The sequence below is a fragment of the Aspergillus costaricaensis genome (genome assembly GCF_003184835.1).
Source record: "Aspergillus costaricaensis CBS 115574 unplaced genomic scaffold BO79scaffold_27, whole genome shotgun sequence".
Taxonomy (NCBI): Eukaryota; Fungi; Ascomycota; class Eurotiomycetes; order Eurotiales; family Aspergillaceae; genus Aspergillus; species Aspergillus costaricensis.
Genome location: NW_020291827.1, coordinates 1 through 264,924, shown reverse-complemented (window position 1 = coordinate 264,924; position 264,924 = coordinate 1). Strand labels below are relative to the sequence as shown.

At 46.4% G+C, this 264,924-nt stretch overlaps 69 protein-coding genes and 1 non-coding gene across 70 annotated transcripts; 37 read left to right on the top strand and 33 right to left on the bottom strand.

Annotated features, from left to right (window-relative positions):
• Positions 1-707: 707 nt before the first annotated feature.
• On the bottom strand, positions 708-1,901 carry BO79DRAFT_199761 (uncharacterized protein; the record flags this gene model as incomplete). The annotated part of the gene is made up of 2 exons (XM_025681440.1): positions 708-1,668; positions 1,756-1,901. 2 exons carry the CDS (start codon positions 1,899-1,901, stop codon positions 708-710), a joined length of 1,107 nt encoding a protein of 368 aa, XP_025536959.1.
• Positions 1,902-2,588: 687 nt separating this feature from the next.
• BO79DRAFT_178026 (phosphatidylinositol-3-phosphatase YMR1) lies at positions 2,589-5,429 on the top strand. Its single transcript, XM_025679960.1, has 3 exons — positions 2,589-2,767; positions 2,853-3,350; positions 3,406-5,429. The coding sequence occupies exons 1-3, from the start codon at positions 2,744-2,746 to the stop codon at positions 5,161-5,163; spliced, it is 2,280 nt and encodes a 759-aa protein (XP_025536958.1). The 5' UTR covers positions 2,589-2,743; the 3' UTR covers positions 5,164-5,429.
• Positions 5,430-5,676: 247 nt separating this feature from the next.
• Positions 5,677-7,110, top strand: BO79DRAFT_210482 (40S ribosomal protein uS3). Its single transcript, XM_025682811.1, has 3 exons — positions 5,677-5,936; positions 6,205-6,518; positions 6,748-7,110. Exons 1-3 carry the CDS (start codon positions 5,783-5,785, stop codon positions 7,078-7,080), a joined length of 801 nt encoding a protein of 266 aa, XP_025536957.1. The 5' UTR covers positions 5,677-5,782; the 3' UTR covers positions 7,081-7,110.
• Positions 7,111-8,001: 891 nt separating this feature from the next.
• BO79DRAFT_199754 (phenylalanine--tRNA ligase subunit beta) lies at positions 8,002-10,578 on the bottom strand. Its single transcript, XM_025681439.1, has 9 exons — positions 10,318-10,578; positions 10,221-10,261; positions 10,139-10,158; positions 10,003-10,079; positions 9,817-9,946; positions 9,494-9,760; positions 9,196-9,437; positions 8,332-9,140; positions 8,002-8,273 (listed from the first exon to the last, which is right to left on the bottom strand). The coding sequence occupies exons 1-9, from the start codon at positions 10,368-10,370 to the stop codon at positions 8,110-8,112; spliced, it is 1,803 nt and encodes a 600-aa protein (XP_025536956.1). The 5' UTR covers positions 10,371-10,578; the 3' UTR covers positions 8,002-8,109.
• A 638-nt stretch (positions 10,579-11,216) lies between these two features.
• BO79DRAFT_38697 (protein phosphatase 2A structural subunit TPD3) lies at positions 11,217-13,996 on the top strand. The gene is made up of 9 exons (XM_025689167.1): positions 11,217-11,423; positions 11,497-11,602; positions 11,671-11,822; positions 11,882-12,373; positions 12,438-12,552; positions 12,602-12,746; positions 12,805-12,905; positions 12,960-13,297; positions 13,348-13,996. Exons 1-9 carry the CDS (start codon positions 11,361-11,363, stop codon positions 13,684-13,686), a joined length of 1,851 nt encoding a protein of 616 aa, XP_025536955.1. The 5' UTR covers positions 11,217-11,360; the 3' UTR covers positions 13,687-13,996.
• Positions 13,997-14,132: 136 nt separating this feature from the next.
• Positions 14,133-15,471, top strand: BO79DRAFT_210478 (putative metalloreductase Fre8). The gene is made up of 2 exons (XM_025682810.1): positions 14,133-14,533; positions 14,748-15,471. The coding sequence occupies exons 1-2, from the start codon at positions 14,209-14,211 to the stop codon at positions 15,296-15,298; spliced, it is 876 nt and encodes a 291-aa protein (XP_025536954.1). The 5' UTR covers positions 14,133-14,208; the 3' UTR covers positions 15,299-15,471.
• A 913-nt stretch (positions 15,472-16,384) lies between these two features.
• Positions 16,385-19,255, top strand: BO79DRAFT_271360 (uncharacterized protein; the record flags this gene model as incomplete). Its single annotated transcript, XM_025687349.1, has 4 exons — positions 16,385-16,472; positions 16,564-18,595; positions 18,650-18,718; positions 18,765-19,255. The coding sequence occupies 4 exons, from the start codon at positions 16,385-16,387 to the stop codon at positions 19,234-19,236; spliced, it is 2,661 nt and encodes an 886-aa protein (XP_025536953.1). The 3' UTR covers positions 19,237-19,255.
• Positions 19,256-20,945: 1,690 nt separating this feature from the next.
• BO79DRAFT_289352 (putative serine/threonine protein kinase (Nrc-2)) lies at positions 20,946-23,909 on the top strand. The gene is made up of 5 exons (XM_025688772.1): positions 20,946-22,186; positions 22,240-22,413; positions 22,460-22,585; positions 22,638-23,019; positions 23,067-23,909. Exons 1-5 carry the CDS (start codon positions 21,292-21,294, stop codon positions 23,410-23,412), a joined length of 1,923 nt encoding a protein of 640 aa, XP_025536952.1. The 5' UTR covers positions 20,946-21,291; the 3' UTR covers positions 23,413-23,909.
• A 187-nt stretch (positions 23,910-24,096) lies between these two features.
• BO79DRAFT_239401 (DASH complex subunit DAD3 family protein) lies at positions 24,097-24,843 on the top strand (the record flags this gene model as incomplete). The annotated part of the gene is made up of 2 exons (XM_025684917.1): positions 24,097-24,371; positions 24,523-24,843. Exons 1-2 carry the CDS (start codon positions 24,180-24,182, stop codon positions 24,841-24,843), a joined length of 513 nt encoding a protein of 170 aa, XP_025536951.1. The 5' UTR covers positions 24,097-24,179.
• Positions 24,844-25,014: 171 nt separating this feature from the next.
• On the bottom strand, positions 25,015-26,634 carry BO79DRAFT_178005 (mitochondrial 37S ribosomal protein uS5m). Its single transcript, XM_025679959.1, has 2 exons — positions 25,505-26,634; positions 25,015-25,447 (listed from the first exon to the last, which is right to left on the bottom strand). The coding sequence occupies exons 1-2, from the start codon at positions 26,541-26,543 to the stop codon at positions 25,200-25,202; spliced, it is 1,287 nt and encodes a 428-aa protein (XP_025536950.1). The 5' UTR covers positions 26,544-26,634; the 3' UTR covers positions 25,015-25,199.
• A 346-nt stretch (positions 26,635-26,980) lies between these two features.
• On the top strand, positions 26,981-28,618 carry BO79DRAFT_239399 (tRNA (uracil(54)-C(5))-methyltransferase; the record flags this gene model as incomplete). The annotated part of the gene is made up of 1 exon (XM_025684916.1): positions 26,981-28,618. The coding sequence occupies one exon, from the start codon at positions 26,981-26,983 to the stop codon at positions 28,580-28,582; it is 1,602 nt and encodes a 533-aa protein (XP_025536949.1). The 3' UTR covers positions 28,583-28,618.
• Positions 28,619-28,679: 61 nt separating this feature from the next.
• On the bottom strand, positions 28,680-30,029 carry BO79DRAFT_178001 (MDR family NADP-dependent oxidoreductase; the record flags this gene model as incomplete). The annotated part of the gene is made up of 3 exons (XM_025679958.1): positions 28,680-28,889; positions 28,941-29,107; positions 29,183-30,029. The coding sequence occupies 3 exons, from the start codon at positions 30,027-30,029 to the stop codon at positions 28,752-28,754; spliced, it is 1,152 nt and encodes a 383-aa protein (XP_025536948.1). The 3' UTR covers positions 28,680-28,751.
• Positions 30,030-30,436: 407 nt separating this feature from the next.
• BO79DRAFT_177998 (actin-related protein 3) lies at positions 30,437-32,310 on the bottom strand. The gene is made up of 4 exons (XM_025679957.1): positions 32,058-32,310; positions 31,964-31,986; positions 31,537-31,898; positions 30,437-31,469 (listed from the first exon to the last, which is right to left on the bottom strand). Exons 1-4 carry the CDS (start codon positions 32,090-32,092, stop codon positions 30,570-30,572), a joined length of 1,320 nt encoding a protein of 439 aa, XP_025536947.1. The 5' UTR covers positions 32,093-32,310; the 3' UTR covers positions 30,437-30,569.
• A 973-nt stretch (positions 32,311-33,283) lies between these two features.
• BO79DRAFT_177995 (threonine aspartase 1) lies at positions 33,284-35,199 on the top strand (the record flags this gene model as incomplete). The annotated part of the gene is made up of 6 exons (XM_025679956.1): positions 33,284-33,390; positions 33,456-33,655; positions 33,725-34,621; positions 34,671-34,780; positions 34,824-34,930; positions 34,980-35,199. 6 exons carry the CDS (start codon positions 33,284-33,286, stop codon positions 35,005-35,007), a joined length of 1,449 nt encoding a protein of 482 aa, XP_025536946.1. The 3' UTR covers positions 35,008-35,199.
• A 143-nt stretch (positions 35,200-35,342) lies between these two features.
• On the bottom strand, positions 35,343-36,585 carry BO79DRAFT_239395 (TFIIH/NER complex subunit TFB4; the record flags this gene model as incomplete). The annotated part of the gene is made up of 2 exons (XM_025684915.1): positions 35,343-36,445; positions 36,540-36,585. The coding sequence occupies 2 exons, from the start codon at positions 36,583-36,585 to the stop codon at positions 35,343-35,345; spliced, it is 1,149 nt and encodes a 382-aa protein (XP_025536945.1).
• Positions 36,586-37,052: 467 nt separating this feature from the next.
• BO79DRAFT_38632 (glycerophosphocholine phosphodiesterase) lies at positions 37,053-41,304 on the bottom strand. The gene is made up of 4 exons (XM_025689166.1): positions 40,690-41,304; positions 37,810-40,623; positions 37,352-37,752; positions 37,053-37,301 (listed from the first exon to the last, which is right to left on the bottom strand). The coding sequence occupies exons 1-4, from the start codon at positions 40,823-40,825 to the stop codon at positions 37,059-37,061; spliced, it is 3,594 nt and encodes a 1,197-aa protein (XP_025536944.1). The 5' UTR covers positions 40,826-41,304; the 3' UTR covers positions 37,053-37,058.
• Positions 41,305-43,354: 2,050 nt separating this feature from the next.
• BO79DRAFT_210471 (UNC45-central domain-containing protein) lies at positions 43,355-46,861 on the bottom strand. The gene is made up of 2 exons (XM_025682809.1): positions 46,374-46,861; positions 43,355-46,253 (listed from the first exon to the last, which is right to left on the bottom strand). The coding sequence occupies exons 1-2, from the start codon at positions 46,452-46,454 to the stop codon at positions 43,824-43,826; spliced, it is 2,511 nt and encodes an 836-aa protein (XP_025536943.1). The 5' UTR covers positions 46,455-46,861; the 3' UTR covers positions 43,355-43,823.
• A 2,662-nt stretch (positions 46,862-49,523) lies between these two features.
• BO79DRAFT_38584 (protein arginine N-methyltransferase) lies at positions 49,524-52,453 on the bottom strand. Its single transcript, XM_025689165.1, has 5 exons — positions 52,258-52,453; positions 51,583-52,204; positions 50,701-51,518; positions 49,957-50,643; positions 49,524-49,898 (listed from the first exon to the last, which is right to left on the bottom strand). Exons 1-5 carry the CDS (start codon positions 52,369-52,371, stop codon positions 49,635-49,637), a joined length of 2,505 nt encoding a protein of 834 aa, XP_025536942.1. The 5' UTR covers positions 52,372-52,453; the 3' UTR covers positions 49,524-49,634.
• A 3,628-nt stretch (positions 52,454-56,081) lies between these two features.
• On the bottom strand, positions 56,082-57,737 carry BO79DRAFT_210469 (uncharacterized protein). The gene has a single exon (XM_025682808.1). The coding sequence runs from the start codon at positions 57,679-57,681 to the stop codon at positions 56,374-56,376; it is 1,308 nt and encodes a 435-aa protein (XP_025536941.1). The 5' UTR covers positions 57,682-57,737; the 3' UTR covers positions 56,082-56,373.
• A 1,154-nt stretch (positions 57,738-58,891) lies between these two features.
• BO79DRAFT_199706 (nucleobindin SSP120) lies at positions 58,892-59,793 on the top strand. Its single transcript, XM_025681438.1, has 2 exons — positions 58,892-59,128; positions 59,219-59,793. Exons 1-2 carry the CDS (start codon positions 59,014-59,016, stop codon positions 59,701-59,703), a joined length of 600 nt encoding a protein of 199 aa, XP_025536940.1. The 5' UTR covers positions 58,892-59,013; the 3' UTR covers positions 59,704-59,793.
• A 65-nt stretch (positions 59,794-59,858) lies between these two features.
• Positions 59,859-61,237, bottom strand: BO79DRAFT_199702 (tRNA(Phe) (4-demethylwyosine(37)-C(7)) aminocarboxypropyltransferase; the record flags this gene model as incomplete). The annotated part of the gene is made up of 2 exons (XM_025681437.1): positions 60,339-61,237; positions 59,859-60,257 (listed from the first exon to the last, which is right to left on the bottom strand). Exons 1-2 carry the CDS (start codon positions 61,200-61,202, stop codon positions 59,859-59,861), a joined length of 1,263 nt encoding a protein of 420 aa, XP_025536939.1. The 5' UTR covers positions 61,203-61,237.
• A 568-nt stretch (positions 61,238-61,805) lies between these two features.
• On the bottom strand, positions 61,806-63,766 carry BO79DRAFT_199700 (FAD-binding oxidoreductase). The gene is made up of 6 exons (XM_025681436.1): positions 63,203-63,766; positions 63,060-63,121; positions 62,861-62,951; positions 62,462-62,801; positions 62,208-62,407; positions 61,806-62,139 (listed from the first exon to the last, which is right to left on the bottom strand). Exons 1-6 carry the CDS (start codon positions 63,654-63,656, stop codon positions 61,862-61,864), a joined length of 1,425 nt encoding a protein of 474 aa, XP_025536938.1. The 5' UTR covers positions 63,657-63,766; the 3' UTR covers positions 61,806-61,861.
• Positions 63,767-64,592: 826 nt separating this feature from the next.
• Positions 64,593-66,794, bottom strand: BO79DRAFT_210466 (phosphoinositide binding protein ATG18). The gene is made up of 5 exons (XM_025682807.1): positions 66,424-66,794; positions 66,203-66,357; positions 65,911-66,070; positions 64,982-65,858; positions 64,593-64,928 (listed from the first exon to the last, which is right to left on the bottom strand). The coding sequence occupies exons 1-5, from the start codon at positions 66,473-66,475 to the stop codon at positions 64,880-64,882; spliced, it is 1,293 nt and encodes a 430-aa protein (XP_025536937.1). The 5' UTR covers positions 66,476-66,794; the 3' UTR covers positions 64,593-64,879.
• A 196-nt stretch (positions 66,795-66,990) lies between these two features.
• BO79DRAFT_230831 (tRNA methyltransferase PPM2) lies at positions 66,991-70,482 on the top strand (the record flags this gene model as incomplete). Its single annotated transcript, XM_025684121.1, has 6 exons — positions 66,991-67,095; positions 67,211-67,428; positions 67,512-67,876; positions 67,941-69,622; positions 69,679-69,969; positions 70,024-70,482. 6 exons carry the CDS (start codon positions 66,991-66,993, stop codon positions 70,480-70,482), a joined length of 3,120 nt encoding a protein of 1,039 aa, XP_025536936.1.
• A 2,797-nt stretch (positions 70,483-73,279) lies between these two features.
• On the top strand, positions 73,280-75,888 carry pps1 (tyrosine/serine/threonine protein phosphatase PPS1). The gene is made up of 6 exons (XM_025689163.1): positions 73,280-74,204; positions 74,257-74,343; positions 74,394-75,287; positions 75,347-75,467; positions 75,518-75,574; positions 75,640-75,888. The coding sequence occupies exons 1-6, from the start codon at positions 73,454-73,456 to the stop codon at positions 75,764-75,766; spliced, it is 2,037 nt and encodes a 678-aa protein (XP_025536935.1). The 5' UTR covers positions 73,280-73,453; the 3' UTR covers positions 75,767-75,888.
• Positions 75,889-106,037: 30,149 nt separating this feature from the next.
• BO79DRAFT_239383 (mismatch repair ATPase MLH1) lies at positions 106,038-108,398 on the bottom strand (the record flags this gene model as incomplete). Its single annotated transcript, XM_025684914.1, has 4 exons — positions 106,038-107,696; positions 107,751-108,017; positions 108,073-108,252; positions 108,303-108,398. 4 exons carry the CDS (start codon positions 108,396-108,398, stop codon positions 106,038-106,040), a joined length of 2,202 nt encoding a protein of 733 aa, XP_025536934.1.
• Positions 108,399-108,792: 394 nt separating this feature from the next.
• Positions 108,793-111,109, top strand: BO79DRAFT_177953 (uncharacterized protein). Its single transcript, XM_025679955.1, has 3 exons — positions 108,793-109,546; positions 109,611-109,862; positions 109,920-111,109. Exons 1-3 carry the CDS (start codon positions 108,868-108,870, stop codon positions 111,074-111,076), a joined length of 2,088 nt encoding a protein of 695 aa, XP_025536933.1. The 5' UTR covers positions 108,793-108,867; the 3' UTR covers positions 111,077-111,109.
• A 229-nt stretch (positions 111,110-111,338) lies between these two features.
• BO79DRAFT_289331 (proteasome regulatory particle base subunit RPN1) lies at positions 111,339-114,696 on the top strand. The gene is made up of 5 exons (XM_025688771.1): positions 111,339-111,619; positions 111,721-111,785; positions 111,852-112,016; positions 112,073-114,382; positions 114,439-114,696. The coding sequence occupies exons 1-5, from the start codon at positions 111,472-111,474 to the stop codon at positions 114,469-114,471; spliced, it is 2,721 nt and encodes a 906-aa protein (XP_025536932.1). The 5' UTR covers positions 111,339-111,471; the 3' UTR covers positions 114,472-114,696.
• A 435-nt stretch (positions 114,697-115,131) lies between these two features.
• Positions 115,132-116,540, top strand: BO79DRAFT_199681 (protein kinase RIO2). The gene is made up of 3 exons (XM_025681435.1): positions 115,132-115,240; positions 115,306-115,450; positions 115,522-116,540. The coding sequence occupies exons 1-3, from the start codon at positions 115,178-115,180 to the stop codon at positions 116,511-116,513; spliced, it is 1,200 nt and encodes a 399-aa protein (XP_025536931.1). The 5' UTR covers positions 115,132-115,177; the 3' UTR covers positions 116,514-116,540.
• A 214-nt stretch (positions 116,541-116,754) lies between these two features.
• On the top strand, positions 116,755-117,690 carry BO79DRAFT_177944 (mitochondrial 54S ribosomal protein uL23m). Its single transcript, XM_025679954.1, has 3 exons — positions 116,755-116,909; positions 117,002-117,292; positions 117,372-117,690. Exons 1-3 carry the CDS (start codon positions 116,821-116,823, stop codon positions 117,580-117,582), a joined length of 591 nt encoding a protein of 196 aa, XP_025536930.1. The 5' UTR covers positions 116,755-116,820; the 3' UTR covers positions 117,583-117,690.
• A 55-nt stretch (positions 117,691-117,745) lies between these two features.
• Positions 117,746-121,046, bottom strand: BO79DRAFT_247069 (putative LON domain serine protease). Its single transcript, XM_025685621.1, has 3 exons — positions 120,392-121,046; positions 118,077-120,309; positions 117,746-118,023 (listed from the first exon to the last, which is right to left on the bottom strand). Exons 1-3 carry the CDS (start codon positions 120,861-120,863, stop codon positions 117,939-117,941), a joined length of 2,790 nt encoding a protein of 929 aa, XP_025536929.1. The 5' UTR covers positions 120,864-121,046; the 3' UTR covers positions 117,746-117,938.
• Positions 121,047-121,511: 465 nt separating this feature from the next.
• Positions 121,512-122,793, top strand: BO79DRAFT_199671 (porphobilinogen deaminase). Its single transcript, XM_025681434.1, has 2 exons — positions 121,512-121,921; positions 121,988-122,793. The coding sequence occupies exons 1-2, from the start codon at positions 121,639-121,641 to the stop codon at positions 122,707-122,709; spliced, it is 1,005 nt and encodes a 334-aa protein (XP_025536928.1). The 5' UTR covers positions 121,512-121,638; the 3' UTR covers positions 122,710-122,793.
• A 174-nt stretch (positions 122,794-122,967) lies between these two features.
• Positions 122,968-124,230, bottom strand: BO79DRAFT_177937 (IGBP1/TAP42 family protein). Its single transcript, XM_025679953.1, has 3 exons — positions 123,984-124,230; positions 123,644-123,920; positions 122,968-123,586 (listed from the first exon to the last, which is right to left on the bottom strand). The coding sequence occupies exons 1-3, from the start codon at positions 124,193-124,195 to the stop codon at positions 123,005-123,007; spliced, it is 1,071 nt and encodes a 356-aa protein (XP_025536927.1). The 5' UTR covers positions 124,196-124,230; the 3' UTR covers positions 122,968-123,004.
• Positions 124,231-125,061: 831 nt separating this feature from the next.
• On the top strand, positions 125,062-130,339 carry BO79DRAFT_154229 (putative RNA helicase/RNAse III; the record flags this gene model as incomplete). The annotated part of the gene is made up of 16 exons (XM_025678744.1): positions 125,062-125,189; positions 125,243-125,436; positions 125,491-125,594; positions 125,646-125,911; positions 125,961-126,068; positions 126,117-126,798; positions 126,849-126,907; positions 126,961-127,030; positions 127,083-127,151; positions 127,210-127,392; positions 127,451-128,521; positions 128,572-128,972; positions 129,031-129,544; positions 129,601-129,786; positions 129,836-129,988; positions 130,043-130,339. The coding sequence occupies 16 exons, from the start codon at positions 125,062-125,064 to the stop codon at positions 130,337-130,339; spliced, it is 4,485 nt and encodes a 1,494-aa protein (XP_025536926.1).
• A 369-nt stretch (positions 130,340-130,708) lies between these two features.
• BO79DRAFT_289325 (dynein heavy chain) lies at positions 130,709-144,272 on the top strand. Its single transcript, XM_025688770.1, has 3 exons — positions 130,709-131,301; positions 131,372-143,676; positions 143,736-144,272. Exons 1-3 carry the CDS (start codon positions 131,019-131,021, stop codon positions 144,180-144,182), a joined length of 13,035 nt encoding a protein of 4,344 aa, XP_025536925.1. The 5' UTR covers positions 130,709-131,018; the 3' UTR covers positions 144,183-144,272.
• Positions 144,273-149,118: 4,846 nt separating this feature from the next.
• Positions 149,119-149,665, bottom strand: BO79DRAFT_154359 (uncharacterized protein; the record flags this gene model as incomplete). Its single annotated transcript, XM_025678748.1, has 5 exons — positions 149,119-149,193; positions 149,245-149,332; positions 149,418-149,433; positions 149,489-149,520; positions 149,604-149,665. The coding sequence occupies 5 exons, from the start codon at positions 149,663-149,665 to the stop codon at positions 149,119-149,121; spliced, it is 273 nt and encodes a 90-aa protein (XP_025536924.1).
• A 94-nt stretch (positions 149,666-149,759) lies between these two features.
• Positions 149,760-151,810, bottom strand: BO79DRAFT_239376 (survival factor 1 family protein). The gene is made up of 5 exons (XM_025684913.1): positions 151,481-151,810; positions 151,183-151,398; positions 150,677-151,101; positions 150,247-150,623; positions 149,760-150,192 (listed from the first exon to the last, which is right to left on the bottom strand). The coding sequence occupies exons 1-5, from the start codon at positions 151,498-151,500 to the stop codon at positions 150,094-150,096; spliced, it is 1,137 nt and encodes a 378-aa protein (XP_025536923.1). The 5' UTR covers positions 151,501-151,810; the 3' UTR covers positions 149,760-150,093.
• Positions 151,811-152,020: 210 nt separating this feature from the next.
• On the top strand, positions 152,021-152,873 carry BO79DRAFT_289323 (mitochondrial 54S ribosomal protein uL11m). The gene is made up of 2 exons (XM_025688769.1): positions 152,021-152,241; positions 152,355-152,873. The coding sequence occupies exons 1-2, from the start codon at positions 152,113-152,115 to the stop codon at positions 152,685-152,687; spliced, it is 462 nt and encodes a 153-aa protein (XP_025536922.1). The 5' UTR covers positions 152,021-152,112; the 3' UTR covers positions 152,688-152,873.
• A 3,468-nt stretch (positions 152,874-156,341) lies between these two features.
• On the top strand, positions 156,342-166,189 carry BO79DRAFT_230816 (Pkinase-domain-containing protein; the record flags this gene model as incomplete). The annotated part of the gene is made up of 13 exons (XM_025684120.1): positions 156,342-156,611; positions 156,783-158,160; positions 158,223-158,986; positions 159,997-160,904; positions 162,189-162,290; positions 162,620-162,639; positions 162,797-162,875; positions 162,990-164,226; positions 164,274-164,484; positions 164,537-165,531; positions 165,577-165,666; positions 165,703-165,879; positions 165,929-166,189. 13 exons carry the CDS (start codon positions 156,342-156,344, stop codon positions 166,187-166,189), a joined length of 6,492 nt encoding a protein of 2,163 aa, XP_025536921.1.
• A 660-nt stretch (positions 166,190-166,849) lies between these two features.
• On the top strand, positions 166,850-167,542 carry BO79DRAFT_110041 (nucleoside 2-deoxyribosyltransferase domain-containing protein; the record flags this gene model as incomplete). Its single annotated transcript, XM_025677913.1, has 1 exon — positions 166,850-167,542. A coding segment is annotated over one exon (693 nt), but the record flags the coding sequence as incomplete, so codon positions are not given.
• Positions 167,543-171,014: 3,472 nt separating this feature from the next.
• BO79DRAFT_271268 (NmrA-like family protein) lies at positions 171,015-172,063 on the bottom strand (the record flags this gene model as incomplete). Its single annotated transcript, XM_025687348.1, has 3 exons — positions 171,015-171,623; positions 171,671-171,903; positions 171,959-172,063. 3 exons carry the CDS (start codon positions 172,061-172,063, stop codon positions 171,017-171,019), a joined length of 945 nt encoding a protein of 314 aa, XP_025536919.1.
• Positions 172,064-172,262: 199 nt separating this feature from the next.
• On the top strand, positions 172,263-173,384 carry BO79DRAFT_199645 (uncharacterized protein; the record flags this gene model as incomplete). The annotated part of the gene is made up of 4 exons (XM_025681433.1): positions 172,263-172,316; positions 172,577-172,629; positions 172,711-172,828; positions 172,896-173,384. Exons 2-4 carry the CDS (start codon positions 172,577-172,579, stop codon positions 173,382-173,384), a joined length of 660 nt encoding a protein of 219 aa, XP_025536918.1. The 5' UTR covers positions 172,263-172,316.
• A 369-nt stretch (positions 173,385-173,753) lies between these two features.
• BO79DRAFT_257587 (uncharacterized protein) lies at positions 173,754-175,277 on the bottom strand (the record flags this gene model as incomplete). The annotated part of the gene is made up of 2 exons (XM_025686254.1): positions 173,754-175,068; positions 175,174-175,277. The coding sequence occupies 2 exons, from the start codon at positions 175,275-175,277 to the stop codon at positions 173,754-173,756; spliced, it is 1,419 nt and encodes a 472-aa protein (XP_025536917.1).
• A 1,372-nt stretch (positions 175,278-176,649) lies between these two features.
• BO79DRAFT_239369 (ubiquinol-cytochrome-c reductase cytochrome c1) lies at positions 176,650-178,161 on the top strand (the record flags this gene model as incomplete). The annotated part of the gene is made up of 3 exons (XM_025684912.1): positions 176,650-176,976; positions 177,049-177,070; positions 177,132-178,161. 3 exons carry the CDS (start codon positions 176,650-176,652, stop codon positions 177,974-177,976), a joined length of 1,194 nt encoding a protein of 397 aa, XP_025536916.1. The 3' UTR covers positions 177,977-178,161.
• A 730-nt stretch (positions 178,162-178,891) lies between these two features.
• On the top strand, positions 178,892-184,364 carry BO79DRAFT_239368 (uncharacterized protein). The gene is made up of 10 exons (XM_025684911.1): positions 178,892-179,112; positions 179,167-180,010; positions 180,070-180,367; positions 180,401-180,693; positions 180,735-181,756; positions 181,807-182,148; positions 182,198-182,806; positions 182,869-183,745; positions 183,800-184,108; positions 184,163-184,364. The coding sequence occupies exons 1-10, from the start codon at positions 178,940-178,942 to the stop codon at positions 184,343-184,345; spliced, it is 4,950 nt and encodes a 1,649-aa protein (XP_025536915.1). The 5' UTR covers positions 178,892-178,939; the 3' UTR covers positions 184,346-184,364.
• Positions 184,365-184,542: 178 nt separating this feature from the next.
• On the bottom strand, positions 184,543-185,685 carry BO79DRAFT_199638 (glutathione S-transferase family protein). The gene is made up of 4 exons (XM_025681432.1): positions 185,558-185,685; positions 185,335-185,469; positions 185,079-185,262; positions 184,543-185,002 (listed from the first exon to the last, which is right to left on the bottom strand). The coding sequence occupies exons 1-4, from the start codon at positions 185,592-185,594 to the stop codon at positions 184,672-184,674; spliced, it is 687 nt and encodes a 228-aa protein (XP_025536914.1). The 5' UTR covers positions 185,595-185,685; the 3' UTR covers positions 184,543-184,671.
• A 925-nt stretch (positions 185,686-186,610) lies between these two features.
• On the top strand, positions 186,611-188,131 carry BO79DRAFT_230808 (cytochrome P450; the record flags this gene model as incomplete). The annotated part of the gene is made up of 2 exons (XM_025684119.1): positions 186,611-186,649; positions 186,707-188,131. 2 exons carry the CDS (start codon positions 186,611-186,613, stop codon positions 188,129-188,131), a joined length of 1,464 nt encoding a protein of 487 aa, XP_025536913.1.
• A 117-nt stretch (positions 188,132-188,248) lies between these two features.
• BO79DRAFT_38351 (uncharacterized protein) lies at positions 188,249-188,788 on the top strand. The gene is made up of 2 exons (XM_025689162.1): positions 188,249-188,461; positions 188,526-188,788. Exons 1-2 carry the CDS (start codon positions 188,366-188,368, stop codon positions 188,667-188,669), a joined length of 240 nt encoding a protein of 79 aa, XP_025536912.1. The 5' UTR covers positions 188,249-188,365; the 3' UTR covers positions 188,670-188,788.
• A 2,050-nt stretch (positions 188,789-190,838) lies between these two features.
• BO79DRAFT_220089 (uncharacterized protein) lies at positions 190,839-191,729 on the bottom strand (the record flags this gene model as incomplete). The annotated part of the gene is made up of 1 exon (XM_025683478.1): positions 190,839-191,729. One exon carries the CDS (start codon positions 191,727-191,729, stop codon positions 190,839-190,841), a length of 891 nt encoding a protein of 296 aa, XP_025536911.1.
• A 1,115-nt stretch (positions 191,730-192,844) lies between these two features.
• Positions 192,845-196,818, top strand: BO79DRAFT_257581 (uncharacterized protein; the record flags this gene model as incomplete). Its single annotated transcript, XM_025686253.1, has 2 exons — positions 192,845-193,051; positions 193,114-196,818. The coding sequence occupies 2 exons, from the start codon at positions 192,845-192,847 to the stop codon at positions 196,816-196,818; spliced, it is 3,912 nt and encodes a 1,303-aa protein (XP_025536910.1).
• A 1,468-nt stretch (positions 196,819-198,286) lies between these two features.
• BO79DRAFT_210447 (MDR family MFS transporter) lies at positions 198,287-200,292 on the top strand. The gene is made up of 4 exons (XM_025682806.1): positions 198,287-198,553; positions 198,607-199,501; positions 199,575-200,035; positions 200,100-200,292. Exons 1-4 carry the CDS (start codon positions 198,335-198,337, stop codon positions 200,214-200,216), a joined length of 1,692 nt encoding a protein of 563 aa, XP_025536909.1. The 5' UTR covers positions 198,287-198,334; the 3' UTR covers positions 200,217-200,292.
• A 1,520-nt stretch (positions 200,293-201,812) lies between these two features.
• Positions 201,813-202,114, top strand: BO79DRAFT_271239 (uncharacterized protein; the record flags this gene model as incomplete). Its single annotated transcript, XM_025687347.1, has 1 exon — positions 201,813-202,114. One exon carries the CDS (start codon positions 201,813-201,815, stop codon positions 202,020-202,022), a length of 210 nt encoding a protein of 69 aa, XP_025536908.1. The 3' UTR covers positions 202,023-202,114.
• Positions 202,115-202,345: 231 nt separating this feature from the next.
• Positions 202,346-207,098, bottom strand: BO79DRAFT_154201 (S8 family peptidase; the record flags this gene model as incomplete). The annotated part of the gene is made up of 7 exons (XM_025678743.1): positions 202,346-203,362; positions 203,422-203,616; positions 203,782-203,936; positions 204,054-204,422; positions 204,496-205,838; positions 206,046-206,859; positions 206,981-207,098. The coding sequence occupies 7 exons, from the start codon at positions 207,096-207,098 to the stop codon at positions 202,346-202,348; spliced, it is 4,011 nt and encodes a 1,336-aa protein (XP_025536907.1).
• Positions 207,099-207,514: 416 nt separating this feature from the next.
• BO79DRAFT_271237 (uncharacterized protein) lies at positions 207,515-207,921 on the bottom strand (the record flags this gene model as incomplete). The annotated part of the gene is given in 2 exon segments (XM_025687346.1): positions 207,515-207,783; positions 207,799-207,921. The coding sequence occupies 2 exon segments, from the start codon at positions 207,919-207,921 to the stop codon at positions 207,646-207,648; spliced, it is 261 nt and encodes an 86-aa protein (XP_025536906.1). The 3' UTR covers positions 207,515-207,645.
• A 6,203-nt stretch (positions 207,922-214,124) lies between these two features.
• Positions 214,125-215,279, bottom strand: BO79DRAFT_38311 (uncharacterized protein). Its single transcript, XM_025689160.1, has one exon. The coding sequence runs from the start codon at positions 215,193-215,195 to the stop codon at positions 214,335-214,337; it is 861 nt and encodes a 286-aa protein (XP_025536905.1). The 5' UTR covers positions 215,196-215,279; the 3' UTR covers positions 214,125-214,334.
• Positions 215,280-218,223: 2,944 nt separating this feature from the next.
• BO79DRAFT_38296 (uncharacterized protein) lies at positions 218,224-219,256 on the bottom strand. The gene is made up of 4 exons (XM_025689159.1): positions 219,093-219,256; positions 218,522-219,028; positions 218,407-218,459; positions 218,224-218,347 (listed from the first exon to the last, which is right to left on the bottom strand). Exons 1-4 carry the CDS (start codon positions 219,201-219,203, stop codon positions 218,266-218,268), a joined length of 753 nt encoding a protein of 250 aa, XP_025536904.1. The 5' UTR covers positions 219,204-219,256; the 3' UTR covers positions 218,224-218,265.
• A 715-nt stretch (positions 219,257-219,971) lies between these two features.
• On the top strand, positions 219,972-220,449 carry BO79DRAFT_271216 (uncharacterized protein; the record flags this gene model as incomplete). Its single annotated transcript, XM_025687345.1, has 1 exon — positions 219,972-220,449. A coding segment is annotated over one exon (447 nt), but the record flags the coding sequence as incomplete, so codon positions are not given.
• A 1,219-nt stretch (positions 220,450-221,668) lies between these two features.
• On the bottom strand, positions 221,669-223,534 carry BO79DRAFT_199622 (uncharacterized protein; the record flags this gene model as incomplete). The annotated part of the gene is made up of 4 exons (XM_025681431.1): positions 221,669-222,303; positions 222,353-222,615; positions 222,662-223,254; positions 223,427-223,534. 4 exons carry the CDS (start codon positions 223,532-223,534, stop codon positions 221,669-221,671), a joined length of 1,599 nt encoding a protein of 532 aa, XP_025536902.1.
• Positions 223,535-223,857: 323 nt separating this feature from the next.
• Positions 223,858-225,660, top strand: BO79DRAFT_154407 (MFS general substrate transporter; the record flags this gene model as incomplete). Its single annotated transcript, XM_025678749.1, has 4 exons — positions 223,858-223,986; positions 224,051-224,939; positions 225,000-225,457; positions 225,517-225,660. 4 exons carry the CDS (start codon positions 223,858-223,860, stop codon positions 225,658-225,660), a joined length of 1,620 nt encoding a protein of 539 aa, XP_025536901.1.
• A 620-nt stretch (positions 225,661-226,280) lies between these two features.
• Positions 226,281-228,338, top strand: BO79DRAFT_271200 (tRNA lysidine(34) synthetase; the record flags this gene model as incomplete). The annotated part of the gene is made up of 3 exons (XM_025687344.1): positions 226,281-226,425; positions 226,476-226,658; positions 226,715-228,338. 3 exons carry the CDS (start codon positions 226,281-226,283, stop codon positions 228,331-228,333), a joined length of 1,947 nt encoding a protein of 648 aa, XP_025536900.1. The 3' UTR covers positions 228,334-228,338.
• A 317-nt stretch (positions 228,339-228,655) lies between these two features.
• On the bottom strand, positions 228,656-233,525 carry BO79DRAFT_38271 (putative Rho guanyl nucleotide exchange factor). The gene is made up of 3 exons (XM_025689158.1): positions 231,283-233,525; positions 229,373-231,231; positions 228,656-229,307 (listed from the first exon to the last, which is right to left on the bottom strand). The coding sequence occupies exons 1-3, from the start codon at positions 233,510-233,512 to the stop codon at positions 228,747-228,749; spliced, it is 4,650 nt and encodes a 1,549-aa protein (XP_025536899.1). The 5' UTR covers positions 233,513-233,525; the 3' UTR covers positions 228,656-228,746.
• Positions 233,526-235,889: 2,364 nt separating this feature from the next.
• Positions 235,890-241,379, top strand: BO79DRAFT_177881 (Sec7 domain-containing protein). The gene is made up of 6 exons (XM_025679952.1): positions 235,890-239,200; positions 239,256-239,601; positions 239,652-240,040; positions 240,099-240,205; positions 240,260-240,642; positions 240,696-241,379. The coding sequence occupies exons 1-6, from the start codon at positions 236,022-236,024 to the stop codon at positions 241,041-241,043; spliced, it is 4,752 nt and encodes a 1,583-aa protein (XP_025536898.1). The 5' UTR covers positions 235,890-236,021; the 3' UTR covers positions 241,044-241,379.
• Positions 241,380-241,635: 256 nt separating this feature from the next.
• On the bottom strand, positions 241,636-245,053 carry BO79DRAFT_210442 (mRNA splicing protein SYF1). Its single transcript, XM_025682805.1, has 5 exons — positions 244,879-245,053; positions 244,695-244,811; positions 244,581-244,634; positions 242,476-244,487; positions 241,636-242,421 (listed from the first exon to the last, which is right to left on the bottom strand). The coding sequence occupies exons 1-5, from the start codon at positions 244,918-244,920 to the stop codon at positions 242,136-242,138; spliced, it is 2,511 nt and encodes an 836-aa protein (XP_025536897.1). The 5' UTR covers positions 244,921-245,053; the 3' UTR covers positions 241,636-242,135.
• Positions 245,054-245,222: 169 nt separating this feature from the next.
• On the top strand, positions 245,223-246,635 carry BO79DRAFT_289303 (H(+)-transporting V1 sector ATPase subunit D). Its single transcript, XM_025688768.1, has 8 exons — positions 245,223-245,301; positions 245,381-245,493; positions 245,558-245,568; positions 245,630-245,955; positions 246,007-246,055; positions 246,107-246,116; positions 246,167-246,207; positions 246,255-246,635. Exons 1-8 carry the CDS (start codon positions 245,287-245,289, stop codon positions 246,482-246,484), a joined length of 795 nt encoding a protein of 264 aa, XP_025536896.1. The 5' UTR covers positions 245,223-245,286; the 3' UTR covers positions 246,485-246,635.
• Positions 246,316-252,126, bottom strand: BO79DRAFT_239356 (uncharacterized protein; the record flags this gene model as incomplete). The annotated part of the gene is made up of 7 exons (XM_025684910.1): positions 246,316-247,172; positions 247,263-247,569; positions 248,437-248,602; positions 248,651-248,989; positions 249,036-249,318; positions 249,365-251,870; positions 251,953-252,126. The coding sequence occupies 7 exons, from the start codon at positions 252,124-252,126 to the stop codon at positions 246,775-246,777; spliced, it is 4,173 nt and encodes a 1,390-aa protein (XP_025536895.1). The 3' UTR covers positions 246,316-246,774.
• On the top strand, positions 248,029-248,099 carry BO79DRAFT_t184. The gene has a single exon. It is a non-coding gene; the product is annotated as a tRNA-Gly (tRNA).
• Positions 252,127-254,480: 2,354 nt separating the features above from the next.
• BO79DRAFT_257565 (uncharacterized protein) lies at positions 254,481-255,173 on the top strand (the record flags this gene model as incomplete). Its single annotated transcript, XM_025686252.1, has 3 exons — positions 254,481-254,677; positions 254,729-255,068; positions 255,129-255,173. 3 exons carry the CDS (start codon positions 254,481-254,483, stop codon positions 255,171-255,173), a joined length of 582 nt encoding a protein of 193 aa, XP_025536894.1.
• A 2,920-nt stretch (positions 255,174-258,093) lies between these two features.
• Positions 258,094-260,194, bottom strand: BO79DRAFT_154081 (uncharacterized protein; the record flags this gene model as incomplete). Its single annotated transcript, XM_025678740.1, has 2 exons — positions 258,094-258,695; positions 258,745-260,194. 2 exons carry the CDS (start codon positions 260,192-260,194, stop codon positions 258,094-258,096), a joined length of 2,052 nt encoding a protein of 683 aa, XP_025536893.1.
• Positions 260,195-260,417: 223 nt separating this feature from the next.
• Positions 260,418-262,097, bottom strand: BO79DRAFT_230792 (kinase-like protein; the record flags this gene model as incomplete). The annotated part of the gene is made up of 4 exons (XM_025684118.1): positions 260,418-260,437; positions 261,011-261,416; positions 261,469-261,670; positions 261,724-262,097. 4 exons carry the CDS (start codon positions 262,095-262,097, stop codon positions 260,418-260,420), a joined length of 1,002 nt encoding a protein of 333 aa, XP_025536892.1.
• Positions 262,098-262,269: 172 nt separating this feature from the next.
• BO79DRAFT_38221 (HR1-domain-containing protein) lies at positions 262,270-264,924 on the bottom strand. Its single transcript, XM_025689157.1, has 3 exons — positions 264,246-264,924; positions 263,896-264,162; positions 262,270-263,815 (listed from the first exon to the last, which is right to left on the bottom strand). The coding sequence occupies exons 1-3, from the start codon at positions 264,676-264,678 to the stop codon at positions 262,734-262,736; spliced, it is 1,782 nt and encodes a 593-aa protein (XP_025536891.1). The 5' UTR covers positions 264,679-264,924; the 3' UTR covers positions 262,270-262,733.

Sequence of the window (264,924 nt, the reverse complement as noted above, 5' to 3'; positions counted from 1 at the left end):
TTAAATTTTTTTTATTTTTTTTAATAATTTCTTAAACTGAATTTTCTTTTATTAAAAGTATTTTTAGTTTCTGTTTTATATCTATATCTGTTTTTTTTAGATTAATATTTTATTTTTATATTATCTATAAAAGTCTTTCAGCTTATTTATATTTTAATTAATAATATTTTTAAATTTATTTTTTATTATGTCAAATTAGCCTTCTGTAAAAATATTTAGAATTTTATATAAAAATTATAAAAATAAAAATAATACTTAAAAAAGAGAAGTTATAAATAAAAAAAAATATAAAGAAAGAAAGTTATAAAGAAAAAAATTATAAAAAAGAAAATTATAAGAAAAAAAAAATATAAGATTTTTAATAAAGAAAAAATAAAGTAACAGTAAATGAACTGTAGAGAATATATTTAATATAATAAATAATAAATAAAATAGCTTTTATTAAATAGATTTAAAAAGAAAATTAATCAGCTTTTTATAGTAGTAAATAATTATAAAATAAGCTTTAAATAATTATATATTTAGATATAGTTTATATATATAATATAAATATTAGTATAACTATTATATATAATATAATAGAATATTTACTATATATTTTAGTCAGTAATTATTAGTAATGGTTATGTAACTGGCCACAACCCCCGGTAACTTATGCCAGCGGCCTACTATGTATGTAGTGCGAACCGATAAATTGCTTTTTGAAATCAAATTCCAATAAAGTCGTAGAAATCAATAATCCCTCTCCGAAGACCATCCTCCCATGCCTCTGAATTCTCCTCCAGCTGCTCCGGGTCTATATCTCTTTTGCGCTGCTGAACCCACAACTCTATATCATAGATCTTGTCCGCACCTTTCCGCGGTGCCAGAATGCCTTGAACACCAGCGCCAAAGAATCGCAACGCATCATCGTATCCCAAGTTCCAGCCATGGACAAAACTTTGACGTTGATTCGAGCCCCAAGACTCCGAGACTTGCGACAAAGCCTTCTCCTGGAATCGTGATCGTTCGGCTTTGGCTTGGTTGGCTTTCTCTCGGACTTCTGTTTCGGGTAGCGTCATTTGACTAGGTATTTGAACTTTACCATTTGAGATGTCGCTCCTGAATTGAGGAATGTTGGTCTCGCAACCCTCGAAAACCCGTTTGTTACATTGTGCCTGGTTGTCGTTGATGTATACAGGCAGAGATGCGTCAATGGCATTGGCTATTTGGATGATTTCGTCGTAGCATTCGCACATGTCTGGGGCGGGTTCACATCCGGAGGATACGGAGAGTCCGACTACCCCGGACATAGAATGAAAGGTTATTTCTTGGGCAAGGAAAGCGACGCAGTCCCGGGCTATTGTTCGATCTTTGGCACTCGCACAGAGATTTACACCGCTGGCACTGGCCTGGAAATCAATGAGGATACCGATCCCGTGGAACCAGCATTTTTCGATGAGATGCTTCACGGTACTCCAGCATTGGTGGTACACTTCTGATGGATCCCCTTCGAAGGATGTTCCCCGACTGAATACGGGTCCGAGGGAGTAGAAGCTCAATGGTAAGCGGAGGGTTCGGCAGTGCGCTACATCTTTGAGCCAGGCAAGGTCATTGTCGGTCAATGCGGAGTGCCAGTGGGATTCCCATTTCTGTTTGGTTTGCTCGAGTCCGGTGGATGCTATGGATCTGGACAGGATATACTGCGGTTTAGTACCTAAAGGGAAGGAAACATGTGTGTGGGGAGGTTTTAAGGTGTTGGCTAGTACTACCTACGTTTTGAGTAGCTGTAGTTCATTTGACTCGCCAGCAGTATTGCGCGGACCGAGTACAAAGACAGATCCCAGACTCGCTCCAAATTGCTGCCGGAAGCGGTATATGTCCTTGTCCTTGGGCGGTATAGGACAGTATAGTTCTGGCATATTTTCTTGTTTGGTTCGAAAAAAAAAAAAAAAAAAAAAAAAAAAAAGGTATACTAGATATTGTTGGTCAGGTGACAGAGATGTCTATGAAAATAACAGATTGGATGTGGTATGAAATGGTATTATAGAACAAGGGCAAATAGTAATACTGCAATAGATCAGATGAAGAGCAATTGTTCCGCCAGCAGCATGATAGGAGTAGTAGAGGATGATGAAGTGTTATGAGAAGCAGCACTTGACCCTGAAGATCAGATGAGTTTCCCAAAATGGCAACCCCTCACAAGCAATAGCTGCCCTAATGAGGGGAAACATTCATCAGACTCAGAGATTTCAGGGGGTAGAAGTGAATGGAGTGCCACGTAAGAATTACTAGTGAAACCGGGAATCTTAGGGTGCAGGAGAGAACAGAAGTCAGAGGCAGAAAACATGGTGATGGGGGTTACAGAATAAAGAGAAACCGGAGTGACCAAACCATAGGATCCCCGGGCGGGACTGACGTAGTTGGCAGACTGGAGTCTGGCTTTAAGGCTTTTTTTTTTTTTGGAGAAGTGATGGATGGTTCAACTTCCGTTCAGACTAGCGAGGGGCTCCGCATTTGGCCGAGTGTCCGTGCTGCTGTTACTGCTGAAAATGTCGCCTGTCATCTTTCACTTCTAAGCCTCGTTCCTCTCCATTTACATATTGTGAACCGTTTTGATTTCTTGCGCTCTCCTCTTTCATTTGATTTTTCTCGTTTCACGGGTCTGCAGCTCCAGTAGTCGCCGACCGTGCTGCAAGTCCGTGGTGCCCAATCGGTGTGTGTTCAGTCATGAATTTGATGCAGACCGAGTAACCGGCCAGGCATGGAGAGAACACGGGTTGCTAAGGTCAGTGCTATTTGAGTGCTTCAATCCAGCAGTCGAGCGCACCCACGATGAGATATCCCGACTAACGACTTCTGTGATGCTTCAGGTTGAAGATGTGACCTTGGCGCGCCGAGGCGAGCAAGTGGTCGGCACTCTCCACCTCACCCCTCACCATATTATCTTCTCTCACACTCCTCCTCCTCCTCCTTCCTCCTCCACCGATGCGTCTCAGGCTCCGGGCCCTTCTGGTCGGCCAAAAGAGCTTTGGATCACATACCCCATAATCTCCTTGTGCACCTGCCGCCCCACCCCCGCCGCATCCCGCCAGCCGTCCTCCATTCGTCTCCGGTGCCGTGATTTCACCTTTGTCTGCTTCTATTTCACCACGGAGAGCAAGGCGCGTGACGTTTACGAAACCATCAAATGCTGGACCTGTAAAGTGGGCCGCATTGATAAGCTGTACGCTTTCTCATACCGCCCTCCCCCTCCTGAACAGAAATTCAATGGTTGGGAACTGTACAATCCTAGCAAAGAATGGGCTAGACAAGGCGTCGATCAGGCTGGTTCTGGATGGCGGATCTCTCAACTGAATACAGACTACGGGGTAAATTTCCACGCAAATTACCGTGTGAGTTGCTGTATTGACTCTTACTTTCCAGTTTTCTGCCACCTATCCAGCTCTTCTACCGGTCCCCTCGGCCATTTCTGACAATACACTTAATCACGCCGGAAAGTATCGGTCCCGAGCGAGAGTGCCAGTTCTTACATATCTTCATCCGGTGAACAACTGCTCAATCACACGGAGCTCACAGCCTCTTGTCGGTGTGCGACAAAATCGCAGCATTCAAGACGAAGCGTTGCTAGCGGCTATCTTTTCAACCTCGCGCTCAGAGAGACCTCTTGCAAGCTTCACCCCGCCTGGCTTCGATTCGGATTCCTCCAATTCGACCCCAGGAAACGCTTCACGCAGTCATATGCTGGCTGATCTGACTGTCCCTGATGACTTGGAAGATGAGTTGTTGAGCCCTGTCCGCGAGAATCCGGAGGGGAAAGCCCAAGTTTATGGTGCCCAGCAGCACAATCTCATTGTTGATGCTCGTCCCACGGTCAATGCCTTCGCCATGCAAGCTGTTGGGCTTGGATCGGAGAACATGGACAACTACAAATTTGCCACCAAGGCTTACCTTGGAATTGACAATATCCATGTGATGAGAGACTCATTGAGCAAGGTGATTGATGCGCTCAAGGATTCAGATGTAACCCCACTGGGTCCTAATAAAGACCAACTTGCACGGAGTGGATGGCTAAAGCACATTTCCGGAATTCTAGACGGTGCTCGGTTGATCGCTCGGCAGGTTGGTCTCCAGCATTCGCACGTCTTGATTCACTGTTCCGATGGATGGGATCGTACGAGTCAGTTGAGTGCACTGAGCCAGATCTGCCTTGATCCTTACTATAGGACGATGGAAGGCTTTATGGTACTGGTGGAGAAAGATTGGCTATCCTTCGGTCACATGTTCCGACACAGATCAGGACACCTGAACAGTGAGAAGTGGTTCCAAATCGAGAACGAGCGGATTGGGGGTGATTCCAACCGTGGGTTTGGCGAAGGCGGTGGCGCAGGCAGAGCTCTTGAGAATGCGTTCTTAAGCGCCAAAGGATTCTTTAATAGAGATAACAACAGCCGCGACGCAATCGGAGAATCAGATGGGGAGATGCAAAGCTACGACGCAGAAAATCTGAAGAAGCCTAACAATGCTTTACCCCGAACCGCCGCCGCCGACAAGGAGGTTACCAAGGTGAAGGAGACGAGTCCAGTCTTCCATCAATTCCTTGATGCAACGTATCAGTTGCTGTACCAATATCCTACCCGATTCGAATTCAACGAGCGGTTCCTGCGCCGTCTTTTATACCACCTCTATTCATGCCAATTTGGAACCTTTCTTTTCAACAGTGAGAAAGAACGCGCAGATTGGAACGCGAAGGAACGAACTCGGAGCGTGTGGGACTACTTTCTGGCGCGGAGGGAGCAGTTTACCAATCCACAGTACGAACCTCAGATCGACGACCACAAGCGTGGACAGGAGCGACTGATCTTCCCCCGAATCAACGAGGTCAGATGGTGGAGTGAGTCGTTTGGTCGCACCGATGCGGAGATGAACGGCGTGCGGTCCTCTGGTTCTAGGCCACCCATTGGGCGTGATGCGACTAGTACTCAGCCATCACCAGTGCTGACCGGAATTGAAACCGCTAATCATTCTCTCGGCGCTGGATCGTCTGGGAAAGATACTTTAAGTGCAGCCTCCACTGGAATGGCGGCAGTAACTGCGGGAATCTCGAATCTAGCCTTCCCTAAGAGCAAAGAGGACGGGCAGGATCCTAAGAGCTTGAATCGGATGGAAGTGGAGATGCAGTAGCCCACGCAACGAAAGCTGTGATGATGTGGTTACGAGGCAGTGGATCATGGTGCACGATCTGGGTATGCCCGGCTCGAGCAAGAAATTTCGTATCATCTCTGCGACGTATGCTTGTGGATCTAGTGCGTGCTTGGGACGTTGCATCTCCGGGGAAGTAGAGTACAGTTTACAGTCAGACAGAGAGACAGAGAGAAGATTATGATTAAATGAATACAAAAGAGCGGGAACCAGCAGAATGCATACAGATGCTGGAGTCGGGATATGGGCTTTGAGTGTTAGTTCCAGTTTGTGATCTTGGATTGAAGTCCATAGCTACTGTAACTAGAACTAGAAAACAATCAGAGTTAATGCCTGAACCCCTGAAATCTGAGGCAGAAAGCGGGATTGTAGACTAAGGGGCTTGGCGGCCCAAAAAGGGAAGGTGCCCGCCGAACAGCAAGCGAGGTTGAGCCCTAGCCCAGAAGGGCCAGCAGAAGCCCTAAAGGCAAAAACTGCCCACTAACGCCGGCTCTCTCAAAACTGACTTGACCGCCGCCGCCCATTTCGCCCTCGCACGACACACCCCCAACCTACGCCCTCGGCCGTTTCTTCGCCAATTCAATAAAACAGAAACGCAATCATGGCTGCTGTCCAGGGAGCTATTTCGAAGCGCCGCAAGTTCGTCGCCGACGGTGTCTTCTATGCCGAGCTGAACGAGTTCTTCCAGCGCGAGCTGGCTGAGGAGGGATACTCCGGCGTCGAAGTCCGTGTCACTCCCACCGTCACCGACATCAGTACGTCCGCCCGATATTTCATTTTGCATTTGATTCCAGACCCTATGTGTTGTGTTGGAAAAGGCCGGAATTTGGAGATATGAAGAACCGATATGGGACGAATGAATGGTTCATCCGGGAGGAGGAAAAGGAAAACAATTATCGGAATACGGCCTGGAATATTTCAACCAACAACGGGAAACTACTGGGGATTTGAGACGATTTTTTATATGCAAAAGAAGATGGAATATATGTGCCAGTTGCTAACGGATGCTCTCTTTCTTTACAGTCATCCGTGCCACCCACACCCAGGAGGTTCTCGGTGAGCAGGGCCGCCGCATCCGCGAGCTCACCTCCCTCATCCAGAAGCGCTTCAAGTTCCCCGAGAACTCCGTTTCCCTCTATGCCGCCAAGGTCCAGAACCGCGGTCTCTCCGCCGTCGCTCAGTGCGAGTCCCTCCGCTACAAGCTCCTCAACGGTCTGGCCGTCCGCCGTGCTTGCTACGGTGTCCTCCGTTTCATCATGGAGAGCGGTGCCAAGGGTTGCGAGGTTGTCGTCTCCGGAAAGCTCCGTGCTGCCCGTGCCAAGTCCATGAAGTTCACTGTACGTCTATCAACAAGCGATTGAGTTTCATTTTTCGAATGGTCGGATCGGTCCCGAAGCAGTGGTGGAATTTGCGCATATCCAACGACAACATTACCAACTACGATCTGCGAAAACGAAGCAACTGTGCAAGGACCGAACCGAAGATACACCTACCATTCGAAGAACCACTCCATCATATGCATGATATAAAAGTAACAGAAAAACTAACGATATTTCTTCCAAATAGGACGGTTTCATGATCCACTCCGGTCAGCCCGCCAAGGAATTCATCGACAGCGCCACCCGCCACGTTCTCCTCCGCCAGGGTGTCCTCGGTATCAAGGTCAAGATCATGCGCGGTTCCGACCCCGAGGGCAAGGCCGGTCCCCAGAAGACTCTCCCCGATGCCGTCACCATCATCGAGCCCAAGGAGGAGCAGCCCGTCCTGCAGCCCATGAGCCAGGACTACGGCGCCAAGGCTCTTGCCGCTCAGCAGGCCGCTGAGCAGCAGCGTCTGGCCGAGCAGCAGGCCACCGAGGCCCAGGAGGGTGCCGGTGCCGAGGCTTACGCCCAGGAGTAAAGAAAAAAAAAATCATATCCCAAACAAAAGAAATTTCATTTGGTTTTTTTTTTCTTCTCCATTAGGCCCTGCTTCTCTTCTTCCCTGTTCTCGAATATCATCTTCATTACCTAGTCTCCTGTCCCGCCCATTAACCTAACCTAACCTAACCTAACTCGAAACCTCTTTCTCTATATCTCTTACCTATGACGCATCCAAATAAACAACTACTTTGATGACCTCTAAGCTGTTTATTCAACTCCCGGCTCTCCCTCTCTCCCTATCATGAATGATGGGGGAAGGATAGTTGCGAGACGCCCTTCTGTGGTTGTATTTTTTCCTGTCTAGTGGAGACTCTAGGCGGAACTGGGAATGAGAAGAATGGAAAGGTTGATGAGTTGGTTGTTCTTCCTAGTATTCTCATTGGCTTACGTCATAGGCTGGGTCTGGGTAGGACCTGGAATCTTAAAGTAGTACTAGTACCTAGGCACGTGGGGAAAAGAGATTGTTTGGTCTGCTGGTATTGAATTTGTGTCTGTCCTTTCGTAGGATTGTGTAGTCTTGTTACTGGTATACGTAGTTGGTTGCCTACATATTATGGTTTATGTATATATATATCATCGGTTAGTACTAACTGAACTAAGTACATCTTGTTTTAAGTTGCCCCATAAGCCTAGTACTACTATAAGAAGTTACCACTGTACTCTTACGGCAGGAAGAGTTAGTATGAGGTAAGTTCAATGGGCTTGAACTAAGAGTACTAACTATTACCAGACCAAGGAAGATATAGTACTCCTAGTACTAAGATTTACTGCAGCTGAGCCGACGGAGTGATGGCGAAGTTTTCAACACCTGCTGTATTATATATCATGAGTATTATTGAACACACTAGTAAATTGTGATAGACTACTTTTGGCTTCTGACAGTTCTCGTTCCTGGTGACGATGACATTAAGAAGTAACAATAAAATAAATCAATCATGGCATCAGCTACTTTTCTATGTAACATCTATCGTCTACGCATGACTTTGCTTTGACCTCACGCCGTCGCTTACAAGAAAGCTTCGACGTTGATCTCCAGAGTGCTGACGGGGTACTTCAACTCGTAGTTCTCCAACACCGTCGGGTGCAGGATACCGAAGGCACCGATGACGTGCTCCTTGCCAGCTATGCGCACGTGGACGGAGGCGGCGTGTCCGGGGAAGTAGGTGGGTTCTAAGGCGTCTAGTTAGTGACCTGTATATCTCGGGATGTCTAATTGCTTCTGACTTACCGTCAAGCTCCTCAATCCAGTACTGAGAGTCAGCCATAGCGGAGTTCTCAAGGCCCTCCTCGCCAGTGATGAAAGCGCTCTTGAGCATGGCCATGACACGGTCCAGGAGACCGTGGACAACCTCGAAACCACTCGTCTTGCCGTACCAGGCAGCAGCGAAGTGCCTCTCGTTACGACTCTTACGCTCCAGAGACAGGTCCTTGAAAGCGACATCGCTGACCTCGAAGACCTTCATGGGCACGGCGTGATGCTTGTTCTCACGGATGGTCTTGAGCAGACCGGGCAGCAGGCTTGTGCGGACAACCTGGAACTCAGTGGTCTTGGGGTTGGCCAGCTTGACGGCGGTGTTTCCGTCGTCCTTGCGGTTGAGCCAAGCGAAGTTCTCGTCGTGCGAGCACAGGATCAGGGGCAGCACCTCAGACCAGCCGGCCATGGCAGCCTCCATGCGCACAATATCGGTAAGCTTGTTGATGGGGAGGGGTTGAGCAATGGTACCGGACTTGCTGGGGAAAGACCGGGGAAGGTTGTTGAAGCCATAAGCGATGGCGACATCCTCCATGATGTCGGCTTGGTGGAGAACGTCGGCTCTCGTCGGAGGGATAAACACATCAATCAGATCCTTGGAAGCGGTAGAGGGCTTCGCATCGTAAGCCATCTTCTTCAGGAGAGTGCAAATCTCTTCGGGGGAGAGCTCCAGGCCGCAGCACTGGTTGAGGTAGGAGACCTCGGCCTGAGTCGTACGGGGCGCAATGTCGGGGACGACTCTAGTCTCGTTGTTGTGATCGGAGATCACCTTAACAGGCTCAATCCTATTCGTCCAGTGAGCAGGGGTTTATTATTAGAACCGAGAGGAAGCGGGCTTACGTGAAAGGCTCGGAGGTGTATTGAGAGAACATGGACACAATGATCCGGTTAACGATCTCAACCTTCGTCTTGTCAAGGGCAGTGATCTCGATGAAGACGTTCTTGGTGTCCAGGGTGATCTTGGAGTGATCACCGTTGATGATAGGAGGAAGAGAGCAGACGGTTCTCTTGGAGTCGTAGATCACGGGGTAAACGGGGGAGTCGCGGATGATGTGGAGGTACTTGCCCAAGTGCTTGTCTTTCTGTTACATAGTAAGCACCTAGTAAATTCGTCTCGTCAGACACCTGTGGGCCATACTTCGTAGAAAGCCATCAACTCCTCGCCGTTCATTTCTTTCGTCTGGTTGAGAGGGACAAACTTGATGTCCTTCGGGGGAAGGGCCTCGTATGTGAAAGGGCCCTGGATGGTGTCCAGATCGTGGGTACCGATGGAAACAAGGGTTCTTTGCCTGGCGAGGTTCTGGTGGAGCTTGTCTTGCAGGGCAATGAAGGATTCGTAACGCGCTTGGTCGAACTTGATATTGCGGAGAATGGCACCGGAGACGAGGGGACGGATCTTCATAGTCTACGCTCACATTTTAGTTTCATTCATGTTGAGCCAGATTTTCGGTCGTAACATACGTCCTCCTTGACGATGATGGTCTGGAGTTCACCATTGGCAGGCTCGACCAGCTTGTAGTTGGGGAGAGGCTGACGGCCTAGGAAGATGTTGAGCATGAGGGCGATACCCTCGAAGCACAGCAGGTCATATCTAGACACCTCTCAGTATGTGAATTTTGGATCATTAGAGTTATCGCGGGTGCGTACCGGTTGGCGGGGATCTCGATCTTGAGCTGCGGGGGTTCCTGCTTGCCGTTCACGATCGGTCTGTCCGAGTTGGTGGTCTGGGTTTGAGTTAATACTGTGACTTTCAAGAGGCGAAAACGGTCGGAGGAGAATATACGTCTTCATCGAGTTCAATTCCTGTGGAAAAGTAGTAGTTAGCGCATTGCCCCGCCAATCCCGGTTCAGGATGTCCGACGTACCGAATTCGAAGCACAGCTCGTCGAACTCCTCGGTGGTATAACTAGGGAGGTTGGTCAGTATGAAGAAAGAGTATCCAAGGGGATAAATTGCGCATACTCCCGACCGAGCGCCTTGAAAAGCGCCTCCTTGTCAACGGAGATGGTAGGCATGGTGATGAGCGGGGGAGGTTCAAGACAGGGCAATAAGAAAAGTTAAGAGGGAGAAGAAAACCAACAGACTGCCTGAGGAGAAGGATAGTCTGTGTAAGTCCCACCACGAGGTCAACCGCAAGTAATCAGCGGGGGGGAAAAAGAGGACGGGCAACAAGAGCGCTGGGCTTCAATCGGACAGTATGCCACCGTTTGGGTAACTCTACAGTTAGTCTAGTCGGAGTCATAAAGTCTTTTGTTCCCCGTTGGGGCTTGACCCTCTGTGAGGGCGGCGGGCAAAGCCACTTAAAGCGCACCGCCACAAGACCATCACCCCTCCTTTTTTTCTTGCTTGGAGGTTCGACCCTCACCGGACTCGGACTTCCGTACGGGACAGTACACCGCCTGCTTGCGCTCTCCCCTTCACCAGCCACAGTCCGGCCTCCAACAAGTCCAAAGCAACCTCTCCAGCAAGCCCATCTCGTCACCTTCGCAATTCCCCCCCCTCCACGGATTAGCTTGATATCACCGCTCACAAGTCTTCCATTTTAACCCCTGTCGCATCATATACGGGGGCCTTCTATCTTTCACGATTATCTTAGATTGGACCATATTCCCTGTTTGGTCCCGGTCCAATTGTCGAGGTATGATGATACTGATGTTCTTGCTGCTGCTGTTGTTGCTCAAGTGTCCTGCGGCGGCCCAAACCCCACGAAACCTCGCTCCGGGGTTCTCAACTCACCCTCTACTATCTCCCTCTCCCTCCCACCACACTTCCCCCCCGCTAACTCGATACCTTTTCACCTCTGTATAGGTTCTTAGCATCCTCCTTCCTCTTCACGATATCCCCGCCCCCTTTTGCCGGATTGCCTTTCTTCCTAGGAAATATTCGTCGTGTTCGCGTGCGAGCGGGTCGGATCGTAGCCTGAACGAGGACTTGGACCGGTCACATCCTTGCCTCTCTGCGTATTTCCCTAACAATCAACCTCACACTCATATATCATTCTCGCAATGGAGGGCCAAGGAGAGAACGACGAGCTTTACCCTATCGCCGTCCTTATTGATGAGTTGAAGGTATAGTTGCCCTCGTGGCCATCCTATCCCTGACGCACGAACATCGGCAGTCCTGATCCTGAGAATGTCACAGCATGACGATGTACTCCTCCGCCTCAATGCCATCCACCGTCTGTCTACTATCGCTTTGGCCTTAGGGCCCGAGCGGACCCGGGAAGAACTTATCCCTTTCCTTGATGGTTAGTACCGTCAACGCAAGAAGGATAGCTTTCTGGTCAAAATGTTTCCCCTAACTCTTGCGCCATAGATTCCGTCGAGGATGAAGATGAGGTTTTGACTGCACTGAGTGAAGAGCTGGGTAATTTCATAGAGTATGTCGGGGGTCCGGAGTACGGGCATGTACTCCTCTCTCCGCTCGAGAACTTGGCCGCTATTGAAGAGCCTCTGGTCAGAGAAAAGGTTAGAGAGCCGCAACCGTTTTTATGTGGTACTCTCCCTTCGTGCTGACATTGTTTCAGGCTGTGGAATCCCTCAATAAGATCGGCGAGCAGTTGTCCGAGAAGCAGATCGAAGAGAATTTCATCCCGATGGTCCTACGCCTGTCGAAAGCCGACTGGTTCACCTCGAAGGTTTCCGCGACCGGCCTGTACTGTGTTCCGTATAGGAAGGCTTCTCCCTCATCACAGCAGACCCTTCGGCAATACTATGGAGGCCTCGTACATGATGACACACCGATGGTGAGGAGACAGTCGGGCAACAACTTGGCGAAGTTTATCAAAGAATTGAATACCCAAATCGTTATCGAAGAGATGATACCCCTGTTTCAGCACCTTGCAACAGACGAGCAGGACAGTGTCCGCTTGCTTACAGTGGATGTTCTCATCTCGATCGCGGAAGAGATCCCCAAGGAGCAGCAGCCCAGCCATGGTGTTCTTTTGACCTCCTTGCGCAACCTGTTCGAGGATAAGAGTTGGAGAGTCAGGTACATGGTTGCTGATAGATATGAGAAGGTATCTTCTGTCCTGACGATGCTCCTTCCGCCGTGTGTTGTGCCTTTTCTGACCTCGTTGGTAGATCGCTAAAGCTGTGCACGAAGAGGTCGTAACTCGTGATATGGTTCCCTCTTTTGTCAAGCTTCTGAAGGACACCGAAGCCGAAGTCCGTACTGCCATTGCTGGACAGATCCCAGGTATGATTCTCGCCTACTTTAGGCTCTTACAATGGCTAACCGGCGTTAGGCTTCTGCAATCTGATTGACCGAGACACATTGCTCAACGAAATCATGACTAGCGTGGAAGACCTTGTCTCTGATCCATCTCAGCATGTGCGCGCCGCGCTTGGTACTCAGATCAGCGGTCTTGCACCGATACTCGGAAAGGAGGAGTCAGTACCACCGATTCGCAGACACCGTTTGATTAGCTTACTTACAAGCCATGTTCAGGACTATTGCGCACCTCCTCCCGATGTTTTTGCAGATGCTCAAGGACGAGTTCCCCGATGTCCGCCTTCATATCATCTCCAAGCTGGAATTGGTTAACAAAGGTGAGACGAACAACTCGCGTTCATTATAAAGCATACATAATCTAATTGTTATAGTTATCGGCATCGATCTTCTCTCACAGTCACTTCTCCCGGCTATTGTCCAGCTGGCTGAAGACAAGCAATGGAGAGTGCGTCTCGCGATTATCGAATACATTCCCCTGCTTGCAAGCCAATTGGGAGTCAAGTTCTTCGACGAACAGCTCAGCGAGCTTTGCATGGGCTGGCTCGGTGATACTGTTTTCTCCATTCGCGAGGCTGCTACTCAAAATCTGAGGAAGCTGACGGAAGTGTTTGGTGTCGACTGGGCTAAGGGCTCTATCATCCCCAAGGTGATGGGGATGGGTCAACACACCAACTACCTGTACAGAATGACAACATGCTTTGCCATCTCCGTATGTTGATTGATCGTTCCTACAGACATTGCCCTGCTAACTTTATTCAGACTCTCGCACCCGTTGTTTCTCTGGACATCATCGAGAACTCGATTCTCCCCATCTTGGATCGACTTGTCTCGGATGAGATCCCTAACATCCGTTTCAATGTGGCCAAGTCTTATGCCGTGCTGATCGATACCCTGCGTCGCCTCCCTACAGAGGGAACCCTCACAGACCTGGAGAAGGCAGGTAAAACTGCCACGCCATCCCCGCGGGGTCAGGACCTCATCCAGCAAAGAATCCTCCCCAGCTTGGAGAAGCTGCAGGAGGACGAAGACGTGGATGTTCGGTACTTCGCAACGACTGCCGCAGGCGGCCATGAGGAAGTCATGCAGACTTCACCGTAGGCTACTTTCCCAACTCGGCGTAGGCCAGCACCTGCTTGTTGATGCAAAGCACCTTGGGTGTGAGTGGGAGTAATATCAACGGCACTCGCACTAATTTGGGTGGAATTCAGTTTTGTCAAACTTAGAAATAGTCAGAGCGTCTGACTGGTACGAAATGCTCATGGCGTTCTAAATGTAGATTCTTTTGGTCCACGATCAACCCTCCTGCAAAAAATTTTCTCTTATGTTTCCCGAAGATGTAATCGCAAATGTGTAGCACACAAGTGCTATTTCAGGAGAATCGCTGATTAGAAGCAGCAAACAACTTGGTAGATCTCATTCAGTATCATGTGATCCCGAGGGCCTAGGATGCGCTACTTCCGTAAAGCCGTCGGTGTAAGCCAGGCATCCGTCTATTTAATCTTTAGTCCACGTGTGGTTCCTGAGCCTGAGAGGTTGCTCAATATCTCTAAACTGCCGTTGACGTTGCTAGACGCCTCATTTCTTAACCTTGTTGTTTACTTATCCGCAGCCGTGAATACAATGTCGTTTTCTTGGCCGTGGCATTTCACGTCTCTCACAGACGCTGAGAAGCAGCAACGTCGGGAGCTTCTGGATTTACGTGGATTCTACGCGCAGTGCTCGGTGTTGGCTGCTCTTGTTCTGATTCGACTATATAAGAAGTCCTTTGGCGAAGCCCCTGACACCGAAAAGCCAACCGAGAGGCGCTCGCGGCGAAAGAACCTGGAGAAATCATGGTTGGATACGCCCCCAGTTGCTGGCTGGATGGAGACTCGAAGACAATACATCGTCTGTCTCATCTGGCTTGGCTGGCTGCTGAGTCTTTGCATCTGGAATTCTGGTGAAGGTGGGTCAATCTTTTCTATGATATTTCCCGATACTACTAGTACCCGAGATGGTCGGGTTTGGGGCATAGGATTACATTTGTCTGGGCTCCGATTTGCCAGAATCTACACTTTGTGTTCATCTAAGCTCCCGCGAACTACAACAATCCTGTGTCTCATATTCTTAAATCACCCACATCGTGGAGACGAAAGCTAAGCTATTGTTGATATAAACAGATTATCTCCACTTTACCAAAGCTCTAGCCCATGTCAGCCTCTCCCAGCTCCCCTTGCAGGTGCTCATGTCACCGGCCCTGTACATGAGTCCATCACCAGGATCACCGTCCGTCGTGTCGGTTATCACATCCGTTCCGCAGCCGACCATCAACGCCTACCATCGTCTATTTGGTCGGATTGTTCTTGCGCCGCTGCTCATCGCCCACGCTGTCATGTACGATTCTTTCTTCCTGCAGTCGAGCCACCCTGATTTCGGCTCGCTCTTTGCGAAGCGTATCTGGGATTCTGATGTCCAGTGGGGTATCGCTGCTGCCACCATGGTGGGCGCGGTCGCTCTCTTTGCTCGTCCGGCAGCCATGCCTCGCTGGGTACGCTGGTTGAAACCAACTTCTGCCAAGTCCAGGCAGCAGGTGTTCTACCTTGTGCATGTTTCCATCGTGGGAGCCCTGGAACTTGCGGCTTTCTGCCATGTTTCGGTGGCGCGCACCTATATTCTTGAGTCATTTGCGAGCTCTGCGATCAATTTCACCTGTTGCTACATGATGCAATAGACTCAATCTTTTGTGAGGCCTGGCACGTTCGTTGCCGATAAGCTATGCTAGAACAGCGAATTATCAGGGTTGTGGCTTTAGGGTACGGGAATAGTTAACGATACTGGTGTCCTACACAATCATGACACATATTCGAGGGCCGATGGTGTAGATATTCGAATAAACATAATGGGATTTCTGGATTATCATATAAAGCATGATCTCTCCGCAACGCAAGCACATATCAGTTCAGTAATACGGTTAAATAGTAGATAGTAGCGAACAAAGGCCATCCTACCGACGCAACGTACATCCTGCGCCATCGCATTAAGCATCCCATTTACTTCTGCTACCAATTGGTAGCATTTCTTGATGGGCTTCTAAAGAAGGTCAACTTATTATACCTTCATACAGAAACACCATAGGACCGGTTACTGCCTATTGGAGCCTTGTTTGACACAAGTTATGCTTCCTCGCTGTCATTTCGAGACGGTGGGATGCTTTCTTACTTTGTTGTGGTATCGCTCTTGCTGAGCTGCTTCAAGCGTCTATGTCTCTATCATTCAACAGAATATGTTGGCCATTACTATCACCACTCTGGACTTCTGGCTGCCAGAGCTATCTCTTCTTGATGATTCCTCCTGCAAACTATACCACAGCAACTGATTGGGCGGTTCGACTCCATCACTGCAATTTACGGTCCACCCAGCTATGTATGTATTTCAACCCGTGATCCACTGCACTCGATTAGGCAATGTAGCTGGTACATGCAAAACAAACTTCATGAGACTCGCACTGGGTTACTTTCGGCGCGCCAGTGCCTAGACTGACGAGGTTACTGGCTCCTCCTCTTTTTCCTTCCGGCTTATCCCAAGGGCAGGAGCAATATGTCCCAAGTCGCGTGCGCACTTTCCTAGTTCGTGCATGAAGATATTCCTACCAGCACTTCCGATACAGTCAGTTCTTCATTGTAGCACGCTGTTTAAACAAGAGACAGAGTCCGAATCGTCTATCTCTTTCTTTCAAGCCTTCACTCAGAGCCACTAGCTGCTTGCTCGGTTTTCCTATTTTGCATCCACCGGTGTGTTGTATCCACTAGGAACAGCCATGGTCAAGTATGACATTCCCACCCTGCTGGCACTCAGCAACCATGGACGGATAGATTTCAGCAAATTTACTGAGCAGGCCGTTGGAAGTAAGTCTTTCTTTTTCTTATCTAATGTTAGTAGTGAATGCTGGAAACGAAGAAGAATATTTTGCTGACACAGAAGTCTCTTTATCACTAGATAACGTCCTTCGACAACGTAAACCCAGTACGAGTGTCTTGTCAGAGCAGCCGGTCAACCGGTCAAGGAATGCCTCAAACTTGTCACGCCAGAGCGAACGAACTCTTTCAGTTCCAGAGCACGCTGTAATTTATCCCTCTCGGCAGCCAAGTGACCCTCCACAGAGCATCCGCGCGCACGCCGATGCCGGATTTGTTCAGTTTCTAAAGGAGCATACATCCCCGAAGCACCAGCGTGTCACTGCTGGAGGCCGAATCGTTCCAATGGAACCACAGTCCCCTACCCCCAAGGCGAAGCAGCCGGTGCGCAACATAAGTGCAAGAGCCAGTGATCAGAAGATATCTAAGCCTTCATTGCGAGATGACACTAGAAACAAACGCGAAAACAAACATGTGTTGTTGCAAGATAACAACGCAAGTGTTAATATTTCTATAGCTGCACCGCAGCCTGCTGAAAGTCACGACGATATACGTACCATACTGCCTCAAAGCGGTAGTGCAATTGACCAGCACTTCTCAAACTATGGACAAGCACCGACTCTTCTTTCTACGGCAGCTACCACAGGGCTGTTCTCCCAACCCAGTCTTCCATGGGCCATGAGTGACCTACCAATACCTCAAATCGCCTTACCAGCCCCGGAAGTTATACCAGCGGCCTCGGACTACCCTATGTATGCCTTTGGAGATGGTCCATTATCGTGGGCTTCAAACATGTATCCTACCCTGGGTACTCAAGGCCCCGTAATCCCTTCCATGCCAGCAGTCCAGCCATATCCCACTGTTACCACGACTTCTGACTTTTCCGCGGAAAGCAATACAAGTAGCGGCAGGGCGACCTCATTTCTTGGTCAGCTTCCACCTACCTATGACTCTCTTTGTCCTTCTCTGGGCCCTCAATGGCATCAATATGCAGGTGGGCAAGTCCCAGCTCTTAATCAACCAATGATGGTTAGCACTCCTCAAACACCGACGTACCAGAAGTCTCTGGAAGATGCTGCAAAGGAGCATGAGTCTCTTACCAGTAAGCTATCCGGTATTGATAGGTATATGGCTGTGCACAGTTGGGATCTCGACCCAAGTGCCAAAAAGATTCTAGTTGATCAGCGAATGAGTTTGGTGAGAGAATTGGATGCGGTGAGAATATACAGAGAACATCTCGAATGGGTTTCTGGAAGATTGAACACAACGATCCCAATCAGGCAACATCCCTCGAACGTCGCATCAATGTATGTCGCCAGCGGCCTCACAGGTAGTCCATCTCTAATGGGACCTTCGCTGTGCACACCCAGCTCCGCTTCTGCGCTTCCAGCTTTTTCGATGCTGCCACTAGCAAACGCCCTTTCGCAGTCGCTCTCCCTCAATGAGACCGTTAACGCATCAATGCCACTACATGCTGTATCTGAAACCTACCCATACAATGCGACAATCGGCTCAACAGAGGTACGTCCAAACCATAACTCAATCAAGGATGCTAGCTTTTCGCATGCCGCACGAGGAATTGAGACACGGATCGAACCCAAGAGGTCAGACAAACAGGTCCAGACGCATGGCGAGGCCAAATCGAGAACTACTGACGGAACTGCTGGATGGAAAACACCTTCGAAGATAACCGCTTTGGACGTTGAAAAGGTGCATCATCAAATTGAGGAGGCCACTCGCCGAGGCGAACCACTCGATGGGCTTCTTCGGGAATTATCAGCCGCTACTTCCAAATTGATTAAACAAAGGCGAGATGAACTTCATGAGCCGCGCGGGTTGCTGTCAGCCGTGCCTGCTAAGCACAACCGCAAGAATCGCGCGGAAAGTGAGGCGGGTGCCGTCAAGGGACTATCAGACAAGCATGAAGCTCATGCACCTCTGATGCGACACTCAACCAAGGCCTGGAAGCCCGGGAAGGAGCTGCGAAGGCCTGGACTGCACAGCGCAATGGGCCCGTACATGAGTGCGAAAGAGATGGAAGAGGGTGATGACCATCAATCTATATCGTCGTATGTGTCAACGACGGACTCATGGGCTACCGTTCATCAAGGAGAGTAAGTACCGTCCGCCTTGGAATGGTATAACTCTGGAGAATACTAAGTTTGCAGGCATCGACGTGACAAAAAGCTACGGAAGATCAAAGAAAAACGGGCGAATCGAGAGATGGCCGAAAGGTAGTAAGAATCTTCGAGCACAGGCAATCAAGCTGATGATGTTGCGCAGCAGATCCCGTGGTCCACTTGAGCATCCCCATGTATCGAATGAAGCCTTTCTACCAGGTCCTCAACGTCCTCGAGGGCAGAACTTGGGTCAGCCAGGAGGACTATCGATATACAAGCCACGCAGCCCCCCAACGTTGGTAAACCCGATTGACCCGGCGAGGCAGACCAGCGTGGAAGAAATGAGACAGCAGTATCCCCAGCTTCTGACGCAGTATTTCAACAAGGACCGTGGTCTAGCCTTTCAGAAAACAGCTGCCTTGGCTGTCTCGCAGAATGTTAATGCACATGGATTTCTGCCCCCTTTCGAAGGCGTAGGGAATGCGCCCCATAAGAACAGGAGTGCACCAACGGACATGACCGAAGGTGGAATGTATCTATTCAGCGGAAAGATGTCAAGCTCCAAGCAACATGATGGACCCGGACAAAGAGGCAAAGAGGCCCCTGGACCAGCCAAGCAAGCTGGAAAGCCGTGATTGAGTCGGGTAGAGCGAGGTCCCCGCGGCGTCCACATATACGATTCTTTCTGGAACAGATGAACGGGGTCAGATTACCACCAGCAATCAGCGGTGAGTCCTAGGAGCAGGGTTCGAAGGGCATTGGGGAAAGCAGTTGGAGATATGGCCGTATGGCATCATTGTATTACATGTATTCAAGGGTACCTCTCGTCCTACAGAGTCAGACCCTTACGGTTGGAGTATATCTTAGAATGAGGGATAGTGTTAGTATGGTATCACTGGAAAAAGTTATTTTTCACAAGTCTTTGAGGATGAAGATCAGTCTACTTGTGCTGATGCAGCGAAACCCCCAGGGGATGGTTAGATAGCAGATGCAGTCGGACCTGGGTCACTGGTAAAACCGTTTGGAGTGGTATTTATCGATCAGTAGCGATCAGGAGAACTTGGCTTCAGCCCACCTTCTCCAGGCCAAAATAGTAGGCAATAATTTCATTGCTGGAGAATCAGGTGTGCAGCGCGGAAAGACAGAGTCGATCGTTACTCTGTAGTTGAGGAGGCCAGAGCTCCCCTTGCGTGGATGATGGATTCCCCCACATCCAGCATCCGTCGCCTGACTGGTTGGTCCTCCGCCACACACCCCGCAAAAAAGATGTGAGGTCGCATCTCGTATTCTTGGTTTTGACTAGGGAGAGAGCAGGTGGATGGAAGGTAGACTAGTAGTAGTAGACCAGTGACCAGCAGGGTATGTGAGTGTATAAGTGTATGAGTGTGTGGATGGGTGGTGATGATACTGTACATGTATGTATGTAATTTATAAATAATAATAAGAATATAAACGGAGTAACATAAAAAATAAGGGCACAGCAATAATAGCAGCGGCGATAATGGCTGTGTTTTTTTCGTTCCATGTTTTGTAAATGACCCACGGTGAGGAGGCAAGTGGGCAAGTTTCGGGGAGGAGGGCCGGAGTGCCTGATGGTCCTATCAGATGTGCTGGCAGGCCCATGGGGGATGGCGAGTCATCCATGGGAAGTTCAAAGCTGAATCGAACAAGTCCAGAATGTGGCAACTGGCTAAGGCACCGGCCAATCTGCTTAACTCTAAGAGCGCTGGCTGGCTTTTGTGGTGAGCCCGATCGGATCTAAGATAACTTACTTGGTTGAGTAAGTACTACGGAGTAGGTAACTACTACTATACGTGGTTACTTAGGTACAAAGAGGAAGATGGCATTTAAGGGACAAGCTGAATGGCAGACAATACTAGTGAGTACTTACAGTATACAACAAGTAATAGTTACTGTGTGACATCGGATATGCATACCGATTACATACCGAGTCAGGAAGGATAGAAGGTATTTGAGTTGGGCTGGGTTGAAAGAAAGAGATGATTGCTGTGCTGATAGCAAGATGGATACGACAACCCGATACTACGGTGATAAGTGAAGTGACATTTATCTATCGCCCGGGCTTTATCGGCTCCCCTTTTACACTTCGACTTAGTATTCCTTACTATTTACTCAGACAGTTTAGTGCAAATGGTTAGTGACGGTGAGAAAAACTGACTAGTGACCGTACTATACCCGGTATGGAGGCGTATGATGTATCATGCCCGGGCAGCGTGACTAAGCCCAGGCTGTGCCATTCCAACTTTCCCTCCACGTCTCCACTCCGTCTCCGGCCCTTTCGCTTTCTCTCTCTCTCTTCTTGTCTTCTTTCTCTTCCCCTGCTGTTTCTTTTCTCTGAAAGCCCGTCCTTGGCCCGGGGATTCAATTCTTCAGCTTCTGTTTCTTCTTCGGTGATACCTTTGCGACCTCTGCGAACGCTGCGTTCTTCCCCGCCCATTCACAGCCAACCCCCATCGTTCCCGGGCTGGAAGTGCCTCTAAATCCAAGTTTCTGGTGCAAACTAGCACCACCGCCTACCAATTTCCCCCGCGGCTTCTGGCCCGTTACTGGGGCCCCTTCCCTCCCGTCGCAATTATTATCTCTCATCGCCTACTTGCCCCGTTCGTTATCACCAAACTCAACTTGAGTACCTGGCCACGTTCCTGGATTCAATCCAGGCAGTCACCGGCATGACACAACTTTTCGCCTCCAGTCCGTCCTCCGTGACGAACGAGAAACGCGGGAACTTTCCCAGTCTCTCCCTGGCCTCCAAGAAGCATTCCAACGATTCGAGCCACTTCCCCACGAGGATCAAGAATTTCTTTCGCATCAACAGTTCCAGCAGCAATTCTTCCCATGCCAGCCACCACAACAATGATCCGCGTGATCGCGATGGCAATACCTCCCCGCCCGCAAAGTCTGATGCCAAATCCGGCTTTAGACAATCCCGGTTCCTTCCCACTATCGGCCGAAATCGCTCAACCACCGTTGCCAGTGAAGGCAATCCGCTAGACGAAGGCGTCTCCCCGACCGCAACGGCCAATCCATACTTTGTCCATCAGGGCCAGCCTTCGTTGCAGCATCGGAATGATGGCTCGGTGCCGTCGTCCCCGCCCGATACCCCCGAATTGCAGGTGGACGGTGTCTCTGCTGCCGAGCAGGCGACTACTGCCAACAAGGTTGAGTTGGCTCGTAAGCTGCGCCGTGTTGCTTCGGCTCCGAATGCGCAGGGTCTGTTTGCCCGTGGCGAGTCTGACGAACGTCCTCAGACGGCTGAGACTGGAAAGGAACTTCTGGAGCCGTCCGGGGTGGATGATCCACAAGTCACTACGGTGGAGGTGGCGTCCGACAAAGATGTGAATCTTGCCGTGCCGAAACTTGGCCCCCACAGTAAGATTCCTACTCCCGGCCAGATTCGGGATTCGGTTGCTTTCCGCAGGACGTATAGTTCCAACTCGATCAAGGTGCGCAATGTGGAGGTAGGACCGGGGAGTTTTGATAAGATCAAGTTGATCGGTAAGGGTGATGTGGGCAAGGTGTATCTTGTCCGGGAGAAGAAGTCGAGCCGACTCTATGCTATGAAGGGTGAGTTTATGCCTGCAGCCTTGTCTGTTGGCTAAGTGTGCTGACTTGACTAGTACTGAGCAAGAAGGAGATGATCAAGCGGAACAAGATTAAGCGGGCATTGGCCGAGCAGGAAATTCTTGCTACCAGCAATCATCCGTTCATTGTTACACTCTACCACTCCTTCCAGTCTGAAGACTATCTCTATCTGTGCATGGAGTACTGCAGTGGTGGCGAGTTCTTCAGAGGTGTGTTCTACGTTCGATAGATACCGGCTGTCGCTGACTCTTCTAGCTCTTCAAACCCGTCCAGGAAAGTGCATCTCCGAAGATGCTGCGCGATTCTATGCCGCAGAAGTTACTGCTGCGCTGGAGTACCTCCATCTCATGGGTTTCATCTACCGTGATCTGAAGCCCGAAAGTATGTACCTTGATAGACATAGGTTTGACTTATGCTGACTATATTGCTCTAGACATTCTCCTCCACCAGTCTGGCCACATCATGCTATCCGACTTTGATCTGTCGAAGCAATCCGGACCGGGCGGTGCGCCTACAATGATCCCGGCGCGGAGTGGCAACTCCACGACGTCTCTACCGACGATTGATACCAAGTCATGCATTGCTGACTTCAGGACCAACTCGTTTGTCGGTACGGAAGAATACATTGCCCCCGAAGTCATCAAGGGTTGCGGACACACTAGCGCAGTCGATTGGTGGACGCTTGGTATCTTGATCTACGAGATGCTGTACGGCACGACACCATTCAAGGGCAAGAACAGGAATGCTACGTTCGGCAACATCTTGCGGGATGAAGTGCAATTCCCCGAGCATGCAGCGGCCCAGCCAACCTCCAAGTAAGCTCTCTCGGTCTGCGTTACCACACAGTTGCTAACATTCGCAGCCTCTGCAAATCATTAATTCGTAAACTGCTCATCAAGGACGAGACTAAGCGCCTGGGAGCTCGAGCCGGCGCTTCGGACGTCAAGACCCATCCCTTCTTCCGGCAGACGCAGTGGGCGCTTATCCGGCATATGAAGCCGCCAATGATCCCTCACCAGAGCCGTGGCACGGATACTCTCAACTTCCGCAATGTCAAGGAGAGCGCGAGTGTCGATATCGGTGGACCCAGCACAACCAAGATGAAGGGTGTACCGATGGATTCGGGACTTGCGACGCCAAATGGCGAGATAGCCGATCCCTTTGAGGAGTTCAACAGTGTCACCCTTCATCATGACGGGGACATGTGATTGGCCCGTTGTGCACCACCATGTTTTCTGCCTGCCCAAGCATATGCTTTGCTAGAGGCTTATTTTACGACTATGATGCATGAAAGATCTCTACACGGAGTTCACCATCTTACAGCTATTACCTGGAGTATCGGAAGTTTGACGTTGGGAGTTTGCTTTTCTTTTCTTATACACAGGGTGGTTATCGATATATGCTGATATCCAATGACTGCGTCCCATGCATGGGCTAATATTCGGCTGTCACTTTATGGTTTGATGCGGCAGCGATGTAACAGTTTGACTGTTTCTTTGTTTCTATCACAGTTATTGCAGCAGACGGCGTTAGCGATTTCGGTTGTACCTTAGCAAACAGATCTTTGAGCAAAACAGTGGTGTGGGCTGACTTGTTCACACCAGGACGGTTTTGGTCGGGGATGCTTTCTGTTCTTTATTCTGTATTTGTGGGCGACTTATTGATGCTTGGATGTCCGATGGGACAGGCCCGGTGCCTTATGGACATGATTACGTTTATGAATTTATATGTATTTTCTAGACTCCACAGACCGCTCTGTAAATGTTTCCTGATATAGATACTGATAGTTTGGGTTGAATAAGACACGACGGAAATCCATCCGCCGCGACCCAAACAAACCAAACCAGATCCAAACATACCTACTTTCAACATACACAAAACAACGCACCTCCCGCCAACTCAACAACTCCCAACACACACAGAGACGAGACATACAGAGAAAAAGAACCAGAATAACAAGGAAATACTTATCAACATGTCCTCCCCACCCGACTCCCACAACCACTCCCCCCTCCACGACCAAGACCACGACCAAGACCCCTCCCCCTCCTCCGCGCCAGACTCAACCCCCAACAACCCTCTCCTCCGCACCACCAACCCACTCGTCAGCTCCCTGGAACAAGAAGTCCTAGATGAGTATACTCGGCTATTAGGGAATGTGAATAAGGTGTGTTTACCCCCTTCACCCAATACCCCATCATCCTACACTCAATCAATCCTTTCATCCATCCATCCAATCCTACTACAAACACATACATACACACGCTTTACACATCATCACTACACGCATGCTAACCATACCCCCGAATGGGATAAAGCTATCAACCAAACTCTCCACACTCGCCGAATCCCCCACGACCCTCACACTGGACGGCCTCCGCGGCCTGGAACGTCAAACCGCGACTGTCTGTACCCTGCTCAAGGCGAGCGTGTATAGTATTGTTCTCCAACAGCAGATTTTTAATGAGAGTGAGGAGCAACAACAGCAGCAGCAGATGCAGATGCAGCAGGAGATGGAGATGGAGGGGGATGGGTATTCGGGGATGATGGGGCAGGGGGGTGAAGGAGGGGAGTATGGGTATGGGGATGGGGGGTATGGAGGGTATGGGGTTGAGGGGGAGAGTTTTGGGAGGTATTAAATGATTCTCCTTGCAGGGGTTATGGTTATGGGATATGGTGATGGTGGATTGCATGGTATGGGTTAACTGGGTTGGGCTATGGGTGTGGGTGGTGTTTGATAGATGTGATTGATATATGATATACCCCGTTTTGTATTTTCTAGACTTATTTAAGTGTTGATTTGTTGATGGGTTGATTGAGTATTGCTTGATGCTGGATACAAATACATGTTTAGACTGTAATACAAGATTGAACAGAATAGAAAAAAAGAAAAGGAAAGGAAAACATTATATACACCGCCCATGACGCAAATGAACATGTCTGCTGTCTGTATGCAGTGTTGTGTTCAGAGAGATATATCTTTCAAACCCAAACCTCAAGCTGTTCGCCGCTCACGACGGCTTAGAACGCCCTTGCCAGAGTAGTACACTCCCCGTACATCGACCATCTTCTTACCCCGGGCACGGGCAATATCCTCGGGGTTGCGCTGGCTCATGAGCGCCTCGTAGGCGGCCTTGACTGTGTTCATGGGGTTTCTGGACCGGTTGACCCGGGCGGCGATATCATGGATACCGGCCGCGCGGCACATTTCGAAGATCAGGTGCTGGCAGCGGAGACCGAAACCTGTGGCAATATCAAATGTTAGCATTAATCTAATAGTTCATATAGCGGACATCGTACCTGGGGGACGGTGCATCAACTTCAACTCCACAGCTCCGACCTTGCCCTCGACATCACCGAAGATGGTCCGCTTCTCGTAGCGCGGAACAGGTTGCATGTTCTTCACAGCACGAGCGCGAGCTTGTTGGCAGGCATCGACGATTTCATCGGACTTGGCAATTCCAATTCCCATGAGACCGTTCTGGTTACCGGCGACCGTGACGACGGACATACTCGGGACCTTACCCAGTCGAGTCTGGTTGCTGACACGGCGAATGACGAGATCCTTGATGTACAGGGACTTGATGTACTCTCTACCGTAGCCCGTGACCTGGAAAAGTCTCTTCTCCGCCTCGTTGGGTTCTTCGGGGTTCAGATATGTGAGCTCTCCAAATCTGGTCCGGTATTGCGGCCTCGGAACAATCTCGTCACCCATATGTTCCAAGGTTTCTCCGTCCTTCAAAAGATTGGGCGAGAGCGCGCTGTGTCCGTTGCGCTCGTTCTCCTCCTTGCCGTGGGTCACCCGGTTGGTCTCGAGGAATCGTACGAAGTCTGCCGGCTGGGGGTCCTCCGATGATTCGGCAAAGAAGCGGGCGAAGTCTTCCATGAAATCATCCTCCGTCTTGAATGTCGCGTTGTAGTCGGAGTTGGTCTTGGGGGCGCGAATGTGCTTGTCGACGCCGGGCTCAATGACCGAGAAATCATCGAGATACTTCAGCCTCATGGAATCCCGACGGAGACGGAACTGTTCAGCCAGGTCTTTCGGGTCAATGGTCTTCTCACCGGCCTCAATGGCGGCGATCTGTTCGGGCGTGTAATGTTCCCGGAGGGCGGCCTTTTCCTCCTCGGTGTAGTGCTTGAAGTCGTCAAGCTTCACCTCCCGGTAAATTTCATCCAGGGTCTTTCCCTCGGGGGCCTTGTTGACTTCAGGGACCTTCGGTTTCCGATCGGAGAGCTGTATCGACGACAGGTGGAACTGGCGACTAGGCACGCGAGGGCCGGCGGAGGCCGCACGCGAGAAGCTGCAGAAGAGGCATCGGGCCGGACGTGCGAGACTCATGATGAAGCGGATAGGGAGCTCTCTGGCCAGCAGAGGCCACTTGAGAGCAGATAATCCGGGGTGGTGGAGAAGAGGGGGGGAGTAAATGAGGTGATGGACGGGGAAGTTCAAGACGGCGAAGGGAAGGACATTGAAGTTCGAGTGAAATTCTCAGCGGGTCAACTCCAGCCAATCCCCGCCCGCCTTTTCCTGCTCACTCACTTTTTCCTTTTCCTCCATCACCCCAACTTTCTTTTCTTCCTCCTACTTCAACTTTCTCAATCCCTCCATTTTCTGATTAACTGGTTCGGGATTTATATATGTTTGCCTTGCGATCCCTGCGATCATATACTCTTCGAAAACTCCCAACCAGTGTCCCTCGACAGGTCCAACGGTTGGCCCTCTTCCATCAATCTGCTTGCCCGCGCAATGCGCAATTAGCCTCCAATCCTCCCACCATGCAGAATTCCCCCAAGAAGCCCGACACCGTCGCAAAGCGGCGCAAGAGAGTCAAGGCTCCCCGCGACAACAAGAGCAGCGGCTTCGACGAGGTCCTCCAGGCCGATATTGATCAGCTTCTCCGCAGACACAAGCCCGAAACCGAGCTCGAGACAGAAGAAGCTTCTACACCCCCGCAACCCACCCTTCCCGAGCCTTTCACCGAGATTGAAGTCCAGATCGCCGAGATTTCGTCGACTGGTGATGGTCTCGCATTGTCCGAGAACCAGGATCATGTCTACGTTGTTCCTTTCACAGTCCCCGGCGACAAAGTGCTGGTCAAGGTGGTGCGGCACTTCCCCTCCCTGTCCTACAGCATGACAGACTTTATCAAGGTCATTGAGCCTGGCCCTAAGCGCAACGATGCCGGCATTGGTTGCCAGTATTTCGGCCGGTGCTCCGGATGCCAGCTGCAAATGATGTCGTATGAAGACCAGCTCGCGCACAAGAAGCGCATTGTGGAGAAGGCCTACGCCAACTTCTCTGGCTTGATTCCGGAACTAATTCCTGCCATCGACGAAACTTTCCCATCTCCGCTGCAATACGGTTACCGGACGAAGCTTACGCCGCACTTCGCAGCTCCTGGCGGAAACAAGAGGAGGGGCAAGGGACCCCGCGAGCCGCACAAGGAGGTGCCCCCGATTGGTTTCACTTTCAAGAACCGACGCATGGATTTGGATATTGAAGACTGCCCGTTGGGTACCGATATTGTCAGACAGGGATTGAAGAGCGAGCGCAAGCGTGTGGCTGAGACCATCGGCAATTACACCAAGGGTGCCACTCTTCTTATGCGTGAGTCGACCACTCGCGTGCCGAAAGAGCAGGACAGCGAGAACCCTCCTGCGCCCATCAACAAGCCCGGACAGGATTCCGGCGACGTCATCCGCGTCGAAAAGGATACCTACATTGAAGAGAAGCGCTGCGTGACCGACTCGAACGCCACCAGCATTGAGTATGTCGACGACTACGTCTTCACCAACAAAGCTGGCGCATTCTTCCAGAACAACAACTCCATTCTCTCAGGCTTCACCGAGTTCATCCGCCAACACGTTATGCCCCCGAACAACGACCAAGACGCCAAACCCATCAAATACCTCCTGGATGCCTACTCCGGCTCCGGTCTTTTCACCATCACCCTCTCCCCGCTATTCAAGTCCAGTCTGGGCGTCGACGTCGCCGGCGACTCCATCGCCTCGGCACGGGACAACGCCCGCGACAACAAGCTCCCGAACACCGGTTTCGCCGCCGCAGACGCAGCCGTTCTCTTCAAGGACGTCCCCTACCCTCCTGACCAGACTCTGCTGGTGATTGACCCCCCGCGCAAGGGATGCAGTGACGACTTCCTTCGGCAGCTGCTGGCCTTCGGACCGCGCCGGGTGGTCTACGTCAGCTGCAACGTGCACACGCAGGCGCGCGATGTGGCTGTCATGGTGCAGGGCGATGCGGAGAAGAAGATCCGGTACGAGATCGAGAGCATCCGTGGATTCGACTTCTTCCCGCAGACGGGACATGTTGAGGGAGTGGCTATTCTGAACAAGACGAGTATACCCGAGTCTGCTTGAATTCATATATATGATGGCGTTGGTGGTTAAAAGGAGACATGACTGATAGATTCGCGTACATACAATGAGCAAATACCATTTGCAGTTTGCAATATCTCTTCATCTATACTCTACTTATCGTGCTGGTTCTTCTGATAACCCGCTACAGAACTAATCAACTGCGCTCAGTCTACAGATCAGGATCGGCAATCTTCAAAACCGCCTTGCCCAAATTCTCCCCGCGCAGCATGGCAACAAACGCCTCGGGACCATTCTCAATGCCCACCGTGATATCCTCTTTGGCATTGATACTGCCCTCCTGCAGCCACTACACATCATCAGCAGCCATCCTCATACCCAGGAAGAATGATACACTCACAGCAGTAACCTTCTCATCCCTCTCCTTAATCCACTTAGGTCCCATATCCTTATCCCCAACAATAAACCCACGCATGCGCAATCTCTTCGTGACCACATTATACAGATTCTTAACCCCATACCGCTCCTCCGGCTTGAGATTATACTGCGAGACCATTCCACAAGCCACTGCAATCACAGTCCCAACTAGTCAGCATCCACACTCTACCCACAAGGATCTTAGGAAAAAAAGGTTGAACTCACCAACTCTCCCCCCATTATTCATAACCTCCAAAACAGCATCCAGTTGCTCCCCACCCACATTCTCAAAATACACATCGACACCACTCCCCCCCTCACCACCAACCAACCTCCCCAACGCCTCCTTGGCCCCCTCCACCCTATAATCAAAACACTCATCAAACCCCAATTCCTCCACCACATACCTCCTCTTCCTCTCCCCCCCAGCACTCCCAATCACCCTACACCCAACCCTCTTCGCCAACTGTCCCACCACACTCCCCACCGCCCCAGCAGCACTACTCACAAACACCGTCTCGCCCTTCTTCGGCTCCCCGATCTCAAACAGCCCAGCGTACGCAGTCAACCCCGTCATGCCCAAGATCCCTACATACTGGGACAGCTCAATCCTAGATGGTAGTGGGGTCGGGATCTTCCGGATGGGGCTTTTCGCTCCGTCGAGGCTGTTCTCGAGCGTCCATAGCTGCTCTTCTTCTTCGGCTTCGCCGGTGGCAGGGGCAGGGGATGCAGATACAGCCAGCACGCTGTATTCCTGGACAGGCAGACGCGCGTAGATGATCTCGCCCGGTGCGAAGGATGCGTGCGTGGAGTGCACCACTTGGGCTACGGCGTAGGCCGTGATGGGCGTGTTGAGCGGGTATGGTGGACTGTAGGATTTGATGTGGGCGGGGCGCATGCGCCCGCGCATGTAGGGGTCCAGGCTGGCGTAGAGGAGCTTGGTGAGGAGGGCGTTGGGGTCTGTGGGTGGGGTGGTGATGTCCAGGGGGCGGGGGAGGGGGGTTAGGTCTTTGTGGGGGGTGGGGAGGCCCGTGGGGATGTTGGTTAGGATTAGGGAGGTGTTGGGGTACATTTTGATGGAGGTGTCCTTTGGGTAACTGTGTGAGTGGTGATGGTGTATTGGTTTGGGGGGGATTGGAATTGAGAGGAGTGAGAGGAGGAGGAAGGTGTACTTGGTGCTTGTACTTATACTGCGATGTTGTGGTATATGCGGGGAGTGTATGGTGCGGCGTCTAGTCGGTTTAGAGTAGGTCTATGCTGCTCTAGGAGAGATCGCTGGATGCTGAATGGTGTGATGTCTAGTACTATACTAGTAGTAGTGTGCTACTGGTGCTTACTTCTGGGTTGCTGTTCCTGCTTAGAAATGCGAGTAGTCAAATAATGCTTAGAAATACATCTGGCTGTTTCTTGATTTCTGAGGATGTAGCGGCATTTACCTCCGATAATGGTTTACGAGGCAGAGGAAAAGGCAGTCCTGGACATAACACAGCAGAGTAACTATACATTTAGTATATACAATCAAAGCAAAAAGATAACCGTCATCTATTTGCTATCACCGGATATTGGCAGAAGCAGGAGCATATCAAGTTAAACTATAAACAGAACCACATATTTACGAACTGCCAGGGCCTCCCAACAGCGCAAAGCGGCGCACGATACTAGGACCAATCTCATCGTACTCTGCCTTGGTGTGGCAGTAACTGCGGAACTCCGGCGTCTGTCCCAGCAAGCTACCTCCGAACCACGGTCCGTGGCGCTGTCTCTTGTGTGTCACAACCGCCACGTCCAGTCCACCACTTCTGGCACCTCCGCTGCGCGCCTCCGACGCCCGAATGCGTGCATCCACCAGATGACGGATATCACGCTGAAGACGCCGTCCAAAGTCCTTGTACAGCGTAGATCCACCGGACAACACAATGTTCTTGTACAGACCCCTTCTCACATCGATGGGGGAAGACTGGATCACGCCGTCGACGACGTTAGGCAGGGGGGTCAAAAAGTCCGACGAATAGATCTCGGGGTTGAAGAAGATCTCCGGCGCCAGGAAACGTTCGTAGCCCACATCGATGCTCACGGTCCGGCCGTTGGGCGAAGTCACAGTGTGCTTAAGCAGGCGGTCCGGCTCACGGTCGTAGCGGGCGAATTCCTTGACGATGTCGGGGCACACATAGCAGTACTCTTCCTTGACCTTCTCAGCCGTCTTCAGGCTGCTGTCCGGCTCACCGCGGTCACGGAGCAAGCTCTGGACAAAGTAGGTGATATCGCGACCGGCAATGGGTATACTCTTGATAGATGATCCGATGACGTAGCCTTCGGCGACGGGAATAACGTGTGTGACACCGTCACCAGAATCGATGACGGTTCCGGTGAGAGAGCGGTCGGTCACCTTCGAGGAGGTCCAGGAGGCAGCAAGGGCCAAGACAGCCTGGACGGCGATGTAGAGACCGGCACAGTTGAAAGACTCGAACATGATCTCGGCGGTGTTCTCACGGTTCTCGGGAGGGTTCAAGGGCTATGCACACAATGTCCGGTCAGCATCGCATCCGCCGAAGGGCAATTGGAGAAGTCGGAGGTCTTACCGGCTCAGTGAGGAGGAAGTAGTGGTCCTCCGGCTCGACGCGCAAGTACTTGAAGATGGAATTCGACCAGAACCGCTCCATGTGATCCCAGTTCTCGATCTGACCATGGCGAATGGGGTAGTTGATAGCATAACCGGGCCCGTTGGCCGCTGCCAGAGCTTCATCGCCAATGAAGAAGTCCAAGTCCTCTGTACCACGCTTCGCGGATAGATGGGAGCCTGCCCCACCACCGGTAGCTAGGAAGGAGGGTTTGTTCGCAACAGGAGGTCTACCGGCAGCGGAGGAGCCAGCGCCTCCGGCACCAGCTTTGGTCGCAATGGCGGTGGGAAAGACGAAAGAGGGCGAGTCGTTACCGGCGAAACCTGGGAGACTTGTCAGCCTGGAGCTTGCCGGCGGAGCTCCACGTGGAAGCTATCAGGAGTCCTACCAAGCTTGGAATAACCGGTACCGCTGAGCGGAGAGAAGGAGCGGATTAGTGACCGCGCAAGTAAAGTGTGATTTGGGGATGGTAAAGGGCATACTTGTCCATGACAACGGCCGGAGTTTGGGAAGCCATGATTGATGATGTGGAGTACACGCACACTCCCCCTGATCAGTGGTCGGACTAAGGAGGTAGATGGAAGAGGTGAAATTAGACGATTGAATGGGATTGCAGGGATGAGAGCGCAATCATCCAGGAACTCCGCCAGGAAGGACGGGCGAGAATTATGACGAGAAGGGGATTGATTGGAGGGGAAGAGGAGGGGGGTAAAGGGACGGAGATGGAGATGGAAGGCGGGCAGTCAGTTCAAGGATGGATGGAATGCCTGGATGCCCTGCCTGGATACTGCGGCTGCCCCATACTTTACGGGTAACGACGTCACGTTTGGTATGGTACACCCACTGCATCCACAATACACTGCAGATGTTATTATTACCTTCAATTCCACATGTAGATAGAATCTCACTCCTTTTGGTGATAACCTTAACTAGCAATGCATAGTCGGGGATTATCCTGGTTCTTGTAGTGTACCTCTCATGTGACCAACTCCCATTGGGAGGTGAATCAGTTCTGTTCTCAAAGTTGAAATGTAGACTCCATCTTCATGATATTCGTTAAAAAAGTAAACCCTCCTCAGGAAACCACCTCCAATGCAGTTGCTGAGGAAGGAACCTGATCCAATGATCCCATCTACATGTTTGGGCTTCACCATCCCCCTTCTTCTATACAATTGATACCTACCATATCCTTAAACACCTCTTAAAGCCTTCTACTACCTCAATTCCTATCTTCTTTTACTACCTCCCTATCTCCCTCCCTCCCTCCCGCTCCGCATCCTAGGTGATCATTTTTACTATATCAAACCTATCCTTAACGGTTATACTCACCGTTTCACCTCTGCGTTCACTACAATTACGCCGCTCGAAATCAGAAAATCACCAATCGCCCCGGCAGCAAGCTAGTATCAAGAGACCCGCGTCTTCCTCTGAACAGTCAATATTTTCTTTTGTGTGTTGACGAGTTCGTTTCTTCCTCTCTTCATCCCCTTCTTACTACTCTCTTCTACCATCTTCGTCCCAGTGTTGATACCAAACCCAACCCTGCAAGTCTAAGTGTACCAAAACCACGGAGGGAACCTCAACAAGTGAGTTGCCGGGGCCTCCCGCCCTGAAGCACTCACGGCCTCCGAGACTGCGTCGTCTTCTCCAGTGCTTCTCCAGGTTGCACCTCTCAGTTCGCCTGAGAGCCCAGCAACTGGATTCTACAATGAGTCGCTCAAAAGGAGGCGGAGATATCTCTGCCATCTTCGTTCATGCGGGAGCCGGCTTTCATGCCCCGCACAACGAGAAAGCGCATCTAGAGACCTGTGAGAAGTGAGTTCTCCACGCCCAACCCACGCCTTCGCAGGTCAAGTCTGAACTGAGCTAACGAGGAGCAGAGCGGCGAGAGTAGCAATGTCGTTGCTGAAGAACGGTGGATCGGCCGTCGACGCTGTTGAGATGGCCATCATGGTGCTGGAGGATAGTGAGATGACCAACGCTGGCTACGGTAGCAACCTCAATCTTGAAGGCACTGTCGAGTGTGATGCTACTGTTGTCAATCATCTAGGACGCAGTGGTGCTGTGGGTGCCGTCGGTCGTGAGTATCTCATGTCTTTCCCAAACCGATCTGTACGGTCAACTATTCAGTGCTAACGGCCTGGTGTAGAGGTCAAGAATCCCATCTCCCTTGCACGGGTCATCCTTGACGCTTCCTCAAAGCCGCTCTCGCTGGCCAGAGTACCTCCAAACTTTCTAGTGGGACAGGGTGCTACAGATTTCGCGTACGAACACGGGCTGGTGGTGCTACCCCCGGATGGCCTAGTAGCTCCGTCGGCACGAGAAAGGTGGACTCATTGGAGACGTGATCTGGAAAACGCTACTCTCCGGGAGAGGAAGCAGTCTGGAGAACACACTCGCCTGAGCTCGCACTTTCGCCGACCCCCTACCGCCAGTCCAGCCCAGCTGCTCTCTGCGGCTTCGAGCCCAGGGCCAGCCCCGGTGACTGGAGAAAGCACTCAAAGTACCAAGAGCTCACCCACTGCAGACCCACGTCGTATCGTGCCGCCGGCAGGCTCGGAGCTAGCACCCTTTGTTGCCCCCAGGGTCAAGGATGGCAAGCAAACCGATGGTGCGCGGTCCATTGCTGTTGGGAACATGTCTACGAGTCACGATAACTTGTCTATTGACGAAGCTCCCCATGGCGTCGACGCAATGGACATTGACCGAGTCAATGATACCGTCGGCGCCATAGCCATAGACAGCAAAGGAAACATCGCAGCGGGCTCTTCTTCCGGAGGCATTGGAATGAAGCATCGCGGGCGGATCGGCCCTGCCGCGCTTGTTGGTATTGGAACTGCGGTAATCCCCGTGGATCCTAATGATCCAGAGGCAACCTGCATTGCGACTGTTACTTCGGGGACTGGTGAGCACATTGCAACGACCATGGCCGCCAGTACCTGCGCGTCACGCATCTACTATAGCCATCGAAAGCGCGAAGACGGCGGATTCGAAGAGGTCACCGAAGATGAGGCCATGAGAGCGGTTATTTCCAACGATTTCATGGGTACTACTCGCTGTCTGCATTCGAAGTTTACAAGCTAACAGGTGATTAGGACATCCGGGCGTCAAGAACAGTATCTGTAATGGGGCTATTGGCATCCTTTCGGTCAAGAAGACGGTCGACGGAGCGTTCCTCCACTTCGCCCACAACACCGACTCTTTTGTAAGAAGCCCCGCCTCAGGGAGGTCTATGCTAACTACGTCAGGCCCTCGCGTCAATGAGTAGTGTGGATAAGAAACCCGTGTGTGTCATGTCTCGCAATGGCGGGGGCGGCAGAATTGCCCAGGGTGGCCGCGCCTGCAGAGCCAAAAGGTATTTGATAAAAGCTATTATACAGATCAAGCTAAGCTGACAACATCAGACCCAGGGCCCCTAAACCAGCGAAATAGAGCCTGTCCTGCGTCTTCTGTACTATGTGCATCTGGCATCCGTGAGCATTTCAGCGCTTGTTTCCGGGTCGATGACGTTCGCCGACAGAATGATCGAGTGCAGTGCCGGCCACGCCCCGTCCGTTTGGTTGTCAAGTGTCAGCGTAAATCCAGATTGAAGCGATGCCGCACGGGTCCTGGGTATGGATGCAGGGGCGAGTAACTATTTGCTAATTCGAGCCGACAATACCTAATGAACAGTATTCATTGGCAGCTCTCGTCCAGACCATCCATCCCGTAGCCAGTACGTAGACAACTTCCTCTTCACGTAGACAATCCCACGCCCACAAAAACCCTCACGGCCCCGGCGTCGGCGTAGGAGTAGGCGTCCCTGCCGCAGACACTCCATTCCCCTTGACCTTCTTCTTCTTCTTCTTTCTCGCCACGACAGCCGGTTTCGCCCCGTAATCACTAACATCCAACCGACTCCCGCAAGTCAAACAAACCCCATCCCCCAACGGCTCACAAAAAATACTCAAACAAATAGAACACACAAACCCCACATCCACGACCCGTCTATGACAAAAACACGCGGCCCTAAAATCCACATCCACCCTCGTCGGCAGCACCAAATGCCGTCTACTCCTCTGATCCGGCAAAAACGCCATCATCAAGTACTGCAATAACCCCTTCGGCTCATCCAACGCCATATACACCCCCTTGGTCGCATCCGACGCTTGCTGCAGGAACACCGCATCACCAGATACCTTGCACACATCAATCGGAATATGAAGTCTCTGGCAGGCGAATATGGCATTCATGATTGGGATGTATTGATGCGCTGAGCCTGTGGAGCTGGATACGGAGAGGATGAGGATGCGTGATTGGAGGGTGGACTCCGCGGTTCCTTTTGTATTTGAGGATGAGGATGTGGATGTGGTAGATGATGGGTCGTTGGGGTTGGAGGTGTCGATGTCCCCTCCGTGCGCTTCATTCCATGCTAGTGTGCGTCGGTTGATGTGGCTTAGTGCGAGGGTTAATGCGCCGGCCATCATGGTGGAGGTGGTGGATTGGAGGGTTGAGGGGGTTGTTTGGGTCATTAGGTTGTGGAGGTGGCTGGAGACTTGTTCTTCGACGATGCGGAAGGGTCGGTATTTGTTTATGTTGGTGGTTGTTGTTGTTGTGCTGGGGGGTTGTGGTTGTTGGGTGGGCATGGGGATGTCGCCGTCGGGGTCGAGGTTGTTGTTGTTGGAGGATTTTTCGACTGGGTATAGCCATGTTGCTTGGGAGGTGTGGGAGGATACTACGGCCACTTCGTTGGCGTAGTTGCTTGCTAGGTGGGCGTTGATGAAGACGAGGATGTTGGCGATGGCGGTGGAGAGGGGGAGGGTTGGGGATAGGAGTGCCCAGGCGTGGGGGTTTGTGTCGAGGATGATGGTGAGAAGGGAGGGGGGACGGTCTATAGTTTGAGTATTGTTAGTTTGGGGAGATGATATCTTGGGATTGGAGATCGGCGGAGGGGGATGGGATGATGATGGATGTGGTGGACGTACCGTGGGCGCTGGTTTCGTAGTGTTCTGTTGCGTCGATGGTGTTCATCTTGTGTGTATATATGTGTGTATTTGGTGTGGGAGATTGAGGTGCGGAAGGTCAGATCTGAAGCTGTTGGTTGGTATCTAAGCTGTATACATTGTCGTGTGGAGGTGAGCTCGGAGGTGTATGCGGTGCGGAGTTGGTTCGAAGCTTCGATTCTGCTTGGCGGTTGTGTGGTTGCGGGTATAAGTCCAGAGGGAGTTTTCTGGGCAAGCTGCCTATTTAGGTATGTGAAGAAGCTGCGCTCGATAGCCGGTGAGGTGGAAATGACCGATCGAGAAGTTTTTGTAGAAGAGATGCGATTACTTCGGACGCCGCACGGAGCTGGAAGATCTCCGGCGCACGTGATCTATACTGCGGAATGTACCGATACAATGAGCCTACATTTTCAGGCATATGTGAAAGTAACTGACAAACTAATAACAATATGCATTCAACTATGTCATCCAAATTCTAACAAATGGTAAATCACGCTCTATTTATCGGGGGTTAGATGTGATGGCCTCCGGCCTCACATGTAGATGGTCATCTTTCTGCTCCGTTTGGTTCAACACAGGGATATTGAGTGACTCCTTGAGAGAACCAGACGTCGCTCTGGCCAAAGGACTAGGCTGCGGCGAGACGCCCGGCGTGTCGCCCTTGCCCTCGTGCTCTGTGAGGCCCTTACGGATGGCGAGAACCGAGTCCACGATGACAGCATCAATTCCCTCCGCCACTTGGAGCTGCGCAAGCAGTTAGTAAATAGATGACACAACTGGTAGGAGCTACATACCTTGACGCTCTCAGGGTCGTTGTTAATGGCACCGTACGACACACAAACCAGACCAGACTCCTTCACGACCCGGACCAAACGCGGGCAAAGCACTAGCGCTTCGGCCTGCGAGACAACGCCCAGCAGGTTCCAGCGGGACGCGAAACGAATCGCTTCCTGCAAGCTGCTGGCACGGATGTCTCCCACAGGCGAAGCACCAGAGTCCGTCAAGAAGAGGACTGGGATGGATGGCTGCTTGAACGAGAGCAGCAAGCAGATATCCGGGTTGAAGCTGGAGAATATCATGTTCCGGCCTTGACCCATGTCGTAAACCTTGGTGAGAACTGTGTCCACGAAGGAGTTCAGCTCCACCGCATACGTATCCATCTCTTCTTCCTCGCTCTCGTGGAGCATAGGATATTCTGGCGATCTAGGTCAGATCGTCGTGTAACTGTTCTTTCAAGGGAAGAGGTACTCACTGAGTTCGATATTGAATCCCACCGACTTGGGCAGCTTCTGGAACAACTCGGCCAATGTGGCAAATGGGGCCTGAATGTGGTTGCCGCGACTGTTTCCCTTGAAGCCCTTCTTCTTGAAATCACGGGTATGCTTGATCTTCTCGTTGAGTTCGGTAGGGTCATACTCGGAACCGCCTACAGACATAGACCGCTGGCGGAAAGCAGCGGTCATCCCCTCTCCGATGCCGTCCGTACCCGGTAACGGGGATCCCGGCCTGCGAGCTGGACCCTTGTCGCCCAACTGCAGGAACTGCTCTAGGGTAAGGGTGTGGACCGGCGCGTCAATACCCGTCTCGCTGACGAGGAAATCATGGTAGATGACAGGAACATGATCCTTTGTGAGCTGCACATCAAACTCCACGTAGGACGCGCCCAAGTTCGCGGCAGCGATGAAAGACTGGACGGTATTCTCGCCCAGCTGCAGCGAATTTCGACTGGCCATGTTCTTGCCCAGACCGCGATGTCCAATCACCATCGTTGAGCTCATACTCCTCCAATAGGTCTGCTCTCCCGTAACCGTCATGTTGGGATGCTTGAAAGGCGTAATGATGAGAAAGTTGAAGGTCACCGAGCCAATGACCTCGAGGGTGTTGGCAGCCACAATAGGAACTGTGGAGTCGCCCTTGAGGTTGATACGGTTCGATCCCACCGATTGTTTGATACTGGAAAGCAGGGCAACACCACGCCCAACCACCTTGTCTTTCGAGCCAGCGTACGTAGGAATCAGATCAAAAAGGAGCCTGACCTTCGTAGCATCGGCGGCGTGGAAGACAATGGGTTCGGTGGAGATATTGTCATGGACAGGGAGATCGATCACCTCCGGCTCTCCATGAGCTCCGTTAGCAGAGACCACCAAAGACAGAGCAGTGTCAAGTTGGGTGGAATGCGCATTCTCCATCGGGATCCGGTCAAGGTTAACTGCTGCCGTATGCGCCCGCATGTCCATGGTTCCCAGGCTCACCAAAATCATGGATTCATCGGTGAGATACCGGTGTCCAAAGGTCTTGATAGGCTCTGCATTCCGTAGAGAGGTCGGGGCAGGAGTACCGTTCGATCTTCTCTCGGCAAGCGACGACAGGGGAGGAGAGGGCGGATCAGAGGCCACAGGAGGCACAGGGATCACAGGCTCCGATTCATTAATAGTTGGCGCGGGGGTGACCTTGGCAAGACACCGAGCGATGTCAAGGTGACCTCTCAAAGACGCATGCTCCTTTGCGGTCCAGCCAGAGGAGTCGCATGTCTCCAGATTGGCACCGGCCTCGATGAGTAGCTCCACTACACTCAGCGCGCCATCAACACAAGCAATAAACAAAGGAGTCCAGGAGTATGTGTTTTCCGCAAGCTCTGTATCTGCCTTTTGTTCGCCGTTGCCCTCGAGCAGGATCTTGGCGCATTTATCATGGCCGAACCGGGCTGCAACATGCAATGCAGTTTCGCCTTGTTCATCCTGATAGTTGATATCCACGCCGGCCTCAACCAACAGCTTGACAATGTCCACAAAGTTGGCTTTGGTGGCCAAAGCAAGCACTGCACTAGACCGCGAGACTTGCTTACGGATCTTCGCCTTGTCCTTGTTGGCACCATGCCAATTCTCTGCCTCGAGGAGAGCACGGGTCGTCAACGGGTGGCCCCCAACAACACTCAGATGCAACGGAGCCCAGCCATCGTTGTCTTGCCAGCGCGGACTATCAATGCCCTCGGTCACATCAAACAGGTCCCACGCCTGCAAATGCTCGATGATGACTTCGCAGACAACCTTGAATCCATACTGCGCCGCGTAGTGTAGCGGCGTGCGTCCCGCAATATCCTTGGCGATGAGCGCACCTCGTTGGTTGGGCTGGAGCTGGTCCAAGAGATGCTGCAGAACCGACACAGAGGGATCGGACCGATCCAAATGGCTAGGCTGGCCCGCCTCCGAGATGACTGGGCGAGGGGGCTGCAAAGTCGGCAGGGCAGCGGGGGTGATGTAATTGGATGTTTCCAGAGGGAAGTCTAGGACCATGGACGCAGATTGCTCTGAGTCTGTGGTAGACTGCGCCCGGCCAATCGATATCACCAAGCGATGTATACAATTGCGCCTATTGATATCATCCTCTTCGTCCAGAGAGTCCATGCGACCCAGAAGGACGGAGATGCAGCGGGTGGAACGGTAGTTGATGGACCGCTGCAGGAGGCTGCTAAGGACCTTAGGGTATACATCTTCTCCCGACTCATCTGCCGCCGCTTTGAGAGTTTCCAGTAACTCCAGCAGCACATGAGTATCATCCTTGCGCAGCGCCTCATCGACCGTCTGAAGCATGCTCGCAGGCAAGTTCAGGTTGGGGCGTGCAGGGCCGTTCTTCAATGACAAGGAGGAGCGTATGGAGCTCGCATCGTCGTCGATCTTCTGCTCGCCCAGGACGGACAAGCGGTCATTGATCTTCCTCAACGCGTCAGTGACCCGGGTGTTCGAAGCGAACGGCGCCGGGTCGACCTTGGTCTGCAGATACTTCTGCTGCGCTTGAGCGCCAACCTTCTTGTCAAGCTTCTTGGTGATTTTGACGAATCCTTGACGGTTGAGCTCGCCGTACCACTGCAGTTTACGCATCTGGCTACGCAGTTCCAGCAAAGCAGCCAGGAGGTCTTCGACATCCTGGGAATCCAATCGCTGACCACCATCCAAAGACTGCCCGTATCTGTCCTCCAGCAACTTTAGACGGCGGGAGAAGTCGGCGTACTTTTTGTTGTAAAAGTGATCGACATCCTCGAGATTTCGATCGAGGGAGTAGAAGAAACCTATGCGACAGAGTTAGCTAAGATCGCATTGTGATGAACAATGCAATCATCGGAAGAGCGACTCACCAGCAAGGTCCGCCTCCTGGCCAGCTTTCACTTTTTCCGCCGCAGCCTTGATGAGCTTCTTCAGGGCCTTGTACTTGATGTAATCATCGCCCCACTCGGGGACCACTTTGTGGGATAATTGGCGTCCGAACTTCATTTTCGAAGAAATGTGTATGCAGGTTGTTTTGAGCGGTTTGTGTGAGAACCCAATGAGAAAGGATTCTTGAGGGGGGAGTATATAAATCTGAGAGCTGAGACACCACGGCTTTCTTTGGTTAAGTGAGATTCAAGAGAACAGACTTTAGCCCACGAACCCAACGGTGTAAATGCCACGTAGATCAAATATTATTCGACGGGCAAATGCGAGAAAGACAAAAGGAAAAGGACAGGTGTAGCTTGAAGGAGAAGAGCGCCATGTGTCAGTTTTATTGCGGAGACATGGAGAATGGTAGAAGAGACAGTTGAATTGAAAATATGGGAGGTGAAAACCTGAGGAATTAGGCGGCTTCAAGAACAAACCGTGTTTCGGAGAAGAAGATGTTGAAGAAAAGAAAGAAGAGGAGGAAGACGGAACAAGGCGAAGGAATTAGTGTGGTTAAGAGGGAAGGATGAAAGAAAGCGCAGTTCATATACTACTTACTACTTGATTGATCGTCAAGTAGTAGTTAAGGCGAATCCCGATAAAGGGGAGACCAACCGACGGAACCTATCAGCACGTGCCCAAAGGGAGGGTTTTTGTAGCTTCGAGAAGTTCCAGCAAGGTCCAGCAATTGCAGCTGCACCCCAGCTAAAGTAAGCAGGTAAGCAAGCAAGAAGAGAGAGGGAGAAGAGGGGCGAGCAAAGGGCCGAGGCCAAATAACTAGTCTTTAAGTCTAAGGCGGTGCTAGCGAAATTCGCTAGTTAGACATGGTCTCCATCGTGACTAACAAAGTAACAAAAGATACTTCGAATACAAACTCCACTTGGCGACGTAAGAGGCAGTCCAGGCGACTCACCTCGACTTATCCAGATTGTTGGCCATTAATCGCCGGACGCTGGATCTGCTGCCCGGCGGACGCTCTCTGATTTGCCCGCGGCGCAGCGCGGATGAGCGGTTCGAACCACCGGATGAAGCAATGCAAAATTTCGAGTTTGCAAGGCACGGGATGATTATGATTGTCAATAATCTGAGAGCTCAAATGGCGGTAAATGAATGGATGATAGTGATGATGCTGATGCTGATGATGATTATTTTTCTTGGGATGAAACCACCCAGTAGAGGAAAGCTGATCCCTTTCACTGCACGAGTAAGGAGCAAAAGTGTAACTGGACCAAACAGATCACCACTATCGTTGCAGAGATTCTTCTTTCATTTCCCATCCAACTTGAAACTTGTTACTTGTCAGTAGTGATAGACACTAACTCCTGTAACAATCCCGTCAGAGTTGAGTTAGTATGAGTCTGGAACCCCCAATCCAGCACCAGAATCCCCACCCTATATATAGCCGGACGACCCGCCACCCACTCCTAGGGCCTGGAGAGGATCCAATCATGTCACTATCGTGAGATATTAATCGGCCACTGGAAGGAAGGGGAGAGGGTGCTCTCATGATCATCATCTCCTCCCCATCTCCTCCTTTCCCAACACCGCTTTCTCTTGGGCGCAGGATGATGGGTGGGCTGGAAGGGAGGGGAATGGGAAAATCACATTAAGGGGGAGCCACTTTGTGTGGGGGAAACTTCAGGCTTGCGGAAGGGTGGAAACTTGGCCTGCATGGAATGGATGGAAGAAGTGGGAATTCAACCATGATGCACGTCACATGCTCTCCTCCTCTAGTTGTCGGTGAGGTTTCGTTTCTTTGAAACTCCGAAAACAAAAAAAATAAAAATAAAAATAAAAATAAAAAGTTCTGGCTGGTTGTGGTTCCTGACTCTGGTTTCTCCTTCCTCCGATATTCCATATTGTGATCACTCGTCGGAGGGTTTTAGCCTTTGGAGGGGAATGCTACTGATTGCTCAGGTTTCGTCTATAATAAAACTATGTTATTAGGTTTACTACAAAGTACCTATCAACTGGGTGGGTAGCAGACCATGTACTACGTACTACTAACCTGACCATCGACCATCTGCTTCCGACACCCTCCCCCTCCGATGTAGTATCTATCACTTAATGTTGATCACTGCCCTCATCCACTCAGCTCCCTTCCTAACGATCGACCAGCGGGAAAGCTTATCATCTGTCACTTTCCTTTCCCCTCCCCTCCATAACGGATAGTACCCTGCTCGTTGTGTAGACTAGTAAGGACACTAGACTGGGGGTTAGCATCAGCCAAACTTCAAAAGTTATGGACCCTCGCGAGCTAGTATATATATGATTCGGTAGCTTGTGAATAGTGTACCGACGTTTCTCGGTTATTAGCGGCATCCCAACGACTCTGTAGTACGAGGCCGCAATAAAGTTTCCATTCCAGAACCCTGGGATTCATCCAGGAAGATAGACCTGAAATTCCTACTGCAACATAAGAAGCATCTACACGGGACACAAATGCTATGGTGAGCCCCGCTCCAAGTGGCGTGTTCTGGTGTCGAGGCCAGTGCGACACCATCCCAACATCCATCGATTCCTATCAGGGCTGACTGCAGAGACAAGGATCCGGACGCTTCCGAACGGGACACTCTGGTTCCGACGGGGTCCTCCAAGAAAACCGCGCATTGCATCGTGAGTATCATTCAGCTAGAACGAGTAGATAGTTACTTGGGTAAATCAGACACGGCAACGATCCTGTCGACCGGGTCTATCGCGCTGTCAGAAAAGGGAATCCCACTCGATAATCCCTCATATCGCATGAAATTCTTGTCGACAATGACCCGGACACCATTCCCACGCTCAGAAACAACCCAGATTTATAGACAAATTGACATCGATCACACAACGTGACGTGAGAAGGAAGAACAAAACACCGGGCAAGTAAACTGCCAACGCCATAAGGAAATCTTCATAAGAACAACATAGAATGTGAGAGAACACCAAGAAAAACCAGAGACCCAGCCCATGAACTTGCAAAATCGAAATGACCGCTATCACAATCAGATCCAAATCACCCTAAAGAAATCATAAAGATGTATTAACCGCCGGAAGATACCCCAGCAAAGCACGCCGCTCGGTTGTCGGCTATCTATTCGACCAATGGCTTCAAGGCTTCGACCCCGACTTGGAGTACCGCGGGGTTCTTCGTCTTCTTCAGAACACTGCTCAGTATATTAACTCCTCCGTTTGCCTTGATGGCTTCCTTGGCCCGCCGGCCGATATCCCCCGTGGCGAGGCAGGTCATGTTCCGCACACAGGCTACACCGCGGTGCACTAGACCCTCATCTTCTTCCTGGCACATGGCCAGCAGTAACGGGACACCCCGAGGCCGTTCCAGGATACCAGCAATGGCTGCTTCGAATTCGGTCAGCATCGCAAGAGCTCCACCAGCAGCGCTCCGGGTTGCCATATCGTCCGTGTCGGTGAGAGCCAACAGCACATGCAGCCGTTGCGCAGCGCGCTTCGACCCATCGGCATATTTGACGATACCGGACTCGCAAGTCATCAAATTGCAGATCAGTTCGCAGGCAGCTCGCTGAACCATAGGACTACTGGAGAGCAAGAGGTCCTCTACTACGGGCCAGGCCTGACGGACGATAGCTTCAGGAGCAGTCTCATCCGGGTGAGAGGCCAGGTTCGTTAGAGCAAGCAGACTCTCAAAGACCGGTAAAAGATTCCGCGGTTGTTCCGCCGTCATGCTAGTCGTCTCCGGGCTTACCAGAAGCGCGGTCAGAGGCCGGATAGCGGATGTGATCTGGGGGAAGCCAGAAGACGGGAACACGTGGACCGGGTTGACGGAGATTAGGATTCGTGCAAGTGCTTGCGACGCATTCTGTACCGCTTCGGTGGCGTTTGTCCCCGGGGTCCCCTGCTTTGCGGCTGCCATAACGAGCAAAAATTTGACAGCACCTTGCTGTGCCAAGGTTCCCCGAGACTTTCGGTCCCATGACAGGGCAAGGACGATCTTGCCCATGAGACCTTGCACCGAGGAGAGATTAGTCTTGCCGCAATCTACCAGTAGAGGCATGACGCCAGCCTTGATAAGCGCATTGCAACGTGCGATGACATGTTGCTCGTCATCAAGGGGGTCTGGCTTGGCTCGGGCCCCGCTAGGAGAGGCCTCGGCATAAGACTTGAGTTGGGACATTTTCTTCTGCTCTTCTGTCAAAGTGGGTGGGAATTGTGTGAGGTTCACAATGATCATGAGACCACCGTAAAGCACTGACGAATCGGTGCAGTTTTCGCGCAGAATCTTGACGAGATCCTGTAGGAATGCCACGTCTGTGGCAAGCTGTTCCTTGACAGTGGACTTTACTGATGCATAGGCCAAGCCCTCGATCACGTTTGCCAGGTTCTCAGTCTTACGCTTCGACATCAAGTCCTTGAAGCGATCGACGAGCTCAGTGACCCGGCTGTTCTCTTCCTCTACTTTGCCGCTGGAGTCGGAAGAACCAACTTGAGCAGCAGTACGGACCTTGGCCAGAATGACTGCCGCCATCTCGGAGCTCTCGTCGCAGCCATTGGTGAGAAGGTGGGAAAGCCAGGTCGAAAGATGCTTTGAAATGGCTTCCCGACAGGCCTTGTTCATGCACGCAGCATTCAACAATTCCAGAAAATGGGGCTCGACCTTGCGGCTCTTCGCGTCTCTGGAGGTCAAAGGCGCCAAAGCAGCCAAATAGCTCTCCGACAGGAAGAGGTTGGCCGCGACTTCTGGAATCACGGGGAAGACTGCAGCCGTGGCCGAAAATGCCTCGATGAGATCATCGCTGCGACCCTTGACGACCTTGGCAGTTACAAGCCGAGAAAACCTCTCTTCGCCAACTTGCTTGGAGATTTCGAGGTACTTAACGGTTGCTAGGGTCGCTTGACTTCTCCACTCGAGGGGAAGCCGGCTGTCCAAAGAGGACAGGATCACGTCCAGTCCTTCGTCGTCAACCAACTCTTGCAGCTTCGCCGCATCAACGGCAAGCAAACGTGCAATTCCTTTGAGGGAGCGACCGTCCATGTCGTGGCCCGACTCCATGAGCTTGGCGATGAAAAGCAAGAAAAGCTCGCGCTCACAGTGTAGACGAGCATCTTCGGACGGCCATACGGTGGGGTCCAAGACCACGGTGTCGAGGCATACGGCAGCCCCGTCGCCTCTTTCATAGATCTCATCAAAGAACGTGGTCACCGACACCTGGAGCTGCTCTGAGAAGTAGCGCCGCACGCTGGTGTTCTGGCGAACCAGACCCGAGATAATGTCATCCTGCAGCGACGACAAGGCATGGGGCCTTTGCGCCAGCAGGAGCTTGACACATTCCAATGCAACCTCCTCGGGAGGCTTGAGTCCGTCGGTACGGAGATAGAGAGCGGCGTCTTTGCCCGCGGGCTCGTCCTTGCTACCGGTATAGCGTCGACAGAGGTCTAGCAGGTGATGGCCATTTTCCTCTTCCTGCTGAATCTTAACGAAAGCTTCCTTGACTGCCGGATGCTCTGGAGCCAAGGAGAGGGCTTCTCGGAGGTTTCGTGAGGCGGCCTGCAATGACATCACGAGCGAGTGGTTAGTCACATGGCACGAAGGTACCTATGCTGGCGACGGATGATAACCACCCAGCGGGGTCTGATAAAGAAAAAAAAGAGAGCAGAGCAGACATACCTCACGATGGCCAGCATCAATTAACTCAACAGCCTCCCGTGTCAAATGTACAGCGCGTTCCTCGCTCGTAGAGTGAACCATTTCAGGCCGGGTACAACAAGCCGACAATTGTAGGGTTGGATACAAAGAGTGATGTGATTCCGGTTTGGGGAGGAAATAAAGAAATCGGCGGGTGGAGGGACTGATAAGAAGAAACCGGTCGGAAGCGCGACGGAGGGAATCCGAAGACAGGTCAAATAGGTCGCCGGGGGAGTGGAGATTGAAGTAGTCGTAGTCAGAGAGAAAGAGGTAAAGTAGGTAAGTAGGTAGGTAGGTAAGTAGAAAAAGAGCTGCGTCAACCCACGACCTCCGAAGCGATGGTCGAGCAACAGGACACACAGGCAATCATGGAGGGAAAAGGACGAGTAAAAGAAGTGCGTTGCGGTCGCAGAGACAGGGTAATGCTGACAGGCTGCAGGATGATGAATGAGAAGAAAGGTGTGGGAGGGAGAGGCTGTGTGGTGGGTGTGGTGTCTTCTTTTTTTTTTTTTTTTTTTTTCCACTTGATTTCCCTTATTTTTTTTTACTTCCCTTTTTTTTCGCCTCTGGGCGTGGATGGAGGCAAGTAAGTTAAGTTACTTTTTTGGACTGAGCGTGTATGGGGGAAACGGAGGGGGAGGATTGGCGGGATGTGGGTTTGGAGCGTGAATGGCTGATACCGTAAGGTAAGGTGTGACAGACCCTCGGAGCTCCGAACGCCCAGACAAACCGGGGGAAGACGAACGCAAACCGTTTTATTACGGGGGTCTCCAGCAGGGACTCTATTTCCACCCCCGGCGGAGTTTCTCCCAAGCAATCATCCATGGGAATTTCATGGAGGGTAAACTACTTAGTACCGGTCTGCAGCTGCTCCCAGACGGGCCCCTTCCGCCCGACTGTCGGAGGTCTCCCCCCCCTTGGTTCGGCCGCCCTTCGGCGTGCGCTTAACTCCGGACTATTTCTGAAGAATATTATGGAGACTTGGAAGAGGGGGGGGGGGCTTTATCATGTTCCTCTGAATCATCAATATCAAGTAACAGGATCAGCATCACATCAGCATCATCATCGGCAAGCTTATCCTCCTTCTGTTGCTCATCGCACCCCCATTAATATAAAATCCGGCCAAAGAGAAAGCCGGGGAGAGAACAGCCAGAACTATAATCCTTCCCCGTGACAGGAAGCCGAAGGAGTAATAGGTCTATCCCAGACGGTGTGGATTCCCCGGGTGGCTGGAAGTTTGGGTGGACATACATACTCAATACTCAATAGGCATTTAGTGTGGGAGGCACCAGCGCCCTCCCAAGATAAGATGAATGGCTAAGAATAACTAAACCGGACACTACGGCCAACTTCCCACCACGCTTGGGAGTCGGGCCTTCTAACCGATACACACTAGAAGATACTAGTAGCAGCCAGATCACAGTTACAGACTTTACAGGAAGCTACGGAGAACGGTGGACTAACTACCTACCACACCCACTCAGTCAGTCACTCACTGTATACCTTTCCCCTCCCCTCCCTCTCAACGCTTAGATATCAATGACGCCTTCACCAGCCTAGATGGGAACTGAAAGAGAGAATGGAAATGTCCAGCCCAGCCCAGTCCAGCCCCATCTCATCATCACTGTGCAAATAGTAGGTTTCAATGATAAGCCCACGCAGCTTCATTCAAATCAATCGAATCGGAATGATTCTTTCCTCATGCCGATAACACCAACCACAGGGGTCCGTTGCATCACGTTGCCCTGCCCGCCCTGCCGCGCCGAGCAGAGCACATCCCCCAACAGTACGGAGTAACTAGTAGACACCTTATTCCCAGACGGACACACGCCCCCCTTTCCGTTCCAAGAAGGATTAAACACAATTTAGCCTGGAAAGAAGAAGAAAGAAGGAAGGAAGGAAGGAAGGAGAGAAATGATCCGCAAACCCCCAACTGTCTGTCCCATTTTCCGCCCCAAGAAGTTCTTGGTCCGAATAGTCCTGTCGCACTAGTGGTCGTCTGGTTGGCTTGGCTACATGTTCCGATCTACATCTGGGCTTTCCTCCTTCAACTGCATGTACTGCGCCTCCCCCCCCGGCAGTAGATGGGTAGTAGATAGATAGATAGAATCTGTCTACTGCGAGGTACTAGTTGGTGTAACTGTATGTATGTCTGTATGTATGGTCCAGCCAGCCAGCCAAGCCAAGACTACTCAACTATCTACTATTAACTACTAGGTAGTATTCAGGTACTTGGATACCTACAGCTAGTAAGTAGGTAACTATCTATGTGAATATACGGAAAAGTAAGAAGGTAAATGCACAGCGAATACGTTATCTGCTGGGGATGAACATACTGTACTTATTCACCCCCCTTCTGAATTCCTAGGCAGGGCAATGGGACTAAGCACCTAGATACTACTAAATAGATACGGGATCTACGGAGTACTACTCCGTACTTGCGTACTGCGTACTACAGTATACATAACGCATACTTTATGCACAAGCGTAACCAAAGCCAAGTGAACTAAAGTCATGCAGGATGAGGAAAAAAAAAAAAAGTTCGGTTCCATCATTCTTCTCAACATTTTCCAAATGGGACGAAGCCACGTCCCTAGTACTAACCAGTATCCATCCGGGGGGAAGACGCACTGATACATTAGTGCACCTTTCTTCCTCTCCATATGCTCGGTCGGGAACCAATGGTAGCCCTTTTAGTTGCAGTGAGGCAGACGGTGGGTTTTGGGCCCTTGTCAATCAATTTCAATGGATGGGAGGGTTTGTCCTCCATCTATTGTACAAACAAAACACGAACAAACAAATAGGATTGTTGGGGGAGGACAAGATATGATAGTAGGCTCGGATTTAGGTTTGGCTTACTATTTTCTTCTTATTGGGTTTTCTTTTTGATCTGAATACTAAGCAAGATTGACTATCATGTCAGATGGGATTATTCAGTTAGTTAGTAACTAGTTAGTTGCTTAAAATCCGTGCAAGTCCAGCCAGCCAGGCTACGATGCAACTTTACCTAGTCTTGACCGAAGCGGACGGCTGAAGATCCGATGCAGCTGAGCTGACTTCTTACTACAAGGCCTTCTTCGGCGATCATCAATCCTTCTCGGTCGGAATAATTCAGACTTAGTAGGGTACTCGGTATGCTTTAACTATTCTTCATCATATGTAATTTTTAAAAAGAAAAATGTTCATCATCACATCTTAGTCAGATTCGTCTGCTTCTGCTCTTTTCTTCTACACTTCACCGCATCACATGAGGCAACCCTCCTTGATGCTGGAGTGCAGCTCGCTCGTCCCAACCCGGACACGTCGCCCGCCACGTGATCGCTGGGGCTGTCGCTGCAGATTGCCAGCCGCTGGAGATGTGCCTTTGCCCCCACTCATCACCACTTCCTCTTCGTTGCCTTCCACGGCGAATACTTCCACCATCCACTCATACCATACCTTGCGGTCGTCGGTCTGCCGGTACATGGTCACCACCACTTCGCCATTGTCCGGGACATTCAGAGGGGTCTGTGGATAGCAGATAGTTAGCATCCCTCCATTCAAATTCAATATGTGGAATACAGACCTTCAATGGGAAGTAGATCGGGAACCAACTGATCATGTCGGCACTCTTGGTGTCCATTGTGACGGGGTTGGTGGACAGTTCGATGTCGCGGTATAACACCGTCTCAAAGTATCCCGCCAGGCCATGGCACACTCCGCGATTGTAGACTGGGAATGACAGACGAGTCCGGCGCACGTTATGCGAATTGGAGATCGTTGACGTGGTCGGCAATTGAGGGGGGATATGCCGGTTGGGATGCTCAAACGACCAGGTCGTCTGCACGAATGGGATGGGCGCTTCTCCAGAACCCGGTAGCGTGGAGATTGAGTCTCGGGCACTATACTTAGCGCCCCCATGACTGGAGTTCATTAGTGTAGATGCAGAGGGCTGATTCGTGGAGAGGAAGTCGATCGCGTGTAACATGACCACATACGGCGTCTCCGGCGCTGCTGGGTTAGAGACGGATTGATTCATGACATCGGCATGGAGCTTCGGCGCCGCGATGGGCGTAAGGTGAGCCGTGTAGGAAGCCGGAATGGAGATACCGTGAACAGGATTGAGTAAGTGAGTTACGCCGTCAAGGCATTCTGGCGAAAGCTCATTGTCGCCGAACGAGCCCAGCAGCTCTGAGATCAGAATGTCGACCGTAGTGGGAACGAGCTCGGTGACGGGGGGCGCGGCTGCTGATTCGGCCGTCTGTGCCGATTCCTGCTCCTCGTTGGCATTGTAAAGTAACGAATCTTCGATCCCAAGGGATTGCCCTACCGGTCCTGTTTGTCCTCCCGAATCACCCTGCTTCTCAACCTGCGGGCCTTTCCAGGCTCGCATGTCCGACTGCACAAGCTTGACTTGTCCACCCCATTTCTGCTCATTGTGGCGTTGGAGAAGGACGAAAGCATTGGTGTTCTTCTCAACTGCCCAGAGGTCAATCTTGACCCCAGTCTCGACACTGGCTTGGAGCGCCCGCGACACGAGCGGTCCTCGACCCGCACCAACCACGGCCACAACCACTCGGCCGTCGGGGTTCGAAGTTGGCTTCCCTTCACTTGCCCAGTCGGTAAGAGCTTTGGCGACCGCGCGCTCATACCATTTGTATTTAATAGGATCTTTCTCGAATACCTCGTAAGTAATGCTTTCCAGGTTGACAGTCAACGGCTGCAAGGGCGCCTGAAGATAGTCTTGGTATCCAACTCCAAACCTCTCCATGGCGCTCCTAGAAGGCTGGCGTTGCTGTAGATTTCTGAGGTAGGAAAGATGAGGAGTCGGGTCATAATGCTTCTTGTTGGATACCGCGGCCTGAGTGAGACTAGGATAATCAGAGCCGGACAGAGCAGGGAGTTTGGTTCCTGTAGTTTCTTGCTCATCTACGCCCGGGATTGGGCCAACATCGCAGAGAAGGATCCATGGGGATGTCCGTAGGCGCATGAACCGACCGATGAGCGCCTGGTGTGTCTTGGACAGTACGGGATAGCCCTTCTGGTTCTTGATGAACGTGTTGCCATCAAAGGTGAGCATGTGAACGGGCTCGGAATACCAGCGAGACTGCACGGACATGGGAGGGAGGTGCTTAGGCATTGACAGTGCTAATAATACCATCTTAGCAGCAGGTAGGAGACGCAAAATGAAGACCATGGGTGATTATCTTACCTACGACAAGCCTGGAGTGGTATTTACAAGTTCTTCGTATCATGTCCCAAGCATCCCAAGTGCCAAAAGGATCCACTCGCAATGGCTGCCCTGTGAGCGGTTCTCCAAGGAACTCCTGACGAGCAAGGCGAGACAGATCGGCTATTCCATCTACTTCCAAGTCTGGATTATCAACCATAGGCATCCAAATGTGAAACTGTATGTAAGGAGCGAGGTTGATAGCATCCTGTATCGCTCTCGCATAGTAGCTCACGCCCTCTGCATGGATCTCTCCATGGTGCAGTTTTGGGCCGGGAATCAAGAGATACCCAAGGCCACAGAAAGCTGCATACGCGACCTCCCGCATGAACACCTGACGCGAGATGTCTGCAATCAGGGGATCCGGGGAGCATAGATCGATCCAACCGCTGGTGACTCCAACTATCTGCGACATCGTCTCATCCGGGGTCAAGTGGCTATCCGCGGGAGTTAAGGGAGGGATAAAGATGGGGCGCATATTGTCGGTCGTCATCAATGTCCCATTGGCAGCCGGAGTCAAAGGAGCGTTTGGTTTGGAGCCTAACAGGGTGAGGATGCGTGAATGGAAGGCCTCCGTGGTAATTGGTGCCGTAAGCATGTCATACTGAGTGATCCAAGTTAGCACACGAGCCGGAATCTGCACGAAGATATGCGTACATTGCTTTCATGGGCTGCCTGTACAATTGCAGCCGTAATCGGGTTCTTGCGGTTGGTTTCATGCTGTCCGATGCAAAAGCTAGGAGCCATGTCTTCTGGATTGAAAGAGTCCATGTTCGACAACGGCGGATATTCTAAGACGAGAAAAGGGCACTGGGACCTGGTGACGGGGCGATATGACAAAGTTAAATGCAACTAAACAGCAGATACATAGGCTGAGATCATGAGGCAGAGATTCGTTAATCGGACTGTATATAGGGAAGGAAAGGCGATGAATATTAACAACGGTCTCTATCTAGGTAGTAGCTGGTTAGTCCCGCATCGCAGATCAATTGAGTTTCCGGCAGTTTTCATCTCAAGGCCAGGCAGGTTCTGATATAAGAACGGCAACAAACATGGGAGAGCAAAGGAGGAGGTCCAGTCGCGTAGGGATGCTAACCGAGAAATTAAACGCCCCTTCAGTGGGAACGTCGCGCGACAATGAGCTCCTGGATAGCCCCGCGTACCTGAGCAAACGTGCATCGCGACGGACTTTCTTTCATGCCTGGATGCCTGGATGCCCCTTGCCGGCGGTAAGCGATCTCTGTGGGGTTTCCGTCGGCAGAATACAGGGCGGTGAGGCACGGAAACTGCAGTTGTGGCGAAGGACGGCCAACCTGCCTATCCGGGCCGCCTTTTTTTTCTGAAGCCGTTCGGCGACAATCCCATCTCTCGTTTGTCGCTCCGCAGCCAACTTTTTTCCTCTTCTCCCCCCCACAATTTCTTTCCTGGATTCGCTCTCTGCTAGCCGTCATGGTTGATCGACGATCGGATTCTGAGAACGGCTCGCGTGCTAAACGTCAAAAGATGGACAAGTCTGAAACCGATCCCAAGGACAACCCGTACCTGGCTCACATGTATGCGGACAACGGCAACTCCAACACATGGACCGATGGCACCACAGATCTTCACCCCGCCTTTGGGAAGATGAAGAGGCACCAGACCACCGCTGCGCTGGCTAAGAAGGTGGAAGATGGTGATATCAACCCCTTCAACGGTCAACCCTTCTCCAGCAAATATGTTTCTATCCTGCAGACTCGTCGCGATCTGCCCGTACATGCTCAGAGGTGAGTTTTAACACTCGTGCGGATGGGTTGCCACATCGCAAATGAGTTCTAACTTTTTCTTCCTTATAGAGATGAATTCTTGGAGCTTTACCAAAAGTCGCAGATTCTGGTCTTTGTCGGTGAAACTGGTTCCGGAAAGACCACGCAGATTCCCCAATTCGTCCTCTTCGATGACATGCCGCAAACTCAGCGCAAGATGGTTGCTTGTACTCAGCCTCGTCGTGTCGCCGCCATGTCCGTCGCTCAACGTGTCGCCGCCGAGTTGGATGTCAAGCTTGGAGAGGAAGTCGGTTACAGCATCCGTTTCGAAGATATGACCAGTTCCAAGACTGTGCTCAAGTACATGACGGACGGTATGCTTCTGAGAGAAGCCATGAACGACCACAACCTTAACCGCTACAGTACCATCATTCTGGACGAAGCCCACGAGAGAACAATGGCTACTGATGTCCTCATGGGTCTTCTCAAGGAAGTTGTGCTGCGCCGGCCTGACTTGAAGATCATTATCATGTCTGCTACTCTGGATGCACAGAAGTTCCAGCGTTACTTCAACGATGCCCCTCTCCTTGCGGTTCCCGGTCGTACTCACCCTGTCGAGATCTTCTATACCCCTGAGCCCGAGCAGGACTACGTCGAAGCTGCCATTCGCACCGTCCTGCAGATCCACGCGACAGAAGACGAAGGTGATATCCTTCTCTTCTTGACTGGTGAAGAAGAAATTGAAGACGCCTCACGGAAGATCTCGTTAGAAGCCGATGAAATGGTAAGAGAGGCCGATGCTGGGCCTATCAAGGTCTACCCTCTCTACGGCAGTCTGCCCCCGCATATGCAGCAGCGTATTTTCGAACCGGCCCCCCCTGCCCGCCGTCCTGGAGGCCGTCCCGGCCGTAAGGTCATTGTGTCCACCAACATCGCTGAAACTTCGCTTACCATCGACGGTATCGTCTATGTCGTCGATCCTGGTTTCTCGAAGCAGAAGATCTACAACCCCCGTATCCGTGTCGAGTCTCTTCTGGTGTCTCCTATCTCTAAGGCCTCCGCACAACAGAGAGCTGGTCGTGCTGGTCGTACGCGCCCCGGAAAGTGCTTCCGTCTGTACACTGAAGGAGCCTTCAAGAAGGAACTCATCGACCAGACATACCCTGAGATTCTGCGCTCCAACCTTTCTTCTACCGTGCTGGAGTTGAAGAAGCTAGGCATTGATGATCTTGTCCACTTCGATCTGATGGATCCTCCTGCTCCGGAGACTCTGATGAGAGCTTTGGAGGAACTCAACTATCTGGCTTGCTTGGACGATGATGGAAACCTCACTCAGCTGGGTCGCTTGGCCTCTGAGTTCCCCCTTGATCCCGCACTTGCTGTGATGCTGATCAGCTCCCCCGAATTCTACTGCTCCAACGAAATCCTTTCGATCACAGCTCTGCTTTCCGTCCCGCAAGTCTTCGTCAGACCTGCTTCTCAGCGGAAGCGTGCCGATGAGATGAAGGATCTCTTCGCCCACCCCGACGGTGATCACCTCACCCTTCTTAATGTCTACCATGCCTTCAAGAGTCCCGAAGCGCAGGACAACCTGAAGCAATGGTGCCACGACCACTTCCTCTCTCTGAGATCGCTGCAATCCGCAGACAACGTGCGCATGCAGCTTCTGCGCATCATGGAGCGTGAGGAACTCGAGATGGTGTCGACCCCCTTCGAGGACAAGAAGTATTACGAAAACATTCGCCGTGCGCTGTGCGCCGGCTTCTTCATGCAGGTCGCCAAGAAGGAGACTCAGGGCAAGAACATGTATGTCACGATCAAGGACAACCAGAACGTTCTCTTGCACCCCTCGACCGTCTTGGGCCACGAAGCAGAATGGGTTCTCTACAACGAATTCGTCCTCACCACCAAGAACTACATTCGGACTGTCACGGCCGTCAAGCCCGAATGGCTCATTGTAAGTCTTAACTCTACAACCAAACACCTAGACCAATACTAACACAGCACCTACCAGGACATCGCACCCACCTACTACGACATCTCCGGCTTCCCCAAGGGCGAGATCCGCTCCTCCCTCCTTCGCGCTGCTGAGAGACTTTCCCGCAAGGAGAAGATGCGCTCTGATTCCAGCAGAAGACGATAGACTAGGTTAATTCTTTGTTGTCACGATATCTATAGATCATGTTTTCTTTTTACTTCATGCCCATGATAATCATGCAGCTCAATTAAAAAGGGTGTATCCGGTTCTTCCTTTTTCCATTTTTTTCTTATCTTATTCACAGTACTTATACATTCGTCTGTTACTTTATTATCTTCATATCTCCGGGCTTTTTCTTACTCTGTTACGGACTTCGGTCTTCCCGGGGACTATGCAGTATTTATTCCACTTCAACAAATTTACCTCCGGACTTAGATAGGGTACGGATTAGAAAGCGAGATTGTTGTCCCGTGACATGTAGTGTACACATAAATTCAACCTAATGTAGATTGTAGTCGTTAGACCTCTAATCGAAATGCCCACGTCTAGTACAATAAAGTCACGCAACAGCAGACTTACTCCGCTAGTAACGTTATGCAATACTGACAACCTAGTCACTCCATTCAAGGGTCTGGACTAAATAATACCAATTCAAGGGGAATAAGGATCCAACGCTCAATTCTAACCCTTATATATCATCACAAGAAAAATAAAATGATATAGAAAAAAGTACAAGCTATAGTATGAATACTGTACAAAATGTCCCGGGTAGCATATATAAACCACCTAGAGATATAAAAACGTCCAAAGCAATCCCAATGCCGGCCAGAGGTTGGCGAGCTTATCATCGACACTTTCACCGTACATGAGTGGTATAAGGTAGGTATAGGATAGGATGTGATGGGTGTACGGAGGGAGTATGTTCCATCTGAGTTTTGAGTTGGGGGAGAGGGAAAAGAAAGGGGGAATAAGAGGGTGCATGCTCTGAGGAACGCGGTTGTTCGTTGCCCAGAGAGTACTGTAGAGTGCCTCAAGGGGCTGAGGTAACTGAGTCTACGACTTCATGTATCGAATACTGACTTTGTTGAAAGAAGATTCGAGTTCCGGTGCAGGAGCAATGTGTTCGTGTTTTCGACGTAGGAGGTGGTCTTGGTGGTGGGTAGAGCGAGGGGGAGAAGGAGGGGGCGACGGTATAGTAGACTCCTGCTTGCGGGTCTGGTGGAGGTCGAAGACCATTTGCTTGAGTTGTGAGATTTCGGCTTTCAGGGAGGTTATCTCCTGTTCTTGGGCTGCGGCTGTGGACTCGTTCTCCTTTTTGGCTTTTTCGACCTGTCTGCTGATTTCTTGGAGCAGGCTCTGGCGGTCCTTGTCTTCGAAGACTTGCTCGGGGACTTTAAGGGCGTTGGCTGACGCTGGGGATCCGGCGAGCATGGCGGTTAGGACCTGCTGGGAGTAGAGCTCTATCATGTCCTGCCACTTTTTGGAGGGTGATTTGCCCTCGTAGGCGCTCAGACGCTCGTTCATGACGTTCACGAAGGCGTAGGCTTTCTCCCATGCGAGCTTATCTTGCATGTCCTTTGGTGCGGCCTCCGCTGCCAATGACCATCTCTTGTGGTGGGGGTCGTGGGAGGATTTGATGTCCAGTTGCTTGCTGGCTGCTTCCCAGTTAAAACCGCTGTTCATGGCCGATGTGATGATGGCTTCGGACATGTCGTATTGCTCGCAGGCATCGCACATGTGTACCATTAGCACGATGAGTCGTTCAAGGCGGAAGAGCTGGTGTTCTGTTGACGAGACCATGAACGCCAGTGTTCTTTTCAGGGTCTGCACTCCCTTTTCCCAGTCGGTGCGGATAGCACAGAACCGCAGGTAAGAGTTAAGGATTGCAAAGTCGTCCATATGCCCTGCGGATCTCGCAGCTAGGAGGTATGCATCGGCGCGATCCGGCTGATCGAAGCGCAGACAAGACACAATAAGGGTGGCGTAGATGACGGGGTTCGCCGAATCCACTGGTGGGACGATGATCTCAACTCCATTGACCACTTGGCGCTGATACAGACCCAAGCCATTCATGTCTACCGGATAGCCATGCCCGTTCAACATCTCCAGGAAGATGTCAAAACCCATGAGGTTCTTGGATTTGCGGAAGAAGGTAAGGATCGTGAGGATAAGAGATGCGCTGAGCGGGAACTTGTGTGGAAGGATGGTCTTCAAGATCAAATCACAGAGATCGTTCTGACGGGTTTTGGTGAACGCAAGAATCATCTTCTTTAAGACTTCTGGCCGGTCCGGATCCGTGCACTGCATCAGATTGTTGGCTAGCCGGAGGAGGAGTTCCTGCAAGGGCATCTCATTCCGCATATAGATTTCGGTATCACGCTGGACGTCCCGATCGAGCCGATTCCGCTCTTCCGTCATGTGTCGTATCGAGTGCACACGAAGGTCCTTGGCTAAATCATCAATGTTAGCCTTCTCCGAGCCCTTCACTTGACGCATCCTGCGTCGAAGGCTGTTCAATTCCGCTAGCAACTGCGGCACCCTCAATTGGGGTATTGAAAAGTCGGCACTGTAGTTCATCTGAACCCCCTGATAGCTGTGAGCAATTGCCGGCCGCAACAGAAGTCTAATGGCTAGCTGCTTAAGCGCAAGCTTCCGGATGACCTTCTGGCGGACCACATCGCCAGTGAGCCATGTGGGCGTATCGTCATCCTCCAGCGAAAGGCCATAGTCCTCATTCGCGTCCTCGGCCAGCGGATCCTCGCTCTCTGCGACCAGATCACGGATTATCTGATTATCCCTCTCATTCGCAAAGGCAGTCGTTGAGTGGAAGGATGCAAACGGTGCGTTCCTCCTGGGCCATTGGTATCTCATAGGTGCCGGGCGAGTCGCTGTGCTGAACTGTCTGGTCTGTAATGTTCCATTGAGAAATCCCTGCTTCCGACGCGACATAAGAGCCTCCACCAGACGCTGTTCCTCATCCACCAGCTCAATGACCTCTTCCTTGACTGCCGCGATCTTTTCCTCCCATTCGTGACGGCGCTGGCCCTTGGCCTGGGCGTCTGCCAAAGCAGCGGCGGCGAAGATGCTGGTGTATAGTGCTGTTACCGAGTTTCCGAGCCGGAGGCGTTTCTTGCTGGCAGCCGAAGTACCTCTCGAGGCCACCCCATTGGAGACGGTACTTAAGCAAGAGACGCAGCGGCAGGTGGATTGCGCCGGAGCGGCGCGGGACCAAAGACCTTGCATTCTCAAGTCATTTCTGCCGTGAACCGACTCCAATGACGAAAATCAGAGGATGGGGAATGTGACCAATTGATTGATCACAAGGATCCGACGACCAATGGCGGGACAAAATCGAGGTCGGGGTGGAAAGATGAAGGGGGTCGGAGGGGGAGGAAATATCGGGGCGGAAGGTCGAGAATCTTTTGATGATTGATCCAAAACCGGCTAAACGAAAGTCGGACCAAAACCGGCAATGCAAACCAAACAAACCGGGGGAACTTCCAGCTGTTGGAACCAAGACTAAGACTGACTGGCTTGACTTGGTCTGGTTTGGAATGGAATCAGCCATCCCTTTCCTTTGTTCCCGGCGATCTGTCACATTCGCGAGATCTCATTCATTCTGCAATTTTACGACTCGTCGGATCTTCGCCTGGCAGCTCGTGGCTCTATAAATAAGTATATTCTCACCCGACAATGCTCGTCGTCCTCGCTACTGCTCTATTGGCCCTGAGCGGCAGCTTGGTGAGTGCCCACGGTTCTCACCCCGACCAGCCGCCCTCGTCGGATTGGGCCACCCGGCATATGCAAGGTATTTACTACTCCCATCTATCATGTTGATATCCGTCCCGAGAGGGAAGCAATTGATTGTGTGACTGACTCTCCGGCCCCAATTGAACAGAGGAGCATCACATTGATGCCTTCGATGCTGCTTCCTTCTTCTCCCTCCACGACTATGATGAATCCGGGGCATGGACTCCCGAGGAAGTGCGCAAGACATACGGCATGGACGATGAGACGAATGCAGGTGCCACAGAGGATCGCAAGAGCCAAGCCTTAAGAGAAGTGTTCACGCTCTTCGACCCCACGAATACTGGCTTCATCACCCGCGACAACTGGATGCGCATCATCGGCGAGGGCACTCGGCTGCCCGATCTGGGCTTCGGTCCGGGCCACCACGGCGACATTGAGTATGAGTACGAGATCCACCACTTCGAGAAGTATCATGGCGAAGATGCGACAGAGGAGGAGCTCACCCACCCCGAAGACATTGAGCACTTCCGGCGGCACGACGAGGAAGATCTGGCGATGGAGCGCCTCGAGCAGCTTGAGAGCATGCAGATCGTCGAGGCCAACATACCGCAGAAGTTCCTCAAGCAAGCTTAGATGAGTGTACATTAGATTCTTTATGTTGTTGTTGTTATAGTTGATGATGATACTGTACATAATAAATGTGTGATGAGACGAACATCCTCGTGGGTGGTCATACCTTGGAAATAATGCCAACCCAATCCAACCGAAGCGTCATGAACGTTATAACGTTATAACTCCAGCGCCGGTACCTTAACATCAAACACGCAATGCATCACCCCCGGAGCATACGTCTTGACCTGTTCAACATGTCGACACTCCGCCACGACCTCACCTTCCACCTCCAAAACCTCCCCCCTCAACCTCCCAACCTCCATCGTGACCCGATCCCTCATCTCCTCAATGCGCCTCACATCCACATTCTCATGCACATGCAACCAACCCCCCAACCTTCCATCCACCATCCGACACGCATCCCCCCAAGCAGCCTCCGACGACGGCAACAATCCCAAATTAACATGTCTAACAGGCGCCCACCGGCCCCTCACCTCCATCACATCCCTAATCTGCGCCAAAACCCGCGCCGCAAACCGATTATCCCCATGAAACACCACCACCTTATCCCCATCCTCCCCATCCCTCAACCCATCCACCAACTCCTCCACCCCCATCCCACCCTCCAACACCCCATCCTCACCAACCCTAACAACCCTACATCCCCACCCATTAGCCAAACACCCCCTCCGTAACCCCTCAACAGACCACCCATTAATCTCCCATCCCCAAACCCTCCTCACCCCGCGCCGGAGGTACGAAAACACAAAATACCCTATCCCCGCATACATATCCACCACACTCATCCCTATACCCTCCATATCCTCCCTCGCTAACCCCTCCATCCCCGATCCCAATATCCGCGCCTTCTCCGTAACATTCCCCCTCGAGAACATCGTATACATAGGCGCCCAGATCTGCTCAATGCCATGGTTCTGCACCGTGCTTACCCAGAACGCGCGCCCCAGGTCCTCTGCTGTTGGCGAGTCCAGGTCTGTGATTGTGCTGGGCGCGGGCCCAAAGTCCCCGTGCAGTGGGAGTAGGCCGCCGGGACTGCGCATGCGGTTCTCGGTGCCTTGTGCGTCGGTTAGGGCGATGGGGGCGTTCATGGCGATGTGGGTGAGGTTGTAGCGGGAGAAGGCGGAGAGGATGCATTCGTACAGAGTCGTCTTTTGGGTTGCCGTTAGGGTGCTGTAGAGGGTGTGCCAGGCGGGTGGGGTGGTGAGGGCGTTGACGGGGAGGAGGAGGAGGGGGGCGTAGATTGTGAAGCGTTTCGGGAGGGAGGATATGGGGAGGGTGGTGTCATTGTTGTTGTTGTGGTGGTGGGTTAGGTAGGTTGTGATGCCTTTTTGGAGGGGGTTGAGGAGCGTCGGTTTGGGTTTGCGGGGGTGGTTGTGGTGGTTGTTATGGTTCTTCGTGGTGGTGGTGATGACATTGTCGGTGGTGAGGGGGAGGGGTGATGTGGTGGTTGTGGTTGTTGTGTCGGTGGTAGATTCGGGGTTATCTGGGGGTGGTAGCATGGCGAGGGAGGTGTGTAGGTGGGTGCCAATCGCTGGTTGAAGCGTGTGGAAGCTGTAGATGTAGATGCAGGAAGATATTGTACCTTGGTGGTTACCGATGGTGTATTGATCTGACGAGCCATGATGAAAATTACATGATCTGCGGGGAGTGGGGAATGTATTGTGAGTCGGAAGTGGGCTGTCGAGCTAGGTTGGTACTATAGAGTGCAAGATAGAAATAATAATGACACAATACAAATCACATCAAAAATTAGGGGGGTGAACTTGCTGGATTACAGTCTAGAGTTTACTAATCTCGTGGATTTTTTTTCTCGTAATCCTAATGAGAAAAAAAATTTATGTCCAAGTTCAATTTACTAGTTTGAATACTCATCGTCAATCCTCTGTAAGCGTCTTTGTACAATTCTCTAAGAATCATTTCAATGGCATTTATTCTTAAGCTTTTCACTCTTTGTATATATACTGTTTCTTTATTGTTCTTTTCTCTCTATTCTTTCTCTACAATATATCTTATATAGTAAGTTCCAAAGAATGCTATCGGCCGGTGCCACTCTACCCATACGTTTCTTGAGATTGGCACGCTCGAAAAGAGAAGAAACCTCCCATTGCTATTATACTATATCTATGTCCGCCTCCGTGCACCTCCCCGAAGTAATCATCTAGACATTGTCCCGTAGAAGAAAGCCGCCATTCTGCAGCTTCTGGAAAACGCCCTCAGGGTCATACTTGGCCGCCACCTCCTGCATCCGCTTGACATTCTCGGCCCCATAGCTGCCCAAAACCTTCTGGAAAGCGGTAGCAAAGCTCATACACTTGAAATCCAGAAGAAGTCCTCTCTCCTTAGCCAGACTCTGCACCCTTTCAGACATGGTATTCACGGCACTTTGTGCAGCAACATCATCGCCATCTTTGGGCCATTCGCAGGTGAATACCCACCCTATTACAATTGGGGGAAGTTGCATTAGCCTTAACAACTGACATGCAAGGAATGGGGAGTAAACATACAGCATTGTGGAACACTCTCGTGGCCCATGATATTCTCACCACGGTCTTTACCAGCTTGAACAGCAGCTGTACCGACTGGCTGAATGGTATAATGTAGGACGGTATCAGCTGGAAGGGTCTTACGGACCTCAACCCAGGTTTTATACACTTCTTCGTATAGCTCGGGTGAGTTCCGGGTGGTAACTGTACAAATAGATCGTCTATATCTATATTAGTAACCATAAGAGTAAGCTCCGGTTACAACTAGTACTTACTTGAGAGGTGTCTGGGCATGACCCATAGCTTGAGCTAGAGATAAAAGGGTACCATTTGTCGAGGGTATAACTGTTGTCATCAAGCTTTTGAGGTCATGGAACGGCCTGAAAGTTTCCCGGGCCTCAGACTCAGCTGGATGGTCTCCATAGAGTAGGCCTACTGCAACAAAGCCGTTGTTGAAATTGGTAAACAGCCCAATCTTGGGATCTTTCTCCATAATTTTTTGAACTTCGAAAGTAGCCTGGTTAATTGCCACATGATCCTCGGGGTTGTAGAGATTGATGGTATATTGGACATTGATCAAAGGGTGGGTTTCAAGATCAAACCGTGTCACAATGCCTGTTATGATTGAGATTAATTAACATATATTCTGAAGACAACTATGCCATTAGACATACCAAAGTTAGAGCCACCACCCTTGAGGGCGCGGTAGAGATCGGAGTTCTCATTTCTATTAGCATTGATGAGTTTTCCATCCGCGAGTAAGATCTGGAGGACTCGTTAATTTTTAAATCCTGGTACTGCCATGCCCTACACTCAACTCATCGCCCAAAATAGAACAAAAACAAAGAATGTCAAAGGCATTCTCGAACATACCTCAAAGTTCTTCACTCCATCAGCGCCGAGTCCATAAAGATTAGGCAAAGCCCCCAAACCTCCTATTGCAAAGTAGTCAATGTCTTATTCCAACAATAAGGGGTCACACAGAGACAGGCAAGCAAGCAAGAAAGCACACATACCTCCTAAGAGGAACCCTCCCAGTCCCACCTGGGAATCCCTTCCCCCAATGGCTGACAGCCCTCGCTCCTCCAGCCAAGCATATACCTCGCCCCAGGTATTTCCCGACCCAAAGCGTGCAATGCCTTGTTGATCAGACAGTAGTTCCTTTGACCTAAGCTCCCTGATATCCAACACCACACCTGCTTCACCGGCACTGCTGAATCCCACATTCGGGTTATGACCGGTTGTGCGGACAGCGAACTTGGTACCAGTCTCTTGTACAATAGCCAGGGCCTTGATCAGTTCCTCAGCAGTGCTCAGGTAGACATATGCTGCCGCAGGAGTCCAGCAGGTCTGTGACCAGGGGTAAGTCACAGCAGCTTGGTACTTGTCTCCAGATTCATTGATCACCACTTTATCGGGAGTATCATCGGGAAAGATAGATCTAAGCTGATCTAAAGCAGCGGCCGCCATGATTGTCCTGTGTAAAGATGAGGATGGGGGATTGGATCAGTTGTTGTTACAGGTTGATATTTTATTGAAATGTGCTGAAGGCAGTGAAGTGAGCAGTAGCTGTCTTTTTGTTTTCTTCTCTTTTGGTTCTCGCACGAGCTCGACTGGAGGTGTCTGGGAGTTTTATATTACAAGAGACGCCTGTCACTTCGGCTCCTAGTCTCGCTTGAAGTCTCTGACTAGGAGGGATGTGCCCAAACGTGCATTGCTTGATCCACTTCACTCACTTTCTCTTTGTCTTTCATTCTCCTCCCACTGCGCCTCTCTCCGCTCCATCCAACCCCAACCCCTGTTTCTGTCCAGATCGGGGCAATGATAAGGCAGGATGGATAAGCACTAAAAGCACAGATACCCACATAAGGTGGAAAGTGGAGCCCAGCGGGAATGATCGGTTTTACTATAGCATACTAAGTATTTATCCAGCGAATACGTTGGTTGTCACAGTTGATTGGATATCTGATAATTAGCAGTCTGTTGGTGATTCACAGCTAGTGATATTCCGCAGATTTGGTCACCCGGGTTTTCTCATTGGTGCCCTGCTGGACACCTTCGTGTTATTCAAGCAACTACTGGGTCTTCTGCGTGGTCGTGCGCTGATAATTCAAACATATTATGAACGTTGTTTCTGGCGTTGGGATATAAAATAAGTTACTCTAGATTGGTTTTTTGTGTCGAATATAACAGGCAGGAGAAGCTTGTCTATGATACGGCTTCACCGTGATAAAGGTACTGTATATTCGGCTCATACGACTTCTGGATTGGATTACAGGCGTCAAAATTGCGGGTAGAGGGGGAGGGAGGAAGTCAAGTGGGTGTCAGACCAAGTTTTCATGCATAAAGTCATAAAGTACAAGCATACAGTACAGCGCTCGAACATCAGAAATGCATGACACTCGAGGCGGAACCGACCTCCATCACAAAGATACCCAGGGTCTAGGACATATGGGATTACATGGCAAGAGCATTAAGACGAGAAGAAGTCAGTCATCACATGATAGTATTCATGCAAGGCGGATAGGAGTAGCGCCCTAAGAAGGCTTAAACGATAGAGTAAGAACAAATAGGAAGGCGTATACTGGCCCTATTAGAAGTATATGAACGCTCAAATTAAAACAGAATGCAACGGGCGCTGTAACGATCGACTTGTAGCAGCAGTAGACGTAACGAGTGGTATCATGGCGAGATTAATAGTCCATCACGGAGTATCCCAGGCGGTCATTTGTGTCGAGCACACTGCTTATCAGTCAATATCAGTCATTCTATACCTGTAGATAAAGCACACTCACGAGTATTGTTTAGTCAACGTCCCCTCACCACCCTTGGAGAGATCGATGTTGAATACATAGAAGTTGCCGTCGCTAGTCACCACCATAACCTGGGGAGTGTTGGCGCTCATGGCGACCACACTGCGCAACGGGCCGTTGTTCCCGTTTGCTCCAGGTCCTTGGTTGGACTTGGGCAATTTGATCCAGGCAAAGTCTCGGGCGGGCTCCCACATCTCGCTGACTCCCTTAGGGAGGTAGCCTCCAACCTTGGCAGCAAATGTGCTCCCAACGTTTTGGGAGGTGCGCCGGATCATGCCCATCAGAGTTCCATTGTGTTTCCTCGACGCAAGCTCGGATGCGGCCATGTCTCCACCTCTATCATCGGCATCGGATAATTGTCCAAGTGAGCTTTGGCTAGACCTTCGATCAGCGGCCGTAAGTGAAGAGGATGGTGTTGCGTCTGGCGACTGTGATTGAAGGCTTAATTTGAAGAGGTGGATTGTTTCCGTGGAAGAGGATACACAAAGGAGAGTCGAGGTGGTGTTAAAAGACATGCTGTAGATTCTGGATGGTATCGACCCTCGTCGGAATTGGTAAAGCTTGCGCCCGTCGGGGACAGAGAATACCCGTATGATCGTTCCTTTGTCCGACGCAGTGGCTATAAGTGTTCCGTCGCTATTCAACGTGATACACGCTAGCGGAGACCGATGCGCTTCGATGACATTGATGGCTTCCAGCTTCAAAGTATCAAAGATCAAGACCTCGCCACTTGTAGGTGTAACATGTGTCGTTCCCGGAGGAGCGTGAGCTGGAGGTTGAAACGTAGAGGGCGGCGCCTTTTGCGGAAGAGGGTATGCAAGATAGCAGTTATCCGAGGATGGGGAGAGGGCACAGAGTGCTGCCGACAATTAGACAATCGAGCACATCCATAAAGGTAGTCGCAGCCTTACCGTTGGGGTTGGGAGAGGTCTCGATGGTATACAGGAGCTTCATCGTCTGGATATCGTAGAGGTATATCTGGTCCTCCAGCACAATGACAAGCCGTTTCCGGTTCAGCTTCACGGCCAGCACGGTCGTGGGAAATGTCAATTCGCATATCGTCGATTGGCGCTGTATGTTGCAGATGTGAGAAAAAGCGTTAACCATTTGCGCCTCGTGAATCGCGCAGCAGAAACAGGGAGAGATCATGCGATTTTTGAAAAAGAAGAATCTAACATCATGCGCGAAGGATTTCCTACGAACCTTGGTATTAGTTATTTGAAGGCGACGTGGTGATAAGATCAGCGCAACCAGGGACGTCGAGAACAGCATCTCAATAATAGCTATATTCCCTTCTTTCGTCTCATAGCTTTTTGCGAAAGGGTCCGTGGTGAAGATGCGAAACCCCTTAGAAGTCGCTGACAGGTGTCAAGACATAGTTCATGAGTGTAGAAGGGAGGAGTTGGGAGCAGGAAGAGCCTTACCCACAGCTAGATAGCTATAGTCCTGGTTAAACGTCACGAAGTTCATCGACATCGTTGCTTTGTCGATCACCGGGATCGACCACACCTCACTCCACTCTGCTTTCCTATCAAACGGATATATGACAGCACAGTATGCCGTGTGATGAATAAACCGAGAGATCCGAGATGAGCTTTGGTGATATCACGTCGCCTGGAGGAGTAACACGCTTTAGTGTCGGGTATGGAGGGGTTAGCAGATCCCTGGTTAGAGCCGGTTCCGTCACTGTTGATGGGCCTTGATTTGCATCTCTCGCTTGCGCAACTGATACTCGAGTAACGGTTCGCCGTTTATATACTCCGAGCGCCTCCACAACCGCGAGGTGACGCCGACTTGGTTGGTTGGTAGCGGAGGTATCCGGGGGAAGAACAACAGTTCCTCTCCTTTGCCGCGGTCTGCGTCAGGCGCGGCAAGCGAAGCACCTGACGCTTGGGCCACATCTTGATCGACATTTCCGCCTTTCTTTTCGCAAATTTCCACTTTATTTCTTCCCTCTCCTACGATTAACCCCGCACAACGTCAATTTCACCATGACGGCAAAAAAGGAAGCCGGCCCTGTCAAGGCAGCTACGAAAAAGCCGGCCATGGCTACAGCCAGCACGAAAGCTGAGAAGGAGGCCGATCTGGTTATGGGGGTAAGTCGCAATTGCATACTATGACGGAGTCCCACTATGCGCCTGGCGCAGATACAGACCACCCCCCAGCGCCTACATCTCTCTCGATTGCCTGTGCTACATCTAACCGTCCTAGACCAATAACAGTAGTATCGTATCTAAACGCAGCGTCGAAATGCTCTACTATCCCAAGCCCCATTTCTTTCGGTATTTCGTCAAAAAGCCCCAGCGGCGGTCGCCGTTGATCAATCGCGGATATTGGCTTCGTATGCATGCGATGGCAGAGTCGGTGCGACAATTTATGAGAGAGCCTACGGGAAAGCCCAAGTTTGTCCTGAACTTGGGGTGTGGATTGTGAGTCGTAGCAAACCGGAAGCAACCGCTTGGTTGCAGAACCTATTGGTACCTGGATCGTATGCTAAGATGGATTATCGTAGTGATCCCCTACCGTTCATTCTCCTCAGTGAAGATCCATCCCTGTGTAGAGATACGCAATTCGTCGATATCGATTATGAGAAGCTCATGATCAATAAGAAGACTGCCATCAAACGGACCGATGAAATCACACAGGTTCTCCAGGATGTAGAATTCCTATCCGACGAAAGCGCCGTGCAAATACGCAGCGCGAAATACCTAGGCATTGGATGCGATCTCAAAAATCTCAAAAAGTTGGACGATGTGCTGAGAGCCGAGGTCTTGCCCGCTGAGTGCTCAGTCCTCTTCCTAGCTGAGGTTTCCTTGACCTATATGGATGTTAAGTCTGCCAATGCGGTTGTCGAGTGGGCGTCAAAGTTGAACAACGGTACGGTGTCTATTCCGTGCGGCTCCGTGGCTGATCGCATGCAAACTAACGTCAAACCTCATAGATGCCAAGTTCTGTATTCTTGAACAGTTCTTCCCCGACGGACCCGATCATCCTTTCGCCTCGACCATGATGAAACACTTCAAGAAGCTCGGAGCACCGCTGTACTCGATTCACGAATACCCTTCACTTAACGAGCAAGAACAGCGGTTCAGGAACGCCGGATGGCAGCAAGCCAATGCCAGAAGTCTGTGGGATCTATGGTCGGATGACGGATTTGTGACCAGTTCGCTGCGATCCTCTCTGGATGCTGTGGAACCGTTCGATGAATGGGAAGAATTCGCACTTTTTGCTTCCCATTACTTCCTTCTCGTCGCCTCTACATCACAAGGAGAAATAGATCGCAGCGCAGCAAAGACCACGCAGGCCGAACAGGAAGTCGACGCGTCCAACCAGTACGCGCTTCTTGCAAAGTATCCGGCGGGAGGTGGCCAACGCAGGTTCGGAGCGCTTGTTCCAGATGGCACAAACTCGGTCGGTTACCATGCCGGGCTGGGACGGCAGACGCGACTAGCAACGACGGATCTGTACGCGAACACAAGCGACGTCACCGGTCCTACCCTGCCTGTACCTTCCCGCGACATCCCAGCCAGGATGTGTCATACCGTAACACAGCTATCTGGTGGCGATTGTTTACTTGTTGGTGGCCGGGCTTCACCCGCTGCTGGTCTTCAGGATTGTTGGCTAAGACAGGGGACCCAGTGGCGTCCGACACATAACCTCCCAATCGAGCGGTTCAGACATAGTGCGATCAGAGTGACCTTGAGCTCAGATTATGTCTTGGTCTACGGAGGAAAGACGAGCAATGGCACGACGCTGGACACCTGGTTACTATGGAGCAAAGAGGACGGGTGGCAACCCGTTGAAGCGGTCAATGGAAGCCCAAATGCTAGGTTCGGGGCCTGCCTGGCAAGCATAGACAATACGTCTGGATTCCTCTTCGGAGGAATTGGAGCGGATGGCACTATCGTGGAAGATTTCTGGACATGGAAGTTGCACCAGCGCAGTGACGGATCGTACTATGTGGAATTGCACGATGGCACAGAAAAGTTGCAGAAAGCTTCACCCACCTTTGAATATCTCAGCCGCTTCGGCGCCACCGTCAGTTGCTCCTCCCGGGGGTTGCTTCTTATTGGTGGTATCATCCCTCGACAGATTGTGCCCTATGAAAAGGAAATCATGCTACTGAATACGAAAGCGATTGTCGAGTGCCTTACTGGCGACTCTGTATCGCAGTCTGGTAACATACTGTCTGCAATAGGGCTTGGGATAAACTTTGGTGGGCCAAGACCTTTACTGGTCGGCCATGCGGCTCATACCGTCGACGCGGACGAGGTTTTGCTGCTGGGCGGTGGTGCAGTTTGTTTCTCTTTTGGAACCTTTTGGACGGAAGGCACCTGGCTTCTAAAGAACATTGACACAGCTCTTGAGAACGAGTGGGGTCGGATCTCTGAGATTGCGCAACCATTGAAAGCTGAGGAGCCGTCGGTGGAGCCATCCAATGTGGACCAACAAAGCACCAAGGATGTCACATCGATTCCTCGTGTCAAGGTTGAAACTGCCGCGCAATTTCAACAGATACTTGTGGAAGGGAAACCAGTAATCATCGAAGGTTCCGACCTTGGTCCGTGCACCGAGCGTTGGACAAAGGAGTATCTCGCGGATGCTGTTGGCAGGGACCGCAAGGTAGAAGCCACCGACCCTGCTTGCCCTGAGAAATCTGGCTAAGAGCCTCTCGATAGGTTGTCGTGCATGACGCTCAGTCCGACCATATGAGTTTCCAAACGAAGAATTTCTCCTACACAACCAAGGAGTTCGGCGCCTTCCTGGATGAAGTGCACGCGGGTGGTCGTCAATATCTTAGAAGTATCTCCACTGAAGAGCCAACCAGACAACCTGCCAAATTAGCCGTAGATTTTCCCAATCTCAAGGATGATTTCAGACTCCCGGACCCTTTTGCTATGGTTGTTGAGAACGAACACAGTTCTCCACTCAGGATCTCTGGGCCAGTCACCCTGTGGCTGCACTACGATGTGAGTGTGCATGTGAACAGATACCTGCAGAAGTGAGGCACTGACTATGTCCAGGTCATGGCAAATGTTTTGTGTCAGATCCGTGGCGAGAAGAGACTTATTCTCTTCCCACCTAGTGATGTTCAATACCTCCAGGTCCCTGCTGGGGCATCAAGCTCCACCCTTAACATATTTCAGAATTCAGTAGACGGTTCAATTGCTTCGGTGCCACACACGACGCCACATGAAGCAATTATGCGTCGTGGCGACATCCTGTTCATTCCCCCGTTGTGGTTACACACTGCATCTCCGACTGGCCAGGTCAGTGTGGCCGTGAATGTTTTCTTTCGCAATCTATCGAAAGGATATGCAGCTGGACGGGATGTCTACGGGAACCGTGATTTGCAAGCCTATGAGAAAGCGAGGACCGATCTTCAGAAGATGGCAAAGTCTTTTGATGGCCTCCCGCCTGACATGGCTCGTTTCTACTTGCTGAGACTTGCAAAAGAGCTCAGAGACAAGGCCGAAGCATAGATGAACGGAGTGTCCAGCCTTGACCCGAGGAAGTTGTATTGGCCGGCTGGCGTTAATCGCCAGTTGGCAGTCTATCAATCTCGCCACGAGATCGTTTGAGAGCAAGGTGGCACGACTTGTCTGACTCTCAGAGCCTGGCCCTGTATTCGGGACTGCACATTCTGTCTGGCCCCTCAACGACTGACTGCCTCACGATGCAGGCAGGTTGCATGTGTGAAGATCGGGCCGCTTTTCAAGGCCAGCAAGGCGAGAGGCACGTGGTAGAGGAGTCAAGTAACGCCGAGTGAACGGGTGGTGGAGTAGGCAGGAGCAGCGAGGAGCGGTTTTGGGTGGGAAGAGGGGCTGAGTTCTGCGGAGAGATACCCGGTTTAAGCTTGGCTTCTAGGGAAAAGCCGAAGTGGGGACGAGATGGACACGCCCGTGCACTCACTGGTTTGACACTTGGTTCGGGTTGGTTACAGCCAACGCAACACGGTCGGGAGGACTAACTGTGGGTGACCGATGCCCGATCTGCAGCAAGTGACACCGTAGAAGCCATATCAATGGAAAAGCAGAAGAATATCGTGATACTGTGATCGGGATGATTATTGCTGTTTACCCACCCAGAAGGTTCAGGCGACACCATGGAAAGCCTTACTTTATCCGGTCAACGTTGGATCGGCCTCGAGATACTTAATTTCACGGCTTATAGGACCATGCTTGTCCACAGACCCCTCTCCTTGTCGCGTGCCTAATCTTAGGCATGTAGATGGCTCTGCATGGCTGTGAGCTGCACTTTGTAGAACCAGGGTGAGTGCGCTACATGATTACAACGCATACTACATGCAGGTCCCCCACGAGACAGAAGAATGTACATGGGCTCTCGAGGAGTACAGCAATAGACCAAAGAAGCAATGAGGTCCATCGACTAGAGTAGCAAAGGGGCAGAAAAAGGCAAACAGCATTAAATTTTGGAGAAAAGTCAAAAGAAAGACATGCATACCATGATGGTCACGCATATACCCAGGGGTACATCTGCACTAGGACAAACAGCAATTAATGGGTCGGTAATGTAGATGTCATGTCGTCCAGATGAGTCCGCACCCAGACTGTGGTTGGGTGATAAGTTGGAGATGGGGGTGGGCAGACGCATGACTTGACAAGAACCACGGGTCCCTGTCAGCAACCGTTGTCAAAGAGATCAATGGCGAGGAGGGTACGGGACGTGCGTGGATGCCAATCATAAAGCCGGACCAGTCAGACTGAGTTTGACGGACCTGCCACTTCTGTCGACCAACGACCTCTCATTCGGCAGAGCAGGTGCCGCACCTTGCCTTGTGTCGCCGTATCTGCGGTCCCCAGCCGGAAGACCACTGCTTCAAGGCCCTATTGGGCGTTACACTAGAGGTGTTGGCGTCAAGACTCCCGGGGAGATGTGGGGGTTGGAAATTTTGAGACGACCCAAGAGTATTGAAGCAGCCCAGCCTATTGTGTAGCAGCGCACAGCATATTCTGGGCTGTAGTAACTAGTGAGATTTGCCTGAGCGCCGGGGGTGTGTGTGTGGAAGGAGAAGGGGGGAGGGTGGAATCATTGGCCGCAAACGGGGAAGTTGTATTATCTATCATCTTGACACACATCTTGGACAGGCCGGATGTGGGGACCTTCTGCCTGAAATCAAGGATGGCCGATGGTGACGACAAGGTCGGGCCAAGGTTCCTGCTATCTACCACACTAGAATGATCGGGAGGGGCTGCATGAGATGGGTAGCAGATGAGACGAGAATCTGTGCTCAGTTGGAGTGAAGTGGCAGCAAGGACCATTACAATCAATTGGGATAGATTGGAAGATCGATGCACTAGATACTGCAGTAATGGATGGATGATTTGAATTTCTTTTCTTTCTTTTTTGGGGGGTGGGTGGTGAAAAGGGAAATGGAAACCAGACGGGGCAGCCCCATCGCAGAGAAGCCGCGGCGCTACGGCGGGACTAAGTGGCCACTAGTGACGGAGGCCCACCGCGCGTTTCCTTAAGCCCCTCCCCACCCCCATACTGGATTGACCTGCAGTGAGCCAGTGAGTAAGTACTCCTCTCCCTGGCTAATTACTTAGTTAGTAGTAGTAGTAGTCTTATTGTACTACAACCTTCCCTTTTCCCCTCCTCCTCCTCCTCTCCGTCTCCTCCTCCTTCTTTCTTCTTCTTCTCAACTTCTTAGTCTTCCTCTTCCCCTTCCACGTCTTCTACTCCTCAAGAAGTCGTCTTCCCCCCCCCTCCCTTCATTCCTCCCTTTCTCCCTCATGATTCACTTCTGTTGGGTTATTACTTAACTTCACCTTATCTCCTACCCTTATCTTTCGCTGACTTCATCTTCATTTACACTTTCCACTCTCCCACTCTTTTCCCCCACATCCTGATCGTTTCTGGATCGCCTTGGGGTGCTTGTGTTTCTGGTTCCCTTTATCATTGTGGGGTTGGGCGTATCTTAGCTTGCTATCTGCTGTGGGTAAACCTTCTCCTCCCAGTTCCCAATTTAATTGACTCCCCTCCTCATTTAACGATCTACGCTGCCATGTATCTTATCACCTGTTGTCTCTTCTCATGACTTGCAAATTCATATATCTCATCTATTCCTGTTTCTTGGTTCCCAGACATACTTTCACCGGGATTAGATCATCTAAAGTTTAGTGTCTTGCTGGTGTATTGTGTATGTCATCGGCTCCCCACACCCCACCGCGCCCCCCTTCCTATGCGGAAACACAAGACGCGTTGTTGAGCCTCGATTCTGAACTACAGATACTAATTTTATTCTAATTACAGAGAAGAATCGCTCTTTGGCGACTGAACCCGCGCGTGGTATCCTACAGGGTCTCGAAAATAAGGAATGCGTTGTTGATTGGCCTCGTTTGCACTGTCAAGATATTGGATAAATTCCGTTTCAAGGGATATACATCGCTGGCGGCACACGGAGTATAGAGGGTTTCATTCTTCTAAATCATGGCGACAGTTGTGGTGCAGCAGCAGACGCTGCGACACTCAACACCTCCCCCGACCGGCTTGACTCCCGCATTGAGTCTGAACAGAACTTCGTCTCCCATCCCAAACAAGCATATACCTGTTTGCCCCACGGGTCCCTCTCCAATTAATGCTCATGCACCATCTCCAGCTGCCAAAGACAACTCTAATGATCAGACCTCGTCGCTCTTATATCCGCCTGATAAATCCCGGCGACTGACTCATTCACCTACGGTGTATACAATTGACCTCAAAACCCTGTCCGCTTCTTTGGAGCATTGGGCCGCCCAACCACTGCCAAATCCCGAATCGATGTTTCCATGGCTGCACGGGCTTCATCCAGATAATCACTTGCAACTGGGATTCTTTACGAAGGGAAAACGTTCTCTTCGTCGGACTCCGAGGTGCTGGCGGGGTATCACCATTGTCAAAGTCGGCGGTAATCTATCCTCCTGCAGGATCAAGGGTGCGGTAGCTCCAGAAGAGGTTCTGGCCCCGTCGGGAGTGGAATTCATCGCGGTTGACCCTCGGGAAGGCTTCTCAGTGCGCAACTTCCAGATACAGACCGCAAAGTTGGCACCCTTATCTGACATTATCGTCTACGGTGAGAATAGTGCAACCCAGCAACAGATTCTGGACATTGCAAGGCGAATGGCAACGGCACAGCATAATTGGAGAATCAAGAACGACCCTGACCGTAACTTTCCTGCTTATAACACCTTTGTCCTTGATTGTGAGTAACATGGGTCCTACTTAAGGGTAACCGCGAGCTAATCGATCACTAGGTCCCTTCTCTGAGGTTGAGAAGAGAGCGTCGCACTTGGTGGCTATCAATTCCAGTGGCCAGCTTACGGGACAGGTCGTGGATTTCTGTAAGTGACATATAGGATGCTCGCTGGTTGTCATTCTAACATGTTACTAGTCCAGTGGGAACGGTTGGAGATGTGTGAGATGTCCAAAGCCTCCGAAATCTCGACGAATGTCTGGCTTGGCCCTACACCCGATTACCTATTACGGCCTGGATCTTGCGGGCCTGCACCTACCGAGAAATTCGACCTCTTGATCGAGGCCAGCGAGCTCGCAAGTATTCCCGGCCCTCGCTTCCTGGCGAATCTCAATAAGCAACTCGAGGAAGGCCCACAGAAGTTGGAGTTTCCCTCATCCGGTTCGATCCTTTTGCCCTCAGGTGAAACCAGAGAGATCGATGATCTAGTAAACACGGTCCGCTGGATCTATTACCTGGCCAATCCGGATGAGCCAGACCAGAAGGCTGATGCGGATGGAGATATCCCAATGATCCCCCTCACCAAGACAGCCCGCAAAATTCTCATTCATTGTCCGGACGGCTACACTGAAAGCTCACTGCTAGCGATAGCTTATTTGATGTTTGCAGAGGGCATTTCGGCTCCGAATGCTTGGCTCAGACTGCACTGTGAGAAGAAGCGAAATTTCTTCGCCTACCCTTCTGATATTACCTTCATGAGCGGTGTACAAGCACGACTATTGCAGGAAAGCCCTGCAACTCGATCACACAAGATCAGGAGCCTTCCCGATCCTGCTTGGTTCAGATATTGCGATGGTTCCCTTCCAAGTCGCATTCTGCCGTACATGTACCTGGGCAACCTGTCCCACGCCAACAACCCGGAGATGCTATCCGCGTTAGGCATCAAGCGCATCCTCAGCATAGGCGAAACCGTGACGTGGAACAACGACTCTGCTAAGGTGGACGAGAAGATCATTCTGCACATCACTGATGTTCAGGACAATGGGATTGATCCGTTGACACGGGCGTTCGATCGCTGCCTAGAATTCATTCGTAAGTTGATATGCTGCTGGCACCGATAGAACGAATGCTTATCAGGACTGGTCACTTAGGACAAGGAAAGCAGGACGGAATGGCCACCTTGGTGCATTGTCGCGTGGGTGTCTCACGTTCAGCGACCATCTGTATTGCCGAGGTGATGGCGTCATTAGGCCTCTCGTTCCCTAGGGCATAGTAGGTCCACTGGATCATATTACATGCGACTTACGCTAACGTTTGCCCAGCTGTTTTGTCCGAGCACGAAGGCTTAACGTAATCATCCAGCCTCATCTACGATTTGTGTAAGTCCCAGCTCTATACCTGCTAAGCATAATCCTGGACGCTGTTAGCTAACGGTATATTTTAGATACGAGCTTCTTAAATGGGAGGAGTTACAATTACAGAAGCGAAACAAGCCTGCAAGACGGGAACTAGAATGGGCTACCGTGGCTCGCGAGATCGCATTGATGAACAAACCGTATTCTAGACAGTGAAAGCGACTTCGATCATGCAGGAAGCCTGCAGAAGTGTGACCCTGGGAGCTGTGCTCCACACGCCACATTCCGCCAGGTATCCTCTATACGGAGACAGACCGCGTCTCCTGCAACAAAAGACAACAGATATGATGATGACCGATATGTTTGACATGAGGGCACGAACAACAGCTAAATGATCTACTTTCTTTTTTCGCCGTTCTTGATTTTGGGCGTTCGAGGGACTTAATCTAATGGCACTGAGATGTTTGATTACGCATCCAAATATATGTTATGTGTTGTGTGTATGTGTGGGATTTCTCCAAGGACGGCGTTATCGTGGCTTGGCCTAGGAATCGGCATGATGTCTATCGTTAAAGGGTCGACCTGCTTACTGCCATTGATGTTGGGTTTGATCCTGGTATATTTATGCAGCTCAGACGCGCCGTCGTCTATGTTCAATGCCATTTCGAAGTCTAATTCCTGAACAAATGATACTTACTAGTAGCTTCTTTTACAGTACACTGTATGGCTATGAATAGTAACTCGTATCGCTGCCCTGGTAAAGTTCGTATCTGTACTGTCGGGTGCTTTCCTAGTAACAGAGGCAGTAGGCACCTGCCGATTTAAGCAGGGTGGCAAGATAGCAAGATAAATAGAGATTCCCACTAGTCCTCTCCTCCATAATCCTTAGTTAGTTTAACTAGTTTAATATAACAGAGTAATTATTAAATACAATCAGTTATCATTTTATTTAAATAGTTATATATTTAGTAACTAGACTGGAGCATATTAAAAATCTCTAAGAACCTAGTAGTTAATGTTGGCTGGAAATCAGTCATCTTTTAATTATTTAACTCAGCTGAGAATCCCATACAAATTCTATGGGAATCCCAGCTAAGATAGATAATATAAAGATGAATCATTTTTCTTATATTACTGATATTATTCTGATTATTTAATTATTTGATTCTTTATTTACTGTTCTTTATCCCACTTGCTTACCCTATTTTCTTTATTTAATAAGTAAACTGATGATTCATGACTCTGATCTAGAATTATTTACTAAAAATAATAAATAAGATCTTTTATCTCTTAATAAGTAAGAAAGTAAATTAAATTTATTTATTTCTTATCTAAAGAATCTACTTATTTTTTATTTAAAAAATAAATAAATATTTACTTCTCTTTAGCAAGTTTATTAATTATATTAATCTTATATTATTATTATTATTATAATTACTTTAATCTAGTTTTTTAATTAAGACTAGTATTATCTAATATTATTTTTTTTGGTCTAGTATCTAGGAGTCTTCTATAAAAGTCTTTTATAGAATTTTTTTATTAATCTAATTAGTCTACTTTGCTAAATTATTTTTTTAATTTAAATTAGTACCTGGGCTAAATTTTTAATAATTATAAGTTTAATTTAGTTTAACTGAAAGATCTAATTTATTTAATTAAGAGAAATAAATAAAATAAATATAATAACTGAAATAAATAAATTTATTAATTAATTAATTATATTATATAATTAGCCAGTATAGATTAAAAATATTTAAATACTTATTAAATTAAAATATATATAGAATTATATTAATCCAGATCAGCCAAATAAACTAAATATACTAAATAAACTAAATTAATTAAAAATATAATAAATTAAATAAACAGCTTAAATAATTCTTAATTTATTAGTTAATTAATATAAAATCTATTAAGATTGTATATGAGATTACAAAATATTATTTAAAAAATATTAGATAATTTTAAATAGTTTATCAGTAATATTATTAATTATATATAATTTATTATTTTACTTTTATAAATAGTCAATTTTAAATATAAATAATATATATAAAATCCTGTAAATATTAAAGAAGAAACTAGCTTTTATTATAAAAGTAAGAAAATATAATCTAATTTATTAATATTATTTATTACAGATCCAGTTCTACTCTGGATTAGAGATCTATATTTTAATATAAAAAAATCTATATTCAGAATATAAATAAATATAAATTTCAGAGATTAAATAATTATTATGTATATAATATAATTTTTTAAAATTAATATTAAATATTTTATCTATATTCTTAATAATTTAGTTTGAAAAAATTATTAAATTAAATAAAAATTCTTAACTGATTCCTGATTTCTATAAGATAACTTATAAATTTTATAAATTTAATAAAAATTATCAAATTAATTAAAAATTCAAATTAAAAATTGTAAATATAACTTTTTAAAATTAATTAAATTATTTATTAAATTTAAATATAACTTTTAAAAATTAATTAGATTATTTATTAAATTATTTAAAATATATAAACAAACTAAAATATCTATATAAATTAAAACTAAATAATAGGATTTATCTTTTTAGTAAATATTTATATATAAATAAAATAAAATAATCAAATAATTAGAAACCAGATCCATAAGTTATTAAAAGATTTAAAAAAGTATATAAAAATAATAAATTTTAATATATATATAAGAAAGCTAGGCAAAAATACTAGAAAATTAATTAAAATTATAATAAAAATAATAAAAATAATTTATTTAATTTTATAATTTTATAAATATTTACATCAAATAAATTAAATAAATTAAATTTTTAAGAAAATTAAATCTTTGATACAGGATCTGATATATATATTTATAATAATTTATAATAATTTACTAATTTTAATCTAGTAAATGATGAAACAGCTGTATTAGTAAGAAATATTAATATAAAAATTTATAGATTTAGAATTATTTATATTAGCCCCACTGTTTATATATTAAATAAACTAATTAAATTTGAATTAAAAAATATTATATATATACTTTACTTTTATTTAAATATAATTTCAGCAGGCAAAGTAAAGAAAGATAATTTATACTTAAATTTATATAAAAATATACTTGAAATATATGAAAATAAATAAATATATAAAATTAATGAATAAAATAGTATTTTATTTATTAAATAAAATTAAATAAATTAAGTAAATTAAATAAATTAAACCTATTATATAAATAATATAAAATTAATTTATTTAAAAGAATCTGTTCTTCTTTAGTACCAGAGACTTAGATATCCAGATAAAAAAGTAATTAAATATTTTAAAAAAATAACTTTAAATATTTATTTATTAAATCTATTTAAATTAAATAAATTTGACCTCTGTGAAACCTGTTATATTATAAATATAAATAAATAAATATTATATAGATTAATATAAATAAAATAAATATTTTTTAACTATTTATATTAGGATCTTATTCACATGTCTCTAGAAATTAAAAATAAATAATATATTAGTTATATATATAATTTATTTATTAAATATTACTTAGAACAAACCCTTGTAAATAAAATAAATATTTATTAATTTTTAAAATAAATAATATAATTTATATAAATATAATTTAAAATAGAGCCTTGTCAGTTCTACTCAAATAATAATTTAAATTTATTTAACTAGTTTATATTCTATAAAAAATCAGGTATTCTAATTATATAAAATTCTGAAAATTAATCTAAATAAAATAGCTTTACAGAGAGGGCTAGAGTTCTAATTATTTAAAAAATATATATATTATTAATTAACTCTGAATTACTCTATTTTTTATAGTCTAAAACAGCAGAAACAGTAATATTTATATTAAATAAAATATTAAATAAAGTAAATAATTAAGAAACTTTATATAATAAATTATATAAATATTTAGATAACCTACTAAACTTCCTGTATAAAAAATCTAATTTAGCTAATCTAAAATAATATAACTTAAAAGCTTATATAAGAATTATTAAATTATTTTGTTTTAATAAGTTAAATTCTAGAATCCTGATTAGTTATCTAGTAGGGTATATTATATTAAATATATAGAAAATATAGATTTTAATAAAATAAAAAATAATAATTATAAGAGATTATATTTTTGATGAAAATTTACTATATAATTAAATAAATATAAAAATTAGTAAATTTTATTAAGAAGATTTAGGGCTAAATCTATCTAAAGCCTTAAATAATGAAGAAATTAATAAAATTATTAAATTTATTAAAAAAAATTTAAAAATTCACAATTCTCAGCAAAATGATATGGAAGAAGAAAATTTAATAATTTCTTATAATAAAAATGATTAAAATACTTAAATTAATCAAAATGATGAACAAAATGATGAAATTGATGAAATTGATTAAAATAATTAAAATAATTAAAATGATTAAAATGATTAAAATGATCAAACTGATCAAAATAATCAAACTGATCAAAATGATTAAACTGATTAAACTGATTAAACTGATCAAACTGATCAAACTGATCAAACTAATCAGATTTTAGGTGATTAACTATTTACTCCAATACCAACCTTATCTATTATTTTTATTGATAATACAGACCTTTTTTCAAAATTTAATCAAATTATAAGAAAATAAAATTAATCAAAGTCACCTGATCCTGGATTATTAAAATAAATATAAAATTTTATAATATAAACAGATTAAAATAAATAAATAATATAAATTTAATTATTTTTATATATATTTATAATAGAAATTACAGATAAAATACTAAAATTATAAAAATATGACCTGCCAGCCCTACTAGTGAATTAAAAGAAATTATAAAAATATTTTTACCAGTAATAATTTACTGAAGCTGTAAAAATTAAATATTAATAATTATAAATAATATAAATATAAATCTTTATATTAGAAGAAAAAATAAAAAATTATTAAATTCTTTTATTAAAGTGGGTCTTTATATATAAATTTAATAAAAATATAAATTTATTAAAATTTAAGGCCTGTATTTATATATGAGGAGATCTTTAATTTAACTTATTTTAGAAAGAAACTAGAGTTTTAATTCTAAAATCTTAAATTTTAAGAATAATATTTATATTGATTATAGTCTTTAATCTTGAAATATATTAGTTAAATATAATAAATATCTTTCTAAATAATTATTTATATAAAAAAATTTATATATTATATTTTCCTGGTTTTAGAGCCAAGAGAAAAATATTTAAATTACTTAAGATTTTATATAGGTTATAAAAATTATCCTTACTCTGGTAAGAAATAATTAAGAAAATTCTTATTAAATTAAATTTACAGTCAATGAATGAAGATTCTTATATTTTTATAAATAATTATTTAGTCTTGATTATTTTTATTGATGATATTATTATTATTTTTTATAAATTAAATTAAAAAATATTTAAAAATTTCAAAGATTTATTAATCTTTATATATAATATAAAGAAAATAAATAAAGCAACAAAATTTTTGAATATTAATATTATTTATAATAGAAAAAATTAAAAATTATGGATATCATAAACAGATTATATTAAAAAAATTAATTATTAATTTAATCTAACTAAGTAAAAATTATTAAAAATACTATATATTATAAATATTCAAAAAAATGTAAATGATGTAAATATATATATAAATTCTATTTAAATTAAATTATATTAATAAAAAATTAGTTTTTTATTATATACAGCCATTATTTCAAGACCAGATATTATAAAAATAGTATAAATATTTAATAAATATCTATTAGATCTACTTCCAAAGTATTAAAATACTGTAAATTATATGATTTTTTATCTATATAAATCCAGATATCTTTGTATTAAATATTTAAATAAATAAATAAAATAAATAAATCCAATTTTTTAAATGGTTAGTGATGTAGTATTTATAGATAATATAAATAAAATAAATTTAGAGACTTATATTTATAAACTTTTTAATAAACTAATTAATTAAATATTTAAAAAGTAAAAAATAGTAATATTATTTATTATAAAAACTAAATTTTTATTTCTTATATAAGCCAGTAAGTAATTTCTCTAGTAAATTTAAATTTTTAAAATTATATAATTTAATTCTGAACAACCTGTTTATATTATTTATAATAATATATAAATAATATAAATTTTAATTAATAAATATTTATTATACAAATTTAAATTTAAATATGTTGATATTTATCAAAATTAGTTAAAATAATAAATTAATATAAATAAAATTAAAATAAAATGGATTTTAATTAATCAGATATTTACTAATAATCTGACTAAGTAATTAATTGGTCAAAAATTTTAAAATTTTATTAAATATTTAAATATAAAAGATATTAAATATTTAATTCAAAAATCAGTAAAATTAAACTAATTAAATATTATAAACTAGCTAAATTAACAGGTTTGTATATATGTAAATCTGGAAAAATATATTAGCTAAAAATTAATTATTTTTTAATTATTTAATTCAGCTGAGAATTCCATATAAATTCTATAGGAATTCCAGCTAAGATAAATAATATAAAAATAAATTATTTTTTTTATATTACTGATATTATTCTAATTATTTAATTATTTAATTTTTTATTTATTATTTTTTATCCTACTTGCTTACTCTACTTTCTTTATTTAATAAATAAATTAATAATTTATAATTCTGATTTAGAATTATTTACTAAAAATAATAAATAAGATTTTTTATCTTTTAGCAAGTAAGAAAGTAAGTTAAATTTATTTATTTTTTATTTAAAGAATCTATTTATTTTTTATTTAAAAAATAAATAAATATTTGCTTTCCTTTAGCAAGTTTATTAATTATATTAATCTTATATTATTATTATTATTATAATTACTTTAATCTAGTTTCCTAATTAGGACTAGTATTACCTGATATTATTCTTTTTAGCCTAGTGCCTAGGAGTCTTCTGTAAAAGTCTTTTACAGGATTCTTCTACTAATCTGATTGGTCTACTTCGCTAGACCGCCTTCCCGATTCGGACTAGTGCCTGGGCCAAATTTCCAACAGTTAATAATATGTAGAAAGAGAAGAAGTACCAGCTATAATTAAAATTAAATATTAAATCTTTAAATACTGGAGATGTTTAGACATATATATTAAAAGAATTATACTGATTTATTTAAAAATCTTTATCAGATATTTAATAAATTAGTATTTGCTGTAAATCCAGAAAATTACTTAATTTTAATATCTAATTAAATAGAGATTACTTCTAGCAGAAATACAGAGACAGATATAATATTTTATATAAAAATAAAATTTTCTTATTTATATTTATATTTTTCTTCCCTGTTAACAAATATCAATAATATCTTATAAATTAAAAATAAAATAATATTTATTTAACTTATTTTTACTAGCAGAGCTGGCAAGAATATTAATCTATATATTAATTAATATAAATTAATATAATTATCAACAGGATTATTAGATAAAGACTAGCTAAGAGTTAGAGTGGGCAATGGCCAGGTCAGGTCAGGTTATCAGCAATTCTTATACCTGACTGTCAGATTAATAGTCAGATTAAGAGAATTCTTATACTTGACTGTGGTACAGCTAAAATTAGAATAATTAATTATTTTAATTAATTTTAGTACTAAGACCTGTCTATTATATTTATTTAAATATTAATATAATTAAGATATACTCAGATTAATTTTTATTTAATCTGTCTTTTTATATCTTTATTTATAAGTATATTAAAATTAATATTTATAATTTATTAAATCTATATAATAAAGACAGGAGGACTGTTTCTATATATTATTAATTTAATAAATCTAAGATAATCTCTAGTATTAATTAAAATTAATTTTTCTAATCTGAATTCTGCTTACTATATAAAATATTTATATTATATATATATATATAATCCTGTTCTGATAATATATATTTTATATAATATTTTTTATATTATATAAATAATTTACTTAACTTATTATAAATTTTATATAATTTTTTAATTTATAATAATTAAAATATATTTTTAACAAGTGTTAAGAGTCTTCAAAATAAATATTATAAATTAAATTTATTCTGAATATCTATCTTATTAAATAATATTTTTTTTTTATAAATTAAAATATTAAATTTATATTATTCCAGCTGTTAACAGCTCTGACTATAAAACATAATTTTTAATATAATTTAAAAAAATTAATTAATATTATATTATTTATATTTTCTAAATTATTATTATTAATCTAGCTAAGTTTCTGGGAGATCTTATTAGAAATTTATTTATATATTATATAGTATTCTGATTCCTAAATTAATTACTTATATATTACTTTTAATAAACAGTACTTGATAGCTGCTGGTTATAATAATATTAAATTATATAATATTAAATTTATTAATTTTAATTTAATTATAATCTTTAATAATTATATAAATAATATTACTAGTATTGTATTTTACTGCAAGGAAAAGTAAATAATTATTAATTTAAAAAATAATATAATTAAAGTCTGAGATACCTGTACAGACAGCCTGCAGTATAACTATATATATAAAACTTTAATTAATAATATTATAATCTATTCTAACCAGGACAAGCTTATTAGTGGAAATTATACTAGTATTATTTAAATTTAAAATCTAGATAAAAATATTTATATTTACTAGCTGATTTCTAAGAATAATATTATTATTTATAATATTAATATTATAAATAATGGATCTCTGCTTTATACTAGAAATAAAAAAATAAATAAAATAATTACTTACTATTTATTTTTATTACTGACTTTGAATAACTGGTTTATAAAATAATATCTATATTTAATATATTATCTAAGATACTGAGATAATATATATTTTTTTAATATATATTTTTTATTTATATAAAAATTATTTTATTTATGTTCTACTCTCCCCAGATTAAAAATATTTTATAATATTTTAATAAAATAATATATATTAATATACAGAAAATAGAAGCTTTCTGTAAAAGATTTATATAATTAATTTTATAATAAAATACTAGTTTATTTATTTTTAACTAAATATATATTATTATTAGGAAAGCTTAATATTTATTTTTTATATTTTTTTTCTAGTAGTTTTTTTATTTTTGCCTGTAGTTTTTTTATCTATTTTCTTATTTTAGAAAATCTTATCTTTAATAATCTTACCTCCAGTAATCTTATTTAGAATATTAATTAAAATCTTTTTAATTAGTAAGATTCTGGTAGAGATATTTTTCTTATATAAGATTTATTAATATTTTAATTTTTTATTCTTATGCTAATATTTTCTTTCTGGATTATATTTTATATTTTTTAATAAAATTATAATTATATCTAGAATCTTTTCTGGATTATTAATATTATCTTTCTACTTTTTATTAATATTTTTAAAATATAGTAATTATCTATTTTTGATAATTTAATAATTAATTTTAATAAAATTCTTTTTTAGTTCTAGCAAGGAGGACAGTAAAAATAATATATTTATTATTACTTTTAAAAAAGTCTTCTAGGTTACTTAGTTATTTAATATAATTTAAAAAAAATTAGATACTTAATAATTAAAAATCTATATTATCTATATTTATTTTACTTTATTTACCTGGTTAATTACTTACTTAATTATAATTTAAATAAAAATTATTAAAAAAAAATAAATATTCTTATAGTATTTCTACAGATTTAATCCAGCAGAATTTATTATATATAATATTATAAATATTATATTAAAGTTATATTTTTTATTAAAGCTAGTTACTAATTCATAATATTTCTTATTATTTAAATTATTATATAATATTATACAGTCGAATCCCGCGGACTTTAGTATTATATATATATAGATTTTTTCTTTAAAAAAAAAGATCCAGATTAATGCCTTCTCTTTCTATATAAAAATCTAGTCATATAAAATTTTAATTATAAGCTATATTTTAAATAATTTTTTAAATATACTGGCTAGTCTTATTATATCCTATTTAAAATTATTTTTAAATAATTTTATAAGTTATTAATAAAATTATTATATTTTATTATTCTTAATTATTATCTCTTACTTTTTAAACTTTGCCAAAAAAATTAAAATTAAGCTTTTTCTTTTTATAATATTAATATTTTTTATTATATTCTTTACAGTTACTAGAACTTGTAATATAATAAATCTTAATTAAAAATTTTCTAATATTAATTTATATAAATTTTATATAATTTATTAAAACTTAAGTACCAGGGGGTCTGTATAATCTAAAATTAATATTTTTTTATTTTTTTTTTAGTAGATTTTATAAGTCTCTAGCTTTTTTTTAAAAAATAAAATTTTAAAAATTTTTTTAATAACCAGGAGAATATTTTATCTAATAATATAATTATTACTGATAAAAATAATTAAAATTATTATATAATATATTATTAATTTTCTTAAAAAAGCCCGCATGTGGGTTGTGCTAATTATATTACTAATAATTTATAAAAAAATATACTTCTAAAAAAAGTTAAGAAATAATAAATATATTTAATTAAATATTATTTATTCAGCAGTCAGGTAGGCAGGAATAGATTTATTATATAATAATAAATAAAAATAATTATTAAAATCTGAGTTATAAGTATTAAAAAAAAAAATAATAATAATTAATAAATTAAAACTATTCTTAAGCCACCTCACAGCCAAAGAAATACTTAATATATTATTTCTTAAATAATAAGTCTTATTATAAATAACTAAATTAAAATATCTATTAAGTTTATAAGAAAAGTTAGCTAGTATAAGATTAATTAATTTAAATTTTTATAAATATTTTAACTTAAACTAATTAGATATAGCTAAAAATCTATATTTTTTTTTTAAAATATTATATATTATTAGGACTACAGAGTATTAATTATTAATTTTAATAAATATTAGATAATTCTTAATAAGATAATTATAAATATAAAAAGAATTATTTCTCTACAGTTGATTATTATTATAATAGATATATATATTTAATTTACTAGATAAATTATAAAATTCAGATAATTATTATTTTATTAAATACAAGAATATAATAATTAATATTAATTTATTAAAGATTTTTTCTTTATTTTATAATTTTTTTCTTTTCTCTCAGATAATCTACTAGATATTAACTATATTTATTTAATATTAAGATTTTCTGTAGAATTTATTTACTATTAAAATAAAGTTAATAATTTTAATTATCTTTTTAAATTTTATAGAATCTATAAGAATTATATCTTTTATTACTTAACTATTCTAGATATATTAAAGTTTCTAAATAACTAGTCTCTGCCAGAATTTTAAAATATATTTATAAATTATATTTAATACCCGGGGATTAATTATATTATTAATATTAATTTAAATAAATTTTTCTGGACTGCAGTCTACTTGGAAATCTTTATTATTTAATTATTTCTATTATTTATATAAATAATTAATATTCTCTAGTATTATTTTCAGAAAAGTTTTTTTAGTAGAAACTATAGTTACTGGAATCTTAAAGTCTTTAAAAATCTTGTAGATATTATTATTAAAAATAGAATTATTAATATTTTTTTTTAATTATATTATTTTATTTTCTAGCTCAGTATCAACTGCTTTATTATTTTTAAAGAATTTCTTAATCTTTTTATTCTTGTAGATTATTAAATGAAAGACTATATTAATATATATTACTTTTTAGTATATTTTAGTAGAATTATAAATTATAGACTTATAACTAAGTATTATTATTTATTCTAATATAAATATATTATTAAGCTAAAAAAAAATTTTAATCTATTTATTAGTCTGGTCATGACTAGAACTGTTTTTTATTATATTTTATAAATTTATAATATTATTATTACTAAAAAATATAACTAACTTATTAAAATTTTTATTAAATATTTATTAAATAATCTTATTTATTTTCTTCTTAATTTTTTTTTAAATAATCTTCTTTTTAAAATACTTACTAGCCCGGCGCTTGTTCTTATAAGTATTACTTTTATATTTATTAAAGTTAACTATTAAAAGGGTTTCTATATTAATCTTTTTTAAAAAATATTAATTAAAATTATTTCTTATTTTTTTAAATTTTAAAGATAGCTGTGCCTTTTATTAATTTATTAATTTAATTAAATATATATATCTTAGCTAATACTTTTTTTAAAATTTAAATTATATAATCTATATTTAAGTCAGAAATGTTCCTTCTATAAAAAATATTTTAATTAAATAATAAGTTCTTATTTTTTACTTAGTAGAGAAAGTAGATTAGATAATTTCTAATATTTTATTTATTTTTATTACAGCTGATAAATTAGAAATATTTATACTAATCTTTCTTTTTTCTAAGCTATAATAATTTTTAGATTTAATTAAGTTTAATTCCTTTCTTACTATCTTTATAATTATTAATATAAGATAAATAATTATTTTAAAATTTAATTTAAAATAATTTAACTAATTCAGAGGCTAACCAGATCTTTTATTCTTTAAAATTAATTAGAAATAAGATATACTGTAGGCCAGATCTTTCTTTTCTAAAATTTAGTTTTTTTAATTTATTTTTAAATATATTATCTAAACCTGGACTTATTATTTATTAATTAAAGATTTTTTATAAATATCTTATAAAATTAAATATTCTATTATTCTAGAAAATATCTTCTATTTTAGCTATTCTATAAATACAGGATATTTTAAGAATATAATCTGGAATACTAAAGATAAGTTTAATAAAAAAAAAATAATAAATAAAGAATTAGATACTTAAAAAAAGATATAGAATATAAATAATAAAAAATAATAAATAAAATAAAAAAATAAAAAATAAGAGAAGAGCACAGGAAATAATAAATAAAAAATTAATAATAAATTAAAAAAGAAGAAGAGAAAAAAGAAAAAAAAAAATTTATATAAAAATAAAAAAAAAATATAATTAAGCCTTAAAAAGTAGAGAGTAGTAAATAAAATTTATTAAAAAAAATATATATAAAATTAAAGTAAAAGAACAATAAATAAAATCTACTAAATAAAATATATATAAGATTAAAATAAAAAAATAGTGAATAAGATTTACTAAATAAAATATATATAAAATTAAAGTAAGAGAATAGTGAATAAAATTTAATAAATAAAATATATATAAAATTAAAATAAAAAAGAGAAATAAGTTAATATATAATATATTATATAATTAATAATCTAATATAATTAACTGAACTATAGTTATAATATATTATTATAAAATATTATATAATAAACTGATACTTACTAATATATATTATATAATTTATATAAAATTTTTTTTTCTTCTGCTTCCCTCCTGTACTATTTATATAAATATATTTAATATAATAAATTAATTAAATTTATTTTTTATAAAGAATTTTATTAAATCTTCTTTTTTTATATCTCAGACTTTTCTAATAACTAATTATTTATTTATTATAATTAATATTTTATTCTATGCTGTACCCCCCTCTAATCTTAATTTTAAAAATATTAAAAAATATTATAAAATTATCTTATATCCAGTCCTTTAAAAAAAGATCTTTATTTTTTATAATTAATAATAAAATATATTTTTCAGTCAGGCTTACTTACAGACTAGAAAATTATTATTTTAATTTTAAAATAAAAAGAAGGCAGCAATGTAGGACAGCTTTAAAAAAAATATATTATTTTTAAATAAAATCTTTTATATTTATTATATTTTATATTTATATATATTACAGTATCCAGAAGTTAATTATTTCAGGACTAGTTCTATAAACTACTATATTTATAAAAATTATAAAAATCTAAGATTAATTATTTCTAAATAAATAATTAAACAGATACTGGCTGAAGGATTAATATAAATATATTTATATTAAATATTTTTTTATTATCAGTTATTTTAAAAGCTAATCTTTAATCAAGATTTTAAAAATTTATAATTTATAATAATCAGAATTTTTTTAATTAAGTTTTATAATTTATTATTACCTGCTGCCTGTTATTTCACATTATTAAATATATTTAATTTTAATAAATAATTAATTTTACTGCTTCAGTACTCTTTTAAAAATCTTATATATTTAATTAAAAAAATATTAAAGAGCATTTCTTGAAGCTATTAATAAAGATATATATATAATTATTATTAAGATTTCCAGATATAGATTAAATATTTATTATAGTTAACTACTAGACTAATTCTGATTAGAAAGATTTTTTTATTTTAATTAAATATTTTCTGACAGAAGATCTGGATTATTATAAGATTTTACTAAAATTTTAATTAATATTAAAAATTTATATTAATAAAAATCTAGCTATACTAGTTATAAAAGTCTTATAAAAGTATTAATTAATTTATTAATTATTAAAAGTGACTACTGATAATATAATTAATAATAATATTATATTCTATATTATTATCTTTGATCTCTGAAATTAATTTAATAATAATTTTTATTTTAATAAACTTCTAGTAAATTCTAATTTTATAAAAATTATTTAGAATTAATATTATATTCCATGTTTTATTTATATTATTCAGTTTTTTATTAATATTTTACTTCAGAAACTCTGTATTAAAACTGTTAATAAAAATATTAATTATATTTAAAAAAATAATAATAAATAACTTAAAGCTGTTTTTAAAATTTCACAGATAATTAAAAAAAATATATATTAGAATATTCTAGAATAATTAAATAAGAAATTTTAAATATTTTTTATAAAAGTCTTATACAGAAACTCTCTATATTATATTATATATTAAGATTTTATAAAAAATATCTGAAGATCTGGTTAGTTAATTTAAAATTATATTATAAATTCTAATCTTTAGTTATAGATTTAAAAAGTAGTATAATTTATAAATATCAGTTCTTAATATTAATAAAAATTCAAGATTATTTAATAACTAGAGATTTAATTAATATATTTTCTTCTTTTTAATTATAAAATTTAATAAAACTTAATTTATCTGATAATTTATTATATTCTTAAATTATATCAGAAAATTAAGTACTTTATCTAATACTAGAAGAATAATAATATTAACTATTTATATTTTATTTTAATAAAATAAAAGTAATTAGAATATCTTCTTAAGCTTTTATATTTATTTTATTTTTTTATTTTATATCTGTCAGAGAATAGGGGGCCTATAATTTATAAAATTTATAATATTTATAATAATTTATTTAATTATCTTAACTAGTCTATTAATTAATTAATATAGAAATAAATATTTTAGAAATAAGAGATTTTTCAAAACTTATAAAAAATATATAAAAAATTTTAAAAATATTATAATTATACCTACAGACCTGAAGACTATTTTTATATAATTATAATTATTTTTAATTTTATATTAAAGCTTAAAAAATTCAGGACAGGTACCTGATTAGAAAATAATATTAATTAATATTAATATTATTAAATTATTTTTAAATATATTTTCAACTTCTATTACTAATAGAATTTTATTATTAATATATTATTTATTATCTCCAGTATATTTTCAGGCCTGGATAAAGCTTTTTATAATATTTTAAAATATTAGAAATTCTTATTTTATATAAAGATTTTCGAGGAACTCAAGATCTATTTTAATATTAAAAATATATAAAAAATAATATTTTAGACCTTAGAGCAAGCTATATAATATAAATATAATATATTAAATTCTTTTAAAAATAATAAGATATTCTGATATTCTTCTTTATTAAAAATTATATTATAATTAATTTTCTATTTTTTACTATATAATCAGAGACTTTTTAACAATTATAACTAATAATATTAATATTAAATATTTATTTAATAATTCTTAAAATATTTATTATTATTATTAAAATTATCTATTTTTAAAGATTATCAAGGTACTTATACTTCAGATATATACTAATTATTTTATTATAAATTAAAAATATTAGAATATTCTAGATAATTATACTTCAGATTTAATATTTATAATTAATAAAAATAATAATAATAAGCTAATAATAATATTATATATTAATAATAATAAAAATATAAATAACCTTAATAATAATATAGAAGATAAATTATTAAAAAATTTATTTTTATTTAAATTAACTAATATTATATATATTCAGATATAGATAAATACTTAAATTATATAATATTTTTATTATTATAACTACCGCCCTGGACAATATAAAGAATAAAATAAATAATAATTATAATTATATTATTAATATTTTAAAGCTAATATAAATATAATAATATTTTTTTTTCCAGAAGCTAGGATTTCCTGTAAAAGCTTAATATAAAATCTATTTTATTACTTTTACTAGCTGATAATATCAGATATAATTAATAAATAATATATTACTTATAATATCTTACAAATACAGTATTTTATATAATCTTATTCTTGGTATAATAGTATTATAAAAAATATATAAAAATTATAAATTAATCTATAGTTATTAATCTATTTATTATACCTGATCTTTCTGATTTATAATTAAAGAAAATTAATAACTGCTAAGATAATTCCTTAATTATAATCTAATCTTAACTGGATAATTAAAGAGATTCTTATATCTTAACCTGACTGCTGGTTAACAGTCAGGTTAATAGTCAGGTATAACGGTCAGGTATACCTACTCTACTAAGAGTAATTATTATTATATTAATAATTAAACTTTGAAATAGGGTTCTCAGATATACTAATATATTAAAAATAAAAATATAAAAGAATTAATAAAGATTATCTAAATATTTTAAAATATAATTTTCTCTGCTAAAGAAGTAGAAATTAATTAAAAATATTATAAAATAGATTACAGTACTAAAACAGGGTTAATATACTCTTAAAAAATAATTAAAAAAATATTAGAAATTAATTATATATTATTATTAAAAAAGCATGGTCTGTTAATATCAATAATTATTAATATTTTTATTAAGAACTTGAACCGTGAGAGTACTAAAAATATTTTTTATATAATTATTAAAAAATAAATATATCAGAAAAAAAATATTTTATTAAAAAATATTATTAATATTATTAAGAGTATTATCAGAAATAGATTTAAATATAAGTAGATTACTAATATTAAAATTAAGAATAAAAGAATAATTAATATATTAAAAAATATTATATAATATTTAAAAAAAATAAAGTTATTACAGAACTAGAAATTTTAAACTAGTTAATTCTAGTTATTATAATAGTAATCTAAGTAATAATAACAGATTTCTATTACTACTTACTAAGAATAAATAATAACTAGAATCTGTTATTATTATAATAAAATAAATTATATTTTTTTTATATATATTAATAAGTCTCTACTGAATACTAACTAAGAATAAATTAAAAATAAAATATAAATAAGATATTAACTTCAGCAGAATCTATAAAAACTAAAAATTCTAAATAATAAATCTTTTACTAATAGCAGCTTAAATAATAATAATATATTAAAAAGTAATAAAATAAATTCTAATTTAATTATTATAATCAGCCTTACTAACTAGCAGAATATTAAATTAAATAATACTAATATTATTACAGGTTCTAGCAGCTAGAAAGTATATAAACTAGTTTTATTATTATTATTTTTTATTTTTATATTATCAGACTTGATACTGTTCAGCGGGCGGATAAATTTTATAAATATTAAGAATTTTAAAGATTAAAACTTATAAAATAGATTCTATTATATTATTATAAAAAATTAATATATAGATATCTTTCCAGCAGAAGAAAAACTTAAAATATTAACTTAATTATAATAGATTTTTATAACTGGAAAGAGCTTAAAAACTAACTAATAAAATAATATAAATAATAATATATAGAATATAATTAAATTATTAAAAATCTTAATTAAGATTATTAATATTTCTGTCAATATTATAAAAGATAATATAATTTAAATATAAAAATAATATATATAAAAATTAGATACTGAGCTTTTTAATTTTCAGAAAATACTTAATAAATTAAAGATTAAAATTTTATTAATTTAATTATTTAATTTAATCCTGTTAGCAAGAGCAGAAATATTAAAATTAATAAAAATATTTTAATAATTAAAAAAAATAAGAATCAGATCACAGCCATAGATTAAAAAATAAAATAAAAGAAAAAAACTTATCTTAAAATTATATATATCCAGTAAGCAGATATAGATTATAAATATAATATTATTAATTAAATAAATTAATTATAGCTAAGATAGATTAGAAAATAATATAAAATTTAATAATTATATATAATTTAAGGATTTAAGTACTTCAGCTCTGTTTTTTATTATTTTTATTATTTAAAATATAATAGATAATAATAAGTTAAAGACTATAAAAATATAATTTATATTTATTAATAATAAATCTACAGTTAATTTAATACCCTGGTATATTATTAAAAAAATAAAAATAAAAATAATCTTTATCTTAAATATAGATAAAATTATCTCAGAAAAAAAGATAAAGTTTAAAATTTTTATTTAATTAATAATTAATATTACTAGAATAAACTAAATTATCAGAATCTTTATAATAAATAATACTTCTAGATTTATATTACTTTTAAAAAAGTACTAGATATATATAGTCTAATTTATTAATAATTATAAAAAAAAAATCTATTTTATTTTACAGGATAATAATCAGCATGTTTTATTATAAAAAAATCTTAAAATATAATTAGTTTTTTCTAGATTAGAAAAAATAGAAGTTAGTGATATCTAATTATTAATTATATTATTAAATAATAAAAAACAGCTTATAAAGAAATATTTTAAAAAAAAGAATTTAAAAACCATGAAAAAGAAGATATTAAAAATAATTTATAATATTTTTAAAAAAATCTATAATACTGATTTAAATTTATTAAAATAAGATAATAATAATATTATTTTTAAATTAGAAAACTAGATCTAATTAACAGTAATCTAAGATTATTAACTAGAAAGTTTAATCTAGAAGAATTATATTAGATCTATAAAATTATTAAAAAGAAGATTAAAAAAGAAGTAGAATATTTAATAATAAAAAAATTCTTTAAATTCTGAAGATCTTTATATCTAGAAAATATTATTATAATATAATAGTAAATATAAGAAAATCAGTTATTAATTAAAAATGTAGTTTAAGAATTATATTAATAAAAATTAATTTCTTTTATACTCTATACCTGAAGGGATTTATTTATTATAAATATAAAAAATATATTTATTATAAGATTAATAATATATTAAATTTCTATATATCTATAAATTTAATTAAAAGTATTAAAATTAGCTTTATATAATTAAAAGAAAATTAAATAATAATAAACTAATCTCCTGTCTATAATAAAAGCCTGTATAATAAAAGATTATATATTATTATAATTAATTAAAATAAAATTTTTTCTAAAGCCAAGCAGTACTAGACTAAGAATAATATACTAGTTTATTTTCTTGAATATAGTAATAATAAAATTAAATTATTTTATAAAATATATTAAATTAATATTAATAAAAATAGCCAAAGTTAAATTAAAGGTTTTTTTTAAAATAGATATAACTAATAAATATTGGATTATACTGCTAGCAGAGAAATATATATATAAAATAATTTTTAATACTATATACAGATAATATTATTATTTAAAAATAAATTAGAGATTGACTGGTGCTCCAGTAATCTATATAAAATTAAAAAATATTATAATAAAAATTATTTTAAAGTCTAGTAATAAGCTACTAATTTTTAAATTAAATTTAAAAATAAAATTTAATTACTTTATAGATAATAATACAGGAGAGGCTGTATTAATTAAAAATCTTTTTAATTTTTTATATTACTAGTATTTTTTCTGGTTAGTATAAGCCAGATTAATTCTTAATTTAAAAAAAACTATATTTTTTATAAAGTAAATTATTATATTAGGCTATCAGTATACTGATAATAGAATTTACTTATTTATAAATAAAATAATTATAATTAAGATTTAGCCTGTCCTAACTAATAAAAAATCTTTATTAAAATTTTTAAATAATCTTTTATTTCTCTAGATTTATATTCCAGAAAGAACAGATTTAATAAAAGTAATAAAGAAAATACTAATTTATAAAAAAAAGAAATTAATAAAGTAATTAATTATATTTAATTAAAATCCTGAATAATAAACAATATTTAATAAGATTAAGAAATATCTAGTATATATTACTCTTAGTAAAAAAAATTTAATAATTTAATATTATTTAATAATAAATACCTTAAACCAAGATCTAGAAAAAATATTATTTTAAATTTATAAAATTTCTGAGAAAACAAGAGTAAGCTAGAAAATATTAAGAAATAAAAAATTAATAATATTTATATTATTTATCTTGATAGTCACAGAAACCCGGTATTATATAATAAAAAAGAAAATCTTGGTAGTATTAAAATATCTAAAGAAAAGTTATTAATTAATAAAGAATTTAAGATTCCTGATGATATTATATACAGATTATACTATATTAAAAAGTATATTAAAGAATTTAAATAATATAAATAATTAGATAATCAGATAGCAATACTATTTATAAGAATATAATTTAAAAATAATCTATATTTCTAGCTAAATACAGGTAGTAGTAGATAAATTTTTAAAATTATTATATTAAATAATAAAGATAAGCTAGAAAATTAAATTTATATTTTTATTATTTATTTTTAGTGGGCCACAATAGCAGCAAATTAATAAAAGTTTAATAATTAAAAAATATTAATAATATCTATAATATTTGGCTATAATAAAATAGTTATTTAGTTTTATAGAAAATAAGGACTTTGCTAAGTAGTTTATTTTCTATAATAATTAATTTTATTATTAAAAATAAAATAAATAATAGTTATAGTATATTATACTAGATAAGATAAATAAATTATTAGAAATATTATATAATATACATGGCTATTTCTTGACTAGAATTATATTAAAAAAAATAATTAATAGAATATACTAATCTAACTAATATAAAAATATTAAAGAATACTATTAATCATATTATACTTACTAAATAATAGGGTTAAAACTATTATTATTATTATTAATTAAAGTAAATATACTTAAATTAATAATATTTTAAAGATTAGATTATATTAGACTATTCTCCCTACTAATATATTAAGAAAACAGTTATATTATTATTAAAATTAATTATTTTAATTAATTTATAATTACAGAAATAGTTCTAAAGATTATAATAAAATAAAATTATAACTTCATATATTAATAAATTATAATTTATTTTAGTTAATTTTTAATAATTTATACAGATAATAGTTCACATTTTACTAAAAAGAAATTCTAATCTTAAATTCAGTAATAATAAGTTAAATATATATTAATACTGATAATAATCCTGTAGTTAATAAGACTAGTTAAATAAATAATTAATTTAATTATTAAGAAATTATAGATAATAATCTTTAAAAGCTCTATTAATATTTAAAATAAATATCTAGTAATTATAATTTATATTATTAATATAAAAATTATATAGTTAAGCAGCTTTATACCAGTAGAAGTATTATTAAATTTCTAGCTAAAATTAAGATTACTATTTTCTAAAGACTAGATTATTTAATATTTTATTAAATAATATTAATATAATCTTCAGTAGTCTACAACCACGCTGGAAACTGTGTTAAGAATAATATTTTTAAATAAAATTTATAAATTAATAGTATTAAAGCAGAACCTATACTAAAGTAATTAAAAAAATATTATAAAATACTGAGTAAGAAATTTAATATTAGTATAATATATAATAATTAAAAAGAATAAAAGAAAAAAGTTAAATATTTATTAATTAAAATCTTTTAAAATTAATAAAGTTTTAAAATATAAACACTCTATTGTCCTGTCAGAGATAAGAATTAATCTAATATTAAACTAATATTATATTAATTATTTAAAGCTTTTTCTGATAAGGAAAAAGAAAGTATTATTAAAAATAAAGAAATTAATAGTAAAGAATCAGAAATATTAAAAAAGTATTAATTTATTAAAAAAGTAAAATTATAAAATAAAATAATAATAAATAAAAACTAAAACTATAATTTAAAATTTTTTATTTTATTATTATTTATTACTACTCAAGTTTAAATTTCTAAATAAAATATTTTTATATTTTTATTAACTTGCTCTCCTTGTTGCAGAAGTTATTAATATTTTTTATTTTATAATATTCTATTATTACTATAATTTCTGACACTGAAAAAAAACTAAGTAAATATCTATTTAAAGAATTAGATAATATTTTTTAATAATTCTTAATCTTATTTAATAAAAAATCTAATTATAAGAACCTGTTATCTTCTATTAATTTATTTAAAAAAAATAATTCTAATCCAACCAGAAAGAATAAGAAAAAAGAATATATATATAAAAATATTTTATAATTTAAAATAAAATAAAAAGAGAAGTTAGAGCAGAATACTAATTTATATTTAAATAATTTAATAAATAATATTATAAATATTAATCTAAATATAATTCTTATAGAAGAGCAACTACTAATAATTATTTATTAAAATTAAAATATCTAGAAAAAATATATAAATTATTTCTAGAAGTCTACGGGTTATATTTAGATAAAGTATTATTTTTTAATCTTTAAAGAAAATAAAAAGAGAGAATTACTATTATTTTAATATATTATTAATAATTTAATTCTAAGATAAAAATGTTACAGGACAAGCCCCTACTAGAGGACTCAGCTAACCAGCCTTATTACTGCCTGCTAACTAAATATAATATATAAAATCTCAGGAGTTCTAAGACCCTGTTCTAAATAACAGCTATTTCTTTTTATTTAACAGATAATATATTTTTAAAACTAAGAAATAATCTCTAATATTAAAAATAACTTTTTAAATAAATCTATAATACAGAGTCTGACTGTATAATTAATAGAATATAATAAAATAAAATAAAACAGAATAAAAGAATAATAAATAATATAATATAATTATAATTTCTTACTGATTTTATTAATAAATTAAAGAAGACTGAATAACAGATAATAAATTAATAAAATTATTATTAATAAATTTAATAGAATAAATATAAACAGCTGAACTGATATATTATTAAATTATAAAATATTATTAATATCTAAGTTATAAATAATATATTTTATAATATTATTATCTTTTTTTTTAATATATAATCTAGTAACTGAGACTTATATATCTAGAAATTAAATTTTTTAATAAATAAGATAAGAAGGATTATTCTAGATTTAAAATATATTTATAATTTAAATTTCTTATAAATTTAGTTATATATTTTAATAATATATTTTGGGTAGTTTATATGTTTAGATAACTAGAAAAAAATATAAAAAAAAAATTTTTATTATAATACCAAAGTATAAGCAATATAATTATTTATAAAAAAATAATAAAAAAACTAGATAAAATTTATAAAAATAAAAATTAAAAAATAAAAATTTTAAAAAAATTATATTTTTTTTAACAAGGTAGCAAGAGCTTTAAAGATTTTTTAAAAAATTTTAATATTATTTTAATCTAAGTAAATAGCGCAACATAGAAAAATACTTCTAAAATTATAATATTAAAAAATTTAATTAATTATATATTATTATAAGTTATTATCAGTCTGGAAAAGAATCTCTTTTATAAAAGATATTATAATCAGCTTTAATAATATAATTATAATATAAAATAAATAATATTTAAAAAAAAATATTAGAATTATTAATAATATATATAGATTTATAATCCCTGTATAATCTTAATAAATAATATAAAAAATATTATAAATTAAAAATATATTATTTTAATAATAAATAATAAAAAATAAAAGTATACAGTCCAGTCTAAGAATCTAAATTAATATAATTCTTATTTTATTAAATAAATTTTAATTAAAAAATTATAATAAAAAAAGAAAGCAGGCCTCTACTTCTAATATAAAAAAAATAAATATTTAATTAAAAATTATTATTAAAAATCTGTGCTCTGACTTCCAGTCTAAATAATAATTATAAAATATAAAAAATATTTAAAAAAAAAAATTATAAATAATAAATAAAATAAGAATTAGAAAAAAAAATAATTTTTATATAAAGTTATAAACAAAGATCTTTAAATAAAAAGAATTACTCTTAATAAAAGACTTTTAAAAAAAAATATATAAATTTTAAATTACTATTTCTAGAGGCTATTATTAACTAAATAATAAATATTTATATTATAATTAATACTGGATATCTTATCTATAATATTATTAATTTAAAATATATAAAAAAAAATAAATTAAATCTAGTTCTTATCACCCTAATTCCAGTATTTGGAATTAAAGAAAGAAAAATTATTAATTATATTATTTAAATATATTTAAATATCAGAGTATATACTGAATCCGGGTTTTATATATATATATTTAATTATAATTTAAAATATAATATTATTCTAGACCTCCCTTAGCTGAAATACTATAATAAAAAAATTAAATTAAACTAAAATTAAATTTATTTCTAAATAATCTAGACTTAGATTAAAACTATATAAATATTTTAATTTATATATATTTTTATTTAAGTATCAGCTATTATTTTTTAAGTATAAATTAAAAAAAAAATATTATAATTAAAGATAAAAATATTTACTATATTCCTAAAGAATATAAAAAAGATCTTATATATTAAATTTAAATTAAATTTAAAAAATAAACTACTAGAATAGTACTAGCAGTTCTTAAATTTATTTAAATTAAAAAATATAGAAGTCTTATTTTTATATTATAAACTAGATATTAACTACTTTATTAAATTAAAAAAAAAAAATAAAAAAATATTTTAGTCTCTATAGAGATTCTTATATAATATATTCTAAAAAAAATTTATTATACTCAGAAAAAAATTTATAGAATTACTAGATAAAGAATTTATTTAAATAAATAATTTATTAACTATAGTTTCTATATTTTTTATTCAAAAATTAAAAAAAAATCTCTATTTCTATATTAACTACTATGAATTAAATATTATTATAAAAAAGAATTAATATCTATTATTTTTAATTTATAAAATATTAAATCAGATTAAAAAAATATAATAATTTATTAAGCTTGATATTTTTACAGTATTCTATAAAATATATATTATTAAAAAATAAGAATAGATAACAGCTTTCTGTATCTAGTATAGATTTTATAAATAATTAATTATTTTATTTAAACTTATAAATATTTTTAATATTTTTTAGAAATATATTAATTAAATCTTATAAAAATACTTAAATAAATTCTATTTTACTTATCTGAATAATATATTTATTTTCTTAATTAAAATTTTATAATAATATTAAAAATAAATCTGAAGAGTCCTAACTAAGCTATAAAATATTAAATTATATTTAAATATTAATAAATATAAATTTAAGCAGAAGAAAATAAAGTATTTTAAATTTATTATTAAAACTAAATAAAGAATAAGTATAAATTTAAAAAAAATCTATATAATTTAAAAATAAAAACCACCCACAACAGTTAGAAAAATATATAAATTTATTAAATTTATTAATTTCTATTATTAATTTATATTAAATTTCTTAGAATTACTCAAGCTTCTTTATAATCTTATTAAAAAAAATATATAGTTCCGGTAAACCTAGAAATATTAAAAGAATTTCTTATATTTAAAAAAAATATTCTATATAAAATTAATATTTATTTTTTTTAATTCTAACAGACAGATTATTTTTAAAACTAACTCTTCAGATTATAATCTTAGAAAATACTTATTTTAATATAATAAAAAAGAGGAATTATATTTATATATTTATTTTTTAAAATAATTAATATCTATAAAATATAATTATAAAATTTATAATAAAAAACTACTAGCTGTTATCAAATATATAAAAATTTAAAATATTAAATTATATTTTATTTCTGAATTTAAAATAATTATAAATTATAAAAATCTAGAATATTTTTATACTCTAAGAAAATTATCTGAAAGATATATCTAATAGAATTTTTTTCTTAATAAATTTAACTTTTTTTTTATTTATTAAAAAGATACAAAGAATAACTAAGCTAATATATTCTTTTAAAAAAACTAAAATATATCTGATTATTAAGATAAATAAATTATTATATAAATCTTTTAATTTTTTTAGCTAGAAAGATGCTGTGGAATTATTTAAATTAAATTTTTAAAAATAATTCTTATATCTGCTGGTATAATATTTTTATAAAAAAAAATTAAAAAATAAGATAATTAATATTAAAAAATTAAATAAACAGTCTAGAAGAATATTTAAAAATTTTTATTTAATTTAAAATTAAAAATTTCTATTTTAAAATATATAATTAATTTATAAGAAAATCTGACCTTTAAAAAATAAAGATAAATCTTTAATTATAAATTTTTATAAATAAAATTAATATAGAAAATCTATAATTTATTAATAATTAAATATCCAGGCCAGGAGTAGATATACTTAATAATAAATTAAAAATATTTCTGGCCTAATATAATATAAAATATATAAATATTTATATAAAATTATAATATCTGTAAGAGGATAAAAGCCTGATATAAAAAAAAATATAAATTATTAAAATCTTTTTTAGTTTCTGAATATTTATAATAAAATATTAATATAGATTTTATTACCAGATTACCAGAGAATAATAGCTATATAAATATTCTGATTATTATAAATTAATTTATAAAAGAAATAATATTAATAATTATAAAAGAGATAACAGCTAAAAATTTAATTTAAATAATTTTAGATAATTATATATATTAATATAATCTATTATAGATAATTATCTTTAATTATAAAATATAATTTATAAATAAGACCTAGAAATAATTATATTTACTAGTAGATATTAAAAAATAATTATTTATAATATATTATTTCTAAATAGATAAAGCTACTGAATAAGTAAATAATATTATAAAAATCTATTTTTAAATTTATATTTAATATAATTAAAATAACTGGAGCCAGCTTTTTTCTTTTATTAAATTAATTATTAATATCTGAACTCTGATATTTACTAATATATTTTTATTTTTTTTAAATTATAAATATAAACTGTTCTTCTTTAATTTTACTAAAGATTAATTTATTTTATATAATAAAATCTCCCGGAGTCTAGTATAAATAGAAAAATATATTATTTATATTATTAAAAAAGTTAATGACTGGGCTAGAGTATTATTAATATATATTTAATAAAAAATAAAATAATAAATAAATTAAATATAATTACTTATTCTGATATACTAGACTAAAAATATAATTTAATTAAATTTAAAAAATATTAATATTAACCAGCTAAGTAAGAAGCTGGACTAGAAAAATATTAAATATTAAATTATTAAAATATTAAATATTTATTTTATCTGTCTAGATATATTTACTAGAATTTATAATATATTTTATATAAATTTATTATATTTAGTAACTATAAATTAATTATTATTTTAATAAAGAAATAATTAGCAGCCTCCAGCTATTTATATTAATAAAAAAAAATATCTAATAAAAACTATTTTAGGAAAAGCCTGGTAATTAAAAAGATAAAATTAAAAATTTTATTACTAGATTAAATAGACAGACTATATATAAAATATATAAAAATTAGTTAAGATTCTTTAAAATATTACTGCTATTTATATATAGAAAAATTCTTAAAAAAAATTATAATTAAATTCAGCACATCCCTACCAGGGCCAGAGAAGGTCTTATTAAATTAAATAATTTAAAAAAAAAAAAAAAAAAGAAAAGTTATCCAGCCAGCTATTAATATCTTAAAAAGCTAATTATTAATATTCTGAAAAGCTAATTATTAATATTCTAAAAAATAATAATAATAATCTTAATTATCTATATAACCAGGAATTAGTATAATCTAATAAATCTAGAGCTAAGAGTATTTATTATTAAAAATAATCTGTAAATTACTAGTATAATTATTAAATATTAAAATAAAAATAAAATTAATTAAATTATAATCAGAATAAATAATATAAATAATAAATATTATAAAAATTATAAGTATATCTATCTATTATTATTCTTTAATATAACCTTGATTATCTTAAAGAGATGATAAAATAATCTTTTAAATTATAATAATAAAGAATAGAAAATTATATAGACTTATTAAATATTATATTTAAGCTGTAAATTATTCTAGAGCTTAATAAGATTCTAAAATATAAATAAATTTATTTTATTTTATAAAAAATATCTAGACAGGCTAGCAGATTAGAAAATATAATAAATATTAATAAAAAAAGTTTTTAATCTAGTAGTAAGTATAGTAAATAAGACTAGAATATAAATAAAAATAAATAAAATAAAATAAAAAATAAATAAGAATAAACAAAGCAGGACTAGAATATAAATAAAAACTAATAAAATAAAATTAAAAATAAAAAAAAAAAGAATAAAAAGAAAAAGTATAAAAAAAGAAAAAAAAAAAAAGATTATTTTTATATATTTTATATAAAAAAAGAATACAGGGGAGAGTAAATATAATTTAAAAAAAAAAATAAAAAAAATAAGAGAAAAATAATAAAAATTTATTTTTTATTACTAAATTTAGAGTAAAGTAAGATTACAGTTTTAAATAAAATATTAAAAATATATTTCTTACTTACTAGAGTTAAATAAAATAAATTTATAAATAATATAACTAGAATAAAAAACAAGATAAAATTAAAGTAAAAGAGATAATAATATAAAATTAAAAATAAATAAAATAAATTTTTTTATTCTTATTAAATACAGGAGATAATAAATCTATATTTTTATATATATTAATTTTTAATTTAAACTAATCTAATATCCAGCTGGGGACATAGACTATCTTTATTTATAAATAAAAAAAAAAAAAAGAAAAAAAAAAAGAAAAAAAAAGAATTTTTTTTTATAAAAATTTAAATTAATTACTTAATTAATAAATTAATTAGATAAATTTATATTAGAGAGGAAGTTTCTGCTTAAAATAATAATAAAAATTATATTAAATAAATAACTGAGATTAAAGTATAAGAAAAAAAGATCTAGAAATAAAAAAAATAAAAATAATATAAGATTCAGGAATTAAGTACTAAAGATAGAAGTATAAATAAAAAAACTAAAGACTAGAATAGAATATAAAATTATAATAAAATAAATTAATAAAAAATCTAAATCTAAAATATTTTAATCTATAAATATACTAGCTTTTATATTATTATCTTACCAGAGAAGAAGAGTAATATTATAAAATAAGTTTTTATTAAAGAATTTAGTTAACCAGTCTTGTTACTACTTGCTAATTAAATATAATATATAAAATCTCAAGAGTCCTGAGGCCTTATTCTGAATAGCAGCTATTCTTTCTTGTCCAACAGATGACGTACTCTTGGAACCAAGGGGTGATCCCTAACAAAAAAGCAGTCTATAACTACTAGTATTATTTAAATAAAATTATATAACTAAGCAGTAATTAACTAAAAGCTATTTCTATTTATAATATAACTTATAACCAGGATAGTAAGTTTATTATTATAAGAAAAACTCCGGAATATGAAACCTGCAGGCTTAAATAAACTATTAAAAATAAAATAATACTTAATACTTTAATCTAAAATTTATATAATATAAAAAATTAAGAAAAGACTGACAGACAAGTTATTCAAGAAGATTTAATTATAAAAAAATAATATAAGATAATATTAAAAAGGCTAGCTATAAAATAAGACTATTATATAAAAAGAATTACTAATATAAAGACCCGGACGGATACTGAAAAGCTAGAATTAAACTATTATATTAAGAAATTAAAGAATTAAATCTATATTATATAGTAAATATTAATAATAGCTTAGAATATTACTACAGAATTATAAGAATAGATTATTACCCTAGAAAAATAACTGGCTTAAGATTAATATCTATAAATAATTATTATTATATTATATAAGATTAAAGAACCAAGCTCAGAAGAGAATTTATAAAATTAAAGATTATTAAGACTAATTTCTATATTAATTATATCTTAATATTATATTTTTATTACAGGTTTAATCAATCCATTAAAGAATTAGAAGAGAGAGATACTATCAAATACTTTTCTAGTAACAGAAATAATAAATACCTGCTGATTTAAATAAGATAACAAGATAACAAGATAAATAAGGATTCCTACTAGTCCCCTCCTCTATAATTCTTAGTTAATTCAACTAATTTAGTGCAACAGAGCAATCATTAAATGCAATCAGTTATCATTTCGTTCGAATAGTTACACAGTACCACTGAACGAAGTTACTAAGTTTTAGAACTATACCGTAATAACCATGTTGTTCCGGATACAACCCTTCACCACATCCTTCAACATAGTATCCAGATGTACTTCCGTTATTATTACACCTGAACGAATACACACTCTCACAACCATCCAATAGATACCAGAATATAAATATCCAGCTAAATCAACACCGCTCAAAAACCCTATACAACCCCTTCAAATCGGCCACCTCCACCACCCCCTTCAGCAGCCGCGTCGTAGCAACCATGCGCGCCCTCAAAGCCGGGAATACCACATGTTCCAGCATCCGCGCCACCTGCGCCCGTCTCTGCGTGATGAACTCATCTTCCGTCTCCACTTCCCCTTCTACTCCTGCATCATTACTCTTCTGCACGTTCGGAGGCGGCGGCAACTGCTCAGGAGTATAGAAAGCCGCAAGCTCTCGCAGGAACGTGCGAAAGCATTCCTCCTCGCTTGTCCAGTCAACGTAGGGACCTAGTCTGAGAAGAAATCGGGGCAGTTTGCCTAGGCTTGGGAGGTAGCCTTTGAGGAGTAAGGGGATGGAGAGGAGGTCCCCGTCTGGTGAGATTTCGAGGGAGAAGTACTCGTTTAGCATTTCGCGGCGGTCGATGAGGGTTTCGGCGACGAGGTCCGGGGCGTTGGTGAAGATTTCGTTGGCTTCTTCTTCTGCTGTTGATTCTTGGGTCGTTAGGGTGCGTTCGGTGTCTGCGGCGATGCGGAGGAGGTCGATGAGTTTGGGTGGTGGGGAGAGTTTGATGACGCCGAAGTTGGCGAAGTCTGTAAGGCCAATTTGGTAGAAGAATTCGGTGCAGAACATGCCGTAGTCGATTAGGTAGAGTTTGACGCCAGATTGGATTGCTGCGATTCGGCGGCGTTCGTCGACGAGCCCGACGTACGTGTGGGAGGCGATGGTTTCGGTTAGAGTGTTGTGCATGGAGTTGCGGACGGAGGCGCGGAGGTTCTTCACGGATGTGAAGCTGATGCGGTGGGGTTCGCGGGAGGTGGTTTCGTATTGGAGGCCTTCGTCGAGGGTGGTGGTGGTGTCTGCTTGGGAGGCTGTGGGCGTGTGTGGTGTGGCTGGGGTGAGCATGGAGGTGATTTTGCGGACTTTAGAGTCGGTGCGGACGAGGTTATGTTCGTATGGCTTTTTGCTCGTGGAGGGGGTTTTGGGTACGGTGTCTGTGCCTTCGGTGTCGCGGTTTGCGGGCTCCATTATTGTTACACCTGGGAGGAGGGTTTGGGTGAGGAAGGTCCGGCTTGAGTCTACTTGGGCCAGTTTGGAGCGGATCTCGTTGCAGATGCATTCGATGATTTCGTCTTCGTTGAGGAAGTTCACTTCGCGCTTGGTTGGATGTACGTTGACGTCGACACGCTGTGGTTCAATTTCGAGGTCGATGTAGGCAAATGGGTGTCCTCCCTTGGGGAGGAAGCTGGAGTATGTTTGTTCGACTGCTCGCTTGATGGCTGTGGATTCGACCGAGCGGTGATTTATGAAAAGGAGTATGGTAGTTCTCTTGACATGGTAGTTCGCGTTCGTGGCAAAGCCAGATGAGCGAAAGCCCAACTTGTCATCTTCGACATTGAATTCGACAAGTTCGTTGGCGACTGCGCTGCCGTGGATTTGACGAATTCGATCTATTGTATTCGCTGCTGCTGGAGTGGAGACACTGACGCCTGAATCACCATGCTTGCGGCAGGAGAAGGCCACACCTGAGCAATGGACGGAGTATCGGCCGACTATATCGAGGATTTTGGCGTATTCTTCACTTGCTGATCGAAAAGCCCGACGTCTTGTCGGGACATTGTAGAACAGGTCCTCTACCTGAGATTCAAATGAGCTGTTGTACTTTCAAAGATGAAGTAGTATCTCACTCACAGTTATTTGCGTGCCGCCGCGTCCTGCGGTGGCTTTGGGCGCAGCACTTTGTCCAGGTTTAGGGGGGACAAGCTTCCCATCGCTGTAGTGTGCTCTCCATGCGCAGCTGGAACCGGCAGTTTTTGTGGTCACGGTGAGATGGGCAATATGGCTGATACTTGCCAAAGCCTCGCCTCGGAAACCGTACGTGCCTATGGATGAAAGGTCCTCAAACTGCTTTAGTTTGGAGGTTGTGAATCTTTCACACAGGATAGGGAGGTCATCTCTCTGTCTCTGAAAGTCAGCCACTTTATCGCTAAAGAATCATGCTTGCTCTACTTACGTCGATGCCATGACCATTGTCAGTAATCTGCAGGAGCTTCAATCCACCGTCTTTCACGAGAATCTCGATCGAGGTCGATCCAGCATCAACAGCGTTCTCGATTAGCTCTTTCAGCGCATGCATAGGAGCCACAATAATCTCCCCTGCTGCAATTTTGTTTACAACATCGGGGTCTAAGGCCTATGTAGCGTTAATACTAAGCGAAGATACGACTGGAAACGGGAACTGACTCTGATCCTTTTCGGTCTCTGTGGCTCCTCACTGTCCTCGGCAGATCTTTTCGTGCCTCGGGGCTCTGTATTGTCCAAGTCCATCTGGGGGTCCATGGTTTGAGAGGAATGGAACAACTGAATCAGTAAAAATGTTGCTTTTCTGGAATTGTGCGCGACTATATGAACTAATCTGAGCCACGGGGTTGATATGAAGCAATGTTCCAACCACTGAAAGCACGGGATACTGATGGTGACAAAGAAGCTGTCAGCCCATGAGAAATTAGCTATAGCTCGACGCCAGTCGTATTAGCCTGGCAGGCTTCTAGAAGCAATGGATGTTGACTATGTTGACTGGAGGCGGTGGAGAAAGACCGACCGAATGAATGGCTGAAGGATCGGGGATAAGCTGCGGAGAAGAGCCCATGGCTGATTAGTCGCCGCGGTCATCCCGCAACCGTCGAACCTCCACCGCGTGGCCCCTTCAAGATTCCATACCATCCATTCATTGCTCTTCCGCCCCTCTCTTCAATGCTTACATCTGTCGCGCCAGCTCCAACGGAGCAGCTATTCTTATGTTTGAATAATGTGGCCCTCCAAACGGCCATTTTTGGCAGATGAGGAGCTTGGGAAGAAGGACGATGACCATCGGTCTCGCACAGCCCATAGCCAACCATGGCGCTCAAAGCAATGGAAACCACCACGGCCGCGACGATTCGTGTTAGGCATTGTGGCTCTGTATTTACTTTATCTGTTCTTCAAAAATATGCCAACTGATCTTGCTCCTGCTCCGGAGCGATTCAATCCTGCATTGGCTCAAGCGCGACAGGCCGCACTTCGATTCCAGCAAGAGCACCTGCAACAACAATCGCAGCAGCAGGAGCAGCAGCAGGAGGAGAAGGAGCTTCAACCTCCACTATCTGGCGCTCCTCCGCAACGCCCTCCCGAGAGAAATGAAGCCGACGCAAAGCCCAGTGATGAACTCTATTACAATGGAAAGACGATCAACTTCTACTATCTGGCTAAGTCACTACATCGGTTTCAGGGACAAGTCTCCCGCTATCAGAAGCCAACCAGTCACGCCGTTGTCTTTGCTGCTGCAAGCTTGGAAAGCATGTCGGATCTCCTTCCTCTTGCCTGTCAGATGGCGGGGAGGAAGCTCAACGAGGTACACATGGTGCTGCTGGGAAGAGACGACGTGTCAATCGAAGGCATTCAGCGTGTCAATGGTATAGATGATGCGAATTGTCCAGTCAACTGGCATGGTACGTTTTGTCAATATCAACCCACCATAGTCTTCCTCAAAATACTCATTTATTTGCACTGCAGATGCTAGGCCAGACTATGCACAATGGTCAACAGATGCCCGTATGGAGAGAGCGGTGGCGGCGGGTCTCACTTATGTTCGCTCCTACCTCCTTCCGCAAGTAATCCTGACACAAGGCGAGCAGATGGAAGAACTTTTCTTCTGGCGCGGCGTGCAAGGTTGGGCAGATGAATCAGGTGTCCCCCATGTCTCTCTCCCTAGCGCAGCAAGGGATCTCATGTGGATGTCAACCCTGGATAGTGGCGCCCTTCAAGGTAACCTTCGAGACTCTGTCGGTCAATGTCTCTAACTCCGTGCTAATGCTTTTACAGCCTGGAATAACGTTCAAGTTGAATTTCTTGTTCATGCTCCTTCTGAGTCCTCTGGTTCCCTGATCAGGTTGCTCCGGTCGTTGCAAAATGCGGACTATCTTGGCGGGACACCTAGCTTGACGATTGAATTGCCCCCTCAAGTAGACCCAGAGCTACTTCGCTACATTAAGTCGATAAAATGGCCTCCTCATTCTTCTGGAAAGGTCACTCTCCGTCGTCGAATCCAGCCACATGACATGAACTCCGCCGAAGCCTCCTTGAAGTCTGTTGAGGCCTTCTATCCTAGGGACCCGGCTGTATCTCACGTGCTTGTGCTTTCTCCACAGACGGAGCTAGCCCCATCATTTTATCATTATTTGATGTATACCATGCTAAAATACAAACATTCCCGCACCAAACAGCTGTCTAGCAAGCTTATTGGCATCTCGCTTGAGCTTCCGTCTTCTCTTTTGACTGACGGCAAACCATTCAAACCACCAGAAGCTGACAGCAACCATGTCTCTGACCCGGGCGATGGGGAATTATTACCTTTGTTTCTTTGGCAGGCCCCCAACAGTAATGCAGCTCTATATTTCGGCGATAAGTGGGCCGAATTCCACGAATTCTTATCAAACCGGTTCATGGTTCAGGAGAGTATGGGCCAGCAATCACCCCAGGAGAAGCTCATCTCGAAGAAATACCCAGCCGTGATGGAGTACCTCCTTGAGTTCATCCGAGGCAGAGGATATTACCTGCTTTACCCGACGTTTCCTTCCAAGGGGAGTTTTACCCTTGCTACGGTGCACAACGAACTATATCACGTTCCCGAAGAGTTTGTTGAGGATGACTCACCCCAGCTCACCGAACCGTCACCAGAAGCGATAACAGACCCGTCGAAGCCGCTTACACCAGGTCCTGCGGAGCGGCTCGGAGTCGTTGAAAAGCCACTGAGTCGAGCCTCAACAGTAATGCCGCTTCTTGAACGATTTTCCTTCAAGCTGCCTACCATTGATCACTTGCCATTGTTGTCCTACAGCGGTGAGAAGCTCTCTGGCTATGCTTATAGCCGGGACCTAGATGAGTACAGGGAATGGTTCCGCACTCGACATGGGGGATGTGCCGATGGAAGCCTCAGCAGCCAAACGGGTTCAGGGGGCTTATTTTGTCTGGGCGGATGATATTCGCTGTATGTAATGATGCATGGTCTGGGGCTATAAGAAGCTGCGGCTCATACCCCGTGTAATTCGTTCAACAATCAAGTTAGATTTTTGTCAGTACATTGGTAGAACATTCCAATCGATGCCTTAAGGCTGAAATTGTAGTACTAAGTTAATCTCTTGGCGGGCGCTGTCTTACATAAGCGGTGGGAGCTCCACAGGAGCGCAACGCCCGAGCGGCGACGAAGAGCGAGCTCTCTCTGTTTCCCATCAACAAGCCCAACTTCATCGCCTAGAGTGAGGAGGCTTATCGCATCAAAGCTCCCACTCTCACCCTCATCACTCGCGTTTTCTAAATCTCCCGTCTATCCGCGTTCCCGAACACACCCCGACTACTCGCCATATAACCGTCAGAGATGGCGCAAGACGGCGAGCGGTCAGCTCCCGCCGACAAGGGCAAGGGCAAGGTTGACGATATCAAGGAGTTGTCTGGAGGAAAGAAGACAGCGGCCGATGAGAAGCCACAAGCTGATGGCAAGCAGAAGGATGACGAGTCGAAAGAGGGTAGGTGGACATGTCGAGTCAGGCCGCAGACCTCCCGACGCCGCACCTGACATCACTAACGCCGTGCTCTGATCGAGGTGCTAACACGATGGATATTACAGAAGAACTCAGTGAAGAGGATCAGCAGCTGAAGAATGAGCTGGAAATGCTCGTGGAGAGGTTAAAGGTACGGGGATGAAGCTGTTCTGTTGGGGTCCCGAGCGATGACGTTAACTCTCAACCTGCCATCTAGGAGCCCGATACCTCGTTGTACGCCCCTGCCTTGGATGCGATTAAGAACTTCATCAAGACCTCGACATCTTCTATGACTGCTGTTCCCAAGCCCTTGAAATTTCTAAGACCGCATTACGATGAGCTCACGGAGCTCTATGAGAAGTGGGCGGCCGGCCCGGTTAAGGTTTGTTGCCCGTCATGCAGACCATCCTATCAACCTAACCAAGTATGTATCTCTAGGACTCGCTCGCCGATATGCTCTCGGTTCTTGGCATGACCTACGGAGATGAGGAGAAGCTCGAAACCCTGAAGTACCGCCTTCTCACCAAGTCCGAAGACCTCGGTTCCTGGGGCCACGAATACATCAGACACCTGGCGCTGGAAATTGGGCAAGAGTACCAAAACCGGCTTAACGCTGAGAAGGATGTACAGGACTTGATCGATCTCTCGCTGTCTCTTGTTCCCTACTTCCTGAGCCACAACGCCGAAGCCGATGCTGTCGACCTTCTCAGTGAGCTCGAGATCATCGAGGAGATCCCGCGCTTTCTGGACGAAAACACATACGGAAGGGTCTGCTTGTACATGGTCAGCATGGTCAACCTTCTCACATACCCCGAAGACCAGCAATTCCTTCGTACCGCCCATGAGATCTATGTCCGCTACAAGGAGCTCACCAAGGCCGTTGTTCTTGCTATCCGTCTGAACGACATTGACCTCATTAAGAGCGATATTAATGCCACTGAGGATAGGTCGCTCAAGAAGCAGATGGCGTTCCTTGTTTCCCGGCAACAAATATGGCTTGACCTTCCTGAGGAAGAGGAAGACCAGTCCTTCATGGACAGCTTGAACAACACCTCCATTCCAAAGCACTTCAAGTCTCTTGGAAAAGAGCTCAACATCCTTGATCCCCAGATGCCGGAAGACATTTACAAGACCCACCTCGAAAGCAGCCGCGGTGCTGGCCTTACAAATGTTGACTCCGCCAGGCACAACCTCGCCAGTGCCTTTGTCAACGCCTTCGCCAACGCTGGATATGGCAACGATAAGATGATGCTTGTGGAGGGTGACAAAGGCCCCTGGGTCTGGAAGACTAAGGATGACGGCATGCTGTCGACGACTGCTTCGATGGGTATGCTTCTGCACAGGGATGTCGAGATTGGTCTGGACAAGATCGACAGGTATACCTACGCCTCGGAGGATCAGATCAAGGCGGGTGCATTGCTTTCTATCGGTATCCTCAACTCGGGTGTGCGGATAGACTCCGACCCTGCTTTGGCTCTCCTCAGTGACCCCGACAATCTCGAGGCCAAGAGTGTGCCCATGAGAGTTGCTTCTATCATGGGTCTCGGTCTGGCTTATGCCGGATCGAACAAGGAGGAGTTGCTTGAGGTTCTACTCCCCATTGTCGAGGATGGGTCCTTGGACATGCAGCTGTCTGCCATGGCAGCGGTATCCCTGGGTCTTATCTTTGTGGGATCTTCTAATCACCAGGTCAGTGAGGCCATTGCCACCACATTGATGGACGAGGAGCGGCAGAAGCAGCTCAAGGATAAGTGGACTCGCTTCATGGCCCTGGGTCTGGCGCTCCTTTACTTCGGTCGTCAGGAAGAGGTCGACGTCATCCTTGACATCCTGAAGGCAGTCGATCACCCTATGGCCAAACCGACCTCGGTCCTTGCTTCGGTCTGCGCCTGGGCGGGTACTGGCACCGTCCTGAAACTGCAGGAGCTCCTCCACATCTGCAATGATATCATCGACGAGACTGAGGAGAACAAGGGTGATGAACTTGTTCAGTCGTATGCTGTTCTGGGTCTGTCGCTCATTGCTATGGGTGAGGAGGTCGGGCAGGATATGATCTTGCGGCAGTTCGGCCACCTGATGCATTACGGTGCCAGCAACATCCGCAAGGCTGTTCCCCTTGCCATGGGCTTGATCACACCCAGCAACCCTCAGATGAAGGTTTACGACACTCTGTCCCGGTACAGTCACGACACCGACAACGATGTCGCTATCAACGCCATTTTCGCCATGGGTCTTTGCGGTGCTGGTACCAAGAATGCCCGTCTGGCGCAGCTGCTTAGGCAGTTGGCCAGTTACTACCACCGCGACCAGAACACTTTGTTCATGGTCCGCATTGCCCAGGGTCTTTTGCACATGGGCAAGGGTACAATGACCCTGAACCCCTTCCACACAGATCGCCAGGTCCTCTCGCGCGTATCAGCCGCAGGTCTTCTCACCGTCCTGGTGTCTATGATCGATGCCAAGCAATTCGTCCTCGCCGAACACCACTATCTCCTCTACTTCCTCATCACCGCCATGTACCCACGCTTCCTTGTCACGCTCGACGAAGACCTGCAGCCTCTCACCGTCAATGTCCGGGTCGGTCAGGCCGTGGACGTTGTTGGCCAGGCGGGTCGCCCTAAGACCATCACTGGTTGGCAAACACAGAGCACGCCGGTGCTGCTGGCCTACGGCGAACGTGCAGAGCTCGAAGACGAGCAGTACATTCCTCTCAGCAGCACTCTAGAGGGTCTGGTCATCTTGCGCAAGGTAAATAATCCGTGCTAGTGATAATATGATAAACCATGATGCTAATGTTATGGCAGAACCCCAACTGGGAAAATCAAGACTCGGTTTAATGGCCCTTCGACTTGACACGACTGTGTGGGTGAGCTGAGCAGGGGGCTTGCTGCTCAGGTACTGTGTTTTCATGTAATCAGCACGAATTGGAAAATAGCAGGCACCGATTGTCATTATATTCGATCTATCAATTAGACTGGTGGATGTGGCACGGGTGATAAATGCTAGTATGACCTCTAGGCTTATATATGTCTGAGAAACCTCAATTGAAACAGATTCTTTCGCCAATAGACTTAATTAGTAGTAATAATACTAGTAGTACTGCTATGAAGTGACTTCAAGCTACTGCTATTTTCCAAACTTGAAGGTGTTTCTCGGCACCCGTCCGTAGTAGATGTATATATTATGCAGTGTAGTAACTAGTAAACTACCGGATTCGAAAGGCGATGAGCAACTTCGAAGTCATAGAGGGGCATCTAACAAGCCAAGTAGACATGCCTTTACGACTTACAAACAAACCAGTTATTCGTTATGTTCTCTTTTGGATGATTTCGTTGAGCAACCAACTACTCAGAACTGTGTATTCTGTAGGACCTTGGAGACATCCGAAATAGGAAACTAGGGCATAGGGCAGCGGCATCCTGACTTTTCCGCGCATCAATGTAATGGTCGACGCCTTCATCGACAGCGCAAACTCACGTTCCACGCTATACGCAGTCGGTAGCTTAACTTGTGAGCAGATTCCGACATCGAACACACTGCATCATGAAGCTCGATCCGAAAGCGATCCGCTACCTCACCTCTGAGGACTTCCGCGTCCTCTCCGCGGTATGCCCCTCCCCCGCCCTCTGATCGCAGCCTATTGTCTGACAGCTAACAGAACTGTGTCGCAGGTTGAACAAGGAAGCAGAAACCATGAAGTCGTGCCCACGCCTCTGATCGCGCAGATTGCTGGCCTCCGCGGTGGCAGCGGAGTGCACCGGTCTATCTCCAATCTCGCCAAGACTAACCTGATCGCTAAGGTTAAGAATGCGAAATGTACGGTTGTCGCCTTTGTTGCTATACGGTGTTGAGTATAGGCGAAGATTTTACTGACAAGTGCTTGGTAGATGATGGATACCGTCTCACCTACGGAGGTCTCGACTACCTCGCCCTCAACGCCCACCAGAAGCAAAAGTGCATTTACTCCGTCGGTAACCAGATTGGCGTTGGCAAGGAGTCCGATATTATCGTCGTCGCCGGTCACGATGGAACACAGCGCATTTTGAAGATTCACCGTCTCGGTCGTATTTCTTTCCGTACCGTCAAGACAAACCGCGATTACCTCCGACACCGTAACACTGGCTCGTGGATGTACATGTCGCGCCTGGCCGCGATGAAGGAATATGCCTTTATGAAGGCCCTACGAGAGAACGGCTTCTCCGTTCCCGAACCCATTGCCCAGAACCGCCACACCATCGTCATGAGCTTGATCGATGCGTTTCCGCTACGACAGATCTCCAAGGTCGCCCATCCCGCATCACTGTATTCGGAGCTGATGGATATGATCGTGCAGCTGGCGCGGTTTGGTCTGATTCACGGTGACTTCAACGAGTTCAACATCCTTATCAAGGAAATAGAGGATCCAGATGCTAAGGGGAAGGGCCGTGAGGATGACGAGGATGATGAGAATATCCGGTTGGTGCCAGTCATGATCGATTTCCCACAGATGGTGTCGATCGACCACCCCAATGCGGAGATGTACTTTGACCGTGATGTCAACTGCATCAAGCGCTACTTCCAGCGCAAGTTCCACTTCACTAGTGATGCTCCCGGCCCTTTCTTCAAGGATGCGAGGAAGCAGCTCATCCAGAACCCCGGAAAGCGGTTAGATGTGGAAGTTGAGGCGTCAGGATTCTCGAGGAAGATGGCGCGCGAGCTGGAGAACTACATGAAGGAGGTTGGCGCCAATGGCGACAACGATGAAGACAAGGAAAGTGACGAGGAGGAAGAGGAAGAGGAGGAGGGTTCCGGCTCTGAAGGGGAGGAGAACGAACAATCACAGGAGGTGGACGAGAGTGCCCGGCGACTTGGGAACCTGCAGGTATCGGACGGGCAGTAGACAGCACACCAGTAAATGATAGTAATGACCATGACGAATATAAAATATTTCTCATTCAACCATATTTCAAAATGAACAAATTTTTATTTTCCTCGTACTTATAATAATCTCCAGGACCTGTTACAAAATATCCGACCAAAAACCACACTACGGTACCCGACGCGGCCAACCACGCAATTTCACGTTTGCTCCCGACGAACTTTCCGCCGGGGCATATCAAATCAAATCAATCTTCCCTCTACGAATATCATCACCACCACCACCACCATCACCTCAATCGGACCCATTCAATTCACACCCCCCAAAAATGGTCCGACGATTCTCCAAGTTCCCCAAAAAGCCCGCCGACTGGGTCGGTCCCGCGGCGCCTCTGTCCGAACGGAAGCAGATCTTCCTGTACGTGCATCCTATATACAATATCCATACCAAATTCCCATTACATGAAGAAACAATGAAGAAAAACTAAGAATTGACGATGAATAAAATAGTCCCGACTTCACAATCGCCCTAATCCGCACGCCCTTCCTCCCTCCCCGCTACGCCACCTTCTACGTGCCGCTCAACTTCAACAAACTGGATATGCGCGATTACCTGCAGCGTCTGTACGGCGTGGGCGTTGTCAGCGTGCGATCATTCGTCGAGCAACAGAAACTGACGAGGTTGAAGTCCCTGGGTCGTTATGGATATGGAAAGATTCGTCGCCCGCAGTCGAAGAAGAAGATGACGGTTGAGATGAAGGAGGCGTTTGTTTGGCCGGAGGCGCCGAAGGATATGGCTCCGTATGTTTATTCCTTGTTTATTTTGTGTGGAATTGTTGGGTTTGGGGATAATGCTGACAATATGGGTGTTTGTGTGCAGATGGGAGAAGGACCAGTTCTTCAAGGCTCAGAAATACCAGGAGGAGATCCAGGATAAGCAGAAGCCGGATGCGGGAATGAAGGCGGATGAGAAGGAGAGGGAGGTTTATAAGGAGGATGCGAAGAAGTTGTTGGAGGGTGCTAAGCCGTGGAGGCCGACTTGGAGGGCTTTGGGGTTGGGGCATTATGAGAGGCCGTTGGTTAAGTCGTAATTTCTTTGTGTTTGATATGTTGGTTTAGAAATTTGTTGCTTGTTTGGTATATCAGGGTTCAAGTTAGACAGTTTGTGATTGAGGGCTGTCGTCGTGTATTATATTTATATTACTACCTACTTGTGTATGTTCAATACTATCCATTGTGTTTGGGATGAGTTTGGGTGAATGAAATAGTAATTGGTTGTAACTGACAGATAACTATGTGTGGAATTGAGGATATGTTGACGCTGGTAAAGGAAAGTGGTCGCTGCGCTTAGAAGGACAATAAGAGAGAACAAACAATAAAGCACAAGTACTATCTACACGGACCATTGGGTCGTGTTGTGATTGAATAGTGAGTGAGTGGAGAGCCCTTACAGTCGGCTCTCGATGAAGTTGGTGTGCTGACCAGGCCAGTGGGCATCTGGCCACACCTGTCGGATAGCTTCCCAAATATGTCTGTCAGATGTTAGCAATCTGCAGCAGCAAGTATGGATGATTGAGATACTCACGTTACATAAACAATTTCAAGTCCTTCGCTGACCTCCTGCGGCACGTCTTTGACATCCTTGCGGTTGTGATGGGGCAAGAGAACGGTCTTGACGCCGGCGCGGTGCGCACCGATCAGCTTCTCCTTGATGCCGCCAACAGGCATCACCTTGCCGCGGAGCGACACTTCGCCAGTCATGGCAACACTGGGAGGTACTGCCTTGCCGGTGAATAGGGAGATGAGACCCATCGTGTGTGCCAGGCCTGCCGAGGGGCCATCCTTCGGGATGGCCCCGGACGGGCAGTGGACGTGCAGGCTGCGGTTCTTCATGATATCCTCGGTGGGATCCGCAGTCAGTCCAAGCTCAAAGGCATGGGCTTTCACCCATGTCAGAGCCACCTCCACGCTCTCCTTTAGCACGTCTCCCAGCTTTCCGGTGAGCTGGACCCGGCCGTTGCCTGGCATGTCTGCAACCTCGATGAACAGGATGCTGCCTTGACCTCCAGTGGAGTATGCGACAAGTCCAGTGACAACACCGGGACGACCATGCTTTTCGGCGATTTCTTCCTCAAAGCGCTCGATACCTAGTATATCTTCCAACTCGTCCATGCTCACCATGGGGTTGTACGCATCAAGTCGGCCTGCATCGCCCGCATCCGCAAACTGGACGGCCTTGTATCGACAGACCGAGCCAAGCTCACGCTCTAGGTTACGAACACCCGACTCTCTGGTGTAGGACGTGATGACTTTGTCAATCACCTCGTCAGACAAAACGACCTGGCCATCCGAAAGCCCATTCGCTCTGATCTGCTTGGGAATGAGGTGTCTCTTGGCAATGTGTCGCTTCTCAACCGTAGTGTAGCCGGACAGAGATATGGTTTCCATCCGGTCGAGTAGGGGTGCCGGGATAGTGTCCAAAGAGTTAGCAGTGGCAATGAAGAGTACCTTGCTCAGGTCAATAGGGATGTTGATATAGTGATCTGAGAATGTATGGTTCTGCTCAGGATCCAGGACCTCGAGCATGGCTGCTGATGGGTCTCCTTGGAAATTGGCGCCTCCGACCTTGTCAATCTCGTCGAGCAAGAACACTGGGTTGGCAACGCCGACCTTCTTGAGACCACTGACAATCAGTCCCGGCATCGCAGCAACGTAGGTCCGGCGATGGCCTCGGATTTCAGCCTCATCTCTAACGCCACCCAGAGAGATCCTGTGAAACTTGCGACCGAGCGATGAGGCCACTGATCGCGCCAAGCTGGTCTTACCAACGCCTGGTGGACCAACAAGCAGGAGGATGGGCGACTTGTCGCCCATGCGACGAGTCTTCAGCATATGCAGCTTGGTCTCAACAGCGACTCGATCCGTCTCGGACAACACAGGTACCTCCTTCTCGAGGTCGCCTCCATCGGATGCCTCAAGCTCTTTCGACAAGGTCTCAATTTGGCGCTCAACATCTCTGTTGGTAGACTGCTTGAGTCGGAGCACGGCCAAGTACTCAAGAAGCCTCTTCTTGATCTTTTCCAATCCATAGTGATCATCGTCTAGCTGCTTCCTGGCTCTCTTCAAAGTCTCCGGTCCAAGCTGGTCCTCGGTCATCTTAGTCCATGGGATATCCGCGATATTTTCGAGGTAGGTCCGGCAGACACCGTACTCAGCATTTGCCGGGTTCATCTTACGAAGACGTCGCAGCTCCTTGTCCGCAACCTTTCTCGCCTCAGGGCTGAGCTGGGCCTCTTGCAACCTCTGCTGCAGCTCATCGACCTCGTTTGATTCCTTGTCATCGTTGTCATTGTTTCGACCGGCTGACAACCCGGGTGGCGTCAGTCCGCTAAGACCAGCCATCGCCTTCCTTGCCAGGATCTCACGGTCACGAGGATCGATCTGGTTAATGTCGAACCCAGAGCTAGGAAAGCTGTTGGTAGTGATTGTAGTGACCTTCACATTGCTCTTGATGCTCTGTAATTGCCTAGTTAGCATCTCAACAACTCTCTCTAGTCTGATCTTGACGTCAAGCGATGCTAAGATCCGAAGCTTTTCTTCGAAGCCGGAGTCGGCGACGTCCGCCATAAAATCGGCCAGTCTACCCGCATGGGAGACATCAGACTTGGTAATGAACAGTTCGAACTTCCGGGCAATGAGTGGCGAAAGGCGGCTTCCAGGAGATGGTAGTAAGGAAGACAATCGCAGCAAGGTCAGGAGCTCGCGAGATAGTTGTCGCAGCTGTTGGAATAACTCTACTGTTTCAGCATCGCCGGAGACTGTTTCTAGAAATGACCAGATTAGACACTCGTCCAGATAAGAAGTAGCAACAACAGCGCAGAGCAACGAAAGAAAACCGACCTTTCTCATCATGAACAATAGCTTCAGCCTCGAAGTACGGCCTTTCCTTCAGGACGCGCCTAACAGTGAACCGCTGGACACCCTGGACCACGAGAGCCGGCTCCGAATAGGCACGGCGCTGGATACCAATTACTTTACCAACGGTACCATGACGAAACAGATCCTCCTTTCTGGCTTGTCCAGCATCAATCATCTCAAACTCCTCCCTCCGGTCTTCATCCAAGCTTCCGTCATCGATGAGTCGCTGACCGTCCTTGCTCAGATAAGGTGAGCTGAGGGGAACGCATCCGAAGGTGATAGCCGTTCCATCGCGCTTCGCCACGGCCGATCGATCAACGATTGTCGAAAGTAAATTGGCGAGATCCGGGCGATTCGAAACAGGAATCCGTAGCGTAATGCCAGGAAGTAGGACCGATCCTTTGGGCAGCGGAACCAAGGGGAGCTTGGTTGTTCTGCCGCTGTTGGAACCCATCTCGGTATGCCAGAACACAAAGGCACACACTCAGTGGCGATGACAAGATTAAAGTTGATGGAGAGGTGAAATGAAAGGTTGGTGTCGTCTGGGGGAACGATGGTAGATCAGGTCGACAGCGCACGGGGCTGTCGTGGCGGTCGGGTTATAAGGCAACTAGTAGAGGTGAGGTTCCACTGTTCCAGAACCCCGTCGATAGATGAAGGCGTGACTCTGGGGAGGAGATCCAATCCGATAAGCGCCCTTCTCTCCGATGCCGAGGTTCGCACGGGGCAACGTCAATCATCCCCCCGTCTGCGGAAACCGGAGTCCTGCAGCACAGCTTCCGCTCTTCCAGAACATGCCATGGCAGGCTGTGAGTCCCTGAAGACATTGTGACCAATCTACTATGTATCTTCTTTACTGAAACTCCGAGGGAAAGTACATTGACCGGATCTAATCAGCGTGATGTGGCACTCGATGCCCCAGAAGCACGAGACCCGCGAAGAAAGGCGGTGTCTCCTCATCCGGTAACATTACCCGGATGTATAATTACCGTCGGGGGCTGGGCCGAGTCGTATGACAAACGCAAAATACGAGTAAAATACCCAGCGTCAAATGTCAAGATTGTCTCTGAAACATTTCCCCTCAATGCTTGAGAGCCGTGCAGCCCACTCTTCTGTTTAGTACTTCGACGCCCGCAATATTCTTCGCCTAGATCACGGCAAGATATACCTCAGTTCAACTCTCTCCCTAGAAACCCAATCGCTCCCTGCATACACCAACCATCGTCGCAATGGCTTCTGCCCCGCCCCACGCCACCAACCCCTCATCGCGCAAGACCTTCACCATTGGCACGCGCAAGTCCAAGCTTGCTCTGCTTCAAACGGATCTGGTTCAAGCGGCGCTCAAGCAAACATGGCCCGACTATGAATTCAAGATCCATTCCCGAGAGACCGCCGGCGACCAGAACACGACCATTGCGCTCCGTGACTTTACGACCAAGAACCTGTGGACCCAGGAACTGGAGGACCTTCTGATTGCTGGCCAGGTTGACTTTATTGTGCACTCTCTCAAGGGTACATATCCGCTCATTCTTTATCTCGCCCTAAGAAATGAACACTGACTTATCTCTATCATTGCAGATGTGCCGACTCTCCTTCCCTCCTCCTGCACCCTCGGCCCCATGATGAAGCGCGAAGACACAAGAGACGTCCTGGTCATGAAGAAGGGCCTTTCATACAAAAGTCTGGCCGAGCTGCCCGAAGGCTCCGTTGTCGGTACCTCCTCCATCCGTCGTACCGCCCAACTCGCCCGTCGCTACCCCCACCTGAAGGTCATGGATGTGCGTGGTAACATTGGCACTCGGTTGTCGAAGCTGGATGCAGAGGATGGCCCATTCACGTGTCTCATCCTGGCTGCTGCTGGCTTGCTGAGATTGGAGCTGGGCGATCGTATCACCAGCTATCTGGACTCTAAGAACGGGGGAATGCTCTATGCTGTCGGTCAGGGTGCTCTCGGCATTGAGATCCGGAAGGATGACCAGCAGGTGCTGGACATGCTACAGAACATCGGTCATAAGGAGACCACTTTTGCTAGTTTGGCAGAGCGCAGCCTTCTGCGTACTCTTGAGGGTGGATGCAGTGCGCCGTTGGGTGTCGAGTCCGAATGGGTCAATGGTGCTTTGAGGATGCGCTCCATTGTGGTTAGTGTGGATGGTAAGGAGAGCGCTGAGGTTGAGATCGATGGTGCTGTTGATTCGCCTCAGGCTGCGGAGGAGTTCGGTGTTACCGTGGCTAAGGCGTTGGTCGAGAAGGGCGCCGGCAAGATCTTGGAGGAAATCCAGCGCAACAAGCAGACTGCTTAGATAGAAGCTGGAAAGTCTATGTGGTGGAGATGCTGGTCTTCTCCTTCACGGGAGATATGATGATACAATGGACATATATAGATGGATACCCATATGAAAAAGAAAGAATGTTGCGTGTCTGCTGAAACTTCTCCATTACAAGTACGTTGCTGAGTACCAGTAGGCTTTCTGGAAGATTCATGACAGGGTGTGCAGTACTATTCTATCATTTGTTACTCGTATCATGATATTGGCCAACTTGAATGGCCAATCAGCCGTCAGAGACATATATATATATATATATATTTCATGCACATCAACCCCGATTCAATGTATTGCCAGAGCCTCTTGGATTCGCCTCTTTATACTCGTCCCAAGCTCTGGCCTTCATTGTTTCTTCATCAGCCAAATCCATGTCATCTTCGTCGACCTCAGGCTTTATGCCTGACTTTTCTCCCCCGCCTTCGATGACATTACCCCTCCTTTTCTCCTCTTCAAGATATTCATCAATCGTCATAGTGGGTAGATTATGTCCCGATCGGAAAACCCCTTGCTGGAGCTGCGTCCTGCGATCAAGCAACGTGAATGGCTGCATAGGCTTCCCCTCCTTACTCAGGATAGGTCCGAACTTCCCTCCTCTCAGCAGTTCGGCAATCGGACGATCTAGCCGCTCGGAGTAGCTCGACTCGCTTGCCTGATTCCGCCGACGTGGATCATCCTGCAATGACTCAGCGGGGTTTGGCGGAGCACTGCGGATGGTTGACAGCATAGTCAGTTCTTGCGACAGCAGATCCAAGGACTGGAATGACTGGTGGATGTAGAGGTTGATCTCGGCGAGGTAGAGTTTCCGGACATCCTCCTCGTCGCTTTGCAGCCGGCTTTGGTTATTCGCAAAATACTTGAGAGAGTGTAAGTAGATCGCTCGGTAACATAGAGTGAGCAAAGCCTATCCAACCTCTAATTTCTGCTTCAGCTCCTTCTCCTCCTTGAACCTGTTTATCTTCACTTCTCGGCGGGTCGCAGCATCATTGGTTGTAGTCAGGGAAAAAGAGGTGGGGTTCGAGGTGTAACGTTCATAAAGCTTCTTGTCCTTCTCATTAAGGACGTCGTAATCGTCTAGTCGGGCGAGGAAGCGTTCATATTGCCCAAGCGCACGTCGGAGGAGAGCTTCGCGGTCCGAGCTGTAGGTTCTTTGGAGAAGATCTGCAAGATGATACTCTACCGTAAGGTATCTGGAGGTAGGCAAGAAATTAGCGCATCCTCAGGCAGCTCCGCTAGGTATGTCATGGCTATACTGGATATCTGTCGTGGAGATGTCCTCCAAAGGTTCGTTCGAGCTGAACAGAGATAGCAAGCCCACTTGCCGCTGGCATTCCTCAAGCTTGGCTATTGTTGCGTTGACATCACTGCGGTATGCATCCGTGTTGCTGTCGGGGCGGGCTTCTAAAGCAGACTTTTCAGCTTTCGCTTCCGCAAAAAGGGATCGTAGATTTTGCGGCTGTTCCATTGCGCTGCTTCACGGGATGGTGAGGGGTAATGTTGTATGAATTCAAAAGCTCCGCTGGAGAATGACTGCCGATCGGCAGATATGAGGGCTGTTTCATACACCGGCGTTTCTTTCTTACATTAATTACTGAACGGTATCCACCTCACTAAGCTAAGCACGGCATAATAAAGGTCACGTGAATTATGCGCAGCATAATGCATGGTTCATCCTTTATCGGTAAGAGGATGATTACTTACGAAATGCCTGGATTATTTACACTATTGCGAGAAATATCTACTTGAATCAGGGAAGCAACGTAAAAGGACTAAGCAATATCTGGAAAAATCCATGCATGGATTGACCCGCGTATATAGCCTTTGCCCCGCGGTGCTTCCCTTCTCTGAAGTACTATATATAGTGACCTGTCTTGGGAACTTATACGCCCAGTACTCCTATGGAAGTACCTTGATGAAGCATCTCGTTGCTTGATAGCTTCCATAACTACCAGCACTGAATAATTCTTCACCTATTAGCTGTCACACACATCAACCTTGACCAACTAACAGGGATGAAAGCAATAGCCGGTCTCCATCTTCCGCTGTTTGTCTCCGTTTGTGACACGACCACCGGCTGCCAGTGACTGCTCCCGGTGACATATTCACATCTTTTTTAACTTATCATCTTCACTTACTTCTTTTAATGGGAAACACAGTAACCTCGCATCTTCGATTATTGATTCAGCATTGAGCAGTTTACTGCTTCAGAACTAACCGTAGGATAAGACCACAATGCCATCAGCTCACGCTTCCAATATGGGAGTAAATTCCGATCTTCATGGGCCCGATCAGAATCTATCCGTGGAAACAATACAAGGGCGCGCCGTGACTATGACTGAGGATATACCACAGGAAGATGACAGATCATCGGATGAATCCGACAATGGCGAGCACGAAGATCAGAGCAAAGCAGGAGTTTCACAGCAACGTATTACCCAGAACGCAAAGTTCAGAGACCTGTTAGTACTTGAGTCCATAAATCGAGCATACAAGAGCGCTAATAACCAACAAGTCTTGCACAGCGTGCTGATACAGGCCCCATTCATGACAATAAACTCACCCATGACCTGCCAGATGCTCAGCTTTCCACTGCTCACTTGGTAGCGAAACAAGACCTCGGAATTGGTACGCTGGACCCAAGAGAGTACCAATTGGAACTATTTGAGAGAGCGAAAGCGCAGAATACAATTGCTGTACTTGATACGGGTACTATCCTCACACAAAGATGAGTTGACTTGATGCGAGCTAATGATAATGTAGGCTCTGGGAAGACTTTGATCGCAGTGTTGCTACTTAAACATACACTGGAAAAGGAATTGAATGATCGCGCGGAGGGGAAGCAACATCGAATAGCCTTTTTCCTTGTACGTTCTGCGATCTTCTGACCCGGAATAGATGCTCTAATACAGGAACAGGTAGATAGCGTGACGCTCGCATACCAACAGGCCGCGGTACTACGCAACAATTTGGATCAGAATGTCGGGCATTTCTTTGGGGCTATGGGAACTGACCTGTGGAGCAAAACTGTTTGGGAGCAGCACTTCCAAAAGAACATGGTGATCGTCTGTACAGCGGAGATTTTGAACCAGTGCCTGCTCAACTCCTACGTTAAGATGAGCCAAATTAACCTCCTAATATTCGATGAAGCGCACCATACGAAGAAAGATCATCCTTATGCACGGTGTGTATCATCTGACATGAAACACATACGAAAGCTAATTACACTTCAGCATCATACGTGAATCTTACCTTGAAGAAGACCCCTCAAAGCGTCCACGAATATTTGGGATGACAGCATCACCGATCGACACAAAAGGTGACATAGTCGATGAAGCTACGTATGTTATGAAAGTTGGAGTAACAAATGAAGTACTAATTCAAAATAGGAGACTTGAGAAGTTGCTTGACAGTAGGATAGCTACGACTTCCAACATGTCACTTCTACGGCAGGTGGTCAGGCGTCCAGTGGAAAGAGTATGGTCCTTCAACAGGTTGGAGCAACCGTTTGCTACTAGCCTATATAAGCAGCTTGAAGATCGTTTTGGAGACATGGCGTGCTTGGAGGGTATATTCAGATTTGCTTGGCAGGCCAGCTCTGAGCTAGGCCGATGGTGTTCAGATCGAGCATGGGCGCGTGCTTTAGCAGATGATGTATTGCCCAAACTCGAAGGTAATGTTCGCAAGACAGCAAACTCTGAAATATCATCCGATGTGCCCGAAAGTGCTTACAAGGAGATTTTGCGGATAACGGAAGCCAGTGAGATAGTGAAGGGCTATGAGTTTAGCAGTCCTGAGACCTTTGGCCAACTTAGCCCCAAAGTGCAAGTCCTTCGCGAAGAGCTCGCCCACTATTTTGGACGACCGACGGAGACAAAATGCATTGTTTTCACGCAGAAGCGCTACACTGCTTTGATTCTGTCTGAACTTTTTCAGACCCTGAATATTCCCTTCCTTCGGCCTGGTGTGCTTATTGGTGTCCGGTCTGGGGATTTAGCCGGAATGAACATAACGTTCCGCCAGCAGTTTATTTCCTTGGTTAAGTTTAGGACCGGCGAGATCAATTGCTTGGTAAGTACTCGAATTCGTCTTCCAGTGTATCAAAAGCTAACAAATCTTAGTTCGCTACATCAGTTGCTGAAGAGGGTCTGGATATTCCTGATTGTAATCTGGTCGTTAGGTATGGTGGTAACTCTGCTGTTCCCTACCCGAGTGCCTAACCTGATAAAATAGGTTTGATCTTTATCAAACGTTGATCCAATACGTGCAAAGCCGTGGGCGGGCGAGGCATTTCAACTCAACGGTAAGACCAGATGCTAGATGTGTGTTACAGGAATTAATGTTCGGAATTACAGTATGCGAGTATGGTCGAAAGAGGAAACCTGGATCATGAGCAGAGGCTACTTGAGGTTCAAGATGCTGAAGTAAGTCCCTATGAACAAGAAGCTGTATTCAAACTAACATGCCAAACTAACATGACAGAAAATGATGCAAAACTTTTGTAGAACCCTCCCCGAGGATAGGCTATTATATGGCATTGACCACGACCTTGATACAGTGTTACAGAAAGACGAGGGCAACAGGACTTTCAAAATCAAATCTACAGGTGCTAAGCTAACCTATCATTCAGCAACGGCGATACTTGCTCGGTACGCTAGTTCTTTGGTATGTGTGACATTCAACTAGGATTACGTGTCGATTCCTAACGAGTCGCGGTCTGTAGCAATACGAAAAGGAGATTTCGGCTCAAGTAACTTATGTAGTGCTTCTTATCAACGGTGCCTTTGTTTGCGAGGTTATTTTACCGGAAAAGTCACCTATCCGAGGCCTCACAGGAAGCCCAGCAATGAAGAAGTCCATTGCGAAGCGCTCTGCGGCCTTTGATACATGTCTTTTACTTCGGAAGAACAAGTTGCTCGATGACCATTTCAATTCAATATACCATCGCCGCCTTCCGGCAATGCGAAACGCGAAACTTGCAATAACATCGAAGCGCACCAGCGAGTATGACATGATATCGAAGCCATCTTTATGGGGCCGGAAACAAGGAATGCCCCCCAAAGAACTTTATGGCACCGTTATCACGTTCTTGCCCTCCAGTCAACTATTGCACGAGGCCAGACCTTTGCTATTGTTCACACGAGAGAGACTACCACACTTCCCACAGTTTCCCATCTTCCTCGATGACGACATAGAGACTACAATACTCACGACTCCCTTGGAAAATCAGATTCTACTTTCAGAAGAGGAGGTTGATGCCCTCACAGTGTTTACTCTTCGTGTTTTTCGTGACGTGTTCCACAAGACTTACGATAACGAGCCCGAAAAGATGGCTTACTGGCTAGCACCGGTAAGGGTTCAAAGCTCATACATCCCGTCATTCGACCCAAGGCAGATCCTTGACTGGGAGAGCCTCAACTATGTGCGCGACAACGATAGCATTCCATTTTCTACGGAGACACACCCAGAGAGCTTGGTTGATCTCTTTGTGTTCGATGCCTGGGATGGAAGATGCCGATTCTTCACAGTAGGAATCGAGGAAAGTCTGACTCCCTCTTCTCCTCCACCACCCTTTGTAGCCCGGCGCAGACACATGACCGATATTATGAATTACTGCTCGAGCCTCTCCAAGAACTCCAGGGCTAAATTTCTGTCGACTTGTCACTGGGACCAACCTGTCTTAAGGGCAGAGCTCGTACGACTCCGCAGAAACCTTTTAGACAGAATGACAGACACCGAGAGAGAAGTTGAAACGAGGTGCTTCATTTGTCTTGAGCCATTGAAAGTATCTGCTGTAAGTTTATCCTCAATCAATTGGAAAACAGGCACTGAGCGCTAGCGAAGATCCCTGCAGCTACAGCATTCTCCTGTCTCGCATTCCCAGCAATCATCTCCAGAATTGATGCATACCTAATCTCTCTCCAAGGCTGCGAAAGCCTAAATTTCACCGTCAAGCTGGACCTCGCCCTTGAAGCATTCACAAAAGACTCCGATAATACCGAGGAACACCGAGCTCAGCAGATACATGTCCAACGAGGAATGGGAAGAAATTATGAGCGACTGGAATTCCTCGGAGACTGTTTCCTGAAGATGGCTACCTCGATTGCTCTCTTCACACAAAACCCAGACGATGATGAGTTTGACTATCATGTAAACCGGATGTGCCTCATTTGCAACAAGAACCTCTTTAATGCAGCCGTAAAAAAGGAGATCTATAAGTATATTCGTAGTCGAGGATTTTCGAGGTAAGGATTCCTCTGCCGTGTGTGAGGGTTGAACCAGAAGACTAACAGTTGCGGCAAGACATACATGGTATCCAGAGGGTCTGAAGTTACTACAAGGTAAAGACCACAGTAGAAAGGCAACCACGGAGAGCAAGCATGCCCTTGCAGAGAAAACAATTGCCGATGTTTGCGAAGCTTTGATAGGGGCGTCTCTGCTTTCCGGGGGTCCTGAACATCGATTCGACATGGCTGTCAAGGCAGTGACTACTCTGGTGAACAGTCCCAGTCACATGGCTGAGCGATGGAAGGACTACATCTCTTTATATACGATACCGAAGTATCAGCGCCGAGCGGCGGATGGTGCCGAGATACACCTTTGTCGAAAGGTCGAAGAGAAGCTGAGCTACCGCTTCCGTTACCCGACGCTTCTTGGATCAGCTTTCACTCACCCTTCGTATCCATCCGCATGGGCTAAAGTACCCTGCTATCAGCGCTTGGAGTTTCTTGGTGATTCACTGATTGACATGGTGTGCGTGGAAGACTTGTTTGCCAGGTATCCTGACCGAGACCCCCAGTGGCTCACAGAACACAAAGTAAGAAATCTGTACACCTATAAGTAACCAAGCATTCATTAACAATACTGCTGTAGATGGCCATGGTGTCCAACAAGTTTCTGGGTGCTTTAGCCGTGAAACTGGGGCTCCATACGCATCTAAAGTACTTTAGCGCTCCTTTGCAATCTCAGATCACTCAGTACGCCGAAGAGATCCAGACAGCAGAGGGCGAGAGTGAGGGCGCGGTGGACTACTGGACTGTGACAAAAGACCCTCCTAAGGTAATGCCGCCCTTCTGCAATGCAGAACGCAGCTAACGTGGATGACCAGTGTTTGCCCGACATGGTTGAAGCGTATGTAGGAGCAGTTTTCGTTGACTCCGGTTTCAACTTCGAGGTCATTGAGAAGTTCTTCCGGGATCACATCAAACCATTCTTCGAGGACATGGCAATTTATGACAGCTTCGCAAATAAGCACCCTACGGTAAGGCCGACCCTGACTGATTGTAATCTGGGCTAGATGGCTGAACCGAACTAGACTTTCTTGTACAACCGACTGACTAATGAATTCGGCTGCATGAACTATTGTCTGAAAGCTGGTGAGATGCCCAGCATCGATGGGGCCCCGGCTGGGGTTTTAGCGGCCGTCATCGTGCATGATGTTGTCATTGCCGAAGGTACAGCATCATCTGGTCGCTATGCTAAAGTTAAGGCCAGTGAGAGGGCACTCGCCGTGCTGGACGAGCTATCATCAGCAGTTTTCCAGAGGAAATATCGCTGTGATTGTCGAGAGTCAGGAGACTTGGCAAGACCCGACATTGGAACGGCTATCTGAAGGAAATTGGGACTAGGAGCTTAGTACATGCGGTGAAACAGCCTGGGTAATTAGCAGATGAAATGGTAGGTGCGTGACTCAGGAAACATGTAAAAGGGGCCATGAAATTGTGCTAGCGGCAGTTTTTATATCATTCGAAATATTCATTTTCCCTCTCTCTTCAGATGTTGTGCCAGAATATTAGTAGATGCCAGTAGTTAGATAGGTGGTAGTCTATCTAGTCTAAGAGTAGATCCATGGACGCCGTCGACCCGCCCGCTGCTGTCCGGGACGCACTAAGCCCCATCTGGATTAGCGGAAGTTCCCCCTGAAGTGTACCACTTTCTTCTGGGCCGTCGCTCGGGCTCGCTGCAGCATCCGCAGCAGCAGCAGAAAACACGCCTGCCGCGTCCCCCAACTGACCACCACCCAACTCGACTGGTGGAATAGACGAAGACGGAGCTTTACTATGAACCTTTAGATTACTTTCTTTCTATCTTGTACAACTTTTGTTTTCTTCCGTTCTCTTCATCCTCTTTCCCCCGTCCGTTGAACCCTCCCGGTTAATCCTCCCCATTCGAAGCCGACACCGCGCCCATTTCCCGTCAACATACAAACCAGCATTCTGTCGCGAATCCACGTCACAACCTTCGGTCGGCCTCTATGAGCTCTGCGAGCCCTCTTTCATAGAGTTACAACTATGGAGGTTGCTAACGCGGAGGTGTCAAATGGCGTCCCTGCGCCAGCGCAAACACCTTTGGTCGATTCAAATGCGGTGATCGAGTACCTGAGCGAAGTGCTGCGGGTGACTTTGGGAGCTCTGAGAAGTGAGCTTGAAAGCACCGGCAGTTTACTCTCCCCAGCAAGATACAATGAGACCGTGCAGCGATGTACGCGATTTGCGTCGGAGTCGCAAGTTGCCCTCTATGTACAGAAGGATGTTGTGGCCTCCGAAGAAGCAAATGGAACGGAGACAGGTGAAGGTAGGTTGCCCTCGCTCATACCCTGCTACCAGCTACGACGTGCTAACTAAAAATTATCTCACGCTTCCAGACCTGTCGTCCAAATACGTCTACAACCTCTCCGCCGAGATCTCGTCCTCCTCGACCACGGTCGCTACGGTAGTTTTCATCAAAAGGCCCACCGCCATTGACCCATCACTCCCCATACCATCGCAGATCCAAGTTGTGAACTTCCCTGGTCCAGCATCGCTCAGCAATGCCCAATCCCAGCAAGGAGCGTCTCAGTCGCCATATGAGATTCTACACTTGCTGGTGCACCACGGACTAAATGCCTACTTCGAAGCCAACACTCGGAGCCAAGAAGCAGCTGGTGGCGCAAAGCCCAGGACAGATACAGAGGCAAAGACCGGCGTGTCTAGTACGAAGAAGAAATTCGCGGAACTGGAACTTGGACTTCGGCATTTGCTGCAAAATGTTGAAATCCCGGCGTTGAACCTGCCACTGCATGAGGTGGTCCAGGCTGCCCTGGTCGATGCAGAAAAGCGCGGAGTCAAGCCTTCGGTAGAACTGATTGACCCCGCCATCCTGGAGAACAGTACGTTTGTCAACAGCATCCAGAACACTGTGAATGCCTGGATCCGCTCCATCCAGACGATTACCAAGATGTCCCGCGATGCCGATAGCGACTCGGCCGCCCAAGAGATCAACTTCTGGCTGTCCATGGAAACCGCACTTGAAGGAATTGAGAACCAGTTGAGGGGCGATGGAGTCCAGCTGACAATGGATATTCTCCGACATGCGAAGCGTTACCAGGCCACTCTCAGTTTCGTAGCCGACACAGGTCTTCGCGAAGCAACTGATCTTGTGCAGAAATACAATCAGCTCATGCGGGATTTCCCCCTCGACGAACTTCTCTCGGCGACCACCCTGCAGAAGGTGCAAGAGTCTCTCAACTTGATCTTCAACCATCTCAACAAAAAGTTGAAGATCTGTCCCTACCCGATCAAGCGTGCTCTTGCTCTTGTGGAAGCCATCTCCGGGGACCTAGACAACCAGATCCACTCCTTGCTGCACGGCCGAACCATTTTGCACTTGGACTACCGTGAGTTCCGTTCCCTTATGAAGACCGCTGGTGCGATTTGGCGGACTTGGGACGAAAACCTCAAGGAGTTCACCAATGTCGCCCGAGAGTCTACTAGACGCCGCAACGAGAAGTTCATTCCCATCAAAATCGCCGCGCGCCATGAGAAGACGCAGGAAAGATTGAAATATATCAATACATTCCGGGTCAACCATGAGCAGTTGCAGCGAACGATCGTCAACGTCCTTGGCCCGAAGACTTCGTCTGCGGGAGATACGGCTGCCGGAGCTGGTTCTGACGGGGCCGTTATCGTTGAGGAAATTGGCGATGTCGACGCAGTCGAAGAGGTGGCGCAAGCTTACGCCGCTCTGCGGAACGTGGATGTGCTCGATGTTTCTCCCGAAGGAACTCAGCAGTGGATCAAGGAGGAGATCGCGTACAATGAACGTACCTCCCGCGTCGAGAACTCGATCATTGCCCGTCTGCGTGATCGTCTTGCTACCGCCAAGAACGCAAACGAGATGTTCCGTGTCTTCTCGAAGTTCAACGCTCTTCTCGTCCGCCCGAAGATTCGCGGTGCAATCGGCGAGTACCAAACTCAGCTCATCGAGAATGTCAAGCAGGACATTTCTTCGCTGCATGAGCGGTTCAAGCAACAGTATGGCCACTCTGAAGCACATGCTATGGCGCAATTGCGAGATCTGCCCCCCGTGTCAGGTGCTATTGTCTGGGCACGCCAGATTGAGCATCAGTTGGATGGCTATATGGGCAAGGTAGCGAACGTGCTTGGAGAGGATTGGGCCTTGCATTCCGAAGGTCAAAAGCTTCTGGCCGAGAGCAATTTGTTCCGGAAGAAGTTGGATACTCGACCAGTCTTCGAGTCATGGCTACATGACGTGCAAAGACGGCATATCACGATCTCGGGACGTCTCTTCAACATCATTCGTAACCGAGCCGCAGGGAACACGTTTGAGCTGACCGTCAATTTCGATGCGCAGATTATTGCTCTTTTTAAGGAGGTCAGAAACCTCATCTGGCTCAACTTCCAGGTACCTCATGCGGTGAGCAACATCTCGAAGGAAGCCAAACGTGTGTACCCGTACGCCATTAGTTTGATGGAAAGTGTCAGAACCTTGCTCCAGACCAATCGCTCTATTGCGGCCATGACTGAAGTTGCCATTCTTCTGAACGGCTACGTCAATGACACCCAAAGTATGATCATAAAGGGTGTTCCCCTCCGTTGGGAATCGTTTGTGCATTCCTACGAACTCCATGTCAAGCAGTCAGCATTGGCTAATGGAGCCATTGACGCGGCCATCCCAACCAGAGGCGAGAGCAAGCATGTTCAGTTCGTTCGGGAGTTCGCTGGGTCGGCATCTGTACTCCAGTCGAAGACAGCTGTTTTGGCTTCGATAAACGAAAGCATCCAGAAGGCGACCCATGAACTCAAGACTTGCCCTTATGAAGCGGCTGCATTTAGGCAGCGCCTGGACGCCATCCAAGTTGCCGTCGATAAGCTGAACCTTGAGAACTATGTTAACCTTGGTTATTGGGTGGCCAACTTGAACCAGAAGATCGAGGGCATCTTGCGCGAACGTCTTCATCGTGCTATTCGCGAATGGATCAACTCCTTCCAGGAAGCAACTTACAGCTCGCAGAGCCTTCAAACGTCCAGCGGAGTGCAGACAGGTGAAGGAGAGACGCTCTCGTACAACATCGAATTCCCAGAACTCACCCACGAGATCTCCATGCGCAACCAGTTCCTTCATCTCGACCCACCGCTTCAATATGCTCGCGCGAGCTGGTTCGCGCACTTTGATAACTGGCTTGGTGTGATCTGCAACCTCGAGAAGATCAAATCGTCCCGTTATCAGATATCCATTGACGTACAGAAGGTCCAGTTGTCTGAAGCATGCTTCGCCACTCTCCCACAGCACTGTACCAACGAGCTGGGTCAAGTCTATAATGCAGTCGAATCGAGGTTGAGTGAAGTGTCTGCCTATGTCGACAAGTGGCTGCAGTTCCAGTCCCTCTGGGACTTGCAGTCCGAACAAGTCTACGACATCTTGGGTGACGATCTGTCTCAGTGGCTCCAGCTACTCCAGGAGATTCGCAAGAGCCGTGCTACGTTTGACACTTCGGAAGTGAGCAAGTCGTTCGGAAATATCAAAATCGATTACGAGCAGGTTCAGACACGGGTTAATGCAAAGTATGACCAGTGGCAGCATGAGATCTTACTTAGATTCGGCTCCAAGCTCGGTGGCCGGATGAGAGAGGTTCATTCTGAAATCGCCGCTGCCCGACGCGATCTTGAAGGCCAGACCCTGGAGGCTGCCTCCACGGCCCATGCGGTTTCATTCATCACGATTGTTCAGCAATGCAAGCGCAAGGCAAAGGTTTGGGAACCGGAGGTTGACCTCTTCCGGCAAGGCCAGGCCACACTCGCGCGACAACGCTATCAGTTCCCTAGTGATTGGCTTCACGTCGAAAACGTCGATGGTGAATGGGCCGCGCTGAACGAATTGCTTGCACGAAAGAGCAAGATTGTCCAGGACCAAACAGAAGGATTGCGCGCAAAGATCTCAGCAGAGGACAAGGTCATCAGCGACAAGATTACAGAAGTCATCAGCCAGTGGAACGAGGAAAAGCCCGTGTCTGGTACCATTCCTCCCGAAGAAGCATCTCGTACTTTGAGCATGTTCCAGTCTCGACTCGAATCTCTTCAGTCAGAATATGAAATGGTCTCGAAGGCGAAAGAGGCTCTTGATCTCCCGGCCGGCGTTGAATCTTCTCTGCCTGCGATCCTGGAAGAGGTCCAGGATTTCATGTCTGTCTGGGCCGCTCTGTCAACTATCTGGAAGAGCCTTAATGACCTTAGGGACATGCTTTGGACAAGCGTGCAACCGAGAAAGCTTCGTCAATCTATCGATGGCTTGATCAAGATGACCAAGGAAATGCCTAGTCGGATGCGCCAATACGCGGCTTTTGAACATATTCAGAATGTCCTGCGTCAGCTGCTGAAGGTCAACCCCTTGCTCTCTGATATGAAGTCCGAAGCCGTCCGTGAGAGACACTGGCAAAAGATCTACAAGGCCCTGAAGCCAGGCAAGCGATTCTCTCTCGTGTCGCTGACTCTCGGTGATGTGTGGGACCTCCAGCTTACTGCGAGCGAGGTTATTATACGCGATATCATCGCACAGGCGCAGGGTGAGATGGCACTGGAGGAGTTCTTGAAGTCCGTCCGTGAGACATGGCAGAATTATTCACTGGACCTTATCAACTACCAGAACAAGTGCCGACTCATTCGCGGGTTCGACGATTTGTTCGCAAAGTGCAGTGAGAACCTGAACTCCCTTCAGGCGATGAAGCATTCTCCATACTACAAAGAGTTCGAGGAAGAGGCCACTTCCTGGGAAGACAAGTTGAACAGAGTGCACGTTCTCTTCGATGTCTGGATCGATGTCCAGAGACAGTGGGTCTATCTTGAAGGTGTCTTCACTGGTAACGCGGACATCAAGCACCTTCTTCCCCTTGAGTCCAGTCGCTTCCAAAACATCAACTCCGAATTCTTCGCTGTAATGAAGAAGGTGTATAAGTCTCCCTTTGTACTGGATGTACTGGCTATCAATGGTGTGCAGAAATCGTTGGAAAGATTGGCCGAGCTGCTGAACAAGATCCAGAAGGCGCTGGGTGAGTATCTTGAGCGCGAGCGTGTATCTTTCCCTCGCTTCTACTTTGTTGGTGATGAGGATCTTCTGGAAATCATCGGTAACTCCAACGACATCGTCCGGGTGGCGAAGCACTTCAAGAAGATGTTCGCTGGTCTGTCTGGTGTTCTCATGGATGACGACAACAACATCGTTGGCTTCACTTCGAAGGAAGGCGAAGAGGTCCGCTTGAAGAAGGAAGTCAACCTCGTCAAAACACCCAGGATCAACGACTGGCTTACTGCTATTGAGACCAACATGAAGTTGACGCTGGCCGAGCTTCTCGCTGAAGCCGTGGAGCAGTTCGAGCCGCTTTACAACGCCTCAGAAGTTGACCAGACTGCTTTCAACGACTTCCTCGCCAACTACCCGGCGCAAATCGTTGTTCTTGCCAGTCAGGTTGTTTGGACCAGCGCTGTCCAGAGAAGCCTGGAGAACGGTGGCAGCACTCTTCAGTCTTTGTTCGACGCCCAGGTTCGGATTCTGGAGCTGCTCGCTGCCACTGTCCTTGGTGAACTGGATGCAATTAGTCGAAAGAAGTGTGAGCATATGATCACTGAGTTCGTTCACCAGCGCGATGTTATTTCCAAACTTGTTACTGCGAACGCTACCACACCCATGCACTACCTCTGGCTCCTCCAGATGCGCTATGTTTACCAAGCCGAAGGGGACTTCCTTCAAAGACTGTACGTTCATATGGCGAATGCGAAGTTGAACTACGGCTTCGAATACCTGGGAGTTCCGGAACGTCTTGTCCGCACGCCTCTTACGGATCGCTGTTTCTTGACACTTACCCAAGCACTGTGCCAGAGACTTGGTGGTTCGCCTTACGGACCGGCTGGTACTGGTAAGACCGAGTCTGTTAAAGCGCTCGGTCTTCAATTGGGACGCTTCACTCTTGTCTTCTGTTGTGACGACACCTTCGATTTCCAGGCTATGGGCCGAATCTTCCTTGGTATCTGCCAAGTCGGTGCCTGGGGTTGTTTCGATGAGTTCAACCGTCTCGAGGAGAGAATCCTCTCCGCTGTTTCCCAGCAAATCCAAAACATCCAGATTGGTCTCAAGAATGGTGAGACTGATGAAAAGGCTCAGATCGAACTGGTTGGCAGACGGTTGTCTGTGAACCCCAACACTGGTATCTTCATTACTATGAACCCTGGTTACGCTGGACGTTCCAACCTTCCGGACAACTTGAAGAAACTGTTCAGGAGCGTTGCTATGTCTAAGCCCGACAAGGAGTTGATCACCGAAGTCATGCTCTTTTCTCAAGGTTTCAAGCAAGCCAAGCACTTGTCGAAGCAGACCGTGCCCTTCTTCGACCACTGCTCTACTCAACTGTCGAAACAGGCACACTACGACTTTGGTCTTCGTGCTCTGAAGAGTGTTCTCGTCAGCTCCGGAGGACTCAAGCGTACTAGAATCGCCAGTTCCGAGGAGGACCTGGGACCTGATGAAGTTATCGAGCCCCAGATCATCGTCCAGAGTCTTCGGGAGACCATTGCTCCTAAGCTGGTTCGGGAAGATGTGGACAGGATGCTGGAGATTCAGAAGCAGGACTTCGCCGGTGTGGAGTACGTGCCAGCGAACTACGAGAAACTTACGGCCGCAATCCGCGACATCGCCAAGGAACAGCATTTTGTCGACAGCGAGATGTGGATCACCAAGGCGTTGCAGCTCTACCAGATCCAGAGCATCCATCATGGTGTTATGATGGTTGGAAAGTCTGGTGCCGGAAAGTCTGCCGCATGGAAGATACTCCTTCAGGCACTGCAGCGTACCGAGGGCGTTGAAAGCGTTTCCCACATCATTGACTCCAAGGTCATGTCTAAGGAAGCTCTCTACGGTAGTCTGGACGCCACTACCAGAGAATGGACCGATGGTTTGTTTACCGGCATTCTGAGAAAGATCGTGGACAACCTTCGAGGCGAAGATTCCAAGCGGCACTGGATCGTGTTTGATGGTGATGTCGACCCAGAGTGGGTTGAAAACTTGAACAGTGTGCTTGATGATAACAAGCTTTTGACGCTTCCCAACGGTGAACGTCTCAATCTGCCGCCCAATGTTCGTATCATGTTCGAAGTCGAAACCTTGAAGTACGCTACACTGGCGACGGTCAGTCGTTGTGGTATGGTCTGGTTCAATGACGATACTGTCACGCCTTCTATGATGATTTCGAACTATGTCGAGTCTCTCAGAACGCGGACTTTCGAGGACCTGGATGACGACAGTGCTCCTTCTGGTCAAGCTGCCATCAAGACTCAGGATGCTCAGGATATGCTGGCCACCATTCTTAAGCATTTGTTGCAGACCGAAGACCTCGTTCTGCAGGCCCTCGAGGAGGCTAAGAAGTACAACCATATTATGGAGTACACTTTCATCCGCGCCCTCAACACTTTGTTCAGTCTTTTGAACAAGGCCTGCCGCAATGTTCTCGAGTATAACATCCAACATGTCGACTTCCCCCTTGACTACGACCAAATCGAGGCCTATATCTCTAAGAAGCTTCTTCTTGCGCTGGTTTGGTCATTCACTGGTGACTGTCCCCTTGCGGATCGCCAGTCTTTCGGACAGTTCGTGTCTGCATTGACTACTACCGATCTACCACCTGATGGTGCAGCATCCATCATTGACTTCGATATCACCCTGCCCAAGTGCGAATGGGCGAGCTGGCAGTCCCAGGTTCCTACTATCGAAATCAACACACACTCCATCACGCAGACCGATGTGGTCATTCCTACTGTGGACACTGTTCGTCATGAAGATGTTCTGTACTCTTGGCTCGCCGAGCACAAGCCGTTGCTGCTTTGCGGTCCTCCAGGTTCCGGTAAAACCATGACTCTGTTCGCTGCTCTCCGCAAGCTTCCAAACATGGAAGTGGTTGGCCTCAACTTCTCGAGTGCTACTACTCCTGACCTCCTGATCAAGACATTCGAACAGTACTGTGAATACAAAAAGACGCTGAACGGAGTCGTGATGTCTCCTAACCAGATTGGTCGCTGGTTGGTTATTTTCTGTGACGAAATTAACCTTCCGGCTCCTGACCGTTATGGAACCCAACGAGCGATTTCCTTCTTGAGACAACTCGTTGAGCAGAACGGCTTCTGGAGAACATCGGACAAGACCTGGGTTACCTTGGACCGCATCCAGTTCGTGGGCGCCTGTAACCCTCCCACCGATGCTGGTCGTACGGCCATGGCAGAGAGATTCTTGCGCCATGCTCCTTTGGTCATGGTCGACTATCCAGGAGAGGTTTCGTTGAACCAGATTTACGGAACATTCAACTCGGCCATTCTGAAGATCCTTCCTTTGTTGCGCGGATACTCGGAATCCCTTACAAAGGCTATGGTGCAATTCTACTTGGAGTCTCAAGCTAGGTTCACGCCCAAGATCCAGCCTCACTATGTTTACTCGCCTCGTGAGCTTACAAGATGGGTGCGTGGTGTGTATGAAGCTATCAAGCCCCTCGAGACTCTCTCTGTTGAAGGCCTGGTCCGCATCTGGGCGCACGAAGCTCTGCGACTGTTCCAAGATCGTCTGGTTACGGAAGACGAAAGGAATTGGACCGCAGACGCTGTTCGGCGCATTGCCCTCGATAATTTCCCCACTATTGATGACCAGGAGGCTCTGAAGGGTCCGATCTTGTTCTCTAACTGGTTGTCTAAGAACTACGTGCCTGTTGAACAAGAGAGGCTGCGTGATTTCGTTAAGGCTCGTCTGAAGACCTTCTGTGACGAAGAGGTTGACGTTCCCCTCGTGCTGTTCAATGATGTCCTGGAGCATGCGTTGCGCATCGACCGTGTCTTCCGCCAGCCTCAGGGTCACCTCATTCTCATTGGAGTTAGTGGTAGTGGTAAGACAACTCTTTCTCGTTTCGTTGCTTGGATGAACGGTTTGAAGGTGTTCCAGATCAAGGTGCATGGTAAATATTCATCGGAAGACTTCGATGACGATCTGAGAACCGTGCTTCGTCGCGCCGGTTGCAAGGGCGAGAAGATTTGTTTCATCATGGACGAATCGAACGTCCTTGATTCTGGTTTCCTGGAACGCATGAACACTCTGCTTGCAAACGCGGAGGTGCCCGGTCTGTTCGAAGGAGACGAATTCTCGTCTTTGATGACCGCTTGCAAGGAGGGAGCCCAACGCCAAGGTCTCCTTCTCGACACGCAAGAGGAACTCTACAAGTGGTTCACTTCCCAGATCGTCAAGAACCTGCATGTCGTGTTCACGATGAATCCTCCAGAGGAAGGCCTTTCTTCGAAGGCTGCAACCAGTCCTGCTCTGTTCAACAGATGTGTACTCAACTGGATGGGCGATTGGTCAGACCAGGCTCTCTTCCAAGTTGGCTCTGAACTCACACAATCCGTCGACTTGGACAAGCCGAACTTTATTGCTCCTGATAGTATCCCAGTGGCCTACCGCGAGTTGAGCCTGCCAGCCTCTCATAGAGACACAGTCATCAACGCCATGGTTTACATCCATTACTCGCTGCAAAGATTCAACCAGCGTTTGCAGAAGCAACAAGGACGCACAACATTCCTGACTCCGCGCCACTACCTCGACTTTGTTGCTCAGTACGTGAAGCTCTTCAACGAGAAGCGCGAAGACCTCGAGGAACAGCAGAGACACTTGAACGTTGGTCTCGAAAAACTGAGAGATACCGTCGATAAGGTCAGCGATCTTCGAGCCAGTCTTGCCCAGAAGAAGACGCAGCTGGAGAAGAAGGACACGGAAGCAAACGAGAAATTACAGAAGATGGTCGCAGACCAGCGAGAGGCAGAACAACGTAAAGCAGTTTCTCTCGAGGTTCAAGCTGCTTTGGAGAAGCAAGAGGCGCAAGTGGCTCTCCGAAGGGAAGTTGTGCTCAGTGATCTCGCTAAGGCTGAGCCTGCCGTCATTGAGGCACAGAAGAGTGTCAGCAACATTAAGCGTCAGCATCTTACTGAAGTCCGTTCCATGGGTAATCCCCCTGCTAGCGTCCGACTGGCACTTGAAGCCGTCTGCACCCTGCTTGGCCACAAGGTCGATAGCTGGAAGACGATCCAGGGTATTATAAGAAGAGATGACTTTATTGCTAGCATCGTCAACTACGACAACGAAAGACAGATGACTAGGAACCACAGGATCAAGATGCGGAACGAATTCCTTTCCAAGGAAGACTTCACCTATGAGAGAGTCAACCGGGCTAGTAAGGCTTGCGGTCCTTTGGTGCAATGGGTCGAAGCTCAGGTGAACTACTCCGAGATCTTGGACCGTGTTGGACCTCTGCGTGAAGAGGTTGATCAGCTCGAGGAACAAGCCCTGCAGACCAAGGCCGAGGCCCAAACCATTGAGAACACCATCAAGGGTCTCGAAGACAGTATCGCTACATACAAGGCTGAATATGCTGCACTTATTAGCGAAACTCAAGCGATCAAGACTGAGATGTCCAGAGTGCAGTTCAAGGTTGATCGAAGTGTGCGCTTGCTCGACAGTTTGTCATCAGAGCGGACGCGTTGGGAAGAGGGAAGCAGGTCTTTTGAGACTCAAATCAGCACTCTTGTTGGAGATGTCCTCATCGCGGCAGCCTTCCTTGCTTATGCTGGTTTCTACGACCAACAGTTCCGTAAGGCCATGATAGACGAATGGGTCACCCACCTGACGCAAGCGGGCATCAACTTCAAGCCACACAACCCGATTACCGAGTACTTGTCTAATGCCGATGAACGTTTGGCTTGGCAGGATCACTCGCTGCCGGTTGACGACCTCTGCACCGAGAACGCCATCGTTCTGAAACGCTACAACCGGTACCCCTTGATCATCGATCCTTCGGGCCGTGTCACCGAGTTCTTGGAGAAGGAGAGCACCGACAGGAAGCTCACTGTTACTAGCTTCTTGGATGATTCGTTTGTCAAGCAATTGGAGAGTGCTCTGCGTTTCGGAAACCCCATCCTCATCCAGGATGCTGAACATCTTGATCCTATTCTCAACCACGTCCTCAACAAGGAATACCAGAAGACGGGTGGCCGTGTTCTCATTCAACTCGGAAAGCAGGAGATTGATTTCTCGCCATCCTTCAAGCTCTTCCTCTCGACGAGAGATCCTTCTGCCACCTTCCCACCGGACGTATGCAGTCGCACAACCTTTGTCAACTTCACTGTCACGCAGAGCAGCTTGCAGACCCAGTCTCTCAACGAGGTCCTGAAGTTCGAGCGTCCAGATGTAGACGCGCGTCGTACCGATCTGGTCAAGTTGCAGGGCGAGTTCAAGATCCACCTGCGTCAGCTCGAGAAGCGACTCTTGCAGGCACTGAACGAGTCGCGCGGTAACATTCTTGACGATGACAATGTCATCGAGACCCTCGAGACTCTGAAGAAGGAGGCAGCAGAAATCTCCAAGAAGATGGTGGAGACAGAGGGAGTCATGACCGAAGTTGAAAATATCACGCTCAACTACAGCATTATTGCCCGTTCTTGCAGTGCTGTTTTCGCAGTCCTGGAGCAACTGCACCATGTCAACCACTTCTACCAGTTCTCCCTGCAGTTTTTCGTTGATATCTTCAACTCTGTACTCTACCAGAACAAGCGCCTCGCTCAAGAAAAGGACCACGCTGCACGCGTACAGATCATTCTTCGCGACCTCTTTGTGACAACTTACCAACGTACTTCATTGGGACTGATCCAGAAGGACCGCATCACATTTGCTATGCTTCTTGCCCAAGCAGCCCCCTACCCTATGGACAAGAGGATCATTGATATGATCCTTGACGAGTCGATGGGGAGTGTGGACCTGTCAACTTCACCTGAACTCAAGGAGCAGGTCTTGAACAAAATCGCCAATATGTCGCTCTACAAGTCGATCTTCCCTACGATCACCACCGAGCAATGGGAGCAGTTCTTTAGCGATGAGCTCGCGGAGAACTCAATCCCTGTTGTCTGGGAAGAGACCACAGAGAACATTGACAGGCTGCTGCGCTCATTGTTGCTTGTGAAGCTCTGCAGAATGGACAGATTCGTGCCAACTGCGGAGCGTTTCATCGAGGCCGTCTTTGGCAGAGAACTCTTCGAGGGAAGCACCGACTTGAAGGATATAGTTAGCCAAGTCACAGCAACTACGCCAATCGCCCTCAGCTCCAGCCCTGGTTTCGACGCCAGTTACAAGGTCGATGCTCTTGTCGAGCGCATGAACGCAACCTGTGCCAACATCGCGATGGGTTCGAACGAAGGTCTTGAGAGCGCTGATAAGGCAATTAGCAATGCAGCTGCCGCAGGTAACTGGGTTCAAGTCAAGAACGTACACCTGGCGCCGTCATGGCTGCAGAGTTTGGAGAAGAGGCTCGAGTCCCTCAAGCCTCACAAGGACTTCAGACTCTTCCTTTCGATGGAATCGAGTCCCAAGATCCCAGTCAACCTCCTCCGTGCTTCTCGCGTGCTCATGTACGAGCAGCCTGCTGGTGTGCGCGCCAACATGAAGGATTCTCTGTCCTCGTTGTCTACCCGGGCCTCCAAGGCACCGGTCGAAAAGGCTCGTGTCTATCTTCTTCTGTGCTTCTTGCACGCAGTGGTGCAGGAGCGACTCCGCTACGCCCCAAGCCTGGGCTGGAAGGGATTTTGGGAGTTTAACGACAGTGATGTAAGCCAAACCACCTCAACCCACTTTTTCAGGACATCCCACTAACATCATCACTTTAGTACGAATGCTCCGCTCACATCATCGACTACTGGGTCGATACCATTGCTCAAGGCCGATCCAACGTCGCTCCTCAGAAACTGCCCTGGGACATGATCCGCACCCTCGTGACCGAGACCTACGGCGGCAAGGTCGATGACTTCGCCGACTTTAAGCAGCTCGAGAGCCTGGTGACTAATCTTCTTACACCAGCCGCTTTCGAGGACGAGCACAAGATCGTTTCTGGTGTCGAGAATGACGACTGTCTTACCCTGCCTGGTGGAACAAGCATTCGGGACTTTGTCGAATGGGTTAATAAGCTGCCGGAGCGTGAACCCCCGACATACTTGGGTCTGCCGGCTAATGCGGAGAAGTTGCTTCTGGTTGGACATGGTAATAAGATGATTTCGGATCTGTCTAGAGTGACGACGTTGTTGGATGAGGGGGAGCAGTTGATGATTGAGGCTTGATTTGAGGGGCGATAATAGAATTTTGTGGTTGTATGACACCGTTTGTTCATCCTGTATCTAATAGATCTTACATTGCGTTCAATTCTAGATCGTTGGTCTACTCTATTTCTTTTAATTGTATGTTTACTGCTACCACTGCTGCCACTGTGCAAAGTGCATTAGAGTAGCGGGCACCCCCCAGGAAGACCACAGACAAGAACGGTTTATATTGTAGCTTGATGTTTTAGCGTAAGCCCATGCTAGAAACACATATTACTCCCAGCAGGCAAACTGTCAATGCACAAACATCTTCCACACTACTCTACCAAACTCGTAAGTCTAGCTTCAGATAAACAATGCCCTATCTATGAACCCCTGTACTCCAGCGAATACTTCTCAAATGTCCGCCTTTCAGCAGAAACCCGGAGAGCTAGCCCTTGCACCGATGCCTCCTCGTGCATCTTATGCTGAACATCCCTTGGCGGGCGATTCTCCCCAGCCCGGCGAATTTCTCTAGGCGCAGTGCCGCATGGTTGAACCTATATAAAATCCTGTGGTTCCTCACCCTTCTTCTCCTTCCAGGTCATCATTATCAGAGTCAAAGACTTCAGGGGCTTCTGCAGTCGACGAGGTTCTGCCGCTTTTAGCGGTCAGAGGAGCGGTCAGACTAGACAGAATTCGTCCATTTCGGAGTAAGGCTTGGTCGCGGAGTATTCCAACCATTAACCTCATCTTAGGTGAGCCCTCAAGCATTACTAGATAGTTGTTGGGCATCCTGCTCGAGACTATTCTGAGGCGGCTTCATGAACTTTCGGTAAAACAATTTCACTTCGTATTCTTGAACAACAACTTCTTTTTCCCGGAGCTTTCTAAGAAATGCTGGGGTGAGAAGGCCTCTCTTAGTGGCGGCAACACTTTATCCCATGTCCTTCACGGTGACCAAGGCTTCTAGCATGATCAAAGTTGCTTTACTTCTTTATTTTTTATTGTTTCAAATATGATAGATATTAGCTGGCTTTTCTGCTGCTGTGTCTGATCTGATTATAATAGTTTTGTAGATTACTGTTTGTTCTTTTATGATATTTTCATAATTTATCAACAGTTTCTTGTCAAGCGGGTGATTCCATTACCAAGGATATAATATCCACAGATAATGGGGTACTAACAGACGCCATTTTCTTATAACCATACGGTCAGACCCTGAGGCTCACGGTTGGGTCGTATCTCCCCTTTTCTATGATTATTGCTCGTCCATCCCGGGCCTCGTGAAGCAATAGTGTCGATGAAACCAATGTCCTGGAAGGTAATATGGCGTAGGGTTCTTTAAGGATGAATTGCAGCGTTCCAGCGTTGCTGCCGAATCGGGTAATTAGTTCCTCTTCTCTTTTCTTCTACCCTTCTACATATAAGTAGGAAGCAGTGGTAGCATGTCCTGGTTTAACTGTTCCTGTAGCATCCGCTCTCGGTTCTGCATCTGCTCCTGGTGGGCAGTGTAGTTTGGATCTGATCTTGGTCCAGGGTTTGTCTGAGATCCAGCACTTCCTGCCGTAGTCTTGCCATTTTAGCGGCCTGTTCTTCGGCCTGCCGGCGGCGGACACGCTGTCGTTCGCGCTCTTTCTCTTTGACATTCATATCGTTGCTTTCATATACGTCTGAAATATCACATTCATTCAGTACTCGACAGGAAGGTCCGCGTCTGAAGTTTGCCACGATCTCTGGCAATTCCTCCACGATGCGTTTGAAACGAGTAGAATCAGTTGAGCCAATATTGGTTGTAGCGTGTATCTCCTGATACCGATTTTTATTCAGAGTATAATGTAATTAGGAAGCATCTCTTAGCATGATACAATCAACAAAAAATTGAACTACCTTCTTCTTTACCTCCGTTTTCTGCTCCCTGCACGGACCGTGCGGGCGCATCTAACATCTAACAAGGGATCAAAGATAGATAGAAATCAAAAGAAAAGGTCTTTTCATTGTTTTGTGTCTTTTGTGTGTTGCTAAGACTACATAAAACATGAAGAAAACAGATGATAATGTCATTCTGTGTAGAAGGAATAAGGAAGGCGCGGCGCGCCCGCTGCATTTTCTTCCTCATTTGCATAGAAATAGAACTGTTTGCTCCAGCACGGAGCATGAATCCTGGTCATGCCAGCATTGGGTGAGATCTATGGTGGAATTTTAGTACTTTGTATGGTCCTTTGGGAATGAATAGGTCTGATGTGTTGCGGCAAAATCTGAATGAGTGAGTGTAAGTTATTTGGTTGTTGTATAGATCCATGAATAGTAGAAGGCCGATGCTACCATGAATTCCGCAAGATTGGATCAAATATGCATCTCCGAGAAGTTAAATCAATAAAATCGCGATAAATTTCCAAGCGAAGCTCTTCAATCCCCCTGCAGATATAATGTTCCATATTCCGTTTCGCCGCATGCAGGCAAATCCAGCATGCGGAATATAATGGTACAACCTGGACAGGCTCCTGCATGTACCTCAACCACCCTGGGTCGTATTCAGAGACCGAGAAGTATATATATTTATAATTCTCTCTTTCTCCCAGTTGGCCTATCTGATATAATTCAGCGATGGGCGACCCCCGCACATGGGGAATGCTTTACCCATGCTACCATCTCGGCCACTTCTTGTATAGTGATATTCAGATAGTGTGATTTTCCTTCAGGACGATGTCTGTATATCCTCCATGGATTCTTCGTACTCCTTAGATTGATGAGTATGTTATAGGGCAGTAACAATTATTTCTGCCCGATATGTGTTCTGAGAATTTCTAAGACATATACTATCATAATATAATATATCCCAAAGAATGTCGCCCTGCATCTGCTCCGTGCTGGAGCCAACGGATCTAAATCTAAGCAACTGTATAGAAGAAAGACGTAATGCAAGGCAGATGATCAAATTGTAACTATCTATGAGTTTTTTTCGTAGAAGATGGAATTGCAACGCAAGTAAAGACCGTTTTATAATAGGAAGGGGCGCCCTGCCCGCTGCAGCATCTATGGTGAAGACTTTTATCTCTTTCCGGAGTTTTGTAGATGTATCCATCTACCCTGAGCCAGGAAGGGGTTTAGTGTAGCAAATTTGTCAATATGGTGCTTATAGTAGGCAGCGTGCTAGATCAATTCCTTAGCTAATATGGATAGGCTTCTGCATATAGGTTCTGTGATCTGCGATGTTATTCAGTCGAATGTCGGGATATTTACTGCATTCCGGAAACAGCCTCGATGGCACTCACGAAGTTATCCAAGGCGGAAATCCAGATGAGACCAGTGCAATGAGCTATTCTCCAAAGATAGCGAGCACCAAGCTCATCTTCTGGGATATCTCTAGCATCCCTGCTAGGTCTTTGGCTTCTGGCTGTAGTATAGGGCCATAGTTACATATACTATGTTATATAGCTAGATTGGTTTTTTCTTGATAGTAGTAATACTAGTATTTTCTTCAGATATATCATACTTTAGCTTCAAAGCTGGATATAGAGATGGAGAAGAAGGAGAAGCAAAGCGGGTTGGAAGAGGATATTTATACTGTTGCTACAGACTACACTGCACTTCCAGCACGGTGAAGAGAAGGAGTATTACTGTGAAGTATACAATATTGAAGAGAAATACTACCTATTCACAGAACCTATTCCCAGCAGGTTTGTTGGGGAATAGAGATACCAGTATCACTGAATGAAGAATGGAGGACTACTGCTAGTTCATCTATGCAGAATATTAAGCTTATCAGATCGTAGTTAATGGCATCGTCTTCGGTTGGTTGTTAGGCGGCTTGGAAGTTTATTTTAACTTGCTGTGGCGGGATGTTTGTTATAGATAGATAGTAGTATATAGTATGATGTATGTAGGTAGTTTGATGGAAGAGGGTTGTCTTCGAGGTCAGTTGATCGTTGGTGCCAAGTGGGTGGTGGTGATCTGGTGGATTCCGGTTACTTCTAACTTTAGATCGATAATAGGTTATATGTGTGCTCTGCAAAAAGGAATGAGGGGGGCGGAGTACACATGGAGAAAACGATACTTTTACCATCCAGTCGGTGCTCATTAGACTACCTACCGTCTTGGATGGACAGCCATTGAGACCTGCTTGCTTCCGTCCTACTTCTGAGGAAGTAGACTACGATAACTACCTATCCTCATCACATCTTATAACATACCTTACATAAGACACATATTACTACTACTGCTGCTGCTACTATACGTCTTCCATGGCAGGCCTTAATCCAGTCTCATTAACATACCCCAATGTAAACCAGGTCAATTCTTCCTTCCGACAAACAACAAATTCAGAAATAGCAACAAAAGGATAAAAAACACCGGGAAGTTCAACAATCACGTGCTGGACTAGACAATATGCCAATCGAAAGGAGTCATCGACGACATCACCAGATGACAGCACCAGAATAACGAGACATATTGGGATTTAAGGTTGAAAGTTGACCTGGTTATCCATGAATGACATGATCAAGCTTGCTGCAGATCCTGCATTGCTCTCTCGTGCAAATCAACCGGAATGTAACTGTACAAGGCACGCTCACCATCCTCATTCAAGCCTGCTAAAACAGCAAGCACCTGATAGAGGAAGAAGTCTTTCTGGTGAAGGATCGTTGACAAGCGTTGCGCACATGCTCTCACGAACATGGGAATTCCGCGTTGATAGTTGTACATGAAGAGCGGTTCTAACCAAATCCGTAGAGAGTATGACCCATCTATTTCAGTGGGAATATGTTAGTATATGTCCGTCTGACGAGACTGGAAGTGGAGGCAGATCCAAGTAACCGGACTTACTTACTCTGTTCAATGCAAAAAGACCTTCGCCATCTTATGTCAGTATACGCATATGAACTAGGTAGTATGCTGGGTGCTCACATCTGTGGTACGGACAACCTAGAAGTAGTGATGTCAGTTCATGTTGTCCAAGCCATCTAATAAACTGACATTTTCATCGAAAACATACCTTGCGTTCGTGGCCAGGAGTGGTGGAGGATTCCATTACCAGAAGAATTTGCCGGATTATCTTGAACAATCAGCTGCTTGTTCCCGATATATACATATCAAATCCACGTACCTCAGTTAGGCGGTTCTTGACAGTCTTGCGGACTTCAGGATAGACATCAGCGCTAATGCGAATGACGCCACCGCGGCGGGCAAGACGACTATATTCAGTGATGAGTTACTGGTGTTATTCATGGTACACATGCTGCTATCTTAGGAGACGCATGTTTGATTGAGTTTGCGTACCGGATCGAGGGGCGGGCTAGCCTTCGTTAGTGGGAGACTTGTGGTATTGTTTATTGATTACTTTGACTTACTGATTCCGTCTATGTTGTTGCGCAAAATCTTGCTGTAGCACGATCCATTGTTAGTATTTTCTACTGGAGTAGGGCAGCGTAACTCCGCAGAGAGATTCGTGAGGGGATACGATACCGAAATCGCTTCTTAGGGAGGAATCTTTTCCCTCTTCTGTCCGTTACTAGTCTCGGGTCCATGGTAACTAGATCTGTATCTACAGACAACTTGCAGAGGTGATCTGGGGGACCGGGAGACGTGATCTGGAGACGAGTTGTAGAGTAACAGGATGATGAGATTTGGAGTTTGGAGGGCTTGATATACTGCATCATGAACTGAGTGAATGCACCGTGCAGTTGCCATGCGTGTTAGTGCTCGGTGCATGGTGCATCAAGCAAACGGGGCCAAGGGGAATGTCATGGCAACAAGCGGGTCTGTGCAGTGAAGCATGAGGTTGAGGAAGACATGATTGAGTAACATTAGATATACCCTCTGGGAGGTTTATGAACAATTAGGGATGGATATTTGCGTAGCATAGCGTATAGGTAACGTCAACGGGAAAATATCAAACAACACTCAGAACGCCTTCGATGGGGTCCATAACCATGCCATATGCACCTGGATCGGTCTATGAGATGAACGTGGCCTCGGAGAACATGGTTCCCTCCTCGGTGACTTCGGAGTCGCCGACCTTGAGCTTCAGAGAGAGCTTCTCCTGAGGGCAATACTAGAGACTGAAGTTAGTATGCTGCACCAGTGACATACGATCCAAAGCACAAACCTGGAAGATGTATGGTCGCGTGCCGGCGACACTGCCAGCAATGGTCTTGATGAAGCCGGGCACTTCCGCCATCACGTCGATCCGGTCCAGTCGGTTGCCAAGAGCCCCGTCAAGCTCCGCATGGACTTCTTGTCCTTCCTTAGACTTGCCATCCCAGACCCACTTGATAGACTTGGGCTCGGGCCAGTCACTTTCAGCATCCTGCGATGAGTCGGTGTGAGTGGCGCTGTTGTTAATACCAGCATAAATGATCTCTCCATCCTTGACGATACCGCCGACGTTGACCGTTGTCGATCCGTACGACGGAGGGGTGGTGTATTCCATCATCATGGCAGAGTAGGTAGGGGTCTGGAAGTTGACAAAGTTCCACCGCGCAGCTATACAAATGTCAGAAACTTCGCTCTTCGAGGTGTCATGGCGAGAAGCTTACCCGCGTGGTGAGGCTTCATGCCCTGAAGAGCATGGATGAACATTCCCCGGCCCGTGAGGTCGTAGGTCTTCTCCTTGGTCGTGATGGTACCCTCAACGGCACATCGGGGCCAGAAGGCATGGCTCATCGAACCCCATGGGTTCTCGGGGTCCGTGCCAAAGTAGGACGTGCCGTCCTTGCCGATCATGAAACCAGGGGAAGAGCGCTTGAATGTCAGGTTCACCAGACTGTCTTCGTTCACAGCGGACTTGATGGTATAAGTATCGCCATCCTCGTTGAGTTGGACAGCGAGGTTGTCGGCACCAAAGGAGAGCATGCTTTCATCGAACATGAAGTTGGACAGGGGATCCGAGTGCCAGTTGTGGGGTCCATCGCCTTTGAGGTTGAAGATCTTCGATGTGAACTGAGCGGTGGTGTGGAGACCTCTGTGGGAGCACGAGCAGCATTAGAAGATGAGACGAGAGTGAGGCGATGTTGAATCATTGGTAAGTAAAGGTACAACTCACACGATGTTGCTGTAGATCAGCTGAACCATCGCCAAGGTACCATCATCGGCCATGATGTAGAAGACCTTGTTTTCGACATTGGTGTACTGGTAAGCGCGCCAGCGCAGGTCATTCTTGCTGAGCTCGGTATAAGGAGTCTCTTGGGCCTGGCGGGCGACAGATTGAATGGCTTCAGGCCCATAGATGGGCTCCTGCGTACCGGCAACGGAAGCGAGACTAGAGGCGGGGGATTTCAGTTAGCAAACAAAAAACATGTATATCAGCTGATTCAGCAGAGTGAAAAGAAGAGCAAGCATACGTTGACTTGAGCCAGTTCATTATGGGCGATATGTGAGGTGTCGGGAGGAATTACAACGAACAGAGGGAGGTTGTGAAAACAAGAGAATGGGAGATGTGAGGAAAGATGGAAATCAAATCGATAGCGCGCGGGGCCACAAGGGGGGTTCAGTCGATCGTTCTATAGTAGCTTCCGGTGGTCTGGACAAATGCTGGGACGAGCAGCTGGCGAGCGGGACAAGACGGGAAGAAGAGCCCAAAGTCACAAACAATCACAGTTGGTTTTCTGCCAACAGCAAAGGATCAATGGGGCATTAATCCAAATGAACTTCCGTGCAGCAGATGAGTGAGTTGGTGTGGCAGGTGAAGCGCTGACCGCCAACTGAGCGAGGAATCCGGATGACGTCCAGCACTCGAATTGCAGGCGGATTTCCTGTTTGGGCTTCGCTTGTGTCCCAAACGGAAAGTAACGCCGACCCCGCGGCGCCATCCCGAATCCAGAACCCCAAGAAAACTTGGCCGCAAAAGACGCTCGCCGACTGCCGCATTGATTGTTGTCAGTTGCTGTCCGGACATTCCCATACGCTCCCTCACTTCAACTCCAATTCGCCTTCACTTTGATCTTTATCAAACGTACCCTCGACCCTCATCATCATGGCGAAGAAGGCATTGGCCAAGGATCAGATTGTGAAGCTCATCGTGGGCGCCGGTCAGGCCAGTCCCAGTCCTCCCGTCGGTCCGGCCCTGGGTAGTAAGGGTGTGAAGAGTATGGATTTTTGTAAGGTAAGCTGAGGGCACACTCCATGGACGGTTCAATTGGATTTTCCCTCTGCAAGACGTCCAATGTGAGCTATCTGCACGAGAAGGACGCGCAGGGCTGATATGGTATACTGTAGGAATTCAACGCCAGAACTGCACACATCAACACCGGTGTCCCCATTCCTGCGCGTGTCACTGTCCGCCCCGATCGTTCCTTCACATTCGACCTCCGTACTCCCACCACCACCTATTTGCTGTTGCAAGCGGCCAATGTGGAACCTCGCAAGAATCGCATCCGTGGCGCCCAGAACCCGGGCCATGAATTCATCGGCAAGATCTCCCTCAAGCATGTCTACGAAATCGCCAAGATCAAGCACTCCGAGACGCGACTGTCTGGATTGAGCCTACAGGGTTTGTGTAAGAGTGTCATTGCCCAGGCCAAGTCCGTTGGCATCCAGGTTGTACCATGAGGTTATTGCGGAGCGGGCGATTGGTGATGTCGTTGTACACTATCTTGTGCCCTTACTCCCGTAAGGTTACTCCTCTTCTTGTCTTGGGCTTACGAAATTGGCGTTATGTGGAACTGGGTTTGTTACCATCTGTATCATAGGCATTGCATGTTGTATAGAAAGCGTTGGCTGGTGCCTCAAGCGATCACATGAAGTGGATTTGACTGTCTGACCATGAAGGGCTCGGCTCTTGGGTATAACGGTGGGCGTAGGTTGCTGATGATGCATTCCTGACCAGGGCCTGTGTGCGGGCTGGTTATCACGATACCTATACGAAGTAGTAAGAAGTCGGGTGGAAGCCCGCGAGTCAGTAATAGCGATATACACGCCTTTCTTCTTCACCTACCAATCCATGCCGTACCGTTGCCAGGGGGCTTTTCGATCACTCCCAATACTCATCAGCGGGTTAGAAAGTGTTAGAAAAGGGATACTAGACAGTCTGTTGCTAAAGAGTCAATATTGACGCTGGTCCCTCGCCAAGTTGGAGATCGGAGCGAAGGGGAAAAGTCGAGCGAGACACAACAGCGTGCCCAGAAATACCGCCGAGAAAGCCAAGAGGCGGAGGACACGCAAGTTTCCTCCTAACGTCTTGGATACGCGGCCAGGTGAGAGGTCGGGGGAGGAATCGTCGTACGGTCCTGTAATGACAAGCCCCTTTCTTCCACTATTTTGCTTGGCAGGCCTGAAAGCTGTTTCTCCGCTCGAATCCTCAGCAGTGCTCTTCTTGGCCTCACAACACAGTAATTTAGTCGACGGACGGCAGAGGTTGACAGTAGCAGCAAGCCAGGAAGCAGGTAAGTAATGGCCTGAGATGATGATTCCATAATCTGCAGATGTGATGTGATGGGGCTACCCCACATTCTATACGTGCTTCTGGAAGTGTACCAGAACATCCTTGACAAGGGGCAGGTGGCGACTATCTTGAAAAAGTAAGTAGCTGGCCAGATTGGGAAATGGCGATATACACTCCTGGCTGAAACTAGCGCTCATCAGAAAATAAATTAGTTGGGAGCCTTCAGCAGCCTGATTATACTTGTAGTGGATAGCCAGCCTTTTACTTGGATTCATGATAGTGCTTGTGAGGCGGCTGTTTCTTCATTGTTGACTCTTTATACCCCAGCCGCACTACACTACTATAAGTAGTAGAGAGACCCAGCCGTCATTATTCATTATTATCTCCATCGAAACGGAAACTTTCCAGATCGGGCTGGGTTTACCGTCCACTGGATACCCAAAGCGGAATGAGACGCCCCACAGGAGCACTAACCCCAAAACAGCATGGTGACGCTATCCGAACCAGGGCGCGGGTTACCTACCTGAACAGACAGATGAGGTGCTAGTTATCAAATAGTAAGGTTATAGTCCAGTAGGAATTGGGTTAAATCGGCGAGAACATTGAGCGGATAATTTCACGCGTCTCCGATCCCGAAGGCTCCGATGATTGACAGGAGGTGTGTGAGAGAGTGTCCATGGACAAGGGCAGGCAGCTGACGGACGGACAGATGATCAAAGGGTGGCCGATTCATCAGCTGAGTGGACCGTGGGTTCGCCCTCACTCCAATCTGCATGCATTAAACCCACGCCAGATGAGATCCAGAAGAATCTAGCGGGGTAAGCGACCAGCCCATCCATGCCTGTGGGCTGTGCGGATCGGGGAATCTGGAGGGTCGTCGTCCAATACTGTTCGCGGATGACAAACTGCCCGGCTAGACGGCACCGGCAGCTGCTGTTCCTCCTCTTCTCGGTGCCAACTGACCTCCGGAGCAGATAGGATAGATGGATAGATAGATAGTGGAATGAATGAATGGATGAATGGATGGATGATGGCAAAAGCCCGTATGCAAGCCATATAACTAACCAATTACTGAATCACTAATCATCGGCTTATGACGGGCGGCCGTTCGGACAACTGGCATAGATGTTACCGGTATTTACATGCCTGCCTGCCTGCCTTACCCGTAACGGCCGTGCCTTTGATGTCATGGCAGCCGTTCTCCGGGTCTCCTTGTTTGTTCTCCATTTGTAGATGGTAGACCACGTCTGGGGGTAAATGACTCCTACTTATGTACGCTACTCCGTTATGATTCATGATCCACACCCATCCCACATCCTCGGTTAGACAGATGCTTGCTTCAACTTCACTGTAACAGGTGGGTAATTCCCGCACCATTACAGTCACCAGCTGCCTTTTTTCCAAATCTTTTGTTTCCCCTCCTCTCCGCGGATTTCCGATCGAGAGAGCAGTCAAGACCCAATCTTTGGAGCACGGGGGGAACGCTTCGCTCCGACCGACCGCCAAGTAAACACGGTACAGACTGCATGTAACTTTGTGTGGGATACATTCGTTCCTTTAGGTTGGGATTTGCAATAATGATGATGATGATGATGATGATGATGATGATGCTTCATCTTTTTGTCCAGCCCATCTGTATTTCTATTTTAGGCCGGGTGACCAGCTGGGTAATCTAGACCCGGGCATCCATCCCTTCCTGGGAGAAAACGGGCGTGTGGAGGAGGCTTCTAGAACGGGGGCTAGAGGAATCAATGATAACGAATAGATATATAACAACTCACCTAACTTCGTTTCAAATGCAAACACTCAACGAGGTGCAAGTATTTGAGTTGGCGGAAAGTTCAGTAAAAGTGGTGGTGGTGGTGACAGTAATAATTAAGAAAGAATAATTAATCCACCGCCCCAAAAGAGAATTGAGAATTGTATTTTTCTCCCCGTCCATCCCGCCGCTATTGCCGCCGCCGTCGATTTGGCTGGTGGCTCCCAAAATCCATCCCCCCCCCCAAAGACCGCCGCCGCACCTGCTTTGCTTTTTTGCTTTTTGACTTTCTTGTTCAGTTCGAGTTCCTCCAAGTCTTCCCTGCCCCGGTGGAACCTCTCCGGTCTGCCTTCTCCCCTCTACTTGTGTACTAGTCAGTAACTAGACTAGAACGAACTGCCTGACTAGTCTAGCTCCTGCTCTTGCTCCTCCTCCGTCCCTCACTACTAACTGATCTCCCTCCCTCAACTCAACTCTTTCTCTCCATCCTCGTCGTCGCTCCTCCTCGTTTCTTCACGACTGTCGGTATCTCTCTCCCCTCCTCTTGACTCACCAACGCAGCCGTTCTTGGATGGGGCGAATCTCTCCCCGCCCCTCAGCATCCTCCCGCCCGTCCAAGTTCCTGCCCTGCGTCGACGTGAGTTCAACCACTACTTATCTCCCTCCCGCACCCCGTTTCTCGACGAAAGATTTGTTCCGTCTCGCATACCGAAACCTCCGTGCCTCTCCCACTCTTTGTCCCACGAACTGGTCTTAATCGTCTCCTCCTCCCAAGCGACGTCCCGCTATTATATAGAGTATTGCCGTTCTCCTTATTACTCTGCAGCCGTTGTTTCCCCATTACTGTTGAGTTCATTTTCCCGGTATCTTCCGTGGAGGGGCATGTGTCCCACCCTGTGGTCTTGACCAAGTATGACGTCTGAAGCGACGGATTTTGCCCAAGCCAACGCCAACATGAACTCCGGTAAGCACCACCCTTCCACAACAACCAATTCAGACTCTTCCCTCTGACTCGGCAATCTCTCAACTTTTAGCTGCTGAAACTGCCCAATCTCCTGCCCAGATGACCCCTGGACAGGCGACCGAATTTGCCGACAATGACTATAAGTTCAAGTCGCAACCCAGCCAGGTCCGGTTCTCGACCATAACGGAGGAAATCGAACCTTCGGATTCCTCGGTTCCTCCCCAAGTACCACCGGCCGATGACACGATGAAGGATCAGAAGCAAGAGGAGGAACTGCGGTCCCTGGCTGCCAGCCTACAAAAATCACAGTTGCAGGAGACGCGGTTGCGACAGTTCTCATATGACCCGATTTCTCTTCCATCTTCTAGGGTATGTACCCCATCTGTTTACTCACAATGGCCCTCTACGCTATCCAGCATCGACGGTGGCGTGGAAGATCATGCCGCCTCCTCCGGGACAGTCGGCTCCTCGCATGGCCCTGCATGATCTTCCAGATCTCCCAGATCTGAACAGAAACTGACTGCTGCATCCCCCTTACAGGTTGCGTCGCGAGAGTCAAGCGACCGCAGTGGTCGCGAAGCCAATGGATCAGGCCTGCCCTCTCCCCGAGACTCCCCGACGGTGTCCGCTATGCAGTCACCCCCGCTTACACCAGCCGCTACTCACTCACGTGAAGCCAAGTCTACTGATACCTCGTCAACATCGAACACTACGGACAAAGGAGCCCCGGGGCAGTCCGCGGCCATGACCCCCACTACTTCCCCACCGACAAGCGCGACCCTAAAGAACAAAGCCTCCCAAAGTGCCCCCTCCTCACGACCCTCCTCAACCGACCAACTGTCGAAACAGAATAACGTCGCGCAAACATCGTCCCATCCGCTAAATTCCCCGAAACATAGAGCGCAGTTCTTCGTTGGCCCTGCGGCTGATGGAGGTGCACAAGATGAAAGCCCTCCGATGACTCCGAGGGTTGAAAGCTATACCCCTCCTGGTGCAATTACACCCGTCGGAGAGCCCAATGATCCATATGCTCGCAGCAAACGGCCCCCACCGCCAAAGAACCTCGCGCAACTGGACCAACGCTTTATCTTCAATGGCAGAGATGCGAAACGTCGCACAAACACCTCCTCGTCTTTCACCCGCCCTATGTCTCCTCGGTCCGCCAGTGCAAGTGATCTCAGGTCCACCGAAAAGCGCAGCGGCTTTTTCGGCAGCAAAAAGGAAGTCAAGCAGCAGGAACCGGAAAGCAAGCCCCACGGCCACATGTCCGAGCTTAAGCGCTTCTTCAAACGGAACCACCACAAGCACAAGCGTGCTGATTCTCCCTCATCCATACCCTTCAAAAAGTCGAGCCGGTCTTCGGGAAAGAATGGTCCTTTCCACACATCGGATAGTGTTCCGTTCGCTGATGATCATGGGCTCAACTCAAAGTACGGGAAGCTAGGCAAGGTTTTGGGTTCAGGAGCAGGTGGATCCGTTAGGTTGCTCAAGCGTAACAGCGACGGCGTGACCTTCGCTGTCAAGCAGTTTCGTGACCGCCATTCTTGGGAGAGCATGAAGGAGTATTCGAAGAAGGTGACCGCGGAGTTTTGCATCGGCTCGACTCTTCATCACGGCAATATCATCGAGACACTGGATATCATCCAAGAAGGCAGCCATTGGTACGAGGTGATGGAGTATGCTCCGTTCGATTTGTTCGCGATTGTCATGACAGGAAAGATGGTGAAAGATGAGATTGCCTGCGCCTTCAAGCAGATACTCAGCGGAGTGGCCTACTTGCACGGAATGGGTTTGGCCCACAGGGATCTGAAATTGGACAACGTGGTCGTCAATGAACATGGCATCATGAAGCTTATCGACTTTGGGAGTGCGGTGGTTTTCCGGTACCCCTTTGAGAACGACATTGTTCCTGCTTCTGGTAAGTCGCGCCCTGCTGACCGACATGGGTGAGTTGGGCTTGCACCTTCTAACGCGTGGCAGGTATCGTCGGGTCTGATCCCTATTTGGCTCCGGAGGTGTACGATGAAAAGAAATACGATCCCCGCCCCACGGACGTCTGGTCGCTGGCCATCATTTTCTGCTGCATGACCTTGCGCCGATTTCCCTGGAAGCAGCCCCGTGTCAGCGATAACTCTTACCGACTCTTCGTCTCCCCGCCCACTCCCGGCACACCAGTTCCTGATACGGACCCCAAACGTCACCGAGTCGTCAAATCGTCTCCTGATCTTCAGTCGGCGGCTCACGAACAAAAGGCCCCGCAGGTTGTTGACCCCAAGAAGGGGCCAATCGATCAACCCGTGCAGGCTAATGGACGTCAGGAGCCCCCGAAGAGTACAGCTCAGACAGGGCCTACCGCTGGAGAAGAGAACCGTCCTCCGGAGAGTCCACAAGAACGTACACCTACCAACAAGACTGCGGTAGAGGACAAGAACGGCCCTACTCACAAGCCCACCCGCACCACAAGCAAAGAAGCCCCCCCTCTTCCCGCTTCATCCCAGCCTTCCGGCCAACGCCAGGAAGTAATCAAGGGTCCCTGGAGACTTCTGCGACTTCTGCCACGCGAGAGCCGGTATATCGTCGGGCGCATGTTGAAGGTGAGCGTCAATGAACGCGCAACCCTCGATGACGTCCTGACCGACGAATGGGTTCGCAACATCAAGGCATGTCAGCAGGAGCTTTCTGGTGAGGTCATCCGGGCCCCTGGCCATACCCATGTCCTGGAACCACCATCGGCCAGTGTTCCCGTTCCCAGCAAGGCCAAGTGATCTACTTCCTCCACTAGGTGTATGCGCTAGTGTTGGATCTCCGTCCCCGTTTCTATGTCTTATCATGTCTTATAATTCCCCTGAACCGATTCATCCTACATCTTTCTTCCCATTCTCGTTTGGCACTTTTCTTTCTACCTGATTCCCTACGGCCATGATGTTGGTCCGTTTCTGGGCGGGCTGTCATCATGATCTGGCTTGTTACTTTCTCGACGGTGGGATTCCAACTCGGCCAAATATACACCCGGAATCCACAGTAATCACCTCCCTTGTCCACTGTTTTGTTTATTTTCTCACTGCGCTTGTGCTGTTGGAAAGAGGATGTGGGTTTCCTATGCTTCTGGTGTTTTCTTATTCGATCTAGGCGTTGAGGTCACTGTGTTGTGGAGCGGGGCTGCTCAGGCAAATCACTCTCCCCTATAGAGGGTCGGCTGCTAGATTTTCTCCCTGTGAAATGCTGTTTCGCATGTTCCTTGCTGCGATTTCGTTCGCTTTGGTGCTTTTGGCTTCCGCATCTGCCTCGGGAGGGTTTTATCGTTTGCGCATCTGTCATGCCTCGGAGCCTTGTTTTTCACCCAAATTGTCCCTTCACTGTAACCATGGAGAACAACTACTTTAGTAGATACTATAAATAAACGAGTGACTGTATACCTGCTCAATTTGACGTTTCATGTGGCTCCTTGTAGTTTCGTAGCATCTGTAACACGGAAGCAGTTGACGTAAGGCAGGAGATGCGGAGATTGCGGAGTTTAGACCGGGGCGATAATCGGAGCCCATCAAAGGCTTCTTCCCACGCGACCGGCTCAACAGATCCTGGACTTCATCTTCCACCACCCTTCCACCCACCAACTCTACCTGATCATGGCTCAACCAGGTGAATCGGAGCCATTGGTCTCCTCCCTATGGACGCGATCCCTAATTGTACGTCCCCCGCCTTCTTCCCTCCCTACATACCCTACCTCCAACTAACCACTCACTCACTCACTCAGTCCGGAGCCATCGCCGGCCTCACCGTTGACTGCTCCCTCTACCCCCTCGACACGATCAAAACCCGCCTCCAGAAAGCGCGCACACAAGGCCCTTCCACAACATCCGCCGCCGCATCCAGCCTCTCCCTCCGCCAAACCATCCGCGGCATCTACGCCGGTCTTCCCTCTGTGCTCTTCGGCTCCGCCCCGTCCGCCGCATCCTTCTTCATCGTCTACGATGGCGTGAAACGATACCTCCTCCCGTCCCCCTCTTCTAACCCCAAGGATACCCCCATCCCCTCTCGCTCCCACATCATCCTCACGCACTCCCTCGCCTCCTCAATGGGCGAAATCGCTGCCTGCGCCGTCCGCGTCCCCACCGAAGTCGTGAAGCAGCGCGCCCAAGCCGGTCTCTTCGGCGGCTCGAGTCTCCTCGCCTTCAAGGATATCCTCGCCCTCCGGAATGCCCCCAATGGTGGGGTGGGCCAGGTGCTCGGCGAGTTGTATCGTGGTGCTGGGATTACGATTGCGAGGGAGATTCCGTTCACCGTGTTGCAGTTTACTATGTGGGAGAGTTTGAAGGAGGGGTATGCGAAGAAGGTCGGTGGTGGTGATGGCACTGGGGTTGTGCCTGCGTCGACGAGTGCTATGTTTGGGAGTGTTGCGGGGGCTATTTCGGCGGGTTTGACCACCCCGTTGGATGTTGTTAAGACGAGGGTTATGCTGGCCAGACGCGGTGGGGATGGTGAGAGGGTTAGGGTGAGGGATGTCGTTAGGGAGGTTTATAAGGAGGGTCTTGGGGCGTTTTGGAGGGGGATTGGGCCGAGGGTTGCGTGGATTGGGATTGGTGGGGCGGTGTTTTTGGGGAGTTATCAGTGGGCGTGGAATACGTTGGAGGGGAAGAGGGAGGGGGAGAGGGAGAGGGAGAGGTTGGAGAGGGAGGTGGTTTGATGGGTTGTTAGTCCTGTATATAGTTCTGTGGTGGGTGGGTGGTGGTTTGTATACTAATTAGGTTATGGATGTTGGGGTGGTGGTGGTATACTTATAGATTGGATGGATAGAATTGATTCTATAGAATGTTTATGGTTTGATTGATGATAGCATTTGGCTTCAGCTTTTCTCTATGGAGTTCTCCCTTAACATCCACGCCATCTCATCTACTTGTTCTGGAGTGAGGAGCTTCTTCATCTCCTGCAATGACAAGAAGTCATGATCCTCTATCGCGAACCCGGGCTCAACTGTCTACACCTAGCGTCAACTACCTGCATTTAGGATATTGTGTTATTGTAAAGAACCTACCTCAGTAATCAACAACCCCCTCTCCTCCCCATCGTCATCCTCATATTCCTTCTCAGGCAACAAATAGCTCCCCTTCCACTTGCCACCCTCCACCACCCACTCCACCTTCTCCCCTCTTTCCACGTCGTGTCCCACCACAAACTCCTCTACCGGCGCCTTTCCCCCTTTCCGCTCATCCGCATGAATCACCACATATCGGCCCCGCCCACGATGTAGTGTATGCACGGTTCGACTCTTGTTCCGGTGGAACGCGCCGAGCGGCGACCCCGGCGTCAGCATGTACTGGATGCGGGTACTGGCGGAGCGGGTGGCCGTGCCGTTGGCTATGGGGATTTCTTGTGGATGGCGGAAGGTCTCCTGGTAGTAGCCGCCTTCGGGATGTGGCTGGAGGTCGAGAGATTGGATAGTTCGGGTGGCAGAGGGGGGTTCTTTGGTGGGTTGGGAGGAAGGGGGGAATGGTGGGTGGGTTTTGGTCATGGTTTAGATGGTGGAGTATTGTGATGGAGGTGGTTTCTTTGTTCTAGGTGCTGGAGACTGTTGGATGTAAGCTGTGAGGTGGTATTCAGTGGAGTTAGTATGCGTTTTGTTAGTGAACGGAGTTGGGGTAGGGTATTTAAGTAGTATAGTGGATGAAAGGTGGATTGAGATGATATCAGAAAGGAAGAGAATGGTCCTTGGCTATTGCCGCATCAAGTAGTTGATTGATTCAGGGCATTAAGTGAAGGTTTAAGTTGTCTAGATGGCCATTTGACCTCTCTTGTATAGTTCAGGTTCTGTGATATCATGGTGGAGATTAGTGCCGGTAACTGGGAACTCAAATTCGACTCAGTATTGTGAGAACAGGCAGAGGGAAATAGCTATAGCCTGTAGAATACACATCGTATTTTGAATGGCTGCTCATGAGAAGATCAAAGTGAAGATCAAAAGCAGGAGGGGGGAGAGAAGAAGGTGGAAGACGAGCAGATCCCCGAGGGAAGCCGGGGCTCGTGCCTCCCGCCAGAAAGGGAAGGAACGAAGTGAGCCCATCGTCAGTAACATCTCCCATTTCCATCCCCCATCCGCCATCCTTCCAGGCAACAAACTTCCCTCTTCTCCTCCTCCTCCTTCTCCCCGTCCTGCTCGCCCTCCTTTTCTGCTCTTTGTCAGTTTATATTCATTCCTTATTGTGCTCTCTTCCCCTTCGGGCCTGTTTCCACTCCCTACCAGTCGGGGAATGTTCCCCTCCCCTCTGTCTCTGCGTGCCTGAGCGATCGTCGCTTCTGCCTCCGCATCGTCCCTTGCACCTCCGCATTTCCTCTTCAACTGCATTTTCTCTCCCCGCCCACTGCATGGCCCGAAAATCAAGCCACCAGAGGGTCACTTATGGTATGTCTATTGTCTGAAGTCGGTCTGCTGGGATTTACTGCCATCTGCCATCTACTCCCTGGTTACACCACGGCTGCGTTCCGCGCTTATCTGATCCTCCCACTTATGCGCCAAAGTGGACTCGAGACTGACATTCAATCTCTTCTCTTCCCTCTAGTCCTCCCTCTGCCTGATGCCCCTGGTGGGCATAGACTAGGCGTTAATGGTCTGACGGTCGATACGGACAATTCCATCCTGTGAGCCTTCCCCGTCCTCTTGCGCCAGTTGGTCCTCCGCAGACCCGGCTGTGATAAACTCCGCCCGTTACCGAGTCAAAGCCACGCCAGTTCTAACTCCACATTCTTGCAAAGGTATTCCGCTGGTCGCGATGGTGTTGTATGCTCGTGGGACCTCAACCGCCCCCTCTCCGGCGCATCGGCGTCGAAATCCGGTTCGACAACCTTCAGAAACCAAGTCCAGGCTCACAGCCATTGGATCAACGACATTGTCTTGACTAAGAACAACTCGGCGCTCGTTTCCGCATCGTCCGATACCACGGTGCGATTATGGCGACCGCACTCGGAAATCACGGAGGTGCCGCATCCCATCGGCAAACATGCCGACTACGTGAAAGCCTTGGCAACCCCCGGAAATCACTCCTCATGGGTGGCATCAGGCGGCCTGGATCACAAGCTCTATCTATGGGATTTGAATGGCGGCGGTGAGGTCCTTGGCATCGATGCGTGCGGGGAGGATCGGACGGCAAAGGGTTCGGTCTATGCACTAGGCGCTGTATCGTCCGTCCTGGCCAGTGGTGGACCGGAAAGCGTGGTCAGAGTCTGGGATCCGAAATCCGGAAAATTGATCACGAAGTTCGTGGGCCATACCGACAATATTCGAGATATCCTCATTAATCAAGATGGCGATACCATTATGACCGCGTCCTCCGACCAGACGGTCAAGGTTTGGTCGCTGACAGCAGGAAGATGCATGCACACCTTGACAATGCACAACGACAGTGTCTGGTCGCTTTATTCGAATCATCCTCAGCTGTCGGTGTTCTATTCGAGTGATCGATCCGGCTTGGTCGCCAAGACGGACACGAGGCACTCTGCGGATATCGAGCAAGGTGTCTGCGTTGCAGCGCTGCAGGAGCACGAGGGCGTTATCAACGTCGTAGCTGCCGGAGACTATATCTGGACAGCAACACCGAAGTCTAGTATCAATCGGTGGAGGGATATTGATACCACAGCCGAGATAGAAGCCCCAGCTTCAGGGGAACGAAAGTCCAGCGCTGAAAAGGATGCGGCTAAAGGAATGCCCAAGAAGATACCATACGAATCGGTTCTCTTACTATCAAACACATCTACGTTCCCTAATTCGAGAGTTCCTCACGACGCGGCGCCAGGCGGCGCATCACATGCACAGGGCCAAGCTTCCGGCTCAGACATGGAGGATGAACTGGGATTGACCCTGCCCGTCCAGTCCTTGCCAGAGGAGACTATCGAAGGACAGCACGGATTGATCAAACACTTCATGTTAAATGACCGCAAACGGACTTTGACCCAAGATTCTGCGGGTGAGGTTGTCTTATGGGATCTTCTCAAGGTATGCTATGATCTTGGTCGGGACCGAACAAATGCTGATAGCTACAGTGTAAACCTATTCAATCCTTTGGCAAGCGGCATATGGATGATGTGGCCTCTGAGATTAACACCACGGAGAGTATTGCTCACTGGTGCACGATCGACATCCGCACCGGAAGGTTATCAGTGATTCTGGAGCCAGGACGCTGCTTTGACGCGGAGATATACGCCGACGAAACAGACATAGAAGATAGTTCGCAGTTCCGCGACGACCAGAGAAGTATGACAACAACTCTACAGTTGCTGCGTGATCGAGTGCTGATGACGAGCAGTCAACCTAGGCAAATGGATATTGCGCTGGCTCTTTGCACCACTGGTCGATGAGCACGTTCGGCGTGATGCCCAGTATCGTGCCATGGCAGTTGCAAGAGCGGATGAAATGGCCAAACTGACCACAACGAGTGCCTCTGCGCCAATGGATATACCGTCAGCAGATGGTTCAAGGCGGCCGTTAGGTCTGCAGACTCCTATAGATGCCTCATTCTCAACCTTCCGGTCCGGATACGACACTCTTGGTAGCCCTACGACGCCCGGCTTTGGTATCGGCTACGCAACAAGTCCGGGGACGTTAGGGTCACCCGTGCTACCACCACATAGCTACAACAATAATAGCTACTTTGGGACATCTATCGGCGAGACTTCGGACTTCCTGTCATCACAACAAAACCCGGACCTGACTCGAACATCTTTCTCGGACCGGTCGAGCGATTACTTTTCCTCTTCGTCCAAACCCCCGGGTCTGACTCCGCTAGACACAGAGAAGGCGCCAGCGACGCCCGGAGAGCCGACGCCAACTGCTCTGCCTCAATCACCGGTCGAGCCTGACAAAGAAGAACGAAAGAGGGGAGGATCTATATTCGGGAAGAAGTTTCGGATGGATTTTCCCAAGAGAATGGGCCGGTCCTCGTCGGAAGCCAAGCCCCAGATCCAAGAAGAGAAGATTGAAGAATCGGACAAGTCTTCTGTCAAGGAAGAGAAGGTGTTTGAAACCAATCTGGGTGGCTTCATCGAGCGAACCCGGCATGAGTACGAGGAATGGCTGTCTGCCAACCCGGGGCAGGAGTTGGTGTCCGCCTTTGCTCCTAGTCCTGACAACGAGACACCCGCACTGCAGATACCTCCTCGCACGGCCGTATTCATCCAAGAGGAATCTGGCGACACGGCAGTGGCTTCGGACTTGTACAGGGGTACTGTGGCAGGCATTAGTCAGGAGATTGACAAGTTGGAGAAGTCCATCCCCTTATGGCTTGCGGACTTGCTGCTCAAGGTATGTAAACCCTCTTTGACTATGGTATCCAGCTAATATAGGTAGAATCAAATGCCATTGAAAGAGCCAGTTAAGATTGCGTTTACGCTAAAACCTTACGACGATCTTCTGCCGCCTGTGGTCAAGCCAGAGTATGTACAGTGTACCCATGGAAGAGTTGTGACTAACAAGGACAGGCCGGCTACGAGCGCAAACGCGAACAACAATCGACTGAACGCCAACCGCATGCTTCGAGCCAAGAAGATCCTTGCGTACGTTGCAGAACGGATCGACCCACCTAACCCCGATGAGCCCGAAGAGGATGCGATGAAGCCGGAAGAGTATCTGGAGTTGTATTGCCAGAAGATGGTATGTAGCTTTAGTGTCCATGTACAAGTGGAAATGCTAACCAAAACAGCTGATCCCGCCAAACATGACTCTTGCGACAATTCGGGCACACATCTGGCGCTCGTCTGGGGATATGCTACTGTATTACAAAGCGAACGGAAAGAAGGAGATCAAAACCACTCCCGACGGAGAGAGCAACCACCTTGAGGGTGGCTCTCATCGATTCCTTGATCCCGCAAGCGCCGGCGGAGAAGCTGGAAGCGTGCCCCCAGGGAGCATCCACTCGCTGACAGCCTCAGGGTCGGGTGCTGCCTCAATCAGCAATACCTGATGCGTGTGGTATTAATTCTCTGTGTATATTGGTGTTGGCATACCGAGTGTATGGCTGTACATAAGCAATAACAAGTTAGCGTAAATCAACCAGTTCTACGGATATGTTGAATGAATGCATGCACATCAGACTATACTAAGAGGTGGGAGTGACATCTGCATGAATAGATGATCTTCATGCATAACCACGGGTTCGGAGACTATTTTGGTTATCTGCAGTGTTAACGGAGCTCTCACGTGCTGTCACGGGTCTAGATAATATTCATTCAATGGGGGAGGAGATTCGAGAGAAGAACGTAGAACAAATTATAGTACTATCATTTCCTTTTATCTTCAAGATCATTGATTGGTAAATCTACAGGAGACTTCCAATGTAACAGGATTATCATGCAATCTCTAACCCCACTGGAAAATATATAAAGGCACCATCACATCCTGATATGGCTACCAAAAGTAATAGTGTACCATCTCCCCCTCATCCCCGCTTCTCTTCACAACTAACCCACATACCAACTTGACTACTAGCCACATCATGTCCAAATCATCATCTCGATTCACCCCCTCCTTTCGCCTCCACAAACAACGAACATCTAATAGTACCACTCCCTCAACCCAACCCACCCCAGAAACAATATCCGATCCCGATCCCCAACCCCAACCGCAGACCCAGACCCAAATCATGAACCCCAACATCAATCTCACCATCGAAACCATTCACGCCCCCTCTACCACCCCGCCCAAACGAACCAGCATCACAATCTTCCTCGCCGGCAGCACTCCCCCTTCACCCACAACCACCAGCAAAGACTCATCCAATCCAATCCGCATCTCCTCCTTCTCCTCCTCTTCCTCCCGACGAGACCACCAACAACAACCACCCCCAACATGGCGCGATACCTTCTCCACCCACCTAGCCCACTACTTCCTCCCAAAGCCACAGCCACAAACACACCCAGACAACACCCACACCAACACCAATACTACCCCCCAAACCATCCACCTAACAATCCTCGACCCCTTCCGTGCAGACTGGGACAGTTCGTGGCGCGAAGACCCCTCTTTCCCGCCGTTCAAGGAACAGGTCTCGTGGGAGATGGAGCAGCGGGAACGGGCTGATATCGTGCTGTTTCACTTTGATCCTGCGAGTATGGCGCCGATCAGTTTGTTGGAGTTGGGGTTGTGTATGCGGGAGCCTAGCAAGGTGGTGGTTGTTTGTCCCAGGGGGTATTGGAAGAGTGGGAATGTGAGGTTGGTTTGTGAGAGGTTTGGGGTGCAGGTGGTGGAGGGGTTGGAGGAGGGGGTGGGGGTTGTGGGGGAGTTGGTTGAGAGAATTAGGGTTGGGAAGGAGAGGGAGAGGGGGGGTTGTTGATTGTTGATTGTTGGATGGTGATGGGGGGAGTTTTGGAAGGAATTTGTGGAATGGTTGGTATTTGGTTTAGGGGCTTTGTTTGGGTACTGGGGAGTATCATAGATCATGATGATAAAGCCTGATTTTGGTCAACGGATCTGCTGTGTCATAGCCCGATGTAATATATACGTTTAGAGAGTTTGGAAGTATATTATGTAGCTGGTAGAGGCAATTAGTACTAGTAAGTATTATGTCTCTACAGCAGACCAGCAGACCATGGCTAGAAAGCGGCAACACGATTAGCATCAAATAGGGGATAAGTTGCTGTTTAGTTCAAACTTTCAATTCCGATTGCCATGCACTGGAGAATGAAATGTAGAGCACTGATAATAAAAGATGCTGGAGATACCGAAAACCACATCAAGATCTTTCTGCATTTCATTAGGGCAGTATTTGCTTCGAGATATCCCATTTTCTCTACTCAACAGCATGGTCATATAACAAACGCTCTCTGTTGGAAATGAACATCATCATAACTATATATATAACTCATTGTACACCACCATTCAACGGAAGAAGAAAGCCGTTGAAGTAGGGTAAGGGATGTGCAACACGCTGGGAATGAAATCCACATATGCTGCTTGTTTTGGATTCCGCAATCGACCCTCAACATATCATGTGTGATGGCTACTGAGAAGTAGCGGATCTAGGTACAGCCTGGTTTGAGAGGTGTGCTTGCCCGATCAAGCGTCTCGATCTGTCAGTGTCGGATCTATACTTCTTGTGGGAATTCACGAGAGGAAGAATTGATAGAAAAGCCGCCAAGTCAGAAGGAACTAGAGGTCCTTCATTGAGTATGACTCCCTTGACAGGAAAGGCGTTTTGACTGAGCCACTGAAGTAGTATGCTTCTATCTGGTCGAAGTGAGGCTTTTCTTTGTCTTGCATTAACCATTCTGAGCATATTTGCACAGGAAAAGGCAGATGCTATTATCTGTAACGGGCAGGAGGAATGGTTAGATGACGAGCTATCTTCCAGTGTGAAATTCGTAATCTCCTGGGAAAGCCCTATATTACTTTTGTCACATGGCACATGGTTGTTCTTGACAGCGCGAATAAGCCGTACTACTCCAGCGCAAATACGCCGTTTCGAATCGGACTTTTGGCATTGAAGCGGACTCTCGCGTATTCCACTTTCCCCATCCTAGTCCAAGAAGACTACTACTACCTAATCTTCCCTTTCAGGTCTAATCTTCTCTCTGTCTATCCAGTCAGATACAACCCCCCATGTATGACAAACGCGTAGCTGAGGGTTCAGCAAGGTCCGAAATAGTCTCTGACTTGATGTGAACAGCCGCACCGTGAACCCCCATCCGAGGTTCCATTACGTCGCAGATTGCAGTTGAGTTTGAATTGAAAACAACATTGGCAATCGTTGGATAGGGGAAAGGTAGCAATATTAGAGACTAGAGAGAATGGGTAAGGGTGGTAGCCATAATAGGGAAGCGGTAGATGTAACTGTGAGAGGATATGGTGACAGTACTGATGGATGTGGTAGTGGTAGTAGTGATGATGAATATAAGTATTGACAGACCAAGACGCACCATGATCTGATGGATGGTAATATTCTCTTGGTCTTCTTGGTAGTATTCTCTTCAATCGTGATAGAAGCAGTTGTGCTAACAGTATAGATGGCAGCAATAGTAGTCATGGCAGTCACCGGCGCACGAGCACGGAGTGTATGCCGGTACAGACTCATCGATACAAATATGCTTTATGTAGGTCCACATCTCAGTCAAACGTGCAGAGTTCTGCGGGATCACCACATTCTCGTTATCTACTCCTGATTCCGAGAAGACGGGGACACCCACGAAGTCCTGCGACATGAATGATAGAGCAATGTTAATCAATCCTATGGTTCAACTAGGGAGATGATGCACGATGAACCTCCTGGAGAGTACAGGGATCCTCAGATGAGGCCGGAATCATACAAAACCCGCCCAGGACAAGGTATATCCTTGAGCTGCGCGTTGTCTCTAACTGGCTTGTCGGAATCACTGTAGCAGTACAATGGCTTGCTGGCCTATTTTTCTATTACCAAGTCTCAGGGATTCTGTTCAGGCAGTCAGTCGTCAGTGTGCGGATGATTTCGAAGCAGCCATGGGGTAATTTGTATCTGTTTTGCCAGAGATTATATTTTCTGGTCCTTTCTGAATGAACCCCTTGTGTTCGATGGTGTCATGTCTTCATGGTGCCGGGAGGTGTACCGGTATGAAACGCTTGCGAATTAGTAGGAGCATTCAGCATCACACCAACGATTATGCGCTATATCCGTGCTCGTTTACTTGGCGCGGTACTGGAGCGTGTTTCCTTGTATGCTGCTCGACGGCCACGCCGCATGTTGTTTCAGGAACGTCACATATCTTGTAAAATATATAATTCTTTCCGATCAGACCTTCGGAGAACCCCACCTGAGCACATGGAATCTCTCTTTATATATTCAGCAAACGCATAGAAGGCACAGTGGGCGAGACTGAGCGTCACTGATTAAGAACGGTCGCATCCGTTGTCTCTGAAACCAAGGGACGAGCACCCACATGGGCTAGTGTAGACGCTGTTAAACCCTAGATTGACCATGTCACTTGTCCTATAAGTATCAATGGATTCGTGATTAATGAGTATGTATCGTCGCATCTGTGACTTTGGAGACGTAGAAGCGATAGTATATAGACTTGTTTATAACTGATGACTGATAGTGCATGTGGAAGAGGCACTGTTGGTCATATCTTTTTGACCATAAAGGAGGAACACCAGTCATGCGTGGTCGCTGCAATATCGGCACATGGTTTTGGTCTTGGGGCTTTCATCTTCATATTTTCTGCGAAAGCTGTTGCAATTGGGGGTAGAGATTGACTATTGTGTCCCACAGAACTTCTACCTCTAAACGACTCCCCATTCTGTTGGTTTCATGAGCGCCAAAAGCCCATGGGGGTTCTCCCTCCCAGGGTCTTCACCTGTATATAGATGGCTTGTTTGATGACAATGCTGAAGAGGATGATAGCCGAGGGAAACGGCAGTCCTTTTTATAAGGTGGTTGCTCGTTGAAAGGCTTCCACATTGTGTAGGGAGCTTCCGATAATATGGAGGAGAGATCAAAAGGCAGAGACAGCGGGATTCTCCGGAAGTGCATCTAGAAACATGCAGAATGGAATTCTCCGTTGTGGTTAGGATTTTGTGGAAGTCTGCAAACATACTGCTTAACACATAGTGTACTAGGTGTCTGTATCCATCTGAAACAATCTTCGTGCTTCTACTAGGCTCTCTGAATTACCAAGTTCATCCCATCAAGTCTGCGTTCAAGGTTTTGATACACTGCAGCCAATGTTCAGGACCATTAGTAGTGGCCCGAGCTAAGCCAAACCAGACCTATGAGCTTTTGGTATTTCGAGAGGAGGTGTGGTACAATAATCCATCATTATCATCACTTGAGGCCAGTCCTCCAATATTGTTCCATCATCTGCCTAGCAGTTAGAGGCTTGATTTCCGGGAACATTTCGTTCAAACTCCCCTGCCTAGAAATCCGCGCCTGACCCGTAGTCATCCAAGTCTCAACGATGGCCAAGAACCACTGAAGTCTGTCTTTGGGAAACTTGCTGTACGACTTGACATGACCGGGTAGTTCGGTAATTTTTGATGCCTTGAGCTTCTCTACAGCATCATGGGTGACGTCAAACTTCACCCCCTTTACCTCCTCGGCAAGCTTCAACAACTCATTGAATGTCATTTCGTCACCGACAATGCGAAGCTCCCGTGGCCACTCTTCGAGGTCCAAGGCAGCAACAACGAAGCGCGCAATGTCGAAAGTGTACGTGAAAGTAATTGGCACATTGCCATCCCCTGGAATGGCTGCCATATTGTTCTCCACATCAAGCACCAGCACACTGTGGGGATGGTACGACTTCAGTGTTGGGGGTGCGATGTATTCCAGAAACGTGCCATTATAGACAGGAGCCCATTCGAGGTTACTATTTTCGAGGGCCTTGAAAGAGGCAAAGTAGTGTTCGAGAGGCGGAAGAACAGAGACGTCACTGCGCAAGTTAGAGGTCATGGTATGAACAGAAAGTTGGAAACTCACTCTTCGGGATAAGGAATTGCAAAAGAGCTAGGAATGAATCTCATTGTTACTGAAGACGCTTCAGCAGCCTTGATGAGATTTAGTTGCGACTCTGCGAGAGAGGTAGCGTTGATGCCAAAGGCGCAGATGATCGTGTGGATACTGTGATCTTCCAGGAATAACTTGAGCGAATTGATATCTTCATAGTTGACTTGGAATGTCGGGGCAGGTAGCTGGTCATCTCTACTGGGATCCTAGGAACAATCAGCTGATTTGTAGTACGCAGCGCAGTAAGCCAGGCTGACTTACTCTTCGTGTGAGGGCGAATGGCCGATGGCGGGTCTGGGAAGCCATCACCTCCAGCAGGGTACGCCCGACAGCACCTGTCGCGCCCGCAATAGCAACATTGACCATCCTGAGACGAATTTGCCAAGAACCCGATGCCAAATTATTATGACTGTGATCTGTTCAGCAAGGTGGAGGGGTACAGCGCCCTTTAATGTACTTGTGTTTGGTGAAACAATGACGGAGTTAACAACCGGAGATAGGGCTGAGATGACAGTTGGACCAGCTTGGCCGACTAGTCGCAAAATTGTCGGCCCACATCATTCTCCTAAATTGCAGAACCAAATGCTTCCCTCTAGTCTATTGGATCAAAGGACTTAGAGTGTGAAGCAGTACGATTTTGAGTACCAGCAAGGGATATTGGTGGACAATTGTATCACGTGACTCAAAGCAAGGAATGCCACACACGTGACAACGAAATATCTTGCGCTTTACTTGTTTGGGCGCTGTTTCCTTTGTATCAGCCACTTTATGTGACCTCCTCCTTACGGGCATCGTCCCTGATTGACGGCCTAATGTGATGCTTCTCTTATCAACTAATCGCAGTATCCTTCTAATGCCACTGCTGAGATCTTTCTCAAGATGGAAAATCATAAACAAGCACAACCGTATGAACTCTTAGTTGACCTATTCCTGTCAGAAGAGATTTTGGACGTCACAACCACCCGCGACTCCTCCATCATCAACATTAAGGAGGTAGTGAGACGGAGTCCCAGGTTAAAACGATTTGCTGGGCATGCAGATGACTTTCTTAAGCCTGTGTTCATCGACAAGGGTCAGCAAGGGTTTGTTTTCCGGTTTGAACACAACAAGCGAGATCTCTGCTTGAAGTTGGTAGGTTCCCTATCCAATGGAACATACTCAAACTAAGAATCATTGTTATGACTAAAAGTACGTACAGTTATATGACTACCAAGCACCCTACACTGTCCAAGAAAGAACCTTGGCCTTCATCTGCCCGTTTGCATGTGAAGCACGTGCCTTTGCGCGTCTATGCGATTTGCACGAAAATGGTCACTGGGCAGTGCAGTGTCATGGGTGGATGTATCTGACTGATTCCCAACTCCAGCAGCTTCAAAGAGTAAGTGGAAGAGAAAGGCATGACCCAAGCTGGAATAACGCCCGCTGGGCGATTGTCAAAGTCTTCATTGCAGGAGAGCCACCAAGCCGACAAGATGAAGAGTTTCAGCAAATCATTTCAGACTTCGTCATTCCGAGACGCGGTTATATTATGCCCCAGGATGTCAAGAAAGATAATTATAGAGGTACATTAATCGTAGATTTGGGGTCTACTTTCACCTTTCCATTTTATCGATCCTATGCAAGCCTGTACGAGTTCAATGCCATCTACAAGAGCATAGATGAATATGGATTACCTTATTGGGATTAAGCTTGTCAACTTCCTTGAAAGCGGCACAAAAACATAGACCAAGTCGATGCTGCATTCGATAAAATGCAATGAGTACCAATTTACTAGCATACGCAATAAAGCGAGGACAAGGAATCCCCAGAAAAATAAGATTGTAAGCAGTCCCATAAAGCCCCACGTTTCACGAGCATGATAAATGATAAAGCGAAAATAGACCCCTTAATTCCCCTGTCAACCTAGATAAATACTAGAGTTATTAAGATAGCGCTGAAAACCCTGCAGGCCCAATGAGTTAAATGAACAAGACTCCAAATTCCCGATTACTACCTCTCTCCTTCCATATCTTCCATTAATCCTCACTTGACAAGAGCTACATTATCTTCTATCTACTTATCCATTGTAGCTGGAGTTTGGCATCTCCCAGGACCCAGAAGATGAGCTGGACTTGGGGATGGGTTCGGGCTCGGCCACGGGCTCAGGTTCAAACTCCTGAGGAGGACACTCATCAGTTGGGATAGGTGATCCGAAATCCTTACCCGGGGTAGAAAATTCCCAGTTGGAGGATGATATTTCTTGCTTCTTCTTCTTCTTTTTCTTGGAAGACGCCGACGGCCAGTTTCCCCAATCATCCTCAAATGCGGGTTCTGAAGCAGGAGGTTCACATTCCGGAAGAGGGAGTTCGAAATCTTTCCTGGGGATAGGATGTCCCATATTTATCAAACTTTTCTCCCGTTTCTTCCTCTCTTTGTATCCGAGTTCGTCCCAGTCCGAATAGAGAGGGTGAAAGGGTATTCCAGGAGCTATAAATTCAGGCTCAGGAGTAGGCTCTGCTTGCTCTGGCTCCGGTTCTGGAGTTGAAGGTTGTCTTGGCTCTTCTTCAATGGGTTTGAATAGTGGCTCATGATCACATGAATCGTCACACGGAAGATCAAGCTCAGGCTCAAGCTCAGGCTCAAGCTCAGGCTCAGGCTCAGGCATAGGCTCATACGCAGGCTCAGGCTCACAAGCAGGCTCAAGTATAGCATCAGGCACAGGCTCATGATATCCCCTTGAACTGGCCAAGCTCTTCACGTGGTGTAATCTGTCTTGCTCTCTTTCGTATAGTGCCAATACTTCATCAAAAAGGAATTTATCGAAGCTTCCACTATTTCCGACCTCATAGTCCCTTATGATTTGTCTCAGCTTTCCATCTGTGTTTATAAAAGCCACATCCAATTGGTCTCGAACGAAACCCTCAAGCCACGTGCATCCACAATGGTTCGAGAGAAGGCTTCCGTAAACACGTCTAATAGCACGCAGAATATCATCTATTGACAATCTCTCGGCGAATCGGGCCATGAAGTGCTGTGCCATGCTTAGTAGCCCTGGAATCTCGTACCGAACGGCAGCCTGATATACATAGACTGCGCGCTGGAACTCTTCTCTATCACGAGAGTTGAGTATTGTGGGGATGTCATCCGCTGACTGAGGGATGCCGAGCGGGGTTTTAAGTGTCTCATACTGTCCAGTGTACAAGTAATGAATGAAGGTATGGGCACTTTGCGGCTCAATGCACAGCTGGTGATTATGGCGCCCACTGTCCCAGTATTCATTGTACATAACCTCTGGTTCGAATTGCAAAGTTTTATATGGTCGGAGGTACTGCTGTGGAATCCTGTAGTAGCTGCCGTTGACCTTGAGGGTGATGATGGGAGTCGTATAAGGACTACATTTCAATGTTAGCAACGACTCAATAGCACTGAAGGTATAGACCTAATATATCATTGCGAGGAGGTGCGAGGATGGAAAAAGAGAGAGGGATGGCCCTTACCATTCAGCTACCTGGGCATATTCTTTGAGCTCTGGGATAAATGGGTCCACTGGTTGCTCGGCCATGCCATCCTCAGGTGCGGGCGGTATAGGCTCCTCCGCCATGACTGTGGTAGATCTTGCCTTTTTCTTTAACATCTTTTTTTTATTCATGGTGATACTTGTGTCGAGAGTGTGCTGGCACCTAATGGTGGTGGTGTCTGAAAGTCTGGGAGAACGCCTTCATATCTGGAATCCAACGCGGTAATAAACAGCCCCAGGATTTGGGTGCCACCGCGGGGATGAATCCAGCCCCTAGACGCAACGGACACGTCATACTTATCGCTGCATGCAAGGCTACGATGCTGGAGACATGTTGGTGTGTGTTGGCACGCAAAATAGTTGCGGGGTTCTATACTGCTGGAACGAGGCAGCTTGTAAGAGTGGCAGCATGGCATACCCATTTGGCTCAAGAGCAAAGCATGGAACTGCGAAGCGCCAGCTGATGCTATTGCCTACAGTAGCACCCTGTGAGCTATACAGCGAAACTGTTGGTGGTGTTGTACTTCCTTTTCAGGACAGCTGGAACAGATTCAGCCTTGCGCGCTTTCTGCCGGTGGAGTATTGCATGACAGTTTCTCAAGGGACTGCATCAAATACCCCCAGGAGCTGAGAGCCTATCGATATGAGTGACTAACAGATAACCAAGCGCTTAGGTGGAGTACATGAAGCATAGCATCTAGGTGCCACCATGATAGCTGTTGGACGGCTCAGCACTAACCGGAAGGAACCCCAATTATGTTGTCCGAAATCTGTTGTGTCTGCTAAGGATGCAAGCTCGCTGGCAGTATTTCTGGCTGTGGCAGCCAACATACTGATGCCGTTATGCCACCTTGCCCGGCAAGCTTGCCCGAGGCTGTACACATACCCCGCCGGACACCCCTGCTAGGCGCCTGCGTCAACTTGCATCTGCCTGCTGCGGCGGCAAAGGAATAATATCTTGACGTCCAATCACTTTAACGATTGTGACCAGCGATGTCTAGAATACCGCTAACGCCTTTTTGTATGATAGACAGCCTTGTTAGGGTTCCCTTTGGGCTCGTCCGGCACAGCCACTTCCCCAGCCACACATAGGCGCTGGGGAGAAGAAATGACGATACTTTGCAGATGGGTGTCCAATATATAGTGAAGCAACAAGCCTGGTTAATTATCGTACCAGTGACAGGCCTGGAAAGCCTCTTCTCTGCAGTCTACGGATTCTTTCAGCTCTAGGGATTCTATTCTTCGGTTCTATTCTTCGGTAGAATCGTTACAACATACTTCTTTCCTCCCATTACTGGCAGCCCTATCATATCACATCAGCCCCTATTACATCAGCCCAGTCATGCCAGCAGCTTCAACATATGAGCAACGGCAGATCTTTCTTGCCTGCAGGGCCATCTTCAGCGGTGCGAATGCAAGCATACGGAAAACGAAGACTATCCGCACACGCTTGGAAATGCATGAGAGCTCCTTGAGAAGGCTGATTCCAGGTTACCATCTCACTAGGGTAGTGTCGATTGCCAAGCTTCTTCTAGAGAAAGGCCTTTTCGGTTCGAAGGCCAAGGCTGAAGCCTATTTTCCTGGTCTCTTTGACCCGTGTCCCGTACGGCAAACGCTGAATGCAGTGCTTGAACAGGAAGCGTCTCGCTCAAATGAAGAAGTGCTCGAGGTGGTTTCACAATCGTACGAAGAACACGGGAGTGAAGGAGAAGACGACCGAGGAGACGCTGTTGCAGTTCCAGCCCCTGGACTAGCAGATGTTGATTTCACCCAAGAGGTGAAGGTTGAGCAAGACATGAAGGTTGAGCAGGGCATGAAGGTTGAGCAGGGCATGAAGGTTGAGCAGGGCATGAAGGTTGAGCAGGACAATGATTCAGGTATGAAATGTGTAGATGGCGGGATGTCCTCTTCTATTCATTAATAACGTGGATTTCGCAGATGAAACATTGACCCCTGAGAGACCCCCAGCCTCGCTATTCCCATTGTACCTGCCCTATCATGCCCAGCATCGAATCTTGACCAATGTGCAGCAAGTCCTAGAGGAGTGCATATTCGACTTCATGAAGAAGTGGCTCCCTAACTATCTTGAAAGGAACGGATGGGACTGTGCTGCAGCTGTTGAGCTGACCAAGTGGACGAAGCATCCTTTCCGATGGACATCCCAGATACCAGAAGAGGCTCTGCACCCAACAGACCTTAAAATCGAGTCGATCCTGTCGAAAATAGTGAAAGTGCGCCATACTGCTGTACATCGACTTCCGACGACTGCACGCGGGGTTTGCGATCTTGTTGGGATTGCCAAGCAGTTGACTGAAACTCTTGGAGATACCCCACGCACTTCACAGCTTGAGAACCTCCATCATGATCTGCAGGATAAGATCCAAATCCTCGAGTTCAACAAGAATGTTCTGGAAGAAAATCTAGCTTGTCATCTCAGAAACATTGAGGCAGAGCGCGAACTTTTGACTCGTCGGGAGGAGAGGCTGAGAGCCAAGACAGTCGAGGATGATAGGGAAAATAAGCTTATGATGGGCCTCTTGTTAGAGGAGTCGATGGAACAGATATTCAGAGTTGAGGAGGTTCAGTCGGAGACTGGGCGAAAGTGGTTGCGTCTTGGCAACAAATGGACATCCTTTACTGGAACCGTTTCAGGCTGGGCTCAAGACAGACTGGCTAAAAACGCTTTAGCGCTTCGTCTCGGGATCTTTGCTCTCTTCTGTTTTATTATGGTGTTCGTATGTGTGGTAGGGCGGCGCTTCATGTATTTAATTCGCATTTTGTAGGACAGATGAGCGATGATCGGATTTAGCATTGAAGAGCACTGCCGTATTCATTATCCTAGCGACTGATCAGTGGGCGTAACTCCCCATGGATGGACAGTACTTGGTCACAGGTACCGCACAGCATAGGCTGGGAGATACCGTGAACACATCATCGAAACACCTATTCTTGAGCCGCGAGAATATTGTAGGTCAAGAGAGAAGATCAATGAAAACGCTAGAAAAAGAAAAAACAAGGTCCTTGCTTTAATGTGAATGGATTGTCCAAAGGACTTGATGTCTTTCTACTTCCTAATGTGATCTCCACGGTGATCACCGTCCCATCACAGTCAACTTCCAATTTCCGAAGGTGTGGCTTAGACACTGTGAGTATCTGGTTGGACGCAACGCCGCGCGACGCGCTGTGACGGCGTGGCCCTAACGCAGTCGGTTCCCTTTAGTGACACAAACCAGGAGGGGAACTACTACTAGTGATATGAGGCCCACTGGTACTAGTTGATGAATCCTATTGGATAACAATATAGTGTTGTTATGTACATAGCCTCGTAGAACGGCTCGTCGACTTCAGGTTGGAGTGGGCATAGCCGCCCAATTCCGGTGCAGTCTAGCCTATTGGCCATAGTGCAAAGACTAATTTACTAGCTGGGCGTCGTGATGAGAGACATTGTAGCATAGAATACTGTCTGGCGAAGCACAAGGCTGGCGCTAACTGACCCCAGCACTAACAGCCTGACCACTAACCTTTGGGCCTAGTGAAACAACAAAAGAGGCAAGTGCTGTGCCGCTCATCCATGGGTGTCTGAAGGTGCCGCTCTTGGACGGGTTGAGGCAGCGTTATTCTAAACCCCTTTCTTTAGTAGTGTGAAATATAATGCCGCCGGCGCTCCTTCCTCTTCGTATTTCTCACTCGAAGCTTCTCTCCTTGCCATCATATCTGCAGTTTGCTTCCAGTATCGGTGCTTTCACATGTCTGATCCAGTCACAGGCCGAGAAAGGGCCCGCAAGTTGGTCCAGGGGATCTCCGAGAGACATGGATATCTCGGAGAAGATGTTCTCAGTCTGATGTCGGACGAGGTCCGTCGCCAAGTCGAGGAAGCGATGCTAAGGAAAGATGAGATGATTGGGTCTTCTGTGGTGACGTTAGCAGCTCTTCCTGGGTTTACTTACTAGTCATTTCTGACAAACGCCACCAGATTGTCCAAGAACCTTTACAATAGCAGCGCGCGCTTCGTTTTCGAGCTGGTGCAAAACGCCGATGATAATCACTACACGGTAGCCAGAGGGCGCGGAACTGTTCCCTCGCTTGCCTTCCACGTCTACCCGCGTCGTATTGTCATAGACTGCAATGAGGATGGCTTCACACATGAAAACCTTGTGGCGATCTGCGATGTCGGAAGGAGCTCCAAGACAGGTGCACAAGGTTACATTGGTGAGAAAGGCATTGGCTTCAAATCAGTCTTTATGGTAGCCTGGAAAGTGCATATTCAGTCTGGTGACTTTTCCTTCTCGTTCCGCCATAAGCCAGGAGGTTCGGGAATGGGGATGATCTCCCCAATTTGGGAGGACGTTGAGGAACAGCTGCAGAGACCGATGACCCAAATCACTCTCTATCTCCATGAGGATACGGCTCCGCGTGAAACCGCTATGCAACAATTTCGTGATCTTCAGGACACCCTGCTGTTGTTCACAAAGAACCTCCAACGGCTAGAAGTCTCTATGTATGACGATAATGAAGAGCAAATATCGTCAACGGTGTTTGCAATTAGCAGCCAGAACGAAAATCACAAGGTGCTGAGAAAAACAGTCATTCGAGATGGTACAACGGAGGAACTCGCGCGGAACTACCACTTGACCAAATACATCGCGCACGGCCTTCCTCGAAGTGAGAATCGTACATATACTGACAAGGAAGAGGGGGCCCTGGCGTATAGTAGAGCAGACATCATACTCGCATTTCCAGTGAGCCAGGATTTTGTACCGATCATTGAACCACAGGATGTTTTTGCCTTCCTTCCCGTCCGCAGTATGGGGTTTACCGTAAGCATTCTACAGTGAGATGCTTTTTTATGAATGTCTGCGTTGACCTTGCCTGGCAGTTTTTGATCCACTCAGACTTCGTTACCGATGCAAGCCGACAGGATATCGTCCGCTCTTCGGCGCGAAATCGCAAGCTACGAACTGAAATCGCCAACGCCTTCAATACAGCGATCTTAGAGATGTGCAAGCATCCTGCATTACGATATACATGGATGCGCTACCTTCCTAAACGCGACGGACATCATTGGGATCTTTTCTGGGTGGACCTGTTGGATGAGTTGAAGTCACGATTGATATCGAGTCCGATTATACAAGGCCGTACCAGTGGACTTTGGTATCCCATCGAGCAGATGCGGCGTCTATAGGACTTTTGGTATGATAAATCTGGAGACCCTCTCTTTCCAGATTTGCCACGGGAACAGTATACTTCTGCCCATTATGCGGAAGAAGACATTGCGCGGCTCATGGATTATGGGCTAAGCTTTATGGCAATGTCTGACATGATTGCAAGGGCTAGGATGGACCTTCAATCCACACATTCCAAAATGAAGAACAGGGAGACCAGCGAGGACTGGCACTCTCTTGCTGCGACAGCCCTCAGCCACTCCTTTCGCTTGGGATTTGATACCTGTATGGAGGAGGTCAAAGCTCTGCCCTTGATTCCTCTGACAACGGGCAAATGGGTGTCTATCAAGAAGCGGGCTGTCTACCTTTCATCTATTAGTGTATCGAGATCCCCAGCAGCCTTGGAATTGACCTTGTAACTCCACGGGCAGCGAGTAACCCACAGCGTAAACAGCTGTTCAAGGATCTAGGGGTCCAGCAGGCATCTGTCGATTTCGTTCGGAAGTTGATCAAGGAGAAGTCTTCGGGGCTTTTTGCTACTCCCATGTGGAGGGAACGTCTGCTTTTCTTGTATTTCACAGAACGTCTCGGTTCCACTAGCTCTCAGGCTCTACTCATGGAATTATTCAACGGTAAGGGCCCGGCATTTTTCGATCATAAGGGTCAGATAAAACAGCCAAAGTTCGACCCGGTCTACTTTCCCAATGATGATCCATATGGTGCGAAGGCACTGCTGGAACCCATTCAAGGCGGAGCTCCAGGCTTAAACGTCTCGTTCATTAACGAGGAGATATATTTACGTGATCCTCCATCGTGTCCTCCAAATGAGCAACGAACATGGATCGAGTGGCTACAACAGGTATTCCATGTCCGGGAGACCGTCTCACTCATAGAACCGAGGGATTGCCTGTCAAAAGCCAGACTAGGGCGAGAATGCCTTTATGTCGCGCAGCACCGACCGGAAAAATTCATGGGGCTGCTTTTAACCTGTTGGGCGGTCGACGGGTCTAGGATCATTCGACAGCCAGAACTGGTGGATGAGATTCGCAAGATCAAGGTACTCTGCGAAAATGGCTCGAGATATCCATTGGGCAGTACCTACATTCCCATCCCGGACCGGAGGGCGACGGTTTCAAGGTTCCTGAAGGACCAGAAGTTCTTCCCGTGGTTGCAATTGGATCAGCCCATGGATGGAGGGAGCCTTACACAGCAGTGGATAGTATTGACAAAGGCTCTTGACTTTGGTCATCCCAAATCTCAAACTCACTTTTATCTTGACATACTGGATTATCTAGATTATGCTCTGCAAGATGGGGCCTCTGAAGCGAGCCAGATGTTTGACCTTTATGTCCACATGCAGATGGAATGCCATGCCAATCCGTCTGCTGCAGATGCAGTTAGGTATACTTTAACCACCCAGACAGTTCTTGGAGATTGCTAATTAAACATAGGGACGGTCTGTATAAGCGTGACAGATACATTTGGATTCCGCTGCATACCTGTGCAAATCTGGATTATTGTCTTTGGGAAGCACCACACCATATGGCGAGCAAGTACCCCCTCAAGGCACTGTTTACAGAATACTGTCGGCAAAAACAGGCAGATGCTGTGTATCTCAAAGACTTCTTTCAAAAGACGCTCAAAATCCCCGATGTTAGAGCGGATGATCTCGTGGTCGAGCTGGCGAAGCTGAAGTCTGACAAGTGTAGCGATTTTGACCAAATCAGCTCAGTATATTTGAATCTGCATCGAATGTTCAAAAGGCTGTCTCCAAGGACATTGACGACTTACCGGTAAGTTTTTTACTTACCTCATAATAGAGATCTTGGCTTATTCCTTCAGAAAACGGTTTTCTGAAGATGCTCTCATCTATGTGCCCCCCAATTGGTACACCACGCCGGAGTGCCTTTGGTCAACGGCTACCTCTATTCCTGGTCGCATTGCACTCAATGACCATTACCAGGACTTGCAAGAACTGTTTGTCCATTATTTGGAAGTTCAGACCCTGACCATGCAAATGGTCGTCGAAAAGCTGCGAGACCAGGGTCGGGCGGGCTCGTCTTCCGTGGCCGAGGTCAAAAGCACGATTTGGACCTTGAACTCTTTACTCCAGGGTCAACAGGCAGATATAGCACCTGCTGAGCAGGTGATAAACTATGCTGTATTTCCTGTTCGGTTTCCGCACGGTGGTGTGCAGCTTCAGACTTCTGCGAGTGCGTTTGCAATTGCAGATCGCAAGCACCTCTTCAGTTACTTTAGTTCGAAGGCCAACCTGCTAGATTTTGAGGTCGATGAAGTCCCACGCCTTGAGCCATTCATCCAATGGACTGGACTGAATGGCCGCTACTTATCGTTGTGTATCAAGGAGATCACAATGGTGGGGGGAGACCACGCTCGAGATTTATCTAATCCTGACCGCGACATTTCTCAAAAGGCACACGGGCTCCTTCGGTAGGTTATGCACTTCCAAAACACAATGTTTGTTGCCTTATCTGACCATGATATTACTATAGCGTTGCAGTCCATCTCAAGAGCCCTCGAGTAGCTCAGGATGAATATGTTTTTTATGAGGCCCTCAAATCAATCAGCATGAAAGAAACCAACGGGATCTCATCTGAGCTTCATCTCAATCAGGATGGGAGGGATATCAAGGTAGAAGTTTCTAGGAGTGAATTGCACCTCGATGACCGAGATGGCCAGCTCACTGTGTATATTCCACAAGACAAGCGAACTCAAGAAATCTGTTTTCTTGGCCGCATTCCACTGGCTCTGCTGCAGTGGATGATGACCAACCCATTAACACAGATTACCCACGAGTTCAGCGAAAGCTTCGTCACTATCATCCAGACCCTCCTGCATGCTAAGAGCAAGTACGTCTCGGATCTTTTGGACCTCGCTGGTATTATGTCCATTGCGAGGGCAGACGACACAGTTGTTACGGCAGAGAATGAAAGCCAGCAAACACAAGAGATTGAAGATCAGCAATCGCACAGCGATTTATCATCGGCTGCCGTTAGTAACAGCTCAATTATTGTCCAGCATACCCCTCAGCGTGATGGGCCCGTACATACGCCACCTCGACCGAGACAAGACTCTTGGGTGTCAGAAACTACTGTTGTCTCTGCCTCAATGCGGTCCCTCCCTGTAGCTCGCCCATCTCCAGTGCTCCTACAGAATTATACAAACACGACAGCCGACCCCGAATACTACCAATTGCTTTCATCTGTGCTCGCGTCTGCTAGGAATGCCATATTCCCCAGCCAAGGTACCTTCAACATGGCAGGTCTGGACGACTCAATCACATCGGTTGCATTCTCCGAGACCATTCGTCTGCGGGCCTCTGACCAGTTTGAACGGGACTTCAAGGTCGGTGCAGCCGGAGAACTATTCGTAAGTCATCTTATCTATACTTTTACCAATAAGAATATATATTGATCGCAGCAGGTATTCGAACTCCTCTCAAGACTAGACCCACCCCTACCTGCCTTCACCCGCGACAACTGGCAAAGCGTGATTCGCAGATTCGTCACAATTCTCCCCGAGTATTCCAACATGACAGCATGGCATGGTCGTGAGACAGCAGATATTACCTACAATGATCAGGATGGAGTTCTCACCTCCCTCTTCATAGACAAAGGATACCTACGGGATGATGTGTGGAGGGGAAAGACACCTCGGTTCTACATAGAAGTCAAATCTTCTACTGCGGACAACCGTACGCCTTTCTTCATGAGCAAGCACCAGTACCGACGGGTAAGAGAAGCTACAAATCTGTTCCAGTCATATGACTTTTCTGACCTATAGCAGATGCAAGAGATGTCCAACGGCGAGACACAGTCTGATAACATGGACATGGTGTATGTGATCTTCCGAGTGTATAATCTAGGACAGCAGGGCATGAGGATGAAGGTTTACGTGGATCCAGAAATGATGCGCGTGAAAGAGGAGTTACTATTTACTGCCGAGGGGTGGTCGGTTGTTCCGGCTTGATGATATGTTTCGAGAGTGGCATTTGTATTTTCATGACCTTTATGGGGAAGTTTGTTATATTGCGTTTCCGACTCAGAAGTAGAATCTACTTGCTCTGTACTGAGGTACCTTTCATTCTTCTAGGTATATCATTCCTTCCGAATTTAGTTTTTGCATTTGTTAATAAGATAATAAGGAGCAGTTACCGCGCTTTGTGTGTTCATGACGTTGACAAATGCATTAGTAGGTAGGAATGGAAATATATAACCAAAGAAATCTATCGAAGGTTGCACCGGCGAACATTGCAAATATCTAGATATTTCTAATCATCAAACCCAGCAATCTGATCAAGGGCTCTTCACTTCTTTATCCATCAACACCCCAACCACCTTCTTGACCGACTCCCTCGCCAGCATGGCTTCCTGCCAGCGTGTGAAATGAGGAAACTCCTCGGGACGCCACGCCTGATCGCCTTCACGACCAGCCATGAAGAACGCAATCTGCATATTCCACATAACGAACGCCAGGTCTGCGTACGTGCACTTGTCGCCCACGAGCCAATCGCGCTCCTTCAAAACAGAGTCTAACACGCCCGCTACACGCTTGACCTCGGCACCGTAGCGCACCTTGGCGCTTTCGGGGGATTCACCGTAGATTTTCTCATGGAAGATATTGAACCTTTAGATAAGGACATGAAAAGTGTCAGAGGATCGATAATTGGGCGCAAAAATCTGGGTAGGAAGCTTTAACTTACCATGCAGATTGTCCAAAGTACGGGCCCTGTCCCGAGGCCTGAAAGTAAGACCACTGGATCAATTGATATTGTTCCGGGAATGTATCGTAGGATATTTTGTGGTCTTTGTCGTAGGTGTCGATGAGGTACTGGACAATGGCACCTGATTCCCAGAGGGTAAGACCGGTGTTGGGATCGATGATAGCTATGAATCGACTTTCATCAGGACCTGCAGTAATAATGGCGTGTTGTAGAGGAACGGATAGATTCTACATACCGGGAACTCGGCCGTTAGGGTTCACGTCGGTGAAGGGCTTGGTCTTCAGGCCGTCGAGTTCGACCCATGAGGACTCATATGGAAGGTTAAGTTCCTCGAGGATTATGAGGACTTTGGAGGGGTTGGGTACTTGGTCTGGATTTCGTGTTTCCGGTTCTTAGTATTGCTTTCTTTGACGTAGTGGGCATACCACTCAAGGGTGAGATAGAGAGACGGAACGTACTTCGCCAGAAAAGCTTGATGGGCTGCAAGGACGTCATGTTGGAATTGCTAAGTTCTATTTCTTGTTTTCCTTTCGGAAACTGAGAATTAACGGCGCTTGAAATTGAGAGTGAGGAAAATACCAGCGAGGGCGTCGCGAGGAACAAGGGCTATTATGTGTACAAGGCCAGGCTGGACTGGTGGCCGAAAAATCGAGCTTACCGCGTGGTGGAGCAGATGTTTACACTAACGCATCAGAAGCACTTTAGCTCGAGATAGAGAGGTTACTTCGCCTCATTTCTTTGTTCCGACAGCATACGGTCCAGGAATTTCCCGCCCGACGCACCGATGGATCAGCGGACCGAGATCCTTAGCAGATCCGGACATACTATACGCGAAAGACACAGACAGGAATTAGGTGATCCCAGGTGCGGAGGTAGGACGGTATCTAGTTTGCCTTGTCTCGATCAATCTAGAGCGAGGTACCCCTGGCACCATAGAGCTGCAACTAGCCTGATCAGGCAGGTATACTACATGAACTGTTATTTCAGGTGCGGAGTAGGATGCTATCTACTAACGAGCCTGTCATGTCTGGGCCACTTTTAATTAGCTACCAGTCGCAGGCCCGTGCGGCAAATAGAACCACTAGATATGCCCTCTGCTTGGGCTGTCAGAACGAGAACCACATAGGGTACTCCGTATGTGGGTCCCTCGGTTCTGGGGCGCTGTATGTCCTGAACCTACTGTGGCATGCCCTGTGTAAAATACGGCGTAGTTAAGGGACATATTTAGTGCTTATTGTGGGGGCAACATCACTTTCTTGTTTCCATTCAACCCCCGGATCTTACTTAGTGTCAGCGAACTAGTATGCTTAGCCCTCATGCTAGTTTAGAACGTAAACTCCGCCTCTCGCTAATCATGTTGCGATCGTTACCGATTATGCCCGGTGTACAGAGAGGCTGCCTCACCCCGTACTTTTCAACTTCCTCGCCGGTTGTATGTTCCAATTTTTTTTTTTTTTTTTGTTCTCAGTATCTCGCCGTCCAACACCCCTCTCCTCCTTCACCACAAGGCAATGGCTCTTTTCATCTTTGCGACCATCCTGCTTATCCTCGTAAGTGCTCATCTCCATTTCCGGGAATTGTGCAAGTCAAACTAACTAGAAAGTCAGTATCTCACCACCCTCATCATTTATAATCTATTTCTCCATCCTCTCGCCCGCTACCCCGGCCCTACCCTCTGGCGTGCATTCCGTTTCCCCTTTATTCTCACCAATATCAGCGGCCAACTTCCTCATCGTATACATGACTTCCACACCCAATATGGTGACATTGTCCGTGTTGCACCTGATGAACTCTCGTTCATAGACGCGCGCGCCTGGCGGGACATCTACACATCAGACCGTGAATTTGTCCGCCCGCATCAATACAAAGACCAACCTCCCGGCAAGACAGCACCAAATCTAATTGCCTGCTCGGAGGCTGATCATGCCCGTCTTCGCAAGAACCTGGCACCAGGCTTTTCGGAGAAATTCACTGCACTTCAGGAACCGATTCTACAAAAATATATCGATGCACTTTTTGCTAAGCTGGACGCAAAGATTACGAGCAGTGGGGGCGACAGTGCCACCCAAAGTGCTGATTTAGACCTTGTAGAATGGATCAATTACCTCGCCTTCGACGTGATAGGTGATCTCACCTGGGGTAGCTCATTTGGGTGCCTTGAGGGTCTGCGGTACCATCCCTGGGTGCAAACAGTTAGCCAGTTTAAAGCTGCCATCGTTGTTGGCTCGATGAAATTCTATCCTCTGCTTTATCGATTCATGATGGCCATCACTCCAGCGGATGCCCTGAAGCCAGTTATGGAGATGTGGAAGGTCACGGATGAAAAGGTGGCGGAGCGAGTAGCCACCACTACTCCTAGTACTGCCACGCGACCGGACTTCGTGGGAATAATGATGGCATCGGGTGCCATGACACAGGAGGAGATGGAAGTGAACTCCATGCTGATCATCGCAGCGGGGAGTGAGTCAATAACGACCATTATCACGGGAGTCATCAACTATCTTCTGCGGGACCAGAGGACCCTCCGTGAATTGGTAGACCTGCTCCATGACTCCTTCCCTACGGAAAAGGATATTACAGCCATCCGGCTGAAATCTCTCCCATATCTCGACGCAGTTTTGATGGAGGGCATGCGCCTATGCCCAACTATTCCAGATGCCATGCGAAGACAGGTCCCGCGGGGTGGAGCCAGGGTGGCTGGGCAATTTGTGCCGGAAGGGATGATTGTCTCAATCCCTCCGTTTGCTAGTTACCGCGCACCCCGCAATTTCACAGGGCCGGGTGAGTTTGCCCCGAGACGGTGGCTGGGAGAAGATATCAGCAAGCAGAAAGAAGCTTTCAGTCCATTTTCACTGGGGTCACATAATTGCCCAGGCCAGAATTTGGCTTGGATGGAGCTACGGCTCATTCTGGCACGGTTGTTGTGGAGGTATGATCTAGCGGGGGTGGATGTGCCGGCCTGGGAGAAGCAAGGGATTTGGTGGTTTTGGGATAAGAAACCTCTTATCGTGAGGGTTAGAAGGGCTCAATAGGGGGGTTGATGTGATGGATAAGATTTCCGCTCGTGGATCCACCTCCGGGGTTAAGAATTACTGGCTATGATTCGGTCATATCAGATCCGCTTATGATCCGCCAGGTCGCCGAACTCATGCTGCAAACATGTCTTTTTATCCAATTCAGTCAAACCCGGATACACCTGACCAAAGCGAGGAATACGCAGCCCCAGGGCCATGGAGACAGACACTGGAGATGCAAGATAGAGAAAAATGAGTTTCTCCTTAAGTCGGCAGGGAACAACACACGCCTTGAAAGAATCAAATACATTGGAAGCAAGAGTATGGACAAATAACAGAGAGGGAGCAGTAAGTCACAAATAGCTGGCTACACAGGTGACTGGATAAATGCGATACTCATATGCAATATCAGTCTTACCTTTCGTCTTATTCCGCTTTGCTTTTTGTATACTTATTTGTGTTCAGCTACGGCAAATACTTGCCACATCGTACCCTGCGTTGTTTCTACGTACTCCACTGGCGAGATTCGAGAAATTTGACAGCATTACAGGCATGATTCTTTTCTTCAAACAGTGAAGCACCCGCACAAAATTCCGTCATAACACCTCATATCATGATATTACTTGACAAGTAATGGCAACATCATCACGGGCCCATGGTAACTAATTCCGTCGACGCATTCACCGGTCATTTCCAATCTTCTCTACCCAATAGAAGCTCTTGAATCTCCGAGATATTGGAAGAATCGCCAAAATCCACTTTACTCCCCTGGCCAATAGCGACGCGTCGCTCTAATGTGTGGGACGCGACTTGTGGATATGAGGAAGGATGGGGTAATTCCAAAAAAAAAGAGGAGGATACGGTGGATGCTACGTCAAGTGTTGATCATCTAGGTGAATGTATACTCGGCTGCAGTACCTATATACAATATAGGATAAGGAGCTTTTCCATCGGTGCCGCCCTTCTTCTAGTCCTAGCCAGACATGCCTGGCAATTGTTCCAGTATATTCAGACAACATATAGTTGTTATACAGTGCTCCGGAAATCGGTGTCACCACTTGCACTTTCATTGTTTCTCAAACCCCAGTGCCAAGAAACGCTAAGCTCCCTTTAGCATAGTTTGTATACACGGCCTGGAAGCGTTTTCTCCAAGAGGGGGCGAAGGTGATCGAGGTACCACAAGGCTTCTCCCGACTCTCGCAAGGCAGCTAGTGCTTAGCTTCCCTGGGCTTACTGCTAGCGTGCGGAAAGCACTACTCGATGACCCAGATATTGTTTCAAAATCGCTGAAAGAGCAGTTTGGTAAACTGCTTGTTCAACCTCTTTGGGTCTTGACCCATCCAGTCACCAGGTTCTAACAAAAGTGATAGTGATTGACGCTTTAGACTAACCCGAACATGAGAATGACGTACTGTCATTTTCGGAATCGGCTTGACCAATACATGATAAAATATTACATGTAGTTTGTTTTTATTAAGAAACCAAAAAAGGAGGAGCCATGGGACCCATTTGAAGACTATAGTCAGTATTATACGCCAGCGAGACTTCAGCTCTGCCGGTACGCTGACTGGGATCCCGATAAAGCATACGACGAAAACCCGCCGTTCTATATCCACTACTCGATCAAGTGAAGGATTGCAGTCAACAATAGGACGATAATGTCAAAGGACACAGCAGGATTTGATTCTAGAGCCTGCCACATACTGGGAGTACTTCCTCGAGGCTAAGTTGAAAATGCTTCGCTTAGAAAGACGAGACCGCTTGCGTCTGAATATACTACGGTCGAGTATCGGTCATCGACCGCTCCGAGCGGGACCTCTTAAAGCGCCTTGATGACACAAACATTGATTGGGCTGTCATACAAAAGCAACTGCTTGCATGGGGCGAGCGGTTCCACGTCAGCAAGAAGCTTAGACTAATCGGTTCATTCAACCTGTGCGTCCACCACTAATCAGATGCTTGCGGAACGTGCCGCTCGGCTCACGCGGAGGAGCCATCCTCTGTTTAGCAAGATGTGTACAATCTTATGCGCTGTCCTGGCCCTCCATTTGACCTGGAGCTTTGTTGCTGGGGCGACCCTGGTGGGAAGAAGCGGTACAGCTTAATACCCACCATCTGAGGGCCTTCACTAGATGGTGGGCAAGATTGGGGTGAAGCCGATACTATCATTTAAGATAGCCCATAAGAAGTGGTGCACGTACGAGCTTCAAGATTGGAGGTCAAGAATATTCGTCGGATGTAAGTTGACATCCCACCATGCTGGAAACGTGTTGACAATCAAAGTTACGACAAATCAACTGGAGGCTTCAAGCCCATAGATGTAAACGAGCCCAAGAAAGTGAACGAGCTCGACACATATCGACATTTATACCACGTGCGATGGTACTGGCAAGCCATGGTGTATCGAACATCGCAACGGCGAGGAAAGAAGTAGGCTTTTTGGCGATCTCCTACAATTTGAACTGCAGTTATTTGGACTCTGACGGAGATCGCTTTGAGTCAAGGAAGAAGGCGGCTTAATCTGCCCCGTCGAGCCAAATCTGTTAGAGGTTTGGAGGTGATGACAAGAAGTGTACGAAGTATACATGTATGATTGCTTGCTCATAAATAGGCTACAGATTTCATTGCACAATGATACTCAGTACCAGTCTCAGACCATGGATAGGGGTAGCTTGGAAAGACACATATCAATGTTCTTACCGATCGGAGAGCGTGTGATGCAAGATCACTCGGTCAACCACAACTCGCTCGTCTCACCTCCTGGCCTTGCACCAGACACGAGCTGCTTTAGAAGCACGTCTGCATCTTCGTCCTGATCCCCTTCCTCGTCGCTCTCGTCATCTTCATACACCACCTCTCGTCCCTCCTCACTCTCACCATACACTCCCTCGCCCCAGTCCACCATCTTCAACATTTTATACCTCGCCGTTGACGGCTTGCTGGAAAAGAAATGTTTCTTCAAGCCAATCTCTCGATATTGCAGCGCAAAGATCTGCTCTCCCTCAGCTGTATTCCTTCCCAGCCAATCGGCGCTCACTTCACGAGACCACCCCACCGTCGGGTTAGGCACCAACGCCGGATCAACAGCGCCATGCGACGCGATACTCGCTATCTGACCAGCCGGCACCGAAACCTCAACGTCAGACTTCCGTTTCGAAGTACGTGATGTCCCGATCTCCGCGTCCCGGCACGTCTTCAACCCCACGACCATATACCCTTTCCCGCCATTGTTCTCCAGCAATTTTATTATCTCGTCAAGGTGCGCGCCTACCACCGCGACGAACGACTTCCGGTGCTGCGGCAAGCTACGCGTTATCACCATATCTCCTGCGATCTGCTTCCCAGTGCTACTGCTCTGACTCTTCGTCAGCCCGAAGATCCCCTCGAGTTTCGCCCGCAGCGCTGCCGAGTGGCTTGCGGTGAGGATGGCGGACACGGAGGTGTCGGCCACATCGATGGGTGTGTGCTGTAAGGCTGCGCGCGGGTCTTCGGGGCAGTACTCGTGTAAGGGGTGGAAGATGTCGCTGACGATGCGGCCGAGGAAGACAGAGGCGTGGTGCTCGGCGGGGAGGCGGTCGATGAGCGCGAAGGTAGGCTTGGATCTGCTGGTGGTCATGGTTTTGCTCGAAGAGGACGAGGCCAGCATTCGTCTTTTAATTGTTCTCTAAACACAGTCGGCTTCGAAGTGGAACGTATGATTATGCAAATGCTCTCTCGCCTTCTGCCTTCTTGTCTGCTGAGTTATAGAGAAAGGTTTTAGCCACCCGGAAGAAGAAGTCACGTAAGGCTCGTATGGTTGTGTGGTTCGAGCTCAAGTGGCGGCCTTCCAAGCCGCCATGACAGCTACCTTTTTGGATACGAGATTCTAGACCATGATCTACCCCGCAGGTTGCGATGGAAGGAATCTTATACAATGAGCCTATCACAGTGAACGAAATACTGCAGACTTATCAAAGCTGTTTTATCTGGCTGGGCTACTACTCAGCCTCCACCTACGCTTGTTTTTCAGGTGTTGGGGCTGAAAATACGGGCGTGTTCCAGAGCAAAATTCAGCAAAAATGGCTCTTTGGGACCAATCGACATCACCCCATCTGACGTGGGAAGACTTGTTCGTGGAACCCGTACAGCTTGGAGGCGCTAGATCGATGCAATGCGAGATGGTCAACGCTGCTTGCCTCCTCCCAGCTTTTATCATGCTTGGATTGATGCGAATGGTTACATGGGATCTTGGGTCATCCACCCCAGTCTCCTTGGACCTAACTGCTTGGGGGAGGATGTGACGAACCCTAATAAATCGACAGTTCTCATGTGAAAACTGTTCCTTATATACTCAGCCCTTCTCACATAGCTAACTTGAAGAGGGACGATGATATCACGACTTACTAGTAAACCAAGGGTATAAGAATGACCCTGCGGGCTTCGAATCTTCAAAGCCTTTGCAAACCCAACGGTCAGTTTGATTTATCTCTGTACTATAAAGGGTGACCAATATTACCAAATAATCAACCCAGCATAACCCTTTCATCTGCTATTTCGACATTCGACTTGCTTCTTTTTAATTGAAACTCACAACAGTACCTTCTTAGTCGTTTCATATGTATTGTAAGGTGACATGAAAATACGTGAGCTTCGAGAAGTTCGAGAAGGCACATGGGAGGTGGAATTATCATGGAGCAGTGCTACTATGAAGCATGAGTGTCTGTGGCCCTGATGCATGCACGTACCGTGCCCATGGTTGACCACAAATCAGTCACAGATCCATGGAAATTATTGAAAAACACGGACGAGAGTCGACTGAAATGGCTGCTGGAGCAGCATTCAACGTCGGAACCATATGAGACAGCGAAAGCGAACGAGGTTCTGCGCGAAGTCGAGGATTACGGGAAAAGCTTGGTCGGACAGCTCAGACTTGCCGAGTTCGTTGGTTTCATGCTCATGGTACGTTTTAGAAACTCTATAGACCTTGGTCACGAGATTTAACAAGAACGCATTGTGGGCAGATCAGATCTCCAGAGAAAGACGTCGATGAACTCATGACTATAGAGATCGAGGATTCTGATCCACAGTCTTTGTTTCATAGCATACACTGGGAGGTTTTAGAGCACCTGTACTCTTGGAGCGCCTGCGGCCGACCAAAACATAGGATCCAAAGTCAACTTGAAAGGAAAAGCGCAACCTCTGCGCAGAAGACACCGGCAGAATTACAAGCTATCTGGTCGCTCGTCAGCAACACGTTCAAGACGCTGAACATCTCACAATCCGAAGACGAACCCCAGTACGCCTTCTGCGCAGCATGCCTCATTGAGGCGCAATCGCAGCGGATACTCATCCAAAGAACCGTAAACCCAACCACCCCATCGAATTCGACAACACCAGACTCGGCAGTGGTGCAGTCCGCCTTGCACCGTGCGTTCAACATCCTTCTAGTTGCAAGTCGACCGAATGAAGAAGACGACATTAGTCCTCTGCTAGGATCTCGCGCCGTCGTTGATACTCTCCGCAGCCTGCCACAATATCAGAGTAACAGAGTCGTGTTAGATGTTGCCCGACCAGGTACGCTCAAAGCATTAATTGCTCATCTTTCCCGTACGACCGAGACATGGCATAGACAAGGCGGGACCGGTGCATGGTTCGACATGGTTGTCTTTGATGTCCACGGCTGCACATCCGACGGCATAGCATACCTGAGTTTCCTGGCAAGTTCCGGAAACAGAGAGCATCGTGTCCGCGCCACGGAAATTGCCAATTTGCTCAGAGCCCATTCGATCGAGACAGCCTGTCTCATCTCCTGTGAGTCTGCCAAAGTCACTAGAAATGTACTATCCAACCTGGCTCGCACCTTCGTAGACGCAGCCATCCGTTCGGTGCTTGCTATGTCCTTCAAATTCACTGCTAGCGCTGCGAACATTTTTCTGCGGTCGTTCTTCGGCCATCTACTGGCGCAATTCCCCGTGGATGTTGTAGGATCCCTTGCAAAGGCACGGCGTGCACTTATCGCATTACCATTACGCGATGCGGTTTTCGGGGTGAAAGTGACCCTTCCTGATTACCTCATCCCTGTGTTGTATGTTAATACAAACCTGATTCCAAGCAGAAGGATCCCAGTCTCTGATCCAATTCATCAGGGACGCCGATTTCTTCAAAGGTCTGCCATAAAGGCGTACGAGGAAGAAGTCGGCGCTCTTGTTGACAGGGAGCAATACATCCTAGAAATTGAGTCAAAGCTGCTTAAAGCTGGTTCGCGCGGCTCAAACCGTTTCTTATTGCTCCAGGGCATGGCCGGAGTCGGAAAATCTGCGATGATGAAGTTCCTCCGCTGGTGGTGGCCGTTCACGGAGTTCTGCATGGCTTCTTCATACTTTGATATGGCCATGCCGTGGAGCTGTTCCCTACTTCGTGCTAGGGCCGCGCTTTGGTCCCTGCCTTTCAGTTTGGACTTGCTCTCGGACACACCTGGTCAAGTGATCATTATCGATAATCTGGATAGAGTGTCATCGTTACCACCGGATGCGACAACGACGGCGATTGCAGAAGCAGAGGAGTGTCGCACAGTCATCAGACGATGGCTCGGTCTTATCAAGAACAAGCAAGCGTTCGTTCTCTTCACCTCGAGATCACGAGAAACATGGCTCGCAGACGAAGGAGTTCGCACGGTTGAAGTACAGAAGCTATCATCCTTTGGCGCCGCAGAATTGACATCGAATTTGCTTGGCAAAATGAATGTTCGAGAACAATATTCGGACATTGAAAGCACCAGATACCTAGCTCTACTGGCCAGTCACTTGGGTAATAATCCCCTGGCGATGAAAGAGTGCATTCCAGTGCTTCAAAGACAAGCGAGCATGCGAACAGAACAGATTCGTCAGTCTGTTTCAGCGCCCTTCTTGCTCTACAATCGTTTGCAATACGGGAGCACACCACCTTATGAGAACGATAGTGCTTTGCGTCTTGTCGGAGATCTGTTAGAACTATGTGATTCAACGACTCCCAACATGAGAAGAGTGCTATTGGGCCTCTCACCTCTGTGGAATGTCTTTGACGAGGACTGGTTTGATGCTCTAGCATATTGGTTCCCACAGTATGATCAGCAAGTGCCTCCTCGTAACGATATTAATGCCTTCTTGGACAAATATTTGCTAGATTCTGGCTGGATGCAGACCGTCAAACTACCGAAAGGAAGTCTACATCACGACCGGAGATATTTCCGCCTCCATCCTCTTCTGTCACTCGCTATTAGACGAGTCGCAGAATTTCTTGATATTCTATCGAACGAAGCCTGGAGTGACCGCACGGTAAAAGTCTTTATGGCGCATTTTTGCTTGAGAGGCGTGGCATTCTTCTCGAGTAGCGAAGAGCGTGTCGATATTAAGCCGCAATTGCTCTTGGAATCCTCCAATTTCTTGCGATCGGTCGAGCTACAGATCAGCAATTTCGAGCAGCTCGGTATCGTTCTTGGAGACCAGCTCGTCGCGAAATCCATCGGCTACATCTTGTATAGGTTGTGGGAACTCGCCAAATCTGGTGAGGTTGAGCATTTGAATGTGTCAGTTCTGACAGAGGCCTCGGAAAGATTTTTGGAGATGCTGCAGTCCCCACCAGCTGGTTTTAATCGACGGTCAGACGATGCAATGATCACGTTTGCGTGCGTCAGTCTAGCTCTCACGGGCCATTTCGCAGACCTTGACCTAAGCAAGGCAATCCATTGGGCTGAATCCTGCGCCAAATTCATGTTTGCAGGTCCTGAGCCTTGGAAGGATCGGGAGGCGAGCGTATTTCGAGCCTCCTCACTATCACTCAAGGCTCTTGAACAGCTTCGACAGTTCAACACTCGAACCCACGAACATGCCGAGAAAGCATGCCAATACGCTTTCGAGGCTCTAGAAATTCTTTCGGCAACGGTATCTCAACCAGTAAAGTTCGATGTCGTGCGGATGCACTCCTATCTAACAGCGATCAGCACCATGAAACACATGGCCCCTTTTTCGACAAGCTTTCGCGATAGCGTTGATGAATTTGATGGGACGTACGATGCAGCTTGGAAGAAATATGAGCCACCAATAGGAAAAGATAGCACGGGATTCGGCGCCCCAATGGCTTTGACAGAGGAGTTGGCGCGACGGGATTGGTGGTTCGAGGAACTCGGCGTTCGTCAAACGGACATCTACGGAGCCTGGATAGTGGACAATGAGGGTGACAGTGGCGTTTCTGAAGAGCGCGGTAACGACCCAGAGAGCACGAGACTGTTGTCTAACCTGCGCCTGGCCATGTCCAGGGGTAACAGGGTTGCCGAATTTCGGCTTCACGAAGCTTTGGTCAGCTACTATGAGAAAAAGAAAAATTGGAAAACTGCGGCGGAACATGTTAGGGTGCTGCACAGGCAGGCCGCCGCCGCTGCTGCTGCTGGCCAAGATCAGCATATCATCGACCTCTCAAGCTTCAACAACTTCGATAACAGATTACGCCATGGATGCATTCTCGTTGAAGCAGAGGACTTTGACGAAGCTCAGAGAATATATGACAAGCTCATCAGTGACGTTTTGGACACGTGCGGCAGCAGGGAGGAGGCGAAAGATAAGACTCATTTCATCCCTGGGAAGACCTGGGCGTGGTTGGTGAAAGAATCTTCGACCTGGGATATTATCACGCAGGCAAAATTGTCTGTCAACGTAGACTCCAAAATTAGGGAACGATGGCCTGAATCGTAGAGGGATGGCCATTCATTACCATCACGTACGACAACTTTCTGTTTGACATGAAAAGATACAGGAGCACACATTGGCGGCAGTGAATCCCGTCCAGGCGTTCTTCGGAGGGTCCTACAACCGTGCACTCCATATGGGTCGCGTAGAACTTGGCATTCTTCGTCACTTACAGGGTAGCTGCTTAGATGACGAGGAGGCCCCCGAATCTGGATCATGAGTGAGACTGAGCGAGAGTATGAGCGGCGTGAGGCAGTTGGATCTGAGCTTGAGTTGACCGTGAGCGAGCATAAGTAAAGCGTGAGCTGAGGCGATGCAAGCATGAGCTAATTGAGCTGAGGTTGTGCCGGGCATACTTTGCCAAGTCAACGTGGGTTGTATTATGTTCGTGGGATGTGCGATGAAATCCCACTCGACCCCAAAACTCATTATTACCAAGGACTGGCCATTCAACTACGAGATATGACAGCATATGATCTATGAAGTATGATACAGTATGAATAATGTAATGGGAACATTGATATTCCGGGTCTATTCTGGATATAGTTTTGTTTATCTTGACATTGGGGTTCCAGAAACAGTCGAAATGTTTAGGTGGTGACACCAATTTCCAGAAGTACTATACCTACTTGCATAAGGACTATTGAGGACTTAACCCAGCTTACGCATAGCGATGACCTCCAATGTTCCGTTAATAACCGTTTACATATTCCTATCAGGTGTGAATGGTGGCAGACGCTTGAGACTATCCTGGATATTATTATTCTTAAATTTGGGTGAGTTCTTCTCTCTTAGGAGCCTAAAAGGTTGAATGTTACTTGTCACGATCCTCACAGAGTGGTGCATAAATAGTATATAATGAAAGAATGTAAGAATGAGGAGAATGAGGAGGGATTGTTTTGGGATATAAAATAGATAAAAGAGAAGTAGAAATGTACATAACATTCCCTAGTAGTAGAAGGCTGAGGTCGACCCAAATTGATTTCGTAAGGCTTCGCTGATAGGAGTTAGGAGAAATTGGACTGATGCATACCAGGGGGGGTAAGAAGCCACGAGGCTCAGCTGGGTGAAGCGTAAAGTTGGCGCCGATTGGCCGGCCCGTCAATCACCTTCCGCCCAGACGCAAAATGTGCCCTAAATGTCTGGACAAATTTGGAAACAAAGTAAACAAAGAGTCAACGGCTAATAAATTGGAAGGGGGCATTAGAAATTCATATTTCTGTGTATTCACTCCCTTTTGCTTCCTATCATTGCACAGCGACAAGATTTCTCTCACGATGCCAGCAAAGCCACACTAAGACTCATAGTTCTGTTTAGGGAGGCGGCTACGCAGGGATGTACGGTAGGAACCGGCGACGTTCAAGTGTCGCAGGAATCGCGCCGGTCCATCACTCTCCCGAGCCCGATCACGAGCCCGAAATAGCCTCCTGTGAGCTATCAGTTTGACTCATTTCTCGACTATAAGTTTCAGCTATCAAGAGCCTCTACTGCTTGTTCAATCATCAGTAGTTATATCCCCAATATGGCTGCATCCTCCATAGTTGAGACCGGCATAACTATCAACTCAGGACAGGATGCTAATGCTTCTACCCAAGGCCAGCATGCGGTCAGTACTGAAGTCAACAATGAGGTGCCAGAGACAAACCCGAATGCGATGCACGGTTTCAAGCTCTTTGCCATTTTTGTAGGCATATGCTTTGGTGCGTTTCTGATGTCTCTGGACATTTTTGTCATTGCGACTGTACTGATACTACTCCCCCTTCTTTCTCTGTCGGGATATCTAAACATGCCTAGGCCATTCCCTCAATCACAGCCGATTTTCACGATACCGCACAATTAGCCTGGTATCCAGCTGCCTACTCGCTCACAACATGCGCGTTGACTCCGTTGGCAGGAAAGCTCAGCTCAATGTTTCCGCTTCGCTGGATCTATGTATCATTTTTCTCCATTTTCTTAATCGGCAGTCTGGTGTGTGGCTTTGCACCAAACAGCAATACCTTTATTGCGGGCCGTGCCATTGCAGGTATCGGGGCATCCGGGGTCGCGAGTGGCGGCTTCGTTATCGTCCTCACTGTGTCTCCCGAAAAATCAAAACCAGTGCTCCTCGGCATATGCAGCAGTTGCTTCGCCATGGGGCTTATTCTGGCACCCGTCATTGGTGGTGCATTTACGCAGTACGCTACTTGGCGGTGGTGTTTTTGGGTTAATCTTCCCCCTGGTGCTCTGACTCTGCTTACCATGCTGTGCTTTTTCAGACCCCCATCCATACAACGGGATCGGACGGCCGCCCAACGGATTATCGATTTGGACCTCATTGGTTGTGCCATTTTCATTCCATCTATTTTTATGTTACTGCTCGCTATGATGTGGGGTGGGACGAAAGAGTCATGGGACTCAGCGACAACTATCGGACTCTTTGTGGGCTCTGGTGTCATGCTTATGATCTTTGTTTCCTGGGAAGGCTACAAAGGCGAGGACGCAATGATACCGGGAAACATCGTCGCCAGAAGGACAATCACCTTCAGTGTCTTGTTCTCCTTCTTCCACTTTGGGTCTGTTGGTATCTTGAACTACTATCTCCCCGAGTGGTTCCAGGTAGTGGAAGGCGCCAGTCCGTTGCAAAGTGGTACGCGAACATTGGCTTCGGTGCTGGCTCAAATAATCGGAACTCTTTCTGCTGGCTTCTTTGGTGCGTTCAACATACTCAGACCCCACTTATTCTCCGTATCAAGCTAGAGCACAATCTGACACAGCGTTGACAGCACGCAAAATCCACTACTACAACCCCTGGCTGTATATCGGCCCCCTCTTCATGTGCACAGCCGCGGCGCTATACACGCACTTCTCGACCTTCCATACCCCGTCCAGCCACTGGATCGGCTTCCAAGTTATTCAGGGTCTTGGTGTCGGCATGGCACAGCAAATGCCGTCGCTCATTATCCAGCACTCTGTTCGCGACAAGCCAGAGCTTATGCCTGCCGCGATTTCATTGAATCTCTTCTTCCAGTACTTAGGGGCTACTATTACACAATCCCTTGGTGGTATTGTGTTTCGCTCGATTCTACTTCCCGAACTAGCTGATCATGCTGGTTTGAATGCCGATCAGATTGCATTGGTGTCTGCTGCCGGGATGGCAGATGTGCGTGATACAGTCAAGCAGTATTTTCCGGATCTGCTGGACTTGGTTCTGGAGGCTTATAATCAGGCTATTACTTCGACCTTCGTGAGTGTTGCTTTCTCTTTCACTGGTACTGTTGATATTTGGAACTAATCAGGTGGGATTATAGTATGTCGCTGTTGGGACTACAGCTGCGGCGTTTTTCTTGGCTTTTGGGGTGAAGTGGGAGAGGATTACCGAGAAAGCGACAACTGGACCAGAGGAAGCTGTAGCGGAAGAGAAGTAGATGTTTCCCTCATTGTGGGAGAATTTCTAGTGATTGACTATTCTGTTCAATTCTGTGTACGATAATGATAATAAAACTCTCATCTCATCTCCAACTTCCGCTTGTCCACAGGTACAACTGACCACTACTTATCAAACTTCAAGACCACGCAGGCCCTTCGACTGCTGCCAAGTATGTCTCGCATGTCGAAATACAGCTTTTTACTAACATTGATAAGTAGTTGTAGGCGAAATTCGCTCGAGACATTGAATTTCTGGGCAACAATCAGAATACCTGCTCAACTATGCTAGAGCAAAAACACAAGAAAGCATGAGGCTGCCCTTACCTCTCACTCCCGTCACGCGCGCCGGTGTGCCGGCGGAACATAATGTGGACTGACGCACACAAAAGCGGAGCAAGGTCGAGCAATCACCGGCCAGGAGAACTCATTAAGCTGGATAAATCAATCGGGCATCTCCCGAAGGATTGTTGTTGTGTACAGATCCACAGTGGATCAGAGGATGGATTCAAGTTTCTGACTGGCCGATCGGGCGAACTGTTAGAGGCTAATTTAGTGGTGCGATGGATTGTCTAGGCAGTGACTTTATGAGGCAACTTACGGCCAACGGACCGTCCAAATTCTCTATGTCAGATTAGGCTTACATGTCTAGGATTGCTATATAATGATGAGAAACCAATTGCAATATAACTGAATGCTGTGTTCTTTGACTTCGGAAATCTCGTCATATAAAGGGGCTAATTACAATGGGGAAATGTTTTTGGGCTTATATTGTGGACTCTTTCAAGGTTATTTTAGAGCTACTACAGACTGCTATGCCAATAGCTGTAAAGATAAATCGCACATCCTGTCATTTAGCGTGCGAAATGAGCAATGCCACAAAACAAGAATGTCAGCCTTATCAAAAATCGAAATAAATTAAGATACCGTGTACGTATATGCTTGGCTTCTAACCGAAGTAGTTTCATTAGCGTAGTATGTGGAGTCTAATGGGAAAAGTAATCTCCTACGATTAGACCAATAATAGTGAGTGAGTGGACGGGAAGACTCTGGCCTTTGTGCCATTCGAATATCGGCTGGACCTGTTGATCACTGACGTCACCAAGAATTGCTTCTGGTCGAATGGTCAGCTGTTGATGATTGAGCGAGCGTTATGATCTGCGGTAATATTATATATATTTTTTTTCTATGTCTCTACGATATTGAACAGGGTCCATTACCTAGGTGGCGCAAATAGGTTCCTGAGGTTTGGTAACAGTATCACCTTTGGCCACCTCTATGTATTTTTGAGCAAAATAGCCCGTCGATGCTCATATTAAGCAAGTCAAGATGGCTGTTGAATACCGTAGTTCAGAAGTGACACACTAGCTGCAACGACATACAACTATTATCGGTTATTCAGAGCCTATCACACTTCGAAATAGAAAGTGGCAATGGGCTATTCGCTCTTCATTGCTTTAAGACGCGATGATACCTGGTCTTAAACCAAGTATCCGATAGAGTCCTGGTATTATGGATTCAAACTTGAATATATTTCTGCAAAAGCATGTCATGTTCTCCTCCAACATAAAGTGAGCATAATTCACTCCTAATAGCCAATGAGCGTTCTTAATCTGATTGAGGCTAATGCTGGAGATCTGGAGAATGGGGGTGGTGGGCCCTTCTGGTATGCAGCATCTGCTGCGTCAGGGGCCGACACTGTTGAGCTGAGTGCTGTGCCTTTGGAGGGGGATCAGGTCCAGAATGTCACTCTGGTCTGGGCGGATTATGACAGACTGCAGCGCGATCTAGCGTCGCAGAATCAGTGACTTGTACTGAGTAGGACGATTGGGGGGTTGCTTAACTCGGGATGAGTACAGTGTGGCTGCTAGGAGGTATAGCTGTAGGGTATAGAGGTACGGGTAGGGTATATATGTCGCTGTATAAACTCGTGATAGGAAATCTGTCGCTCGGGCAATATTATTGGTAGACTTGCGTATTGCGACGCACTGAACCAATGGCGCCTTTCTAGGCACTCTCCCTAAGTAGATACCAGGCTAAAATATTAATCGAACTTTAAACTAGTGTCTAGAGCAGGAGACCGAGCTTATCCAGGCAGCATTTGAGACCTGAGAGCATTTTACTAGGCCACCTAAACGTCATGACAAAGATACCTCACGAACTCCCCTAACCTCTCGACCTTTTGCCACCCGATGGCTGTCTCTAACTTGTTGGCTGTCTCCGCAAAAAGGCCGTACACAGGAAGTTGTTTCGGGTCTTCTGGATCGTCAGACCCGTGTGATCTGGCAATATTCCTTAAAGCGATCTGCATATTATGATGCAATCGAAGCTTTTCTGCCAAATCTTCAAATGGGGTGGTCTCGCTGGGCCCATTCTGTGAGGGATCTTGAGCTTCTCGACACTGAGCCATGCAGCGAGCACAGTAAAGAATCATAGATATTAAACCTGCAGCCAGGGCAGTGGCAATCGAGGACCCATCATGATATAAAATTGGTTTCACAGAGTGTGGTCGTTGTGCTTCTGGGACCTGGATACCTGGGAGAAAATAGGAAATGGTTGCTTTGTTTTCAGTCATGGGGTCTCGCTGCGCTTGCGAATCACAAGAACCGATGCGAAAGATATTATGCTTCGCAGCACAGAAGGGCAGATTGTCCTTTCCGAGGAGTTCTATATCGTCCGCCGCAGAACACACCATGAGAATATTCTTGTCCGCCGCCTCCGTTATGGCCCTTTCCAGTTGCTCGATTCCGGCCTCATCGATTGACTTCTTCCCCAATGATCCGGGACTAACGGGCGAGCTGTGAATTTGTGATTTTTGCTTGCGTATGGTCCACGACATGGAAATTACATCGACATTGTTCTTGGTGGCAGCCTCAACGGCGCGGGCAGCGCTTTCGGGTTGGATTGTCCGCGAGGGCGAGCCTGAATTCGCGGAGGAGATGCCGTCTTGAATTCGAATGACTAGAAGATTTATCCAAGGGTTAATTCGGAGGATCATGTTGGCCATTGCTGTCCCATGCCCGTTGCTGGAATGGTGCCATGGGTGCTCGGTTTCCCCAATGCGGGGGTAGCAGCTAAACCCTCGCACTGATGTCTGTGGATACACGTCGAAGTCGGCGTAATCTACACCATCGTCGATAAGGGCAACCTGTATAACTGACGTGCTTAGTATTAAATTGATTGTGATACGAGCAAACCGAATCCTACCGTGACTCGTGGTGGCTCCAAATTATTTTCGAGGATAACTTCATGCACCTTGAGCATCGCATCGCGGAATTGTTCCATCCGTTCTACCCAAGAGCACCGATTCTCGCTTGCGGAATCGCTGGGATTATGGGTATGGAGGGGCTCTTTATCGGCTCGGGTGTCTATGACCCTTCTCTGGTGGGATTCTTGTTTCACCTCTACTCTGTTTTTTGTTGTCCTTTCCACCCTTTCTATAAAGCCATTCATCATGGTTTTTGTTCGCTCTTTACTCTCGAGTCCCTAGGATAAGCAGATGTTGGGGTTAGTCTTTCTTCCAATATTTCAAAGGCAAGGTAGTGGGAAGCACAGGGAATACAATACCTGATATGCATGGAGATGGATCAAGGTTAGTTCTTTGAATTCTGGGTAAAGCTCCAGGATTGCGTCCACCCACCCACGAAGAACAGTCTGACCCCCACTCCAGTGCAGGTGAACAGTCTTTATTTCGGGTTCCACATTGTAGATCAATCCAAGGTCTATGTCTGGCTTTCTCCAATCCCTGGAGTACATTGTGAGCCTCGTAGTGGTCCAAAGTGAGACATGTGAGGGAGAGAACTACCAGGTTTCTATATTCAAGGGCTCCGTCCGAGTACTGGTGGAAGCAGACTCGTCACGGGAGTCTGGGCCCTTGATAGCCCTTTCAATAGCTGTGTCGGAATGGGCCAGAACATCGCTGTTATCTTCAACCTGGAGCCGCAGAATTCGCCGTACACCTGCAACAGCCAGCTCATCGAAGACGGATATTAAGGGGTCGCGTCGGACCAGGGCCCCTCTGCTCTCGTTGGCTAAATTGGCTCTGATAACAGACTCTGGGAGCCCGTCTGGCTCTGACAGTTGGGGAATTCTCACGTAGGACAGAGTGTCTTCGAACCCCCCAGCGTGGGTTAGTTTACGAATCAATTGGACAATCTGCGCTGCCCCCCGTCCTCTCAGGTGTGTGGCATCGAAGTACAAATTCTTGTCTAGATTGCAACGAACAACAACATTAATACTGCAGTAGTCAGGGGACGACATCTGCAAATGGTGCGTACCCACCTGAGGCGATATTGCCATACAGCAAAGTCTTGGCATCCACGTCGGACATGTTTCGTATGTACCACATCCTGAGGTACTGCCGAATTGAATCTGCAGCCTGCATTCTGATTCTGTCGTCAGCTTCATCTTGCTGAATTTGATTGGGTGTCGGCTCTTTGGCTGCACTTGAGCGCGGCATCGCCGATGGGAACTGTGGGTCAGACGCCGGTCCTATAGCCTTGCCGTTATCCTGAGAACGCTGGGGATTATTTTGGGTGCGAGAATGTGCCAAATGAGGCGGCGCTGTGCCCTTCTCGATTATGGGAAGTTCTGAACGCGATGGCATCAGGGGCTGCGTCTTTCTGCTCTTGGCTTCTTCACCCATCTTTATTCTGCTCTCCGCTTTCTTTCCTCCGAGTCCGAGTTCAGGCCGATCTGGCTTCTGCCCAGAAGCTGGTTTCACTGTATCAGGCGTCGAAGACGATACAATATGTTCCTTCTCAGCAAAGCTGGCTTCACCATCGAGATAAATCAGATAGGGAGATTTCCCATCCCTGTTCAGTTGATCTCCAGCCTGCATCCGGCGAGAGAGGCTCCTGTCAATTAGAGCGACGACAACGGGTCGGTAAACTGCGGAGTTGAAGTAGTAGCAAAGGTTATAATGCATTGCATAATGCAAAGGCATATTCCCAAGGTCGTCTTTGGCCACCATTGCTGAAGTTGGAGCCAGTTCGACCCACTTTTGGATGATCAGCGTGAGCATTCGCAACTCTGATTTCTTTGTCTGCCTGTAGCTGGAGGCCTTAAACCGAGCCACATTCTTCTGCCACCGAAGAAGAATTGAAAATGCCTCGTGTAGTGGGTTGCGACCATCACCTCTATGGGAGATCGTGAGAAGGAGTGGCAAATGGTGTTGAAAACGGGTCGCGATAGTGTTGAGGAACCCAGTATTGTTATGTTCGAGGGCAATTGTGAGAATGGGATAAGGGTGCTTGTCCTTCCCTATTGTATTGGTCTGAACGTGGTCTGCACTTGTGCTGGGCTCTTGCAGATGAACTCGGAGGAGGGAATCAAGGATGCAGTCGCGCGTAGACTCAGGAAGGTCATAGAATTCATGTGCAAACTTGTCCTTGGACAGGTGATGGAGTATGGTTGGAACATCTCTGTTACAATAGTCGCAAAACTTGCTCACCTTTGACTCAATTGATTCCCACGTCTCCCCATTCCTTAACTGCCCCGTGAAGTCTTTCATTCGTTCCTCCCATGACAATCCCTCCCACTCGCACTCTGCCTCACTGTACGTGGCATCGTCAGGTGTAGCGTCGAGATCAAAGTTATCCATAGCCGGAGAGCTCGGAGAGACACTATGTGATATTGAGGCAGGGACCATGACAAGTACCAGTAGTAGAAAATGATCTAGGTCCCCGTACATTTAGTTGACTTTGCGGAAAGTAGCATCATAGCACCATACAGGCCACGCTCACCTTGAAAGTCAACAATGTTTATCTTCATTAGGTCTGGGAACTGAGGCTACAGCATTCTCTTTACGTCCAGCCTTTCCCTACAGTGACTCCACAACATCGTTGCATGTTGTGTACATGGTACAACCCCACAGCCGATCTAGATTGGTGGCTCCCAGATTTTCCGCGTCGACTACAATCCCCTTTTCCAGCTGATTGAACGCCGGCTCAGAGGGACGGAATCGGATAGGATCATCCCTGTCCCGAGACGAGAACACCTGTCCAACCCAAGTCTTGAAGTCTGGAGTGACATGGATGTAGGGAACACAAGCAAAGTCATCCTCCGTTCCCCGCTTCAAAAGAATACAGGCTCTCAGTCGCGTAGGAATCCCGTCCTGCTGTGATACGTTCTCTGACAGCGAAAAATGTGCCTCATGCTGACCGCCGTAGATATCTGCAGGTCGGTCACCAGTGACAACCGTGTGATGAACTGTGACCTTCTCCACATTGTCCGAATTGGATACGGCGATTGAAGTGTTCACAGCTCCCGCCAGTGGCTGGAACCCAAGCGTAAGCTCAAAGCCGGTTGTGGATTGCTCGGATTGCTCGGTGCGTGCAACTTTGAACACACGATCAGGCTGAATCCCAGCAACAGACAACTCATTTGATTGACCTGGTATCGGCTCGAATCGGAAGCGAATGTCGGCTGCCTTGAGTCGGCACCCACGGTAGGAATGGAACTGGAACTCATACACCAACAGAGTGGCCCAGTCGCACGAGTCTTGGCCTCCCCCTCCCCACCGGCCATGGATCATAGCCTTTGCCTGACAGCTGACCTGATAGGCAGATTTGCGTCGTCGCCCCATCTCAAAATTGGACACCATGGGTCTCTGTAGCTGGCCTGGTTTGTTGCGAGTCCGAAAGTCTTTTCTCGTCCGTCCGTGTTACAGAGATGTCAGTCACATCAGGAGTGAAATTAAAATGGAACAAGGAAGTTACTGATTTGAAGAGACAGTAGGATTCTCAATTGTCAGAAATTGATTTACCACCAGCAGGTCCTTGGTACGTCAACTCCAAGGAGAATGAATGTGGTTCTGTAAGCCCGCATTCTTCCTCTTCAGTCTGGTCGCTCAGCCAGAGCTCGTCATCAATGCCAAAACTCATTGTCTGTCAGTACCTCTTCGGGTGTGGCGTACTAAAACGATAGGTTTATTTGATGTTGGATTTCTGGAAGCCTCCGAGGGAGAACACGTAGGGGAGATCCTCCTTATGACTACCACACGCCTATGATTGACCCCTGGTGTGCTCCGAGGCAACACCATGTGAGTGATACCCCAATGGAGCAAATGCCTACAGTGTTTGATTAGCTCGCGAGGCGCATGTCCCTCTTTTCAAGCGTCCCCGTCAATTGGATATCATGCCTCCTGTTGGGTATTCCTTCCCGTGTTACATTATTGGAATAGTATGCGGGACTAACCTGGTAATAACTCTGGGTTGCCTTTCCACCTCTAGTAATCTTAGGCTAATTTGGTCCGGGAAGAAAGGGTTACACGGACGCGACTTCCCATTTACAAAATGCCGTCCATGAATGACTAAGAGGTAACACATATATAAGTTGCTTGCTATCCTTCTTTCTTCTCCAATCAAGAAATTCATTATTCATATGCGCCTTAAAGGATGACGAGAGAGTCCTCGAAAGGCCCTGTTGCTTTCAGGATAGGGCAAGCCTTCCACGGCCTCGAACTTTCGCGGCAATTGACAACATTTGCACCGGACGCGGCCAGCGAGGATGACACTTCATCGGAATATGTGGAGTAAGAACAATACCCTTCAGCAATATAGGCCCTACCTACTAAGATTCAACAGTATCGTGCATGTAATGGGAATCTCGCGACCGGAATGTATGAGCTTGGAGGCTGTTTTCGGTGATCACTTCGCCTCTCACACCGAACGACGAGAATTCGTATATCGAAGCAATGCGAGTCATTTTCTCTTTGGAGATCTGACTGGCCACTATGTTGAGAAAGAGGCACTTCAACTGTTAGCTGGGTTACTTCAATTTCGACGGTCGGGCGAAGGGGTAGGTGTTCTAAGAATATCAGACTTATACGTATCCACTTCTCACAGAAGGGCAACAAGTACTGACATTACATGAGGCAGGCTAGTTACAGTCGATCTATTATCTTCATTGCTTATGAGCTCGGCGCCTTGGTTGTGGAAAGAGTTCGTTCTCCTCTGAAGCACACTTAACAGTCCGCTGGCAGCAGGATATGTTTCTGATACAAGGGATTTACAGGCTATTGCGATTGCTGGTTTCCATCAAACAAGCTGGACTAGTATATTCACCGATACTGTGAGATTTGTGAGTTGAATATGGACGCGTTGGAAGGATTGCGAGCACCAGGACTTATTTTGACATGGTGACAGATTTTCGCAGGCTGTTTCCACCGCAGGACGGATGCCCCCTCATTCGATGCCCGGATATGGAAGTTTCTAGAGACACACAAAACAGAAGAATGGGGTCATCTCATCAGTCCAACTCCAATCAGGGCGTTGGCAGAGACCGCCATGGAATCAACCGGTCTGTTTCTCAGCTCCCGCATCACCTTGCGCACTCGGATAATTAGCATCTATGCCAATCCGGAGACACCGGGAAAGATTGATTCAGTGAGTGATCAATCAGCATTATACACAGGTCTATGTGAGGTACATTGGTTCTGATTAGAGGATTGACTCTAGGTATTTGATGAATCCACCGCGGTTCTAGGTATATGTACTGAGTTGGCTCTACCCGAAGAACCCACCGGCGAAGCGCATAGCCCGCTCACCTCTAGGCTGTCTGACATGGTCTTCAATGGATCATGCAGCTGGAATCGATCGCCATCGCGCATCGCCATTGAGCAAACCCTACTATCAATGGCCCTTCCGCACCGCCAGTTCCTGTCAACAGGCTTCATAGACTCACATCCAATTTTTAGAAGCTCAGAGTATAAGATGTGGAAGACATCTAGAGGCCCACAGATACTGTATATTCATGGTGAAGATCAACGGTTGACTACCGAGGCAGCTGAGCAGGTTATTCATGCATGGCAACGGGAGCGGTTTGACAAGAACCTTTATGACGCCGAAGTACACTCTTTCTCTTTCTCCCGCCATGATCGAGCGCGTACCTCGATGGACGCCATAGTTAGTACCCTTCTGGTCTACAGCTTTTCGCGCCTCGCCGAAGGCGTGCCTAACTTCACTACCTGGCTCTTAGAAAACCAGGGTTTGCTGCAGCACGGGTGGACCGACAAGGATCTGCAGAATATTTTGTGCCTAATGCTGCGAGATCACATAGAAAATACAATTTTCTGTCTACAGAATGCTGATGACTGTAATACCGCCGAAAGTCGAAAGGGGTACTGGAAGGCCATTGCGAAAGCTTATGGCTTTACAGACATGCGCCCAAAACTTCTCATAACATCAAGGAGACCCGACGCCTTGAAGGAAGAGCTCCAGCTCAGTGCTCCTAATATGACCCTACACTGTTACAGGGTAGGATTGAACAAGCCGGATGACTGCGGACAGGAGCACTGTCGCAGCGAAATGCTTATATCGCGTTTGTGTCCCTGTGGGCACGGAAAAGCTTACATGCAAGGCCGTTTAAGGGAGCTCGCATCGATGAATCCCGATGTTCTCAGTACCATCATTGATATTATCTCGTCTTATACGGGATGGCCCGAAATACCATCATCACGGACACATATGCGATTTCATCAGTTCTTCAGCCGTCTATCTGTACACAGCACGGCTGCGAATGTCCTCAATGACATTCTATCGGCTATCCCAGATATTACTCGGCTTCGCTCAACACTCACATGGATCTTGTGTGGATATCGGCCACTGACATCCCAGGAACTAACAATGTTCTGTGGCTATCAATCTGAGTCAGAAGCCAAACAGCTGGACATGAATGACGAATCCAGGACAGATCAGTCAGATTTGATCACCTGGATGAACGGGCTGCTGGAACCTGATCAAAATCAAGTCCGCATTCGTCAAGAGACCTTGGATGTTTTCGCACGCGATGGTTCTTACCTATGGACTGAGATCCGGTCGGCGGGGCCTCAGTGGACCTGTCGGTTCTTGTATCGCTTTCTGACTTCGGCGAGGATCCAGATGCAACTCTTGAACATCTACCATGAATATCAAGAGAGGGTCCACTCTGCCAAAGAGCATGTCACTCCACCATTGGTGTCAGATGGTCGGGATATAATCTATTATGCGACTGAATCTTTCCCATATCACTTATCCAAGGCCCCACTAGTACTTCAAGAAATTGCACCGGTCCTCCTAGAACGCAACGGGCCGTTGAGCGCCTGGATGAAAGTTTATTGGGCGATGCAAACCCCTTTTTCTCGGCCGAAATTGTCCGATCTGGACCCTGCAGGCGTGTCCCTTCTGACACTGGGGCTCCAGAGCTTTGGGCTCCTCGAATTTCTAAGTCAAAGTGGACATGGACTGCCTATCAGGGTAGGAGGGCTCTCTGAGGCCATGCGGGTAGGGGATGAAGATGCTGTTCTTTACTACCTGAACCAGTCCCATGGTTCCTTGTCAGTTTCGCTCTTATGGAGAGCAGTTTTTCTGGACATGACACGCGTGGTGGATACCCTTCTGAAGTATGGGATGGACCCCAATCCTTCCCCGGATCCTAGCATCTTCTATCCTTCCCCGCTGTACCTAGCATGCAGGCTCGACCATTGCCAGATCGTACAGACATTACTGAAAGGAGGCGCTGACACTAATATTCTTATGGATGGTTATGTTGGCATCATGTTCAAGGCAGCTGCAGACGGAGCTGATGATACCATTCGGGCGATCGCGGCTGTCCAACACACACTCTTAGATGCGCCCCAACCATACACACCCCTCTACGCGGCATGTTCCCGAGGTTTGTGGAAGACAGTAGAAACTCTGGTACAGCTCGGCGCCAGTGTCGACCTCCGATTTGACGGCAACAATGCTGAGCGAGGGTGGCAACCTCTATGTATTGCTGCCTTATATGGCTATCCCAGAACTATTCAATCACTCTTAGAAAACGAGGCTGATCCTAATCTGAGGGGCCCGGGTGTCAATATCACGGCTCTGTCACTGGCTGTTTGCGAGTCAGGAGATCCAGAATGTGTCCGCTTGCTCCTTGGCCACGGTGCGAATCCCAACCACCAGCTCCACCAACCTGTCTTTCCAGTGCTCCTGTCCCAGGAGACAACCCAACTGGATGCCAAGCTTGAGATTTTGGATGTTCTAGTTAACCACTCTAACCCGGTCAATGTCAATGCCGTCGACAACTGCTGGTACCGCGCTATGACACCTCTGATGTATGCTGCAGCATCTGGGGATTGCAATCTTGTCAGGTGGCTTTTGTCGCATGGGGCAAACATTGCCCTGGTTGATGAGAGAAAGCAGAATGCACTGTTTCATGCCGTTGAAGGGCATCACAACTCAGTCGTGCAACTTCTGCTCGAACGAGGCTCCCCACTTGTAGAGAAGAACGCGCAGGGCACTACAATGCTTCAACTCGCCATCGAGGAAGTTGCCATTCTGCAGCTCCTCTTGGACGCGGGAGCTGATCCGGAACTGGAAAGCAGCGACGGTTCGACCGCGATCAACAAGGCCGCCAGCCAAGGCCAAGTGGATTCTATTCGTGTGCTCATCAGGCGAGGTGTAAACATTCACCACCGGGACGACGCGGGGTGGAGTCCCCTCCTTGATGCTTGCGGAACGACTCCCAATGAAGAGGCTGTCCGCATCTTAATGGAATCTGGGGCTAGATCGACAGACACGACCCCTGGGAGGCAGACTCCTTTGCATCAGGCTGTAATCAAAGGGAAAATAGAAATTGTCAAGATATTGCTTGAATATCGCAATGTGCTGAATATCGATGCACAAGATTATGAGAAGGACACTGCTCTTGCGGCCGCTGTCCGATGCAATGAAATTGAATGTGTTGTCACGCTTATTCGGGCCGGTGCTAACATCAACCTGGCATCTCATAAAGGATGGACGGTCTTTCTGTATGCTTTGGTCTTAGAGCGACCACCAGAGCTCATCAATATGCTTTTATCCCAGTCAGACCTGGATATACATAGCGTCACAGAGGGGTGGGGAGCCGCGATTCACATCGCCTGCCAACATCTGCAACTCGACACGGTTTATGAATTGATATCCCGTGGAGCAGATGTCAATCAGCGAGTAAGAGGGCCTAATTCTACCCCATTGATTTCCATCTGCAACCCCCGACCCTCTGGAAAAATGAATCGCCAAGAAAGCCTGGACCGACAGGAACACCTTGTCCGCGAACTGGTCCAGCAGGGGGCTGACATCTCGGCGGAGCACGGCTTTATTGTCTATAATCCGCTTTCAGCTGCGTGTCTTGGTACAGGTAGACGTATCATCAATTATTTGCTCTACAAAGGCGCTTCCCTCCAGCTTCGAGACCCACTGGGCCGTCTGGCAATTCATTTTGCTGCTGCCAACGGGCTGGAAAATTTCGAGGCCGTAAACCACGCCGCTCCTAGGCTTCTTATGGCGCCGGATAAAGCCAAGAAAATTCCCCTTCACTGGGCAGCTCAGTTTGGTCGCGCCCAAACTGTTGAGGCAATTTTGAACTATGTGCGCCTCGCGGCAGAACGGCGACGATATGTGAATGAGACCGATATTGATGGCTGGACTCCGCTTTGCTGGGCACTTCGGCCGACGGAGCTGTTTTGGGACCCTAACATGCCCTCCGAGCCGGCCAACTATGCAGAAACCGTTCGCTTCTTGCTGGAAAACGGAGCGGATCCGACGGTACGCTGTCGGATGGGCAGTGAGCATGACTTGTATACGCCACTCCAGCTAGCCCGTCTCCATGACGCGCCTGATAAAGTCATCGAGCTTCTACAAGAGTCTTTAGGCAGTAATATCCCTGACAGTCAGGATCCATCTACCAAAGTATATAATCGACCTTATGGGTATTTCTGTGGAATCTGCTTCACGGTGAGTAACTGTCTACATATTTCAATCCTGTTTGTTTATAGGCCAGTGGATATACTAACCCGCTCGTCACTCCCTCTCCGACTCAAGTGTATCTACGGAATCGCCTACGACTGTTCCATCTGCCAGAACTTTCTGGCCTGTCGAAAGTGCTACAGTCAGATAGACATTTACTTGGGCGACCAGCCAGTCTCTGTGCCTGAGGCACATGTTCACAAGTTCCAATTATGGGACAGCGGCGAGCCAGAATTTCAGGATACCTGGCCGACCTCGCCTTCTGACGTTGAGGAGGATCCGGATGGAAGTAGTGCTTGGTCGGGCCAAGGGCTGGGCAATGATGCTGGCAGTGACGCGAATGATCTTTTTCTGAAAGATTCTCCTGGGTCTGTCGGTAGTAGCACAGGATCTGGATATAAAAAGCACGATAGGTTCTGGTAGAATGGGGATCGAAGTGGATCATTGCTTGACGTACAATTTACGTATTACATATTTCTTTGGATCGAGAATCTTAGATAATATCTATGGTCATAGGATACTCTGTTGTAGGAATAGACTCATAGCATTTGGAAATTAGCAGTCATTCTGACTGTCTGGGTTGTTGCAATTATCCACTACGCGCTTTCTGAGGTAGGTAAGGTTAGATTACGATGAACAAGCTGGCTAGTTGGGAAGACATACGGCTCATCGTAGGCTGCAGGGTGCGTGCTTAATACACTATGGGTACTCCTTTCTTTGAATAGAGGTGGATAATAGGAGGGTGATAAGTGAGATATACCATAAGTAACGACACGGTCTGTATATGCTAATAATATATCATGTTCTTGCCGCAATAGAGCCGGTATGACAAGACTCCCCGTATGCATATATGCACGCACATATGCAGGTAATGACCATCTCTCCTACCCCACAAGTCATTCGCGATACCCCACTGCAGCATCCATCGCCAATAAACCCTTGTCTCCATATGGTTTATAATAACCGCGGATCATATCAACACTCCTGGGGCCGTCATTGAAGAAGTGATAGACGATCGCGCCGTTTCATTTCTTGACATGCACGCATGGTGAATAGTCACTTGTATCGGTGTAAAGAATCTTACTGTGTGAGGAGGTGAAGTACGACGCGGGCTATGCTTGACATTTGATAGGTCTCTGTCAAGTGTATCTCGTAGGGGTCGGGGCGAATGCATGGTATGCCAGCAGTTGGTTCTGGAGGACTGTATGTAAATTTCACACACACAAGAGATGTGTCGCTGCAAAGCTGCTTGAAGGACAGTGGGTATCATTGTACCTAGAATATGCTGAAAATTTCATCCAGAAAACTTCCAAGTTGCCCAATCAATCACGAGACGCGGGTGTCTCCATAAGATTACATCGAAGGACACTACCCTCCAGGCCTCTCGTTCATTGCTGGCAGTTCAGCCGGGTATCCTCCATCTGGTGGTACTTTATATTTCCCTGGCCCCGGCATGGGATAGTACGTATCAGCCGGTAATTCCGCCGTAAATTCTTGCTTACGACCCTGCTGCCGATACTGCTGCGCAAAGGCATAGGGCGTCTGCGAAGTCATTGACTCCGACCGTGAATACTCACTCGGGGACATGGGCACCTGGTATGATGATCGTCGGGACCGTTCATCCGGCTGCATCATAACGGCAGTATGTGTTCGGTCCGCTGGGTTATACGTCCTGAGCACCCCGTCTTCCATGATACCATGCAAGACACCTGCGTCGAGAAGTTCGGCTTTCTTGATCAGGCGATCCACTAATATCTTGGATGCAGCGCGCAGCTGGCTCTTCACGAACGATATCAGTGTTATGTTGCATTCGATCTCGACGTCTTCGCGCAGACACAGTCCTCCATTGTTATTCCCCGCGGATTGTGTAACTGTAAAGGCAGGCGACGGGTCGTTGATTGGGTTCTCTAAAATGCGATATGTGTTGCGCAGATCAACGCCCATGGGCGCGTAGGTGTGGGTTTTAAGCCCCCATGGCTCGTCGTGGAAGCAGCCTTTAAAGCTGATCGTGCCCGGGACGTAGCGCACTCGTTCGGTGATCTCGTACCATGTTGAGTAGTACTCGTCTGCTGGGGCGTTGCGCGGTGCTTTGATGGGGTGGTGGGATATGACGAGGGGGTTGAGGGAGATGATCTCGCCGTGGTTGTGGAGAATGTCGATAGCTAGTTGACGGGGGATGTAAGTGGGGAGGGAGATGGTGTTGGTGTAGACTTCTTTCTTTCGCAGCATTGTGATGGATTGCCTTTTGGTAGAGGATTATTTTGTGAAGATGCAGGGCAGGATTGTAGGAAGTGCGCAAAATATGGAAGTGGGAATGATGATGAAGATGACAAGAGAGTTGTTGATGCCTGCGTGGAAGAAGAGGTAAGGGTCAGCCGACCTCGTATTCGGCAGCTCAACCCAGAGTTTATCATGGTGGGCCAGTGTCAGCCATTTAAACTGAAGTAATGATACTAGATAGAAGTAAGCACACAAGGTAATTGTTCACCTAGCAGGGTGATCTTCAACCTAGTATGTTTAGGATCAACCTAGTATAGGAACGGTAACTAGATTGCGATGGTGGATTCTTCCCACTCCTTGGTATTCAGCACCTGTCTATCGCTACCATGACAAAAGATAGTATGGTTGGGTAGTATCTCTAAGAGCCACAGGCCATGTTCAATAAGGCACTTCAATGAGGGAAAGTCAATTGTTGTTGTTTAACTCTCAGTGAACTATGGACTCAAATAACTTTCACAGAGAAGCGGGGGGCCTGGAAAGGCACTTAGCTAATCATAAATCTGCCTTACCGAATATTCCTCATCAATTCTGATCATCCCCCTTTTCTAGCTTTCAGGCAATAAAGAACACATAGGATTGCATATTAGGGATGATTCCAAATCTTGTATAATACGATTGTTGTCTACTATCTCCCACACTAGGTACTAGCAGTATAGCCTTCCTATTCTTGTGTTTGTGATACTCCTTGTGATATATATATCATCATGTATGCTGTATCCAAATCTTCAGTTCCTACGGCGTAGCCTGTTACTTTGTGATTTATATACATTACTATATAGTTACTTACTACTACTATGGGAATTGGGGAGCTGAGATATTTTGAGTTGTCCTTTTATCTTGGAACTTATCAGTGAAGCGCCTGCATACTAGCATTTTAGTATCGGGCTTGCTCAAGCATAAGAAAATGATTCAAATGAACAGCAAACGGCTTGGACGGTTTGGTCTCATACGCAGGGATGTGATCGGCGGGATCATATAACAGTAAATCGCAGTAGCAAGATTAGGGCCTCAGACATTAGGTCTTCATTTTCTAGAACCGAGAATAAGATAAATCATATAAGAAAAAAAAAAATAAGAATAAAAAAAAAAATGAAAAAAAGAACAAAGAACAAAGAAAAAGAAAACGTTCTTTTCTCAGCGACAGCCCGCGCTCTGAGATTTTCGCTTTCTTGATCAGCAGCCTGATTGATGCAGCGATTGGTCCAATCACCAACGATTGAAGCAGAAAAGATAGACATAGCTTCACAGTGTTTAGCTCCATAAAATGGGATAGCGAGGCACACACGACGGTTACTGTATAAGCAGATTCCAGGTTCCATGTAGCAAAGATTCTTGGACGAGGTGTTACGTGGCGAAGCCATGCCGAAATGCCCGTTGCTGCCACAATTATGATGGGGCTAAAACTCATCATGACTACGGCATGATGTTTCAAGGCTGGAGAAAGGGCCACGGACGAAGGTAGTCCAAATGAAATAATAGGTAAATAGAGAAATATCAATGTAAAGGCTTGCAGGTCGAACAGGAGTTGTACATCCTTCTCCTAACCATTATTTCCATGTCGGAGTGGCTTGGCTGGGGGGAGCTACACACTTTTTTCCTCTCTTTAAATCTTCCCCTTATTGAGTACAGTTCAAGCTGTGCCACTAACTCCCAGAAGACCAAACACAGGCACCCAGATGTTGTGTCGGCATTGTGACCGATCGCCACACTGTTACTTCAGTCCACATTTGCTTGTGCTGCATAGGTGTAGCTGATAGTACTAGGTGATTGGAGATGCATAGGAGTTTGAGCGTCTTCATTCGTTCGCTGCAACAATCGATATTTTCCCGCGGAAGTAACCCAGCTCTACTCAGCCAGGCATGGTTTTACCCCGCCCGAGGGACCTAGAAGTATTTTACATGACTTGTATAAGCAAGGGTACCCTGGATTGTTGAACAAAAGAAAATGCCTCTTCAGAATACTCCGTAGGGCTTGCCCTTCATCACTGGCTCAATGCCCTCCGGCTGGTCCCGCAAGCTACAAGAGTAAGTACTTAGTAAGCCATTGAACCGCCTTCTAACGTTAGGCACCGAAGGTGAGGGACTACGTCACTATCGCCGGGCCAATGAAATAAGTTCCCATTATAGTACTTGTGAGCTATGACTTTATCAAGCAATTTGCTTTCTCGTTGATTCAGACTCATGAATACCAATCTGACAGCATCTTTGTCACGCTGGGTAAGCCCATCAGGAAGCCTAGTCACAGTCGTGACAACCTCATCTTACAGTTTGTGTCCATTGGGCTCTTCAGCCCATCTCTACCTTAAAGACATCTATCTAGATCACGGATAAGATTTACCTCAACCCCGCGCCCGCCCAATATACTACTATTCCAACTTTAGATGCCATCACCACAGTTACTCATATATTCAGAATATTGCCTGCCTCAAGGACGATCCCAAGCACACTAGAAATGCAGTTCTGAGAACCAAGAGGGGCCATCACTCTGAAACCAATCTTCCTTCCCCTAAACTTGCCATCTCATTCGCTTACAGCAAGGGAATAATCCTGACAATCCGGGCCAGTACGGTGTCCATAAACAGTCATCTGGGCGTGTTGTTGGTCGGTGGCTTCGTCTTCATCCCTATGGCGACGTCAAGAAGACCAAAAAGATGGTCACCTGATTGGCCAACAAGCCCGTCAACCTGATCCCGGTTGATTTGGCGTAGGATAAGCGTCGAATTTAAAATGATAATAGGCCTTGTGTCAATCACAAGATGGGATATGGGACTCGGACCTGGCGTGGTTGCGATTCAACCAGCTTTGCTCCAAGCAGTAAAATCTGGATCGAGCGCATTGGATTCTTCCGCTTTGAAGTCGTTCCCCTCGATTGGCCAGTCCCAAATCCTCTTCAACATTCCAACCAGAAATGCGCGTCAAGGAAATCTGGCATATGATTGCCGACTCCAGACCCTTAGGCGTTCTTTGTCTCTCCTTTCCCAATTGTGTATAATGGGCGACACCGATCCAAGCATTGACATCTAACTCACGCAGTGACTATAATCACCTGGTTCCTTATTCAGCAATACCCCCTTTCCGTCGTCCTTGGGGGGTCTAAAGCCTCTGTGGTAAAACATCAGTCCGCTGAATATACTAATGCAGTTTCGACCAGACACACATACTCATAGTAGCAAATCCACGTCTCATGAATCCTGCCCAGCTTAGCATCGGCTGCCTGCGCCGTCTTTTGGTTAGTTGACCATAAGGAAAGAGGACGGATATGCAGCAGAGACTAACAAGACCCTCAACGAATTCTTCCATCATTCTTGTTTCACGTTCCAACCAAGTCAGGTGACATTGTTTGATCGATTGGGACGTAAAGGTCTGCGCGCGATCGAAATCTATCCATAAGACTCTATCAGATGTTATCTGAACCATCATATTGCGAGGATATGGATCCCCATGGTAAACACCAGCACGGTGCATCTCTAACAGTATCTGCTGAAGCTTCCGGAGGCGTCTTTCGGAGTAATTCGATAGATCAATTGAGTGAATATCTGGTACATATTCCATCAAAATCGCATTGGGATACACAGTATCCTCGACGAAGTCTTGTAAATATGGTAAATGATGAACTGGGTTGATATTTTCGATCAAACCATAGAAATCTGGGATATGTCCTCGGTCACAGAAGCCATGTTCTCGTAATCGCAAATATGCCGAGCTTTCGCACTTGAATGGGTCAGTTTCGCGATTGCGAGGACGAGTTCGGCGTTTGCTAGGTAATGCCTGTGGAGAATGATACTATGTGAAGTGAAAAGGTCAATGGTCATCGCAAAGACTCGGCCTACTGCTTCATGATACCTACCACTTTCAAGATACTATCTCTCCCGTGCCATACCGTGCGGAAAATACAAGATACAGGGGATTTCCTGAGCTGATTCACAAAAGTCACCTCAACCAGATTGAGACTTGACATGGCTGTCGGCTCCAGCGATGCAAAGGACCTTGAGGTGGAACGATGTTGAGAACCCCTTGGGTGAGAAGCAGTCAAGGATAACTGGATTGAGTGGAGAAGTTCACCCTGTGGAAATGGCGCTATACCTATTTAGGATGCCCCACTAAGGCCTCGGCCTCCTATGCCTTCTCACATGACCCCCACATGATCTTGATCCGCTTCCGTCATAGGAAATGACAACAGCCCTATGATATCTCAGCAGTCATTTAGGAAGGAACCGAGCAGCAGCAGCCCCTTCGCGAGCAAGGGCAGAGGGAATAGAACCTGTTAAGAACCGAACTTACCAGACCCGCAGGCTGCCACTATAGATATGTCAATGTTGACGTGCCCTCTCATCATAGAGAGTTCCTCTTCTTCTCCAGATCAATTACTAGTGAGTCGTCCTGGTGAATTTACGACTTTCGACGGATGCTGAATTCCGAGTACTTCTAGGCTCTCAGACTCCGCCCCCAAGCCGCTCGGGCCTCCCACTTATCACTTCACACTAGTGACTGTGATGGTGATGATGAAAGGGCGCAACGGAAGTACGTGTGACTATGAGCTGTCCAGGCACCATGCAGTTACTGCGCACAGACTCAAAGGGTGAGAGCCAAACATTATAAAATTGTCATGTCGGCCGGACATGGCCTACAGTTCCAACTTCTTAGGTATGCACTCCTCTCTCCCAGGTGGTCATAGTATACTGTTCAAACTGCCATATTATTGTTACACTATATAATGAGGACATAACTTGTTGATCTCACTGTTGTGGATTTTGGGGAAGGTGAACTTGCTCGGATTGTTGATCAATATACCCCAGACCTTGCTTTCTACGACCCACAGGATAATCCGTCTAACCGACCAAATCGCCTTCCCGGGGAAATAAAGCCTTCATACAAATGGTCGAGGGCCCTACAGGATGCACCAAGAGAATATGGTCAAACTCAATTCTTACAGGCTCTGTCTCAAATAAACTGGTATATGGAGCAGAATGAAACTCAGTATGGTTTCATACTTACTGATCGTGAACTGGTTGCTATAAAACGCCTCGATGACGACGGGAGGCTAGAGCTATCAGAAACAGTACCGTGGAGTACCAGAGGTAGCGAAGAAAGCCCTCGGCTTACTGTGCTCCTTGCTCTCTGGTACCTGGGAATGCTAGCTGCCAACAACGGACAGTGGCAATTGGTGGCTTGATCATCTTGCCAATCATTTTTCTCCTTTCTAGTATGGGTACCTGTAATTCTGCTACACGGCTCTATGTATGACTTCTATCTAGTCTATTGTATTATCCCCGGATAAAAGAGTAGTCTGCGAGACGAAGGGTCAAACGAGCAGGAAAGGGTTTCTTTTTCGATGAGGACGGACATTGTTCTTGCTCCATATAAAAGGAAATGTCTCAGGCCTACTCGAGGACCAATTTGTCAAGACATCCTTCAGGACGGATATATTCATATTCATTCAACGCGTTTTATCCGAACTGGGGACAATGACCACCACGTGATCTCTAATCGCCATCTTCAGCAAAACGATCCCCGTTATCCTCGAACTCTAGCTAAGCGTCCATATGGCTTCGATTCCCAGTCATTATATCATGGCAGACAGAAGGCTATACTATCTGTTTGACGTCTGGCATATCGAAGACGAGATGGCGTCCAAGTCTTCGAACCATCAGCCGAAGTGGATCAAGAGGTAGACAGATGTACCTCTGAGCACATTATTCGGGATTGTTGATTTACTGGGCTATGTGTTCCTGACACACGAGGGGAAGCCTTCTAATACAGCCGGACCACGAATTTTATAAAGGCCTTTGCAACGACGGATCTCACGGAGGGCTTTCCGAGTCTGGGACGCCCCGAAGTCATCATAACCTCGAAACAGCTTTGTGACTTTCCCTCACGAGCCGAGTTCAGACAATACACTCAGGATAAGTTAGCTGGTTCGACCAACCATCTCCCTCCCGGGTTCCAGAAGTGTCGCAGATCTGTTACCCCGGGGTCGGGCACCCAGTCCGAAGGTAGAGAGGGCGAGCGCGGTCGCTTTGGTAACAGTGATGATGGCGATGATAGTGAATGTCTCCCAGCTCATCATCCCCTACAAGCCAGTCAGGTAAGTAGACAACTCACGATGTAGATATACGAGGCATCTTCTATCGATAATTCTCCTCCACGTGACCCGGAACAACAAGATCGGGTAAGCTTAGGTGGAGGCATCCCGAGATTAGTGCCTCAATAGCCTGAGAATGATAAACCCTTGACACATGAGGTCATTCATACTCACTCCGCTTTGACTCCGCCAGGGACATGAGGCTTAGGTACCAGTTGACGACAGTCTAATATAACGTCAATCACATGAGCCTTGCCACTTAGCTTTATTACGCATCTAGCGCTTTAAGCCAGTAGATAAATTATCTAGTTTGCATGGTCCAGTGGAAGAGGTCATAAAATTCAAGGCCCCTGAAATGAATGTACGGCTGATTGCTGCTCCACTGGGATTCCTCCTATCCATGTCAGATCTTGAAGCATCTGGTGCCATACTGTAGCATCCCAATCTTCGGTCATACCGGACACTGTGGTTAGAGGGGAATCTTCAGGTACTGGCTCCGGCAATGGATCGGGGTTCCAAGCTTCCTGTTTCTTTGATGTTTCTCCATGAAGTTGTATTTCTTTAGACCTTGTGCGACTTTTTTCTAGCCATGAGAGCATGGACCCGATCACTGCACGGCAATTATCCCAAATATCGTTGCCGCGTGATATCGTCTCCATCTTCTGCATGGCTGCAAGACCGAGATTGTGGATATCTCTGCTATGAACTTCGAGTGACTTGTCTTCTGTTGCGGCAGCCGAAAGCAAGCTCAACTTCGATAGAACAAGGAGGCCGTACCAGATAGAGGTGTAGCTGAACATAGGGAGATTAGGTGTTACCGAGGCCGGCGTTGCGAGGAATGCTGTCACAATGTTGAATGCGGAACGCGCAATACGGAGCAGCCGATGTTGATCATGCTGGTGATGGCTATCTCTTTGACTAAGTGCATGTCCGAGAACAATTGCCGGAATTGCATTGAGCTCCAATCGCAGCGCCCCTATTGAAGTAAGTAAATGAATAAGCTGAACAGTGTCAGGTAAACACACAAGTACTATAGTTTTTGTTCTGTGCGAAAAGCTGCTCTACTTGATTCTCAAGTACGTCAATAGACCGGAATAGTTGGTCCTTGTTTATTGCGTAAATCGAGTCATCGACCTCTAGCTCTGCTTTTCGAGCAAGTAATTGGATATCAATCAGTGCTTTGATGTACTGGTCACTGGGATACTCTGCTCTCTGCCCTAAGCGTTCGGCACAATAATTGACCCAGTCCGTATGCTTCATGTTAAGCTGTCGCCGGAATATTGAGGCCCTTGTTGCGTTAGTGGACAATCCCGTACCGATTGCGAAAGTCTCACTTAGAACATAGATAATAGCAACCTAAAAATGCGCGCTGCCCGTCAGGGGTCAGATAGAGTACTTGGCCCCCCTTTGAACCATCCATGTCTTCCCCATGGTCATAAATGTGTCGCATTCTGAAATTGTCGTATCTGTCAAGCCCCAAGTCAACAACGATAGCCATAGCCATCTGAAGAAGCATATACACTTGGGTATGGTAGTTGCGCCAATGATAATGAGACCATGCAATATGAACCAACAAGCCACGAAGTATGTCCATGTCCCTCTCCATATTCATCATTATACGGGTAGATATCACAGATCGAACTTCCAATTCGAACTTCTGCTGAAGAGCAGGCTTGTGCTCGAGACAAGCTGTCATTATGCATAATAGGAGAAAGGGAGACTTCTCACGCAGTTCACCAAGGTTTACTTCATGTATAAGGACGAATGGGAACAGAGGCATCAAGTCGGTGCGGAATTTCAGGAGGAGCTCTTCACCTTCCGCAAAATTGAGAAGTTCCCTATCAATGAAATCGTTGCGCCATTTGAGCTTGGGGCTTACAGAACAGGTTTGCGTTTCTGATACGGGTGTCAAATTCATTCCCGAGCCCTATTGAAGAAAGGTCAATGTATATTAATCCCGGGGGCAAGGGCCCAGATCAGGTCGGAGTAGATACCTTATCAGCGTGCACTTGAGCAGCAAGTCTGTCGACCTGGTGCTGAATGGTATCAATGCGGCTATTTCTGGAGACAGGAGTACAATGTTACCCAACAGCCTGCACCGGCATAATGTAAGTAGTCATGGGCAAACCTGATGCTTGTATTCCTGAGCGAGCCGTCTGGGAAAGTACAGTGGCGATCAAGTCTCGCACATCGCTGACACCGTCCATTGTCAATCAAGACGCATTTCGCTTTCAATTGAATACATCGTATACACGCGTGCCGCCTTGACGGGGTTTTTGGATGCATTGCACTCTGCGTTGAGAAATACTTTGGTCTGGGGTGGTGGATGACTGAAGTAGAGTGTCGGAGACACACAATCACGGCGCGGATCGGAGTCGGCCTCGAGTCGGTCACGGGGCCGGAACCGGCGCCGGCCTACCCTAACAGTAGACTACCCAATTCAGTAACTGTCAGGGAGTAGGGTTATCATAAAAGGTGATCGCCATGAACACCAAACCTATCGCTTTAATCATGATCAGATTTCATATTAATGTCTTCAAATTTACCTGACATAATGTCCAGGACACAGGCCGTTGGTTCTGTGAAGCTGTACAGCATTTTGGCCGGTATCATGGTAGCCACGTTCCTGATATCATTGGATGTTTCTATCATTGCTACTGTAAGCTCACTGAAACTTGCTGCTTTCATTGTGATCCTTCGGGTAACTAATCTCACCTTTCAAGGCCATCCCCTCGATATCGACTCAATTCCATGCTACGACAGACATCGGCTGGTATGGAGCTACATATCCACTCACGATGTGCGCTCTTCAACCTATCAGTGGCAAGCTCTCTTCGTTGCTGTCATTACGATGGACATACCTTTCTTTCTATGGCATATTCCTTCTAGGATCTCTGATATGCGGTGTGGCAAGCAGTTCCAAGATGTTCATAATTGGAAGAGCAGTTTCTGGTGCTGGAGGGTCTGGGGTAGTATCGGGTGGACTCTCTGTCATTGCGTTGATAACAACTCCGGAGCAACGCCCCCTGTTTACTGGGCTGGTAACATCTCTCTATGCTTTGGGGACTGTTGTCGCCCCAATCATCGGAGGCGCTCTAGCTGAGCATACCTGGAGGTGGTGTTTTCTCATCAACCTTCCAGCAGGAGCAGTGACTGTCGTGACGTTGCTTTTGTTTTTCCATCCTCCTCAAAGCACTGGGACACAAGGTGTGCCCTTCTTGAAACAAATTGATTTAATCGGATGCGCTCTCTTCATACCCTCCGTCATAATGGTGATGTTGGCGTTGCAGTGGGGAGGTGATGAGTATTCCTGGAACTCGGCGACCGTGGTCGGACTTTTTGTCGGCTTTGCCGTGACGATGACAATCTTCATCTGCTGGGAGTGTTACATGGGCGATGATGCTATGGTCCCTATTGTACTTCTATGGGGCAGGTCCACAATGCTTAGTCTTGCATTTGCCTTTTTGTTTCTGGGTTCATTCGTCATTCCGGTCTACTATCTACCGGAATGGTTTCAGATCGTCAAGTCAGCAAGCCCTATCCGCAGCGGAGTCATGCTTCTACCTTCGGTGTGCACTCAGGTTTTTGGTTCACTTGTCTGTGGAATGTCAGGTAATCACCGTACAATTTACTTCGTCTATGTACATTCTTTCTGACGCTTTATGACTATAGCCAAACACCTCAGATATTACAATCCGTGGCTCTTCGTTGGCTCTGTCTTTCTCTGCATCGCCAACGGTCTATATACAACATTCACTGCATTCTCATCATCTGCATCTTGGATTGGTTATCAGATCTTTCAGGGCCTGGGATGTGGATTTGCAGCCCAGATTCCTTTGCTTACAACTCAGCTTGTATTGAAGGACAGACCGCGGTACATTCCAGTTGGAATAGCGACTGTCCTCTTCACGCAATACTTTGGAAGTGCAGTAATGCAAAGCATAGGAGGCGCTATCTTCCAGAATGAGCTGAAGAAGCAGCTACAAGTTCAAGCGTCGTTGGATAATGAGCAGATCGAGATGCTTTTGAATGCTGGAACCCTAAGGGTGCGGGAAGTTGCTGGGCAGGCATTTCCAGACCGCTTATTCGATATCATCAATGCATACAATAAAGCCATTACGACTATCTTTGTCAGTTGACCCCCAGTTCTATCTATACTTTTATCGGGTTACTAACGATGATAATGCAGTATCTTCCAATAGCTGGTAGCGCTCTGGCATTCATTCTGGCCGGTGATATTCCATGGCTCAATACTCACTCGACTCCGAAAGATGATGTAGACTGTACAGAAGAAGCTGGTCAACTCCAGTCTGACAAGAGTGCCAATGTGTGAGATCAACACCGTGCCTGTGGTCATCGGGGATGTCACTCCAGCAGAAATATATTCTGTACTAGTACCTCGGACCGTCAACAGGTGGTATATTTTCGCACGACAACGGCATACGCACACTACTACGTTTCACTATTCAGGTACCCCTCCAAATTATCTCACACACTATCCTATATTTGGTCAAGGTGTCGAGCACAAAGCAACGACAATACATATTTCTTAACAACATACTCCTTGAAAATGTCGGAAGTTCATTTCCCCGATGACAAAATCACGTGACTGTCAATTTAATTGGTTGACAGACGTCGACCGCATTAACTTCAATATACATCCTGACCTCTAATAGAGCTTTTGCATCTATTACCCCAACAGCCATGCCCATCGGGCTCTTGTAACAGTATGCACACATATAAATATACGAACTGAATTCGCATTCCAGATGCTGGTCCAAAAACAGCACTCGTCCCAGCAGTCCACATCACTTAATTCAATTCCCCTCTACCGTATGTTTATAATCCTGCAATCCACAAGTAGTAGAACTAAATATTCCCTAGTATCAAATACCAATCCTCAATGTCCTCTTGACATTCGGTTTCTCACAATCAGCCAACCAACCAATTGCCATGGCAATATCCCATCTCCACCGCCACACCTCCCCCGGCCCCCTAACCGTCAAACACTTCATCGACTCCTTCCAACGCATATGGCTGGAGTCACGACCAGCCCGAACAGGGCGGAAATATGACCCTCATCTCCCACGCAGAATCGGTTTGCTCCCTCCCCTGCACCTACCTCAATTCCAAACTAACACGCACCAGGCCTCGCCATAAGCGGCGGCGCCGACTCCATGGCCCTCGCCTACCTCTGCAAACAATGGGAACTAACCCAGAGACAAACAAGCAACGACCCCGTCTCCGTGACAGCATTCGTCGTGGACCATAAAGCCCGCGAGGAGAGTACTCGCGAAGCGAACATGGTTGCAGGCTGGCTTGACGATATGGGTACATCACTCCCATACATCTTTCCATGACGCATCATATATTGACCACAATAACAGGCCTAAAGACACAAATCCTCCCCCTAACCTGGCCATCCCACTCCATCTCCGCCTTCGAAACCCACGCCCGGAACCTGCGCTTCCAAGCTCTCGGGCAGGCCTGTCGAGCACGGAACATCGAGACCCTCCTCATGGGCCACCACCAAGACGACAACGTCGAGACGACCCTCTGGCGTCTCTGCACTGGGGCCCGGGGCGCCGGACTAGCGGGAATTCCAGCGGTGACGCGCATTCCGGAATGTCATGGGCTGTTTGGGGTTGCGGAGAGTGGATCTTCAATGACGTTATCAAAACCGGCAAATCATAATAATTATCGCATCAAAACCACGAACACCAACGAACTAAGACTTACAGAATCATCACCCACAACCACAACCCATGACCAACAAAAACAATACCAAATATCAACAGGCGGCATCTCAATAGCCCGCCCCCTCCTATCCTTCCCCAAACGATCCCTCCTCACAACATGCAAAGAAAACAACATCCCCTACGTCGACGATCCAACGAACTTCGACCCAACCTTGACTCCCAGAAATGCCATCCGGAGTCTCCTCGCGGAGAAGAAACTCCCACGTGCGCTGCGCGAAGAATCGATTCTTTCATTGATGAGGAAGAGTAATTCGCTTCTGAGGTCGGTGACGGAGAACTCGAATGAGATTCTTGAGCGGTGCGCGGTCCTCGAGTTCGCGCCGGATACGGGGTGTTTGATTATCAAGTTCCCTCCACCATCTCCATCAAAGAAACCCACCCCAACCGAAACGAATAAAGACACATCATCCCTCACCCTCCGACGCATCACCGAACTCATCTCCCCATTCCCGGAGAATCATTTCCCGTTGCGGAGTTTCGAGCCTTTTGTTTCTCGTGTTTTCCCTTCTTCTCCTCCTCCTCCTCCATCCTCTTCCATATCACAAGAACGAGGAAATACCCCAGCAAAGCAACATTCTTTCACATTAGGCGGCGTAATGTTCCAGCCTCTTCGATGCGATTCATCACCACCCCCTTCCTCAACCACCACCACAACCACACCAGACATCACGAACTACGAAAATACCTACCTGATCACCCGCCAACCATACATGCGGAACCGCCTCCCCATTCTTCCCATCACTGTGCCTATCTATCCACCCTCCTCCCCATCCCCATCCTCATCCTCATGGTCTTCAACCCAGCACAGCGGAAACACAGAAACATCCCAAAGACCAATTAGTCCATCGGACTGGAATCTCTGGGATAACAGGTACTGGTTCCGGGTCACAGGGACGAGTATACCGCCTCCATCAGGGGCAGGACCGACATCGCTGTCGCTGGTTGTGCGGCCGTTACAAAAGTCTGATTTGAAGGGTATTCGCATGGCTGCGGACAAGGAGGAGATGAGAGCTTTGATGGATCGGTTGGGACGGGATGCGCCGGGGTTGGTACGGTTCACCTTGCCGATGTTGGTATTGGTTGGAGATGGGGGGAAGGAGGTGCCGTTGGCGTTGCCGACCATGGAGATGTGGATGCCTGGAGCTGAAGATAGTCTAAAATCAATGTCATGTAGTGTCCGGTGGGAGTGGATGTATAAGATGATTGATCGGGAACCGTTGGAACGGATGCGTTGGTTGAAGAACTAGCTAAGCTATGCTACAAAGAGATTTCCAGACAAGGAATGTACGCATAAGTGAAAATATCACAGAGAATAGGAAAGGAAGAGATCGACATGCATAACCCGCCAACCCGAAGCAAACCCCGTCGGATGCAGTCCAGAATAGCCAAGCAGACCCGCAGGCTATGCCACGACACAAAGGAAAGAGAAGTGTTATGCACAGTGCGGAATAAATGAACGACGCTCCTGAGCATCACCATGGCTCAGACGCCAAAACCACCGTAAAATAGATTCCAAGAAAGAAATGAAGGAAGGAAAAGAAAGGCCATCTCCAGTAACAGGCATACACTCATATCCAGTTCGAAGATATCCCAGGAAAGAAACAAAACATTAGAATAATGAAAATGTACGTCATGATGCGAGCCTGCTACCATACAGCGCTCACTCACTTGCCTTCAATAAGGCCACTGCGGCTTGCTGCGCACGTAATCCTCCCACTTCACGTTTGAGCCGGAAATTTTCCTTCTTCAACCGGCCAATCTCCTCCAGGGCCGACGACAGTTGTGTTTTGAGCGCATCCTCGACATTTCCAGCTCTCACATCTTTAGCGATTTTGCTCAGTTCGGAGTTGAATCGATCGTAAAGAGCTTCGTTTTCAGCGCTGGCCTCACGATAAAGTTCGTCGAGCTTCTTGGCACGTTTCTCGCTAACCACCAGAGACGATTCCAGATCCTTTTCAATCGCCGCGGTGCGGCCATTGAACTCCCCAGATAGCGTTTCAAACTTCATCTCGAGGTTGTGGACGCGGGACACCAAGAACGAATTGGCGGTTGGCGAGGCAAATGGCTCGTCAAGGGACTCGTGCCCTTGTGCATCACCTCTGACTAACGATGGAGTAAGTCTCATCGCCCGTAGTTCCTCACCAATGAGATCGAGCTCGTCCTTGAGACCTAGCTGCGCCATGTTTTGTGCTCTCTTTTCACTATTGAGGCGATCCCGAAGCTGTAACATCATTATTAGTTATCACGCCTCCCAACGATCGCACATCAAGCGAGGGACCAGCTTACCTTTTGGGGACTCTGCAACCGCAGTTTGGGGGTCTTCTGAGAAGACGTCGGTTGCAGGCGTCTTGCATCGGAGCCGTTGACTTGAAGCGGTCTCTCCTTCAGACCAGGGGCCCGAGAAGAAGGAATACTCGTAGCCCGTGACCTTCTCTTGGCCTCTTGCGTGGGAGACACCGAGGCCTCACCTTTTCTTCTCGTGGCGCGTTCCGTCTGCGGCATTTTGGGATCGATATTTTCTTTTCGGCTGGGCGTCACTGGGCGTGTCGGTGATCGGCGGGTTGGCGAAGGCATCCGAGTGGGAGAGCCTCCCTTGGCCGGTGATGTGCTTCGGACGGTAGAACCTGAGCCATGACTAGTTTGCGGTCGCGCCTGTCCAGCAGGAGTCGCCACGTCGGCTCGGGGTTGATTGGAAATAGACGACGGAGTTGCGGGTCGTTGTCCCACACTAGATACGATAGATACATCGGAAGAGGCAGTGCCGGGTCGCAGGTCCGAGAGGGAACTTCTTCTCTTGCGGCGCACTTTCACCACTCCATTTGTATTTGTCGGGATCCCACGAACGGAGGACAGAGACGGTGGTTGCTCTTGAGAACTACCTGGTCGTCGAAGATGTTCTTGGGAGAGGGATGCACCTGGGCGGTCGCGGGAGCCTGGTCGTAACAAGGATCCTAGACTGGTATCGATGTCGATCGACTTGGACCGTAGCAGCGACCCCTTTGGCGTACCGGGCTCTGAGTCACCCGAGCCTTTACCCTTGCTCAGTGTGCGGAGAATAGACGATACCTTGCTTTCGCCCTCCAGCTTAGAGTTTTCTCGGTGCAGACCGAAGCCGAAACGCTTCCGGAAGGAGGATGCGTTCGAATTCATGGAACCTGCAGTCTGGGAAACCGACTTTGTTTGGTCGCAGTTGAGAGTCCCTTCCAATGAAGCACCGCCAGGAATGTATTCATCGAACAGGTTGTCAAAGTCATCCACTAGTCGGTCCAGCAGAGAGATGTGCTGCATTGGGTCGCCGTCGATAGTAAGAACTTCTGCAAAGGCCGCCGTCAAGGCTCCCCGATCACCATCACTACCCGAGGCATCCAGCAGCTCCGCCAACAGCCGGATCATGGAAGCCAGCGCACGCCGATTCTGGGGGCTCTGGTCTGCCAAGAACCGTCGGAAGCTCTCGTCAAAGTCCCGCGGGAACATGTTGTCAAATTGCGCTTGCAGAATCCTTAGCGACGGAGAGTCGATAACGGGGCCCATGTGTTCCCTCCACGCATTGGTCATGAACGTCTCGAAGGCCACGAAAAGCGTGTCGACAGGAACTTCAGCTGCCGCTTGGATCCGCCCAGGGTCTTCCAGCAGAATGTTGTACAGCTCATTGACCGACGACCGATCGACATTATCCCTCCCGCGAAGAGACCGTCCGACGATGTTCCCACTCCGAGACTGCAGGGCGAGTGCATAAGCAGCAAATGTTTGCTCCAACGCACTAAATGGACTTTCTTCGCCCTTGGTCGGTGGAGCGCCCACTACTGAGATCTTGACCGGGCTCTCCTCCTTTCCAGGAAACACCGAAGGCAGTGTGTTGGAGCGCGACATGTTGCCTCGGGGCGGGGGCATTTTAGGGTACTCTCCCAGTAGAGTTGCCGAAGTCGGTGCCTTGGAGCTGGATGCATTGCTGTCCTTGGACTGACTCCCCCCGAGAAGGCTGGAGAGCAATTTTGAGGGCGAAGGAGGGCGGAAGCCACGGGGAACCTTAAACTGAGCCATGAGGTGGCCGGCAAGGTACCGAAGAATGTCAAAGTTGGAATGTACGATCGACTCCGTCATCGTCCGATTTCGAGACCCATGGAGAGGGAGGAGCACATTTAGGACTGCCAGAGTCAGTACTCATATCAGTATCGGTCAATTTGTCAAGTACTTACGGCGCTTGGAGAGCACGGGCACGAAACTATCCACGGTGACCATGTCTGAGGAGGCAGTGCCGACTACAGAATCAACATCTACCCGGTATTGGTCTTCATTGGCCAGAGACACGGATACTACCACCTCCAAGTCCGAATCTTTCAACTTTTGGCTGCACTCCGCCCTAGGAGTATCGAAAATGACCCGGATCTTCGACAGATTGGCTCTCTGCGCGGTCTCTTCCGGCGCTTCTTCGAACACACATGCGAGGATCCCGAGATTTCCCACTGTACCGGTGGGGCTACGCAGCGACCACTTGCCACTTTCGCGCTCGCTTTCAGAGAAACGGCCCTCGATCTTAGCTTTCGCAATCTCCTCTATGATTCGGCTCGCACGGCCTTCGTACATGGACACCGGCTCGAGTGCAAGCAGGTCCACTGTCGTGTTCTGGTCGGGTCTTGAGGTGGCGGATGCCGGGGCCAAGAACAAAATCCGGCCACACGTGGACTGCGTACATCGGACGGTGTGTAAGTCGTATACTTGCACCACTCGGAGTTCGGATGAGGCGGGCGAATTGGGTGCGGTATTGGTTGCCGCGGCGGCGTTATCCAGATCGGCCAAGAGACCGCGCGCTGTGGTCTTCGCACCCACTGGCTTCGACAGTAATACCAGACAGTTCTTGTAAATCAGCATAATGCCCGCGCTGGGCTCGGTGGGTGGGACATCGAGATGATAGGGCGGAGTTAGCTCGTTGAAATCCACGGCGGTGATCAGGCGGCCGGTCGGTAGAATCGTAGAGGGCCATCCGTCCACCAGCTCTTTCAACCGTCGGAAGCTCTGGTCGTGATTCGTTGACGAAGCGTCATCCAGCGAGCAAATATCCTTAATAACATCGCGCGCTTTCAGTAGTGGTCGGACGGCCGGGTGAACCAGAGGGAGACTGCCGGTCATAGTGTCGATCAGGAGACTATAGCGGGGAAGGCGTTGCACTGGCTCCATGAGGAGGGAGCGCAGCTTCTGCTCTCCGGTTTCATAGACGCGCTTCGAAAAGCTCGAGTGCTTGTCTCTCATGAATGAATTGAGCGTCTGTGTGAAGCCGGTATGAGCCCGCATATAATCGGCGTACGGCTGGGAAAATCGGGGAAACCAGTCTAGAAGCGCATTGGCAAAGGCCACTGCGCCAATCGCATCCGTTTCCTCCCGCGAGAAAGATCGTTGCGACACCGACCCCGGCAGTTCTGTATCATCGGTGAGGTCATCAATGGCTTCCTTTTCTGTCTCCTCGAGAACCTGTCGAATCACCCCTAGGAAACCCATGTTGACCTCAAGAATCTCATTCAAGCATGGTGGAAAGAGCGTGGCCAGGTCGGACTCATTGGGGCTGGTGCTCGATGGGCCTCTGGCCTGGGCCTTTAACCGAAACTCCTCCGCTACATGACACACCAAGGTGTAGAGCTTGTTCACATATCTCTCCTCCGTATCCACCACTTCGCACATGGTCAAGCGCAGAGCTTGTTTCTGGCCCTTCGAGAAGAGCCGGGACTTGCTCAGGTTGGTCGGTTGCGACGGGGCGCGCTTGAGTCGGGAAGTGGGGAGGAACATGGGCGCTCCGAGGGATCGTACCAGAGATGTATAGCGTCCGTATTGAAGATCGGGGGCATCGTACAAATCCGCGTTACCATCATGAACATCATCATCGTTATCGGGCGGGGTAGGAGGCTGGATGACACCGGCGGGGAGGACCACATCGATATCCACCCAGGGAACCTTGCGCTCTTGGAAAGCGCCACGAATGTCGCGCACAATGTCGGCAGTATGTTCTATCTTCGTCATGCGATTTGCAATTTCGGCCGCGTGCATTTCATCGAAGAGCTTGGGCAGTCGGAGCCCCGGTTTCCCGGCGCGGGCGAAAGTCTGCAAGCACTCCTTGGCGGGGTCCGACAGCTCTGCGAAGTACTTCAGCATACTGACGGCGAGACCACGACTGACTTCATCGCCTTGCTTTTCTCGGGGCAAGTGGTTGACCGCAGCGTATAAGGGGGCGGCGGGGGAGACGGTGATGCGCGGGTAGCTTTGGAAGCCGGCGGGGGTGAGGATATGCGCCTGAATGCGCGAACTGCTGACGGTGGCATTTGCAGTTGCGACGGGACCGTAGAAGATGAAGATGGACGATAAATAGGGATCGGAGGCATGGTATAAGGAAAGCTGCTCCAGAGGCAGGTCCGATGGGGCGGTTGAGACCGTCGCCATGATGGCGGGGGGGGGGGGGGGGGGAGAGAGAGGAAGGAAGGAGGGAAAGCTCAGTGGTTATCGCATGCAACGAAAGCGTGGGAAATGGCCGACCGATAAAGTGGCGGGGGTGTTGGATGGAAAGAGCGATCAAGGATTAGTTGCACTAGTAGATAGCCAATAAGTGGGACAGATTATTAAGGGAAAGGCCAATCTTAATGTCAATCAGAAACCGAGAACGATAAGAGAAGAGCTAAGCAAGTAGCAGGAAATAGGTAGAAAGTAAAAAGTAGGCAGAGTTAGTGATCAGTGATGCCCAACCACAAAAGAACCGGATGGGCAGGTCCCAGGGAGGGGATTAGAATTAGTAGGGAAGGACTATGGCAAAAGAAGGTCGATGTAGTAGATGGACGAAGACATAATAGAGAAAAGCAAAGCGGCGATGTCGCACAAGTCAGAGGGATTAACGAATGAGGGTCCTCATGCAGCGGAAGGGGAAAGAGAAGGAAACCCCTCCATGGGAGGAACTGGTGAGGAGCGATAAGAAGAAGAAGAAGAAGAGTGAGTGAGTGAGTGGGTTGGGGAAGAGAAAGGCGGAGGAGAAGAAGGGAAGAAGAGGAGAAAGAGAAAGTCAAGCAGCGGCGGTGATGGCGATGATTTAATTAATCAATCAATCAATCAATGGATCGATCGGGATCGTAAGACGCGTTTCTGAGGGGAAGGGCCCAGACACACAGACACACAGACACTGACGGACACTGAGATGGGGAGAGAGAGAGAGACGAGAGATACAGAGAGACACAGCGAGACACAGGAATAAGCTTGTAAGTGTGTTTGTTTTCGTCTTTTTGACAGTCAGGCGAGGGACTTGCAGGGGATGTGCAGCGTTGGACCGAGCGACTGGCAACTAAAGTTGGTTGCTGATGGATTTAGTGCTGCTGCAGCCCTCCACGATGAGGGGAAGAGAAAGAGAAGATCGGGTCTGGCCGGTTTGGGAGTGTGACGCGCCCTTTTTCTCTTTTTCTTCTTTTTTTGTGTTTCGGACACGCGGGGGAGAGGATCTGGCAAACCCTTAATCTGGTTTAGTTTAGATCGGTGGCAGATCGACTATCCTCTTTCCTTCATTCACAGTGAAATAAATAATTTAAGAATGACACCTAGTACGGAGTATGACACTCTTAATTTGGGGAAGGAATGCTAATAGCTTATTTCCTACAGTACATACATTTACCTAAGTATACCATCTATAAAAAGGTCCGGATTACTTATCTAATATTCCCATCAACGCAAAATCGAAGAAATCACACGCCGACACGTGTAGAAAGGGGGAAAGTGCGCCAACTGTCAACAATTGTCCGGAAAAAGAAAGCCACGGGAAGATTCATGGAATGTCCACGAGAGGGTCACACCCGCTGCGAAGTTACTCAATTACTACTATCCAGGTAAGGGTGGATTAGGGTGCATGCGTTGATCATCCTGAAGGGAACAAGCAGTTGTTTACTCTCTATTATCAGTCAGTTCACAAAAACAATACTAATCAATTTGTTAAAAAAATAAAAATAAAAATAAAAATAAAAAAGACCGAGTGTGGGACCGGTACATAGCTACTGCGGACTGCCAGATTGATAGATCGAGGCTACTGCTCTCACTGGCCACACCGCCCATACCTTCAAAACATCACACAATCCCAACCATGGATCCTTACTATCCTTAAACCCAGGCCCAAACCACACAATCAATCAAGCAATCAATCAATTGTTCTTTATGGGTGTGGATCAGGAATACCCTCCCGTTCCTTCTTATATGTTCATTATGAAATTTTACCATAACCATCAGCTCTTCTCCTGAACAAATAATTAATTACAGGTTTAACTTTCTGAGGATCAAGCAAGGCATCCTCATGCAACCCCCGCAACTATCCTCAGCAAATTGCAATGGGAGAAGCAACCCTTGCAGATTTCCCCTCCTCAAGCGACAAGATTTATAAAGTAATTACTGCAGCGACTGTCGCTTGGGTGTGTAGTAACCCTAAGAGCCATTTTCTTTATCTTTTTTTCTTTTTTTTTTTTTTTCTTTCTTTGATTTTATGTATTTTGAAGGGAACTTAATGTCATAATAAATTACATCACCGGTCAAGAAACCACTAACTATTTATTGTGTAAAATATCCCGGTATGAAATATCTAGACACTAATAAATTGCATCGCATCTACTCCGTACTGCAGTGATTCTACTGTTTGGCCGCCGGAGACGGATTCGGGCCTAAACCCCATCGGGCAGGGATGGAGAACCTCAGGCAGGCTCTCCGCTCGCCGGAGCCCAAAGAAGACCAGCTGTTGTGTTCCTCCCGCTCGCCGAACTCAACTTGCCTCCTCCCCTCGGCTCCTCCAACTTCCTCTCCTCATTCCTCCTTCTCCCCCTCCCTCCCCCTCCCTCTCGCTGCTCTGTTCGAGTAGGGCCATGATTTGAATTGCCTCCCACTGTTCGGCGACTTTCCTTTGGCCGTTCCCTCTCCCTTCCTGCTCTTCATCATGTCGTCCACGCCTTTACCCATCGCGGTCGATCCGGTCGCGTTGGTCATTACGGAATGCATCACAGTCACCTCGGCCATGCGAAAACATGCCCGTTGGGCTCACTCGTCCGTCTCGGCCATCCTCGGCGGAGGCGCCGTTTCTCGTGTCTACGACCGAGATACATCGGCGCCCCCAAGCCCCCGCAATGGGTCTACGCCGCCCCGTCCACGATCGAGAATGTCCTCCGCCGATGAGGATCACGTCCTCGCGAACCGCTGGGGTCTCCGGGGCAAGAAGGGCAAGAGTATGCAAGATAACCCGCTGATTTCTGCCTTTGCCAGGTTGCGGAGCGACCTCAAGGGCTGCAAAGATATCCGGTCCTTTGACGCTCCTGCCTTGCTTCACCCGTTCCTCCAGGTCATCCGATCCTCTTCCACCTCCGCCGCCATTACCTCCCTGGCCCTTGTCGCCCTGACCAAATTCTTCGCCTACAACATCATTAGTTGCGATTCTCCCAGACTCCCCATGGCCATGCAACTCCTCTCGGCCGCCATTACCCATTGTCGCTTCGAAGCCAGTGATTCGGCCGCCGATGAGATTGTCTTGCTGCGGATCTTGAAATTGATGGAAGGGATGCTGTCTCGGCCCGAGGGAGAGCTGCTCGGAGACGAGAGTGTTTGTGAGATGATGGAAACCGGTCTGAGCATGTGTTGTCAGGTCCGCCTGTCGGAGGTGTTGCGGAGATCGGCCGAAATGGCCATGGTCAACATGTGTCAGGTCATTTTTATGCGCCTGTCGCACCTGGAAATCTCCGAGGACGACGAAACCGGATCCCAAGCTCCTTTGCGCACCGAGTCCGAGCAGACCAACTTGAAGATGGACCCGTCCGTCGACGGGAATACCGTAACCTCGCAACATCCATCCGCCATGGGTTCCGACACCGGGGTCACTGATCGCGATCGCGGCAGCCGAGATGGATCGCCGGAGCAGATGCTGAATGGAAGTGCCGTTGCCGCCCCGCCCAACCCCCAGGACGACAGCGGTGACGAAGTGAAGCCATACTCTTTACCGTCCATTCGTGAACTGTTCCGCGTCCTCATCGACCTCTTAGATCCGCACAACCGCCAACATACCGAGCCGATGAAGGTCATGGCATTGAGGATCATTGACGTTGCCCTGGAGGTCGCCGGTCCGTCTATTGCGAAACACCCAAGTCTCGCGACGCTGGCGCAAGACGACCTATGCCGGCACCTCTTCCAGCTGGTTCGATCAGAGAACATCGCAATCTTGACTGCGTCACTGAGGGTCGCCGGCACTCTGTTGCTAACTTGTCGGCCGGTCTTGAAGTTGCAGCAGGAGCTTTACCTGTCTTACCTGGTCGCCTGTTTGCACCCGAAGGTCGAAATTCCGAAAGAGCCCGGCATCAATCCGGCCCTTTACGACGGTGTCCCGCAGGTGCCCAAGCTCGTGAAGCCGTCGCCATCGCAAACGAATAGTGGAAGATCCACGCCGGTTCCCGTTAAGGATAGACAACAGTTGGGTCTGGAAGGTGGGTCGCGGAGGCCGGAGACCCGGGAAGCCATGGTCGAGAGCATTGGCGTGCTGGCACGCATCCCGAGCTTCATGGTAGAGCTTTTCATCAACTACGACTGCGATGTCGATCGGGCCGACCTGTGCGAGGACATGGTCGGCTTGCTCTCACGTAGTGCGTTTCCGGATTCAGCTACGTGGAGCACGACCAACGTGCCTCCGCTGTGTCTGGACGCCCTACTTGGTTACGTTCAATTCATCTACGATAGACTTGACGACAAGCCGTCGCACGAGGGTTTCCCCTCCATCGAGCAGCTCCGGAGCCAGCGCAGGACGAAGAAGCTGATCATTCACGCCGCCCAGAAGTTCAACGAGGATCCCAAAGCTGGAATTGCGTATCTGGCATCCCACGGTATCATCGAAGACCCGAGTGATCCCGCCCTTGTTGCTCGTTTTTTGAAGGGGACGACTCGGTTGTCAAAGAAGATGCTGGGTGAATATTTGTCCAAGCGCAATAATGAAGAGCTGCTCGATGCCTTTGTCGAGCTGTTCGATTTCTCTGGAAAGACCATCGTAGATGCCCTCCGTGATCTCCTGGGTGCTTTCCGTTTGCCTGGCGAATCACCCCTCATCGAACGTATCGTCACCACCTTCACCGAGAAATACATGCAAAAGGCCCAGCCCGCTCAGATCGCCGACAAAGACGCTGCCTTTGTGCTAACGTACGCCATCATCATGCTTAATACAGAGCTCTACAACCCCAACATCAAGTCCCAAAATCGCATGTCCTGTACCGATTTCTCCCGGAATCTGCGGGGCGTGAATTCAGGCCAGGATTTCGCACCTGAATTCTTGCAGGAGATCTACGATTCAATCAAACATAATGAGATCATTTTGCCGGATGAGCATGATAACCAGCACGCATTCGACTTTGCGTGGCGGGAATTGTTGCTGAAATCCTCCTCTGCCGGAGAGTTGGTTGTTGGTGAAACCAACATCTACGACGCTGAGATGTTCGCCGCTACCTGGAAACCGGTGGTCGCGACTCTATCTTATGTCTTCATGTCTGCCTCAGATGACGCAGTTTACTCCCGGGTTGTCACTGGATTCGATCAGTGCGCCCAAATCGCTGCCCGTCATGGCTTGACCGACGCCTTCGACCGGATCGTCTTCTGTCTGTCCTCGATCAGTACCTTGGCTACCGAAAAGCCCCCCAGTACCGCTCTCAACACCGAAGTGCAGGCCGGTCAGAAGAGCGTGATGGTGAGCGAACTTGCGGTGAAATTCGGACGGGATTTCAGGGCTCAACTGGCCGCGGTGGTACTCTTCCGTGTGTTGGCTAGCAATGAAGCCGCAGTTCAGCAGGGCTGGACCTATGTGGCTCGAATCCTTAGCAACCTGTTCATTAATTCTCTCATTCCTGCGCTCGATTCCAATCTTACCGCTGAGCTTGACATCTCGCCAATTCCATTGCAGACTCCGTCGCAAGTCGTGGACCGCGATGGACGGAATACGGAAACTGGGCTTCTATCTGCTTTCACGTCATACCTCTCCAGCTACGCAGCTGATGAGCCTCCGGAGCCGTCGGATGAAGAGCTGGAGAACACCTTGTGCACTGTGGACTGCATTACCGCTTGTTCTACAGCCGACATCTTGGCTAATATCAAGTGAGTAGTACCATTCGCGGTCCTTTGTTACTCGTATCTCTAACCTGATTTCTAGGTCCCTTCCATTGGAGACGGTGACTTTGGTTGTAGAAGCGCTATTGGCCCAGATGCCCGAAGAAAGTGCTCCAGCAGTCATTGTCGTGAAGCCCGAACGACCTTCAGCTGGCTCAAGGGCGTCCAACGGCAGGACCGATGGCAGCAGGTCCAACTACGACCCAGGCATGATGTACCTCCTTGAACTAGCGACTATCCTGACTTTGCGGGATTCGCAAACCCTAGAGGCTCTCGGGGAGAGACTCCTGACCACGTTACAAGCGTTCATTCGCGACGCGAGAAACATCCATTCTTTGGCCTTGTCCCGAATCATTCATTATCTGCTGAACCTGCTCCGGCTGAGCCACGTATGTCAGCTCCCTCCTTACGACCTTCTAGTACACTGACCAGCGTTTAGGATCAGCCTTTCATGAGGGTTCCTGTAATCTTGCACGGCATCTCTGGCTTTGACCAGGACATCTTGGAAAGCGTCGCCGTTACGGTAGTGGAGAGCTTATCCCGCTGCATCTCGAGCCCCGGGCTTTTGCGGAACGAGATCACCGTCTCTCCTGATTTCTGGTCCATCTTGCAGAGACTGCTGCCTCACAAGGAAGCTGCTCCACTTGTGTTCGATCTGCTGCACTCCATTGTGGACTCGAATCCTCCCATAATCACTGCCGATAACTATGAGGCTGCCGTTGGCCTTGCGAACGACTTCATCAGCGCCGGTAGCGTAGGCTATATTGAAGAGCGTCAGCGGGACGCGCATGGAAGACGTGGCAAAGCTGTCAAACCTTCAAAGCCGAGGTACGCCCTTGAAATACTCACGCTTGTACCGACTTTGTAATACTGACGATGCTGGTAGTGAGAATGAGGTGGTCTCACGTGGCGTTAAGGCCATCGGTTTCGTCCTGCAATTGACCCGGCGTGTGCCGAGCCTAATCAAGCAGTCACACCTCGAGGAAAGCGAAGGTTCGTCTAAGAGGATATCTATACATTAAAACTTGAACTAACCTGTGTTCATAGCCTGGTCCGCCTACTGGTCTCCTATCTTCCAATCATTGACTGCGCAATGCATCAACCCATGCAGAGATATCCGTCACCATGCTGTTTCAGCTCTACAAAGAACTCTCCTTTCCCTTGAGATCAGCTCAACCGATGAGAAGGAGTGGACAGCCATCTTCGACCAAGTTCTCTTCCCTCTTATCCTCCGGTTATTGAAGCCCGAAGTCTACCACTCCGATCCCTTGGGAATGGGTGAAACCCGCGTCCAAGTGGCCATCTTGGTGTGCAAAATCTTCCTGCGCTACCTCGACCAGCTTCCCAACCGTGACGGCATGCTCGATCTATGGCTCAAGATCCTCGATATCCTCGACCGGATGATGAACAGTGGCCAAGGAGACAGCCTGGTACGTTGCCTTACTACAACCTGAACTCAAAGCCCAACACTAACCCCAAACAGGAAGAGGCGATCCCCGAAAGTCTCAAGAACATCCTCCTCGTCATGGCAGACGGAGGCTACCTGGTGCCTCCTTCCCAGGATCCCAGCAAGGAGCCCATCTGGACAGAGACCAAGAAACGCCTGGAACGATTCCTGCCTGATCTGTTCAAGGAAATCTTCCCCAATGCATCCGACGAGAAATCTGCCCCCGTCTCCGTGGCTCCCTCCCCTGCCCCGTCAACTCCAACTCCCCCTGCTGAACCCCAAGAGCAAGTCAGTACCAGCGCAGAAGAGCAACCGGCCTCATCTGAAGCCGCCGAAGCCAAAGCAGAAGAAGAGACCGAAACACCGGCGGCTAAACAGGATTGATCACTTCGGTCCACAAGGCCTACCTGGGTCTGACAATTCCATCATCATCAATCTTCAGCTTTTGTTATGTTACCCATTATTTTCCATGTACCTCGGGCATTTTATAGCGTGGGTTATAGTCGATTTTGCCTTTGCCATTTACCATCCATGTTTTGCAAAATTACCTACCCACCTACTTGTGTACCCTGTAAATATAATCGACTGCTCATCATGAAGAAAGACCGTTTTGCACTTTATTTGGTTTGATACCTTGACTAATCTACAGACGGGGACTGAACTATCTCCAAGCATGCATATTTCATGTTTCGTTGTTTGTGTATGTGTCGAAAATCTGCGAGGTAAATAACTACATACTTGAAGCATAGATAGAACCTGCTCTTAGTTTCTCTCTTCTCGATGGTATTAATCATACAATTAGAACCATTCATACATAGGATCGAAAGAGAAACCTCTCGTTTCCACCTTGGTAATTATAATTACAAGTACCTAGTAGACACTGAACTGAACGAGAAAGAAAGGTCTACAACCTGAAACTCATCCATAGTAGCATGGATAGTATATAATTGGTAAAGAAAGGTTCACGATCGATCACCAACAGACAAACACGCTCAGCTTCAATTCAGGGTGTCTATACTATACTATATAGTAAAGCAACGCCGAAGAGAAGAATGGGATGTACTAACTAAATAGGTATCCTATAAGTATAACGAATATAGAGCGAGGTGGCAAGAAGGAAAAGCGCGTTCGTGTACGCGGACTGGTAGAATGGATTGGGTTGAAGATTGAAACAAAGGAGAAAGAAGTTGGATGGTCGAGTGGTACAGATGATCTGGAGGGGTTGTTCTGGGCTATTCAAGAAGGGTCCAGTAGCCACAGTGACTGACTGCTCAAATGGGATAGATGGTAGATGGGGAAGTATAGAAGAGTGATTGATGGCGATGACGATGGAAAGTCAGGAGTTTTGCAGCAATTTCCATCTTGAATTTGATGATGGATGATGGGATGTTGTCATTGAGATTGCAGCGCAGCTATTCAAAAGATAAAAGGAATGGTATACAGGTAAATTGAGCAAAGAGAAACGAGAAAGAAGTACTAGTCAGCATCCATGTCGTCATCGAGGTCAATCGCATCCGGGTTGACTGGAGCAGCCGAAGGCTGCTGTTCCTGGCCAGCTGGAGGTGGCCGGTTGCCACCTTCTGGTCCGGTGCTGGCGGCGACAAAGCCCACGGGGGCACGAGCCTGTCGCTCCAATGCTGCCATTGCGTCTGCACGCTCCGCCGCCGCGTCCTCGCCATCTTGCTCGTTGTCTTTGCCGCCGTCTTGAGTCCGCTGTTGACTGCGGGCAATCGCCTGGGAAGCGATGAAGTTGACGTCGGTGCTGTTTTGAGGTTAGTCATGAGCTGGTTGCTTGATATATGTGGGTATCACTTACTTGTACTGTGCTTGAACACTGCGCTTGATACGAAGCATCTCCTTGAAGGTGTCCTCGTTTCCGTGCTGGACTTCGAATGCCTCCCATTTCTGCCAGAAGGGCGCATTGGTACGGGGATCGCAGAACTGAGACGCGTGTCCATAGATCGCACGAGCCCGGTCGATTTCTCCGAGTCTCCGCTCCATTTCTGCAAATTTGAGGCACATTTCCTTCGCTTCTTGATCGGGCAAGGCTGCAATGGCCCGTTCGTAGATGGGTCTCGTGGACGTCAATCCGAAGTTCGAAGCCGACTTGGTGATGTAGAACTCGAACATTTCGAATCTGTCCTCGTCGGAGACGGCGCGGGTAGCACGCTCGTAGATTCTCATGGCATGTCTGGCCAGACCGCGCTCCTCTTCCAGGTTGCCGTACATCAAGTAGAGAGGTTTGGCAAATTTGGGAGGACATCCGTCCAAGGCCTGTTCGAACAGATCGCGGAGTCGCTCAATTCCAATCTTCCGGTCAACGGCCTTGGTCAGGTAGAGATTCCACAGCTCGAATGCAACTGGGTAACTGAAGAGATCCAATCCACGTTCGTAGACCTTGAAGGAGTCTTCGAAGTATTTGTTCTCCTCCAGGAGATTGGCGTAGTTGACGACGGTTTGAGGGGTAGCGATGCGCAGTTCGAAAATCCTTTCGTACACCTTCTTGGTCTCCTCCAGGGAAGACACACTTTCTACCAAGTCGACATAGAAACTCCACAACTTCCAGCTCTTGTGCACACGTTGCTGGGGTGACAGGTTCTCGTCGAAATAGTCCACAGTCGATTTCTTCGGTGCTTGCGTTGCCTTCGCCATGATCTCCACGGCCTTGTCGAAGTTCTCGCTCCGGAGTTCCATTTCCGCCCACTCGCACCATGTCTCGGCCAGTTCAGCCACTGATTTGAAGGGAACCTTGACAGCCTTTTCGAAGATAACTCTAGCTGTGTCCAGATCGCCTCCATTCTCGTAGAATTTGGCATAGTTGACCCAGAGTTCGGAGAATTTGCCATGGGCCTTCTTGGGGTTGATAGCTGCAATAGCTGCTGTGTATGTTTGCACGACTTCGTGCTTGTTGTCTCCCCAGAGGGCCACTCTCTTCTCCCACTCGATGACATTGTTGGGGTTCTGCCTGAGCAGCACATCGTTAACAAGGAACGGTCGGCGGTCCATCAGTTGCTCAAATCGCATCATCCGCAGATCAAGGTCGAAGTCAGCTTCCTCGTCACTTTGTCCCTTGTCAGTTCGGGTTGCTGCTGACTCCATCAAGCTTCCGATAATAGACTCCTCGAATTCGACATAAGAGTCAAAGATCAGGGTAAAGTCTCTGACTGTCATGACCGTCGTGATACCTTCCTCAAAGACATCTCTAGCTTTTTCGAAATTGCCTCTGGTGATCCAGTACGTGGCCAAGCCAGCCCACAGCTTGCCCCTCTGGTCGGCAAACCGATCAATGCCGCTGCGCAAAATGGCGTCAACATCAATTCCTACTTGAGGGCCAGTCTCGATCTGCTTTGCCTTTGATACCAACAAATCGACCATCTCCGTCCACAGTTGAAAGTTACTCTTTCCTTCCTTGGACTGAAAACGGGTGTTGTCGAGGATCTCCATGTACCGCTTCACGGCCTCCGTGTACTGGCCCATATCGACGAGCAATTGAATGTACTCCTCGGCATTCTCAGGGTGAATCTGCATGTACCGAGCCCAGATCTTCACAGCTGTCTGGCCTGACGCGGAACGCGCGAAAATCTTGTAGAGCTTCCAAATCCGATTGTGTTGTGTGATTGGCAGAGCTCGCAGTGCACGATCGAACGTCCGTCGAGTTTGCGTGACAAGGGGCTGCTGGAGCAGGAAGGAGAGGTACATTTCCCATATCCGCGGCATCTTATTGAGCAGGATGAGAGCACGCTCGAAGAGCGCGTTGACTTTCTGGTATTCTGCCCGATAAACAGTCGCGTTGCGGCCCTTTAGGTGGTGTGTTCGAAATTCGAGGTACTGTCTCTGGTCAGCTGTATTCTGACACCACCATGTGACACGGAATATGGTAATATGAGGGGTTCCGCAGGTAGAAAAAGAAAGGTTCCATACCATCTTCCATAGCTTGTAAGATCTCGGCAATTCTCTGCACGCCCGCTCCATGACCTGCACATGAAATAGTTAGCACGTATACGGGACGTCATCGCGACGGCAGAGAAAACGTACAAAGGCTTGCTCGTAGAGCGTGCCATGTTGCTGTTTATATTCGATATAGGCAAGCCATGGCTTGATGCTACCGGGACTGCGAAGGAGATCCTGTTCGTAGACAGTATCCTGATCGGCCTGTAATCACATCGCACAGTTAGCCAGGGTTGTCTGGTATATCAATGGATGCGTCGCCCCCACTTACAATCAGGTAGAGGTCCGGCCCTGAGGCCGACGTTCGGTCCATCTGAGCGTGTTGCCGGTGGGATCTCGGGGGCAGGATTGTCCCTGGCATTGCGCCACCCAATCGAGCGGGACCAACTCACACGGTCAACACGAAATCCGCAGAAAAGGGGGTCGCATGAACGGGTAAAGCTTGTCTGGTCGCGCGGGTTGGAGAAAAGCGCCGAGCGCTGCGGGCGATGAAGTCGGACGTTGTGCACGTGACCAGCAGTCATGCGGGCGGGCACGGGGTGGCCCAAGCTCACTATCGCGCATCGTCATCGCATATCGCGGCCCTCCCTCCTCGCTGCAGCTATCGTGGCCTTTGTCGGGATTGGAGTGGCCCTTCTTGTTCCCTCTTTTTTCATTTTTGTTTTCGTCTGCATCAATCATGTCGGGTGCTGTGGTATGTCCAGATTTGATCCTCCGGTCTCCTTTTAAGAGCTGTGCGGGGGCATGCATACTGATTACAATCACCTGTTCAGGGCCGTGAGGCAGTCTTTCCGACTCGCCAGTCGTTGGGATTGATGAAGGGTAAACTAAAGGGTGCTGAGACTGGACACAGTTTGTTGAAGCGGAAGAGTGAGGCTTTGACCAAGTATGTTCTTTGACTTGCCCTATCTAATTGGGTCTTGTTATCACTAACCCGTCCCGATCTACAGGCGTTTCCGGGGTATGACAGCCCTTCCTCACTGAAGCTCCCTACCATGTCGGAGACTAATCCCGGTGTCTAGAGATCACTCGGCGCATCGATGAGGCCAAGCAGAAGATGGGACGGGTCATGCAAATCGCCGCTTTCTCGCTTGCCGAAGTCAGCTATGCGGTCGGAGGAGATATTGGCTACCAAATTCAGGAGTCCGCCAAGCAGGCCCGGTTCCGTGTGAGGGCCAAGCAAGAGAACGTCTCTGGTGTCTTGCTCCCTCATTTCGAGAGCTACACGGAGGATGGAATCAACGACTTTGGCTTGACGGGTCTCGGAAAGGGTGGTATGCAGGTCCAGCGCTGTCGGGAGACCTATGCCAGAGCGGTGGAAACACTAGTGGAGCTGGCTAGTCTACAGGTTGGTTTTGTACACTCACGGTGTTTGTCATACGAGCTAACACTGTCTTAGACTGCATTCGTGATTTTAGATGAGGTTATTAAGGTGGTGAACCGGAGAGGTACGTGCTGCTGTCAGAACTTATATCGTTCATTAAGCTAACTTGTCACAGTCAACGCCATGTAAGATATGCAGCGGTTCGCCCATTAACCCAGATACTAACCGGTTACAGCGAGCACGTCATCATTCCCCGTACTGAAAACACCATCAAATGTTCGTATCCCTACCCTCACATCCTCCTACCCACTAACACCACCCAGACATCAACTCGGAGCTGGATGAGCTCGACAGAGAAGAGTTCTACCGCCTGAAGAAGGTTTCCGGTAAGAAGCAGCGCGACAACGCCGCTGCAGACGCAGAGATCCTGGCTGCACGGCAGAAAGAAGCTGCCAGGCTGCAGGAAAGCGCAGATGCTGAGAAGAAGGAAGAAGAGGCACCTGAAGCACCCGACGTCCTCGGAGAGCAAGAAGATGCCGACGTGATTTTCTAGGCGCCGTTCAGATTCCCTTTCGCCCTGTAACTAGTACCTCCCTCACCTACACTTTCTAGCCTGGAGCAGTTCTTTTTTCGTCACTTCATATGCCTTACACTGTCAGATATCACACCGCCAGCCAAATGATTTACCTCAAAAGAGACATCAGACATGCTTTCTTCCCAGATACCATCCAACAAATCAAGTAGGTAGTAATAGTAATAAAACAAGAGACATACTAGACACGAGGGAGAAAATAAAATAGAAATACCCACCCCAACGCCAAACAAGCCACACAACCACCCCCATCATTGTCTCTGGTAAGTAACGCGAATGGGCTTTCCAGCCTCTCCCATAGGCATCCCCGACGTCGCCTCCTTAGCACTGATAGCCCCAGACTCGTTCTCGTACTCGACGAACGCAATACCCTTGCGTCCGGGGACCAACCGAACCTCCTGGAATCCCTCGAACCGACCAAACACAGCCGTCAGACTGTCCTGATCCGCAGTATCGGGCAAATCGCGCAAGAAGAGAATCTTGTTCGGAGGCAGATACTCGTCCGGAATAACCGCCGCCGCAGCCCCACTGGTAGGCTTGAGACCAGCGCCCTTGGCGGTTTTCGCAGGACGGCCAGGTTCCGTAGGTGCACCGGGGGGTCGCTTGAGCTTTTTCTGAGCTTCGAGGGCTTCGTGCGCTTGTTTGCGTTCTACACCAACACATGACACATTAGCCATTTCCACCAGAACAAGACAATAATAAAGGCGAGGGAAAGGGGGGGCGGTTGGGGTAAGCATACCCTTCTCAGCCAACCTCCGTCTCTTATGCGCCTCCAACTCATCCTCCCCACCCTCACGCAACACCGTCATATCACTTCTCGTCTTCGCGTAATCCAACACCATGGGTTTATCGAAGAGTTCGAAGCCATTGATTTCGTCGATAGCGCGAGTCGCCGACTCCACGGTGTCGAAGACAACAAACGCCTGTCCTTTCGCCTTCAGGTTCGTTTTCGCGACGATTTCAAGTACCGTGCCGTATTCGGAGAAGATCTCTTCCAGCGCTTCTTTTAGCTGGTCGACTTTGATGCGCTCTTCCAGGTTGCGGACCTATTTTGTTTCGTTGGTGTGTTAGAGGTGTGGTGTAGTTGTGGGGAGGGGAATGGTGGGGGAGGTAACTGTACATAGACTCTGTGGGATGGTTGTTAGTTTATGTTATTGCTATATGGGTTTGTTGCGATGCGGGTTCGGAGGATGAAGAAGAGATGGGGGGGAAATGGCTTGGACTTACGTGCAGTTGGGGGGTATCGGGGTGGGCGCTGTTATGGACGCCATTGTTGCTGTGTTTTTCGGTGGGATGTACCCTTGTTGGTGGAGGAGTTGGAGGATTGGTGTGAGAGCTCTCGGAATTACCTACCTGGAGTAGGTCTCGAACTGTAGATATGTCGGCGACGGGGCCGGTGGATGGGTGCCGCTTTAGCGGGTGAGCTTCGGGTCAGGTGATTGCTACTGGGTGGAGCAGCCGGGCCGTTGCTAATGTGAAATATGGATCTTTCTTTCACCACAACAGCATCATTGGTCTAGTGGTAGAATTCATCGTTGCCATCGATGAGGCCCGTGTTCGATTCACGGATGATGCACAGCAATTTCCCTTTTGCTTTTTGCATTCCTATCTTGCCGTTGCTACATAGTAGACCTTGTATGTGTCTCTTTTTCATTTTTCATATTTCATCTCAATTCATTTTATGCGGAATGATAAGTCGCGAATCATGGGATATCCAAAACTCCGAAATGCGCTAATTACAACCAAATGTCTTCCTCAACTTCTCAACCTGCTCTTTCAACTGCTTGGTCGGTTTGGACCAATCTTCCGTCTTGACTACTTCAATCTCCGTCTCTATGTATATATACTCGGCCACAGTGTTACGTACCTACTCTGATTAGCTGTAAACACCGCAGAGAAATCGCTAGACTCACCCTAGGGAACGGATGCAGTAGCAGCGCCGTCATTTTCTTGATCACTTCCGTATGTAGCTGCTCTATCCTCGACAGAGGTGCATAAGCCCGGACTGCCGCTTCGAGTCGGGCGATGTTTGACGATTTGAAGTGCGCTCTTTGTACGAGGACAAATAGCTTCCGCAGACTACTATATGTTAGTAGACGTCGTAGCCTGCAAATGGGAGAAAAGTACCTCGGGATCGAGTCGTCGGGCGCAGAAGAGACAAAGCTGTCCAACAGGAAAGCCAAGACCTCAAGCACAGGAATCGCGAACCGATCGTCTTGCAGGTTCTCGCCCAAGATGGCAGCCATGTCCTTGATTATGGCCAATACTGCAGCCTGCGGATCTTCTGCTTCTTGAATGCTCTGTACCAGAGCTGAGCGAGATGACCGAATCAGGCCTTCGCTACCTGCAACGGCCGAAGTTGCTAGGCCTTGGAACAGAGGCTGGCGCAGCCAGTCAATACTCTGCAACTGGAGCAGCTGCAGCAGATAATCTGTTGAGGATACATGACTGAAGTGTTCGTATTTCCTGATATAATCAGTATCCTTATCTTGAAAACACATGGTAGACGCACCTTGTCAACGGCGGAAAGCCATTGGCTGTTTCCCAGTAGCCCTGAAGACAAATCCAAGCTTGCACACGTACTTTGTCGAGCTTTTCCGCTGCAAGTCGGCAAAGGCACCCAACAATATCTTGCACCCCAGGCAATTGATTGGGAAGTCTTGGCCCTGCTTCTAGGACCGTCTTTGCGGCCTGGATCGCTTCAAGCCGAATCAAGGAACCGATGTCTCCTCGCCTATCGGTTGTATATTCATTCAAGAAACGTACGAGGTGATTCAGGATATCACCGGTTACGTCTTTGAAGCGTCAGCAGCTGCTTTACTTTTTGGTAATCAAACATACCTATATGCGGCAGAACACCGGTAGCCAAGCTCCTGACAGCGGCCACTCTCTTCTCGATTAGTTCTTCTTTCTCTGCACATTCTATGATGCTGTCTATGATAGATTTTCTGAGAGGACTGTTCTTGTCAATTTGTCTAAACACTGTGCCCAGGGCCGTGATCTGGCCGCGGCCCGTTGGCAGGTTCCAGGTAGTATGGATGTGGGAAAACCACCCCTGAATCATCTTCTCTTGTTCGTCAGGTGGCAAAAGAGGTAGAAGTTCGGATACTGCATCGGATGAGCTCTCGATAGAAGTGTCCTCGCTCCGTGATATGCATAGCAAGAGCGTTTCTTGGGCCTTGGTTAGTAAATCCACTGAGGGTTGAGAAATTCGTGGTTCACGGGCCAGGGTAACTGATTGAGCAAGAGAACAGATCAACTGAGAAGAGGCCTCCGCTGTCAGCTCAGGCCGGAAAGTCTGAAGGGTGAGGTCATCTTTGGTTGGTCCGAGCGAAGAGTCAAATATCTCCCAGGCCTTGGCCACATAATGCGAGACACTCGTTGCGTCCGATGCATCTATGGGATCCCTCTCACGGTGCGCGTTGAATGCGTCAACCGTAGCTGCGATGGCCAAAAGACAACCATGTCTAGTTTCCACGTCACTATGTGGAATACTAGATAGCCTATTCAGCAGCCGCTGGAACACTTGTTGCATCGTTTTGTATGACTGCTGCGTACTCAAAACTCCGATCGCTTTGGCTGCATGCCTGCGAGACTCTGCATCAGGCGAGCCAATACCTCGCCAGTGCATCAATGATTCGACAAGGGGGCTCCAGTAATGGAGACTGAGAGCAGCGGTCGCGTTGGCAACATCGATCATTGCCCGCGAGCGCCGAGCCACCGCATGGTAGTCCACAACTTGCACAAGCGGTATACCTTCGGCAATTGTGTTGGGGTGACGCCCGATGAGCTCTTGCAGTGCTGCAGAAGCACCCCTCCGAATATTTCCAGAGGGATCAACGCACGCGGCGCACACAAGTTCGATTGCTAGCATCTGCAATGTGCTTTCTTCTTCACCTTGAGCTGTGGCTGTGCTGATTGTCTGCGGTTTCAAGGCAAGCAGTTCCTGGGTGGTATACTTGCGAGACAGCGCCCAAATCCCAAAACACGAGGCGTCACGTACACCTGTTCCGACGGAGCTTCCAGTTGATGACCGTTGTTCGAAGTCAAGGCCCGAAACAAGTGGTTGAAGTACATCGCCAAGTTGATGGGTAGGAGGCGCACGGCGAAACAAGAGATGGCCGAGCGTCAAGATCAGCCCCTGCCACCTCTGAGCGTCCACTGCGCTCAAATTCCGTTTCAACGTGTTAATCCCTATCCTCCGAGCCTCCAGCGGTGTCACGATGGTGCCGTCCCGCTTCTCATATAGGATGTTCTCTTCCAAAGAGCCGGCAACAGCCTCGATGACCTCCGCGGCCATATCTGGATCCAGCTTCAAAGTAATGATACTTAGGGCCTTACTCGCTGCAAAGCGTACAGGGGTATCCTTATCAGCAAGAGCGACGAGGAAGTGATCAATTGCATCCTCTAAAATTGTAGAAACCTGGTCGTCCGAGATTGTACTGTCTCCCCTCTCACTGAGTGACAAGGCCATAACTGTTACCGTACGCAAGATTTTGATGATAGTCTTCCGTGCCAGAGCAGAAGACTTGATGACGTCTGAGACAGGTGAGTTACCCTGCAGAATTTGCAGGGTCTGTCCAAAGACGGGAGACACCAGGGGAGCAAAGTCCTCCACCTGGCCCGACGCACCCAGGCGAGCGATGAAAGACAACACGCCAATACACGTGTAGACTGAAGGGGGTTCAAGATTACCTGCAGGCTGAACCACCGAAAACGCCCAGTCCGTCAGTTTAGTCAAAAGCCCAAGCGCCTGCATATCACGCCGAAGCACCAGTCGTGCCAAAACGATTGTAGCGGCTTCCCGCTCTTTACCTGAGACGTTAACATAATTCAATGCCACAGAAAGTAGAGATTTTGCAACCACCGGTGTGTGGTTTGGTATCTGTTTCAACGTCCCAAGGTTGTCATACGGTACCGGGATATCATCCGACGACATCGAAGCCAGGTCAAAGGGAGCAAGTAACAAATGCGACAGCCAGATCAGCATCACATATCGTTCCTCCCAGACCAGTCGCAGGGGAATGTCTCCAAGGCCTAGCTCAGGCTCATCTTTGATGGCATCCCATTCAACGAAAGCGCGGAGCAGCGGATCAAGATACTTGGGCTCATTGTTCAGAAACCTGCTGATAACTTTGACTCCACGGACTTTGCAAAAGGTATAGAGTAGCCTGCAGATCGCTCTTGGAAGAGGATACGCTGTCTTCTGACCTTGCAATCCTGCGGGTTTGAACGCGTATTGATCGCGATGCTTCAGCAAATATGCCAGAAAGGCATCAACTAAAGGGGGTAGAAGGGCCTGCAGGTGGGGGTCCAACAGCTGCGGCCACTCCTGAAACGGCTCCAACTACAAAGTGGTCAGCTCTCACTACAAGGAAAATCCTTAGACTAGATATTGAGGTTAGAAACGGCGTGGGCAGCTTGCTTACCAGGCCGACGAGTCTTTCTGTTTTTGCGGCGGGGGTCCATCTCCGTGGAATGCGGGTGTTTGGCTGGTCGGGTCGAGTCTTCCAAAGGAGAGATGGCAGCTTCTCGGAAAACTCTTGGACGAGGTCTCCAGAGGCACGCTGGAGTTTAACCTCCCTATCCTCAGCCGCATCCATGATGGAGTGCCACTAAGTATACTGAAGCGTTGAAAGCATCGAATCAGGAAGATTGAAGTCGCCGCGGGGATTCCATCTGCTGGTCGAGTGCTTAGTCATCACTATACAGATCGATTCCAACTGCATAATCATCCTTCTTAAACCAGTTCAACATGATTTTAAGTACCTATTCATACAGAACTAATTACCCCACTAGATTTTCTAGACGCTATTCTGACATAGCTACTGGTTTAGATTATCGATCCCGGAAAGGGTGTCGCCTGCCAGTATTAGTAGTACTATTATATATTTCTCTCCGTCAGCCTTACCTGTTTGGCCACTATAAGGGTTCAAAGGTACTAGCTCATGCCCCAATTCTGATCAGGCTCCAAGACTAGTTATACACTTACTAGATAAATGTAGATAGAGAATGAGTTATACGGAGTCTACATCATAAAGACTTTAAATCCATGTGTGTAGAGGAAACCCCTGTTGACATTATTCACGATCCGCACAAAACAGCATGGAATTGCATGAATCGCATTTTATAGCGCTATCACCAGCTGTATAGATTCACCTTATTGTGGATGATGCCTCGTCGTGGGAATGTAACAACTCAGAGTTACGATGAAGAGTAAATATGGCTCAGTGACGATGCGATTGCAGTGAAGTCTCCAAGAGACCCGGTCTATATAAAGGCCTCAACCACCCTGCCTCTCCAACGTTCCAAAATAATCTGACAGGATTTCTATTACTTTATTTTAAAGCTTGATAATAATCTTCATATCTAAACGCTCACTGTCACTAGATGAGATATGAAGATACTTCAGAGATAAACCCTTTATCGGAAGAACGTAATAGCATCTTCATGAAGTCGAAGATACGAAGGTGTCCATACCCGATGACGAGAATATTGATCTACAAAGTATCATTAGGGTAGATTGGTTCATGGGCCGAGTGCATTTTGATTATGGTATGTCAGTTATTTGACCGAACTAGAAAACCTTCCTGACCTTACCTTACAAAAGGCCGACATCAAATGCTCTAGAATCGGTCTTCTGGACCATTCCGTACTGCGTGCGGGATCCTCGCTCTGCATAGTGAGAGCTTGAGACATAACAGCCTTCGTTCTGTCCTTCGCTCCAGCTAATACCTTCTGAATGGTCGTGCTTGGCCCTTCTGACATCGTTTGATCAAAGAGCCACCACGCGACTGCGGCATGTTCGAGCAGCGCTTACAGCATGGTTTACCAAATGGACCAACAATCAGTTGATATAACTAGCGAGACATGAGACTTGATAGCTCACTGGCGCAGTGTCTCCTCTGGAGAAAGTTTCTATTGAAAAGAACTCGAAGCCTTTCCCCCCAGCTCAGGGCTTTTTAAACGAGGAAAATAAAGTGGAGGTGGCTGTTCATTGGTTATGAACCCCTGTGAGCCACATCAACAGACAGTACAATGAGAGTACCAGGCAGAAGCCGGCATATGAGGAGTATAGGCGTGCTCGGCCTACCATTCTAACTTGACGTGGGTTTGGAACCTGGGCCCGGACTGCACCGTGTGAATAAGCTAGAAGAAGACGTGTTACCGAGTGAACACGTCCACGAACTTGATTACACCAGGCACATAACGATTGATGAAACAAAACACAAACAACAACAGCAGATGGCATTTTGGGTAGCATCCTGAAGTGGTTCCAGAAAGACTGGGCCAGGGCTACCCGGCGCCACACAAGTGTGGCTTTCTGGATACGACGGAGAACCTTTGTTCCCAAGACCTCAAATTTGTTGTTTGTGTCGAATATACCAGACTCCAAGTCTCTGCTCCGTAGGTCGGGGTAGAGATGATAACTACTAGACTACTGGGGCTGGGTTCTTCTGTGACTCGGAGGACGAGGCATAAGCTACAAGTTACTGGGATTACCGGCTCAGCCAACAGCTAATCTGATAGATATCCCCAAGCCGTGGCACATTGGTCACCTGGTGCTTAACAACATCAAAATCAATTAAGTTCTGGGATATCGCAAAGAAACACCACAGGCAGCGACTTGTACTCGTCACAAGTACTCCAAAGCCGTGTCTTGAGCGGAAATACTGTCGACTGTCCTTGTGAGTGAGATGCGATGTTGGGAAGACATGAGCGATGCAAGACAACTGATGTTACTTGACATTGCTATATAGGGTTATAGAGTCTTCTTCTTCGACCGCAATAACGAGCAAAAAGCGCAAAGCACAACATCAAATGCTGGTCGCCTCTTTTTTCATCCGACCTTGGGTAATACAAACATTTTGAAAGTGTCGAATCCGCCCACGCTCGAGAGCACCCCATGAAAAGCATCAAGAAGGCTATTCATGTGAGCATATGGTGGATCGTCACGATGGCGAAGGGGACTCGCCGCCCAAAGCTATACATGCCCGTGAGCATGAAGTTCAACTCCTGTATACATTGTCTTCGCCACGTGATCAACAACTACAGACCTGCCCAAAGAGTTCCTTTTGGTATCGGGTGCCAAATGGATGCGCGTGCATCTTTCTATGTAGCTTCTGCTCCGAGAATAATAAGCTATGCGAACCAGTGGGTTTCGCGCGCTCCCCTCTACTTAGTGTACTGATTGAGATGTCGAAGGCTCAGCAACAAGGAGGACTTTCCTGACTACAATCAAAATTCCCTGGTCTTCTTGCTTCAATCGACCTTCCTCAAGCACATCCTGGACACTGATTTCTTGAATGAAAGGTCGACTGCCTCGGCTGATGGTTTTCAGTTCCATGCCACGAGACGAAGAACATCCGCCCTGAGCGCAATGTTCCCATCCGAGCACGATACAGGTTCTGTATGCACTATCTTCGACATGTCAATACCAACTATGACTGCTGAAGCTGCTCTGTATAAAACTGGATACTATATTGATAACAAGGCTTCCGTGCTATGTCACTCCTCTTACGGCGGCAAGAAGACATGCGAACCAGTACGTTTCGCATGCTCCCTGGCTGCCTATTGTTGACTGACACCATGGAGACTATATTAGGTATGCTGGATAAACGCCCACCATCTAGTGAAGATCGTCGAATAATGGCCCGCATTGGTCTTGAGTAAATGAGAATTGGGACGACAACATAAATTTACTGATCCGGGCAGATTCATACAATCTAGCGATTGCTTTTGGCAATGCTGAGGGCATGCACGCCCATGAACACATAAGAAGGAAATGTGGTAATAAAGCACGAAGATCCGGCACCATGTTCTCGATCTTCCTCATCCTACGGTTGTTACCGACTTAAAACAAATAGCACCAGACAGAGACGCAAGACCAATCATACTTTCTGACTTGATATCAGAGTTAACCACACAGCCATGAACTGGCTGGCTGGCTGGTTTCCGGACCACGATAGGGTCATAATAACGAACGAATAGCGCAAAACGCCAAAGAGAACGCTGTCTTTCTTATTTCTCGCTTGAAAAAATCACAGCGGGCATCAAGGACGGTCATGATAAACCCACTATGATCTAGCCGCCTCGCTGCGTGGCTGCGTGGCTGATGATTCACACACCACGATATGCTTATCTCCACGGGACAAAGCACCAAGCGACAACAATAAAAGATGTGTCTCTACAGATACAGAGTATTACTGGCGCCTTGATCAGGACTGGCGGATTTCACAAAGACCATATAAACTGTCGCCTGATATCGACATCGAAGAAACTGGGGCTTGCTGCGAGTTGATTAGCGGTTTCTATACCACGACTAAATGCACCAGTTTCATCTTGTTGGCAAAAGCGCCAAGTTCCAGTGAAAGGGAATCGTCCAAAATCCTTCATCTCTGCTCATCACACAAAAATGCATGTCCAGCAAGGACGGAATGATATGTTATTACTTTCTTGACGAAACACTGGCTAGCCGAATGGTTCGCTGGTGGTTGGTGGTGACCACCACATAATCCTTCTAACGCCGACAATGTGTTCAGCCTGACACATACTTCATATCTCAGGTTCTATTTAACAACACCTAATATCAATTCAAAAGTGTCATCAGCGAGGAAGTGACCCCACGCCAAATGGCAACATAACTACGGCCATGTCGAATGGCCGTCTGCTGCAACTAATAGAGGACGTCTGATCCCCACTTTCTTGGAGACGATGTGCGAGAAGTGGTTGTTAGTGAGGACGAGGTCAAATCACTATACTAGAAGTTCAAGAAACCACCCAGGACCAGTCTTATGCAAGATACTCAACAACTGGCCAACATGTCAAAAGGCTCGCCCAAGATAAGATTTATTATTGGAATACTGCGTGACCAAGTTCTTCCCTCGTGTGGACCTGGTTTCCAGGCGAAGAAATCTACATATATACAACTCTGAAAGCGGCAGGTTCTGAATGCATAATACTGCACTCTGATCATGATCACAGCGAACATCATAAGCCCGTGAACAACTTTGATGAGCACCAAGATAAGGACACGATTCTCATCATGTCCTATATAATGAATTCAATGGGATTGAATCTGCAGCAACCTCACAGAAATGTCCATCTTTTCAGCGTGGCTCTTACCCGGGCATTCAATGAACAGGCAATCGGCAGGGTATCTAGAGTCGGCCAAACCCATATTGCTCAAGTGTTCGACTATAGGGTCCGAGACTTTTTTCAAGTTATTCTCACCAACCGTGACACCGAAAAGGCGCTGCCCGGCATATAACTGATATATCATCATAGCTCTCTTATTTGCTTACAGCCTGAAGATGAGTTTATGGTCGCTACTTCATGGGCTATCCGAGATGGGCCGGCTGGTATGGCCATCTGGTAGACTTCTCGATCGTCTCTCAAGCATCGGAATGTCATTGATGATCTGGATGATGTTGCAGTCCTTGATACTGTTAAGATATGAATATTTCCTCGGAGTCCACCTGGCCACAGATGTTATTTGGTGATTACTGTGGTATTCGGGAAGATAGCCACGATGAATACAAAATCTGAACAGCTTTATTTCATGAGCTGTTGTTAGCAATGAGGTTGGACGATAGCCCGGTATTACTGGCTGGCAGAAACGTCCCACGCCTTCTGGCAGTCAAGGGTGGGTGGTAAAGTCGACTTGACTTTCTGTCTGCTTGTCTGTGGATTGCATGTGCATAGAACCGGGGTGGGTGGGATGTGGTGGAGTTGGTAAGATGCCATATGGAAGCACACGCACGTCGATCCTTTCTTCGCTCATGTTCCCACACCAGTAAGCTTTGTCTTATCGATCGGTACACACCTGTCTAGGCCATGACATCGATTGTCGAATTGGGCCGCTGATGTCCTCGAACAGGACCATTGGGACGCTGATACCAAGCAAAGTGGTTCGTTGGACAATGCCGAGGAGGCGCACACTATTAAAGCTTGGAGAACGCCCAATCTTGTGTGTTATACTTGCAATATACCGGGACTTGCGAGATAACCTGGCGATTCGTCGGCGGAAATATTCCATAGGGTTCTAACATGGAATATACTATACGAGAAGAGAAGTTTATTGCAGCTGGCTCGTTGATCCCTTCTTTCTTTCGTAGTACCTTTTTGAGAGGTTCGGGCATGAGGAGGATTATCATACAATGGTGCGTATGATATAAAATTATGATATATGCATGGGAATTTGTGCACCGGCTACTGTATCTCCAAGTATTAATGCGATAGTATTATAATTCTAATCAGGCAATAAACTTATATTAAAATATCCACCCTACATCATCATCGGAACTACCACCTCCTCCGTAAACCTCCAACTCCTGTTAATGCCAGGAATCAGAGTGGGTAGAGTAATACTGCAGAAGTGGGGTCAACTTCGACCTACACTTGTAGATACAAACTCAAGGACTAGTAAATGTGCATCGAATTATCATTTCATGTGAACATTTGAGGACAAGCAAGTAGCTGAAGTATCTAAAATGCACTGCAAGTTAAATCGCTAAACATGCGACTCCAAACCCATAACAAACAAAACCACCATCAAACCAACGATCACCTCAACGATCAACATCAAAAGCCGAAGGACTGCGCTTTCGACCAGGCCGATAACTCCCCCTTCCTTGATGCGCCAACATCAACATAGTCCGACGAACATGCATCACCGTAATAGCAATAGCCAGGGAATTCCACACGTCCTGACCGCGTTCCGACAGATCAAATTGAGAGATGAACCGACCGTCTTCTTGGCCGTTGCCGATCTCTCGAGGATCAGTGCTATGGGTCAAGATGGCGACGATGGGACCGCAGATAATGAATCCGGTGAGAAGGGGGAATTTGGTAGCCTCAAGTATTTCAGCCATCTTTTTCTCTGTATAGGTGTTGTTTGCCACGCCAAGGTCTTCCTGGTGCTGCCGGGTAAGCTTCTGAAGCCTTGTGTTCATCTTGCGGACGGCCGTGATGGTTTTTTCGTGTTTCTTTTGAGCGTATATCACATGTACTGGCAGTGCATCCTTCATGGTGTGTAGGTTGACGTCAAAAAGAGCCCAGGAGATGTATTTCTGGATTGCTTGTTTGATCAAGGGTTCGGGCTGCTGGTGTAGAATGTCGCAGTCGCGGACACGGCCTCCGACGGCAAATAGACTTGTCAAGGCTTTAATAGCTGGATATATATTAGTATCTCTCTTGAAACGTAGTAAGTGAAAACTCACCATAGAGATTAGAGCTTCGAGTGACGTCGATAATCGGCTTATCAGTCTCCTCGGAGCTCCTAGGATACAAAGATTCAGGCAGCGTCGGAAAGTCATATCGCCAGCTTCTGGGGACAACCGGCTCGAATCCGCGCATGGCAAGGCGAAAGAACAAATCCTTTTCTTCTTCATTGAATAGACCCTTAGGAACATTGATGGCGCTGGCCCAACGCTTGGCTCTTTCCACCGAAAAGTCAAAGACAATACCCGTCTTCTCAGTATGATGGATAGGCCGGTCTTGATACTCTTCATTAACATCCTCGGTAAAGTCGGCTGGGATTATGTTCTCGGTTTCAATGGACTTTATCGGAGTTGCCTCCGGTTCGGGAGACACAGATTCACCTGGGACGTACTCCTCATGTTCTGTTTTCGGAGCCTTCTTCGGGACAGGGCGAGCACGAGGAAGCGCAGACGAAGTGATTGCAGCTTTAGTTATAGTCTTCTTTCGAAGAGTATCCGGCGTGGGATATGGGATCGCACCAAGATCCGTCATCACATTACCATTCTGCGAGAACCCAGTCACCCCATGTTGATACACAGGAGCGGTTTGAGCAGACGGCGTCACAGGAACCTCTGCCTTCACCGGCTTCTCGGGAGTCAGACGACGAGCATCAACAGACAATGCTAATGCTGGATGTGGCATCACCCTCCTCTTCTTGGAAGCCCTGGCCGCCCCTTCTTCGCCCTGGCTGCTATCACCACCATCATCTTTCCCAGGCAAGTATGTAGCATCCGCATCCGGTTTCCTCTTCCTACTCCTCTGAGCAACCCTGTCGATGAGCTCACTAGGATCAATCTCATTCGCGTCTGGGGTGAAGACATCATCTTCCTCCTCATCTTTCCTCGGAATGTATGTAGCATCTATATCCCTCTTCTTCTTCCTAGCTCTTCTAGCCTCTTCAATCTTCAGTTCACTCGGATCAACCTCATCCGCATCCGAAACAAACTCCCCATCATCCTCTTTGACCTTGATATCCTCTTGAATGTACTCCGGATCCTGCTCCGCTGGGACCAGCGCGCTCCTCCTCAGAGAGCCCCCTGAAGATACAGAACGCGCACGAATAGTCATCAGTGCGTTATTTCCTAGAGAATGAAACAAAGAGTGAAGGCTCTCGCTGAAGCTGTTACGTCGTTTCGTCGCTCCTTGTACAACGGTGGATACTTTTCCAACGATTTCACTTGGGACAACAAAGCGATCACGATGCAAAGGCGGAGTTGGTAAGGGCGGCGATATATATGGCGAACAGAGTGAAAAGGATGAACCAGTCGATAAGAGGCTCTCGAAATCGGACGAATCAAGCTCTGTAAGGTTCGGGTCGGTATCGGTGTCGGGGGTTAATGGTGTTGGTTCGGAGACATTCTGAGGCGGAAGTGAGGAGAGTAGCTCGAAGAGGAGTTGGGAAGAAGACATGATGTCTTTGTCCAGTAGCATCAATGATTCTGTAAGTAGGGGCTCCTTGGATCATGCTTTGTTGAGCTGTGGATGAAGTGTTGGACGTTGGACAAAGAGGGACAGAACAAACAGAGGGGATCTGTTTGGGAGACCGAGACAACATACTGGTCTGGGGCAACAATGGACTCAACTTCAAACCTTGAAGTAACACTGCAGTCACTGGGTGAGACAAAGGATAGATCTAGTGCCTTCCCTCCGCACCTTGATTGTGGTGCTTAAGTGGACAAAGAAATCCGAAGAATCGGCTCTATAGAGCATCTACATTATATGCTATTCCAGATGCATTCTTTCACTCGTCAGTTCCGCGTCTTCCATTCAGTCATACAGCATTAAACAGTGAGTCGAGAGAAACGCTGAAGCAGAATTACATTCCAGGAACGGGAACTCGCCCGCAAAAGAACAGGAATTAAAAACAGCCTAAGATGCTGAAGACATATAAAGAAAAAATACTCCCCATCAACCCCTCATTCCACATTCACAAATGCCATCATAGCGCTTACACCAGCTCTCAAAACTCTTATGGGTATGTGGGAATCCTTTCAGCGCAAATATGCCGAGCAGCCGGCATCAAGAATTCCGAGAATCAGATCGTGCCAATGTTGACATGAGGTAACGAGCAAACAACAGAAAGTCCGGACAACATTGAAGACGGCGCGATTACGCAAAGTCCGCGGTGTACGAGAAGCCGCGGAACTCTTCCTGCATTGCCTGGGAAAGGACTGGATACAGTGTTAGCGGGGAGACTAGCAGACACAAAATCTATCAGAATCTTACCTGATTGTACGGGTGTCAGGACAGGAGTGACGCTGGTGAACTCCTGGTCGAAGTTGCTAGTATCGGTAGGGCTGCTGATTTGAGGCATGAACGGCGGGGGCACCCGCTTGTGGTAGATGTCATCCCAGTTAATGTTCCTAAAGAAGGCATGGGACATGACTTCTTGGGCGTCGGTAGGTCCGGAGCCAAGACGCAGTTCCGGCTCACGGGTGAGGAGCTTCTGGAGAATCGAGACCGAGTCGCGAGGCATGTGGATGGGGTATAGCGGCTCGTCGGCAAGAATAGCATCGTAGATTTCGTCCTCATCTTCACCACGGAATGGAGACTGTTGAAGAAGCATCTGGTAGATAAGGACACCGAATGCCCACCAATCAACAGCACGGCCATATCTCTTATCCAGGAGAATCTTTTGAAAGCATTAGTACCGACTAGAAACGGATCACAAGCATTGCACTCACCTCGGGGGCCATGAACTCCGGAGTACCACAGAACGTGCTCGTGGTTGCACCATACCACATGTTCTCCTTGCAAAGACCGTAATCAGCAACCTTGATGTGACCGTCCAGGGTCAACATGATATTATCGAGCTTCAAATCACGGTAAATGACACCGTTCTCGTGGAAATACTTGAGTGCCAGCAGGACCTCCGCAGCGTAGAACCTAGAATAATCAGCAACTTTCACTTCCGCCCACCGTGCCCGTGTATAACTTACTGTGCTCGCTTGAGACCAAACTGGCCGCGCTGAATGTGCAACATCAGATCACCACCGCTAATGTATTCCATGACGAAGTAAACACGAGTCTCCGTCTGGAAACAGGCGTGCAGGTTCAGCAAGAAGGGGTGACGCTCCTTGTTCGCGATCATGAAGACTCGCTTCTCGGACTTCGTGCTTTCCACTTCGTCATTCTCGATGATGAACTCCTTCTTCAACACCTTGATGGCGTACAGCCTCTTGGTGCTCTTCGTCTCTGCCAGCATGACCTTTCCGAAGTTACCCTTACCCAGGACCGCCAGGAAATTGAAGTGGTCCAATCCAATCCGGACCTTGGGCTGCTGAGGAGCCTCAGGAGGCTGCTGTGGAACCATCTGCATAGCCGGCTGCTGTGCAGGCATGCCATACGCGGCAGGAGCTGCATGCTGCATCGCTTGAGGCGGCATGCCTTGCGGGGCATTGGCGTACGGCTCGTACGCCTTGGGGTCATATGTAGGCAGCTGAGGCTGCATCGGGCGATTCTGCTCCACTGTACATTTCGAGTCAGTATCTAAGCAATGTTCGAGAACTGAAGACGTGAACGAACCTGGCATTTGCTGGGGAGAGGGCATTCCCGTCGCGACAGTAGCAGCAGCCACAGCCGCACTCGACGACGTTCTCGGGGGCATCTGCTGCCTTGCAGCGGCTGTCGGGGACTGAGGAGGCATGTACGAGTTGGTCGCTGCGCTCACAGCTTCAGCGGAAGGCTGCCGCTGAGGTGCTCCGTATGGGCTCTCGACGGGCTTCTGTGGGTAGGCCATAGCCGCACTGTCCTGAGGGCCCTGGGGTGTGCTGCTGGGCCGCAGGGTGCGGCCACTAAGACCGGAACTCACAGAGGCGGTCTTGTTATGGTTCTTGGTGCGGATCAGGGTCTCCAGGATTTGGTTGGCTGCCTCCATAGACATACCACAGAAATCAGGCACCAGATGTGTACAATGCGAGTGACAAGTAAGACCACACTCTGCGAAAAGTTAGCATATTCCGTCATTGCAAACCCCTAGAATATTATAATGGAAGACCGCATACCTGTACATCGCTTGGCGTTCTTCCGTCCAAAGGGAAGCAGATAACCACAGTGACAGCACCAGTTGGCGGAGATGTTGGAGAAGCCCTCGAAGCGATGGGGAATGCGGTGGTTGATCTTTTCTTCGTCGGGATCGGTCTCGTAGTTGGCTTTGCTGATACACTTGGTGACAACCTTCGGGTAGCACTTCTTGTGGCAAGTGTATTTGCAGTCGGCGCACTGCATACCGGCAGCGTACTTGAGGAAATCGCCGCAGAGGGCGCAACGCATGATGTTGTAGAACTGCTGGGTGACGAACTTGTGGCCCTGCTTCTCGTGAACCTCCTCCTTCTTCTGACGAACTGCACCCTGACGGTTGAGACCGATATCGAATGGCCGGCGGTCCTTCAATTGCTTGGCTACAAAATGGGTCAGTACAATCGGGGTGCAGCTTTCGAACAAACCTACCGAAACTCATTGACAGGTAGATACGACCAACTGGCTCCAGCGCGAACCACGAATCGATCATGACCTGGTTCCCGCCAGGCGCTCCGGCGCTTCCATCTCCGTAGCCTTGACTCGGCGCCGCACCAGGGCCCCCGGGCCCTGATGGGTGAGCAGAGCCTGGTCCCCCAGCGGTGTCCGGTCGTCCCGGCGCACCTCCATGCTCCATCTTATCCGCAGACACCCAACCCGATGCATTGAACTCAGACTCGATCTTCTTACGACGCATCTCTTCAGCGATGTCGGAAATGCGCACCCAAAGCATACCAATCGGCGTAGGTCGGTCACCAGACTTATCGTAGACTGTGAGCTCAATCTCGTTCGCCTTGTCGATATCGATGTTGAACGTTTCGTCCTGCCACCTGTCGATGCGTGTCGCTTTTGTCCGAGCCTTGATGGTATCCTCCACTTTCAACACAATGAACGTCTCGGGACCTCTGGAGAACCTCGAGCTGGCGGCATGGTCGACGTCCTTCACGGCGTGGATGCGGAGGGTTAGCAGACCAGTCAGTGGCTTGCGCAAATTGGGGGTGCTTAAACTCTCATCTATGGAGGCGATATTAGCACGTTAGAAAACATGGCACGACGGAAATATAAGGGGAAGCCTCAATGGCAGGATTACATACCATCGGGAGTATCCGTCGATTCGATGTCGACATGGAGATCTTCATATCGCTTAAGGGCCTGCTTCAGCAACTGAATCTTCTGGTTACTCTCAATCCGCCGGCCTTCGGCGTCCGCACGGCTCTTCCGATCACCCTCATCCTGATATAAGCGAACCATCTTCTCAATACCCGCCTTGTACTGCTTCTCCACACTCAACTTGAATTCGAGCTGCGACAGCATGAGCTGGATCTTGGGACCGAGATATTGAGTGTCATATTTGATCAGGTCTAGCCAACGACGACGTCAGTCCGAGAGGAGCTAATGCAATAGACAGCGACCTGAGCTCCAGCAGCTGCAGAACAGTACATACCAAGCTTTGTGTAATTGGGCCGGGCCTTGGGCACGGGAGCGAAGGGTCGCGGGTCTGCATATGGGGCCCCTGACGGCATAGAACCAGCACCACCGTGCGGGTAGGCTCCGGAAGCATCGCCATATTCCTCGTTACCCCCATAACCCGGAGCATAATCCTTCTGAGGAGGGACGGGACCAGCCTCAGGATTAGGCGGGAGACGCTTATCGGTGGGGGAACCACCACCCTCGTGCTCCATGCGACGGAGCTGCAGCTCCCGCATCTTCTCCTCCAAGTAGGCGATGTTCTTCCGGCCATCACGGATGTTCGCATCGACTCGCTGTTGCACTAGAGGGTTATCGGTCGACTGTCGCATATTCGAGGCGGCGGTGATGAGGGCCTTTTCCCGCTCGATCTTGCGGTAGACCGAGGCGATGAGATCGTCCCCGTCCATGGTGTGAGGTGTGGTCCGCGGACAATGGAAGAATCGAGGGGAATGGAACGGGATCGACGCAATGCGACCGGGGGGTTGCGGGTTGGGAGAAGGTGGGGTGTGGCCCTTTATGAATACGGGGGGAGAAGAAGGAAAAGACGGGAAGGAGGAAGAAGAAAGAAAGCAGAGGAAGTAACTAGATAAGTTACAAGGGGGGAGAAGGGTGGGGAGAGAGAGAAAGAGAGAGAGTAAGGGAAGGGGGAGGGG

Bases quoted from the DNA above. Each gene is read 5' to 3' on its own strand.
- BO79DRAFT_239368 (XM_025684911.1), top strand. From the start codon at position 178,940: ATGTCTGATCCAGTCACAGGCCGAGAAAGGGCCCGCAAGTTGGTCCAG. The intron at 180,694-180,734 runs GTGTCTATCAAG...TTCATCTATTAG, and splicing joins CTCTGACAACGGGCAAATGG to TGTATCGAGATCCCCAGCAG. The intron at 182,807-182,868 runs GTAGGTTATGCA...ATATTACTATAG, and splicing joins AAGGCACACGGGCTCCTTCG to CGTTGCAGTCCATCTCAAGA.
- BO79DRAFT_177944 (XM_025679954.1), top strand. From the start codon at position 116,821: ATGGTCCGACGATTCTCCAAGTTCCCCAAAAAGCCCGCCGACTGGGTC. The intron at 116,910-117,001 runs GTACGTGCATCC...TGAATAAAATAG, and splicing joins GAACGGAAGCAGATCTTCCT to TCCCGACTTCACAATCGCCC. The intron at 117,293-117,371 runs GTATGTTTATTC...GTTTGTGTGCAG, and splicing joins GCGCCGAAGGATATGGCTCC to ATGGGAGAAGGACCAGTTCT.
- BO79DRAFT_177998 (XM_025679957.1), bottom strand. From the start codon at position 32,092: ATGGCTTCCCAAACTCCGGCCGTTGTCATGGACAA. The intron at 31,987-32,057 runs GTATGCCCTTTA...CTCTCCGCTCAG, and splicing joins CCGGCCGTTGTCATGGACAA to CGGTACCGGTTATTCCAAGC. The intron at 31,899-31,963 runs GTAGGACTCCTG...CAAGTCTCCCAG, and splicing joins TACCGGTTATTCCAAGCTTG to GTTTCGCCGGTAACGACTCG.
- BO79DRAFT_178026 (XM_025679960.1), top strand. From the start codon at position 2,744: ATGGAGAGAACACGGGTTGCTAAG. The intron at 2,768-2,852 runs GTCAGTGCTATT...GTGATGCTTCAG, and splicing joins AGAGAACACGGGTTGCTAAG to GTTGAAGATGTGACCTTGGC. The intron at 3,351-3,405 runs GTAAATTTCCAC...CTTACTTTCCAG, and splicing joins AACTGAATACAGACTACGGG to TTTTCTGCCACCTATCCAGC.
- BO79DRAFT_38697 (XM_025689167.1), top strand. From the start codon at position 11,361: ATGGAGGGCCAAGGAGAGAACGACGAGCTTTACCCTATCGCCGTCCTT. The intron at 11,424-11,496 runs GTATAGTTGCCC...AGAATGTCACAG, and splicing joins TCCTTATTGATGAGTTGAAG to CATGACGATGTACTCCTCCG. The intron at 12,747-12,804 runs GTCAGTACCACC...AGCCATGTTCAG, and splicing joins CCGATACTCGGAAAGGAGGA to GACTATTGCGCACCTCCTCC.
- BO79DRAFT_210442 (XM_025682805.1), bottom strand. From the start codon at position 244,920: ATGGACCGAACGTCGGCCTCAGGGCCGGACCTCTACCTGATT. The intron at 244,812-244,878 runs GTAAGTGGGGGC...ATGTGATTACAG, and splicing joins GGCCGGACCTCTACCTGATT to GCCGATCAGGATACTGTCTA. The intron at 244,635-244,694 runs GTACGTTTTCTC...TTTCATGTGCAG, and splicing joins CGCTCTACGAGCAAGCCTTT to GTCATGGAGCGGGCGTGCAG.
- BO79DRAFT_247069 (XM_025685621.1), bottom strand. From the start codon at position 120,863: ATGGGTTCCAACAGCGGCAGAACAACCAAGCTCCCCTTGGTTCCGCTG. The intron at 120,310-120,391 runs GTCGGTTTTCTT...TTCTAGAAACAG, and splicing joins TATTGTTCATGATGAGAAAG to TCTCCGGCGATGCTGAAACA. The intron at 118,024-118,076 runs GTGAGTATCTCA...AACATCTGACAG, and splicing joins CTTGAAATTGTTTATGTAAC to ACATATTTGGGAAGCTATCC.
- BO79DRAFT_210469 (XM_025682808.1), bottom strand. From the start codon at position 57,681: ATGCGGAATGAGATGCCCTTGCAGGAACTCCTCCTCCGGCTAGCCAAC.
- BO79DRAFT_177937 (XM_025679953.1), bottom strand. From the start codon at position 124,195: ATGGAACAGCCGCAAAATCTACGATCCCTTTTTGCGGAAGCGAAAGCT. The intron at 123,921-123,983 runs GTATAGCCATGA...GCCTACCTCCAG, and splicing joins ATCTCCACGACAGATATCCA to ATACCTTACGGTAGAGTATC. The intron at 123,587-123,643 runs GTTGGATAGGCT...CACTCTCTCAAG, and splicing joins AGCTGAAGCAGAAATTAGAG to TATTTTGCGAATAACCAAAG.
- pps1 (XM_025689163.1), top strand. From the start codon at position 73,454: ATGGCGACAGTTGTGGTGCAGCAGCAGACGCTGCGACACTCAACACCT. The intron at 75,468-75,517 runs GTAGGTCCACTG...ACGTTTGCCCAG, and splicing joins CTCTCGTTCCCTAGGGCATA to CTGTTTTGTCCGAGCACGAA. The intron at 75,575-75,639 runs GTAAGTCCCAGC...GGTATATTTTAG, and splicing joins CAGCCTCATCTACGATTTGT to ATACGAGCTTCTTAAATGGG.
- BO79DRAFT_199671 (XM_025681434.1), top strand. From the start codon at position 121,639: ATGGCTTCTGCCCCGCCCCACGCCACCAACCCCTCATCGCGCAAGACC. The intron at 121,922-121,987 runs GTACATATCCGC...CTATCATTGCAG, and splicing joins TATTGTGCACTCTCTCAAGG to ATGTGCCGACTCTCCTTCCC.
- BO79DRAFT_199700 (XM_025681436.1), bottom strand. From the start codon at position 63,656: ATGGCGGCCGCTGCTTTAGATCAGCTTAGATCTATCTTTCCCGATGAT. The intron at 63,122-63,202 runs GTATGTGTGCTT...ACTTTGCAATAG, and splicing joins GGGAGGGTTCCTCTTAGGAG to GAGGTTTGGGGGCTTTGCCT. The intron at 62,408-62,461 runs GTAAGTACTAGT...ATATAGATATAG, and splicing joins CATGCCCAGACACCTCTCAA to ACGATCTATTTGTACAGTTA.
- BO79DRAFT_210447 (XM_025682806.1), top strand. From the start codon at position 198,335: ATGGCTGCATCCTCCATAGTTGAGACCGGCATAACTATCAACTCAGGA. The intron at 198,554-198,606 runs GTACTGATACTA...AAACATGCCTAG, and splicing joins ACATTTTTGTCATTGCGACT to GCCATTCCCTCAATCACAGC. The intron at 199,502-199,574 runs GTGCGTTCAACA...CAGCGTTGACAG, and splicing joins TCTTTCTGCTGGCTTCTTTG to CACGCAAAATCCACTACTAC.
- BO79DRAFT_210478 (XM_025682810.1), top strand. From the start codon at position 14,209: ATGTCGTTTTCTTGGCCGTGGCATTTCACGTCTCTCACAGACGCTGAG. The intron at 14,534-14,747 runs GTGGGTCAATCT...TGATATAAACAG, and splicing joins CATCTGGAATTCTGGTGAAG to ATTATCTCCACTTTACCAAA.
- BO79DRAFT_199754 (XM_025681439.1), bottom strand. From the start codon at position 10,370: ATGCCTACCATCTCCGTTGACAAGGAGGCGCTTTTCAAGGCGCTCGGT. The intron at 10,262-10,317 runs GTATGCGCAATT...CAACCTCCCTAG, and splicing joins TTCAAGGCGCTCGGTCGGGA to TTATACCACCGAGGAGTTCG. The intron at 8,274-8,331 runs GTAAGTCAGAAG...TAGACGCCTTAG, and splicing joins CTGGATTGAGGAGCTTGACG to AACCCACCTACTTCCCCGGA.
- BO79DRAFT_199681 (XM_025681435.1), top strand. From the start codon at position 115,178: ATGAAGCTCGATCCGAAAGCGATCCGCTACCTCACCTCTGAGGACTTC. The intron at 115,241-115,305 runs GTATGCCCCTCC...ACTGTGTCGCAG, and splicing joins ACTTCCGCGTCCTCTCCGCG to GTTGAACAAGGAAGCAGAAA. The intron at 115,451-115,521 runs GTACGGTTGTCG...AGTGCTTGGTAG, and splicing joins TAAGGTTAAGAATGCGAAAT to ATGATGGATACCGTCTCACC.
- BO79DRAFT_38584 (XM_025689165.1), bottom strand. From the start codon at position 52,371: ATGGACTCTTTCAATCCAGAAGACATGGCTCCTAGCTTTTGCATCGGA. The intron at 52,205-52,257 runs GTACGCATATCT...TGGATCACTCAG, and splicing joins AGGCAGCCCATGAAAGCAAT to TATGACATGCTTACGGCACC. The intron at 50,644-50,700 runs GTAGGGCAATCC...AACGAGGAGCAG, and splicing joins CGGGAGGACAAACAGGACCG to GAATCGGCACAGACGGCCGA.
- BO79DRAFT_289331 (XM_025688771.1), top strand. From the start codon at position 111,472: ATGGCGCAAGACGGCGAGCGGTCAGCTCCCGCCGACAAGGGCAAGGGC. The intron at 111,786-111,851 runs GTACGGGGATGA...CCTGCCATCTAG, and splicing joins TGCTCGTGGAGAGGTTAAAG to GAGCCCGATACCTCGTTGTA. The intron at 114,383-114,438 runs GTAAATAATCCG...ATGTTATGGCAG, and splicing joins GTCTGGTCATCTTGCGCAAG to AACCCCAACTGGGAAAATCA.
- BO79DRAFT_178005 (XM_025679959.1), bottom strand. From the start codon at position 26,543: ATGAGTCTCGCACGTCCGGCCCGATGCCTCTTCTGCAGCTTCTCGCGT. The intron at 25,448-25,504 runs GTACGATGTCCG...ATATTGCCACAG, and splicing joins GTTGATGCACCGTCCCCCAG to GTTTCGGTCTCCGCTGCCAG.
- BO79DRAFT_38221 (XM_025689157.1), bottom strand. From the start codon at position 264,678: ATGGACGGGGACGATCTCATCGCCTCGGTCTACCGCAAGATCGAGCGG. The intron at 264,163-264,245 runs GTATGTACTGTT...GTCGTTGGCTAG, and splicing joins GCCCAATTACACAAAGCTTG to ACCTGATCAAATATGACACT. The intron at 263,816-263,895 runs GTATGTAATCCT...TCGCCTCCATAG, and splicing joins ATCGACGGATACTCCCGATG to ATGAGAGTTTAAGCACCCCC.
- BO79DRAFT_38271 (XM_025689158.1), bottom strand. From the start codon at position 233,512: ATGGCGACGGTCTCAACCGCCCCATCGGACCTGCCTCTGGAGCAGCTT. The intron at 231,232-231,282 runs GTAAGTACTTGA...TGACTCTGGCAG, and splicing joins GCCCGTGCTCTCCAAGCGCC to TCCTAAATGTGCTCCTCCCT. The intron at 229,308-229,372 runs GTAAGCTGGTCC...ATGATGTTACAG, and splicing joins GGTTGCAGAGTCCCCAAAAG to CTTCGGGATCGCCTCAATAG.
- BO79DRAFT_210471 (XM_025682809.1), bottom strand. From the start codon at position 46,454: ATGGTTCACTCTACGAGCGAGGAACGCGCTGTACATTTGACACGGGAG. The intron at 46,254-46,373 runs GTATGTCTGCTC...ATGTCATTGCAG, and splicing joins TTGATGCTGGCCATCGTGAG to GCCGCCTCACGAAACCTCCG.
- BO79DRAFT_38351 (XM_025689162.1), top strand. From the start codon at position 188,366: ATGAGTTTCTCCTTAAGTCGGCAGGGAACAACACACGCCTTGAAAGAA. The intron at 188,462-188,525 runs GTAAGTCACAAA...ATGCAATATCAG, and splicing joins CAAATAACAGAGAGGGAGCA to TCTTACCTTTCGTCTTATTC.
- BO79DRAFT_38311 (XM_025689160.1), bottom strand. From the start codon at position 215,195: ATGCTGCGAAAGAAAGAAGTCTACACCAACACCATCTCCCTCCCCACT.
- BO79DRAFT_289352 (XM_025688772.1), top strand. From the start codon at position 21,292: ATGACACAACTTTTCGCCTCCAGTCCGTCCTCCGTGACGAACGAGAAA. The intron at 22,187-22,239 runs GTGAGTTTATGC...TGACTTGACTAG, and splicing joins CCGACTCTATGCTATGAAGG to TACTGAGCAAGAAGGAGATG. The intron at 23,020-23,066 runs GTAAGCTCTCTC...TAACATTCGCAG, and splicing joins GCGGCCCAGCCAACCTCCAA to CCTCTGCAAATCATTAATTC.
- BO79DRAFT_38296 (XM_025689159.1), bottom strand. From the start codon at position 219,203: ATGTCAAGTCTCAATCTGGTTGAGGTGACTTTTGTGAATCAGCTCAGG. The intron at 219,029-219,092 runs GTAGGTATCATG...CACTTCACATAG, and splicing joins GAGATAGTATCTTGAAAGTG to TATCATTCTCCACAGGCATT. The intron at 218,460-218,521 runs GTTAGTCTCTGC...AAGACGGCGCAG, and splicing joins AAGAATTCGTTGAGGGTCTT to GCAGCCGATGCTAAGCTGGG.
- BO79DRAFT_177953 (XM_025679955.1), top strand. From the start codon at position 108,868: ATGTGGCCCTCCAAACGGCCATTTTTGGCAGATGAGGAGCTTGGGAAG. The intron at 109,547-109,610 runs GTACGTTTTGTC...TTTGCACTGCAG, and splicing joins TTGTCCAGTCAACTGGCATG to ATGCTAGGCCAGACTATGCA. The intron at 109,863-109,919 runs GTAACCTTCGAG...ATGCTTTTACAG, and splicing joins GGATAGTGGCGCCCTTCAAG to CCTGGAATAACGTTCAAGTT.
- BO79DRAFT_210482 (XM_025682811.1), top strand. From the start codon at position 5,783: ATGGCTGCTGTCCAGGGAGCTATTTCGAAGCGCCGCAAGTTCGTCGCC. The intron at 5,937-6,204 runs GTACGTCCGCCC...CTTTCTTTACAG, and splicing joins TCCCACCGTCACCGACATCA to TCATCCGTGCCACCCACACC. The intron at 6,519-6,747 runs GTACGTCTATCA...TCTTCCAAATAG, and splicing joins CCAAGTCCATGAAGTTCACT to GACGGTTTCATGATCCACTC.
- BO79DRAFT_199638 (XM_025681432.1), bottom strand. From the start codon at position 185,594: ATGACGTCCTTGCAGCCCATCAAGCTTTTCTGGCGAA. The intron at 185,470-185,557 runs GTACGTTCCGTC...CACGAAATCCAG, and splicing joins CATCAAGCTTTTCTGGCGAA to ACCAAGTACCCAACCCCTCC. The intron at 185,263-185,334 runs GTATGTAGAATC...GTCGATTCATAG, and splicing joins CCCTAACGGCCGAGTTCCCG to CTATCATCGATCCCAACACC.
- BO79DRAFT_289323 (XM_025688769.1), top strand. From the start codon at position 152,113: ATGGCGAAGAAGGCATTGGCCAAGGATCAGATTGTGAAGCTCATCGTG. The intron at 152,242-152,354 runs GTAAGCTGAGGG...GGTATACTGTAG, and splicing joins AGAGTATGGATTTTTGTAAG to GAATTCAACGCCAGAACTGC.
- BO79DRAFT_177881 (XM_025679952.1), top strand. From the start codon at position 236,022: ATGTCGTCCACGCCTTTACCCATCGCGGTCGATCCGGTCGCGTTGGTC. The intron at 239,201-239,255 runs GTGAGTAGTACC...CCTGATTTCTAG, and splicing joins GACATCTTGGCTAATATCAA to GTCCCTTCCATTGGAGACGG. The intron at 239,602-239,651 runs GTATGTCAGCTC...ACCAGCGTTTAG, and splicing joins ACCTGCTCCGGCTGAGCCAC to GATCAGCCTTTCATGAGGGT.
- BO79DRAFT_239376 (XM_025684913.1), bottom strand. From the start codon at position 151,500: ATGAACTGGCTCAAGTCAAC. The intron at 150,624-150,676 runs GTAAGCTTCTCG...ACATTTGTATAG, and splicing joins CATGAAGCCTCACCACGCGG to CTGCGCGGTGGAACTTTGTC. The intron at 150,193-150,246 runs GTTTGTGCTTTG...TTCAGTCTCTAG, and splicing joins CGCGACCATACATCTTCCAG to TATTGCCCTCAGGAGAAGCT.
- BO79DRAFT_210466 (XM_025682807.1), bottom strand. From the start codon at position 66,475: ATGTCGATGAACTTCGTGACGTTTAACCAGGACTATAGCTATCTAGCT. The intron at 66,071-66,202 runs GTTCGTAGGAAA...TGCAACATACAG, and splicing joins TTCAAATAACTAATACCAAG to CGCCAATCGACGATATGCGA. The intron at 64,929-64,981 runs GTGAGTGTGCTT...ACTGATAAGCAG, and splicing joins ACGTTGACTAAACAATACTC to TGTGCTCGACACAAATGACC.
- BO79DRAFT_38632 (XM_025689166.1), bottom strand. From the start codon at position 40,825: ATGAAGTTCGGACGCCAATTATCCCACAAAGTGGTCCCCGAGTGGGGC. The intron at 40,624-40,689 runs GTGAGTCGCTCT...TCTGTCGCATAG, and splicing joins CCAGGAGGCGGACCTTGCTG to GTTTCTTCTACTCCCTCGAT. The intron at 37,302-37,351 runs GTATGTAGCTCC...CTGCTTGCGCAG, and splicing joins ACGACCCTGAGAGCGTCAAG to CTCCAAGTGGCGGAGGGAAT.
- BO79DRAFT_289325 (XM_025688770.1), top strand. From the start codon at position 131,019: ATGGAGGTTGCTAACGCGGAGGTGTCAAATGGCGTCCCTGCGCCAGCG. The intron at 131,302-131,371 runs GTAGGTTGCCCT...TCACGCTTCCAG, and splicing joins TGGAACGGAGACAGGTGAAG to ACCTGTCGTCCAAATACGTC. The intron at 143,677-143,735 runs GTAAGCCAAACC...TCATCACTTTAG, and splicing joins GGGAGTTTAACGACAGTGAT to TACGAATGCTCCGCTCACAT.
- BO79DRAFT_289303 (XM_025688768.1), top strand. The intron at 245,956-246,006 runs GTTGGTTTTGTA...ACACTGTCTTAG, and splicing joins TGGAGCTGGCTAGTCTACAG to ACTGCATTCGTGATTTTAGA. The intron at 246,208-246,254 runs GTTCGTATCCCT...AACACCACCCAG, and splicing joins TACTGAAAACACCATCAAAT to ACATCAACTCGGAGCTGGAT.
- BO79DRAFT_199706 (XM_025681438.1), top strand. From the start codon at position 59,014: ATGCTCGTCGTCCTCGCTACTGCTCTATTGGCCCTGAGCGGCAGCTTG. The intron at 59,129-59,218 runs GTATTTACTACT...CCAATTGAACAG, and splicing joins GGCCACCCGGCATATGCAAG to AGGAGCATCACATTGATGCC.